The following is a 227,716-nucleotide window of genomic DNA, read 5'->3' on the forward strand; positions in this document are numbered from 1 at the left end:
ACTTTAGAACTCTCAACCACTGCAGCGGTCTGCTGAGAGGGTCAACGAGGTAGAGCCTCTCACGCACGCTTGTATGGGGGTCGCTTGACCCCCACAACCCTTTCCTCTTAATTAATGATGTGCCGAGCAACTGGATCTTTCAAAAAGAAAAAAACTCAGTTGTGTCCGGCTTTATGGAGAGAGGTACATTAGGAACCTTGCATCCTGATTGAGCTACTGCTACTCAGTTAACAAATGGGCTGGTGTGGTCACTGCTTATACCTTGTTGATTTGACACAGGGACTCAGGGTGCAGCTAATAATCTGAAGAGCATTGACTCAGATCGAAACGGCTACAAAGCTACTTTGGATATTGATGAAAACAGTGGCACGCATGACCATTCTTAAAGTTAATGAAGTGCTTACACTTGGATAAACAAACAGTGAAATCAAATTTAACACTTAACATCCTCGCCTGCAAACCTAGAGAGCCATCAATCGAAGAGCTTGCGTATAGATAAGATTACGAATTCAAAGACGATCTTCCTTGCATTATTTTATTATTATATATCATGCTAATATATAGCACCAGCAGAGAAGTTCACAACAAGCAAAAACAAATAAGCACATCCATAATACGGACAGTCCTTTGTATATATATGACAATTGACCTGCACAACACAACAACTGATGCCGCTGACGCATCGGATGCAATGAACTCTAGCAACCGCCGCCACCACCACAGCCCCCTCCCCCTCCACCGCCACCGCCACCGCCACAGCCGCCCCCTCCGCCATCGCCCCCTCCACCTCCACCACCTCCGGAGTATCTTGGTCGCCGTCTCGGTCCGTTAGAGCTGTCCCCACAGAGGAGGACGGTGAGCGTGATGGCCCAGACGGAGAGCAGGGCCACACCGAGCACCATGAGCCACGGCGGGACGAAGCCAGCTGCGGCAGCTGCTCCACCGTAGGCGAGAGCTCTTGCCATGTTGTGAAGAGCGAACACACAAACACACAAGGCGTAGGCAGCAGGGCTCTACTGTCAACAGAAGGATGAGACGCGCAGAGCTAGCTAGGCACTTAGGCAGGCTATATATATATATATATATATATATATATATATATATATAGCAGTATATAGCACCAGTAAGTCATCTCATCTGATTGGCCGGTTGGTCGCGGCGATTATTAAGCAGGCAGTTTATATATATTAAGGCCTTGTTTAGTTCAAATTTTTTTGGAAAATCCACACCGTAGCACTTTCGTTCGTATTTGACAAATATTGTCCAATCATAGACTAACTAGGCTCAAAAGAATTGTCTCGTCAATTCCGACCAAATTGTACAATTAGTTTTTATTTTCGTCTATATTTAATACTTCATGCATGCGTCTAAAGATTCGATGTGATAAGGCCTAAAAAATTTTTGCAAAACTTTTTAGAACTAAACAAGGCCTAAGCAGGCTATATATATAACGTTCTGCACGCAATTGGAAAGTGGATAGGATAGTAATGGACCTTGGCTCGCCATCGGTGTCAGTCAGACAGCAAAAACTACGAGCAACATGAGGGTGCTTGAGGAAACTGTTATTTGTGTTGGAAGTCACCGCTGCTACAGATTTTTAGAAACGTTTCTATTTTTTTACCAGGGCGGTTTTGTCAAAATCCTCCTTTAAAAATGGTTTATGAGCCAATCTAGCCGTAGAAGTTAATTTTTAATTTAGAGACGGCTAGAAAGCTTAGCTGACTCTACAAATATCCTCTATTTTTAATCGCCTCTATAAATGTAGAGGCGGCTGGAAAGTTCAATTGCCAGTGAAAGTATTATTTCTAGAGATAAAGAAATAGAGGCATTTTTAGAGTTAGCTTCAAATTTTATTCGTCTCTTTTAAAGACGGTTAGCAATTTGGCGCGCCTCTAAAAATAGAAGCAGCACAATAACATTTATAATATTTTAAAATGAAGATGGATGAAAACAAACTTTGTATTAAAGTTGTATTATTTGAAGAGATCAATAACCTTATAGTTGACAACTTTTCATTTAAAATCATTTAAGACTAAAAAATTTATTTTAAGTTTTCATAATCTAAAATTATTTTTTAGTTTTTTTTCAAATGACCTTATTTTAAGTTTTTAGATTTTGATTTTTTTTTTAAAAAAAAAGTTTCTGATGATCTCAGATAAAAAAATGATCTAAATTAAATTTATAGTACTCCAAGATAAACAATTAGCTGTTGACTTTTAATTTCAAAATCATTTAGGCTCTTGAGTTTGACCTTGCAGCTGTGTACGCGCAAAAATAGGTGTATAACGCGTGGCTTGGGTCAAACCGCCGCCTCTACAAACTCATGACACGCGGTGCTGATGTGTTTTCCTTTCCTCACTTGCTTATCCCAGACGCCTTCTCTTGACTGGTCGACCTGTGATTTGTGAAGCACCGATGCCCGATCGATCGATGGAGTTGCATACATTATGAAGCATATAGCGGTTGGATGTGGTCATAGTCAAATTTGGAGAGCAGGCAGTTACGAAGAAATTTGGAGAGCAGGCAGTTACCTTAGAACATGTCTTTCTCTCTACAAATGCTGATATGGGAACCTGGCATTACTACTCATCTCAGACAGTAGTGAAAGGTACTGCATTTTGTGTGACACTGGGAGCTGTACCCTCTAGCGTCCATGGAGAGGCCAATTGTGGTATGGCTGTAGGCTTGTGGTAACTGTCAAATGGTTTCTTCATGAGTTCGCGGCCTGGCTGAACTTCAGGGCTAGGCCACATCTGCTAATTGTCATCTTTTTGTTTCCATACCGTAAATTTGACTAGATTTATAGAAAATACGTACAACATTAGTATCTTTAAATAAATTTATTATGAAAATAGATTCAACAATGTATATAATGATATTAATTATGTACCATAATTATTAATATTTTTATATAAAATTAGTCAATGTTATTTTTTGAGAAGCAAGAACAACAGTTATTTAGGAACTAAAGGGAGTATGTATCTTCAAATAGCACATGCTGCATTGCATACTTAACTTCACGTCTTTACCTTCCTCTCCCATCATATCCCCTGGTTTTAGCAATTAGCATAAGCAAAAGCAGCTTGCAGCTAGATCGTCATTCAACCAAACGACCCATCAGACACTAGGATCACATGTTCAATAAGCCTAATCTCAGCCATAGATGAAATGTTTACCCAAATTAGATCAAGTATAGTTTATGATTCGGCTCATAAATGTCAATAAAAAAATATGAAGTTCTAATCCATGTCACTAAGCCTAAATAAAGATTGGATCTAAATTTAGTCGTCAACATATGTCCCTCTGTTTTTTTTCTGACAAATCTCACGTACAAAAATAATATCTAGTCTTACTCTAAGCCAAAGGACGACCATATTTATATTTTCTTAAGGGCCAGAAAACTTACCAGCTATAGTTAGGAGTTACTCTCTCTTACTCTATCCACCAAAGTATGCATATCCAAAATAAATAAGAAACAATCTATTTCGGCTAGCGGCAAAAACTGTAACTAATCAAATGAACAATAATTTGGTAACCATCTCTGTAATATATCATCCAAGGATCATAAGTAGGCCATGAGAGGTAACCAAACATATCTTGGTATGGATTCAATGACATGATTTTGTGGCATGGTTATGGAATATGGATGATGTGCAAACCGAAGATCTTAATGGTTTGTAGCAAACCTTTGGCTTAACTGTTTGTTTGATCTTCTCTCCTCTTCAGCTGTGTTGAACCATCTGCACTAGATGGTTGCACGTTACTCCTATCTTTTTTTTTTTTGACAAGGCACGTTACTCCTATCTTGACTGCTCTTCTTGAGAACCCATGTCACCTTCTTCTTTACCTTTGTAACTTTTGCTCCTTTCCAACTTGATAAAATGAATGGACATCTCGGCTTTGATTTTGATTTTGGTAATGGCAATTCTTTCTTGATCTTGGATCCAAATTGTTGTCAACAAGAAGTACTTTGCTTCTTGATCCGTATATATATGAACAAATTACTACTCCCTCCATCTTAAATTATAAGTCATTCCAAGAATCTTGGAGAGTCAAAACATCTAAGTTTGACCAAATTTATATGGTAGGATAATAACATTTATGATATCAACTAAGTATCATTAGGTTCTTTATTAATTATATTTTCATAGTATATCTATTTGATGCTACAAAACTTCATAATTTTTTTTATAATTTAGATATTTTGACTCTCTAAGATTCTTAGAATGACTTACAATTTAGGAAGGAGTAATATCTTGCATTGGCTGTTAATGGAACAACGTGTGGTCCACTCGATTCTCATAACCACGTCCTACTCAACCTCAACCACCACGAGAATGCAATATGAAAATAGACCCCACGGTGGAAGACGTCCCAAACAGTGGTGAAGCAAGATTTAGATTTATGGGGCAAATGTCAATAGGGGGCTGATCATTTATCCTTTAATTGTTATGTATTAATTATGTAGTAGATTAGCTAAATCATAAAGCGTTGTATCAGAAAGTAGCAAAGTTAGGAGGCGGGTCCTTCCAGCCTCCTTTCTATGCTACTGGTCCCAAACATAGTCTTATGTATACAAAATGACGTGCTATTATATGCAAAATGAATTGTTACGCAGATATGAGCATGGTCCGGCGTATGTATACAAAATGACTTGTTGCGCACCAGTGCTATAATTTTACTTTGTGGTGATGAAATTATCCTGCTCTCCTGTCGTGTACGTAATGCCGACGGCAAGAGAATGCGCAGCGAATGCAGCTCGAGCACTAGACCTTCACAGGCGAACGTCAGGGAATGAATGTCTGGGTCCACAAGTCAGATACTAGAAAAGGTTGTGCCGACAGCACTGTACATCTCGAGTCAAGCAACAGAACAAGTTTGGCGCAAGGATATATGCATCTGCTTATAAAACCCACTGACGCAAGAGTTGAAAAAACAAAACTCCCCAAACTTATAAAACCCAGAAGCACAAATATTCATACCAGGCTGACTAAAAAGCTAGCTAGTACCCCTCCAAGTGCATCTGATTCATGAGGCTCACAGGATCTTACATGATACATGGTTTCCTAACACTTGCATTACCATAACAAACCTAGGCCAGGGAATGAAGCTCATGACTGAATAGGCTTGACCTTGAAGTGGAGACTGATCAGCGAAAACACAAAACACTTTAGATCCTGCGAAAAAAAAAACACCAGGGGAAAACGTAAGCAATGTAGATCTCATTTACAATGCTGACAAAAATTAGTTTCCACAAGAATTTAAACCAGACAGTCTAGGATGCATCCACCTCACTTCATGCTTTTGGATTACATTCAAATTAACCCCATGGCAATGATCCATATTCTATAATGTGCTCAAAATGGAAATGATCTGCTATGCAAGCTAAGAAGTTTTGAGCATGTATCAACAGTTCAACACATATAAAAACATCTACACAGTAAGTTTAGAGTCTTTGCTGAGCATGTGGCAGTTTAGAGTTTTCACATATCTTACTGGCAAGTTTCAGATACAACAAACAATTTTAGCACCGATTTTATCTAACATGAAGTTATTCCATGAAACAAGTATTGACATGCCAATAATGCTTGAGGTAATAAAGACCTCAATTAATTCTAGTGTGTGTAAATCAAAGCAACTAGCTAAGTTCAAAGAATAGCATCATTCATCAGCTAAGTTTCTGAGGGCGGTTGCCAGTTGGTATAGAAACATAAAAAATCAATGTTTCCCCTGCATCTGGTTTGCACTTAATAATGATGATTATGTCAAGACTACTAAAGGCTAAGAGTGCAAGTTGTAAAGTGTGGAGCCAGATATGCTTCCTCAATAGGAAACGAAATAAAATGTTTCTGAGCAGTACCCAAAATGCCCAGGAAAAAAACGTGACCCATGCTGAAAACACTGAATATGCCACATCAAAACAGCTAGATATTTTTTTTTATTCTTCTTTTCATTTTAAGAAAAAATAAAGAACAAAGTTTGCTCCAAAATTCCAAAACAAAGTTAGGCATCCAAACAGGTAAGTCAAACTATATAAAAAAACTATTTCGTTAGGTAATCTGTAATCAGTACATGTTACGTGGATGTATGGCCAAATGGTTGGCAAGAAACAGTCTTCCTCAGGGTGTACTATATTCGCGTTCAGCATTTACTTTCTACTAAAGTTTTCATCATTTAGTACATATATATATAGTGAGAAAAAACTTATTGTTAGGTTTAAATTTTACCTCCAGACCAATAAGAGCCACTAAGATTAGTAATTGATTCATATATATCTCAAAAACACTTGATTCGAACACTAATCAGTTCTACTTGCTCAACAGTCAACACCAACACTATTTTAACAACAAGAGAATAAGATTTCAATCGATTTATCCAATGCACACAAATCTGCAACTAAGAAACCGAAAAAGATGACCAAATGACAAATCTCAGAATTCTGACTGCAGGATGATAATTCTGGGTGACATTACACTATCGAACCTACCGGTGACCTGCTTGCTCTGCTCAGTTTAGCTAATCAAATGAACAAGTACCTATCACTGTCATCTCAACTATATATACTATGATTTGAATATCGTTGGCACCTAAAACTACAATGCACGGCAAGGAATAAAAGAACATAATGGTTAGGAGGGTTGGGATAAAAACCTGGACCAAGTAGTAGAAGATGCGTAGGCCATCTGGGTCTCTGCTTCCCACAACATCGACAAGGGATCCAATCTTGGAGGTGGTGAATGAGATGTGCTCATTGCCCATAACGATTTCGAGCTCCTGCCTGCCAATGTAGTTGGGCTCGGGCCAGTTTCTGTCATCCTCCCTCATAATCTGCGATGGGTGTCAAGCAATCAATCAATCAAAGCGACCGAGGCCTCTGTCATTAGCTCCAAACCCTAGCTAATTATAGGTTTTCCGGAGAGATTGAGGACCGAATCGACGAGAAGTACAAGGAGAGGCGAACTCACATCGGACTGCTGGATGATCCTCCTCGCCTCGCGGAGGGCGGAGCGGGAGACGAACACCTCCTTGCGGATCATGGTGTCGTTCTTGTAGTTGGAGTTGTTGGCGTAGCGGAGCTTGCCGTCGGGGCGGAACTCGAACTCGAGGAACTCGTGGCCGAACTTGCCCTTGTGCCCCACGTAATACCGCAGGTAGAACTCGTCGTCGCCGCCCCTGCGGTTCTCGCCGCCGCGCGCCGACATTGCTGTTGCTGAGCGAACGACACGACTTGCTTGGGCTGCTCTTTCGTTTTTGTTTTTTTTTTTTCCCTTTCGCGTTTTTTTTTTTGGGCCTCGGGCTCTCGGATTGGGTTTTTAGCAGCCGCAACGCGCTCGCCTCTTCTTATTTGTTTCTCTTTGTATCGGAATCGGACTCGTGTTGGCCTCCGTTTGGGCTTTTGACAGGGGTTGGTCTCTTAAATCAGGCCCATTTTGTAGCATTAACAAAGAAGCCCATATATATTATTATTTGACGGAAAAAATCTATTTTACCTACCTCAACTATCACAAAAGTCCACTAAAAAGACTATCACAAAAGTCAGTTTTTCCTCCCTCAAACAATTTTAAAACTAAAAATAGTTACTTCCCTCATCTCTCAAAACCGATCACTTAACCATCATGATTGTTCCCTGGGTGGGTTTTTTTCTTTATGTTTATTTCAGCTGAATTTTTAAAAAATCATAGTAGATCAAGAAAAATCATAAAATAGAAAACTCAACGGTGTTGGACTCCATATTAGTTAGATCTACATAGTAAATATATGACATGGTATATTTTAGTGCAAAATTTTTGTTGTAACTTTATATCTATGTTTTTATATAATTAATTCATAGTTGTGGCTTCTCTTGTCCAATTGTAGTGAAAATTTTATGGTGGACTAATCATCGCATTCTTGAGTTGTAGCAAAAATTTCATGCTCATTAGATCATGTATGATTGAGCTATAGATTTATCTAAGTTTATATTTGTTAAATATTTTTTAAATGATTGAGTTATAGACTTACCAGGAAGGTTGTAGAGTAGAAAAAATATACAGGAACAGGCAGCCACAACTCTGCCACGGCGCCCTAGGGCAGGTCTATGACTCTGACCAGGAAAGTCTTCCAGTGAAGCTTTCAACAAAGCCATCCACCCAGCGACTTCAACCTCTTGAACCCTGCCGTGCTTCGTAGATGAGCCATGGGATCCGAATTTTTTTTAATTTTGACATTGTAGCACTTTCATTTTTATTTGACAAACATTGTCCAATCATGTGGTAACTAGGCTTAAAAGATTCGTCTCGCGATTTACAGGTAAACTATACAATTAGTTTTTGTTTTCAGCTATGTTTAATGTTCCATGCATGTGCCACAAGATTCGATATGACGGGAAATCTTAAAAAAATTTGGTTATTGGGATGAACTAAACAAGACCCTAACTGTATATTGAAATATATAACTTCTCCTTCCATTCCAAAAAAAACATATAGACAGCAAACCTGCAATAAATATGCCTTCTGCTGGAAATAATGACCTTATATTTAATGTTTCATGCATGTGCCACAAGATTCGATATGACGGGAAATCTTAAAAAAAAATTGGTTATTGGGATGAACTAAACAAGACCCTAACTGTATATTAAAATATATAACTTCTCCTTCCATTTCAAAAAAAAAACATATAGACAGCAAACCTGCAATAAATATGCCTTCTGCTAGAAATAATGACCCCTGGATGAATGAACAGCATCACTTGCATTCTTTCACGGTGTAAGCGATTGTGTAGCACGCCCATTGACACATGGATAGGATCAGAATCCGGAATGCAATAACTCAGCTTCCTATAAAAGGAAATTCACCCTTACTTCACCGGCCTATAATCCTGGCCCTGTTTGGTTTCTCTTGCTAAATTTTAGCTAATTAAATTTTAAGTCTTGTTTAGTTCACTCTAAAAACTAAAAAGTTTTCAAGATTCTCCGTCACATCGAATCTTTTGACATATGCATGAAGCATTAAATATAGACGAAAATAAAAAATAATTGTACAGTTTATCTGTAAATTGCGAGACAAATCTTTTGATCCTAGTTAGTCTATGATTGAACAATATTTGTCACAAACAAACGAAAGTGCTACAGTAGCGAAATCCAAAATCTTTTCCATCTAAACAAGTCCTTAGTCACTTTAGTAGCTAAAGTTCCAAACACATTGATTAAAAGGAGCTAAAATAGTTTAGTTTCATTAGTTACCCAAGAGTAGCTAAAATAATTTTAGCTAGCTAAAATTTAGCAAAGGGAACAAGACAGACCATTGCCATGGGGTGGCGACGTGCTGCATGCAATGGCGAAGTTAGCTAGAGCAAATTAGAGAAGAATGTAATTACCTTGTAAATGCATAGACATGTATCACGAGAGGGTGTAGTATATGTGTGGTGAAATTTTTACCAAACTCATTGATTTTGCATTTTATTAGGGGTGCATGTGCGCCTCCTAACCATAATAGTGTAGCTTCGCCCCTGCATGCAAGTGAACTGCAAAGTAAGGAAAGACAAGGTTGACATGCCATGCCACCCGTGTCCCATGATGACTGACGAGCACGGATGTGCAGTTCACTGTTTACCCTTCCATGTACAGGCCTACAGCACCTGCTGCAGCCTCACAGCGACCAACAATTGGCCTCGTTTAGTTCGCAAAAAATTTCAAGATTCTCCGTCACATCGAATCTTTGGTCGCATGCATAGAGCAGTAAATATAGACGAAAATAAAAACTAACTGCACAGTTTACCTGTAATTTGTGACATGAATCTTTTGAGCCTAGTTACTCTATAATTAGACAATATTTGTCAAATAAAAACAAAATGCTACAGTATCTAAAAACAAAAAATTTTGCAAACTAAACAAGGCCAATGTTTTGGTGCAGGCCGTAGCAATGCGAAGCAATGCCCAGTATCCTAGCTATGCGTATGGAGCCATGTGGACCCTGAACTTGCGAGTTCAAGTGTCTGCTGAAGATACCTTGATCCCATCGCATACTGTGCATTGACCCTATGATTGAGAGATGCTAATTGGTGCGGGAGTTCTTATTAGCATTGTGAACTGTGGCTGATTCCAGTTCAGCTTTTCTTTCATTCTACAAGGTAACAAGGATTTAGTACAGTATAATTTCACAGTTCACTTCGATCAAGTACTGTACATGTTTATCGAGAGTTCAGTGTGGTTAGCAGTTTCCCTGTCAAGAGTAGCTGCATGTTGTGCCTCAACTATATGCATGCACGGGGTGACTGCAAAAACGAATCCCTGCCTGCATGTGTGTTGCTGCTCCTCTGAGAATCAAGACATGGCCCAGGTTTGAGGTTTCTCTGCTGTAAACAGGAGCCTGGGACTGATGAGCGGACTATTTAAGACCGGTAAGAATTCATCTTATTAATTTACCCAATGGTAATTAGGTGACGATAGGTCTTAACTCTTCCAAGATCAAACTGCAGCTATATGGAGAGAACTTTTCGTGTTCGAACTAGGAAGATGGATTTCTAAGAGATTGTTTGGTAATTTATATTGAGAAGGCAGTGCACTAATTGTTTGGTAATTTACATTTTGGATAATATTGTTGCGCTCATATGTGACTATACGTACGCGTTTGGAACTGCATGCTGCACTAGTTGTCTATGTACTTGCCCCTGGCCTGTACCTAATTTCTTGCTCCGTTCCTAGCTGAAATGCTCATAGGCTTGTGTATCTACGGCTGCACGCTGCCTAGGGCAAGAGCTTGAATTGAAAGAACAAGAGGCTCGCTTTAGCCCTTCCTCCTCGGCGGTTTTCACTTTTCACCGGTTGGGTCATACAGCTGTGCGTGCCTAAGCGACTCTGATCCTAACCATGCAATTCCTGTATGGATTCCTTTGGATTGGACGCCCCCTGGCTAGGAATTTGACTCTGACCTCAGTACATGACTTGTCGACCACTGAACGCGTCATAGAACATGGGTACTAGCTCGATTCACTTTTTTTTTCTTTCAAAATCGTGCAATTTAATTCTCATACAAATACAGTATAGCTTTGTTATGCAAAATGGCAAAGGTAGTAGATCTCGTTCATACTCATTTCGAGGGAGGAAACACAGTTACATTATCAGCCGAATTTGTGACGATAATTCGGCGAAAGGTCTCATGAACAATATACATATCATCAGCTACTAAAACAAAGCACAACAGGCGAAGACAGAAACACTGGTTCCAATAATCATCATGCTAGCACTGTTATTCTAGTTCTACAGTTGTAGTAACTAGGGCCCGTAGCATATAAAGAGCCCAACGATCAAGAACATGGCAATAAATCCCGTCGCGAACCCTAGTGCCCCCGCCACCATCTGCATCTGCGCAATAGTCAGCGGACGGCGGCTGCGCTTGGACAGGGTGGCGGCGGGCGCCGGCGCCGGCGCCGGCGTCGGAGCGGCGCTGATGATTTTGTTGAGGGGATCTGCGACGCGCACGAGCACGACCATCCGCTGGCCCGCCTCGCAGCGCGCCGGCGCGCCGCTGATGAAGTAGAAGAGGCCGGGGCGGGCGAGCGTGAACTGGGTGTCGCCGCCGTCCGCGAAGAACCGGCGCACCGGGCTCGCCGCGCTGCACCGGTCGTAGTCGCCCTGCCGCACCAGGAGGACCGAATCGCTCCAGCGCTTGAAATCTGGACGCGGACCGGGCGGACCCGTACGTACGTACGTGCGTCAAAAGTGGCACGCAAATAAGGCACAAGACAAGAACCAGCATGATTAAGATTAATCCTAGTCGGCGTTGCTAGCTAGCTTGCTCGGAGTGCCCCAGAGCATGCAGCTTACCCAGGACGTCGCCGACGTAGAAGCTCTGCGTCATGGCCCACTTGCTGAGCGTCTGCTGGGTGCCGTCGTCGTCGTTGCCCGGCGGCGCCGCCAGCCCCGTCTCGTCGCCGACGCTGTACACCTCCGGTGGCCGTGACGACGACGACGACGACGACGCGGAGGCGGGGAGGAGGAGGACGCCGGCTGCGACTGCGAGGAGGATGGCGAAGCGGAGGCGGCTCATGTTGACGCGTGCGCAGATCGAGCCCGCACGATGTCAGCTCGCCGCGGCAGACAGCTAGCAGTGTGGGGTTTTGCTGCAGGTGTCCCTTCCCTTCCCGCTTCTGCAGCCTGCAGGTGAGGTGACGGGTACTGCACTGCACGCGTTGGTACTAGGGTGGTACGTCCAGTCCAGGAGAGGAGACCTGCAGGAAGCATCCTTCCCAGTGCGCGTCGTCCACCCACCAACCTACGGAGTACGACGTAGGAGTACGTACATGTGAGTACTAGTACGTGACTTAAGCCGACCTCATTTTACTTTGTGCACCTGCTTGTGTGTTGCTCATGCGAAATTTGCAGCAGTAAACATCTTTAATTAATTTTCAGATCGACTGCACAGCAGTCGTAGTTGCAGACTTGCATCGCCTGCAGCACAACACTCACTGACTCACTGTCTGGCTGTCTGCACGCTGCTCGGTCATGGACAGTGAGGCCTTGTTTAGTTCGCAAAAATTTTCAAGATTCCCCGTCACATCGAATCTTTAGTCGCATGCATGGAGCATTAAATATAGATAAAAATAAAAACTAACTGTACAGTTTACCTGTAATTTGTGAGATGAATCTTTTGAGCCTAGTTACTCCATGATTGGACAATGTTTGTCAAATAAAAACAAAAGTGCTACAGTAGCCAAAAACCAAAGTTTTTGCCAACTAAACAAGGCCTGAATTCGAGCTGCTACTGCTAGCACCTCTTTTCACGATAAACGAGTGTCGGCCTTGTTTAATTCCGAAAAGTGAAAAGTTTTCGGTACTGTAGCACTTTTGTTTGTTTGTGACAAATATTATCCAATCATGGACTAACTAGGATCAAAAGATTCGTCTCGTGATTTACAGCTAAACTGTGTAATTAGTTTTTGTTTTCGTCTATATTTAATATTTCATGTATGTGCCACAAAATTCGATGTGACGGGGAATCTTGAAAACTTTTTGGTTTTCAGGGTGAACTAAACAGAGCCTAGTATACAATGGGACACATGACGTTAACAATAAAGTACTCTAGCTGAAGGCCTTGTTTAGTTCGCAAAAATTTTCAAGATTTCCTGTCACATCGAATTTTTGGTCGCATATAGGTAGCATTAAATATAGACGAAAATAAAAACTAACTGCACAGTTTACCTATAATTTGTGAGATGAATCTTTTGAGCCTAGTTACTCCGTGACTGGACAATGTTTGTAAAAATAAAAACGAAATGCTAAAGTACCCAAAAACAAAAAAAATTGCGAACTAAACAAGTCCCAAGTCTCAACCGTGTCTCTACAGCAGTGTTTTTGGCGCTGAGGTGTGCATCTCCACTTGCCTAGAGCTTGTTTACTTCCATCTAAAAACCCAAACTGTTTCAAGATTTCTGGTCATATCAAATCTTTTGACGCATGCAATAAAGTATTAAATATAGACAAAAATAAAAACTAATTGTACAGTTTAGTCAGAATTGACGATACAAATTTTTTGAGCCTGGTTTTAGCTTATGGTTGGACAATAATTACCATAAACAAACGAAAGTTCTACAGTATCGTGAAATTTTTCGAACAAAACAAGGCCCTAGGCCTTGTTTAGATGTGAAATTTTTTTGAATTTCGCTACTGTAGCACTTTCGTTTGTTTGTGGTAAATATTATCTAATTATAGACTAATTATGGTCAAAAGATTCGTCTCGCGATTTACAATCAAATTGTGTGATTAGTTTTTGTTTTCGTTATATTTAATGCTTTGTGTATGTACCATAAGATTTGATGTGACAGTGAATTTTAAAAACTTTTTAGATTTCGAAGCGAACTAAACAAGACCATAGCAGAAGAGCTGAATTTGGAAGGGCAGAGGCACGAGGCCTTGGGGCCCTCTGCTCCGTTTGTTATCACCTGTTGGGATATGCATCGCTTTGTAGCGACGCGGTGACCATTAGCCGTATATATGCATCGTTTTCTAGTGCCCGATACATATGCATGCTATAAAGAAAGTGCTATAACATATGTTTTCAGTTTTCACTCTCTTTTTTCTTCCACAACTAAGCAACTGGTTGAACACCTTTCTTTTATTTGGAACCCAAAGTGACTCACCACCTTGCATTGCCCACCCCTAGCAAGCTACATATATACTCGTTTCGTCCTAAAAAAAGGTAATTTTAAGTTTGAGACAAGTGAAACCTTTTAAGTTTAATTAAATTTATAGAAAATAATATCAACATTTATGTCTCCAAATAGTTTGGGTTGAGGTAAAGCTACTTCATGGCATGTAGTCATCAATGTATGGAAGATCAACACGGACTATTTTACTTCTTGGAATATGTAAGAGCAACTCTAAGAGCTTGGCTCTTCTTATTATGAATGCTATTTTAGAATTTGTATAGTAAAAAAGTAGGCTTCAACAAATATGTTATCTGATTTTGTAAAATAGAAAGTTGGCTATCCCTTAATTTTCGGTGGCTGTATATAGCCAACGATTAACACTGGCTATATATCTAATTTTGTAAAATAGCAAGACTGTTGTGAACTTTTTTTTAAGAAGCTTTCTATTTTACAAAATGGCTAAACAATAAAATTTAACTACTAATTTTAACCAAGCTCTTGGTGTTACTCTAATAAGATAAAGTTTTCAAAATTAACTATCCTTTCCACCACTTTTTTATTTCATACGGATAGCCAGCTGCTCTAAAGATTAGATCAGGAGGTAGGCTAGATAGGGGTGTGTGATTCCCTCCTAGGCTAGTTTTTCAACAAAGTGAGAGAATGTTAGAAGGAAGGCTAATATGATAATGAATCCATGGTTGATTTGAAGTGAAGCTTGTGCCGCGCCGAAACAGCTATTGAAACAGAATAATTTCAGCGGATAATTCAGCAAATAAAGGCGAACATATAATAAATTAAAGCACAGAAGACGAAGAAGTGCCGAACAATGACAGATCTCAACCACCTGGGTGAACATAGTTCCTCGCCCATTTCTACAATCCAAGCTTATCTAGCACGGCGGCGGCGCAATTCATACACAGCCACATGATTACCCCTGCGAAGGAACACCCGGCCAGAAACCCTAGCAGCGCCGGCGCGAGCAGCTTGAACCACACAGGTATCGGGCGGTCGGACGGCGGATTAGTGACGTTGGTGGGCTCCATCGTCCACGGCCCCGGCGCCGGCGCTGGGGCAAGGGTCGGGGCGCCGTCCCCGCCGAGAGACGAGCGCGCGTCCACGACGCGCAGGACCATCCGCTGCCCCGCCTCGCAGCGCGCCGGCGCGCCGCTGATGAAATAGAAGAGCCCCGGGTGGGCGAGCTTCAACCGGGTGTCGCCACCGTCCGCGAACCGGCGCGCCGGCGGGCTCGCCGCGCTGCACCGCTTGTAGTCGCGCCAGCGCACAAGCAGCACCGAGTCGTTGGAGCGCTTGAAATCTGGACACGCGCCGTACGTACGTGTGTCAAAAGACTCATCAAAGCTCAAAAGTGGCGCGCGCGCACACACACACAGCAAGAAGCCAAGAACCAGCAGAATTGATCGTTTGATCGATCCTAGTCGCCGTTGCGTGCTCGATCGGAGTGCCGGAGCTTACCCAGGACGTCGCCGACGTAGAAGCGGTGCCTCATGGCCCACTTGCTGAGCGTCTTGTGGGTGCCGCCGTTGCTCGCCGGAGCGGTCCGCCACTCGTCGCCGACGAAGTACACTGCCGGTGGACGTGACGCCGACGCCGACGACGCGGAGGCGGCGAGGAGGAGGAGGAGGAGGACGCCGAAGGAATAGGCTGTCAACAGGACGGTGAAGCGGAGGCCGGCCATTGACGTGTGTGCATAGATCGGGCGCGCACGATCTCGCTTGCAGTCGCAGAATGGGGCTTTGCTGCTGGCTGAGGCGCCCTGGCGACCTGGCGTGTCGATCGGCCGCCGCTGCACTGCAAAGAGAGGGTTTTCCACTACTTTTCCGTCTCTGTCGGCTGGCCGGAAGATCTTCTGTGCAGGGACGGCCCGTGTACTCCTACGCCCCTGAGCTGCGCACAGCGTTCATGGACAGGACACAGCATCCGAGTGCGCGTCCAGCCGTCCACCTTACATGTGTGACTTGCCTTTGAGACTTGAGAGAATGAGAGTATACTGTACTAGCTAGTCAGTCGACCTCCTTTTGTGCACCTGCTTTGCGCTTCTCATGTGAAATTTGAGCCAGTAAACATTTTCAGATAGAGTGCAGTTTGCAGAATTGCATTACAGTTGCAACTTGCAAGCACTGTCTGGTCGCTGCTGGTCGGGAGCTAGCACCTCTTTCCATAATAAATGGTGTACTGATCACGTAGTATACTAGTATACACCGCACAGCAGCACACGATGTCAACACTAAGAAGTACGTCCATCTGTCCATCGTATACCCACTAATAACCCACATATTTTTGTATATTTAATTAATATTTTTTAATTAATATTAAGCGATGTTACGAGCACTCACGGATGCAACTTGATTAATTTTGATTATCGCCATATTTTGATGTAATAAGTGGAAAGTTGTATGTAAATGTCAGTGACCGAGTTTTTTTTTTTTTTTTTGCTTTGCTTTGCTTGTGGCCCCCTGTCGTGCTATACTGCTACCTAGTTCCAATCATGTCGCAGCTAGCGCAGTGCCATACTGCTTTGTGGCGACACTACCACGGAGAAAGGTGTGCATAGTGTTGCAAATGCTTTTCTGTCCCGTAAAACGGCGAAATGCATGTAATTCGTTGTCACCCAAACATTGATCAAGGCCGGCAGCTATCCAAGCGTCGTTTATTATAATTTACACATACTTTGAAAACACTGCTGAACAGCTGGTAGATTCGGCTGATAAGTTCAAACGAACACTTGTTTTTGTTTTCTTTTCTTTGCGAACACTTCGGCCAACATCACTAGTGCACACTGTGATGAACTGATGATGTAGAAGGAAATGGCGCTCGCAATTCAATTCAGTAACAAGAAGCGACAGATACAAAACCCCACAAGTGTTCGCTGTTCATAGAAATGTAGTATAGGTCAGCATCTAGCAGAAGCATGGCATACAGTACCAGAGACGCAAGAACTTGCGTTCATCGACTATAAAGCGAGCTAGTACTAACTGCTGGGTCAATAGCTGCAACAGATATGATGGTAAGCAACTGACATGATGCACCGATCGATCGAAGATATATAAAAAACAACCACACACATCTGTAGAGAGTAGAGTCTTGTTAATCTGCGACGACGAATCACCAATGCAACACGTACATATAGGAGCTGAGAGGTGTAAACTACAGTTATAAAAACCCACTAGCTAGCTAGAGAGACTAGATCAAAAGACAGTCATGCATGCATGCTGTGTACAAGACTAGAATGAACTAGAAATTTAGAACAGACTAACGCCGCCTGCAGCCAACAAGTTGAAGCATATAGCTCTATATATCTAGCATATGCATGGTGACTATGCATACTTGCATAGCGCGCGCGTAGCCCACCAGGGTCCGCGGCGTGGCCGTCGCCGCAGCCCACCGATGGACGGATCCACCGCCAGCCCGGCGTCCAGGTCGTCCAGCGGCTGCGCCTCCTCGTCGCCCGCTTCGCCCTCCCCCGAGCGGCCCTGGCAGCAGAGGAGGAGGACGAGCAGCGAGACGACCCAGACAACGGCCAGGGCCACGCAGAGCACGACGGGCCACGGCGGCCACACGCCGCCGCCGCCGGTGGCGAGGTCGTCGACGTCGAGGGCCCGTGGCATGGCTAGCTAGCGCAGAGGCAGAGGCAGAGGCACAGCGGACGGAGAGAGACCTGCAGGGGAAGGAAACCGGGAGTGACTGAGAGTGAGAGTGCAGTGGTGGGAGTGGCAGTGAGTGTCTGACGAGTGAGCAGAAACCGGCAATGTGGCCTCTTTTGTGTGGAGCTGGGCAGTGATGAGCACCCCTTGTGTTTTTGGGGCATGCATGTGAATATGTGACCACGTACGTTGCGCGTTGCTAAATAAAACATGGTAGCTTTGCAGTCTTGCAGCCAGTGCCGTGTGGGTGCCATTGCCATATATAGCCACGGAGGAAGTTATGATGAAGCTGCCGAGCGACCTGCTGGTAAAGATCGTCGTGACAAGTGATAGGACTAAAGGGGCCTGAAAGACCTAGCTAGCTACTCCGTAGCTTTTTCTTCGGCGTGATATTCCCAACCTCACGACGACAGCTATGCATTCAGTTAACTGGTCAGATTATAGCTAATAAGACATGGTCAGTCCTTAGTGTCTCATGATTCATGATCTAGTCAGGCTACAATTGCATCTCCTGCTCCGGCCCGTTAGCTTGGCTGATAAGCCATGACTAAAATTATTTGTTGTGAGAGAAAAACACGGCTAGAACTATAATTTATTTATTTTGTGACAGCGATAGCTTCAAGTACTAGTCTGAAAACGAACTCATCGTCGATCCACGGCTCCAACAGACCAAATACAAGATACATCATCGTCTTAATTTCTCACACATGTAAGTGTGTATTCAGAAGATCTCGACAGCAGCAACACCAACCCATAACCAATTGATGAAGGCTAGCTAGACGACTAAGATAACAGCAAAGCAAGTAGGAGTACGAGAGTAACGACACGTCGCACACTGATCAGAGAGCTAGTAAGCTCATCCGATCCGATCCACGACAACGTACGCCTCGAGCTACAAAGCTAAGGCGTACACGTGCCCATGCATCAGCGACGACCACACGGCGAAAACAAGAGAGCCGGCAGCACAAGAAACGCCCGGGGGGTGCAAATGCTGATCTTCAAGACCTGCGACAGTGCGACTTCGATCGAGTCTGCAAACGCCACGAGCCGGGGCGCCGACCGCCGTGCCGTGCGTGCTCAGGCCTCATCAATCAACGTACCACCGTACCACCACCACCCGCGGCCCCGCCGTGTGCGAGCGTGGGTTCAGGCTAATAATTACCCCGCTGCCGAATAAGATGGCGACATGTCGTGGCGTTGCTGCTGCGCAGGCTGCAGCCGCGGCACGCCATGGCCGGAGCGCAGCACAGAAGAAGGAATGTGATGCAGCACGCGCAAGCGCTGGTGTGGTGGCCCCTTGTGCACCTTCCGTGCGAGCGCGCGCGTGCCTGCACACGCCACGCGCATGTGACCGCGTTGCCGAAAATGGCGAACTGCCGTGGCCCGTGGCGTCGCGAGGACATGGCGCAGGGCGGGCCTCATGGGAGACAGAGCACGGAAGAAGGAATGAGGTTGGTGTTGCGTAGCTGCCACGGAGCCAGTAGTGTAGTGTAGTGTAGTGTAGTGTAGTGTAGTGTAGTCCCATTCCCACCAGCTAAAGACCATGGCAATGTAAAAGGATGCTGATCGAGATGTTGTTTCAGAGGTCGTCGTCGATCCTCATTGGGCGCGTTTGGTTAACGTTTCTTTTTGATCCGTTTGGTTAATCCGTTAGAGTAGCTAATTATAAACCCTGCATGGTCATGTCATCGAATCAAACAATTTTTTTTCTGCAAAACATGAATCTCTGATCCTCGGGGGATGTTGTGCATCAGAGGACTTCTGGGCCCGAAAAGGAAGAGTCGAGGGAGACGGGCCGGGAGCTTTTCTAAACATGGGCCCAAGAGCCTATACTGCGAGATTTTAAGCAGCCCAACATTTGCGAGATTTTAAGCAGAAGTCCAAGTAAATTTGCGATGACTGAAGCCCAAGCAAAGGTAGTAGTAGATTGCAAAGACGAGAAGTGCGTTCTTGAATTAGCGATGTTCTAATAAGCTCTCTCAAACTCGGAACACGGGTTTGTTCTCTTGAGTCTTGACAAGTGGGTCCCACACATCATCGTTTGCACTGTCCAATTTTCTCCGCACCACAAATAAAGTTACTCCCTCCATTTCAATTTATAGGTAATTTTGTTTTTTCTAGATAAAGAAACTACTTTTAGGCCTTGTTTGGATGTTGTTGGATTCACTTCAATCCATGTGTGTTAGTGTGGGTTGGGGTGGAATTCAGTTCAAGTTTCACACCAATCCACCTCAACACATGTGGATTAATGTGAATCCGACTATATCCAAACAATACCTTATTATGCATTTACACATACCGTATAGTATCTAGGTACATAGCAAAAGCTAATGTATCTAGTAAAGTCAAAACAACCTATAGTTTGATGCGGAAGTGAGTAATTAATTAATTACATACTGAAATTACATCGCATTCATGTATTGGGTGCAGTTTTTAAGTAATGATCATAATCTAGTTGAAATGTAAGTGTAGGAAATTGGAGTTTTTTACGACATAATAATTTCCCAATAGTACTTTTGTCAAGCAAATCTTCCAACACTAGAAAAGTCATGCGCCATCACCCCATAGAACATCCCAAAGACATTTCATTCCCTCATTTCTTTTTGGTTTGTGAGAACTTAGATGGTCTTTGTCTAAAGGCAAGTTAGAGTGGAACAGTTCAATACTAATTTTCTTTGATAAAATGAGCACATCTCTGATTTGGTTGCGATGGAATGAAATCATCCTCGTTTTGTGTTTGGTTGAAGTACATTTAACCGTGAGATAAAGCATCTGCCACACTTTAATTAATATAGTGTTGATGCCTCCACTTGTCGACCACTATTCTTTTTATTTTTTTTCTCCATTGTGCACTTGAAGCACATTCTGTAGTACCTAGCAATGTGCCTTCTTCGTATCTGCTTTTTCTCTCCATGCCATGCCACCTCTTCTCCTCTCCATGTCATGTCGACACTACCTTCGGTCTCTACACCATGCCACCCTCTTCTCTCCCTCCATGTTCTCCCACTAGTCCTTTACTCTTTGCCATGTCAGTCACTTCTACCTCCATCGTCTGTCATATTTGCTCTAAACCTGAGCATGGACCTTCAGCACGTCCCAAGCTTGAAGCCCGTTGTGCTAAAATATTTTTTAGGAGAACCTAAATCCCTACTAAACACCCTCTAAGGCTCGTATATAGGTAACGACGATTCCAAACCCCTACACGAGTAATGGCATATCTTGGCTTCTATCGTGGAAAGCATAGCAAGACATTGATCTAGGGATGGTAACAAGCAGATTACCTACATGGGTAGAGCATGCATACACCTGCACTCGCGACACAATTGCCAACCCCTGTTGCCCTGACGGGTACAGCCATGTAGTCGCTAACTCTTTACGCTTTCATTCAGTTGCGGCGTAGATACTCCATGAGAGCAGTTTTTTTTGACTTGGATGTCTGAGAATGTAGCGCATGTGCCCTCTCATCCGTTCAAACATGGAAGACTAGGACAGGATGCGAGCAGGCTACTAAGAGGCGCGACTAATGGTTGGACCTAAGAGGCAACTGATGGCTAAGACCATATGGGAGATGGCTGAGGTTATTGTATGGTGATACAAACAAAGGACATGTTTGCTCATCTGTGCAATCGTGCTCCTGTGGTTTGAGGAACCAACTTTATTTGGGAGTTGCGATGTGGCGGCTACGAGGCACAGAGTGGTGGGGTAGGCCACTGATGGCAGTTGGGAGGTGCTGAACATAGGGATAGGATGCGATGGGTGGTCATGTGTGAACGAGTGAGTGGAACCCTGATCATGACGTCTTTGTATATTAGATTATGAGTCTGTTCGCTGGTCTGAAAAGTCATGGTTAAAAGTACCGTTAACTGATTTTTTTTGAGAAAAAAACACCACTAAAAAATATGGCTTATAAAATAAACAAGCAGACTCATATGAACAGGTACGAGTAGAACGAACATGGTAGGAAATGTAGGTGACACATGACTCTATCGACTAGCAGGCACACGAAGCTAAATTCACGAGCTCATCTCGCGTAAACGGATCCGTGCTCTATAGGTCTTCATTAGCTATACATATGGCCCTGTTTGGGTAAAGTTTACCGCGTGTTACATCGAATATTTGATACATGTATGGAGTACTAAATATAGACTATTCTTTTTTTTGCGAGTGAAGAGAGAGCTTTATTAACTAGAAATAGAGGAATTACAATCAGTCTTGATTGAGTTCAAGGCACACGTAGGAGCTTGACCCAACCAAGCCGCAGAGTGTTTACATTTTCTAGCATATAAAGCTAACGCATTCGCCACACTGTTACCATCTCTCTTCACTTGGGAGATGCTGCACTCCCGCATCAAACGTATCCAGCCTCTCACTTCTTCAATAATAGGTCCGACCTCCGATCTGTCTAGGGTACTATTTACGAAACTAAAAACATAACTAGAGAGTAATTTGCAAGATAAATCTTTTGAGTCCAATTATCTATGATTAGACACTAATTGTTAAATAAAACAAAAATATTGCCGTACATGTTAAACTCTAACCATGTCAAGCAAACACCCTCTATGTGTGTCATGTGTTAGAATAAATTAGGATGTCTACATGGTATAGATAGATGCCGCCTCACTATACGTGGATCCGATGGGAACGTACAGTTCCTTTTTTTTTTTTTTGCAACTTACAGCAAAACCAGTTGATGACCCCTTAAAATCTTCCTTTTCGCGTTTCAGCTTCGCCCGGCGACACTCAGCGGTGGCCGATCAGGCGATCGTCATCCTCGCCGCGCGATTGCGTGAAATGGGACTGGCAGCGCAGATCAGGTCGGCCTCGGCTGACGCGAGTGATCATCCTTTGATGATTTGATCCTTTTTATCGTCTACTCCGTACCCGTGAAACCGTCGTGTCCGCCAAGGCGATGATGTGTGTGGGTGTGGCCCTCCTATCCTTATCCCGAACAGGAGTTCATGTGCGCCGCGCAACCGCCTGTCTGCCATGGCGTGTCGTATCCAGAAAAGCCGGAGCCGCTTGCCGCAGCAGCAGCTAGCCACTGCGGATCAGATGACCGGGCAAACTTTTCCGCGAAGCTGGAACCTTTGCATCGGTCAGCTGCGCGCCTTGTCCACGCCACGGCTACGACTGTGGTCGAACCAGCAGAAACACCCACCCCGATGTGGTGCGCCCGTAACGGCGTTTTTCCAACCTGGCCTGGTCGACAAGGGCAGCATCAGCGGCACCGGCACCGATTGTGTGGCCATGGTCATGTTCCCACTGCCAGTGGAGACGCGCGGCCGCCGCAGTACATGCACGCGCGCGATCTGTTACCACCACACAAGCTGTGTCGTCTGTCGTGTCGACGCGAGACAGGAGATGGTGGGAGCCTCCATGCGCTCCTGCTCCGTTGCCGTCCCTCCCGTTCAATTCGAACCACGTTTATCTCCAGCTGCTTAGGCCCTGTTTAGTTGCCCAGCCAAAAATTTTTAATCCATCCCATCGAATCTTTAGACACATGCATGGAATATTAAATGTAGATAAAAAAATAAACTAATTACACAGTTTAGTTGAGAATCGCGAGACGAATCTTTTAAGCCTAGTTACTCTATGATTAGCCTTAAGTGCTACAGTAACCCATATATGCTAATGATAGATTAATTATGCTTAATAAATTTGTCTTGCAGTTTCCTGACGAGCTATGTAATTTATTTTTTTATTAGTCTCTAAAAACCCCTCCCGACATCCTTCCGACACATCCGATGTGACACCCAAAAAATTTTCGTTCCCAATCTAAACAGGCCCTTACTGTGCGTGTGACTGCGTGTGGACGTGTCTACACTCCAGCTGAGTCCAGATGACAGGCAAGCAGGCGAAACGCGCGTTTGCTTGCTTCGTCTCGACGCGACGCGCGAGGCCAAACCGGCCAAGGCTTATCAGATGACGCTGGATGGAGAAGCCATCAGGCGGTGTGAGATGCGTGAGATGCCGAGCCTGAACAACGCAGAACGCAGCAACGTCCGGTCTGAAGCCGACGTCGCAACAAACTTTGCTCTCGCATCGCACTCGCGTATACTGCTTGGTGTTGGACGGTGGTGGTGGTACGGTGTGCGCGAGCGACAAGGACCTGTGCTCGCTCGCTCGCTCACTCGGCGTACGTACCGCACGTCACCCCGAAGCAAATCCTCGCGCGAAGCGACAAAAAGCCACCCCTTTGCCGTGACCGTGATGAATCAGTGCTGCCGCGGTGAGGAACGGCGGTGGTGCTTGCTTCCTCTACCGTGTGCCGTGCCTCTGCCGCCTCCTTGGCTCCTTCCTACCGTGTGAATTATGAGTCGACTCGCCTGTTTTCCGGGGGGGTTCGTCATCCCTTCCGGTGTACTACTACTGTACTAGTGCAGTGCAGTAGTAGATGCGTGGCCTGGTGCATGCACGCACGCACGCACGAACGCACGCTTGCGAGTTGCGACGCGAGGTTCCTTTCGGGGACGAGGACCGCATGTGCCATCGGCGCGACGGCGGGGCCCGCGCACGCACTCCACCCACGCCGTCGTCCATGTGACCTGTCCCGTGCCTAAACAAACGCCCAACCTTCCGTGCCTTTCAGCGCGCTGTCCCCCCGTCCCTTCTCGCACACAAACGAATCGGATCATTCACCCGCAAAAGATGCCCGTGCCTTCCTTTTGTGTTTATACCTGATTCTGCAGGTTTTTTTTTTAATAATGAATTCTGCAGATTTCCAGTCCAATTCCACGACGGAACTTGAAGTATATACTATAATAGTAACGCTAGGCAAAAACCGAATTCCGGTGATTATCCGCGATATTTTGCCAGTTGGGGAGTTGAATTGAAGCATGCATTGCAATGTACACGAGCTGAGCTCGTAAAAAGTGCTACACCATGAGCACAGCCACGGGAGCACTCTACTCTCTGCTGCGAAGTGCGAACTGCAGTATTTACACGCTACAGCGACAGCACGGAAACAACAAGAAGAGAAATGGGGAAAAGAAGAAAAACAAGGAAAAAAAAAACACAAAACGAGAAGGGAAAGGGAAAGGGGGGGAAAGCAACAGCAACTCTACTACTACTGCTCCTATACTTTGTTTTTTGCTACGCGCACACACACGGAAGGCCACACGGAGCTTGCAGCACACAGCCGAGGCGCGCGACGGCCGAGCCCGACCCCGAGCCCCGCCCGGCGGGGGGTCACCGCTCGCCGGAGGAGGGGGACCGGATCACTCGAGCTCCGGGTAGCGGAGCACGGGCGTCTCTTCGGGCGGGAGGGGCACGTTGGCGCGGCAGAGCGGGCACGTGGCGCGCTCGTACCGGAGCCAGGTCTCGAGGCAGGCGCGGTGGAAGAGGTGGCCGCAGGGGAGGCGGTTCACCACGGCCTTGGCCACGAAACCGGACAGGCACACGCTGCAGTCGTCGCCGTCCGCCTCCGCCGCGCTGCACGTCGTCGACGTCGACACCAGCACCCCGTACAGCGCCGGCCGGAACGCCCTCAGGAACCGGTCCGCCAGGCCCAGGCCGGGCGCTGACGCCACGAGGCGGTCCCCGGCGTCGTCGTCCTGGAGGTCCAGGAACACCAGCGCCTTGCGCACCAGCCCCGCCAGCGCCGTGATCGAGATCACCGTGTTGACCACCAGGTACCACAGCAGGCTGTCCCGCGGCTCCGGCATGCTCGAGATCCCCATCGCTGGCCGACGAGCGAGCTCGAGGAGGAGGAGGTTAGATTTGGTTTGGGTGGGGATGGGGATCCGACCCGTGGACCGGGTTGTAATTTCCGATTCTTTTGGGGGTGGCCGGCGGGAGGAGTGGGGAATGGGCACACACACAGAGCGAGGGGAAGGAGAGGGGGGAGGGGTGGCGTGCATTTATAGCTGCGGCTGGCTCTATCTTGTTCGGGGCGCCGCTAGCCGCTGACGGCTGATGCCCCACTCCTTTTTCTACCGTTGGATACGCGCGGCCGAGCGCGCCGGGCCGTCCGATGGGCAGGAGACATGCCACATGCGTAGGTTCGTGGCGGCCAATAATGGCCGCCGCTTTGGGTCGTGACGCCCAATAATTTGTGCGGTTTGTGAGGCGCAGTGCAGGGAATCCAATTATTCAGGCCGATCCAAACCGGCCCGTCGAGCTAGTACGAAGTGCACAGAGAATCGTCACAAGACACTGTCCTCTGGAAATTCGCTACGCATCGACCATCTCAAGTGTTTAAACGTCGTAACAATAATATATATGGTATGTGTAGCAAGAAAAACGGTACAGAGCTTTTTTTTTCGCCAAACAATTATTTCCAAAACAGTTTTATGGGTGAAGCTGTTTTTTCCCTCCTCTCACAAAGACATAAGTTGGATAAAACTTGAAAAAAAGTAGCTTATTGCAGCTTCTCCCTTATTTCTCTCTCAACTATGTATGAAGTAGTTGGTGAAGCTATTTTGCCAAACACTTTCTACAAAACAGCTCAGCTTCATCTAGAAAATCACTCATGAAGCTATTTTTAAAAAAACAGCTTGAGTTGTCGCAAACAAGCCCTTCGTGTTACTCGTACGGTCACACTGTCCCAGACTAAAATTAGTACATAGAGTAGCTTGTACGTACGTTCTTACGGAGCATCCGAAACGTGGAAAAAGGTTGGAAAACACAGCACAGCTTGGCCGTCGAAGCGAGAGGACGAGATGACCGCGGACAAAGCACGCAGACACGACGCGCGCACGTCCGCAGCCGCTGCGAGGGGGTCGCGATCCAACTTGGTTGGAAGCGTCGCCGTCGCCCCGACGAACGTCCACTCAGACGCCACGGGCGCCGCGACTAGTGGGACTCGGCTCGGTAGGCAGGGCCCGGACGGCGACCCCGCTGCCTGCGTGCGCGCCCGCGCCATCGCGGTGGCGGAACAAAGCGCGTACGTAAAAACCAACCGACGGGTTAAAGCGTGTCTCACGTTGCGGCGAGAGTCGTCGTGGATACGGAGGTGGAATTTTAGCCCCCGGCCGGCCGGCTGGCCGGCGATGTAACGATCGGCGCCGAGAAAAATCATTGGCAGCAGCAGTACATGTACATGTCGAGGCGATCGGATCGGAACCGAGAGCAAGGACGGTTAGCCTTGCTCGGCGCTGCTACTACTACGTACGTACGTACGTGCTGCCCACATTGTTCCGGTTGCGTCTGAACTTGACCACCGCCGGCTTGACTTGATTGGGGAGTCTCGTCTCGAGGAGCCACCTCAGACAATCGTTCGGTAGAAATTTTCAAACACTCGTGCGCCGGCTGATATACTCATCACAAAAATAGTTCCGGTCAGAGGAGCGCAGCGCCTGTCCCTCGAAATTGCAGCAGATGGACAGTAATCAGCATCCGTATCACCTGCCGGAGATTGCGAGGAGATGAAAAACACGTCCACCGGCGATGCTCTGCCCGGCGGATAGGGGCCAGCGGTTCTGGAGCGGTCGGAGCGCGACCCCGACAAGCGGTGGCACGTACGATCACACACGACCAAGCGCCGCGTCGGTTCCGTGGCCTGATCCCAGGCGATCCGTCAGGTTTCATGCCTCGTCAGCTGCCGGGCAGCGCGAGCGCGCGCGACGCGACCCCCGCTACGCTAGCCACCGTCCCGGGGCCCGGGCACATGCGGCGGCGGAAGCGCAGAGCGATGATGACGAGCGCCCGATGCGCCGACGAACCCGCGTGGCAGTGTGAACGCAACGGCGGCGAGCGGTGTGGCCGGTGGGCTGCTGGCTTTGGATTAGTTTAAGTGAGGTGGAGCGGACTGACGGGATTAGATTAAGGACGGGGGATGGATTGGATGATGCTTCTGGCGACTAATGACTTTGGTTAAGCGAGAGATTTGGCCGGCGATCTCGGCCGTGGTGGGGGGTGTGGACGTACGACCGGTACGCGCGGTGATGTCAACGACGTGGGCGGTGCTCCGCCACGCAGCACACCTGGAAGGGAACCCCGATGACGACTGACGACGGAGCCGTGCCTGCCTGCCAAAGACTGCTCTCTGCTTTCCGCCCAACTTGCTGGGTCCTTTGTGTACCCGTGGCTCGTGGCCAGTGGCGGGAGCCAGCAGTTTTAAAGAGCCTGGGCAAACCAATTACCCTCTATATGCTATGTACACATGCTGACTTCACTTTACTCCCTGCATTAGCTGCTGTTTAACGTATTTGCTGCAGGGGAGGCCGGCGAGCAGCCCAGGGTAGCCGGGCCTTGGCTCCGCCCATGCTCGTGCCTCTCTGATTGGCAAACAGTGAGTGGCTAGTCTACTCCACTGCTTCGGCACACTCGAGAGCAGTCTAGATGCTGCGATCTTCTTCGGAAAAGGTAGGAAAGAAAATTGGAAGCTCCCCCGTTCAATTAAGGAAACGGAGAGATCTACATGTGGTCTACACGGCAAAATCGCAAGACGCAACCGGGTCGACAACTCAGCACTCAGCAGTACAAGTAGAGCACGATGCCAACGGTTAAAACATAATACGTGAGTCAAAGCTCAAATCTTGGTGCCTCTTTTTCCTTCTTCCATGTTGAACACCTAGCTATTTATTTCAAACAGATGTTTTTATGGCAAAAGCGTAAAAACACTTGCCTATAAGTGAAAACGCATAAAGACTACTTTTTCTATTAATATATGCATGATAGATCTCCTGGTGACAACTTTTAAGAAAAATGTATAACAAGACTTGAACGTTACAAGATGTTTACTTTATTAGACAAGTATTTTTTTAGTGCTAAAGTGTAAAAATATGACGTGTAGATCAGTGTTTACTTAGGGCTTTCTCAAATCTTAACACAATAACTAAGATTGGAGTTCCATCCTTCACATCATTTCTCTCGTCCTCACGTCCTTTCTGCGTATCCAAATCAACATATATGATGTTTTTGTGGAGGAGACTGTCACGCGGAGGCAATGCGTGCGTCAAGCCAAATCTTGATGCCTCTTTTCCTTATATCGCATTGAACATACTTATCTGAAACTGATGCTTTCGGTGACTAAAACGTGAAAACACTGACCTAATAAGTGAGAACGTATAAAATACTACTCTTTCCTATTAATTTATTCCTGACAGATCTCCTATTGATAGCTTTAAGAAAATATAACAAGACTTGGACGTTATTAGATATTTACATATCTTTTGATGCTAAAGAGTAAAAGTATGATGCGTAAAGCAGTGTCCACTTAGGGCTTTCTCAAAACTCAACACAACAACCTGGATTTGAGTTCCATCCTCCACGTCATTTCTCTCATCCTCCACGTACTTTTTGAGTATCCAAATGAACATAAACGACAGTTTTGTGGAGGAGCACAATGTCACGCGGAAGAAATCCATGCGTCAAGCCAAATCTTGGTGCCTCTTTTCCCTATATCATGTTGAACATCTACTTATTTGAAACAAATGCTTTCGGTGGCTAAAGTGTAAAAACACTTGCCTAATAAAGTGAGAAAAATTAAAAGACTACTCTTATCTATTAATATATATCTCACAGATCTCCCCCCGATAGCTTTAAGAAAAGTATAACAAGACTTGGAGGTTATAAGATGTTTACTTTATTAGACAAGTATCTTTTGATGCTAAAGTGTAAAAGTATGACGCGTAAAGCAATGTTCACTTAGGTCTTTCTCAAATCTCAACACGACAACCTAGATGAGAGTTCCATCCTCCACGTCATTTTTCTCATCCTCCATGTCCTTTCGAGTATCCAAATCAACATAGACGATGGTTTCATGGAGGAGCATGTGTCATGCGGAGGCAATGCATGCGTCAAGCCAAATCTTGGTGCCCCTTTTCTTTATATCACCTTGAATATATACTTATTTGAAACAAATGCGTTCAGTGGCTAAAGCGTAAAAACACTTAGGGTGTTGCATTTTGTTGAGACCGTCACTTTTATGCGCATCTAGGGAAGGTTTTATTCGTCCTACTTTTCACATTGTTTATCACTGCATAAAAACATGTTGTGTACAAGTTTAACATTTGTCGCTACTATTTTTTCACTCTAGCAAATGCTTCAGCATGAAACATGATGCTTGTAGTAGAGTTTGAATGTTGGTGCTAACGCTTTTCACTTTATACTGAAGTGCTTCCACTACTAAAGCGTAAAAACATGTTGTGTGTATCAAGTCCTACATTGATTTTTTTAATACTATGTCGAAACACATTGCATTAGATAGAGTTTAAATCTTGGTAATACATACTTTTTTACTATACATCTCTTGATGCTAAATCCATAAAGCATGATACCATATAATAGAGTTGAATCTTAGGGTGTCCCCAACAACAACTTCCTAGCTAGCAACCGTAAATCTGGTCACTAGCGCTTACTCCTCGCCTAGCTCGCTCACTTTTCTAGAATTCTTCCATCTTTGCTACAGGACCCCCTCTATGCCATGCGACCGCCAGCTCTTTAGGCTTTGTTAGGATGTTGTCGGATTCACCTCGATCCACATGTGTTGGAGTGGATTAGGGTGAAATTTAGTTCAAATTCAACTTCAATCCACCCCAAAACATATGGATTGATGTGAAACCGACTAGTACATCCAAACAAAGCCTTACTTTTCTTATTCCCATTGAGCCAGTGAGTTGCTCGTCCTTATTGAGGACACCCTTAATGCTACGTTTACACTTTTAGAAGTGCTTTGAGATCTAGAAGCGTGCACTTGTTCCCGTTCTTTGATGCTAAAGTGCTTATCCCATATTACGCAAGTTTCAAAGCTTAGCAACAAATCGTGAGTGTGTGTAGCCCTTTCAAAGTTAGAGAGGGGAGGAGCTCTCTATATAAGAGGTTGATACAACAAGACCCGTCCTTGTAACAGATTAGCCTTGGCTCGATCGTGCAAACACGATTTGTTTTTTTGGTTCTTTGCTAATGTAATGACCGGCGGCATCAACTATCCTGATTAAGATTGTTGAAGTGCTTTCGATGGTTTAGGCTTTGTTTCGCCCCAAAAGTTTTTAGCTTTAACTATTATAGCACTTTCGTTTTTATTTGATAATTATTGTCTAATTATAAACTAACTAGACTCAAAAGATTCGTTTCGCAAATTAAAACAAACTATGTAATTAGTTTTTATTTTCATTTATATTTAATGTTCCATGTATGCGTCCAAAGATTCGATATGATGAAAAATCTTAATTTTTTTAAACCAAACCAGACCTTAGTAAAATCGACGGTGCATCACAGAAAATATGACGAAAATATAAGGGATGTTTGTTTTGGGGTGTTAAAGTTTAACAGGTACCGTAGCAGTTTCGGCTTATTTGACAATTATTATCTTATTATAGACTAATTAGACTTAAAAGATTCGTCTCTCAAATTACTCTCAAGCTACAACTATATTTTTAGTTTTATAAATAGTCTATATTTAGTACTCTATATATATATATATGTCTAAATATTTGATTTGATGGGCGGTAAATTTTAATAGGTAAACCAAACAGGGTCTAACATGGTCGAGGCGGACCAAATTACAACAATTAAAACAGTCCATTCGTACATCACCATCATCATAAACCACGGAAGACGCATCAAATCTCCCCAACTCACGTGGCCGCGCCTTGTAAACTAAATCCAAATACCGTAGAATCTAGATTGTTCCTCTGCCTTCGATGCTGAAGGATTGTGTAAATGTAAACAGAGCAGCACACGTGTACGCGTATGTGTGTGCCTAACTGCCTACTATGCCTACACCTACAGCCTACACAGGTGGTACGCTGTATGCTCTGCGGCTGCGATGAGAAGGTCAAAACTCTCAAAAGGCATCGAAAGGAATTGCGTGAACCCATAGCAAGCACCGCACGTGACAAAGTGAGGCCCGGTCCCGACGGCACGGGATCACGCGTGGGCCCAAAGAGGCAGCCCCGCCGCCGGCGCGTTGCTTTCCTCCGCCGCCCGAGCGGTTCGGTGCACCCAGCGCCAGAACAGAACAGGGACTGCGACGGCCCGGCGTCCCCTCCTCCCTCACCTCGGGCCAGGGTCACGTGGCCGCGTCGTGGTGCCGTGCGCCCTCCCTCACCTCGGGCCAGGGTGGTGGTGGTGCGTGTTCTTGTCCCGGAGCTGTGTACCTGGGTTGCACTCGCGCGTACCATGCCCACCGCTCGTGTCCCCCGGGGCTGCTGTGCTGCCACCGCTCGCGCCCAGCCAAACGTGGTGGCGGCCCACCGCTGGTCCGAGTCGAGCGGGGGGGTGGGATCTGTCCAAGGAAGGCTCCCTCACTCCCTCCGGCCAGTGTGCCTGTCGCCTTGCGTGCTTTCGCGACCGGACGGGGCCCAGAACGGAGGCCGGGTACATGGGCCTTGCGAGCCGAATAATTTTTCTCATCTTTGTTTCGACTAGCGAGCGAGCGGATAATTTTTTTTCTCATCTTGTTTCGACCCGGACCGCCGGACAGGGAGGATATCGCCGGGGCCCGCTACAGCCGCACGCGCGGTGGCTGGTGGAGGGAAGGGAAGGGAAGGGAGCTCACTGCTCACGCCGCCGCGGCGGTGTCTTCTCCGGCCAAGGCAGGCTTTCCCTGTAAGCCCCTCCTCAGGTCCCCGGATCCCTTCTGTCCCCGTTACTGCGCCCTGTGCTATGCATCAGCTGGTTATCGCGCGGCATCTCTTCTGTTCAGTTCGTGAAATCCTGGTCTCTGACGCTGTGCTGGGTCAGGCGTAGTGAGCCAGATTAGGATTTGCTAAATGCTCTTGTCATGTTGTGAGAACTGGAGGGACTTCGAATTGGTGATGCTGATGCGTTGGTGATTGGTGGTACGCGGGATTTCTATTTAGTTTCGCTCAGGCAATTGTGGCTGCCGCTTTGTACTGCCGTTTTCAGTATCATGTTTAGCTTGGGAATGGAACCACAAAGGCGTTGGTCTCAGGAGTCTGTGCAAAGTTGGGGAGGGACAATAAGTTTGAGTTTGTGGGCGAAAATTGATTTGGGTGCTTGTGATTTTTCCACGTTCTGTAGGAATGTCAGGCCTGGGTCCTGTCTAGTGTCTAGAATTGATAGGTTCTTTATTGAATAAGTGCTTGCTGTCTTGAGTTCATCTATGGCATAATGGTTTTCACGTCATATTGGAACAGATAATTTGGAAGTTTGCCTATGATAGGAAAAACACGGCCAGAGTATTATAGAAAAACTTAGATGATGCCAGCACACCTCATCTGGTTCACAGCTGTAGTATAACAATGTTATGTGCTATACTTCAGTTGTTGCGGCATCTACTAGAAGTGGCAATTTTTTCATCTACAGGCTGTTCCTGTTTTGGAGTGCTATGAATTCCTAATTGTTTAATCTTCACTCTTCACAACTGCACATTTACACTACCTACTAACTGAAATTGTTCAATTGCTCAGGGCTACTTTAGGTGTGAACAGGCATATAATTGCAGTCACTGCAATAGTTACTTTCATTTTTCTTAGATGACAATTGACACCTACAGAACGTGTCTACTCAGACTTATAGAACTTCGATTAAGATTTTGGAAATGTTTAGATTCACACAAAGTTATGTTATATTTATCATGAAAAGTACTTTGTATTGCGAAGTTGTTACAGATTTTACTATCAAATACTAGCAGCTGGAAAAGTAACAGGCAGAGGTTCATGTTGGAGACCCTGTTGATGCCCAAAATGACACGTGAAAGATGAGGTGGTTCCTTTGAAAGGAATATTGAAGGTTGAAGCATATTTACTTTAAACAGCAGCACGAAAGAAAACTCACAGATACTTATGTAGCAGAATGGCCAAACCCGAACATTGTTATATGCTTGTGGGGGTGAGGGGTTAGCTACAAGTAACCATCTATCAATCTATCTTCACCTTTCAGTAAACATAAAGCATCTTGCAGAAAAATAACTTCTTTTATTTCCCCTTTTGTTAAGTGTCTGAAGTGATTGCATTGTTGACTCCATTTGTGAAGTGGCTCCTGTATCTTCCTGAGCATCTATTCATATCTTCGTCTGGTCTGTTGCCTTCTTGTTGTAATCCTTATCTTTTTGCAGGGTTTTACAGGTTTGTGTTGGTGGAATGTGTTTGCAATGGAGATTGAAGAACACACAGCTTCACTTTCAGGAGAGAATCCTATCACAAGGCTCCCACCAGATATCATTGAGGGGATACTTCTCAGACTTCCTGTAAGCTCTCTACTGAGGCTACGTCGAGTCTGCAAGGAATGGTGGAACATGATCAGCGCCCCTCGCTTCATCAAAGAGCATGCCTATTGTGCACCCAAGCAGCTCCTCCTTTACTTGCCTAAATTGAGTATATCTGCATCCCTTCATCCCAAGACTGCCAAACCATGCCATGCAACGGTCATTGATGAAAAGTGGTCTCCATCAACATGGGCTGCATCACATATGGACCCTGATGATCACCTCTTTGCATCATGCAATGGCTTGCTTTGCTTCTACAAGACATACACACTCAAGATATCTAACCCTGCAACAGGTCAATGCCTGCATCTCTTGAAACCTGATGGGATATTGTTGCATGACTTCCACTATCTATACAGCTTTGGATTTCATCCGATTACTGGAGAATACAAGTTTGTGCACTTTCTCCGTGAGCCCCAGCGCTATAAATCAGGACAGCCTTTCCATTTTGACATCATTCAAGTGTACACCCTTGGTGAAAACAAATGGAGAGCTATCAAAGCTGTTATACCATGCTGCATGGTGCATCTTGGAGCTGTAAATGTGGATGGAGCGATGTATTGGCTAACAGAAGATGAAGGAACAAGCTGCGGCATGGCAGTTGTATCATTTGATCTCAGGGAAGAAATGTTTGCATTGATTCAACTTCCAGCATTGGAAGTGAAAGAGACAGCCTCTTGTGCCACCCCCAAAGTTGCTTACTATATGACTGAGATAAATGACAAGGTGTGTGTAGTGACTATGTCATACCAAAGCCATGCACCGAGGTGGCGCCGATACAACGCAGAGCTTTCAGGTAGGACTGACATTTGGGCTCTTGAAAGTGACAAGTGGTTCCTGAAATATAGCATCCAGTCACCATCTCTATCCCAGTATGTTCCTCAGCCATGCTTCATCCACAGGGAGAAGATCATACTACAGGACCGTGACAGTAATGTGTGGTACCATGATTTGCGAGGAAAGAATGTGCAGATTGAGCATGGAGAGGAGGTGAAGCTTTTGCACCTTGGTGACTATAGATTCTATGAGACACAGTCCTATTTCTACAAGGAGACACTTGCTCCCTTGAGCATTTATGCCAGAGCAGCCATTGTTCGTGCACCGCCTGTGCCTCTTGCTCCTTCAGTTGCTTCAAATTAGTTTCTTCGAGGCTCTTGCACTCTGAAGTTTTGGCAGCAAGTACTGACGAATGGTTTAATATGGAGAGTGGGTAATGGGGATCGCACACATATGGAATGATCCCTGGTTTCGTAGAGAGTGGACTTGCCATCCACGCCAAGGGGTGCAAATCTCATGAACTGAGTAATTGAGATGATTGACCCATGCACAGGCAATTGGAACAAGACACTAAAGATGTGAATGAATCTTATTAATCCCAGTTCATATGGAGATGGATGATGTGGCAGCCTGGTGCTATGGGGTCTTTTCTTGACAAAATCAGCCTACATAGTTCAGGAGGAGTTTAAAAAAAAAACAATTATGTAGCTCATTCATCTTCACCGGGGGCTTTGATCGATAAGGATTCAAGAGTTTTGGAAGAAGATTTGGAGCATGGGTTGCCCGGGGTCTGGGGAAGATCAAAGATTTTCCTATGCACATTTTATCCTGCTATTACGAATGGCATTAAAGAAAAGATGGATGGACTTGAACACAAAATGTGTTGTCTGTCAGTGGGGTAGATGAAGAAGGACACCTCGTTTATAAGCGTAAAGAACTTAAGGAGGGTAGTGCCAGCTGAATTTGTAGGAAGCTCGCTGCATGCTTGCACGCAAGTCTCAGCGCGGGGTTTGATGAAGGAGATACTTGAGATGGAACGGGGATAGCTCAGGTCGGAAGCCCACAATGGCTATAGAGAAGGCATGGTGATGAAACAGGCAGATGAGTTCTGATTCCCTCCTCTCTCACTCTCTAAAAGAAGGTGAGCAACTGAGCATAGCCTGTAACTTAGGAAGATTGTCACGCTTGAATCCTGATACAAAATTTCTGGTGTAATTTTCACAGTAATATTGTTCACATCTGTCAAAGGTTCAGCTCTTTCTTGGTGCTACTGCAATTTTTGTTTTTCTGCTTTTAGCTTTGCACATACAATTTCTGAACGCAAAATGCTATAAAATTTTTTTGGTTAAGTTTTCTGGATTGAGAAACAAAAAGTTTTCTGGGTAGAAAGCAGAAGCTCGCAGCCAAAACGCAATTCCAGAAGTTAATGGATGCATTGTGAGTAAAAGTGGGACTACGCAGCTGGGCTAGTTGGGCCTCACTGGGCCTCTGTGTTCGATAGCCTTTCCCTTCTTCTCGAATCCACACAGGGGGAGTAGAAATTCATCGAACCAACCCGCGAACCGTGTGTCTGGCTGGGAAATGGAGTTCTTTCGGCTCTCGCCATGGCGGCGGTTGCGGGTCTGAGGCGATTGCTCCGGTGAGTGAGCCCCCTGCATTCTCCTCTTTTGCTCGTCGAATCCGTGTATCCCTCGCGAGGCTCTTTCTCGCATTCTTCTTCCCGATCCGTGACGGCGTGACGGCAGCTGCCGGCTAGGGTTTCTGTTTTGAGTTCGTTGTTAGTTTAGGGTTTGGCGCACGAGATTGAGCGCACACGTGTTGTTTGACTTGAAGTTGATGCTTCTGGGAAATGTGTGGATGTGGAGATAGTACCTAGTAGGGTACTCTGATTTGTCTGTGGAATGGTTCCTTTTTCGGATGGGCGTTTATTAAAGTATGGTTGATTTATGAAGTTTTCTTCGTACATTGAAGAGAAACCTAGATATGGGAGCCTGGTTGGGCTCAAGAAGATCTCTCTCTCCATCTTGGGGGGCGCGGAAGGTGTGGCCACAGATGCTGCCGCTGCCGGAGGATGAGTATGGGCGGCGGGAGGAAGAAGAAGGGTGGAAGCGGGAGGATGAGGAGAAAGGGAGCTCTTTTCTATTTGTTTTTTTTTCTGTGTTGACTTGGGTTTCGCTGGTTTTACCCCAAACCTGTCCAATAGTTCCCGAACAAGGGATTGAGATTATGGAATAATGGATATCATAACCCAAAGCCCTCCCATAACCCATATTTTCCCCTATCACTTTCCCATTGCACATCCGAAAGCCACCATGGTGTGATGACTTTTGAACAATACGTTGCACTGGCCGAGTGCCCTTCTCAAGCGGTAGTTCTTACTATAGGCATAATCATAGGCCCCCAGGCCCGGTGTAGCAGTTGCATATTTGATGTGCAGCCTCCGCTCTCTATGCTTGTCTGGCAGACTCACTATATATGCACTTTGGAGTTTGGACCTCCCTCAACATCCAAGACATCGCGTCGGTTTGCTTTGTATTATATGCAGCTTGGCCCCCTTGTGCCAGAGCCTGGGCAGGCACCCAGGGTCATGGTACTCCCCAGTATGAAGGGGAGATGCTAATGTGGTAACAACTTTTTAATGCATGGAGAATATTTTGGTACTTAAGAGAGAGTTACAATTTGAAGTAGTCAAACTTTCAAAGCCCTGTGTTTCTTCCTTTTCTCATTGTTTGGTAGATGTTAGGCAATAATCTTGGAATTGAGTCTAAATTACTAGGATGGTACCTTCTGTGGTAGTATGATAATTAATCTGAAAATAATCTCTGTGCAGTATTCTATGTCTGTACAAGTCACTCATTATCCATCTTGGGTTCTCATTTGGTAATTCTGTGCAGTATCTGATAATCTGATATAGTGATGTTCTCTGGGCAGAAACCTTTCCAGAAGGACTTGGTAGTGCTGCTGTGCCTGCAGGCCTGCCATATTGGTTCCTATGGCTTCTGAGGAAACCAAATCAAAGAAGAAGAAAGAGGAGGAATGCATAATAAACTGCCTCCCAGGTGACCTCGTTGAGCGGATATTTTTTAGGCTTTCAGTGAGCACTTTGCTGAGATGCACTGAAGTCTGCAAGCAGTGGCACAAAGTCATCCGAGACCCCCAGTTCATCACAGCACACCTTGAGCAAGCTCCCCGTTGTGCCCTCCTATTCTTTCCTCAAGAGTCGGTCCAGGGCAAGCCCTACCCTAGTGATGCTATTGTCTTTGATGAAGGCTGGTCACAGTCAACCGTGGCCGTGCCAGTGATTGGGCCGGATGATTTTCTTTGCGGCTCATGCAATGGGCTTCTCTGCTTATACACAAAGTCATCAACAATCAAGATTGCTAACCTTGCAACCGGTGAATCCCTGCATCTTGACAAACCTATAAAAAATTTGAAGGGTGATCACTTCTCTTTCTACCGTATTGGATTTCACCCCGTCACAGAAGAGTACAAAGTTATACATTTTCTCAGTGCGCATCAAAATGATTCTCAAGGCACCTTTAATTTCATTCAAGTTTACACACTTGGGAGTGACAAATGGAAAGATGTTAGAAGTTCTGAAGATCTAAGCTTAAGCTGTGTGAAGAACTCTGGTGTAGTGAATGTCGATGGAGCAATGTTTTGGCTAACTGAAGATGCCAAAGCTAACTGGAAGCATGCTGTTATATCTTTTGATCTAAGTGAAGAAAGTTTTGCACGGATACAGCTGCCAGATTCTACACTTGGGGGTTATCGTCGGTACTGGATCACAGAGATAAATGGGAAGGTATGTATAGCTACTGCCGAAGTCCACCAGCACCGGTCCAGAATGGTTGCTGGTAAGCTGCAGCTCTGGACATTGTGTAGCAAAGTAGAGTCAAGGTGGAGCCAGATGTACAACCTTCCGTACACACATAGTTACCTTCCAAGTCCACATTTTGTTCACTGGGATAAGATCATGATGCAGTCTTTTTTAGGTGATCTATGTTCATATGAGTTGTTTGACGACGGCTGTGAGACTAAGTTGAGCAAAAGGGTGAAGCTGCTGAATTTCTTCCCCCACAAACCAGACAACGTGCAATGCTTTATATGTGTGAAGTCACTTGTAAGATTAGATGCATACAAGAAGGTTGGTATTGTGCGTGGATCGAAACAGCAGGGTGGCTGGGGATTGAAGAAATGGGAGGCGTGGGAGCGTGACATTTGCAGTGTAGAGAATATGTGGAAAAATGTCTATGAGTTGGAGCAGAACTCATTGGTAAGTTGCCCAAAGTATCATTAGCCTTAACGGGTATTGATTATTATTTATTATTTACATATTGCTAAATTCTCTGTAGGTAACTCCACAACTTCTGGTAATAGCAGCCAAGGACCTCTTGCAGCATGTGCCAGATGAGGTGACTCGGCGGCGAATAACAATGGAGATCGATCAGACATTGCAGCATTTGCCAGATTGTCCAGATAAGGTAAATATGTTGTGAAATGAAACTAGCACATTTCCCTTCTTTTCTGTTAAAAAAATGGTTAATAACCAATGGAAGAGCAAGGACTATTATAACCAACGTGTTTCTGGAGAGTCCAGCATCGAAGGCCTCAGCGGCGGCTTAATTGGGTTGGATGGAAGCGGGATAAGGAGAAGTTAACAGCTCGTGTGAATAGAGTAAAGGATGTAACCAAGGTATATTGTGCTTGCATTTACTACCCAGTATTATCATCTGGAGTCACTGAGATATGTCAATTTGACAAAACTAACCTGCCTATAGGCCTCGAGGCAGGCAGCTGATGACATCAAAAGCACGTTAATTGATATGCTGAATCATCTTCAGGTAATGGTTTGTGTAGGATCTAATTTATCAGTCTTTTTGTGTGAGCTTGGTTGTTCCTTTTACTTGTTTATATTGTGATCTGATATTCTGATTTGCATAAACAAAACAATCATGTCCTGTTAAAATATGAGGAAGATTAGTTTCTGCTATCTCCTTTTGTTCAGAAGAACTTCAAACATAAAAGTGCTTATTTTAAAATGTTAGGACTTAGGACTACACTTTAGTTCTGAGATGCTCTTTGGTATTTTTCTGTGAAATTGTTATGGTATGACTAGTACTTGTTTGCCAAGGTTTATGCAAGTCACTATACTTATGAATTTAACTCGAAGTAAAAAAGAAAACTCCACTCCACTTTTTAAAAATTTTAAATGCTAGTATTCTGTCTCTACAAAAGGAATCAGTCTCTTTACAATTTTACATGTTGAATAACATGATCTGGTATGCTTTTCTATTCTTGAACAGTTATGCAGATCTGACATACTTTGTGCACTAATTGAGAATGTGAATACTTGCTACTTTTGCTGCTATTGGATTTGTCTCATTCAATTGAAATTGTTTTGTCAAACACATTCAAATGATATTGTTTTATCAAACACATTCAAATGATATTAATTGTTTATCAAACACGTTCAACTGAAATTGTTATTCATATACATTTAGCACTTAGATATGTCAATTTCATGAAACTAACCTACCAGAAGGCAATGGTGCAGGTAGATGATGGCATTCACAGGTTGTTAAGTGATTTTCTAAATCATCTTCAGGTAATGGTTTATGTAGATTCTGAGTTATTACTCTTTCTGCATTAGATTGCTTGATCCTTTTACTTGTTTCTGTTGTGATATGATTTGCCATAAATAAGGCAATCATTTTCTCTAAAAGCATGAGCAAGATTAATGTGCTATCTCCATTCTTACAGAAGAACATTTGTTAATTGTGCTTATTTTTCCAAGGTAGAGCTATATTTTAATTCAGAGATGTGCTTTGATTTTTTTTTTTTCAAACTGTGCACTTTTCTGGTAGTGGAATCAGTGTAATATGAATAGTCATCGGCTGTCAAGTTCTATATAGGATAGGTTTTTATGATTTAAAATTTTAAATGATATTCTTCTGTCGCCCCCAAAAGAAAGGAATCTTATTTAGATGTTTGACTGTTTGAGCATGTTCTGCTCTGCATTTATATTCCTATACACTACTATAAAACTATGGCATCTAATTGAGCATGATATTACTAGTTACTTTCAGTGCTGACTTTATCTCATTCAAATGAAAATTTCATGTTAATATACCTTTAGCAAAGCAAGTGGAAAATATGTTCTAAAATAAGGCATCTTGTCCGATATTTGCCTTTTCTGCTTCTATTTCCCTGGGTCGATTTTGGAACCTGAATATTGGTGAGATGCTGGATTTGCAGTATCCCCCTTTTTCCCAAACGAAGGACAGTGGATGTGGTTACATTTTTAACGATATAAGGATGTAGGTCCAAGATGCATTTTAGTCACACTAGATCGCTCTGTTTCTGGGAATTCTGTGTCATCCCTGTATGGAAACACCAAACTATTCTTCTATCTGATCCGGGTTTATGTTTTGCAGCACATATCGAGCACATTGAACTCAGCTGCCAATATTTCTAATGAATCATGACATTTTAGCTGTCTCGGCATAATATTTCCCAAGAGTGACTGGGGATGGGTGGTGAATATGGTGGCGTGAACACTGGAAGACTTCTCATGTCATTTTTGTCAACTTCTACCTATTTCAAATTTGAAATAAAAAAAAACTATTTCAAATTTTCTTTTGTCGATGGATTGCTGAACTCTCTGCGGAGTTCAATGTTCGCAACATGTTTTGACCTTGTAAGGCGATTCTATTGGATTATTTATGTTCGCAACATGTTTTGACCTGTGTAATATGGACATCTGGGTAACTTCTTGCTGAAGTCTCTGCGGAACCTTGTAAGACGATCCTATTGGATTATATATGTTCGCAACATGTTTTGACCCGTGTAATATGGGCATCTGGTTAAGTTCTCCAGACTTCCAGCTACTGTCAGAAACACCTGACAATATAGTATTTATTGTTAAATCATGGACTAATTAGGTTTAAAAGATTTGTCCATATGTGTAATTAGTTATTTTCTTACTTTATATTTAATACTTTATGTATGTGTTGAAATATTTGATAGGATAAAGTGTAAATTTTTAAGGAAGGAACTAAACAAATGGAAACATATCACGGGGAAATAGTTACCATATGGAACCCGACAGCGACCATGGCATCCGCACTTCCTGTGGTATGATTTAGCCCTTATCAGCTGGAAACATGGAACATGGCCACGTTCTTCTTTCCCAAGCTATGAAATTTCTTGTTTCAGTTCCACGCTCTTATTTCCTTCAGAAGACATGGCTGCTAAGATTTGGTCTAGTCAAACTTGCGACGCTGCAGGCATTGCCCAAGATGTTGTCAAGATGGTGGTGCCATTGGAGAGCCCGTGGTGCCACAGACTCGCTGTGAAACCATAGTGACTCGGGAATTCGAGATGCCACCGACGGTGACTTCATCATCGAAGGTAGTGAGGCCGTAGTGGTGAGGTTTTCCATGTGCACGGCCGATGGTGGCCATGACGACGCCGTCGAGCTGAGATAGATGCCTAGAAGGCACGAAACTCAAAAAAAACGATGAAATTAAATCGAACACTATAACGGACAGAAGTAACGCAACCCTCTAGTTGGTGAAAACATTTCCGTTTCAACTCAATCGAACACTATGACGGACATAAGTAACGCAGACCATCACTAATTTAATCTATCCATGGTCAAAACCAAGTTTAGTCATAATCTTCTCTAGGAAAATCCACTCCACTTTATCATAAGCCTTATGCATATCTAGTTTGACTCTACAAAAGCCCTTGTTATTTTTCCTCTTCATTGTGTGAATATATTCATAAGCCAACAATATATTATCTGTAATTAATCTCCCTAGCACAAAGGCACTCTGGTGGTCACTAATAATCTCAGGCAAAATGCCTTTGAGTCTATGTGATAGCATCTTGGATATGATCTTATACACCACGTTACAGTGCGAGATGGGTCGGAACTGAGTTACCTTGTCAAGATTGTCAACCTTAGGTATCATAACAATGGTAGTATCATTCCATCCCACACGAATAGTCACATTTTGCAGCGCTCCCAGTACTTCATCAACTAGCTCATTCTCCAACATATTCTAGAACCTCTTGAAAAAGACAGTATGTAAGCCATCCATCCCTGGAGCTTTCAAGTCACCTATACTGAAGAGAGCATTTGTCGCCACCTCCTTAGTGAACGGTGCCAACAGAATTTGATTCATATCTTGTGTAACTTTTCTATCAACGTCATACAAAATTCCTTCATCAATTTCCTGTACCTCCTTTGTGAATAAATTAGCAAAATATTCTTTGATCATCAAACTCATTGTTCCTTGATCTTCATGACGTGTGCCATCATCATCTACCAGACTTTTGATTATATTCCTCCTCCTCCGGTTAGATGCATGATGGTGAAAAAATTGGTGTTCTTATCACCATGCTTCAGCCAGTTTGCACGTGCCCTTTGCACCCAATAGATTTCTTCTTGTTCGAGCTGGAGCAAAATTTCCTTTTGGTTTGCAATGGATTCATCTGTCATCTCCCCTCGCCTCAAAATCTCCAACTCCCGTTTTAATTTTCTGATCTGGTGAACTGGCTTTTTCAACACCTCCTTACCCCACATATGGAGATTTGAATGCACTTGATTCAACTTTGACATGAGGGGAGAGTTCTGGCCGTGAGCCAGCGCCCGAGCCCAAGCTGTTTAGACTATCTCCTGAACTGTCTCTTCTTTTAACCATCTAGCTTCAAAACTTTTTGGGGTATTTTTTGCTAAGAAATTTTGCATGCCCGCTTGGTTTGTATCCACCATCACGTGTAGGTGGTCAGACTTCAAGGTCTCCCCATTTATCAAACATGCATTAGAAACATAGTGTTCCATTGAGCATTGGTCACGCCTCTATCTAGACGTTCTCTTATCTTTCCTCTTTGCCATGTGAACATGTCTCCCGAGAAACCCATATTTGCTAATTCACAATCATCCAATGCATCATGGAAATCCTGTAATTGTCTCTATGATCTTGCTCTACCTCCTTTCTCATGATGATATAGTATATCATTAAAATCTCCTATTGCTAACCAAGGCAGTGAATTCCCATTTTTCAGGTAGCGCAATGCCTCCCATGTTCGGTATTTGTGTTCCCAACTCGGTTCTCCATAGATCCCCGATAATCTCCACTGCTCTCCCTCTCCCACAATGACATCAATAAAATATTTGGAGACATTCATCTCCTTAATCGCCACCTCCTTTTTCCATAGCAACAACAAGCCCCCACTACGCTCATCACTCTCATGAATGATGAATTGTCAGAGCCCAAACTTCTACTCAAATTTTTTGCCTTTGCCTTCCCCAGATGTGTCTCAGATAGAAAAAGAACATATGGTTTCTCTCACTTCTGGACCTCTAGAAGTGCACGAACTGCTCGGGGGCTAGCAAGCCCCCAACATTTCCAAGCTAATATTTTCGTTGTGCCCGGTCGCCCTCCTCAAAGGAGAGCGCCGATCGATTGTATTGTTTGAGTCATCATTGCCCTCGCCATCCCTTCTTGGCCTCCTCAAAGGAGAGCGCTAATCGAAGAACTCGATTCAATCAAGTTAGTGAGCATAGGTTCTATTCATCCTCCCTCTGGGACCTCTTTATTTTGCCCATTGTCTGCACTAATAGACAAATCTATATTCTCCACCTCTTCATCAAAGCATGACCCCCTTCCTCCACCTCTTCCTCGTCCTCTCCCACGACCTCGACCTTTGCCACTACCATACTCCTTCCTCCCTGCCATCATTGTTGGAAACGGGACTCTCAACCAGTCCCCCATTGGCAACTTGCTTTAGTATGAACTCCATCTCCACATTCAGTCACTTCATGGCCCATGCATCCATAGAAAAAAACAAAATTTTGGGAGCTTCTCATATTGTACCAGGTATTTCATTCTTTCCTTGAGTGTGATAGGCACCACCCGCACCAATGGTTTATTGATATCGAGCCACACCCTAGCACGCAGATAAGGAGTTGAATTAATCTTGCCTTCATTCACCACCACAGTAATGATATCCCCAACCTTCTTCGCTACCTTTTCCGCTAAATCTCTCTTCTTCATCAACCCCCTCTGGAACTCCTTGGATCCTTGTCCACACTGGGATCCTATCCAGCTTATATTCCAAGACATTAGAGAAACCATCATACTCCTCAAGCACTATTGCTGCTCCTCGAAAAAGCCATGGACTTCCCTCTACCACCATCGACCAATCACCAAGGCAGTGAAGCTGGACCAGGAAGATTCAGTTCCACGTTTTGAAGGTTACCTCCTTCGTCGTAGCCCAGCGTTTCTCATCGCACTAAAAAGCGCTGCATGGCTGAAAGGCTTCGACGTGTTAACCCTAAAAAGGGCAAGCTAGTGAACATCCTTCACGAGATCATCAAGTTCGTTTGAGAAATCCAGGTCTTCTTCCTCCTCACCTTGGAGATTCAAACTCTCCAGACGATCCTCCAGCTTTGGCGAGTCACCATCATCCTCCGTCGCCATGCTCTTCCACTTCTCCTTCATTACTTTCTCCACCACGCAACCAGTGCCAGCAGTTCCCAGGCTCTACGAAGGAGGGAACAATTCAGCACAGGGATTGGAAGAAGCGATCACGTAGATCGCTTTTGTTTTGTGGACTCCGACGTCGTCGCCGCCGGAGGAAAAGTAAACCCTATTTTAGGGGTGTCGTAACTCAAAAGAATGTTAATATTTTACTTTATATTTAATACTTCATGTATGTGTTGAAATATTCAATAGGATAAAATGTAAATTTTTAAGGAAGGAACTAAACAAATGGAAACATATCATGGGGAAGTAGTTACCATATGGAACCCGACAGCGGCCATGGCATCCACACTTCCTGTGGTGGCAAAACCGACACATGATTCCTGTGGTGGCAAAACCGACACATGATGATTCAGCCCTTATCAGCCGGAAACGTGGAACATGGCCACGTTCTTCTTTCCCAAGCTATGGAATTTCTTGTTTCAGTTCCACGCTCCTGTTTCCTTTCAGAGGACATGGCTGCTAAGATTTGGCCTCATCAAACTTGCAACGCCGCAGGCATTGCCTAAGATGCCACCAAGATGGTGGTGCGCAGACTCGCTGTGAAGCTATAATGACTTGGGAATTCGGGATGCCACCGACGGTGGCTTCGCCATCGAAGGGAGTGAGGCCGTAGTGGTGAGGTTTTTCCATGTGCACGGCCGATGGTGGCCATGACGGCGCTGTCGTGCCTAGAAGGCACGGAACTCAACAAAAAAACGATGGAAGGTGGAAGAGCAGCATCGTGGTTCTCGTCGTTGCAGTCCTAGAGTTGTTGGCGTGTTGCCACTGAAGTTTTCTTCCTGGCTGGATCCTTTTACTGGAAGAGGTGCATGCTCTTCTTCACCCTCTACTGGTCCTTTTATTTTTTGAAGTTTCTACTGCTCCTACTTGGGTGAGCGCTAGCATTATTTCACTACCAGTGATAAAAGTTCCTGTGCTGCTGCTACCACTAGTTTAGCACCTGTTACTTTTGTAGCTCAAACATTTTTTAAGCAAAAGTCATCAAACAATTATAAACTGAACTTTGTCCGGCCGCAATTGCACACAATTGGGCTAGTTGGACCTCACTGGGCCTCCGTGCTCGATAGCCTTGCCCTTCTTCTCGAATCCACACACACTGACACAAGAGTAGAAATTCACCAAAGCAAACCCGCGAACCGTGGGCATCTCGCTGGGACCTGGGAAATGGGGGTTTCTCGGCTCTCGCCATGGCGGCGGTTGCAGAGCTGAGCCGATTGCGCCGGTCAGTGAGCTCACGTTTTCCTCTTTTGCTCGTCGAATCCATGTATTTCTCGCGACGCTCTTCTCGCCTTCTTCTCCCTGACTCGTGACGGCAGCTGCTGGCTGCGGCTAGGGTTCCTGTTTCGAGTTCCTTAGTTTAGGGTTTGGCGCACGGGATAGAGCGCAAAAGTGTTTGTTGTGTTTGCCTTGATGTGGACGCGACTGGGAAATGTGTAGATACCTAGTAGGGTAAGGCATTTTTTTCTCTCTCTATAGTTTGTATGTGGAATGTTTTGTTTTCGGCTGTGCATTTGAAGGAATGGTTGATTTGTGAAGCTTTGTTTTTATATAAAGAGAAACAGTGGCGCACCCAGATATGGAGCCTGGGCTAGGCTCGAGAACATCTCTATTGCAAAGAGTAGAACAGGGTTGCGAATCTACTGCGGCCTGGTGGCCACTGATTTGTACTAACATGGCCTTTGGTTCATTGGAAATAGAAGTTGGGATAGGAAAATGAGGTGTAGGATAGATTTGAACCCTTGTTTGGATAATGGGATAGACTACAGAAAAAAAAGTGGATGTGGAAAGGGAAAGGAGGCCTTTATCCTAGGGATCCTATTTCCTATCCTGACTGGAGGGGTGGGTTTGGATGGGAAATGCATCTGTGGACTGGTCGGTGGATGCGGGGTCCTGAATCGTCGCTGCGCTGGTGTAATTTGCCGCTGGTGGGGAACAAGAACCACCCCACATCACAGGGAGTCCGTGAGGAGGCTGGCCTTGAGTCACATGGAGCTGGCCAGTGGCCGCCGCTGACTCCACGCGGCACCGAACCAGGAAGCCAAGATCTCTCGCTCACAGAACTTGCCTGATGTGGACGTGGAGGGGCCTAGAAGCTGGGGCTTGATGATGCTCTGCCCAAGGTTCAAAAAACATAATTAAACATTGTTTAATTGTGATTCAGCGCTAAACGCTGGCCCAGCGTTGCATTTAGGCCAATTAAATGCTAGGCGCGCCTTGTCGCTGCGCTTACGTGCGAGGCGCCTAAGAGGCGCGGAAGCGTGGAAAAGCGGCCCTAGACAGCGCTGGCACATGGGCTTTTGCGCGCAAGCGAGTGGGGTTTCACGTGCGGCAGGTGGGAAAGCACCTCGGGCGCGTGCGTGTTTGGAAGAAAGAGCACGTGGGTGGAAAAAGGAGCTCGCAGGGGGAGAGCAAAAACAGAGTAAGCACACAGCAGCCGTCCAGTCGTCCAGACTCTCCAACTCACCTCTCTGTTTCTCTCCTCACCGTGTCCGCATGCTGTGACCTCAAGCGGAGCGGAGGTGGCGTGCCATGGAGCAGAGAGCGGACAGGGATAGGGGTGCGGGAGCAGATGGGGATAGGAGCGGAAGCTGCTGCGTCTGCCCCCCACCCCGACCCCCCGCCCATAACCCATCTTATTTCCTATTCCTTTCCCAGTGCGCATCTGAATGGCACCATGGTGCAAAGACTTTTAAACCCGAACGCTGCACTTGGCTTAGAGCCTCCAATGATAGTTCTTACTATAGGCATAGTTAGAATAGGCCCCAAGGCCTGGTTTTAGCAGTTGCATATTTGATCAGCAGCCTATCCATGCTTCTCTGGCATACTGCCACTACACTGCACTTAAGTTGGACAACTTGTATTATATGCGGCTTGACACCCTTGCACCAGAGCCTAGGGTCGCCAAAGTAGTCACAAGAATTCTGGGTCTACCAGGTTGAGGGACGGGGTCGAGGGACGTGGATCGTCACTCGACAAAAATGTAGTACGAAGGGTTATATGTCTGCAGTACGAGAACTAAATATTTGGTACATGAACCCAAAGCCTATGGGTTGATGACTCCGGTACGAAGCATGGAGTCTTGTATGTATTGCAGTGGTTGACTTGTTGTTTCCGGACACGAGGATCTGTTTTCAATCTCTTGGTTTTGCATTTAACACGTTGATTACAGTCTACATTAGGAAACAAATCATATAGAATTTTTTTGAACCGATTCTGTTTTCATTTTCCTTTTTTGAGACTCTATACATTAGGAAACAAATCCCAGGATTTTTTCAAGGTGGGAATTGTCCCACCACATGCGACACTAATTTTCTCCTCCAAAAACTAAAAGGAAGTGCATAACCTGTACAATCTCATCATGAAACAAATAGAAATTAGAGAAGCATATGCTCAGTCAGCGGGATCTCCTGTCTGCCATTCATGAGAATGAGGTGCGGTAGTTGTCTAGCCGTTGGCGAGCGAGCGACCAGTCACCAGCACCAGCCTGTATGGCGGCACGGCGCCATAGAGCATGGAGCGCCTCTGATTTGGTGCTGCCTCTGTCCTGAATCTTCAGAGATGCCAGCAGCGATGCTGAGAAGTGGCGACAACCTCAAGCCCCATCCGTAAGCCTTTCTTCATCTGCATCTCGCTGCCTAGGATTGGGACTCGTCCCTTCTTTGAACCCTGCTGCAATGGGGCGCGACCCATCCATAAATGGGACGTCGACCCATCTCGTACCTCTACCTCGATTTGGTTCGGCAGACCTGGCACGCGGTTCGCGGCTTTGTCTCCGAACCCTGTGACTATGCCAAAGCGTGGGCACTCCTCTGTATGAAGCAGAGATGCTAATGTGGTAAAAACTTTTTAATGCATGGAGAATATTTTAGTACTTAAGAGAGTTAGAATTTGAAGTAGTCAAACTTTTAGAGCCCCCTGATTCTTCCTTTCTCATTGTTTGGTAGATGTTAGACAATAACCGTGGAAATGAGTTTAAATTAATTGTATTGTACCTTCTGTGCTAGTATGATATTTAATCTGAAAATAATCTCATTCAGTTGTTTATATCTGTATGAGGCACACTTTATTCGTCTTGGGTTCTCATTTGGTAATTTCTGTGCTGTATCTAATAATCTGATAAAGTGATAATCTCTGGGCAGAAACCTTTCCAAGAGGATTTGGTAGCGCTGCTGCATCCACAGGCTAGATTGATTCCTATGGCTTCTGAGGAAACCAAATCAAAGAAGAAGAAAGAGGAGGAATGCATCATAAATGGCCTTCCAAGTCACCTCGTTGAGCGGATCTTTTTGAGGCTTTCAGTGAGCACTTTGCTGAGATGCACTGAAGTCTGCAAGCAGTGGCACAAAGACATCCGAGACCCCCAGTTCATCACAGGACACCTTGAGCATGCTCCCCGTTGTGCCCTCCTATTCTTTCCTCAAGAGTCGGTTCAGGGCAAGACCTACCCTAGTGATGCTATTGTTTTTTATGAAGGCTGGTCACAGTCAGCAGTGGCCGTGCCAGTGATTGGGCCAGATGATTTTCTTTGTGATTCATGAAATGGGCTTCTCTGCTTATACACAAAGGCATCAACAATCAAGATTGCTAACCTTGCAACTGGTGAATGCCTGCATCTTGACAAACCTATTAAAAATTTGAAGGGTGACCACTTCTCTTTCTACCGTTTTGGTTTTCACCCCGTCACAAAAGAGTACAAAGTTACACACTTTCTTGGTGAGCATCAAAACACTTCTCAAGGCACCTTTAATGTCATTCAAGTTTACACGCTTGGGAGTGACAAATGGAAAGATGTTAGAAGTTCTGAAGATCTAAGCTTAAGCTGTGTGAAGAACTCTGGTGTAGTGAATACTGATGGTCTGATGGAGCGATGTTTTGGCTAACTAAAGACGCCAAAGCTAGCTGGAAGCATGTTGTTATATCTTTTGATCTAAGTGAAGAAAGTTTTGCACGGATACAGCTGCCAGATTCTACACTTGGGGGTTATCGTCGGTACTGGATCACAGAGATAAATGGGAAGGTATGTATAGCGACTGACGAAGTCCACCAGCACCGGCCCAGAATCCTTTCTAGTAAGCTGCAGATCTGGACATTGTGTAGCAAACTTGAGTCAAGATGGAGCCAGATGTACAGCCTTCCGCACACAAATAATTACCTTCCAGGTCCACATTTCGTTCACTGGGATAAGATCATGATGCAGTCTATTTTAGGTGATCTATGTTCGTACGAGTTGTTTGGCGAGGCCTGTGAGACTAAGTTAAGCAAAAAGGTGAATCTGCTGAATTTCAGCCCCCACAAACCAGATAACGTGCAATCCTTTATATGTGTGAAGTCACTAGTAAGATTAGATGCATACAAGAAGGTTGGTATTGTGCGTGGATCGAAACAGCAGGGTGGCTGGGGATTGAAGAAATGGGAGGCGTGGGAGCGTGACATTTGCAGTGTAGAGAATATGTGGGAAAAGGTCTATAAGTCGGAGCAGATCGCATTGGTAAGTTGCCTATATTATCATTAGCCTTAACCGGTATGTTTATTATATATTATTTACAGATTGCTAAATTCTCTGTAGGCACTTGCACACCATCTTTCCACGGCAGCGAAGATGGTCTTGCAGCGTGTGCCAGATGAGGTGACTCGGCAGCAAATATCAATGGAAATCGATCAGGCATTGCAGCATCTGCCTGATTGTCGTGATCAGGTAAATCTGTTGCGAAATGAAACTACCACATTTCCCTTTGTCTTTTTCTGTTGAAGAAAATGGTTAATAACCACTGGTAGAGCAAGACCATTATATAACTAACGTGTTTGGGGAGAGTCCAGCATCGAAGGCCTCAGCGGCGGCTTAATTGGGTTGAATGGAAGCGGGATGGTGAGAAGTTAGCAGCTCGTGTGAATAGATTAAATGATATAACCAAGGTATAGTGTGCTTGCATTTACTACCCAGTATTATTTTGGAGTCACTGAGGTATGTCAATTTGACAAAATTAACCTGCCTGTAGGCTATGGGGAAGGTAGCTGATGGCATCCACAGTGCTTTAAGTGATATGCTGTATCATCTACAGGTAATGGTTCATAGGTTCCATGTTCCAAGTTACCAGTCTTTCTGCACGAGCTTGGTTGTTCCTTTTACTCGTTTATATTGTTATCTGATTTTCCATAAGAAAAACAATCATGTCCTGTTAAAACACAAGGAAGATCAATTTCTGTTATCTCCTTTTGTTCAGAAGAACTTCACACATAAATGTGCTTATTTTTCCATGTTAGGACTTAGGGCTACACTTTAATTCAGAGACATGCTTTGGTATATTACTGTAAGTGAAATTGTTATGATATGACTAGTACTCCCTCTGTTCCTCTATATCTGGCGCGGCAAGTCTAATTCCAGAGACCAAGAAACGTATTAACTGCATGCAGCCGCCCCGCCCGGCCACGAAGTCTATCGGTCACCGAAAAGAGTTGGCGCCTCCATATTTTTGTTTCCCTCTGTATTTTCTCAACTGAAAGGAGTTGGCGCTATCGTCTCGCTTGAGCAGTTTAAAACCAAAATGAAATATGTGCCCTTTTCCTCTCCAACTGTTTCTTCCGCCTTTTTCTCTCCAATACAACAAAACGAATTCAGGGCTGACTCATCTAGGATGCCTTCGAGTGATACTGAAACAAAAATTAGGGCAGCATTACCTTGTTCCGCACATGAAGAAGGCAGTGTTGGAGAGATACCAGTGACTTTGCCAAGAAGCAATCGAGTTCCTTGGATAGATGAAGGCATTGTAATCTTTTGTTTCCGTTATTATAGTGCCTATGTTTATTCATTGTAATCGAGTAATGTTGTGTTTTGCATGCAAAATTAATCAGAGAAATGACAATCAAATTTTAATCTTTTTTTTCTCAATCACGCAAAAGGCTTGCGCGTATTTTCATTAAGGAGGAAGCAGTTAAAGTACAAGTGGGCGGTTTGACAAGAGCACGCCCTGTCCCCCCCCCCCCCCTCTTTACAAAGACTTAGGCTATTACTCGCTGTAGGAACCTCCCTAAGTGCTTAGCGCCGGCCGTGATCCAAAGCTCCGCATGATGCTTAATCAGTGCCTTGAGCGCGTCTAGCTGAGTCGTTGCTCCGCGGAAACACCTCGCGTTGCGTTCCTTCCAGAGCTCCCATGCTATTAGTGCAAACATGGTGTCCGCTCCCTTGGCGTAGGCCGTCGGCCATAGCGCCAAGTTCCCCACCACTCGACCATGGTCCCATCTAGCTGTTGCTGTACCTGACCTCCCAGAGCCGCCGCTGCTTTGACCCAAAGCTGTCGCGCGAAGGGACATTGGACAATGATGTGATCAATCGTTTCTGCCTGCTGGTCACACAGGAAGCAGGCGTCATGAGCTTCGAGTCCGTGGCGACGGCGTCTATCCGCTGTCCAGTGGCGTCTGCGCAAGGTCAGCCAGAGGAATAGCTTGACGCGAAGCGGCGCCCACACTTCCCAGACACGCACGCAGCCCGGGACGGGGTGTGAGCCGATGCGCAGCACCTGATATGCCGACCTGACGGAGAAGCTCCCGTCTGGACTCCATCGCCATACCAGGAGGTCCGGGTCATTGTTGAGCTCGACGTCGCGGGTGGCGTGCCAGACCCGCAGATATTCTGCTGCTGCTGGGACCGTGATCCCGCCAGAGATGGTCTGTACCCAGTGGTGTCCGGGCATGGCCTCCGCGACTGTCAGTCGATTGGCGATGCGCTTGGGAACGAAATTCATCAGCGTCGGCGCCATCGCCCTGATAGAGACCCCTCCAATCCAGCTATCTAGCCAGAACAGGGTTCGTTGCCCGTTCCCGACGATCGTCCTTGTGGAGGCCCTGAAGAAGTCTGTCGCCTGTCGCCTCCTTGGATTGCCTCAGTGGCAGCGCTGCCCACGCCCTCTCTGCGTCATTGTGTTGCAGCCAGATCCATTTTGCTTGAAACGCGGTGTTCACGAGCTTCAGGTCCGGAATTCCGAGCCCCCCTAGCTCCTTCGGTCTGGTGCACGTTTTCCAAGCCACCATGCATTTCCCGCGGGCGTCACCGTCCTTGCCACTCCAAAGGAATCGGCGACAAATCCTATCGATCTCCGCTCTGGCCCACGGTGGCAGCCCGTCTGCAAGCATGCAATAGATTGGGACGGCCGATAGTACTGACTTTACGCAAATCAATCGGCCGCTCTTCGCCATGAGCGGCCCGTGGCAAGCAGGCAGCCTGCGCTCGACAGCGTCAACAGTGCGACGGATTTGCTCCTTCGGCAGTTTGGTTGTACTGAGGGGCAACCCCAGGTATCTGATTGGGAAGGCCGCAATCCGGCAGCCGAGGATCTGCTGTAGTTCCGGCAATATTCCTTCGGCACCGAAGATGTTCGTGATGGAGCATTTGGCCATGTTGGTCGCCAAACCTGAGACCTCCTCAAAGATCTGGAGAATCCCTTTGATCGCCGTTGCCTCACTGGCATTCGGGAACGCGAACAGAATGACGTCATCCGCATACAGGCTGCATTGGAATCTGATCCTGCCGTCGGCAAGGTTTCGGAGAACCCCGGCCTCCCGCGCTGCGTTGAATAGCCTGGCGAGCACCTCCATGGCGCAGATGAACAACATTGGGGACAGTGAATTGCCTTGGCGAACCCCTCTGTGATGCCGGATTTTCCTTCCCACTTGTCCGTTCAGCAAGATGCTCGAGGATGCTGTGGATAGCAGCGTTGCTATCCAGCGCCTCCAGCGAACCCCAAACCCCATTGCTTGCAACACGTCAAGGAGGAACGACCAATGCACCGTATCGAACGCCTTTGCGATGTCAAGTTTCAGCAGAATCTTCGGTGTTCTGGTCTTGCGCAGCAGCACCGCAGCGCGTTGGACGTATTTGAAGTTGTCATGGATTGATCGGCCCCGGATAAATGCGTTCTGCTCGTGCGAGATCAGCGATTGCATCCTTGGAGCTAACCTTAACGCTAGGATTTTGGAGATCAGCTTCGCCACGCTGTGGATCATAGTAATAGGCCTGTAGTGTGCCGGCTCGCAGGCGTCCGCCGTCTTCGGCAACAACACGATGAGTGCCCCGTTGAGGCGGCCGAAGGCCCTGCAGTCCCCGAACAACGTGGCGTTGATGGCAGCCAATACATCATGCTTAATGACCGACCAGGAGTGCTTGTAAAACGCGCCCGTGTAGCCATCCGGCCCAGGGGCTCTGTCAGGTGGCAATGCCTTGATTGCATTCCAGACTTCCTCTTCGGACACCACTTGCTCCAGCAAGTCAACACGATGAGTGCCCCGTTGAGGCGGCCGAAGGCCCTGCAGTCCCCGAACAACGTGGCGTTGATGGCAGCCAATACATCATGCTTAATGACCGACCAGGAGTGCTTGTAAAACGCGCCCGTGTAGCGATCCGGCCCAGGGCTCTGTCAGGTGGCAATGCCTTGATTGCATTCCAGACTCACATAGGTGAAAAAGGCAACCGAGCTGTGTCACATGCATGCACTCAACGCTTTGTTGCCGAGAATGCTTCGTAACTCCAGACTCCGTAATTAATTTATCTCAGTGTCCCCAGTCCGCCAGATATTACGGCCAAAATGAAAAATGAGTGTGCACCAGACATACTGGAACCGAGGGAGTACTTGTTTGCCAACTTTTATGTGAGTCACTACTCACTATACTTATGAATTTAACTCATATGACAAAAGAAAACTCATCCAATTTTAATTTCTAAATGGTATTATTCTGTCTCTATAAAAGGAATTGGTCTCTTTACATGTTTGAGTAACATGCCCTGGTATGAATTTCTATTCTTGAACAGATACAAGTTTGACATATTTTGTGCAATAATTGAGAACAAGAATACTTGCTACTTTTTCTGCTATTAAATTTATCTCATTCAAATGAAATTGTGTTGTGAACACATTCAAATGATATTGTTTTATCAAACTCATTCAAATTATTCGTATAAATCTAGCACTGAGATATGTCAATTTGATAAAACTAACCTACTACTAGGAGGCACCGATGGAGGCAGATGATGGCAGACGCGAGTTACGGGATTTGCAGAATCATCTTCGGGTAATGTAGATTCTGAGTTATTCCTCTTTCCGCATTAGATTGATTGTTCCTTTTACTTGTTGCTGTTGTGATATGATTTTCTATAAATAAGGGAATCATTTTCTCTAAAAGCATGAGCAAGATTAGTTTACTAACTCGATTCTTATAGAAGAACATTTGTAAAATGCGCTTATTTTCCAAGTAGGGCATATTTAAATTCAGAGATGTGCTTTTATGTTTTTTCCTCAAATTGTGCACTTTTCTGGTAGTGGAGTAATTTGAAGTTAAGTTCTATGCAAGACATTATAATCTGAAAGTTTAAATGATATTCTTCTGCCTCCACAAAGAAAGGAACTTTATTTACATGTTTGAATAACATGTTCTGGTCTGCATTTATATTCCTGGACTACTGTACAGCTTTGGCATACTTGTCATTCTGCATTAGATTACTAGTTACTTTCAGTGTTGACTGTCTCATTCAAATGAAATTGTCATATTAATATACCTTTAGTAAAGCAAACGGAGAATATGGTCTAAAATAAGGTACCTTGTCCAATATTCACCTTTGATGCTTCTATTTCCCTGGGTAGATTTTGGAACTTGAATATTGGTGAAATACTGGATTGGCAATATCCCCTCTTTTTTTCCCAAATGAAGGACGCTGGATAGCAGTAATGAATGCCATACATTGTTAAGGATGTAGGTGCAAGATGCATTTGTCACACTAGATCTTATCAGAATTCTAACACCAAACTGTTCTTCCATTTGATCCGTGTTCATGTTTTGCAGCTCATATCGAAGGATGCAGCCGAAATTTCAAATGGATCATGACATTCTTGCTATCTTGGTATAATATTTCCTAAGAGTGACTGGGGATGGGTGGTGATTGTGGTGACGTGAAGACTAGAAAACTTCTCGACATTCTTGTTGTCTCCTACTAGCTATTTCGAATTTTCTTTGCTCGATGGATCGCTCAACGCTCAACTGCTGTAAACTATTAAGTTCTTCGGATACACCTTGTAAGCCGATGCTATTGGATTATTTATACCTGCAACATCTTTTGACCTGTGGAATCTGCCCACCTGGATAACTTCCGACTACTCTCCGAAACACCTAACAAAGGAACAAAGGGTGCTGTATGGTTCAGAATTTGAAAAATAAGCGCCAACGTAATCATAAAACACTGGCTCTGTTTGGGTTTCTCTGTAACATAGGTGGAAAACTGGAAGCTGCCTTTGAAAAACTGGAAGATGTCCAGGCAAGAGTTATTGTCAGTTGTCAGCGAGCAACAAAGCAGAGCACAGACAGAAATTAGAGAAGCGCTCCTCACCTTGCACCACACATGGACGGACCCTGTATAGAAGGTAACAAAGCCTGTGTGAGAAGCGCTCTTCACGCGACTGCCTAACGGTGTACTCCTCGGCCCTCGCCGTAATCTCGACGATGACTTGCCTCCCTCGATCTCCTCCGGCAAACAAGCACCGCGGCCTTTTGCTTGGCGGTCCAGACACAATGACACATCCATCGCTGTGCTCTGCACGCGCTCGACCTCTTTGCTGGGCCGCAAGCCCATGACTACAGTGTGGAGTGGAGGAAGTAGCTGCTGCTCTCCGTGGGCTTTTTTTTTTGACAAGTACTCTCTGTGGGCTTTGATGGACCATATTTATCGAGTGCTAAAAAAAGTACAATGAGCCACTGCGGTCACCAGTTCGCTCCGCCGTGGCGGAGACAAGGAATCCATGGCGGCGGCGGGGTTCACCTCCATAGCGTAGTGCACGTAAGTTCCCTCCATTTGCTGGTCCTCTCCAGGCCTGGTTGTCCATCGCCCGTCGGGATGTCTTTCTTGTTTTTCGCCTTCCACTATTGTTCTGTATTTCTGTGGGGCTAGGGTTTGGTTGGCTTCAGGTTAGTCGAGGCGCGCGATGGGGAATGCCGAATGCTCGCACATTTGGTTTTGGTAGGGCACACAAAAAGGGGCTTTTGGTTGAAATGTTTTGGCACATGACGGAGAGAACTGGAGGGGCGCTGAATCTATGAGGGAAAATAGGGGAATGAAGTGAGAATAGAAATTCTGGTTGTGCAACGGGGCTTTATTGTGGCTAGCACTTTTACTTCAAATTTCTATAGTCATAATTTCTTAAACGACCCTTTTTGTCATAGTTTGGACAGTGAGATAAATATTCAGACCAGAGTAATTTCTTCTGAGTTTTGTTCTTTATAGTCCTTGATAAAAGGACCATGTATGATGTATGTATGGTAGAAAAAAAAAACTTCAGTTTCATTAGTGGATTCTTTGAGCAATGAAGTTAAACCCTTTCATAGGTTTCGTGTTATTTTCTCTTGAACAAACAATGGAAGTGTCTGTAACTATGATATAAAGTGTTGTTATCTAATTCAATCTTCCATGCAGCACACATCTGGCCAAATCTTTGCATGCATTTTGCAGGAGTGGTTTTGGTGCTTTGCGAAAGGATCTGTGCATTAAAAGAACCCTTTTTTTTCACGAACACAAGCTGGATTGTGGTTAGTATGGCCCCTAAGAGAAGCACTAGAAGGCGGGCAATACAGGAAAAATGCATCATGAACTCCCTCCCGAGAGAGCTCATTGAGCAGGTGTTTTTGAGGCTCCCAGCTAGCTTTTTGCTGCGGTGCATTGGTGTCTGCAAGATATGGCGCATCATCATCCGAGATTCGCAGTTTGCCATGGCACATCTTGAGCATGTACCACCCTGTACACTCCTGTTCTCCCCAAGTGAGTCGATTTTAGGCACGCTGCGCCCCAGTGATTCTGTTATCTTTGACGAAGCCTGGTCACCATCAACATGGGCGGCACCAGTGATTGGGCCAGATGATCTCCTCTGCGGTACATGCAATGGGCTCCTTTGCTTACACACACCTACATCAACTCTCAAGATAGCCAACCTAGCAACTGGTGAATGTCTGCATCTAAAGAAGCCTACAAAAAGCTTAAAGGATGACCACTTTTCGTTCTACAGATTTGGATTTCACCCAGTCACTAAAGAATACAAGGTTATACATTTTTGTCAGGAAATTGGTCCATTTACTGAAGACAGATTTAATGTCATTCAAGTTTACACACTTGGTGATGAGAAATGGAAAGATATCGTAACTCCAGAAGCTCTAAGTTTGAACTGTGTGAAAAAATCCGGAGTAGTTATTGTTGATGGTACAATGTATTGGCTTATTGAAGATGGTGGATCTAATTGGAAGCATGCACTTATGTCCTTTGATCTTGGGGAAGGAAGTTTTGCACAGATACAGCTGCCAGCAGTTGAGCTTGAAGATTGGGCATTTGGTGATGGCCGTAAATACTGGGTCATAGAGATCAACGGAAGGTATGTGTATCAACTGCTCACAGTATGGATGGAATGCTTATTTGTAAGCTGCAGATCTGGGCACTTAATGGAGCTGGGGATCAAAGGTGGAGCCATATGTACAGTATTCAACTTTCATCAACTTTTGCCCGAAGACTACATTTTGTTAATGGAGATAAGTTATTGATTCAACATCGTGATAATAACTTGTATTCTTATGAATTGCTTGGGATGAACTTCAAGATTGAATTTAGCAAGATGGTTAAGCTGTTAGGTTTGAGACCCTGGGGAGACGATGACTTGCAATTATATACCTGTGTGAAATCACTTGTGCGTTTAGATTTATATGCAAATGCTGCTGTTGTGCGTCACCCAAAGATGCAGGGGCGATGGAAACTGAAAAAATGGAAGGCATGGCAGTATAAGGATTTCAAACTAGAGGAAATGTTGAGAAATCTTTATCAAATAGAGCTTGATATGCTGGTATATTTGCTAATACCTGTTATACTTGACAATACCTGTTATGATTGAATGTGTTACAAGTTACTAATTGCTATATTTTAGGAACTTACACAACGTGCGCGCATAAGAGTCATGGAGATTGCACAACATTTGCCGGATGAGTTGATTCAGCAGCGTGTAAGCATGGAAATTGATGGGATCTTGCAGCATCTGCCAGGTTGTCCGGTAATGGTTTGAAACAAAGATGAAAATTATCTCATTTTATTATTTTGTCATTAATGATTTCTATTGATTTAGAGACTGAGGACATGAATAGGTTTTAACAATTGTCTTGCCTGAGTGTCCAGCATCCGACTCCTGTACGGCGGCTTAATTGGGTGGGAAGGATGGAGAACATGAAGAAGTTAAGGGTGTATGCAGATGGAGTAAATGGTAGAATCAAGGTGTTGTGCACTGGCATGTTGTATCGAATATAATTAACACATTTTAATTATGCCAAATTGACAAAGCTAACGACCCTATAGGTCTTTGAGCAAGCAGAGAAAGACATAATGAGCATGCTGAGAAGAGAAGCTTGGGGTATCTGATGCTTTTTGTCAGGTAATAAAGGTTTATGTATTTTTATGTTATCTTCTCTGTAGTACCTTGCTTTTTCTTGTTACTCATTTCTGCCATGATGTCATTTGCCATAGGCAAGATACTTATTCTGTCAAAACACAGGCAGATATTTTTGTTATCTCCTCTCATGGCAGCAATGAGTTAAAATGTGCCCCCTCCCTTAATGATTATAGTTTGTTCTAATGTCTTTGCTGTGTAGTTCTGCTAAATTGTAATCATTCTAGTTTCTGTTTATAGAACTCTCTATTTAATGATTCATATGTTATGGATGGTAACCAATTTCTAAGAAAATGCACTAGAAATTTCTGAACTTAACTTTCTTCTGTGCACATATTTTGGTCTTAACTATTGTTCTTCAGTTTGCATAAAAGAAAGTCTTCTTTTCTTCTCATGTTTGAATAACCTGTTTTTATCTGCATCTATATTCTATATTCATATACATTGAATCATTGAGCATACTTTGTGCATATAAGACAGTTACTGTCTGAGGTCATTTAAATGAATGTACAGCATGGTAAGTAATAGCATGCTAATTCAAATTTGTATAAGAGAAGAATATGCTTCCTCAAAATATATCTACACCTAAAGTTTGAAGAGGTTGTGCATTGGTGTTATATGCCCTTTGTTATTAAAAAAGAGGATAGAAACAAGAAATGTAACATATTTTGAGGATATAGCTGCAAGATGCATGATGGCACAATAGTTATTCTTGTTTTTTAGCTATATCTTCCTTGACATAGGAACACAAAATAACTTATTGATTTGGTATTATATCCTGCAACTGCACAATCGTGGTGATGGATGATGAAGGGGAAGATTGGACAGCTGCTTGAAATTCTATCCTTTTGCGTCTTTTGTGTTACTGTTGCTACATTTTCTTTTCTTCAGGGATTACTTAGCTCTTACTTGTGTGGATTGTAAACTAATGATCCCATGGCTTCCTTATGTTTTTAACCACTTTAATGTAGATATTCATCAAATAGTTCTTTAGAGCTTTCTGCTATGATCATTCTTTTCATGCTAAGATCCAAAACAGAAAAAAAAAATCTTTTTCTGCTCCAAGTGGGCCTCAATGTTCATATTTTGTTTTAATTTGTGATGCCTTTGAATGTGTTATCTACATATTCTCAAGGGGATCAAATCCTACAAGGATTAACCACAAGGTTCTTCACACTAATGGATAAGCCACGAACTAACAGCAGCGGAAACGCCTCTAATCCAAGAACTTTCGCTCATGTGCTCATTATGTGCTTGTTGCTTACAGTATTATGCGCACTTGTGCAAACCTCTTAAATTCAGTGAAAGGTTATTTTTATTTTTGCATAGATCTATTCATAAGGTTTACTAGTTTACTGCAGTAACAAAGGTTTGAACCTAGTAATACCCGGAATTGGGAGTGTACCGCTCACCTTTTTGTGTGTGTGTGTGTGTGCAGAAATAGAGCATTCTGCGCAAGGTGGAAAACCAGGACTGCTAGATGGAGGTGATGGAGAAGTTAAGCAACGGTTATCATTGCTGCCATCGGTTAGGTGAAGAACTGGACGTTGTTTTGCTTAGCTTGTAATGACATTTGCTTGTCGTGAGGCTGCTTAGAGGGAGCGTTAGAGGGAGAACCTTTTCCGTTAGCCTAAGAGTTCTGTTTGAGGTAATCTCTGGTCTAGTTTACCTTTGTAAAGCTGGTATCCTTACCAAATTGCAAATGTCTGAGCTGAGCATGGAAGCCAATGAGTTCTTGCATCTTCTGCCAGATGAGGTGGTTTGTCAGCGTATAATCATGAAAACCCTAGCCTTTGGGACTTTGGTTGGCTATAGAGTGCTAGTAACTTGACATGGAACCATGGAAGTTCAAACAACAAACTAAAGAAGAACGCATAAACCTGAACTGCTTTTCCAGTTCTGATTTCCACGTTTTAGTTTCCTACCTTTTCCATATATATTGTTGGCGGTGAACAATGATTATCTGGTACAACAAATAGAGTTTCAACAATACAAACGGTATGTCTTTCTTTCTTTTTTTAAAAAAGCTATGTCAGTGTGGGGAACTGGGAAGCTAAAATCGTGTAAAACAGTTTGTGGGCAACAACAACAAACTGTTGTTGCCAGCAGTCACCATTGTTTGTGTTTCCTTTCATAATCAATCTCTTTATTTTCCTTTCCCTTCGGATACCTTCATCACTACTACGACATACTATGTATGCTGCTCTGTTTGCTGCAAATTAGAGTTCCATGTTTGGCACGCCTTGCAGCAGCTAGAGCCGGCTTTACGGCCTAATGCCGGAGATGCCAGTGATCTCCCTCGCAGCAATGAGGGTGTTGACATGGTAGCTGCCCTCGTACGAGTACACCGACTCCATGTCGCAGAACGCCTGCATACATTGCATATGTCCGGCACATGCATACAACAACAGAACGGATCAGATCCAACAAGAAACTACTGTAGAAGACTGCGTTAACTTCATCAGCTAGGGAACATGGAAGGAAAGATGCTACACGATGGTGACCAACCTTGCCAACATGGAAATTGGTGACGATGCCATTGCCGCCGAGGAGCTCCCTGCCGAGCGCCGCCGTCTCCCGCGCCTGTTTTGTGATCCAGGTCTGCACAATCGACCGAGAGGTGCCGGCCTGAGGTCATCTTGCCGTTGTCGTGCAGCTTGCAGAGTCGCCAGCCGAGCACCGACATCACTTGGATGTTCCCCAGCATCCTGATGAGCTTCTCCTGGTTCAGCTGGAACGCGGCTAACGGCGCACCGAATTGTTTCCTCTCTAGCAGGTACCTGATCGATCCAATGTGGTTAGGAATTTTGTAAGATTTATAGGAACCCAATCCTTTGCTCCAAAGGGGTTCATAGGGAGTTTTCCAATAGGATTGGTCCTCTACAATTCCTCCAATTTTCCTTTGTTTCAAGGGAGGAATAGTAGGACTCTTTTGGAACACAGGATATCCAAAACATAGGAATAGGAAAAAAAATATAGGATTCAAGTTGCATGTCACTTACAATCCTACGCGAATTGAAAACACAGAAAACTTAATGGCACATTTGAATACAAGAGAAACATATGAATTAGAAGAGAGAGAGAGAGAGAGAGAGAGACAATTTTCAACGGGCACCGCCTGCCTGAATCTTTCTGTGTCAGAGTTCCTGAAAATATGTATCCCGTCCTCTTACATTCAGGCCTTGTTTAGTTTAAAAAAATTTTGTAAAAAAATTTTAAATTTTCCGTCGCATCGAATCTTGCGGCGCATGCATGAAGCACTAAATATAGATAAAAATAATAACTAATTATACAGTTTGTCTGTAATCTTTTCAGTCTAGTTAGTCCATGATTAGACATGCATGAAGCACTAAATATAGATAAAAATAATAACTAATTATACAGTTTGTATGAAATTTAAAAGACAAATCTTTTGAGCATAATTAGTCTTTAATTAGATAATATTTATTAAATACAAACGAAAATGTTACAATGTCTATTTTGCAAAAAAATTTAGAACTCAACCAGGCCCAGAACCCAACAGGAGACAAAAATTGGGTTTGTTGATAAACAGACTCGAAATACAAATGTGCTGGACCCGTCTTTATTGCCGTTGTCTCATGCTATCCGTTTCAGCTCCTGCGTTGCTTGCAGACGCTGGGGTTTCAGGCTGCTGCCGCCAGATGGCCGAAAGCCGCCGGATTTCGCAGAAAACTGGGCGAGTCCCGGCGCACGGCGGCATGCATGGCGCGTTCTTCATTCCAAGAAATCGCTGCGGACGCAGGAAACCGAGACGTGCAGGTCGGCAGGTGTCATCGATGAGATGATAGGCATGGTGGTTGCGTGATGCAGCGGTGGACGGCAGACGACGCAGACTTTTGTGCTGTGCTCCTTCCTGTGTTTTCTGTGAGGTTGCAGAATGCAGACACAATCAGCGACCGGGAATGGATAGACTCTCATGCTCGTCAGTTTGGTAGGGTTGTCTGCCCATGGGTGAAGTTGGGTAGAGATTTATGGGATCATATTTCTTTTATTAGTATATATATATATATATATATAGGATGTATAGCTTATTGCATAATGAGTTAATGACCTAGATCCATCCCTACCTGTCTTTGACGTACTTTTGGGTTGTCTAACCTTAGTCTAAATCAAATCAAATAAATTTATTTTTTTAAAAGTTATAAAGAAAATAAGAAAACTACAAACAAACTTCTGGCCACAAATCAATTGATAATAAATGTTAGGTACAATAAAAAATAATCATGTATGTCATTTAGTTGGAGCTTAAGGTAGGTTAAGAATTGTGAAGACGTGTCACATGCACGCGCAAGTCATGAGGTGCATAGGTTCAAGTGCAGCCAGTCATGCCACGACATGAGTGGTGCGGTGCTAAAGTTTTTGTAGCTCCAAACTATATCAATGCCATTGGATGAGGATACAATATATCTCTATTGGGCACTGGCTGCTGCTACGTGGTCAATGGTCGGTGGAAGAGAGAGGGAGACCAATGTTGTCATCCATCAAAGTGAGAAGGGAGAGGGAGGGAAGGAAGGAAGATGGGCCAATTGTCGGTAGAGGAGGGGTGGAAGTTAGGGATGATTGACCAACACTGGCCTCGGGCCTCATACTCCCTCTGTCCCATAATAAATAAGGTTCTATAATTTTTTAGACAGATTAAGGACACCAAAAAAAGACGCATGTACTCTCATCTAAAGAATATCTCTTGGATTTGACAATATCATTTACATGCACCACGATTACCTTGTACATTAGGAGATAGTGTTTCATGTTCATAGAATGATATTTTTTGTGGGATAAATTTAAATCTTAGAAAGTTATTTACTTTGGTGCCGAGGGAGTAGGCTCGAAACATTAGGGCAAGATCCCGCTAAATAGTATCTTTGTTTCTTCTAAATTTCAAACACTATGATATACATGTGCATCTCTTTTGTTCCTTTAAAATGGATTAGGGGGGGGGGGCATGGGTTTCTGAACCAATTCAATCCAGTTGGTAGTTCAAAGCTAGAAACTAAAATATATTGACCATGGTAAATTTATTATACCCAATCATGATTGAAAAATGAAAATGATAAAAAAATGATTTTGGAATGCATTATGTGGATATGCACGAATTCATCCAAAGGTTGGTGTATCATAAAGTTAGTATTGTTGGCCCCAAACAGCCCCATACGGCCATACATGCACGCTTCACATCTAGTCAAGATTGCATCATTTAACCTTTGAACATGTATGCAAATATATTTTTGTTGTGTTTTTTTTTCTTATTCCTTCATGTGGATCTTCCACATCTTCTCTCCGTGGTAAGCAAATCAAAAGAAATATTATCAAGATAATGCCTATCCTAAACTCTTGTGAGCACTACCAACCTTGGGGCCCCTTTTGCAATCTTTTGCCCATATAGAATAACGAATGTAAAGCAGGTACGCGTGTACTATTTTAGAGCAAAACCCTGAAATCAAGGATTGCAATTTCAGCTCCAACCACTAGGCATTGTGCTTAGGAGACATTGATGTGACCAAAGAAAGCGAAAGAATTCCTGTTTGAAAGGCAATAATTCACATCAAACAGCAAATTCTTGGAAGAATTGGTAAAATCCCTACTATCCAAACAAGGCCTGAAATTTGAAGACCTTATAGGGTAGCCATGGCCATGGATCTCAATTCTTGCTTCGTAACATCCTCCATGTATAAAGTTCGGAGGTTCCAATGTAAACATGGAAAGGTCAGGCTGCAGTGATACGGGTGTGCTCTTTTTGTGTGCTCCAAAGCTTGCGACAACTCACCCTTTTGCAACGTGTATTCTGGGAAAAACACCAAACATGGTGTAGTGCCGCCAGAACAACCAGAGTGGCTAGACAGTTAGGCCAGAACCCAGAACTACCCATTCTCACTCACAACCCAAATGCAACATCACCAATCACCAATGCTAATAAATCTACTTTTTTAAGAAAAGTTTTGTGAGAAGTTCCTTTCTGATGATTTTAAATGTGGACAAGTTGTTGATTTGCAATAATTGAACTATATCAAATGTTTATGAGCGACTAGTAGATGACACGAAAGCCAAGTGTATTAATTAAGCTAATGGAGTGGGCATGATTACATCCATATCCAGTTCTAGGATTCATAGCGAACAACACGTGAGGGGGCTTTGACATCAAGATTTGTATGAATTATTGGATCCTTAAACTTCAGATTTCATTTGCAGATTCTGCAATATAATTTGTTTTGCTTGTATCTTTTTTTTGTGAGTTGTTTGACTTGTATCTTTTATTATATATATTGTCATGCGTGTAAAGCCCTAATTTTTTTCCTTGAATACGCAAAAGTTGTTTGTCTTGTAAATCCCTAATCTTTGTATTTACAACGCACATGGGCATACTAGGGATGATAAAGTATACAAAAGACGTAGCCTCCCTAGTCAGATTACACATGACGGTTACTCGCGGACTAATTCTCCTAGGTGGCGCGCTCCCGCCTCTATCCTAAGGTCGGCGATTTGCTTGATCTTGGCGAGAAGTTGTGCGCTGGTGGCCGTTTCGTTCCGGAATAATCTTGCATTCCTTTCTTTTCATAACTCCCATGCTACGAGCACGAAGGGGATGTCGGCGCCCTTCCTTTTCTCTCCATGGCATCTCTATCTCCATCGCTCCCACCAGCACCGTCAGAGTGGACCACCAGATGTGTCTGGAGAAGAAGCAGATGGCGATGATGTGGTCAATGGTCATCTACTTCCTAAGATACATCCAACTTGCACAAATTTTCATCCCTATGTTCATCAATTTGGACCGAATCTATGTCCTTCTCATGCCCTATGCTACTAATTAATTTTTAACCTGGAAGATGAACACGGAAAGCTATGATCAGGTAGGTTCAGTGTCAGTGCAGCAGGCAGAAATGCTCCAAACTGATCAATACCTGTTCAGCTTTGGTCCGACCAGAAAATGTAGCATTTTATAGGTCTGCTTCGCAAGGAGATTAACAGTTCCTCAAACAAGTTAAACCCATTCTGCTACCATCTTAACTTATTGCAATTTGTTTGCGAGAGAATGTTCTTATCAGAAATTACCATGGTTAAATTGTAAACGTTACAAGCGAAAAAGATTGAGCGTTTATCAGATGCGTTGGCTTGTGGCTAGCAATCTGGATTGATAGCTTGGGCCTATGGCTATCTGTTTGCAAGCAAGGAGTGACGTTATGAGACAATGAAAAAGCTATTTGCTGTTGCTGCGCAGCAGTGATTGAACTGTTCTGATTTTGGAGAACGTGACCTCGAGCTACATATAGCTGGCTACGTACTGAATTCTGGAGAATGTGGCCCCCAGCTAGTGATCAAGATGCCGAACAATTTTGACAGCTTTCAAAAATCAAAATGCACTGTTCTATACAGTAAAAATGACTGAATTTGAGAACTGAAGCTGTGTCCTTGCAACCTTCCAGTGAAGAATGTTTAACTAGTTCAACTTTCAACCCTCCAGTGAAGAATGTTCTTAACTTACAATTAATTCAACTTACCTTTTGACAGTACACCTAGAGTTATTCTCCAATCAGATCTATCCATGTAAAGTCGATCGGATTTTATTTGAAAGATGTATTAGCATTTTTCTTTTAACTGAAGGAACATGATGCTTAGGATCAGATCTTGGCTTCAGCCAGACCTGAGAAATGTCATACTGTCAGAGAACTAACGGAAGAATTAGCTGTCAAAGAACTGTGCCTCAGTACTCTAAGAAGGTACAGGATTATCCTAATTAACCCCGGACAAAGTCTGCTTCAAACTTAACCATGTGCTCCCAGCCTCCATCTTGTCCACTACCCGGCCCCTTGATGGGATCTGAATCCAAATCAACCCCATATTCCCTTGATGTTTACCACCACCCCATAATGCTCCAACATTATCAACCATGTGTGGTACCTAACATGTCTCCTGGCTTGTCCATCATCACCCATGTGGCCACATTCTAACCTCGAGTTAAGCGCGAATGACGGTTGATTGGCATGACTTGTTCATTTGTTTAGTTTAATATTGGTATTACTACTAAATAGAGTTGTTTTTACATAGTTGACTTGAAATCCAGAATTTCACTGATACATGCTAACAAGTCATAAGTAATATGACTACTAGTTCTAACAAAACAGGCAAAAAATTGGAGCCTCTTCAGTTGAAATTCAAATTTTGCAACTGGAGAACCGTTCATCCCCAGTAAGATTCAGAGTGAACATTTCATCTGAATTGAATAAAAGAAGGTATTGCATAATTGATCTGAAAAAAAGGAAACACAACGTATGAAAAATAATGAAATAATGGTATCCACCAAACAATGGGCAAACATCCATTTCTCTTTTCAAGGATTGTGCATTGCCATTTGGGCTTTTAAAAGTAGTAAGTTTGATGTTAAAATGTTACTTTAGTTATTAAAATCAAAGGGATCTACCAGCCATCGTGATGATGCTAAGCTAAGATAGATCCATGGATTTAACTATGAACAATAGGTTGGTTATCTTAGTATCTTATTCCTCATTGTCCCTTCCACTCAAAGACATGAACATGTTCTCTCTCCACAAATTTTATTTTTATCACCGCTCATCCAATCTTTTTCAGTTACTTTCCAGCGATTTGCCACCTATTCACATGGGTAAGTTGCTGAAAGTTTTTTTATGCCTTCGCATTGTACTAACCTTCATCCCCTTCTCTTACCGCCATGTGCACCCTAAGATTCCTCTCTTATTCGCAGTGTCATACCCCTTTTGTTTAACCAGCAGGCCTCTCTCTGATGCCCATGATGAGTTCACACTTAACAGGAAGCAATTAAGTTGCTAGTTCTAGTATCATGGCGATGTCCTTTTTTGCAGAAACTTGATCATGTGACTGAACATTCCGGGGCTCACACAGATTTACCCGTTACTGCGCTGCAGAAAGACTAATTTGGGATCACTCATTGATGCGCATAAACTGAGAAGTACATACAAATTACAATGCCTGAAAAGAGGGTGTAATAGTATTTTTGCAATTATTAGTAGCAAGTCCTGAAAAGATTAAGGTCTCTGGGACTGTAAGTATGACTTCAAATGTTGAATTAGCATCGAAAGATGCAATTTTTTACAGCTGTAGTAGACTTGCAGCAAGGAGGATACCTGCAGAAGTGTAGTTACCTGTAAAGAGGTAGCCGTAAAGCAGGACTGTCACAGGCTCACAGCATGGTAACCGTAAAGCAGCACTGTCACAGACTCACAGCAGGCCGTCAGAAAACGTTTTAGAAGCTTACATACGCCTAAAGCCAGCAGGAACAGCCACTGTCAACTCCTGAACTAACGGTACAAAGGTTCAGGGATTAAGAATAACTGACACTGCATGCAAAATGCTCTTCCATGGAACATTGGATAAAAGTCCGATTACCGAGAGAATTAGCACTAATCTGTTTTCACAGAACACGAGGAAGAGATGTTTTCACCCCCAAAGACAGCAGCAGCAATTAACAATTCAGGCTGCAATGGCAGTAATAAGTACACCAACTGGGGATAAACATATGCAGATCATGACACCAACCACACCACCTTCCTCACATCTTCCCCGTCACTAGCACAAGTGCACATCTGCATTCAGTACCCATTTTCCTGATTTAAAACTAAATCCAGTACAATTATTTTAAGTGCTCAGGCCAAGATCCAATCAAGCCTGCTCTTTACTAGCAGCAGCACACTGTCACTCACAACACTGCAGCCATCAATCGAAAATCTGTTCTTTTGTTTGGATTTTTTTGGAGGGGGCAAATTGCAGCAATTGCTCGGTGCTCATTTGGATCCAGATCTCCTGTGCTTTCCCTGTATAAACAATTCATGGGGTCTCCCCCTCTACAATCCCAATGCTTGCGAGAGGCGCCACCTCACAAAGCCAGCCATCCACCGCATTGCCGCCCCCCCTCTCCTCACGTCACCCGCCCGCCTCAGCCTCGCCACCGAGGCGCGCGCCGCCAATGCCGCCACGCTCCCGCGCCGCGGCACCGAGGCTCGCGTTTCTCGTGCCGCTCGCCTGCGCGTTGCTGCTGGTGTCGCTGTCGCCGTGCCACTGCGTCAACGAGCAGGGCCAGGCGCTGCTGCGATGGAAAGACACGCTGCGGCCGGCGAGCGGCGCGCTGGCGTCGTGGCGCGCCGCGGACGCCAACCCGTGCCGGTGGACCGGCGTGTCGTGCAACGCGCGCGGCGACGTCGTCGGACTGAGCATCACCTCGGTCGACCTGCAGGGCCCGCTCCCGGCCAACCTGCAGCCGCTTGCAGCGTCGCTCAAGACGCTGGAGCTCTCTGGCACGAACCTCACCGGCGCCATACCGAAGGAGATGGGCGGGTACGGCGAGCTGACTACCCTCGACCTTAGCAAGAACCAGCTCACCGGCGCGATCCCCGACGAGTTGTGCCGGCTCGCCAAGCTCGAGTCGCTCGCGCTCAACTCCAACTCCCTGCGCGGAGCTATCCCGGACGACATCGGCAACCTCACCAGCCTGGCGTACCTGACGCTCTACGACAACGAGCTCAGTGGGCCGATCCCGCCCAGCATCGGCAACCTGAAGAAGCTGCAGGTGCTCCGCGCCGGCGGGAACCAGGGGATGAAGGGTCCGTTGCCGCCGGAGATCGGCGGATGCAGTAACCTCACCATGCTCGGGCTCGCGGAGACTGGCGTCTCAGGGAGCCTCCCGGAGACGATCGGGCAGCTCAAGAAGATCCAGACCATTGCCATCTACACCACTCTGCTCTCCGGCCGGATCCCGGAGTCCATCGGCAACTGCACCGAGCTCACCAGCCTGTACCTGTACCAGAATTCTCTCTCTGGGCCGATACCGGCGCAGCTCGGCCAGCTCAAGAAGCTCCAGACGCTGCTTCTGTGGCAGAACCAGCTCGTCGGCGCAATTCCCCCGGAACTTGGACAGTGCAAGGAGCTCACGCTCATTGACCTGTCGCTGAATTCGCTTACCGGGAGCATTCCGGCGAGTCTGGGCAGGCTACCGAATCTCCAACAGCTACAGCTGAGCACGAACCAGCTGACCGGCACCATTCCGCCGGAGCTCTCCAACTGCACGTCGCTGACGGACATCGAGGTCGACAACAACTTGCTGTCCGGGGAGATCAGCATCGACTTCCCGAGACTGAGCAACCTCACCCTGTTCTACGCGTGGAAGAACCGGCTCACTGGCGGCGTGCCGGTGAGCCTCGCCGAGGCCCCGAGCCTGCAGGCGGTTGACCTGTCCTACAACAACCTCACCGGCCCCATCCCCAAGGCGCTGTTCGGGCTCCAGAACTTGACCAAGCTGCTGCTTCTGAACAACGAGCTGTCCGGGCCCATACCGCCGGAGATCGGTAATTGCACCAACCTGTACCGGCTCCGGCTCAACGGCAACCGGCTGTCCGGCACGATTCCCGCCGAGATCGGCAACCTCAAGAACCTAAACTTCCTCGACATGAGTGAGAACCACCTCGTCGGCCCTGTGCCCGCGGCCATTTCGGGGTGCGCCAGCCTCGAGTTCCTCGACCTGCACTCGAATGCTCTGTCTGGTGCATTGCCGGACACGTTGCCACGCAGTCTTCAGCTCATTGACGTCTCCGACAACCAGCTCGCCGGGCCATTGAGCTCCAGCATCGGGTCAATGCCGGAGCTGACGAAGCTGTACATGGGAAACAACCGGCTGACCGGCGGCATCCCACCGGAGCTCGGTTCGTGCGAGAAGCTCCAGCTGCTGGACCTCGGCGGCAACGCGTTCTCCGGTGACATCCCGTCGGAGCTCGGGTTGCTACCGTCATTAGAGATTTCACTTAACCTCAGCAGCAACAGGCTTTCAGGGGAGATACCGTCGCAGTTCGCCGGCCTTGACAAGCTCGGCAGCCTCGACCTGTCGCACAACGAGCTCTCCGGGAGCCTTGAGCCGCTCGCGGCGCTGCAGAACCTCGTCACGCTAAACATCTCCTACAATGCCTTCTCTGGCGAGCTCCCGAACACTCCGTTCTTCCAGAAGCTGCCCCTCAGCGACCTAGCCGGCAACCGCCATCTCGTCGTCGGCGACGGCTCCGACGAGTCCTCCCGGCGCGGTGCCATCTCGTCATTGAAGATAGCCATGTCCGTCCTCGCCACGGTCAGCGCGCTGCTCCTGGTGTCCGCCACCTATATGCTCGCCCGCACGCACCGCCGCGGCGGTGGCCGCATCATCCACGGCGAGGGCTCGTGGGAGGTGACACTGTACCAGAAGCTCGACATCACCATGGACGACGTGCTCCGGGGGCTGACGTCCGCGAACATGATCGGCACGGGCAGCTCGGGGGCCGTGTACAAGGTGGACACCCCCAACGGGTACACGCTCGCCGTGAAGAAGATGTGGTCGTCGGACGAGGCGACGTCGGCGGCGTTCCGCAGCGAGATCGCGGCGCTGGGCTCCATCCGCCACCGCAACATCGTGCGGCTCCTCGGGTGGGCCGCGAACGGCGGCACCAGGCTGCTCTTCTACGGGTACCTCCCCAACGGCAGCCTGAGCGGCCTCCTGCACGGCGGCCACGCCGGCAAGGGCTCGCCCGCGGACGAGTGGGGCGCGCGCTACGAGATCGCGCTCGGCGTCGCCCACGCCGTGGCCTACCTGCACCACGACTGCGTGCCGGCCATCCTGCACGGCGACGTCAAGTCCATGAACGTGCTGCTCGGCCCGGCCTACGAGCCGTACCTCGCCGACTTCGGCCTCGCCCGCGTCCTGGCCGCCGCGACCTCCAAGCTCGACACCGGCAAGCAGCCCCGCATCGCCGGCTCGTACGGCTACATGGCACCAGGTCCAGATTTCGCAGCAGCTTTCAGGATTCTACGAACATTTTCGTTCAATTTTTATTCCTGACAAAATTGGGTTTTTTTTGCGTAGGCAGAATACGCGTCGATGCAGCGGATCAGCGAGAAGAGCGACGTGTACAGCTTCGGCGTCGTGTTGCTGGAGATCCTGACGGGGCGGCACCCGCTGGACCCGACGCTGTCAGGCGGCGCGCACCTGGTGCAGTGGGTGCGCGAGCACGTGCAGGCGAAGCGCGACGCGGCGGAGCTCCTGGACGCGCGGCTGCGGGGCAGGGCGAGCGAGGCGGACGTGCACGAGATGCGGCAGGTGCTGTCCGTGGCCGCGCTCTGCGTGTCGCGCCGCGCCGACGACCGCCCCGCGATGAAGGACGTGGTGGCGCTGCTCAAGGAGATCCGGCGCCCCGCGGCGGTGGACGACGCGAAGCAGCCGTCACCCACGGCCACGGGCGCCGCGGCAACGCCCGCGCCGGTGTCGCCGGTGGTGAGCGCGCACTCGAGGGGCCAATCGTCCAGCTGCTCCTTCGCCGTCTCGGAGTACTCTGCCTGACGGGATGCAAATTTTTGCAAGTGTAGTGAACCTAGTAAATTGCTAGCATCTTAGCAAGTCCGTAAACAGTTGTTGATTAGCCAAGGATGTACTATTGGTGATGTTGTACTTAGGTGTAATCTGCCCTTGTACATTAACCTCAAGAAATGTCGATTTTAGTATCAGCTTTTTGGCCCAAACCTCTGTCAATCTCAATCATCCGTTGATATGAATATAATGAAGCAGCAATGCACATCTCAGAATTCTCTGAAACACTTGACAAAGTTGACATGCACGTTCTGCAGGATTGGTACCAGTAATAGCGATACGAGTGATCGCAGAGTTTTCAACGTGGTGAAGTACACGCCTCCCGCACAGACATGGACCGGACTTGTTTAGTTTGTAAAAAATTTTAAGATTTCCTATCACATTAAATCTTGCGATACATGCATGAAGCATTTAATATATAGATAAAACTAATTACACAGTTTGTCTGTAAATCGCGAGATGAATCTTTTGAGTTTAGTTGGTTCATAGTTAGATAATATTTGTCAAATAAAAACGAAATTGCTACAGTGTCAAAAACCCAAAATTTTGGAAACTCAACAAGGCCGGAATTCATGGAAACGCTTTGTGAAGTGATGTCTTGTAATTATCCTGGCCGTTAAAACTTGAAGCCGGTTTAAATAATTTTTAAGATGTGACATTTTTTTTTCAAACAGAGCGGGGAGATTTGTGGTGCTTCCACTTACCCGTCACTCGGGCACTGTAGCGGTGTCGAGCACTTTAAATTCCTTCTCTTGCCTTCGACACCTTGCTTCCCATTGCCACCCCACGAGTAGCAACAAGGCTGTCCGCGTCGTTCTCAAGCCATCTATTGTTTGTTAGTCTATTAGGGCAGTCCCAATAGGCAGTTTCTTGTTTCATATTCCAAGAGAGAAATAGAGCAATTAATATACTATAGAAACTATCCTTCCCAATCCATAGTTTCTATATTATTTTGTATACAAGAGATAACTTAAATGGAACACAATAAAGCAATCGATCAATTGTGGCAAGCAACCGTACAGATCAAACATCTTGCAGAAAAAGCTAGCTTACTCTCACTTCATCCACCGAGGTTGTAAATTGTAATATCTAAAGCATGAACTAGCAGATCGATCGACAATTCCAACTAAGCATGTACATGCATTGCCCTCCTCTCTCAAAGAATGCATGCCAAATGAGGCTTTCTTTGAAGGTGTACAGAGCAATCTTGAGATGGCCGATTCAAGCCATAGTGCAGCAGCTTCTGCTTTGGATGACTATCACCCTTTTCTGCGTTTTGACACAAATAACATAAGCCACAATTCATTGAACGCAAAGGTGCTGAACATCATCGTCGGCAGACGGATTCAGTACCTGCAGACCGAGATCTCGTTAACTTCTATCTTCTACCGCGGCATCCAGTAGAGATGGCCGAGCAGCACGGCAGCACCGTTTCTCCGACGGCTGGCCGATCCCCTGCCCTTTTCCTAGAGTCCGGCACCATCTTCGTTGTGCCACTAGCCCCGGTACCACGGCGTCAGGAGGAGGAGGCCATCATAGGAGCCGTAGATGTAGGAGCAGCTGCTGCCGTCGCCACACCTCGTTGTCGGTGAACCAGACCACATCACGAAAACTGCCGCCGGCACCGAGGTTGAAGGCATCGCGACGCAGTAGTCCACGGGGCGAGGCCGCGGCAGAGGGAGCGAGGGAAGCGGAGGCAGGAGCGAGGAAATCGGCGGCGCAGTCGATCCCGGAAGAAACGACTCGTTTCTTCCCAACGGAAATTTAGTCGCGTCTACGCGCCTCGGGGCGAGGATCGACGTCGTTCCTTGGGCTAGAAACCGTTTCCTTGTTTTACATCTTCTCTCTTCATTAATTCTTATGCCACATCAGCAAAAAATTAAATTATCAAGCTAATTAATAGGGATAGAAACTATCATAAATTCTCCATTGGGACTGCCCTTAGGGCAGTCCCAATAGAGTATTTATGATAGTTTCTATCTATCTTAATTACTATGACAACTCAGCAATTTGCTGACATGACACTAGCTTTATTACGAAGAGAGAGAAAAAATGAAAGAAACCGTTTCCTTTCCAGGAAACCGAGTCGTATCTTGTACCGAGGCGCTAAGAAACGACCCAACTGGCGATGGGGAGACTCACCTCGTTTCTTCGTCCTCTAGTTCGGATCCGTTGTGCCACCGCTGCAATTTCCCTCGCGTGTTGATCTCTCGGTGAGCGCAGCCTATGCGGCGTGGCCTTCTCGGCGGCGGCTTGCGCTGAGCCTACGCGGCGCAGCCTCGTGGCGGCAAGCGCGGCAGCTAGCGGCGACAGCGTTCGACGACTGCGGCTGGGCGGAGCCGCGGAGGCATGGCCTACCTAGGCGCGTAGGCACGACCAGCACGGATCCGCAACCTGCGCGGTACGGAGGCACAACAGCGGCGACTCGCACGATGGTGGCCTTCTTTGCGGCAAGCACGACGGTGGCGCGGGCTACTGCCTAGGCGACGGTAGCGGCATGCTGCTTGTTTCATACGAGGCAATGACCATGGATCAATCATCGGCGGCGAGAAATCCCATCGCATCTCCCTCGCGCACGTCCTGCTGGTTGGCACGCACCTGGATCTCGGCATGGCCCTCCGCGAGCTCGTGGCGGCAGCGGCGCTCGTGCTTCAGCTTCCCCTCCCGGCATGGCACGTCGTCATGCAAAGGCGGAAGCGGGCAAGTAGCGCACATAGGAAAGAGGCTTTGAGCACTGCCTTTCTCCTGGGAATGGAAAAACAATTATGCGCAGAGGATCCTGGGAGGAGAACAAGGGACACGGTGCATGATTGGTTAATATTTTACCTGGATGTTATATTAAAATTTTGCATTGTGAAGAATAGTTTTATGACACATTGTCCTATGCTTTAGAAACTAAAGTAGTTTCTTCCATTGGGACTGCCCTTAGGGCACTCCCAATACAAAAATTATCATAGTTTCTATAAACATTAATTATGATGTCACCTAATCATTTTGCTGATGTGGCAAGATAGTTATTAAAGAGAGAGTAAAAATCATAGAAACTGTATCTAACTTAGAAACCATATCTACGCGAGATACGAGACATAAAGTGATATGATTGGGTGAAAATAGAGAGAATGAATGTGATTGAATAACAAATTATTGTATAGAAACTATCCATTGGAACCATAGTTTCTATACATAGTGTCTATAGAAATTAATAGGTATAGAAACTACATGTAGTTTTTAGCATTGGGAGTGCCCTACCAATAATCTGCGTCTTCAACTCTTTATCACTCTTTTTCGTATCTAGGAGTCCAACAATATCTCTTATCTAGTGATTCCTTGATTCTTTTGCCACCGATATATTCATTATCTTCCTTTAAATAAAGGAAAAGTTATACCTCCTCCAACTAAATCATATTTTAGCCCTTTTTTTCTCAACACAACTATAGACCCACCTTTTATATTGATTATTGATAAGATATGTTGTAGTACTGTTGTAACAAATCCCTAAATATTCATAAAATAATATTAGTTTATTCAAATGTCTACATATTCATTGTCGTGGGTACTAAGACGCTAAGGGAGGATGGTGAGATCTAGCCACTTGGGTTCGAGCCGGCCAAGCACATGGCAGTTACTTCAATGTCGACGCAGGACGGCCAAACCACACTTAACCCTTCTACGCCGACGAAGGATGGCTAGCCAGACAACGATGAGACATTCACACTATGCGAGGCCGCTTGTCGCCTTACATGGTTTACTATGGAGGTGCAGCTCAAGCGAAGGTCACCCTTAATCGTCACTCTAAGGCATAAGCACAGCAACCAAAAAAACTTTTACCAACCAGGAACAGAAAGATTGTCGCTCAACCGCTAGCGTACATACGTACCTTCAAGCAGGGCAAGGTACTCCTCATGAAAAGGATGGGCAACCTACCACAGGTGACGCCAACTTCATCCATGTCCAAACGAGCATACGACACCATCTTCACAGAAAACTTGACATCGAGCCAAGTTGAAGCTTTGGATGAGTTGTTTCTAGCGACCAACAATAGGGTTTTAAGAACAACCGCTTGTACCCCAATGCGCGCTTCTTGAATGACGGAGTAGGACCGCGCAGACCGCATCTCGGTTTTGTATCATTTTATATAATATAATTTGAATCTATATACTAGGCAGGTCAACCAATAGACCTCCTAGGGCGCTCGTCAAAGTGTGTCGTTTGTATAGTTAAACTCTTTTTTTCTAATTACAATGATAGCAAACCTTTTTATATATTTGAGAAAAAAATACATACACATTGAAGGATACATTATTTTGTTGCTCTCAGTCCAAGATCAACACGTTCTCTACCATTGTGGTCGAGGGCCGAGACAAAGGAAGAGAAGAATACTATGAGAAACTAGAAAAGGGACAGGCAGTCGTGACAGTCACGAGAAAGAGACAATGTTTTTCTCCATAAAAAAGGGTGGTGAATTAGTTATCGATGAGCCTTGCTTGCTTTCTAACGTGGGATATTAGTCTGTGATAGCTATCACAGCCAGACTAAAGTAGCGCCACACACGAATGCAAAGATGGTGGGGAAGAAAATATCCGTGCGAGAATTTGATTTTTCACTTTGTGCAGCCCTCACCTAGGAGAGCCTGATCTCAGTCTAAAATCCAAATTCTACCGTCACAATAATCTACAGTTTTCGTTCTAATTTATAAGATGCTTTGACTTTTCTGAATACATAGTTTTATATATGTATTTAGAAATACTAGACCAATAATAAAATCAATATATATATATATATATATATATAAAATTCAAAATCTCTTAATGGAGTGAGTAAAAAATTGCCTTTTGCAGCTAGGAAAATCGTATGCAGTTCCGGAGCTGTGTAGCTGCACCGGATGCAGACTGTACTTGTACCCTATCCATGTCGGTGAACTCGTTGTCTGGGCTCCTCAGAGGCTCAAAGTAACGATGTCGTGGGCGGCCCACCTGCCAATGATTGGGCTCTCGCACTCATGATCAGGCATTCGGGCTGGTGTGGGGTTTACTGTCCAGGTGCCATCCTTTTGGAATGATTCCCTCACCTGATGACTGATCGCGAGCTTCTTAAGTTCTTATCCCCTGCGGTTGGCACGTCCGTATCGTGCCGACGGAGACGGGGTCGTCTGCCCACTAATGATGCGTTACCAGTGTCCATGTCCTCGCTGGCGCGCTTCATGCTGTCTGCAGGCTGCAGCCCCTTCCCTTGCCACTGTCGCCGCCTCGCCGGCTCTCCGCTCTTGGGTGACGGCGGACGGTTCGGGGGAGTCACGGGTGCACACTGCAGCGACCGAGCCCAGAGCCCCAGATGGATGACATTGGGTGGAGACTCTTAGGGCATGTACAGCGCGGCTGTAAGCTCCGTCTGTATGTTGTTTATTTTGTAAAATAGACCCTGCGCACGAGCAGACGACCCCTCTCCGTCGCTTCACGAGAGGACGAGTGCGGCTCGTGGCCCAAGAAGCTCTCGTCTGCAGAGAGCCGCGCTGTACGACGAGTCGACTGCTGGGCGGATCCAGGATGGCCGTGCGCGGAGGAAGTCACGCTGGGCACTGCCATGAGCACACACGCGCTGCCATGATTTAGACTTTCAGTACACTCAGTCCGTGTCGTATTTGTCAGTTAGCTTGTTCAGTACTCGGAGATCACACACACATGCTCAAAAAACAAAAATAAGTTAGCTTGTTCTGTTCGGTTGCACATACATACAGATGCCTTGAATGATGCCCGCAGGTAGCTTGTTTTGTTCGGTGTTTACATACGTACAGATGCCTGCAGTTAGCTTATTTATTCAGTGCTGTTGTTATGATCCTTTGAAATGAAAATTTTTTGCTTGACTCGTTGTTATAATAGAGCTTATTCACGATGGATCCTAGATGTATAATCACATTAAATAGTTCATAGACAGTCAAATAGACGGTCCACTGTATGAGTTGTCTATTTACCTGTCTATATCTCATATGATAATAACTTACAAGTTGCCTAGCAGAAAAGGCTGGTCACACTGCAGCCCGTCCCCCCTTTTGTTGCTGTAGCCAGGATAATCCTGGATGCGGAAGTCAACTTGCTCAACCAGAAAGAGAGCGTACACTGAGGCGAGCTCTTCAAGGTTCCATTTTCTGTATGGGTTCTTCGTCTTGTGGCTTACATGAACCTCCCCATCAGGTCGGAGCAGGAGACTTGCACTGCAGAAGAAGTCTTTCACAAGTTTCCTGTGTGAGCTAGAGCCAGTGCGAAAGGTTAGTATTAGAATGAAATTACATGGAACAAGATGTGAACAGATTGACCACAAGAACGTTACAGCAGAGAAAATGCTCCACAAGAACCTTTTAAGTTAAAAACATAGAGCTATTCAGTTAACAAATAGAAACAACTTATAAGTTAAACAAGCAGCAACAAAGTTTTTTTGTTCTCAAAGCTCAAAGGCTAGCGGTGATCAGTATATTGTTTCAAAAGTGCTTTCGCCTAGATCTAGTGGAGAAAGGAAACGGTATACCCATCTGCTTTCACTTGACAGAAAATTAAACAATTCGCTACAGCAAAATAAAATAAATTTCTGAACACCAGCTTGGTATTTTCTACAAGTAGCCTAAGAGACAATTCAAAACAAAAAAAAAGGCAGAAATGAGCTCCAATATGTATATTAGTTATTTTGGCTAGTATGGCTATATCTATGAGATAAAAAGCCTTTCTGTTTATCTGCTTGACGTGCTATTGTCTCGGTACAATCGAACACTACATACAGCAAACATAAACTACACAAAGTGTACATACTTGATCATATGTGGTTGGTCTTCTTTCCCTTTGAACCCAGCATGGGGGAAGTTGAAAATAACCCTGTCAAACCGCCTCATCTTGAGATCAGTGTGTAGCTTCATCGTTTTTGCATTGACTCCATGCAAAGTTACCGCCCCCATTTTTCTCAGTTCTGCCAAATTGGATTCTGCTCCGCTGTACTTCTTCTTCAGGGTGTCTGTACAAGATCATTTGAAAATAAGTGGAAATTAAATAAATAATCGCCGCATCAGAGTAATCTATGAAATGTCTGCAATATTCATATCGGGCTATGCATAAGCCCCAACAATATCGATAGTTGGAAACGTGGTATGACAATAGTTCTGCAGAAAATCTAGACACTCATGGCCTCATGGCAACAGCCAACCATGCAACATCGCTGCCATGCAACATCGCTGATAAAAAGAGTACCGAAATCGGCTGCTCGTTCACGAGCATAGTGAGAAATTAGACGAATGAAAGCAAACCGCAGGAGTCGAGAGAAGTGGCGACGAGGTTGGCGCCCGAGCCGAAGCCGGTGGCGAGCGCCAAGGAGAAGGAGAAGTCGCCATCGCCGACGAGCAGGATGCTCTGGGTCGACGAGTACTGCCCCACCCACCTGACCTCCTCCTCCTCATCGCTGCTCACCTCCGTGAGGTCGATCACCGGAACGCCCTCCGCGCTTGGGCCATCCACACCTTGACCTTCCTTCTCATCGTCGCCTACCTCCTCTGCCAGCGCCGTCAAGTCGATCCGGGACTGCCTCTGTTCGTAGTCCGTACTGTGATCTTTCTTCTTCTTCTTCTTCTTCTCCTCCTCCTCCTCCTCTGCGACCGCCGTCAAGTCGATCACCGGGACTCCCTCCGCGCGTGGGGCCATCGAGCCGACCACCAAGACACCCTCCGCCATGTCCCCCTCCTGCCTCCCATTGGCGGCGGTTGCGGCGACGCCCGCAGGGAGCGGGACACCCTCTCCGTTCCCGCCCGCGGCCGGTGACGTAGCCACCGCCATGTGTGCACTTCCGCCTTTGCTGGGCTCTTCGCTTCACCGCGCGGCGATCAGGTGATGTGACAGGACAGCCTGACAGGTAGGAGGTGACCGCTCGCTTGATCACGTATGCGTGAGGCGGCAGCCTTGGGTTTGAATTTTGAATTTCAAACGGCTGCGACTGCGAGGGCGAGGTGCCAGTAGTCGTTGCTGCCTTATTGGGCTGGGCTTTCAATCGATACGCATTGGGCTTTTCGAGTCCTTCATCAGTCTGCCAAGAAAGGCAGCCATATTGATGAGCAGAAAGGCAGTGACCATGCAGCGGATATCTTCTTAGCCTAGTTAGTCTGTACCTGCATGATTAGATAATAATTAATAAATACAAACACAAATATTACAGTAATCAAAATCTTTTTATACGGGTAACTTAGAGCATGTTTACTGGTCTAAAAAAATTAAAATCATGGTTAAAATATTGTTCGCTGCTTTATTTTAAGAGAAAAACACTACTGACAGACAGAAAAAGTACAGCTTATAAAGAGCATCTCCAACAATTTGATATTTCAACATGCTATCCTACCAAATTTGCTAAAAGCATAAAAATCATCCTCCAACAACTCCTTATCTCAACTTGCTAAATTTCCCAAGTTGCTATCCAGAGATTTCTACTGCCGAGATTTGTCAAGTTGCTATCCCAAGCGCAACTTGTTGGAGACACATATTCTTTTACCAAGTGAGCGAATACCATCTGTCATCCTCTATTTTTACCAAGTGAGAATAGCAACTTATTGGAGACACATCTTTTTTTCTTTTGCTAAACAAATTAGCAACTTGCTATAACTCAAGATTTGACAAGTGAATTTTACCAAGTTGTTGGAGATGCTCTAAAACAAGCAAACAAAGCCTAGAGCGTGTTTATAGATAAAAATTCTTTTGAATTTAGATACTGCAACAATTTTGTTTCGGCCTTTTTTAGTTTCCAAAAAATTTTACAAAATTTTTTAGATTCTCCGTCACATCGAATCTTTAGACGCATGCATGGAGTTTTAAATATAGACAAAAAAACTAATTGCACAGTTTAGTCGGAATTGACGAGACAAATCTTTTGAGTCTAGTTAGTCCATGATTGAACAATATTTATCAAATACAAACGAAAGTGCTACAGCGTCGATTTTCTAAAAAAAATTAGAACTAAATAAGGCCTTATATTTGGTAATTAGTGTCCAATCATAAACTAAGTAGGTTTAAAAGATTTATTTTACGATTTATAGACAAACTATATAATTAATTATTTTTATTCATATTTAATATTTTATATATATTCGTAATAGAAAATATTGTAAACTTTTGAAATTTTGAAGACCTTTAATTTCTTTGTCCAAACGCGGACGGGCCATCGATGCCAGTGGGCGACGCGGAGAGAGAAGCACCTTTCCGGCTACGACGCGTCGAATCGGTTTTGACTTTTTTGGCAACCCAACCGTCCCGACGCTTGACACGAGTCCTCACTCCACTCCGAGAAATTTCAATATTTAGGACTCAATTCGCATGCCTCTCAAGATTTAGGACTCAATTCGTGTGCCTTTCAAAAAATAGAACTAAATATGCGAATTGCTTCAAGATTTAGGATTTCAGGTATTTTTAGTTATTTCTATTTTTTCTGAAATATTTTCACCTCTCTCTGGAACCTAAAATGACCAAATTGCCCCTTGAATCTAAAACATAACGATCTCTCTCCCTGTCTCGTTCCTTCGTACCTCTTCGGTCCGTCGCGGCCGCGACTCGCAGTCGCGTGAGGCGACGCTCCCGTCCTCCGAATCTTCGCCGGTGCTTCACCGCCGGCCACGGCCTCCAGCCCTCCACCGCCGTCTGTCTCCGCTGCCCTCCCCTTCTTCCCCTGCGCTCCAGTCCGTCGCCCTCCCCATCCGGTGCCCTTCCCTGCGCTCAAGCTGTAGCAGGCTAGGGTTTCGACTGGACCCTAAGAGGAGGCTCGGCGCCGCTCTCCAGTGGAGGAGGCCATGATCCCCTCTGAGATCCCTCCAATGTAAGGCACAATCCCCGATCCCTCTTTCAATTTGCACTATATTTTATAGTTCGTAGATTTTGGGGGCACAAGCTTATCATGTGTCTCTTTTATTTGTTTTGTTGGTACACGTAGAATGAATGCAGAAGCTGCGTTTAGGCTGTGTGTTCACTTTTCTGAGTTTACTGCAAAGCTTGATGATGGTTGCTGTGTTGATGTGCCACAAAATTATGACGAATGGACCGTGGATTGTCGATGTTATACTTTAGACATGCTAGAAAAGGATTTGGCAGCTAGGATAAAATGGGGCAGTGCCCAGCAGCTAGTAGTATCTGAGTTTGTCATGAGTGGAGTTGGAGAAAGAAAACTGCAGAATGATACAGATCTGTCACTTGCTTTCATTGAAAGAAAGAATGAAAGGAAGATGCTTTTGGTTGTTAGTGTTGTCGACAAACCCATAGAAATCGATTGGGACAGTCTGCAGATTACTCCTCTAACTGTTAATCAGATTGGTGCACCTATGCCTGTGATTGATGAGGATACAATTTATGAGTTTCTTGGTCTTAGAGCAGAGGATGAGAGAGTTGAGCAAGCTAGGGCAGTGGCTGCTGAAAAGGGAAAGCAAACTGCTCTTGAACCAGTTGATGAGTTGGTGGTTGATGATCATGTGCCTGGTGAGAACTCAGTGCTTTATGATAGAGAAAATCCTCCTATGAAAGAGGGAACCATTTATGCTAGTATGTCTGAATTCAGGGCTGCATTGAAGCATCATGCTATTGTGGAGAAGTTTGAAATTGGAACTGAGAAATCTTGTAAAAGTGTGTTTAGAGGATACTGCAAAGCGGATGATTGTCCATGGTCTATTGTAGCAAGGTTGATGCATGACAAACAGCAAGTCAGGGTACTAACATTGTTCTAACTTGTCTTCATATGCAACATACTTACTTAATGTATCTGTTAGGACATTTTTACTCCACATGTTTACTTATATCTGTTTTAAATTTTCAGATTACATTGAACAAAGAAGAACATTTTTGTCCATCTACTGGTAGAGTGAAAACGAAGATGGCATCATACACATGGATAGCAGAGAAGGCAATTCCTTTTCTAAAGAAGAATCCTAGCATGGGATCAAAGGAACTGCAAAAGGAGTTAGAGGAAAAATATGATGTGACACTTGGGTACTCAACTGTACATCTTGGTCATGAGGTTGCATCAAAAAAACTTTTTGGTACATGGGAAGAAAGTTTTGGATATCTGTTCAACTTCAAGGCAGAGATTGAGCTCAGAATGCCAGGAAGTGTTGTAGAGATAGATGTAATCAATCAGGAAGATGGTGTATATTTTCACAGATTCTTTTGCTGCTTGAAACCTAGCATTGATGGATTCCTAAATGGTTGTAGGCCATTTTTGAGTATAGACTCCACAGCTCTCAATGGTAGATGGAATGGCCACCTACCTTCAGCTACAGCACTAGATGGTTGCAACTGGATGTTTCCAGTTGCATTTGGATTTTTCTCAGGTGAGACTACCGATAATTGGACTTGGTTTATGCAGCAACTGCATAAGGCGATTGGGAATCTGCAACACCTAGCTATAATTTCAGATGCTTGCAAGGGCCTAGAGAATGCCATAAAGACAGTTTACCCTTGGGCTGAGCATAGAGAATGTTTTGTCCATCTGATGAAAAATTTCAGCAAGCGTTTTCAAGGGCCCGCTTTTGGGAGAATGTATCCTGCAGCTAGAACTTTCCAACCAGATTACCATGAGTATCTCATGAACAAGATGTACGCAACCAATAAACAAGTCGAGCCATGGTTGAAAACCAATCACAAGTTAAAGTGGATGAGGAGCAAATTCTCAGAACATATAAAGTGTGATGCTATTACAAGCAATGTGGCTGAGGTTTGGAACAACTGGGTAAAGGATATTAAGGACCTTCCTCCAGCTAGCCTTGCTGACTCCCTTAGGTCCAAGTTTATGGAACTATATGCAAGGAGGAGAAGAATAGGTGAGAAATTCGAAGGCCATATAATGCTTCCAGTCGTGGTTCGCCAACTATATGCGCTGAGTAGGGAGTTGGCCCACCTGAAAGTCAAAGAAGGTGGAAGGGAAGAAGCTGAGGTGACAGAGGTTACTGATTCACAGAAGATCATAAGACATGTGGTCAATATTAGAAACCACATATGCACGTGCAGGGAGTGGCAAGTCTCAGGAAAACCATGCCCACACGCTATGGCACTCATCACCACATGTAGAAATCCTAAGATGGAAGAGTACTTGCATCCTTACTTTTCAGTTTACCATTTTAGGCTAGCCTATGGTGGTGTGATTAGACCACTACCTGATATGTCCCAATGGGCACGTGTGAATCTTGGATTCAAAGTGTTACCGCCTCTCGAAAAGAGGGAGCCTGGTAGACAAAGAAAACTCAGAATTCCTAGCTGCATTGAAAATAAGGGCAATAAACCTAGGGGCAAAGGCAAGTGGCAAGTGACATGCAAAAAATGCGGAGGTCTTGGCCATAGGTCGTCATCTCCAAAGTGCCCGATGAATGGAACAAAGAAAAGGTAAAATGCCACTTGTTTTGCTTCATTAAAATATTACATTTTATTAACAGCTCCACAATTTTAGGAAAAGCCGAGCTAAAAAGGGGAAGGCTGGGAGGCCTCCAGGCTCTAGCAAAAGGCAGAAAGTTGCTGAGCAAGGAAGTCCAGAGAACAACAGTCCTGTGACAGCAAGGTAAAGTAAATAACATGATTTGTACACTTCTCCTCTATATAACAACATTAACCATTTTCTTTATTTTTAGTCAATTCTCATCGGCCATAGTAGAGCTAGAAGGCACAAGTCAAATCAACACTTCTCCTGGTCCTGTGACAAGAAGGTACCTCTATGAACTGTATGAAAGACTTGAGCTGTACATTTTTAGTTTTTATGAACACTCAACCAGCTAGAAATTTCCTTCTATTTTTAGGCAATCACTTTTAGCAATGGTGGAGGTAGGAGGGTCAAACCAAATCACTACAAGTTTTGGACCTGTAACAACAAGGTAAAAAGAACTACTCAATTGAGCATGCATATACTCAACTCTGTTCATGTACTGAAGCATCCCTCTCCTATGTTCCCATGTATTCAGCCAAACCGGAGAAGAGGCACTAAATATTGTTACCACTCCCACCAAGTCTCCAGCAAGGCGTCGGATAGGACTTAAGAAAAAGCTCACTCCAAGGAAGGGAAGAAATAGTGCTACCTGATCAATTGAAGAATAATTATATAGCCTCTTTTGTGTTCTAAGTTCAAAGAAAAACTTTATTCACCTGAAGGTTCTTTTGGCTCTGTTGACTGTATGATTGTATGGTTGTAAGTTTCCAGGAGACGATGGTTCTTTTGTGTTGCCCAGGAAAACTTGTATGCACCAGGATGCTTCTTTTGGTTTTGTGTGGTTTTTAGTTCCTAGAAAACCTGTGTGCCTTTAGTATGGTTTGCTTATAATGACTGCTTTATTTTTATGAATATATAAGCATATGTGCATCTCGTTTATATTATGGTGTGCTGGCTTTGCTTTGTGCCAAAATGTACATTTTTTTCTACCAAGGGTTTAGTATAGTACCCAGGAAACCAAATCACCTGCCTCTATGTGGCTGGGTTCCTGGTGCCAAGGCTTCAGTTTTTTTTAATGCTGCAGCGATCAGCAGCCCATCATCCAGCGCACAGAACTAATCTAAATGAGGCAGGGGTACTTTGGTCCATTTAGGAGGACAGAGAGACATGCAAACATTTCATGAAAGGGAAAAGATGGAAAAAAGGCCAAAATCCTAAATCTTGAAGCAATTCGTATGTTTAGTCTTATTTTTTGAAAGACACACGAATTGAGTCCTAAATCTTGAGAGGCATGCGAATTGAGTCCTAAATATTGAAATTTCTCCTCCACTCCCCTAAAAAAAAAAAGGAGTCCTCACTCCACACTAGCACACCACTTCGCCTCCGTCGGCGGCGGCGACAGAGACGACGGCACGAGCGCGCATGGCAGTGGCGGTGGCCGCGCCGGTAGTGACCGGGCTAGATGCAGAGGCGGGAAGCGGCGGGGATGGGGCCGATGCGCCATTGGAGGTGCTGCCGGTCGAGGTCGACAGGAAGGGGGCACCGCCAGTGGAGGGGGTACCGGTGGCGGTCAGCGCCGGAGGGGACGGCAAGGAGAAGGATACGGAGAAGGACGTGAAGGGAGAGAAGGGGGTGAACCCGGTGAAGTGGCTGGGGCATTACTCCTCCGCGCAGAGCATACTGCTCGTCGGCGACGGGGATTTCTCCTTCTCGCTGGCGCTGGCCAACGCGTTCGGCTCCGGCGCCAATCTCGTCCCCACATCCCTCGACACCTACGGTTCGTCTACTTCAATCGCTTCTTCCTCCTCTTGTGACAGCTATAACCGTCCTTCCCGCGACGCGCTAATATATGGGTGAATGGTGATGCATTGTTTTGGTTTTGGCCCTTTTCGCCTTGGATTCGGGTATAAATTGTATCGTAGCAATTGATTGATGGATGCATACAAGAAAACCGTATGCTAGCTCGCCGATTCCAGAAAAATGCGGATACTTGTGCTAGTTAAAGAAGGATATGACGCACATGCTCCATTTAAGACTATGATTTTTACCCTTAAAATTACTGACTCTATAGTTTGTTTGGTTCAGAGCACCTTGCAACACACAGCATATCCACGTCACTATGTATTTTAGCAACTCCTTTTGTGTCGAGGGTGATACAAGATAAAGAATCAAACAATTGCTTTAGGATACCAAATCGACGGAGTGATAGCATTAACATTCAGCAAAAGGGAAGAAAAGGGACCATATCCTGCCATCTAATTAAAGCATTAATTATTTCATGCTGTGATAAGGACTTCTTCTTTAGGAAACTTGCCATCTTGCAATAGTTTTATACTAGTAGTCTTGTATTTTTTTCATTCTTATTCTTATCTTGGTTTTGAGCATCACACGCGTTAAGATCACGTGTTTACCTCCGAATCTCGAAGGGCCACTATGTTTTGTTCTGTGTAAACTTTTATCATTATTACTTGCCTATTTTCTCTACAAAATATCCTCTTTTTCTAGAGGCTCTGAGGAACAAGTACAGCAAAGCAGAATCAAATGTTGCAGAGCTGAAAAGATTGGGTGCCACAGTCTTGCATGGGGTTGATGCAAAAGAAATGAAGTTACACCCTGACCTGAAGAACAGAAGGTTTGATCGAATTGTCTTTAATCTTCCTCATGCTGGCTTCACAGGAAAAGAGGACGACGAGCATATGATCAAGTATGTGCATAATCTTATTATGTATTTTTTGGCAGTTAATGTTTGATTAAACCCTGGATTAGGACAGTTATTCTTGTTCTTCTAATGGATTGGTAGGAAAGTTATTCTTGTTCTTCAAATGGATTGGTTGCATCATTTGATTTGTCTTAAGTGAGATTAAAGCATGTTGCTTATTTAGTAAACATATGCACGCAAAAGACATTGGATAGCATCTTAGCGAAATTGTTCCACTTTTCATTTTCATTTTCATTTTCATTTTAGGCACCATTGATCTGCTTAACTTGTTTTTCCCCCGAAATGAGTGGTAGATTTTAATGCTTACATCATGAATAAGTAACACCTTAGACATGTTGCCTCAATAACAAGTAGCACAGGTCTTTCCTGACCTCCATAGTTCATTTGCTAGAGTTATGATGCTTTGTATCTTGTGGTACAGTAAAAAAATATTTCTGACAACTGTATTGCAAGATGAAACCAAGAACATTATTTGTTGGCCAGTGACATGCATAAAACATTTTTGCAGCTCGTTGTAGTATTTCTTCATTTCTTGTTTTTCTCTACGTTCTTGTGAACTAAGATTGATATATTTGATGTGAAGGTTAGCTTTCATATGACAATCAGAAAATAGCTTCCTGATGGTTTCTTATTGCATATGGACAACACATGATGCTTTTTTTAAAAAAAATACCATGCTGTTGTTTTATGCTGTTCTGTTTCTTAGTTAACTTATTACTAACCATCTGCTGTGACCTTTAGCTCACACAGGGAGCTGGTGTGGGGCTTCTTCCACAACGCAATCCACCTTCTTCGGCCTTATTGTGAAATCCACATTAGCCACAAGACAGGGCGGTCTTACGACAAATGGGGTCTTGAGGACCTAGCCTCTGGAGCTTCTCTGGTTCTAGTTGACAAAGTTGCTTTCCAACCAGAAGACTACCCTGGGTATAACCAAAAGAGAGGAGACAGTGCAAGGTGTGATGAACCTTTTGGTCTAGATGCTTGTTTCACATTCATGTTCCGGATCAGAGACCTGAGCAGTGGGAGGAAACTGAATGGAACCATGACTACTCCAATCTCATCCCTTCGAATTATGGCCCCAGCAACTGAAAGAGGGCCATTTCACCTGTTTTCGCCTGCTGAATCATGGCCTCGGCAACATCTTCCTCCGCGAGTCAATGCGGTTCAGATGGTGGAAACTCTGGAAACTTATGAAGTTGTTCGAAGGCAACATCTGGATTTTCCACTGAACTTTGATGGCATAGTGAGAGACCTGTATTTTCACCAAGAACGCAATGCCCGGCCAATGTTCAGAACCCCAGGGCCATCTCTGCAAGCTTTGCCTGATCCAAGCATCATTCCTCCACCAAGAGGCAGAATCCCATGTCCCGATCTCATTGCACCTCAGGAGGAGCATTGGCATCAACATAGATCTGCTGCTGGTGTGCCCGGAAGACATCACTCTTACTTGGCCCAGGAGCACCAGTGGAGTCCACGGAGGGAGCATGAAATGTGGGGACAGGTGATGCCCAGGGCAACCAACTTTGGCCATTCTGCCTTGTTGGAACACCGAAACGAACATAGGGACAGAGAGTCTGTTGAGAAGCAAACGTGGCTGCGCGGGATGGTTGCATTGTATGGTAGGCAGTGAAGGATCTTTTGGGACTTGGGTGGTGAATGTGTAGATAACCAGAACAGAGGAGCAGAAGTATTCTCAGTGTTGCTAATGAAAGCGGAAAATGATGGTTTGATTTCTGGAATAAAAATCTGCTGGGATGCTCCTAGTGTCTCTCACCTACTCTTCATCGTGCGAATGGGGCTTGGGTCTATATTGGAGTTGTATGAGCAATGCTCTGGACAGATGATCAATAAGTCAAAATCAGCCATTTTGTTCAGTGCTAATGCAAAAGAATCTGAGAAGGGACAAGTGAAGGAAATTCTTGAGGTGGAGAAGGAAACTATGAATGGGAGGTACTTAGGCCTTCCTGTCCACGTTGGGGGGGGGGGGGGGGGAGGTCAAGATCTAAAACTTTTGCTTATCTGAAGGATAGAGTGTAGAAAAGAATACAAGGTTGGAAGGAGAAATTTTTGTCCTGGGCTGGGAAGGAGATTCTAATTAAAGCCATTGCCCAAGCCGTACCAACCTTTGCCATGGGCTGTTTTGACATGACCAAAACACTATGCGACCAAATCAGCGCAATGATCTGTAGAAATTGGTGGAACCAGCAAGAAGGGAAGCACAAAATCCATTGGTTGAGTTGGGAAGTGATGATCAAGCTGAACAAAGGAGAGGGGGGGGGGGGGGGGGGGGGTCTTGGTTTTAGGAATTACACGCATTCAGTATTGCCAGATTCCCTGTGCTCTCAAACTTTAAGAGCCAAATACTATCCTGACCGAACGTGTTTGAAGGATCAAAGACGGTGAAAACCTGAACATATGGTTGGATCCCTGGATTCCGCGGGGCTCGAACAGAAGGCCGATAACACTAAGGGGTGCGAACCTGCTGAGGGATGTGGCTGGTAGTTGGGATGTTCAAACGCCGTCATACAGCTCTTGAACTAATGCATGGAGAGCTGATCGCTTGTATTGCAGGTGTTCAGGCTGTGCTATCGATGCGGGCGTGGGTCATGTGAGCATTGAGACGGATGCTGCTGCAGTGGTGTCTGTTCACAAGTTCATACGACTTCAGCGCGGCCACACATCTGATAACGGAGCTTCGTAACCTTTTGGTTCAAAATTTTATTTCTTGGCCAGTTCACTTTTGCCCTCGATCATGTAATAGAGTAGCTCATGTAATGTCTTTGATAGCTGAAGATTCAGCATCTTCCCAGTAATGGAAATCGCTATTTGCCCTAGAAAAAAAGAACAAAGGAGCTAGGCCTTTCCAAATCACAAGTGCTGCGTTCGGTGTGATGATTGTCAGGTGGTACATTTTCATGCTAACCTTTTGCTCCGCCTCTAGGCTAGGTTGATGATCAGCCAATCAATCTCTGTCACATACTCACATACACACTGTGGCCTTCTATCAGTCAGGCCAGCCTTGAGGCAACTTTTGACCAAACCGTGCAACTGCAGTAGGGCATGTCGTGGGCCGTGGCCATCCATCAGATACAGCCGAACTTGAGTGTAGAAGTCAGCACGGCCCTCATTGTTTCCAGAGACTTGAAAAAGGTCATGGCGATGGTTACTCCTCTTTCAAAGCAGAGAAAGTAGCATAGTATCTTGTACGGACTATTATGTATATCTAAACATAGTATCCGTAGTAAAACCTATACACTTAAAAAGTCAAAATGACTTATAGTCAACTAACTGACCAGTTCTAACTAATTTACAATAAGGAAGCAATGGTGTGAAGATGGAGGAAGTATGGAATGAAGCTTTGAATCTACTGTACCTGTACCGGAATACCTACATCACGAGAGTATAAAATGTAACATCACGCGAGTATAAAATGTTAATCAAATCGAACAATGCAAGCCTTGGCGTGGTAGGCATTTTTGTAACAGAAAAACCGAAAATGGGTTCTTACTGTACCCCACCCGCATTTATATTTTATAGACTTTTTTCTTTTGTTCAAACGCGGGCGACCCTGACATGTGAGCCCGACCACATAAGGCCGGGCCGCAACCTGCCGCGAGGCACTCGGGGTCTCAGACATTCAGGCCTTGTTTAGTTCGCAAAAATTTTCAAGATTTTCCGTCACATCGAATTTTTGGTTACATGCATGGAGTATTAAATAAAGATAAAAATAAAAACTAATTACGCAGTTTATCTGAAATTTGTGAGATGAATCTTTTGAGCCTAGTTACTCCGTGATTGGACCATGAGTGCTACAGTAACCAAAAAGCCAAAATTTTGCCAACTAAACAAGGCCTCAGTTCGACGACACTTGACTTGAGTCCACAAGACCACAACGCTTCGCCTCCAGGGACGGCGACACGTGAGCGCGGATGGCCGACGGCGTGGGGGTGTCCACGGCGGAGGCAGGGCGCGACGCGGCGGCGGTCGGTGACGGGGCGAGGGATGAGGAGCCATTGGTGTCCACCGGGACGGAGGAGCCGCCGTCACCGCCGGAGTATGGGGTGCCCGCGGAAGTCGAGGAAGAGGGGAAGGGGGCGGCGTCACCATTGGAGGGGTCACCGGCGGTGATCGCCGTGGAAAAGAAGGAGGAGTCCCGCGGCGAAGACAAGGAAGAGGCGGAGGTGGCGGAGGAGGAGGAGGAGGAGGATGAAGGGGTGAAGTGGTTGGGGCTTTACTCCTCTGCGCAGACCATTCTCGTCGTCGGCGACGGAGACTTCTCCTTCTCGCTGGCGCTGGTCACCGCGTTCGGCTCCGGTGCCAACCTCGTCGCGACGTCGCTCGACACCTATGGTTTGTCTACTGCGATCGCTTCCGCTTCCTGTTGTGGTGGGTAAAGTAAAATGTGCCTTCGTTGTTGCGTACTACGAGCTAGATACGACTGGTACTAGCAGTTCATGGCTGATCCCATTTTTGGCCTTTTGCGCCTCTGGTATGAGAATAAATGCAACCACGGATGGATGGATGCATTCGAGAATATGATCTGCTAGATTTGATGATTGTGATAGGATGTAGCTTTTGCTGGTTAAATGACGATTTTAACATTTCCACTTTATTACGTTTTTAGGAATTTTTTTTTGTGTCATGTAAGAAAGATGGTAGAGCGATTCAAGCAGCTGTTACAAGTTGGATGAAAAATAAACTTAAATGAACCAGTGAGACATTAATATTTAGCAAAAGGAAAAGAATGTGCCACATTAACCCATGCAATGATTTTTCCCCCTGATTTTTAAATGTACATAGTGACTACAGTTTGCCGTTAGGACAAATTTTCAGCATTCAATAGTTCTAGTACTATATTTCCTTCATCCTAACTTTGTATTTGGGTCCATATGCATTGTTGATGCTGTATTTACCTTTGCAAGCTCAAAAGCATACAGTGGTTTTTGTTTTTCTTGTTCATCGCGCTGCTTATCTATATTTTCTGCATTTCTTGTGGGAAATCCTCATTTGCAGAGATTCTAAAGCGTAAGTACAGCCAAGCAGAGTCAAATATAATGGAGCTGAAAAGATTGGGCGCCACGGTTTTGCATGGTGTCGATGCGAACAAAATGAAGTTTCACACTGACTTGAAGAATAGACGATTTGATCGTATTGTCTTTAATTTTCCTCATGGTGGCTTCAAAGGAAAAGAGGACGACTTGCATATGATCAAGTATGTGCACTATCTCATCATGTTATTTGACAGCTAACATTAACTAAACTCTGTATTAGGCTTAATAGTCATTCATGATCTTCATATGGATCAGTTCGTTATCTATCCAGAGTTGATCAAATATTTCTAAGGCTACATTTGCATACAAAGGGTTATCTCTTCTGTATTTTTTTTTAATGTCTTATCTCTTCTGTATTTATAACACCTACGCAGAAATGACATTGGTAGAATCTCAGTGAAAAATTGAAAATGTATCTTTTTCATTCTAAACAGGGTACACCACTGCTAAACTTGTTTCTCAAAATGAACTATATCTGTAAGTACATTAAGAATAAGTAGCATCTATGTTACCTCAATAATAAGTTGAGAGCTCTTACATGTCCTCAATGGCCCATTGGCTAGAGTATATTTGTTTTTAGGTCCTAGATCATTACTTTGTTGCCTTTGTGGATATAACTTGATCTCAAGCACTTATAGCAGTAGTTGTAATATTTTAGTATAAGCTTTCTCCGGACATATATGAAATAAAGATGGTTCAACTTTGCATGTCAGTGGTCATAAAATAGTAGCTGATGTTTTTACAGAAACCCAATCGGAATCTACAACACTGTTATGTTTACGGCCTTTGTTTTCATATTTGAACTATTATTATCCATATCCTGCGACTTTCAGCTTGCACAAGAAGTTGGTGTGGGGTTTTTTCAGCAATGCACGCCACCTTGTTCGGCCACTTGGTGAAGTTCACGTTACCCACAAGACTGGGGAACCGTACGACAGTTGGGATCTTAAGCACCTGGCCTCTGATTCTTCTCTTGCTATGGTTGACAAAGTTCCTTTTCGAAAGCAAGACTATCCAGGTTATAACCAAAAGAGAGGAGACAGTAAGAGGTCTGACGAACCTTTTGATCTTGGTGCATGTTGCACATTCAGATTTCAAATCGGGAACTTGAAGGAGCTGAAGCAAATGAATATGAAGAGGTCTGGTTTAATCCCAAACATTGGAGGCAGCAACGTTCGTCCAGGCCTGGTAACTAACAGGGGGCCATTTCATCCGGATTCACCTGTTGAAGCATGGCCTTGGCATCATTTTCCTTCGCCAGCTCACACAGGCCGCATGCTGATGCCTCCGCAGCCGTACATAGTTGATCAATGGCAACAACCAGGTTTTCCACTGAACTCTGATGGCATGGCGTCTGGACCTTATTTGCATAAACAGGAGAGTTGTCATCCAATGGTGAGCATGCCAGGTCCGTGGCTGAATGATTTGCCCGCTCAAGGTGGCATTCCTCCATCTCCACCAGTTCATCCATCTCTACCAATGGGCATTCCTCCACCTCTACCAATGGGCAGAATCCCATTTCCTGATCTCCTTGCACCTCAGGAGCAGCCTTGGTATCAGCAGAGAACTATTCCTGATCAGCTAGGAGGCGATGACTACTTTTTTGCCCGGGAACACCAAATGAGTCTGCAGAGGGAGTATGAAATACAGAGGCAAGTCATTCCCGCAGCAACCGGCTTGACACATAACGCCTTCTTGGAACATCGCCACAGGGACAGGGAGTCTGCTGAGGAGCTAGAGTGGCTCCACTGGATGATTGCATTGTATGGTAGGAAGTGAAGGATCTTTGGGAGGTGCCAGTATGAAGAAGCTGGGCCTACCAGTTCCAGGCTTGTACAGGTAAAGGTCATTTTGTGTGGCATATACTGGTACGGCAGTGCAATGAGTTGCTATCTTGCCGTTAATAAAGTCTGTACACTGTACTCCTAGGCAGTTAAGCAAACCTGTTTTTGAAGTGGAGCTGTCCGAAGAGAATTCCTGATTAGTTGCTCATTCTGCAAGAAAGTATGGCTTACATTTTCGTGGAGTGCAACATCGGTCATACAAAGATGAAAGATCATGTATGGTAGAGAACTGAAGCTGCGTTATATGCTTAGCAAATTAGCTTATATACTCCCTCCATTCCAAATTATGATTCACTTTAGTTTTATCCTAAGTCGACTTCTATAATTTTGACCAAGTTTATAGATAAATATTTAGCTAATAGTTAACTATTTACAACATCAAATTGGGCCATGTTTGAATTTATCGTGATAATAGTTAGCTAGCTAGAGTACTCTATGGTAGATAGAGACCATAGTGATAATAGTTAGCTAGAGGTTCTCTAGGAGTAGCTAATAGCTAAAAATTTACTAACTATTAGCTAGCTAACTGTTTAAAAAAACTATTAGCTAGCTAACTATTAGTAGGGTTTGTTTGGATCATCTACTAATAGGTGCTTGAATATAGTTGGTTGGAGGTGTATATGTACATTAGCACGTGTCACCAACTAATTAACTAATTGTTATTTGTTAGCATCTTCGCTTGCTCATAGTTAGAGCATTTCCATCAGTTTTGTAAAACAACTCCCTACTTTGATATTTTAGCAAAAAAAGAAAATAAGTTCCCCTAGTAAATGAATTCCTTAAAAATAAAAAGTTGTTAAATATTATCTCTCGTAAATTTTCACAGTCAAGAGTAGCTCCCTATTCGCTCCTCGTCCAACATTTTTCTCAGGAGATCAGAGTCAATTGGACACATGAGTAAATTAAGAAAATAAAAGATTCTAGATGAGAAAGTGACCAAGAGAAAGAAATTGCTAAAGGAAGGTTTGGTTAGTCGTCAGAAATAATTTTAGGCTCCCAATGCAAAATCGTTTAGAAAGCTATCAAGGGATACCGTTGGAGAATAACAAAATTAAAGTTTGCTTTCTTCTATTAACTTCCTAGATCTATTAATTTATCAAATAAACTGTATCAAACTCCTAGAGATGCTAGCAAGTTTGTTTAGATCACCACTCTCTAGTTTTAGCTGCTAACTATTAGCACTAATGGATTCAAACATACTCTTAGTTTCACTAAACTCTATGCAAAAAATATTTTCATAGTATATTTGCTTGAACTTGTAGATGTTAATATACAGTTTTTATAAAATTAGGTTAAAATGAACTATAATTTACTCTGATTATCCTAAATTATAATTTTCTACGTACATATATATTTATATCTAGATACATGATAAAAACTTTTTATCTAAAAATTTATAAGTTAGAACAAAAGAGCATAATGGATGACGTATTCCCTCATTCCCATGTTATAAGACGTTTTGAGCATATCCTTTGCTCCAAGGGCACCCAAGCCAGTTACTAGCTCTAAACCAACTTTTTTAATAGTGTTTTTAGGCTTTTAGCAATGACTCATAATATGATTAGATTTATAAAACACTTCCACGTGATCTTGAAATGTGTGTACGAAGCTGAAGAGCTAGCGTTTTCTTATATATATATATATATATATATATATATATATATATATATATATATATAAAACAAATGCTTGGAGCTAGCTTATCAATCAGCTATTGCTGATGCCCGAATATAGCAACACCTAGATGGGCCAGCAAGAAGTAATTTCTATGATTGGCGCCATGGTTGTATTTGGCGGTATTGCCCTAGAAATATATTGAAAAAGTAGGCAACCTTTCGTGGACGCGATTTGATGAGCACCAACTCTAGATATCCTATCCATCCCACAAAGAATACAATTTCATATTTTTTTAGAATAAGTTAGTAAAATAATTAAATTTAACATGATGTATTTATCTCTATTTTTTTATTCTCTAGATAATGTCATCATGCATCTATATTGGCGAAAATAAGTGAAGATAATACCCATAGGGTAGCCGTGACCGTGAGCACCTGCCGCGGACCGTACACCTATACATGCAGTTATCCCATACGTGCTATCACGAGCGTAGTCAAAAAGGAAAACTATAGCTTTGTTATGTGAGATGATTGCATATAAACACATCATGAATCCATGACAGGTGGCCATAAGGCTATGAGCAGCCGGAATGATTCCTTGAACAGGCCTTGTTTAGTTGGCAAAAACTTTGCTTTTTGGCTACTGTAGCACTTTCGTTTTTATTTGACAAATATTATCTAATTATGGAGTAACTAGGCTCAAAAGATTCATCTCACAAATTACAGATAAACTGTGCAATTAGTTTTTATTTTTATCTATATTTAATGCTCCATGCATGCGACCAAAGATTCGATGTGACGGGGAATCTTGAAAATTTTTGCGAACTAAACAAGGCCTTAGTTTAAATCAAAAATTAAAAAATTTTCAAGATTCTCCGTCACATCGAATCTTGCGGCACATGTATGGAGTATTAAATATTAATGAAAACAAAAACTAATTGCATAGTTTGCCTATAAATTACGAGATAAATTTTTTAAGCCTAATTACTCCGTAATTGAATAATGTTTGTAAAATAAAAACGAAAGTACTACAGTGTCAAAATTCAAAAAAAAATTGATCTAAACAAGGCTCAAAAGATTCCATGCTCGTCTCATGGATTGCATGCTCGCTGAGTTCCCGAAAAGAAAAATTTTAAGGTATTACAGTACATTTATAACTGTAAAAATTAATATTTAATAATAGACTAAGGGTTGTTTAGTTCTCCATAAAATATAAAATACAAAATATCAATTACTTTGAAACAATGGAATACAAAATACAAAAATTTTCAGGATTATATTTAGTTCTATCTAAAATACATAATTTATTGCCTTTACGAGAGCCTCTTGAGACTCTTTTGGATATTTTTTTAACCCCTTGAGGTCATAATCCAAAATATAGAATAACCACCTTTTTACTAAAATATTTTGCTTGGTGTTTAGTTTTATTATGCAAAATGATATACCAAAACTCAAAATTTTTTGAAATAGAAGGAGAACTAAACACCCCTAAGGTCTTGTTTGTTTCTACCGGATTGACCCGTTTTTTGGGCCCATTCCAGGTGAATTACTACAACCCATTTTCAATCCAGATGGAAACTAAAATATCCGTTAGTTTCGGGCTAAAATGAAAATTGGACTAAAACCAAAATCAACTTCTCTTTTCCTAATCTTTACGGCCTAGAATGAAACCGAACCTCCTATCATCCAGATCAGTTCCTAGCCCAAGTGGACGAACGAGTGGAGGAGGTGAATCTACTTGATTCTGGCCCAAAAATGTTCAAAGGCTACAATGATTCCTGTGAAAGTGAACAAGGTCTAATTAGATTTAAAAATTACACTTAAACCATGTAATTATTTTTTTTAATCTACATTATTTGTTTCATACATATGTTCAAATATTCGATACGATAAAATAAAAAGTTTTAGGGTAAGAACTAATAAGGCCGAAATGCATCGATATTTAGCTGGAACACGATTGCCCATCGAAGCCAAATACCAGACGAACTTAATTAGCGTTGTCTTATCGTTGATGTAAACACAGAATTTGTGGATTGTTTGCTTGTTGCATTCGTCTCATCGTGTTGGGTGTTCCTTCCTTTTTTTTTGAGTAATTGGGTGTTCCTTCCTTGAGAAGCCACCGGAGCGAAGCCCAAACGCCGGCGCTCATCCGGCCTTGTGGGCCCCACCCGACCGAGACCCCCGAGAGAAGGCATTGAATGCACTGCGACTGCGACGCTTGGACTCGCGGAGTCGGGAAGTTTTCGTCCACCACTCCACTACCACTGTACCACAAGAGCTCATGGTCATGGCGCCGGCAGTCGCGGTAGCCTCACCATCGGTAGGGTACGACTCGGCCGCGAACGGCGGCGGATCGAGGGAGGAGGGAGCGGCGCCGGCAGAGGATGGGGCGCTGGGGATGCGGGTGGATGGGAATAGGGTGGCGGCGCCAGTGGAGGGGGCACCGGCAGAGATCGCCGTGGAAGGGGATGAGGCGGAGGAGGAAGCGGACGTCGACGTCGACGTCGACGACGATGAGGATGAGGAGGAGAAGTGGCTAGGACAATACTCCTCTACGCAGAGCATACTGCTCGTCGGCGACGGGGACTTCTCGTTCTCGCTGGCGCTGGCCGCGAATTTTTTTTATTTTTAGTCTATTTTTAAAACAAATTTCAATTTTGACACGGTTTTGAAAAAATTTTCAAAACTAGGCCGTTTGGCCCCGCCACCATGCATGGCGGGGCAAAATCACTGCACCCCACCATGCATGGTGGCGGGGTTGAAGTGCCACGTGGCGCCCGGGTGGGCGGGGCCGGCTGACGTGGACCCCGCCACCGGCCATGGCGGGGTACGGGGACCCCGCCACCGATCATGGCGGGTTGCAACCCCGCCGCGCATCATGGCGGGGTGCACCCGCGCCCTACTTAGTCGGCCGAACGGCCATCTCTTCTCATTTGTCTCCCTCTCTCACCCCGAGTGTCTCTCTTTCTCTCCCTCTCTCACACCCAAGCTCCGCTCTTCTCCGGTGCCCCTCCGCGTCGTCCTTCACCTCCATTGCCCCTCCTCGGCGCTCCTCTCCGTTGCGTATTCCCCGCCTCGTCGTTCTTCACGGTTGTTTTCCCGGCCACCCCTCGTTTGGATAAGGTAAATTTCTTACAACCTTTACGTTTTCATAGTTTAGATAAGTTCATTTGGTTATTTAATATGTTTAGTAAATCTCTTGTTACGTTACTTTGTTTAGTTATGTGATTTGTGTTGAATTATTTTCGCGTTTTTAGATGGAGGACTCGTATCGTGAGTCTATTTGGCGAAAAAGGGTCGTCCTAGAGAGTTGTACTCCGATGTGTCTTGCAAGGATGCCCCCGTGCCTCCCGAGGAACCTATTCCAAATTGTGATTGTGGACATCCGGCACACGTGAGCCAGTCGAGACATCCGGATACTGCGGCACGTTGCTTCTATACTTGTTATAGTTATAGCGTAAGTCACTGTGACCTTTGTTTTTCTTATTGGTTTTTTATCTTTTTATTCTCAATGAGACAATTGAAACTCTTTTGTAGCCCTACTTCCGGTGCTTTTTCTTCCAATGGATCGACGGGCCGGACAAGTTTGACCCAAAAATTCTGCTTTTCTACCACGGCGTTGATCATTGCAAACGTGAGTTGTTTACTCGCTGGGTTCCGCCCCCCCCTAACCCTCCTCCTATGACGGAGGAAGAGAAGGCTGTAGCCTCTGCACGGCGGCTCGAGGATCCTCCAAAGTGTCATTGCGGAGAACAAGTCGTGATAAATCCACGGAATGAACTAGAGTTCATTTGTCCTCTGCGGCGTGAAGTAAGTTTTACGGTCAATCTTAAAATTTCAGTTGCTTTATATGTGTTCTAATGTGTTCTTTTTGTAGGATCGTGGTTTTCGAAAGTGTCGTTTCGCAGAGTGGATCTATGGTCCAAAGAGCCATTGGCCAGAGCCTGAGAAGCAGGAGGAGGTTCCAGAGTGGAAGAAGAAGCGGAGGTCTATTGCGCCTCCCGTGATGTGCAAATGTGGTGTTGAAGCTAGCTACGGCCTAGTTCCTTCAGGTCTTGGGATTTGCCACTTCTGTGGCCACATGATCGACTATGATGAGGTTTGCTAGGACTGTGCACATTTAGTACTACTATACTCATATATTTGTTTTTGTACGCTAACTTTGTATTCATATATTTCCCGTAACAGAGCACTCAGAAATGCAAATGGGAATCATCTGATGATGTGTTTAAGTTCAAAGATGAGTATAAGGCAAGAGTAGCAGTTCGCAAGACGAGAGGTTATCCTGCAAACTACGTCACTGATTTTGTGAAGGACCATAAGAAGAAAATGCTTGCATTCGCCCAGGAGTTGCGTGTTCGTAACCCTGCGAGTATTGCATGGAAGAAGTGGTCCGAGGAGAGGGAAAAGGAGATAGAGGAGTACCGTGCAAGGAAGGCTGAAGAGCATGCAAGGAAGGCTGCGGAGGAGGCTGAGCGAGTTGAGATGCAATGCTTGAACGATAGTATTGCCTCATTATGTGCTAGTGAGTCATTTAATTTTTGAAAGTGAAACTGTTTGTTTCTCTGAAATGAATATGTTATTAATTCTTTAAATTTTGTACTTACAGAGATTGGATGCACCGGAAACTGGCAAGCAGATGTGGGCCGTGCTAAGTACGCGGAGAATATGATATTAGGGCGGGACGGTGCAGTTGGTGGCACTGCTAGCCGTCCGATTGTGGTCGAAGAGGAGGCCGAGGCGGAGGAAGACGACGACACCGGAAGGATAGGCGACCTCATTCGTCTTGCCGAGGAATTGGGGTACCCTCAGGAGGAGCATGACTATGAAATGGGAAGGATAGGCGACCTACTTCGTCTTGCAGAGGAGGGTGAGGCGTCAGGACCGATGCCTGTCGGTGCCTCAGAGGAGGGTGAGGCTGCATACCACAACCAGAAGACATCGGTCTACGACTCATGGTGGCCAACAGACATGACCGAGGAAGAGGGACAGTTATACTCTCAGGCGGCAGAAGAGGCGTAGGCAGCTTACTACGAGAGACAGGCTAGTGAGGCCAAGGCAGCGGAGGCGAGCATGGGTAAGGAGGCTGTAGGGGACGATTGAGAGTCCGAGGACGAGTTGCTTACGCAGTGGTGCACCCAGTTTGATTGATGTGGTAATGTATGTGAGTGGCTTAGGGATGAGACTTTTGTACTTTGAAACTTGTCATGTAATAATTTGTACTCCGACGTATTTCAATTTGATCGCTCCTCGCCAAAGTCCACAGCTGTCAGAATGTTTAACTAACATAACAATTTAAAAAGATTTTCTAATATGTTTAACTAATATAACAATTAAAAGTTTTGTTTCTTGCATGTTTACTAGCTATTTTTTTGTGTAATATTTAAAAAGCAATAGAGGAAGTCACTTTGATTAGTGCCATGAAAGGTACATGGGGGTTTGGCCAATTTCTGGCTACCCCGCCATGGCTAGGGCGGGTTAGGGGTACCCCGCCGTGGGGCATGGCGGGGTACCCCTAACCCGCCCCCAGCCATGGCGGGGTAGCCAGAAATTGGCCAGAACCTTTGCTGCAGTGTCTTTGTTCGGTTTTTGTTAACCGATTGTCCTGGTTCGCAGCTGGTTTGGCAAGACTGAGATTTTTACATAAATACCAAAGATACTTTAGAACGAACAACTAAAATAATTCTCACTAATGCTTAAAAAAGGTACATCAAATATCTAGAAATATGTCACAGTTACCAACGTGCTGGAAATAACAATATGTCCCAGGTACTACATGACAAGTCCCAACTGGTAAACATGTCTAATCTAATCATCGCCAGGGGTGTAGCGGTTTCGCGACTTCCGTCGCCTCCTAGGACTGGTAGGCACCACGTTGCTAGTCCACCCCACGTCCGTGCGGTCTCGCCGCTGCCTCTCTCGCTGCCGCCTATGAACACGGTCCATCTCCTGTATCGAAGAAGTACCCTGCAAACAAGTACCCTAATGAGTAATTTTAAATTTTGAATCATGAAAATATAGAAAAGTAAAAGCACAGTATAGGCACCTGGTGCTCGACGTGTCTGTACTCCTCCTGTGTGTACTCCACCCCCTGTGTGTACTCCTCCGGTGTGTACTCCATCCCCTGTGTACCAATAGGAGCACCGCCTAGCTGTGAGGTACCCATCTCCTCGTGACCGGTGAACTCCCACTGTAGCTCGTCGTCGTCGTCGTCGCCACTAGTCGTGGAGTACTGAAGGGCCTCGTCGTCATCGTCCACGTCCGCTGGACCCTTCCCTGTGTACTGCGGAGTACGTACAGAGGAGGAAGCGGCCCTAGCCGAAGTAGCTCTGGTGGACATCGAGGCCGTCTGGCTCCTAGACAACATGGGGTGCAACGGAGGCTCATATGTCGTGTCTGCACAGCTCAGCTTAGCCGCTAACTTCTTGCAGCCCTTTTTGATTTTCTGCAGGTTAAAATGACAACATGCATTATTCAGTTGTAATTGCTTTGTAATAATGAATTATTTTATCGAAAGTACCTTCACAAAGCTGCGAAGAGGGTTGCTCTTGTCGTCTCTACTCCAGAACAGTTACCTACTAGCTTCCTCGGAGTAGTTAGACAACTGTTGTGACTACAACATCACACACAACATTAACTCGATCATTTGGACAACTGTTGTGCCATAAACATCAAATAATACATGAAAGTCCAAGGTACTTACCACATATCTATTTAAGGGGGCCCTAAGAACTTGTTTGTCAACCCTTTGCACCTCGTCGAACGCATCGGCGATGTCATCCTCACCACCCTCATCTGCAGGGGTGTTGGTGTACGGGACCATGATATGAGTCCTCGTACTCCGGTGCAGCCACTGTAGGTACTCCATCCATCTGGCCGGATCGTGCGGTGGTAGTGAGTTGACGAGGGGAACCTGCCTGTGATACCAAGTCTGCAAATGTGCATCGTGCCTGACCGCCCAATCCTTTTGCGTGGACCGAAACCTACGATCAATCCTGCAAAAATATATTGCATTAGCAACGAGCCAGTTAATGGAAACAAACAAAGTGCCATCATACCTATGCAGCTCAGCGTTTGTGGAATACAGCGGTGGAATCCCCTGCAGCCTCCCGAACTGTCTCTAAACCCTGCAAGGGTAGTGCATCTCGACCACGTGGAAGAAGATGAGTGGGCCATCGTAAAGCCAATCGCTATCCTCCTCCTCGCAGCGTGGACTAAGGTACCCCTCTAGCTCCCACCGAGACCACGGTGACCATGTGACCTGCAAAATTTGTTAACTTATTTTTAGTATTTCAAAATAAAACGCATTAATAGTGCATTTAGTACTAAAAGTGAATTGAACTTACGTAGTTGTGTGTCAACACGTCTAGCTCGTCAGTGTACTGCCTGTACCTCCTGTCTGCTTCGCCCCTGACTACCTTAGCATCTGTCCAGAGGAAAAGGGCGGTGGGTCCAACATCTTCATGCACCCATACCTGCAATTAACACAAACATAATGTCACAAATGCCTTAAGTGTTATGAACAAATCGAAATAGCAAATGCACTTACAGGCAAACCCGGAGGTTTAGTGGGCCTTCCAACTGGAAAACGCTCCCAAATCCAAACCTGAAGTAGATATGAGCAGCCACCTAGGTTTCCATTCGAAGACTGGCGACGACAGGCCTAGCAAAGCTGACGGTATGTCCATGCAAGCACCGCGGTACCCCAACTGTAGCCGGCAATGTTGTCCAGTGGCTGCATAAGGATCCTCAGGAAAATCCAGCTGATGCTGTCTCCTGAGAAATCAGGGAACAAGAAACCCCCCAAGAAGTGCCACAACCACACCTTTGCATACATCTCCACCTCATGATCTGGAGCATCAGGCGGTGGTCCTACACCAAAGTTCTGCGTAATCCAAGACGTCGAGACTCTTGAGGTCTTCCTGCAATTACCAGTAAACCAATATTGTATAAATATAGATGTATCTAAATCGGTTGTATTAGTAATTTCAATGAGACTCAAATATGAACTTACTTGGTGCCTTTAACTTCAGCATCTGATGGCCGCCTGCCACAAAACTCCTGTACCAAGTCTAGCCAAGTAGACTCATCGACGACCCCAGTCACCGGATGACCAGACAAACTCAAACACAATATCATCTTCACATCCTGCAATGTGATAGTCATTTCTCCACAAGGTGTGTGGAAGGTGTGCGTCTCTGGTCTCCACCTGCATCGTTATAATGTTGTGTATATCAATTATTTGAGGGCACATATTTAACAAACAAATTAAAGTAATGTAAAATGTTATGTTACCTATCAACAAAAGCAGTAAGAACTGCAGGGTCTAGAGTGGGAAGTCCACTGTTGTAGACCCGGACGATCTCAAGAAATCCTGCACGACGAATGTACGGCGCGTATCGCTCGTTCCAGCTGTGTACGTGGTGCGTGCGACCACGAAGCACACACAACGGCCTCTGCTGCTCCGACAAGGCCTTGGCCCGGTGGTCCTTGTCGTAGTCCGCCTCAATGAGGCTAAAGCGGGGATGAGGCGCCCGCGCCGCCATCGTAGCCCGCTTGTTTCAACAATGAAAGAAAAAACATTAGTACAATTAATAGCATTAGTAATAAGACAAAGCAAGTAAATTTGACGACAAATAACATAAATGCATGTTTACTAAGAATTTTGATAAGCACAAAGATTAATGAACAACCTCTTGTCTACCCCTCCTATGAAATCTAGCGTTATGACCAGGTTTCTTGCAAATGCTGCATAGGTTCTGCGCACGTTCTTCGTTGAAGTCACCGCCACCATACATGTCATCGCCATAACCTTTCATATTGTCCATATCGCCTTTCAGTCGCTTCTTCTTCCTCCTTCCCTTCCCTACCTTTCTTAGGTCCGGATAAGGCACGTAGTCCTCACCATAATATGGAGGCCACTGCGACTCGTCAAGGTACGGCTCGAAGCTCTTCTCCCAAACATTTAGGGTGTTGGCACGGAGATACAAGGGTGACATGTATGGTTCAACTGTATGGTCAAAACCTCTAAGCCGACAAGACGTAATCATGTGTGAGCAAGGGGCATGCATGATCTGAGGTACGTTGCAACTGCATTCTACTTTTTGAAGATCCACACGGTACGTTCGCCCACCAAATCGTTCGCCGCCAAGGTTTGTGCCCCCTCTAGCTCGTACGCTAAAAACAAGTCTATCTCGTCCATAGGCCTCGCCAACCTGTTGCTTGGACAACTCCTCAGCCTCCTGCAAATATTCGTGTGCAGCCTTCCCCCATCTTCCAAGCTCCTCTTCATTCCTCAGGGCTAAGCCATACCGCGTAACAAAATATTCATTGCACTTCTTAAAAGAGAACTCAACAATACCGGACACTGGTAGAGATCGAACGCCTTTGAACACACGATTGAAAGACTCAGAGGAGTTTGTTGTCATTATGCCATACCGAAACCCACCCTCATCATATGCTAATGCCCACTTCGCTTTATTTTCCATCTGCTGATCTAACCATGCCTTGCCCGCTCGGTTCATCATCTTCTGTAGTTCCGCCATTGTCTCCTTAAACTCGTGTTCCGTACGTTTATTACAAAGTTCCTTTAACTTGTCTGCCACCTCCTTCTTCCGTTGACGGCGCCAGAAATTAGCGGCAAAATGCCTCATGCACCAACGGTGCACTAGGGGTGGGTGCCCATCAATGTGTTCACCGGCAGCATTAAGAATTACAATGTGACGGTCCGATATCAAACAAATGGTGCGAGAAGGACCAAGGACGTGAAGACGGAGCAGACGCATGAACCATGACCACGAATCATTGTTCTCCCCCTCTGCCAAAGCAAAAGCCAGTGGCACAATTTGATTCTCAGGGTCTACAGTAGCAGCCATCATCAATGTACCTCTGTATTTGCCGGTGAGGAATGTGCCATCAACTAGAACAACTGGCCGGCAATACTGAAATGCATGCTTACACTGATCAAAATACCAGAACACACGGTACAGAATATGCCTCAACGGGTTCTGAAGATAAAACCCTCCTGTGTATATGAACCATCTCATGCCAGGGTTGAAGTGTTGCATTGCACACAAAATGCGTGGAACCCTGTTATAGGCTTCCTCCCAACTACCCCACCGAATTGCCAGGGCAATTTGCTTTGCCCGCCATGCCTTTCCATATGTTACCTCATACCCAACAAAAGTGGCTATGGTCTCCTGCAAGAAAGACACCGATACGTCGTTGTCCGCATCTACAAGACCCAATATACGGCGAGCAAGGTACCGAGCCGTCAACTGGGGATGGTACAGTTTGCCCTTGTTAGTCTGGCATCTGTGCGGCTGCTCCACTGAAGTTACCTTCCACTTCCCATCACTCGACCGTTTCCGTGCATTCAACTTCCACGTGCACGGAAACCCTGCCTTGCATACTATTTGAAATTTTACCTCCTTGTCGGAATGCCGAACCGTGTACGGCCTATGATGATACACAGCATAGTCCTGAAGGAACAACTTCATCTCAGACATCGTATTGAAAAGCATTCCCTTCCTGAGTATTAAATTTTCATGGTTGTACAATGATTCCTTACAATTCTGCAAACCCGTGTCACAAACCGCCATATGCGACATGCTGACATCCATATAATTTGGAACACCGGTAAAGGGCAAGCCAGCCTCCCTCAGCTGTGTAAGCTCTGCCGATGTATAAGAGGGTGGTGCAACGTAAGGTTCCGCCTCTCTAACCCGACCCCATCCTTCATATTCCTCTACATCACCTGGATACCCTGTGGCTAAATTGCCCTGAGTCCGCGTTGCATGAAGTACCTCAAGCGGAACTCCTGAGGGCATGCCACGAACCGGTGCACACATGCCAGGTGAACCTACTTCCTCATTTTCTGATTCCTCGGAATCAGAGCAAACATCATCACCAATCATTTCATCCTCTGCCGCCTCATTCTCCTCATGTTCAAACTCGTCTACATCAAAATCATTTCTTATTTGACCAACTGGAGGAGATTGAACCCGCTCCTGCGTCCAATTACCATCCAAGTCCATACTCTCCATAGTTTGTTGGACATGCACACCACAATCACCACCGTCGTCGAAGGACGGCTCCTCATTCTCAACAGTCTCCAACACCAACTCAGCCATGCCTACATTCGAACCTTGGATGACCCTATTGTATCGGGACCACTCAGCTTGGTTGCACAAGTCCATCATCACATAGTGTGCCCTATTCTTTCCAACATCAAACCTACCCTTTACTGTGAAAGCATCGCCAAACTTCAAACTCAAACGCTCACATAGATCACTGAAACTAGGGGGACCATCAAACCATTCCAAATCCTCAGACATATCCTCAAACTGACAATCCTCTCTCCTAACACATCCTCCGTAAAAAACTCTGACACCGTAATCCATCTACAAAAATACCCAGCCATTCGATAATTAACTAACCGAGCAATATGGTAAAACAAATAACTACATAACTAAGTAACTAACTAAGTAATACTACTCGACTAACTAACTATATTATTAAACAATAACTAAAACTAATTAACTAATTAACTACTAAACACTTAAAAAACTATATTATTAACTAATTACTAAAACTAATTAACTATTAACTACTAAACAAGTAACAAAACTATATTAGTAAATAATAACTAAACTAATTAACAATTAAATAAATTAACAAAACTAATTAACAATTAATTAAATTAACAAACAAATTAACTAAACTAATTAACTAAACTCTATTACTAAAACTAATTAACTAAACTAATTAACAATTAATTAAATTAACAAAAAAATTAAAAAAAATACCGTGAAGGAGCGGGGGGCTGCCGGGACCGGGGCACCGCCCGGCCGGGGACGGGGCCGGCGAGGCCGGGCCGCGGCGCGGCCGGGGAAGGGGCCGGCGCGGCCGGAGAAGGGGCCGGCGCTGCCGGGGCGGGGCGCGGCCGGGGACGGGGCGGCGCAGCTCGGCGGGGTCGAGCGCGGCCGGGGAAGGGGCCGGGGCGGTCGGGGGAGGCGCGGTCGGGGCCGGGGACGTGGCGGCGCGGCGCGGCGGCGGCGTGGTGCGGGTCGGGGGAGGTGCGGGTCGGGGGAGAAGACAGAGAGAGAGAGGGGGGCGCGGCCGTTTTAGCGGGTCGGGTGTGCCCCGCCATGACCCGCGGCGGGGTACCCCTACCCCGCCATGATCCCCGGCGGGGTCCAGGTGGCAACGGGCATCACACGTCATCAACCGGCGCCATGCAGAGCTGACGTGGCAGGGTGTGCCCCGCCACCATGCATGGCGGGGTTCAGTGAATTTGCCCCGCCATGCATGGTGGCGGGGCCAAACGGTCTAGTTTTGAAAAATTTTTTAAAAGCATGTCAAAATTGAATTTTGTTTTGAAAATGGGCTAAAAATAAAAAAAATTCCTGGCCGCAGGGTTCGGCTCCGGGGCCAACCTCGTCGCCACGTCGCTCAACACCTACGGTTCGTCCGCTTTCGCTCTCTCGTGCCTCGTAAAGGTGACTCTTATTGCTGGGCATTAGTGGTAATGATGCCCTTCTCGGCCCTTTGTGCATTGGATATGGAAACACATGGAGCAGCTGATTCGACGATTCGGATGTGGCATTGGTTATATGTGTATTTATTGCATTTGCTACATTGAGATCAAGGTTAACCTGAAATGGACTTCTTGCTGTTGGGAAAGATTTTTAAATTAATTAAAAAAAATCTTTAGTTAACTTCACTAATCAGTGACGGTGCTCCATACTTCTGTCATACATTGTTTCATACTACTACTATGTACTCCAGCCATTCCGAAATGTAGGTTGTTCAATTGTTTTAATTTGTCCTAAGTCAAACTTCCCTAACTTTGATCTAGTTTATAGAAAAATGCACCAATATCTACACCATCAAATTAGTTTACTTAAATCCACCATGAAATAGGTCTTGATGGTGCATTTATTTGATATTATAGATGTCAATATATTTTCTTGGTTGTGCAGTGGAAAAGGTCTAGTTTTGTTAACTTCGTTTTATCCTGATCCCCTTCTTATGATCAGATGTTTGAAACACCTTGCCTGTTGTTTGCACATTGCTATTGCACCTCCGACACAATGTATCAGCAACTTCTCTTCATGAAGGTTAACAATAGCACAAAGTGAGCAAATCAATTGTTTTATGACCAGATTGGAAAGAAAAGTAAAGAAAAATAGCTACCTAGGACAATACCAATGTGCCTAGAAATCCCCCGCGCATGCACCACGCACCCACCTGCATCTATAATCTTATATCAGGTTACCTAATAAATTTGTCCCCACCTCGGCAGAGGACGCCTGTCAGGAGACCCCCGCCTGTCCGGCCCAGGAGCAGTCGGATTGCTGCCCAACCGTTGGTGCACATTCCAGCCTCCAAGCGGGGCGAGGTTCTCCTAAATCTGTTTGCTTGAGTCTAGTTTTGGCTCAAGACATGTAGCACTGAGCTGACTCACCTACCTAATCTTAAGGGGATAGTTTGTGTGGTATTTTTTTTAGCTGTACTTATCTATCTACTCTCTTTATCTCGTGGGCAATTTTACAGAGGCTCTGTGGTCTGTGCAAGAAATTCAGCAAAGCTGAGTCTAATATAACGGGCCTGAAAAGTTTGGGGGCTACTGTTTTGCATGGCATTGACGTGAAGACAATGAAGTTGCACACTGAGCTGAAAAACAGACGGTTTGATCGGATTGTCTTTAACTTTCCTCATGCTGGCTTCAAAGGAAAAGAGAGTGAGGTGTACATGATCAAGTATGTGCGCTATCTTGTTGTTTTCTCTTTTGCAGTTAACTATTTTTTAGATCCTGTGTTCATAAACTCAATTTTTTGTCTTTTATCATGATTTTTGGAGTTGATTAGTATTCCTTTGACTATATCTTTATCTGAAGAGTTATGCTTTTTTTTTGTTTAGTACACCTATAGCCTCAACTGACATTGGATAGAAGGTAGAACCTCAATCAAATTGTTCCAGTTTCAATTTCCATCTTAACCACCACTTGTCATTGCTAAAAATCTTGTTCTTAGATGAACTTCAAGTTCTTAAGGTTGCACTAAGAATATAAAACATCTTACATATGCCTTCAAGAATAAGTTGCAGATATCATATTTCACTTCTATGGTTCATGAGCAAGAGAATGTTTATATGCTTCAAATCTTCCAAGAATAAGCTGAGAACAAACATTGTTGGTTTCATGAACTGTTGCATTGCACATGGGATTTATTTGCAGCACTTCATGGGTTTTATTTCCTTCTCAATGTACACTAGAAAATTGTTCCTGTAATCTGTCAATAGAAGTTTCTACACATGATTAATGAAAAAAGATGGACAAGTCTATCCAGATGTTTTTTTTTGAAAGAATCAGATGGTTTATTTTGTTATGACAGTTGCTTTTAGAATACAACAAGAACCTATCCAAAATTTATCGTGTCTTCATTTAGCAGCTTTATGTTCCTTATCTGAATTCTTATTGTTTTTCTCGAATAATACAACTAAATGATTATTGACCAGTTGCTATGACCTTTTAGCTTGCACAAGGAACTGGTGAGGGAATTTTTCTGCAATGCACGCCACCTACTTCGGCCTTATGGTGAAATCCATGTTAGTCACAAGACAGGAAAGTGTTACGATGAATGGGGTCTTGAGGATCTAGCGGCTGAGTTTTCACTTATTTTGGTTGAGAAAGTTGGTTTCCAAAAGGAAGACTATCCTGGTTATGACCAGAAGAAAGGAGATGGTCCAGCCTGTGACAAACCTTTCCCGCTAAGTAACTCTTTCACGTTCACGTTCAAGTTCAAAATTGGAGACTTGAAGAAGGGGAAGAAACGGAATGGGAGAAGGGCTGGAGCAATCTCATCCGTTGGAGGCGACACAAGGCCATGCCATCCTCTTCCACTTGTTCAGCCAGGGTCTGGGCTACAGTTTGTTCCACGAGCTTACACAGCTCCGGTGATCATAACCCTGCCATCTCATGTAGTTGTTCAAAGGCAACAGCCAGGTGTGCCACTAAGCTTCGTTGGCATACCGAGGGCTCCTTACTTTCATAAACCGGGCACTGCCCATTCGCTGCTCAGCACTCCCGGGTCATCTCTGATGAATGCTTTGGGCACTCCAGGCCGCATTCCTTCACTGATGGGCAGAAGAATCTCAAGCACCAGCTTGCTTGCTCCTCAGCGGCATCCACGGTATGAAAGGAGAATCATTGCTGAACCGCTAGGAAACAACACTGACTACTTTGCCTGGGGGTACCGAAGGAGTTTGGTCAGGGAGTACGGGATGCAGAGGCAACTAATGCCTGAGGGAACCAGCTTGAACTATTCTGCCTTCTTGGAAGCCCGCCAATGGGAGTCTGTTCAGAGACAGGAGCGGCTCCGCAGGCTGATCGCATTCGGTTCCCAGTGGGACACTGTCCAGACTCCATAGTTTGGTGATGCATCTGTCACCGCGTTGAGGTTCGGTCGTCGGTCGAGTAGAGGTCTTCCCAGATATGACCACAATGTGTTTTGTTTGTGTACTCCCTCTATACCCACAAAGAAAGTCACTTTGATAAAATTTAGGTCAAATATTAAGAATATAAATTATGAATAACTTTTAAGTTGTTGAGTTTGAAAATGTGAAAATCATATGAATAGATTTGTCTTAAAAAATACTTTCATAAAAATATACATATACCACTTTTTGATAAATATTTTTATAAAAAACAAGGAGTCAAAATTAGGCTTTGGAGACTGTGTTATTGTCATAAACGACTTTCGTTACCAACATAGAGGGAGTATATAGGTAGGGCCCTTCTGTGTGAAGATGTAGTCCCGGACAGCTAGCCTGTTTTGCTATGGCCTTGTTTAGTTCATCCTTAAAAACCAAAAACTTTTTAAAATTTTTCGTTACATCTAATTTTGTGATACATGCATGGAGCATTAAATATAATATAGATGAAAATAAAAATTAATTATACAGTTTATCTGTAAATCATGAGACGAATCTTTTAAATCTAGTTACTCTATAATTGGATAATGTTTATCAAATAAAAACGAAAATGCTATAGTATCAAAATCCAAAAACTTTTTGATCTAAATAAAGCCATGGAGAGCAAGTTCTAGTAGACTAGGTGTATTGTCAATTGTCAAATACTGTTAACTACTCCGTACTCCATTGTTGAGTGAATTGTTGAGTACCAGATAGTACTAGCAGTTGACCAGTTGTTGACGCGAAGTGGCTACAGTTGACAATGGCTAGACGTCACAGTACCGGTTAATTAACAGTTGATGCAAAGGTCACCCGCGTCAAAGACGATTGATTGGACTTTCGTAGCTGTGCTACGAACGACCTGAGAAGGCCAAGGACAATAGCCATACCAGCGTGTGTAGAGGAATGCACGCAGTTTCTGGCATCACATATCCATATCCCATCCCATTGATTCAAGTACAGAGTAGATCGCAACAGAACGCGAGTGTCCATCGCCCATGTGGACAGGGTCACTGCAGGTTCGATGAGGTTTTAGAGCTTTCAAAACGATACTGCCATCCTCGATGAGGCTCAGGCCTGGTGCCTGGCTGGGAATAAGCACCTCTCGGTGCTCCTGGCAAGATGTTAACCTGCTAATCCTAGTTTTTCTGTAGGTTGCTGCTTGTGGTTAATTAGTTTCAATGTAAGTCATGGCTGCGAGATCTAGTAGTGATAGGCTATGTAACCAAGGCTGGCAATGGTTGTTACCGTAATTCCTGTAAGACTATTTGCTTCCTGCTCAATGAAATACGTGCCTCGGCGTGGTCTCAAAAAAAAAATCACTCTTTTTTAGAAAAAAAACAACAGTGGCATGGAAGTTTGCAGTACAAATGCCTCCTTGGCTGGAGAGGTGCGTGTTGGGATGACATTTGATAGTTTTCCAATTTTGACAAATTTTCTCTCCCAAAACCCTTTTGAATAAATAAGAAATATAGTTTAAAAAAACGTAAACTCTCTTTTGAAAAACTAACAACATGATATACAATTTTGAGAATGATTTTTTTGTAGTAATAAGGATAGGGCATGCACTAATTGAACAAGCACCACGTATGCACTCGCGCTAACATATAGGGGGGATATTTACGTTGCTGCAATACTCAAATAACTATGGATCATTGGTCTAGATGATTATTGTCACATATTACCTCCTCTAAGGTAATAGGAGAACTACATACTTTATTGAGAAATAAGAAAGACAAAAAAACTAAATCATTAGGTAAGATATCTATCAGTTAGATCTAACATGCATGACATGGATGTTATGAAATATTACAATTGCTGTTTTAGGGCCTTTTCCTTTTAAAAATACTTTAGTTATTTATTAATTACTTGCTTGTTGTATGTATTCTAAAAACTAAAAACTAAGATTTGTTTGAGATATTACCATGCATGGGGCAGCGCGGGAGTACCGTAGCAAGGTCCAACCATCTAAGCCCAAAATCATACAAAATAACTTAGCGTTTCTGTTAAACCATGATTACATCTTGGGCGACTTTTACATGATTATTACATCCAAGTCGCGTACAAGCTTCCGTGAAGGTATTTGATTAATTGAGTTACCGGGCGCACATAAAAGCTCAAGATAATACAAATACAAACCATACAAAATAACTTCGTATTTATCTTAATTCATAGTAGGGATTAGAGAAAAGGAAATGAAAATAAATCAAATGAGAAAAAGAAAAAAACGTTAGAAACTGTACAGCCAATGACACATGTGAACAGTGACACCATTTAAAACAGTGGCACGATATGATGTGAGGATCCGAAGAGGCTCACCCGGTGCTCAGAGACGTACGCATAAGAAGGCCAGCAGCCCGCGACGTTTCCGTATCGCTGCCAAAGCATCCAAACTCCAAACCATTTGCACTCTGAACCCAGTCGAGAACACACGCTCACACCACCAGTCCAAAAGACGCCATTGGAGTTGGAGGCTACTGCCTTGCTGAGATGGAGAAGCCGACGGCAGGAGAGAAGAGGGTGAAGCATTACTCCTCTGCTCAGAGCATTTTGCTCGTCGGCGACGGGGATTTCTCCTTCTCGCTGGCGCTGGCCACCGCGTTCGGTTCCGGCGCCAACCTCGTCGCCACGTCCCTGGACACCTATGGTTTGTTCGTTGATTGCTTATCATGTGTAGCTCGCCATCTTTTCTTTTTTATTTTTGGTATTGTTTAGGTTACTCTGTTTTATCGTATTCATGATTAGAGTGACCTCTCTAGTGCTTTCCTATATGTTTTTACAACTTTTTTTTTAACGTGGATAAGGTTTTTACACCTTGTAACCCACTTTAGAGAAACTCATTTTACAATGGTGGAAAAATATGGGCCAGTACACTATGGAAAAAGAGCTCCCAACTTTATTATACTTTTCAACAATTACTTTCCTGTCAAGGGAGATATAGGCAAAGCCACTAAAGCAATTTCTGTAGGATCCATTGTTGGGTGGGGTAGGGGGAGCTTTAATCTTCGTTCTATATTTTTTTTAAATAATCTTCGTTCTAATTTTGGCCCTTGACCCCTTCATCCGTATGCATTGAGTTCACATACCTAAGCTCATAATAGTAATGCAGTATGTGAGATTTGATCATCATTAGTTGTATTCTTTTAATTTCTCTGCATTTGCTGTGGGTAAACATTTTTTTCAGGGGCTCTGAAGATCAAGTACCACCATGCAGAGTCAAATATAATGGAGCTGAAAAGATTGGGGGCTAGGGTTTTGCATGGCGTCGATGTGAAAACAATGAGGCTTCACACTGACCTGAAGAACAGACGCTTTGACCGAGTCGTCTTTAATTTTCCTCATGCAGGTTTCAGAGGAAGAGAGTATGAGGTGCACATGATCAAGTATGTTTGGCCCTTATTTTTCTTCGTATTTGGACTGCTTGCATGATGATCTGTCTTATTTTTCCTACAAAAGAGTTGATTTGAAAACCTCTGCACATAAGTAATCAAGCAAATGGGCAAATGGCACTGGATATCATGAGTTCATGACTACAAATTGTTTTCTCTTTCAAATTTATTCTGTGTACTGTTGATCACTAAACTTGATATCCGAAACAAACCAGAGCGCTTGCTTACAGTAATTCCATAGACCTTAAACGAGAATTCATTGTACTTAGATAATATGATAAGCCAAAAATTTAAACCATGATCTTAGTTCGCACAAGGAACTTTGTGTCCCTATCACACTACGAACTTGTGTTTTTCCATATCAGATGATTTCTCAGTTATCGTACTAACTATCTCTGCTCTGTCACTATGATCTGTAGTTCGCACAGGGAACTTGTTTCTAGTTTTTTCAGCAACGCGCGCCACCTGCTTGGGCGCCATGGCGAAGTCCATGTCAGCCATAAGACAGGACACCCGTACGACAGCTGGGATCTTGGGGGCCTAGCTTCCGAATCCTCTCTTCTTCTGATCGAGAAAGTTGGTTTTCACAAAGAAGACTATCCTGGCTACCACCAAAAGAAAGGAGATGGTGTAAATTGTAACAAGCCATTCAAACTAGATCCTTGCTGTACGTTCAAGTTCCAAATCTCAGAAGCATGAAATGTGTGCACGTTCAAGTTCCAGAGTCCAGGAGACCAGGAATAATTATGTATGTACAGTAAGTACGTTAGATATATACCACCAAGCGTTTTGTGTAAAGGTATGGATGGCCACTTTTGTGTAGCAAAAACTGAAGTGCTGAACCCAGGATCAGTGTCAAGATGTAACCCTGAACAGCCGAGTCTTCTTTTGCAGTAGGACTGCCTTGTTTATTGTAATATCTAGTATTGTTTATAAAAAAGTCTACTTAAATCCTTTTAACTGTTATTGTTCGTTTACCTTTACCCTTTTATCTAGAAAACCAAATTATTTTATATCCCCTTAAGTATTGAAAAAAATAAAAACCATCTAAACAATTCTTGGAAAGGTTTTGAAGATGATTTGCTGATGTCATATACTACATAGATGACAACATGCATTATGAGTCGGGAAACAAAATAGGAAACAAGAATTGAGATGAAGCACACTAGAAATGCATGAAGGGCTCATTATTGCTTAATTATTGCAGAATATGAAACTATTCATGTACTTGTACCAAAAAGAATATAATTCTAAATACACTTTTTATTAAAGTGTCTAAAGTTTGACCAAATGTATATAAAAAAGTTTTATTTTTATGTTATTAAATATTTTCATAATTGTTTATATTGCCTCTAATCCATTTGTGATTTGAGGGTTTTTTTTTCTGTCCGTCACTGATCTTTACGTTAACACCAGTGCATATGGGCCTTGTTTAGTTGTAAATTTTTTTGCAAAATGGACATTGTAGTATTTTCGTTTGTATTTCACTAATATTGTTCAATTATGGACTAACTAAGCTCAAAAGAATCATCTCGCAAATTATAGATAAATTGTGTAATTAGTTCTTTTTTATCTATATTTAATACTTCATACATGTAAGATTTGATATGATAGGAAATCTGAAAAAATTTACAAAATTTTTTTGGAACTAAACAAGGCCTTAGTTGCAATTTTTTTTTGCTAAATGGACAAGGTAGCATTTTGTTTGTATTTGACAAATATTGTTCAATTGTAGACTAACTAGACTCAAAAGATTTGTCTCGCAAATTACAGGTAAAATATGTAATTATTTATTTTTTTATCTATATTTAATGTTCTGTTCTTGTATCGTAAGATTTGGTGTAACAGAGAATCTTGAAAAAATTGGTAAAATTTTGGAAAGTAAGACCTTATTTAGTTCCCAAAATTTTTTAAGATTTCCGGTCACATTGAATCTTGAGGCACATGCACAAAGTATTAAATATAGATAAAAAATGTACGAGACGAATCTTTTAAATCTAGTTAGTCTATAATTAAATAATAATTGTTAAATAAAACTAAAAATACTACAATAACACAATTCAAAATTTTTCGCGACTAAACAAGGGCCATGATAATCTCGAGCGAGCGAACTTTGGGTCGTATCATGTCCTTTTTCTCGCGATGATGGGACCACATGTGTTCGTCGTGTGACTCGTGTCCGGAGCGGTTTCAAGGGAAGTCGTGTCGTTGGTCAGTGGATGCCACGCAACCATAACTCCGACAGACTCGAGTCCAATCACCGTACACTGTACTCTGCAGGCCACAGCCGCGCCGCGCGCATGGCAGTGGGGGCGGCCTCGCCGGCGGCAGGGCACGCTGCACAGGCGATCGGCAGTAGGGACGGGTCAGGGGGTAAAGCGACGTCGGAGGTCGCGGAGAAGGAGGAACCGCGGCCGGCGGAGCGAGTGCCGTTGCCAGGAATGGGGAGAGGGAACGGAGCGGGGCCAACGGATGGGGTACCAGCGGCGACCGCCGTGGAAGGAGAGGAGGAGGAGGAAGAGGAGGAGAAGTGGCTGAAGGATTACTCGTCGATGCACAGCATATTGACCGTCGGCGACGGGGACTTCTCCTTCTCGCTGGCGCTGGCCTCCAAGTTCGGCTCCGGAGCGTTGATGGTCGCGACGTCGCTCGACACGTATGGTTAGTTCCTTCCATCGCTCCCGCTTTCGCTTCCGGTGCGTAAAGGTGCCACCTTTGGCAAATATATGCAAATTTCCTTTGTCTTTTTTGCGCCTGTCTATGGAAACGAATGTCATAGGGCCTGTTTAGATTGGGGATAAAAATTTTTTGGGTGTCACATCGGATGTGTCGGAAGGATGTCGGAAGGGGTTTTTAGAAACTAATAAAAAAACAAATTACATAGCTCGTCAGGAAACTGCAAGACAAATTTATTAAGCATAATTAATCTGTCATATACTGTAGCACTTAAGGCTAATCATGGAGTAACTAGGCTTAAAAGATTCGTCTCGTGATTCTCAACTAAACTGTGTAATTAGTTTATTTTTTTATCTACATTTAATGTTTCATGCATGTGTCCAAAGATTCGATGGATGGATGAAAAAATTTTTGGTGGGGAACTAAACAGGGCCTATAGATGAATGCACATGAGAATGCTGATCAGCGCGGAGCCAGGCAGGCAGCCACTACTGACCGGGCTCAGCTTCACTATACACCAATTAAACCTAGGCCTTGTTTAGTTGCCCAAAAATTTTACAAAATTTTTCAGATTCCCCGTCACATCGAATCTTTAGACATATGCATGAAGTATTAAATATAAATGAAAATAAAAACTAATAGCACAGTTTGGTCGTAATTGACGAGACGAATCTTTTGAGCCCTACTTAGTCTATAATTGGATAATATTTATCAAATACAAACGAAAGTGTCACTATTCCTATTTTGCAAAAAAATTTTGGAAGTAAACAAGACCCTACTGGTTAATCTCCGATTTGTATAGCATTTCCTAAATTTAATAGGGGTCAGCTGAACCCAACGAGTATATGTAGCTCCCTCATGTGCCAACTTGTGTTGGTTGAACAAGGATTTGTTGCATTTTGCTCTGTTGAGATGAAAGTTATCTTGCAATGAGTTCCCTTACATTGGGGTGATGGAAGATCTATTGCAGTTGCAACGTCATTTAGAATGATCCGGAAGTTGTTTTTCAAAAAGGAAGAAAGAAACAATGATCTGAAAGTAATTTGATACTGATAGATACATTGGATTTGTGGGTGCCTTGAATCTTATTCCAGTGTATTTCTTGATTCTTGGAAATAGGCTTCTTGCTACTCTGTTTCAGGACTTCACTCCAGTTAATTGGTAGTACTTAGTACGAAGAAAGTCCAGTGCATGATGTATTGTCTGTTCTCTCTTCTCAACCATGATCGGCCGTGCCAAATCTTTGGCACATGCCATGATCCAAAGTTGAGCACTTGAGCTTCATCCCTAATGAGCTGCAGTACCCTTTGATAGCTAGGTGGAGCCCTGTTAAAGACACAATTGTTCCAATGTTTCCAAATTGTCGAAGCCCCCAAGGTGATCAAGGAGTTCGACCAGCCCTTGTATCATTTGTCACCAATTTAATAACACCAGGCCACCAATACAAACAAAAAAGCGACCCCATTGTTTGTATTTTTCTTTGGGAAAATTGGTATCTTTCAATAGATTCTGTGTTCCCTAGTTGCTTCATTTATTTTTTTTTAAAGAAACTGGCAGGAGCTCTGCCTTTCATTTTATATACAAGCACTCCTCTTAAGGAGGAAGTTTTAAGAGTACAGGGACAGCATTAGGAAAGAGAGGAAGCACAAATAATGGGGCAGCGCTCCCCTAGTTGCTTCATTCTAATTTTATTTTAGCATTGAGCCGACCTCTTACCAAAGCTCAAAGGAATAGTGTGATTTTGTGATCAGTAAATAGTTGTACTTGCCTATATTTCCTCTGCATTTCTTGTGATTATTCCTGTTGGCCATCTAATGTGTTTAGAAAGAGAAACGAGTTCCTTTACATTCTGGTGATGGAAGAGTGCTAGTAAGATCTGGAAGTAAGTTGTAGATACATTGGATTTATGGGTCACTTTGAATCTTATTTCAGTGTATTTATTTATTTATTTGCAATAGGCTTCTGCTCTACTTGGAACGATCTTACTCAAGTTAACTGTGAGGAAAAATTCCAATTTGCATGATATATTGATTTCTAATTGCTAGAGATTATATCTTATGAAGGAACATACCCACTGAGCAAGGAATTTATATATTTTCAAGTTTCTCTGTACTTTTGCATAGTAGGAATCTGAGATAGTTAAGTATAATATATGTGCGTATTTTTTTGATTTGTGGCTCAAACATCCATTCAATTTTTTGGACTTTGGAGTAACTATCTGTTGCTTTCATATCGTTTTTGTATCTTGTGGCACAAGATATTTACTTTAGTACGCTTGTCTCCCCAACTTATTATGTCAAGGACGATACAAGGACTGGTAAGGCCACAAAAGCAATTTCTTTATTACCCTAATTGGAAAAGAGAAATGAAGATAAACCACAGGGAACATTAACATTCAGCCAAAAGAACACTATTTTGGGTATCCAGTTAAAAGTCCTGATTTAACTCCATGTAACACCACTGTTTGTTTCTTTAGGAAAAGGTTATCCTTCAGTAGCTTCTATGTTTCCTAATTGTTTCATTCTATTTTTTTTAGCATTGACCTGACCTCTTACCTAAGCTTGATCATCTGTGTGATTCTGAGGTCAGCAATAGCTGAACATAACTATTTTTTTCTACATTTATTGTGGTCTATTCTTCTTGCGCAGAGGTGTTGATAGGAAAATATAGGGACGCAGAGTCAAATACAACGAAGCTGAAAAGACTGGAAACCATGGTGTTGCATGGCATTGATGTGAAAAGAATGAAATATCACACTGACCTGACAAGCAGACGGTTTGACCGGATTGTCTTTAATTTTCCTCATGCTGGTTTCAAAGGAAAAGAGGACGACATGCATTTGATCAAGTATGTGCATCATTTTATTGCGTTTTTAATTTAAAGTTGGACTAAATCCTGGAATTACAGTTGTTGCTAGTCTCAATGTACAAAGGTGTATCGTAGTTTGTCTTAGTCCTTCATTTTTTATTTTTTTATTTTTTATTTTTGGCTTAGTGAATTTCTGAAATCTTGAACTGCCTAGAAGTGGGGCTATAGCATTATCTAAAAGGCCTTTTCGTTAATAAAACCTATCTGCTAATGAAAGTAGCATTGGACAGGTCATCAATGAAACCATTTCCTTTTTGAATCTTCTTTCTAGGACTGCTGATCACTACTGAAATTGTTTCTAGAAATTGACTATAAATCCTTATGTGCCTCCTGTTTTTCTTTTATTTTTGTTTTTTTTTCTTAAAAAAACTGCACTCTTGCGTAGAATGGTAGATTTGAGATTATAAGACTAAGTAATATATTATATTATCTAAAGCTGTGATTTAGTAGATGTTTTACCTGAAGAATAATGACCAGGACATTTTGCCAAAGATCTTATGATACAAAAAAAGGTTCCCATGTGCCAACCTCTGATGCAAGAACAATAAGCTAAGGCTCTCTCCAATAAGAGACCCATTTGGGAACCCAAACCCAAAATAGGTCTCCAACACAATACTTATAGCCTCCAACAGAGTACCCATACAGAAGACCCATTTTAGGTATCAGGAGAGGCATAACCCAAATTTGGGTATCCTCTCTCCTTGAGACCTATTTGCAGAGAGTGTTGTCTTTTAGGTCTTGTTGTTGGCGAAGACTAAAAATAGGTATGAAACCTTTTACCTGTAGCGCTACCCAAAAGACAAATGGGTATTGTATTTTGGGTAACCATTGTTGGAGATAGTCTAAGAGCAGTATTATTCAGTGGCGGAGGAAAGGGGGGGCTGAGGGGGGCCTGGCACCCCCCAACCTTCCCATAACTCCCTTAATACACCTCATAGATTAGATGTTTAATTATCTAATTAGCTAGTTAATGATATTATCTGTACTAAAATTTTTATTCTTATTTCATATTAATCTCTAATAGTTTCTTATAAAAATAGAATCTAGATCTTTCTAATATTTTCTTCATATCTTTTATTTTTATTATTGCCTATCAAATATCAGTTTGTCCCCTACCACACACTCTAATTAGCTAGTTAATTGAAAATCAGCGTTTTCCTTGTTTAATCCTTCCGAATTGATCTCCAACAATGGGATCTATATTATTTAGCATTAGTCTTCATATTATCTTTCTTATCTCCTATGCTTCTATCATTATTCGTCTAAACTCTAAACGGTCATTTAGCCCGTTGTACTCAACTTTTAAACACTAACAATGGTATGGTGTTTCTGTTTAACCTTCTATTTAAATGACTATTTTACCTGTTTAAGTGATCATTTTGTCTAAGACTAAATGATATGTAACTGATTGTTTGTCATTTGATGTTAGGATCTAGTATTAATTAATTTTGCCCCCGTTTAACTAGTTTTTATTGTGATTCTTTTCCTAGGCAAAGAAATAGAATGATCAGGTGAAGGTTAGAGGCCTGAGACTAGTTAAATTTCTCTTTTATTTTTTTTAGTTTTTCTGCTTTTTTTGCATTGCAATGCAAACGTTTAATTTGGTGCTATGTACAACTTTGTCATGTAATATTTTGACACACATGATTGTTCTTGGTTTGCACGCCCCCCCCCCCCCCCCCCCCCCCCTTATGTTCAAATCCTGGCTCCGCCTCTGGCAGTATTGGTGGTTTTATAGTCATTTGTGTTTTATCCTTTTTTTCAGAACTTTATAGTAGTTTTTTGTTAGTTAATTCTATGTAGGGAGACTATACTAGAGTAATTATTGGAATGTTTTAGTTGAATGCTATCTATACATATTAAAAAGGTCAATACTTGTGACGAAAAAATATTACAATGGTAACTAAGTACTTAAAAGATGGTTTCTTACTGATTTTTTTCCTTCAAATTTAACAAGTTACATTCTTAATACTTATTTTGTTACTTATCTCCCTATTAATCATTTGCTCTTGACATTTAGATTGCATAAGAAACTACTGAGGGATTTTTTCAGCAATGCACGCCACCTTCTTATGCCTTGTGGGGAAATCCATGTCAGACACAAGAGAGGAGGGCCATACGAAAGATGGGATCTTGAGCACTTAGCCTCTGAGTCTTCTCTTATTATGTTTGCGAAGGAAAGTTTCCAAAAAGCAGACTATCCTGGTTATAACCAAAAGAGAGGAGATGGTGCAAGGTGTGACCAAGCATTCTATCTTGGTCCTTCTTGCACATTCAAGTTTCAAATAGGAGACTTGAAGAAACAGAAGAAACTGAGTGGAAACAATGCTGGTTCAACCTCATCCCTTGGAGGCAGCAATGCCCCTCCTTGCAATCTGGAAACATATACTAGGCCATTTCATTCATTTCCACTTGTTCAAGCATGGCCTTGGCTACATTTTACTCCACCAGCTAACACAGTTCGCATGCCGATACCACTGCAGCCCTACATAGTTGCTCAGAGTCAACAGCCAGGTCTTTCACTAAACTTGGATGGCATTGTGAGGGCTCCTTTACATCAACTGCCAAGCTTCAGCATCCCAGGGCCATCGCCAAATGAGTTGTCTGTTCCAGGCAGCATTCCTCTGCCAACCTGCAGAATTGCACCTCCCAATCTCCTTGCACTCTTGAAGCAAGCTTGGTACCAGCAGGGAAGTATCGGTGGTCTGCCAGGACATGGACATCAACAGCCAAGCTTCATCATCCCAGGACCATTGCCGAATGAGTTGTCTACTCCAGGCGGCATTCCTCTACCAATCTGCAGAACCACATTTCCCGATCTCCTTGCACTCTTGAAGCAGCCTTGGTATCAGCAGAGAAGTATTGCTGGTCTGCCAGGACATGATGTCTTTTCTTACTTCGAATACCAAAGGCGTCTGCAGAGGGAGTGTGAAGTGTCGAGGAAAGCTATGATGCCTGGAGCAGCTGGCTTGAGCTATTCTTCTGCCTTCTTGGAACAACAACGCCAGGATTCTGTTCAGAGGCACGGAAGGTGTCTGCAGGGGCAGTCTGAAGTGCAGATGAAAGCTATGATACCTGGAGCAGCCGGCTTGAACTATTCTTCTGCCTTCTTGGAACAACAACGCCGGGATTCTGTTCATAGGCACGGAAGGTGTCTGCAGGGGCAGTCTGAAGTGCAGATGAAAGCTATGATGCCTGGAGCAGCCGGCTTGAGCTATTCTTCTGCCTTCTTGGAACAATGCAACAGGGAATCCGTTCAGAGGAGCGGCGGAACAAGATGATCGCGTAGGTTGTCAGTGAAGGTTAGTCGCCGGAACCTTGGGACTTCGGACTTCTATGTGTATCTTCGAGGAGGATCGATCAGTTACTCGGTAGAGGAACTTAGCCTCTCCAGACATGAGACATTTTGTAGTAAAATGACCAAGTGTTTTCTGTACTGTGTACAAGGTAGAGCCACTTATGTATCGAACACTGACAGCATCAGAAGGAATGTTTATTTCACTATCTGTGTAAATGCAACCATCGACACAGTCGAATCTGGGTTTTGTGCAACGCTGCTGCCTGAAGATGCATATTATTGTAGGTATCTCGCTTAATGCATGCTAATATGCATATGCTATGGCGGTGCCGTGGTGGTAAATCTGAACCAAGGAATTGTCAGGGCAATTGCTTCTACTGCTCAGGCTCCAAAGGAAGGAGATGACAAGTGGGGCTGGCCCACTATGGGCTATCTTTTTCTATACGCAGAACAAAATATGTAAACCTGATGCTCATTTGCTGTACAAAGCGAAATGAAAACTCGAAATTTAAACATGCCATGTTGAAAGTTCAAGGCCAAAAATAAATCATAGTCTAAATGCAAAGAATTGAAAAACAAAGACAACTACCGGTTTACATGCTGGTGAGTGCTAGAAAAAATTGAAGTCCTCGAGTTGGAGTATTGGAAACTATCTCCATACTTATACTTTGACTTGTCATAATCATGATGGAGACGAATGCAACTTCTTTCTTCTGCCAAATTTGAGTCGTGCTCAATTTTGAGCCAGGCTCATCTTGCCTGAATTGCACGAGTGCCGAGTGGCGAGGCGCTTGCTAGCCCAGATGAGCCGATTTGCCTCTCTGCTCTAGATAGCAAGGAAAATCTTACTGGCGTGAGAGTCAAGGCAGGTAAGGTAAAGGATCTGAATACACCCTTGCTTTAGCCAATTCTAGCTCAACGAGGCATAACACTAGCTGACAAAGTTTTCAAGCGTGCTCTTGCTTTGCCTTGACTGTAGCGGCCTTTTCTTCTTTCTTTGGATGATGTGGCTTAGGGCACCCGCAGTAATATAGATAGCATACTCTCTATAATATTGTAGTACATGACACCAGTAGAGAGCTTAACGTCATTCTTTGTGAGATAAGATTTAAATGCTATAACGGCTTGTATTATGAGATGCAGGGAGTACGAAGAATGGTAAAAAAAAAAATACATGAGACCTATGTTATAGTAACAAAGAAGGGCGTTATAGCATTTGAAATCTTGTCTCGAATGACGTTGTAGCCTTAAGCCCTCTAGGGCCTGTTTGGTTGTCCGCATGAGACCATATATACATCTCGGGATGCAGCGTGGCTCTGTTTGGTTGTCTGCATGCAGCTTTGAGCCAAGCTCTGGGCATGCAAAAAGGAGCCCTCAGCCAGGCTGAGGAGGAACGCCCGAATCGGCCGTTTCTGGCCAGCCAGGCTGGGCAGATGCAACCGTTTACGTGGCTAACGATGTATCAGTGCGTGATTAGTAAATATTAAATGATATTAGTGTACTTTAAAGTTGATTAAGATATAATTAGATAAAATAAGACCTGTAAGAGTGTATTCGTACACAAATGAAAATTATAATCATAATCTTATAATATTTTTATTTCATACAGCTTACCTTTGTATAGTCAACCAAACAACATCTAATCAAGAGCCTGGCTCCACATATGCATGCAACCAAACTAGACTTCTTGTATGCATCCGGCCAGGCCAAAGGCAGCCTGGCTCCCTAGAGCTGGCCTGGTTGGGATGAGAAGAGAACCAAACAGGCCCCTAATTACTGTCTGCACACTCCACTCAATGCACACAGTGCATGGGCAGCCAAAGTGCGCATACAAGGATGAAAATGTTGAAATGTGATGCTACAGTTTCGAAGTCTTGAGAAGTGTGCGTGCATATATCTTAGTGTAAATTGGTATTGAGAAATGTGCACGATAGTCTATGTGCTAAAAGCACATGCCCTTAAGGGCACATTTTACTTTCTCCTACAGTTTCACATAATATTACTTTAGTGATGCATAGTGCTTTTGCAGTGAGGTTAACGAGGTAATTTTCCTTGCCTGCTATTTTTTTTCTTAGGAAGCTAAGACGTCCATCTTTCTGGGACAAAGGGAGCATCTACTTATCCTTTTGTATCCCTTTTCGTCTCCCTACTGGAACAAGAATCAAGTGGTTAAGCCCTGCTCATGTATGGAAAGCCGTGTAGCGACACTCTACACATCCACAATGTGCTTCTATTTTTGCTCATTCTCTCTCCTACTACTATAAAAGATACTATTGACTCTATTGAAGTTGCCCTTAGTATCCTTTTGGACCTTGTGGTGTTGGCATTAAAGGCTTGAAAATTGTATTTTTCTTTTGTTTTACATGACAATATGTCCTCAAAATGTGACAAGTTTATCCATATTAGACAAGGGGTTCAATTCGATTTTGTACGAAAAATTTTCTTTAACATGAAAATCTTGTACATGTGAGCATTTTCTCAAATATGCAGAAGTGCTCTCGTATCTCATTAGAGTCTGTCTAGCTAACACTCGTGTGTTTTGAAGGCAACTAGCACATAGGTGTTTTGTGCCAATAAAACACATGAATTTCAGGAACCCAAAAATCATGTGTTTTTCCAGAACCTGACACACAATTTTGTCTAGCCTAGACAACACAAGATTTCCAGTAGAGAAAAGAAAAATCATGTGTTTTTCCTAAAGTAGCACACGGATTCTGTTGTATATGCAATCTGCTATAATTGTCTTATGTTTTTTTTCCTAAAGTTTCAATTCTGTTGTACCCTATCTTCCTCTACCACTACAGGAACAAGGGACGAATCCTCAACACCGTCAAATGGAAAATAATAAACAAAATTGAAACTTATAGGTGACAATAATGGATATTGCACATGTTAAATACCATAATTCCAGTAATACAATTGTGCAATTGTCTACTAATAAAAGTGCAATCTAGAAATAGATACTAACTAGTATGATTCAAAGTTTCAGTCAATCTAGAAATAGATAATAAATGTGTAGGTTGTTGTGTGCTAGCACAAATCACAAAAAGATGCCAATTGATTGAATGTTTGTAAACTTTGAATCTGAGGAGGAACAGACAGTGGAACTTATAGGGCCAAGGAACTTGAAACATTACTTGTGCAACAGACAGTGGAACTTAGAGGGCCAAGGAACTTGAAACATTACTTGTGCAACTTCGATCTACAACAATGCTCATCGAAATTGACATCCTTCCCTTCTCCCATATCCAACCTGTTCAAAGAATTATAGAATGTGTGTACCACTAGAAGAATGGCTGCTTACTCCTGTTCAAAGAATTACAGAATGTGTGTACCACTAGAACAATGGCTGCTTACACTGGCAGTGCATCTAGTAGAAGTGCAGGTTAGACCATACCAATGTCGAGGGTCAGTCTGACAATAAAAACTGGAACACAATTCAGTTTTTGATTGCTCACTGGTATAATATAACTAGCATTATATTCTTGATACAAATCATAGTTAACAAATTTAAGGATATGTCTTAACACAACACAAGCACAAAAACAAGATTACAAGAGACAATTTTTTCTATGGAAGAACAATTTACAAAAACAATTTATTCATACTAGCACAATTAGGAGGACCAACAAAATCACAAAAGACAAGGGACAATTTTTTACTAAGGAAGGAAAAATTATATTTTTTTCTTCATCCTAAAATAATCACAAAGAGAGGGGGAAGGACCAGCACAAACACAAAATACAAGGGACAATATGTTTTCTAAGGAAGGATAATTTACAAATTTTGTTTGTTCATCCTAACACAATCATAAAAAGAGGGGGGAGGATCAGCACAATCACAAATGACAAGGGACAATTTTTTTTCTAAGGAAGGACAATTTAAAAAAAAATCTTCATCCTAACACAATCACAGAGAGGGGGGAGGACCAGCACAATAACAAAAAGACAAGGAACAATTTTTATAAGGAAGGACAATTTACACATATGGAAGCATACAATTTTCAGAAGCATAAAGGAACTAAAAAGAACCTTCACATGAGCCTCCACTTGCAGCCATATTTGGATCACACCCTAGTTCCTCAACCTAGTACTTGCAGACCTCCAAATGGCCCCAACATGCTGCTAGATCACCATTTACTTTATATTTCCTTCCATGCTTCTTCCCCTACTGCAATGGTGGAGAGCAGGACAACCACTACAATTCATGGTGCCAAACACACTAAAAAAATGAAAACACAAAACAAATTACAAAACAAAAATAAACCAATTGCACATTACAACTAGTGCATTTTCTAGTATTAAAAATTGTAATATCATACCGTGTAAGCTTACTTGCATAATCAGATCCTTCACAAGTAAATAGGGTGTCATTTCTCTGTCTAATGCAAACCTTATAGTAGCTGGCACCTAAAATAAAAAATAAAATAGATCACAACACTATATATTACAATGTGATAAGATCATGTACAAAACAGAAAAACTGAGAGAGGATAGAGCTATTTTGCACAAATTCCACCGAAAACAGATAACACGATAAGGAAAGTTATCTAGTGAAGTCCCATCTTAATAGATGCATAAATAATGATGAGAGTGACAGAGGGTAGAGCTGTGGCTGTCCTCTGGCTAGCTGTTGCTAGGGCTAGGACACGAGAGAGGCTGAGAGAGGATGTAAGTGTGAGTTTATCAGGTCTGTTTTTCCACAAATCACAATAAAAAGATTTATTTATATGGAAAGACAAGCAAAAAACTAAGTTATGTGTCACCACAAATCACAAGTAACAAAGATGTGGTATGTGGTAGCACAAATCAGAATAAAGAAATGACAAGGTGTGTTAGCACAAATCACAAGAGATAATTTTTTCTATGAAAGGACAAGGACAAAAGTTTAGTGTGGACTAAATCACTAAATAAAGGACAAGGTGTTTTAGCACAAATCACAAGTGACCATTTTTTCTATCAAAAAACAAGGACAAAAACTTGGTGTGGGCAGGCAAAAAACACAATAAACAGATGAAAAGGTGTGCTAGCACAATCATATGAAATATTTTTTATGGAAGGACAAGAACAAAAATTTGATGTGCATTGACACAAATCACAAATAAACATCTACTTAAAAATACTAAGCACAAAGAACTAAGCATGACTGTCATGCTAAGCACAAGAAAACAAATAGATGATGGCAATTCTCACATGTTCCAAGCACAAGAGGACCAAAAACTAAGTTTGCCTCTTAAAATACAAACCAGGAATGAGTTGTACTGTACAACCAAGTTCCTAGCAAATCCGCATTATTCTTTTTTCCTATGCCTATGCCCTATAGGTTGATACCTGTTTTTTACTTGAAGTAGGGAGTGTTTTGTTAAGGTTTAGAATCAATCGAGTATGGCAAAATTTAACTACAACCATTCATATCTACAATTTCTATAATGGCTATGCATATATAGTGAGATTCTCAGTGGTCAAATTTTACACATACAAGTGTAAGGATAAGAAAGATGACAACTAGCAATATAACAAGGGTGACACTGAAGTGTAACCTATTTGGAAGGAAAATATGATGGTGATAATTCTGCTATTCCAAGAGTGCAAAGTGCAATAAATATTCTACGAAAACATGTACTGTAACAAATTAGCTATGCACTACGAAGCCTCTGAATAAGCAGACCGCTAGCAACTCCAACAGTTTGCTAAAACTCACTTGGCAAATCTATAATTTTGCCAAGTCTCAAAACCAAATGGTAAGTGAAAAAAGAGGTCTTCTCCAACAGTTTGCTATTTGGGCTTGGCAAAAGAACTTGGCATCCTAAATTTTTTGCCAAAATCACAAAATTGAGCCTCCAACAAGTTGGCAAAACTAGTTGGTAAATTGGGATACACGTGATGCCAAGTGATAGAGGACTTGGCATATTTGCCAAGTGAAGGAGGAATTTTGCCAAGCTCACAAAATTGCCAAGTAGTTTTGCCAACTTGTTGGAGGCTGTTTTTTGTGGTTTTAGCAAAAATCCTAGGATACCAAGTATTTTTAGCAAACTGTTGGAGTTGCTCATCATGCCTAGCTCGCTCAAAAATTGTAAGCATACCACAAATACAATTGAACACAAGCAAGCAAAGCCCCACCTGTTAACTTGTTGTTAATGCAATTATACTATTTATGATCTTCAAAAATTACAAAGCACATATATGAAAATTGCACAAGCCGAACAGTGCAAATACTACTTGTTATTGATGTAATTATACTATATATGTATATAAAACAAAATCTGGCTCATGCATGTGGAGCCTGTTGACAGTATATTTAATTTGTGGTACCAAACAAGTCTTGCAGACAAAGAGGATGCATCAGTGGCAGCAAAAAACATATTAGAAGTGTTTTGCTAAAAATTTACTATGGAAAACACAAAATTTAATGGGAAATAAAGCAAACATGCACAACACAGGAAAAGCCAGCAAGGACGACTTGTTTATCAGCATTAACAAAATAGAAAGACAAACTCGGGTACAACCACAAAAGCAAGACAAATATCAATCAGTGTACGACCAGCCATTTGTTTGGGAGAGAAAATGGGCCTCGCAGACTACCAAAGTGTGCGTGCGAAGAAACCCGTTACCGCTAAACTGCAAACACCTTCTCCATCAGCAACAGGTGGTCTCTCCCAATACAATCAACACTTTCTGCACTACTCATGCTCGACCATGACAAAAGTACTCTAGCTGTACAAAGTTAAGGAGCCACAACATGGACCACACGAGCATTGCATCCACAAGACCCACACATCTCATCCAGCCTAGCACAAGAAAAATGACACAATGCAGACTGCCCTCCATGTAAAAGGAGAAATTAAAAGGAAAAAGGGGGAAACAAGTATAAAAACAACTAACCTATATGAAAATGCTTGCAAGTCTTCACTAGTTCAGCTTCATCAACCTCATCCTCTGACAAATGTGGATCCAAAGAAGCTATGTTTTCTTTAGAGTTCATATCAAAATCATCATCATTCTCCCCATCGATAGATTTATCATGAGAACAGAAGTCTTTATCCTTCATGGTTACATAGAAAAACACTAGTTAGCATATAATTTTCAATTAAAAACACATGATTTCAGTTAGAAACAGAGTTTCAGTCATAAAATAGAGATTCAGCCAATTAACTAAAGCAATAAAATGAATGATAGGTTTTAGGTTGCAGACATATACAAAGTAACAAAATTCAGTGTGACTGTCAGCACAAATACACAATATCTCAAGACCTTTTAGGTGCCTGACACTTGTCTATTTTCTAGAATTTTTTGTTTCCTCTTGAATGAATAAAGCTGCCCATAAAAAATCTAGCAAACATATACGAAGAACAGAACACTAGCACTTGATTTATACTAAGGTGGCATAAACGACAAGCATTATTTGCTCTGTATTTAGTTAATAAAACAGATACAACACCATAGAGAATTCTAGTTAAATTACAGTAGAAAATTTATATAGGTGCAATAGGCGCTTCAAAAAGACATGAAAACATATAAATACTGGATGATAGGCCTGCTCATGATTCAAAAATGTTGGATCAGTAAGATGACTCCTCAACTTTACCTATGGAGGATTTCTTATAGTGAAGCATGAGCAAACTAAACCAATAACCCACCCTGCCTTCCACATGTTTAAAACTCCATGACAAATAGGATAAACACCCCCCTTCTATAGTGATTTATAGCTTTCCATTCATTTGCAGTATGACAATTGAAAAACTAGCACCCAAATAAACACCACGAGGTTCACAGATCAAATAAACTCAATGCTAATTCCCAACACGAGGTTATGAAACAAGAGTTTGCATTGTAGGTTAAACTCAGCACTAATTCCCTATCTTCTAAGAGTCTATCGTATTGTACGTCCTAACAGATCAAATAAACTGATGGGAATAGAAGCCAACACAGCAGATCGAAATCTAAAACAGGGGACCAAAATTAACTAAGAAACACAATTGAAGCAAATACTTTTTGGACAGAGTAACACACACTGAGCATCTCTGACAAAAGAAATGACACTTTAGAAGCCTATGTTCCCAGACCCCCTCCAAAAATCCAATGTACATTACTACATATTACATACCACACAGACATGTTAAACCGAGTGGTAAATAAGAAACTTCATCCAAATTCATCCCTAAGATGACGAATTGATGCTTCTCGTGGAACTGAGCGAACTGGTAGAGAAGACGTCGACTTGTTGTTTTAACTTTCTGTTACTGACAGAACTGAATGGCTCTTGTTCATAGTATTAACACAAGTTCCTGTATATGTAATTTGTTCAGAGAGCAATGCAATAGAGCAAGCAGCAGGGAACATTATAGCATAGTACGATGAACACATGCCATCAAAAATTTAAATGGAATTGAATAGTTTTTCTAAGAACAAATTAATGCTCAGGAAGATTGCCAGGAAAAAATGGGGTTTGCAAATTCAGTTTTACAGTTTGGGCGAAAGTGGCCAAGTCATCTAAGACGTCTGATTTTGCTAGTAGTGTATCAATTCCAAGGTAATATATATTCCTGAACACTTAGTTCACTTCAATAGATTAGTTACATATAAACCAATCCCCTGTACTACTACAGAGAAGACTCATCTATGCAGGTGGGTTGGTCTACAAATCCACATATAGCCCAAGTGAGCAATTGAATCTTTCACTTCCTTTGATGTGGAGATCGACATATACATTCTCCAGATACTGAGATTCATTGAGTCCTAAGCAACTTGTGTTGGCTTCACAGAAAAAATTGTAGATAGTCTAGAATCTGGAGGTCTCATAGAACACCAGCAAAACAAATTTTTCCTCTGTCTAGGAAACTGGATGTCTGATGAACAACAGTCAAACAAATTTATCTCGGCACAAGCCAGGAACCTAGAGGTCTGATGAGCGTCAGCTAAACAATGTGCTCACACCAGCTATGAACGTAATAAAAAATAACTAGTAGAAAAATCACAAGTTGCAGACCAAAAACTCTAAAGCAAAGACTGGAGATCTAAATTTTGATTACCAATTAAGCGAATGTGGATGGGGGACCAAAAGCGAAAGGCAAGTAGAGACCAAAAACTCAAGCATGGCAATGCTGGCAACCTTTTGCTAAAATTAAATTAAGTGGATTGCTCTAACTGAAGCAGATCAAAGCAAGGCAAATTATTAAAAAAATAGAACAACTTTATAATAAACTGAACTCCTGAACCATACATGCAAATTCTGAAGCTTATGTAACTGAAATGGTTATCAACTTGAAACAACTTGATACTTCAACCATACATATCTGACAAAAGGATGCAGAGTCACACAAGTTCAGATCCCTTGCACTTCCTATCCAATGCATGATCAAACTCGATTCAACAAACAAGAAAATAGAATTCCATAGTTTCTAATCACTTCATTTATACTAAGTGGGCATCAACAACAACCATTGTTTGCTCTACATTTAGTAACCAAACAGAAACCACACAATATGCAAAGACAGATGCTTCACCTAGCATTATGCAAGTAAGAAAAATCGAGTTGCATAAAATAGAAACCGCCATAAAAAATATAAACCACCAATGCTAACCGAGGAACCATTGCCTTCAGAGCAATCTAGAACCCTCCAGGAAGGAATGATGAGCTAAACCCTCCAACTGCCATCACTATCTGCATGTCAACAGTACATCTAGTTGAGATACTTATAGATCATGACAAGTACAGTGTTAATTTTTAGATAAAAACACAAATGACCAGTTGGGCACTATTTTGATAAGTTCTATGTGCTGAAAAGAACTCCAGAACAAAAGGAACACATAAATATCAATTGCAGATACTCTACTCAGGAGGTTAGTAAATTCTACAATCCATGCCTTTTTCACTCATGGTTAACAAAGCCCTTAAGCATTCATCCAGCAGGTTTCATATCCACAGCAACTAAACTAAGCGTCCTAAATAAACAAACCTCTAATCACATCTTTCCTGTAAATGTTGTTGCCAAATAGCTGATCCCAAATAGCACATATAGAAAACTAAATAGAGAAAATAGAGTGCTCATGGGGAACAAGCACAACAGCATCGTCATGTGGAATTTGTCCCAGACTCCAATATAGGATTACAGCTGCAAAACTTGTCTACACTATTGACCCTGCTAGCAACAAGTGCCATCGAAATACTTTTTTGAGAAAGATAGTAACTCGATGCTCATTCAGTAACTTGATAATTTAAAAATTGATGAGCACAAATAATATCTGGCTCAATCATAAACAACTTGAAGTTGGTACGGGGCTTCAAAGAAATAAATAATCATAGCATACAACTAAATAGCAAGAATGACATCTCTGCCTTTATCAAATTCAAAAAGAAATAGAACAATGATACATACAATTATCAACATGTGCAGAACAATACAGCTACCGATAGAGCAGCATTCATGAGATTGAGCCGAGCTACTAAAAATGAACTCATCACCAAACAAAACGCACAGACAACAAATGCTGAAACTGAAAGTAGCAGCCATTCCAGACCATTGATTGCTTAGCTCAACTCTTGCTAACAATTACTAATCCTAGTCTACTAAGCAAGACACCACCACTGACACATTCACACAACACACTACTTAGCACTACTACTTCCTACAACGTCAATGCTCCATTAGTAGCTAAGCTACAACAGCACGCCCAAAACCTGAACTAGTTGTTCAGGGACCTTCCACTTTGAGCTACGCTCGTGGAATGCACCCAGAGTATATCCATCAGTGAGCAGCTGGGCAAGCACCAATACCTGATGCACCCACTACAGACATTGAACAAGGGTCAGCCAAGCGCCCCCACCCAGCATACCTACCATCTGAGCAAGGTTCACGGCCGATCATCTGTCTACCTACGAGCAGAGACCATGCGCCCCTGCACCCCTAGTTGCAACAAAATTAACAGCCACAACCCCTGCCGCAACCAAATCCACAGCTAAACAAGGGATCATCAGCGCCGGATTCATAAATGACTTTACTTATAACTTCGAATCACCAAGGTGCTTACTACGCTAGATCCATCAGCGCTAGATTTACTAACTACAGAAGCCGGGGCAAGGCAGGGGTACACGAAACAACACGGGGGCAGCAGCCGTGATGTGGCAGGCGGAGGCGAGCCATGCGGACTTGAACGGGCGGGCTGGCTGTAGCACCTCACCGCGGTGGCCATCGTCGTGGTGGCGCAACGGACACAAGAGGACCACTCGTCGAACGCGAAGAACAGATGGCACCCACGGCCAGCGCAGAAGTCGCTACCGCGAACGAGGGTGTTGCGGCATCGTCGTCGACGTTGGTCCCCCATCTCCTACCCCATCAAACCCCGCTGCCTGCTTACATTCCAAAATCCCCCAACCAAATCTCCACCCCTCTGACCTCAACAAAGTACAGAACCACGAAACAGGGAAGCGCAAAACGAGAATCACCTTCGGCAGCACTCTGCATCGAGGAGCGCGAGTTCGCTGGACCAAATCGTCGCCGCACCGACAAAATCGCCTTGGGTGCGCGTCATGGGGAAAAGCGTCGAGGGGGAGGAAGACGAAATGAAACACTAAGAAATGGAGAGGAGCGGTTCCCAATTTTTTAACCGTACCCAAAAAAGTGGGCCCTATAGATCAGAGAAAGAAACGGCGGTGGCAAGAATACACACACGATGTCAATCCAACGAACAGAAAAAACGTGTGCCAACACAACCAAAAACACATGAGTGTGATATAGCATTTCTGATCTCATTATACTATATAAGTAGACATCCTGGACTCCTTATTTTGGATCAAACTTGATATTGTTTCACATGAGCTTTAGCTACCACTATTAAAAAAACCATCAGTTCATTCTCTCACTCCCTCGACGTCAGAAAAAGCTATTACAACTGTTCCGGACTCATATTGCACACTCATTTGTTGCTACAGTTAGCAGTGGATGAAGTTCATCAGCCATGCAAAGAAACTAATCAAGAGAATGAATTAGTCAAGGAATTTAGCAATGAAAGAAAGATACTAGAAGCTATATGCAACAAAACTAATCAATTTGAAGAGCTTAGTTAGAAATTGTGCGTCGTGAAGGAGTAACTGAAAACTAGAATGAAGCGTGAGCTACCACCATAGTGACCAAAGGAGTAACTGAAAACTATGATGAAGCGTGAGCTTACTGAAGAAACACTGAGTTTATTCAAAAATCTGCTTATGTATACCCCATCTCTTACAATATCATCTTCACATCGTGTAAGGGCTAATCTCTTCACGTTTGGAATAATATAAAAATTATAAGCTAGAACAAACTTATTTAGACAGCCAAGATATTACTAATTCTTCCAACACTGAAGGCTTGGGCCAAAGTTATGCATCCACACCACAGTTTCACAAGACATGTGACATGTTAGATGAAAACCCATCCTGACCCGCTTAAAATGCGCCATTGCGGTGGTCCAGGCAGCCTAGTGGTTTCTGATTGAACCGAGGATACTCCTGCATTTAAAGTACAAGCGGAGTCATAAAGTGGTTATTTTACTATTACTGATTGAAGGCTCTCAGTAGAGTCTCTATGTTAATAATCATGAGATTTGCTAGAAAAAGAACTAGAACTCCAAAATTTCTAAACATCCCACCGTCAATTCGGTAGACTCTAATAAACATGAGCACTAGAAGCTTCCACTTTATAAAAAAGTGACCACATTTGCCATTATAAAAAAATAAAATATATTAGTCCCCAAAATTTGCATCAAAATTACCTAGCTACGCCACTATAAAAGATAATCCAGTGTAACATCTTAAATTTGTATCTAAATTGACTAATCACTCTGTTATTAAATATAACATATATAGTAACCCCTAAATTTGTTCTAAATTATACACCTATGTCACTATAAAAATAATCTAAAGTAACCCTTTGATTTGCATCTAAATTACTCACCTCTATCATTACACAATAGATAATCTATTCATATGTTTTCTTTGGAGATATGATGGGATACAATGGTCCCATCCCTGTTTTTTTGGATGGGATCGTCCCACTTCTGGAAATGTTTTGTTTAGCCGATAAACATCATATACATATTAAAGGTGCAAGCATAAAGCTATATTGGTTGGGAAGTTGATTCCACTTGCCTTCTGTTGACAAGTAGACCTTGGGAATTTGATCTAGCTTTCCCATTTGAAGGTTCCTCGCAAATTCAGAATGCATCCTAGTAAAGTATGCTTCTTTGATAGAATTGAGAAATTTGATACCAAGAGGGACGTCCCGTAATTTCTTGAGGCTATCAATGTGAAGATATTCAAGGCTGACCAAAGCTCCCTCATGTATGCATATTTGATTGACCTGCGGCAAATCCCACAAGACTACCTTCTTCAGCTTTTGGAACATCTTGCCATGGAAGTTTAGCTGTTGTCCAGTATATGCCCTTGTAAGACGTAGTTCAGTTAAATTTGACAATTCAGAAAGTTGTGGCACTGGACTATCTATCAACTGACACCATGCTAGCTCCATTAGCAGTAGTTGACTTCCGTGAGTAGAGAAAAAGGGAGATTCCAAAGTTCCTTCAGACAACCGCCCTACCAATTCTAGCTTTTCAAGAGGATTTTGCAATGTCAAATCCTCAAGCAGGAGGAGCTCAGCTTCATTGATGGCTCTTATATGTAATTTTGCAAGATGGTGCAACTTTGATAAAGAATTGCACAGTTGTGCACAATGGCTACTCCTCAAATAAGTAATGGTAAGAGATCTCAGCTGGGATAAATCAACTAGTTTTGCAACAAACAATTTAGTTGCTCGAACTTCGTTCAAAGATTGCAATTCCTTCAAATACCAGAAGCCATCAAATGGCTCCATAGATTCCCAATTATGGAAACTTCTATATGTTGCATCTAGCAATTTTCAAATAAGGAGGTGACGCAATTTATTCAGTTTAGAAAACCCGTGTGGAAAATTCAGTGCACGTGTGCGCTCAAGGCTCAATGTTTGTAAATTGATAGATTTAGGGAGTTCCTTCACATTTGTGTCATTTAGGCACAGATACCTAAGGTTGAATAGCTCCCCAATTGAACTAGGAATATCCTCAATAGGCAAGCCGGATAAGTCTAATACTGTAAGGTACTTAGACTCAGATGGAATAAAAGAATGCCATGAACATGATGACATGCGGGTGTCAAATGCTATAAAGGTGCGAAGCCTGGATGGATCCATGCTGGATTGAATGCCATTGTTGTGCTGGAGTACCGATACACGACGAGGATGTAATCCCACCTGAACAACCCCAATGTCATCATAAATTGCACAGAAATTTTCTTTTTTCGATTGGTAAATGGCCAGTTCACGAACAAGATCATGCATACAGATACACTGTATCCTATCAAAACTGTTCCTTGCTACAACCTGAAACATGCTTCTCTGAATGAGTTCTGTCAGATATACTTCTCCAACATCCTCTAAGCTGCATCCTCCTTTGTGTTCAATAAACCCTTCACTGATCCACAATCTAATCAACATTTTTCTGTGGATCAGATAGTCTTCTGGGAAAATAGCACAATATAAGAAACAATTCTTCAAATTGTCTGGCAGGTACTTGTAGCTTAGATTTAGAATTTTTTCCACATGGTTTAAGTTCTCATTGTTGTGTAGCTCTGAAATGAGTTGATTGTAAAAAAACCTCCATTCTTTATGATTCCTTATTTTGAGGGACAATAAACTCCCAATTGCTACAAGAGCTAATGGTAAACCATCACATTTCTCCACTATGTCTTTACCACATTGATGTAGTTCCGGGGGACAAATGTAATTTTTATTTTTCGGAAATGCCTTCTTACAAAATAGAAGCCATGAATCATGGTCATTTAAAGGCTCAACCTTGATTTTACAGCCAGCCTCAGCTATTGAAGCTACTTCCTCAATTCTTGTCGTGATTATCACTCTACTTCCTAGGCCATTATCAACAAGAATCTCTCTAATTTTAAAAAGAACTTCAGCAGTCCAGACATCATCCAATATAATCAAGTACCTCTTTTTCTCCAGAATTTTTGTCAGCCTCACTCTTAGTTGTGCACTATCTATACTTCCAGCATCAAATGCTCTATTGTCATTTCCATGAATTTCTTTCAGCATGTTTCTCCAAATATCATTTATCTTATATGATTGGGAGATAGAAACCCATGCATGGCAATTAAACTTGGATATTACCGCTTCATTTTTGTAGACATTATTGACAAGGGTGCTTTTCCCAAGGCCACCCATACCCCAAACAGCAATGATCCGAAGAGGGGGATCTTCCAGATGCAGTGAATTGATCAAGATTTCTCTATTTTTATCAATTCCTACAAGTTCATTGTCATTGATTGAATGATCATGTCCAGGATGATATAGTTGCTGCTCGCTGTCACAGTTTACAGCTGGAATAAAATTCATACCAGTTATTGGTTGGGCCCAACGACTTATTCTTTTTGAAAGTTCCACAACTTCTTTGTTTATTATATCTGCTCTTATGGCAATTTCATTAAGTGAAAATAAAGATGGATGTCTCTTGAAAAGTTTCTTCACACAATTCCATGTGTCTCTCTGTTGGTACTCACTGATACGATACATAAACTGATCCACAATGTCTTCCATATCATAAGCCAACCGTCGGACTTGCCTTATCCAAGTTTGTATGACTTCACTGTTGTAATCTTTCATACCAACTTCTTTAAGAAATGCACTGATAATCTCAAGTTCATCTTTTATCAGTTTCATGTTATCTGGAAGTGCCATTTGCAACTCAGAATTCTTTCCAAGCAAGGGTTTGGCTAACTTAAGTGTTTCACATGCCGCAGCTATTCCTATCTTTTTTATGACCAAAAGAACAACAACATCTACCATTTCTCTCTGTGCAGTTTGACTTCAGTATGCCAGCACAATATAATTGCAAAAACTAAGATGAAATCTTATGCACAGATTCCATCTTTTTACATCATATCTACAAAAGTAATACAACTTCTTATCAAATAGGAAATACTAACTATTAAGCTAAACATAGTTATTAAATAAGACTTGATTTTATTGAAATTTGGTATGCTAAACCATTTGAAATACCTTCAGGCTTGCAGAAAATTGATGAAATAGATGAACTATCCTGGGAGTACATGTACTTGCGGAGAAAAGATGTATGAACAGTAGATAGCCCTGATGCTACTATTACTTTCGTAATGTTTTCACCTGGGGAATGGAGGAAAAGGTGTAAGTTAAGGATAAAAGGACATGGAAACATTTAACTTCCTCTCAATTGTGCAAACATTATAAGCAACAAAAAGGACATTAATTTATTTCATTGGAGTAGAGCAACAAGTTCAGTTCCCAAGTTCTTTATGTCGCACTACAAATGAACCAATTTAAATGTATCATACATAGCTTTATTGTGATTGTTGTATAAACTGGCAACAATAGTTTTCTGAAACTTAGAGACAAATGGCCTTTCCACTGCTACAGATATACCAAACATTATAAGCAACAAAAAGGACATTAATTTATTTCATTAGAGTAGAGCAACAAGTTCAGTTCCCAAGTTCTTTATGCCGCACTACAAATGAACCAATTTAAATGTATCATACATAGCTTTATTGCGATTGTTGTATAAACTGGCAACAATAGTTTTCTGAAACTTAGAGACAAATGGCCTTTCCACTGCTACAGATATACCATCATCTAAAAGAACTTAGACCTTTTGAATGAGGGGCTAATCCTAGAATTGTACAGTGCAAAAGAGGAATTTAGATCTTTAATGTTCTCATGGCTGGACCTTGAGACGTAAACGTCATGAAAACTCCTTTCAGGTCCCCCATAGTTTCCCCACGGAAGGGGGGAAAGACCAAACTCCAGTAGACTTGACTAGCTGACTCCTAGACTATGGGCTGATAGCCACATCAGTGCCTTGCTTTACTTAAGGTCAGAGATAAATAATCACTCCATTACTCTGTTGTGATCCCAATTGCTCAGCTTTTAGTCTAATTAATCATATGCGTGTGAGGAAAACGTTTAGGTGTCCACCAAAATAGACTAAATTTGATCAATGAGAACTTTCTTAACAGATTCTTCATGGAATACTTAATGCAGATTGCAGAAAAAGAAAAGGCCCAAAGAAAACCTATGTCATTAATCCTATCACTTTCAAAGTCCATACACATTTGGCTCAGAAACATCAGAGCTGTCCACTATTGGGATGGCTCCATGATTGTGTAAACCGGAAGGCCTTTTCCCCAGACTGGTTTTAGAAAATTTCTGTGGAATAACATTGCTTGAAAAGGAAAGGAGAAATATCTGGGAGAATTAATTTGAAACTCTTGTAAATTCTTGTAAATTCGAAACCTCTATCTACTTAATACAATGATACGCATACTCATACGTATTCGAGAAAAAAAAGAATTAATGGCTATCAAAAAAATCTTGGTGGAGGCGTGAAGCCTCTACCCTCAACTCAGATTGGGGAACCAATGAGTAGCGTATGCGGCAGCATTGCTACGAAATTAGTGTTTGACAGATGAAAGGTGCGTGCATGACTAAGGCTCGGAGGAATCGAAAGCCGAAAGGTACCGCTTTGTTTGCTGCAAGCCGCAACCAATCTTTGTTCCTCTTCTTCGCAATTCGCAAGCCTGCCAACTGCCAAGCCACTAAAAGCTTGGAGCTCTGAGCTCGCCTAAAAGCCGTAGCAACAAGGCGCCACCGCAGTTGCGTGCGGATGGCATAGGCTCCGACCTTCGCAGTCCGTGAGAGACTCAGGCGCGCCCGCTACGGACCAAGCTGCCATGCCCGGCCGAGGCGCCCGGCGCTACGAGCTCAACCGTTGTGGATGCTTCATAGCAGCAGGAGCAGAGGAGTAGGGCTGGGATGTTAGAGGTTGAGAGGGACATCGGCGGCGAGCGGCTATCCGATCCTCACCGGGGTTTAAGGACGGACGGACGGGAGGCGGCGGCATCTTGCTGCCCGGCGGTAGCCGGGACCCGGGAGGCGAAGCCGCCGGGACTCGGGGAGGCATTCTGCATAGTGTGAATTTTTTTAGTATTTTTCAATATGCAAACATTTGGGATCCCGATTGATTATTAGTCGTAAATATTTGAGTATTTTTCAATATGCAAACACCAGCCTCAAAACTATATAGTGTATTTTTCAAATATTTGGGTAGCAACTGTAAATTTTTTCTTATAGTATTATGCTACTATAGTTTTTCAATAAAACAACAAAAAGTTTTAGCATACAGGATCACCTATTGCTTCTCCTCCACCTCACAAATTTAGGCCTTGTTTAGTTCACCCCAAAAACCAAAAAGTTTTGAAGATTTCCATCACATCGAATCTTGTGGCACATGAATAAAGCATTAAATATAAACGAAAATAAAAATTAATTGCACAATTTAGCTGTAAATTGCGAGACAAATCTTTTGATCTTAGTTAATCCATGATTAGATAATATTTGTCATAAACAAAGAAAAATATTATAGTAGCGAAATCAAAAAAAATTGTATCTAAACAAGGCCTTAGCATAAATTATAACAAAATTACCATTAGAGAGTTTTTGTCAAGCATTTTTTTTAAAACAACCTCAGTTTCACCGGAGAAACTACCGAACGAGAGGAGACAGAGCTAGAGCCCTGCCAAACTAGTCCAATTGTCCTTTCTAAAGATTTTCTAGAAAACTTAGTCGATCAAGTCGTCATGAATTTTTTTTTAAAAAAAACATGGTTGATCCATGTCTCTCTATTGGTATTCACTAATAAGATACATACATTGATCCACAATGTTTATTCGGACTTTTGTCTTATGAGTCAAAGTTTATGTGGCTTCATTATTGTAACATTTCACATAAATTTCCTTATATAAAGAACTAAAAGTGTTAGTCATTCGAGTCCATCTCTTATTAGTTCCATATTAACATGGGCCATTTGCAACTCAAAAATCTTTCTAGTTAAGGGTTTAGCTAACTTTAGTGTTCCACATGCCACACAGCTATTTCTATCGTTTTTGAACAAAATAACGAAAATTTATTACGTTTTCTCTGTGCAGTTCTACTTCAATACGCCATCGTAATATGTTTGCTATAATTGATATCTAATCTTGTGCACAACGTCCATATGCTAGCTAATAAGTGAATGTAATTGTTGAAGGGATATCATTTTCTTGAAACCTAGTCTGCTACATTTGGAATATCATCATACTTGCTGAAAGTAGTTGAAATACACCCTTTATTCTTGGAGTATATGTAGCTTCTAGAGAGAAAAAAAAAAGGCAAACAATAAGAAAAGAAGGATATGTCTTTGTTCAGTTTGTGGCGATTGAAGAAGATTGAAGGGGTTGAAAGGAATTAAATCCTCTACAAGTCAAAATCCTCCACAATCTCCTTAGATTATCTTCAAATCCCTTTATAAAGGATTGCTCAAACAAGGTTTAAATGTATGGATATCAAGATATTTGGGTTGTTTACTGTTTTTCTAAGGTCTTGTTTGGATGTAGTCGGATTCACATCAATCCATATGTGTTGAGGTGGATTGGAGTGGAATTTGAACTAAATTCCACCCCTATCCACACCAACACACATGAATTGAAGTGAATTCAACAACATCCAAACAAGGTCTAATTGTGAAAACAATACATGCAAGAAAGAGACGTGATTTCTTCCTTTAGCAACAACTCAAGCTGCCAAGTTATTTCTGTCTTAACTCTTAACTTACTGGTCAAACCAATTTTTCACAATGCGGGTCTCTTATGCATATTGTATATATTGGCTACGATGTTACTCTGAGACAGAAACAAGAAAATAAATGAAACGAGGGTAAAGAGTGTTGGACCTTTACACGTTTGATCAATTTGCCTTTGTCCTCCTCAAGTCGATTTGGAAAATGTACCCTAAGCAGAGGGCAAAGTTGAAGGCAAAAGTAAAGCAGCATCAATTTGTCGAGGTACTCAACCTAGGAGTATAGAGTTGAGGAGCAATGTGGCACTCCCGTGGTGCCTCATATATACTGATGGACTCCGTCACTGTGTATGCTATTGGGTTCAGAAATTGCAGTGGTCACTAATCTATCTGCAACCTAAACTGTGAAACAAGTACTCCGACACAGTTGACCTTTTCTTCATAAGCTCAAAGGCTAAAGACCAATTCATCCCTATTGAGATGCATCTTGTCTTGAAACATGTGGGGTCAGTTGACTTGACTAGCTGACTCGTAGAAATTAAGTGAGTCAGTGTATATGTCCATACCTTGTCTACTTAAGAATAGATCTATAAGCATTAATCATAGATGACTCTAATTAAGTGAGTCAATGGAGTACATAAGCATTAATCATAGATGACTCTAAGAGTAAGTATTATAATAGATCGTAAGCCGGCTAAATGCTGAGGTGGAGGAGAGAATGGAAGAGAGAGAGGAGAAGTGGGGTATAAGCTTACAGCCAGCTTAGACACAGGAATCAAGAAACTTTGTGAAAGAGATAAGTGGGTCATATATTAATAGTGAATAACTAACTATTGTATGAGTAAGCTAAAAGAAAGCTGCAAAGAACCTTACAGCCAGCAAAGTAGACTGTATTATTAAACTTGCTCTAAGTTAATGTCATATTAATTCACTTTCACTCAATCTCTAAGCTAAGTAACTGCAAGCGCAATGTGGAGAACATCTGTAGGCGGTCTCTCTATTCAAACAGGACCAAGGAAAACTTTTTTAGACCAGATACACGACCTGGACCAAGAGCCCTTTGGCTTATGTCATACACCACAACTTGATCTCATGCTCCCTAAACCAAGGAGTTGTAGCCCTTGCAAAATGATTGGGAATCCATTGTAAAGCTTTGGTGCCACCGATCTATAAAAAATGCAGCCATCCAAATCCAGAGGTACATGCTACAGCCCAATTTGGGAACACTGATGAAAACCACACGCTCCTCGCAATGCCTTGTTTAGTTTTGAAAATTTTTTGGAGCACTTTCGTTTTTATTTGATAAATATTGTCTAATCATGAAGTAACTAGGCTTAAAAGATCCATCTCGTGATTTACAGGTAAACTATACAATTAGTTTTTATTTTTGTCTATATTTAGTTCTTCATGTATGTACCGCAAGATTCGATGTGACGAAGAATCTTGAAAAGTTTTTGTTTTTTAGGTGAACTAAAGAAGGCCTCAGTTGTTGGTCACACATAGGACAGAAAGATATACAAGGAAGACTTCACCAATAATCCAGGACAACTCCTAAGTCATGAAATACCATCACTTTCAAAGGTTACTTACTTCGGATTGAAAACCCCACAGGGCAAACTGCAAGACCCTTTCCGTGTGAACTAGTTTTGAGACTTCAGTTTTATATGTGGAGTCTTGGATCGCAATACTTTATAGGAGTATAAACTATATGGTTGAGTTCAAATTTAATTGTGGGGCATCTAACACATTGACAAATAGTAGCATCAGTAATGAAACTAGACGCTTCTCATCTAGGCGTTGTTTGAGAGAGAAAAAAAGTTTAGCATGACTGAAAAGTCATGGCAGAAAAAACTATTCATTAATTTGTTACGAGAGAAAAAATATTACAAAATGGCTACCAAATGTGGCTGATAAACTCAAGCATACTCGCATATAGTTTGGCGTACGTAGGTAGTGTCCTTCACTTCTTCCTGATAAAAAAAGTAATGTTTCTTTTTCTCCCAGAAGGTAATTGCATAACAGCACATAGCTTTTGCTTCATTTTATTAACCACACCTCACTCTTAAAAACCGGTCATTAATTAATTAGAGTGTCTACTAAATAAACTGTATTATAGTATTTAAATTAAGAAAAAGAAAGAGGGGAAAATGATTTCTGTACAATAAATCACGAATATTAAATAGCATATATATGGCCTTTCCTTATTTCAGATAAAATGGGTAAATCGGTGCTGGGCTGTGTGTGTATATGTGTAGTAGTATGGCCCAATGGGCCATGAACTATGTAAACCTTGCAAAGAAACATGGTGTTCAATCGGCAGCATCCCAAGCTCCCAAACGCGTGTGCCTTCTCGAGGGTTCCCTGTGAACAGTAGAGAGATGCTGCTTTTCTCCTTCTGAGCTATTACTTTCGAGCTGATAAAGCATCGAATCTTTCGATCTTCTCCAATCCCAAGCTCGGCTTTCACATTCCCTGTGGCGGATCCTGGGATTCGGGAGCTTCCGGCTGCTTTTGGGATCGTCTCAAGAAGCAACAGGTGACACAGTTTGCTAGTTCTTTGTTCGTCAGCTGCCTATCTTTGCTGCTCTCTCTTCTCTGCAACTCGGGACGACTAAGGGGCGAACCTGGCTTCGCTGCCCGCCCTTGGTCTGCGATTGGAGGAGCAGACAGATTTATTAGCTTGATCTATTGAAGTGGCAATAAGTTGGGGATTTTTTGTGTCCTGTGTCCAACTGAGCTTTATAATGGAGGCTGAGAAGCAAATTTCTTCGAAAAATTTGAATCAGGATAGGGGCAAAGAAATTGGGGATAATGAAATCCTTGGGGATGGAGTGATTGATCGATTCAGCCGATTGAAACTTACTTCTGAAGAAAGGAAAGTGTTGACAGTAAATGATGATATGGAGGATACTTTAGCTTTTTCTGACCGTGCTATTGTTGGTAAGATCTTATCGTCTAGTGTGCTACACATACAAACAATCATGAGTGCACTTCGGCCTGCTTGGGGAAATCCAAAAGACCTAGTTGCCAGATCAGTGGGGAAGAACTTATTCATTGCAGAATTTGGATCCAAACAAGATATGGAACGTGTACTAAATGGTTCACCATGGAATGTAAATAAACGAGCTGTACTTATTAAAAGATTTGATCCAAATCTGAGGCCTGCTGATATTAGGTTCAATCAATTACCAATTTGGGTAAGAATCATGAACTTACCCTTAGGCCTTATGAATAATAAATGGGGATCTCAACTTGCAGGTATGGTTGGTGAGGTTGAAAAATTAGAAACTGATGAACAAGGAAGGGCATGGGGCCCATACCTGCGTGCAAAAGTTGTGATTGAGTTTCAAAACCCATCCGTCGTTGTGTGGGCATTTTTTCAGCAAGACGACAAGCTCATGAATGGTATGATGTGCAGTATGAAAACTTGCCCTTTTTTTGCTTTTCTTGTGGAATTATAGGGCATTCATCAACTGAATGTCCTAACCCAGCTGAGCGTGATGATGGAGGTTTATTGCCATATAGTGAGAAACTCCGTGCCTCTGATGACAAGAAGAAAATTTTAGTACATGAGAAACATCGTAATTTTTTGTCATTGAATGATCATGTTCGCAACATCAATAGGAGCAGTCGACTTGATGTTACTGATATACAAAATACTGAGAATACTGAGAATGACACCAATGTAAGGAATAAGGCATTGACTGAACCAAAGGTGGGGATGATAAAACAAGCAACATCTCCAATGAATGCTTTGATCCCTCATCTATGTGATACTATCAGGTTGGAGGTTTTGCCTTCTGAGAATGACAAGATGGATTTACAGAGCAAGAAACGCAAGCAGCCATGTAACAACACGGGGTCAGATACTGATTCGCGTCAACTTGTACATCAAGATTTTGAGAATGAGTTGGCAATGGTACCACAAGCCAAGGGAACCATCTTTGGAGCAGTTTCTACAAAGGAGGGTTTTGTAATACCAGCTGATGATCTAGATCAAAAGAAGAAGTTGAAACCAGAAGAATATATTTCCATGGATATTATAGATGAGGAACTAAAAGAAGGAAATAAAATGGGTCTAGAAATTGAACAGGCGGGATTGCTTGGACAATCCCGCCCGCAAAAATGAGGATCATCACCTGGAATTGCCGGGGATTGGGGAATAGCCCGGCAATTCGTGGTCTTCTGGATGTCCAGAAGAGGGAGGCCCCTGATATCCTTTTCCTGTCTGAAACCAAACATGATAGGAAATGGATGGATTGGTTGAGGTGGAAAATAGAAATGCCAAATATGATAACGGTGGATAGTGTGAGAATGGCTGGTGGTTTGGCGCTCTTTTGGAAGAGGGAGATTGATGTTACTATACAAAGCTTATCCAAATATCACATTGACAGTATTATTAAAGAGAAGAATGGGCTGCAATGGAGATTTACAGGGATCTATGGGGAACCAAACAATGAGTCAAAAGATAATACATGGGAAGAGTTACGTAATCTGAAAAATAAATATGATTTGGCATGGCTATGCAGTGGGGATTTTAATGAGATTTTATTTGGATGTGAAAAGGAGGGTGGACACCCTAGACAGGAGTTGAGTATGCAGAAGTTCTGCTCGGCCCTAGAAGATTGCGATCTCCATGATTTGGGGTTTATTGGGGACCCATATACATGGCGTAACAACCACCATATTGCTGCCCGGTACATAAGGGAAAGATTAGATAGGGCAGTGGCAAATAGTGCTTGGAGACTTATTTTTCCTATAGTAAAAGTGATAAATGGTGATCCGAGACACTCAGATCATAGACCAATAATTATTGATGTTGGTACTAGAGAAAGAAGAGAGTGGGTTCAACAGATGGAAAGCCTACCAAAATTTGAAGCAAGGTGGTTGGAAGAAGATGACTACATGGCACGGGTGGAGGAAGCATGGAAGATGGCCTTGGCAGAAAGTGATACAACCTTGATGGAGGTACAAATGAGAATGTTGGGGGAGTTATGGGAGTGGGATAGAAATGTCCTTGGTGAGTTAGATAGGAGGATCAACAATATAAAGAAGGAATTAGAAAAATGTCGAAGACAAAATATATCAGAATATAATGTTAACCGGGAACATCTATTGTGTTATAAGCTTCAACGCTTGCAAGATCAACAAAATGTGTATTGGAAGCAGCGAGCTCATAACACCTGGTTGACTAAAGGAGACCGGAATACCAGCTTCTTTCATGCTTTTGCCTCGAAAAGAAAAAGGAAAAATTTTGTGAGGCAACTGAAGGATGAAAATGGAAATGTGGTAGTAGGAGAACAGCTAAAGAATTTTATTGCTAACCATTACCAACAATTATTCATGTCATATGCAGGAAATGATTTCGAAGAGGTCATGAATTGTGTGCAACCTAGAGTCACACAAGAAATGAATGATTCCCTGCTTATGCCTTTCCCTGGTGATGAAATCTGGTGCGCATTGGAAAGTATAGGGGATTTAAAGGCGCCTGGTGCTGATGGTATGCCTTCTATTTTCTATAAAACTTTTTGGTCTCTAATTGGTGATAGGGTCAAAGAAGAGGTCCTAGGGGTGCTGAATGGTGGCCCAATGCCGGAAGGATGGAATCATACAATTATTGTGTTAATACCTAAAATTGCAGCCCCTCAAAGTATTAAAGATTTTAGGCCAATCAGCCTATGCAATGTGCTGTATAAACTAATTTCTAAGGTCCTAGCCAATAGATTGAAAAAGATCCTTCCCAACATCATTTCTTCAACTCAAAGTGCCTTTGTTCCAGGAAGGTTAATTACTGATAATGTCCTACTGGCATATGAGTTGACACATCATCTAAGATCTAAAACAAAAGGGGCAGGTGGGCTAACAGCAATCAAACTTGATATGAGCAAGGCCTATGATAGAGTAGAATGGAATTTTCTGGTGAAAATGATGCGCAAAATGGGGTTTAATGAGCAATGGGTGCAGCTTATTTTCAAGTGTGTGTCCACGGTGTCTTATAGCATTAAAATTAATGGATCATACACTCATCGTCTTATTCCTCAAAGGGGCCTTAGGCAAGGTGACCCACTTTCACCTTACTTATTTATCTTATGTGCAGAAGGTCTGTCAGCACTATTACAAAGATCAGAAGACACAAGGAAAATTGAGGGTGTTAAAATCTGTCGAGATGCACCGAATGTGAATCATCTATTTTTTGATGATGACTCTCTAATTCTAATGAAAGCAAGAACAAGTGATGCACAACATTTGGCACATATCCTACAAATTTATGAAAGGGCCTCTGGACAGATGATCAACAAGGACAAATCATATATCATGTTCAGTCCAAATACAAATCAATATGTGAGAACTGAAATAAAGGCGTGTTTATCAATTGATTATGAAACTAAAGGAGAAAATTACTTGGGTTTGCCTGTGTCTGTAGGGAAATCAAGAAAAAGGACCTTTGAGTATATTAAGAAGAAAATATGGGGAAGAATACAGGGCTGGCAGGAAAAACTCCTCTCCAAGGCTGGTAAGGAAATCTTGATCAAGGCTGTTGCTCAATCCATTCCAACATATGCTATGTCGTGTTTTGATCTCACAAAGAGCCTGTGCGATGAGTTGAGCATGATGATTGCTAAGTACTGGTGGAGTCAGCAAGACAAAGATAATAAAATTCATTGGCTGAGTTGGGATAAGCTGACCAGACCAAAGAAAAAGGGTGGTCTAGGATTTAGGGATTTGCATCTTTTCAATATGGCCATGTTATGCAGACAAGCATGGCGATTACTCACAAATCCTGAAACATTATGTGGTCAAGTTTTAAAAGCCAAATACTTTCCACGGTCAGATATTTTTAGTTGTCGCCCGCATGCAGGGATTTCATATACTTGGAGAAGTATATTAAAAGGGGTAGAACTACTAAAGGAAGGCTTGATTTGGAGGATCGGTAATGGAGAAAAAGTAAAAATCTGGGATGACCCATGGCTACCTAGAGGCACTACCAGAAGGCCAATTACACCAAGGCGTGCTTCTTTATTGAGAAGAGTAGATGAGCTAATTGATCCAATAACAGGACAATGGGATGTGCAACTAGTACAGGATAGCTTTTGGCCAGAAGATGCAAATGAGATTCTCAGGATTCCTGTTGATGTCCGAATGGAAGATTGGCCTGCTTGGCATTTTGATTCAAAGGGACATTTCTCGGTTAAATCGGGTTACAAGTTAGCTGTGGCCAAGAGAGATGCACTTAGCCACACATGGATGCTTCTACATCTACGAGTGCAAGTAACAGGGAAGACGAATTCCATTGGCATAAGATTTGGCAACTGAAAGTCCCCAACAAAGTCCAGATGTTTATTTGGCGTTTAGCCCACAATAGTCTACCTGTTAAAAGAAATTTGGCACGTCGAGGAATCAAAATAGACACCCTGTGTCCGGTTTGCAATAGACTGGATGAGGACTGCAACCATATTTTTTTCAAATGTAAATATGTGAAACAATGTTGGCGGCTAATGGACATGGAGGAACACAGAGTGATGTTGCAAACGTGTCAATCAGGAAAGAAAACTGTCAACATGATCTTGTCTCTGGATAAATCTATACAAATAAAGGTGATAGTGTTGCTGTGGAGATGGTGGTCGGCAAGGAATAAAGCAAATGAAGGACACAGGCTCATGAATGCATAAGAAATTTAGAATTATGTTTTATACCATCTATTTGAATTTGAGAGATTGAACAATACAGGCCAGTCAAATAAAAAAAGCTATACCATGCTCATGGAAGCCACCACCTATTGACATTTACAAGATCAATATTGATGGTGCCTTTTATCAAGAAACAAGAACAGGGGGCTGGGGCTTTGTGATTAGGGACACATGTGGGGATGTGCTTGTAGCTGGTGCTGGTAATATTAGATATGCGGCTTCTGTTTTGCAAACTGAAGCAATGGCTGCCCTCCAAGGAATACAGCATGCAGCAAATTTTGGCATGACGCATATCATTCTCGAAACGGATACTACAACCTTAGCATTGGCTCTATCTTCAATGGAGAGGGACAGAAGTACAATAGGTTCATTAATCCATCAGATTAGAGACCACATGTTGTATGACTTCAATTCTTGTAAAGTCTCTGTCTGTGATAGAACATGTAATAGGATTGCTGATGCTTTAGCCTCTCATGGAGCTTGTTTTTTGTCCCCTGAATGCTCTATATTTTTCAATCAAGCTCCTGAATTTGTAATTGACCTTGTATCTGGCGATTTGCCTCGACATGTTTGTTAAGGGAACCGTGGATTCCGTTTAAAAAAAAAAACTCTATTCAATCGGGTACGAGTTACTTGAACTGAAATTGGGTTTCTAAATTTATTATTCAAAATAGTGATCAAGAGATTCCGGATTAAATTTCAGTTATCGAGTTTTAAGTCCAGCACTAGCTGTGTGATCAGTAGAAGAGAGTAGTAACGTGATTAGAGAAAAAAAATATTTTTTTAAAAAAAAACATACATTAGAATATGTTTTCTGTGTACCACCTCCATTCCCTTTTATAAGTTGAACACTTATGTCAAGATTTAAACCTTAAAATCTTTGACCAATAATTTAGTTATCTTTAATTATTTTAATAGAAACATGATATAATTGGATTTGTAAGTAATTATACTATCAAATGACCTAAGTTTGTAGTTATAACAATATAATATAAATTAAATGAATCATCAATGGCCAAAGTATACTTTAGTAGACCTTGTTATTCCAAACGTGCCTTTAGAAAATGGAACGGAAGGTGTTTGGGACTGCTCTGCTCCATGTTTTTCAGCTCCGCTCTATGTTTTTTAGCCAAACGGTTTCAGCTCCACGCACTCAGTTCGAGAAAAAAGGGTGGAGTTGTGAGAGCACCTAAAGAGTTACTCCACAAACTCCAGTTTTTTTTAGAGCTGCTCCACGGCGGAGTTTATGGAGCAGAATTCGTGGAGCAGTCTCAAACACCCCCGTACCCCCGTAGTATCTAAACTAATCTAAACTAAAGTAGTAATTACGCATATCGAAAAAAAAAATTACGCATCATGTTCAGTTCAGCCCAAAACCTGCTGATATTTGATGGTGCGGCACCCGGCCTAAGTTAACGGAGAAGCTCAAGCCAGCACGCATACGCAGTAGTGAACGGCTGAGCGGTGGACGGAGCCAGCTCTGCCTCTGGTGATCATCCCCACAGCGTGGCGCCATGCACTCTTCTGCCCTGCCACGTTCCACTCTTCTCCTACCACCCGGCACCTTAACAACACGAGCACCGGAGCACGGCACCGCGCTCACCCCGACTGAACTGACACCAGCACAGCTGCACAGAGTACACACACGACGACTATGGGCAATGGCGGAGATGCGCCTGCCGTCGTTCAAGCTCCACGGGCTCCGCCACCCTCGCGAGTCGCGAATCACCTGGGCGGTGACCACACGCGGCGAACATCCCCAACACCATCACGCACCACCCGCTGTACCACCCTTCCCCGGCCTTCTTCATCTCCGGCCGCCACCGACGTCGTCCTCCGCGACATCCTCTTCGACGCCTCCCTCCCCCGCTTCCGGCGGCGGCAGCAGCGGTGGCCTCGTGGCTTACCACCGCGCGGGGCCACGCCGCGAGGTCACGTACTCACGTCCGACCCGGCGCGCGTGCGCACGGCAATATAGTCAACTCCGGCGGGCTCTGCCCCGGCACGAACACCGTCGTCCGGGAGCTCGTCGTCGTGCTCTGGGAGCTCTGCGGCGTGCGCACCGTCTTCGGCTTCCGGAACGGATACCGCGGGTTCTACTCCGATCGAGGAGGAGGACGAGCCCCTGGCGCTGTATCCCGCGACGGTGCACCACTGGCACAAGGTCGGGGGCACCGTGCTGGGCACGTCGCGCGGCGCGTTCGACCTCGCTAGGATCGTGGACGCCATCGACCGCCGCGGGTTCAACCAGGTGTACGCGCGCCATCGGCGGCGATGGCACGATGCGCGGGCTGGTGAAGATCTACCAGGAGGTCCGGCGGTGCGACCTCCCCGTGGCCGTCGCGGGCGTGCCGAAGACGGTGGACAAGGACAACGACGTGGGCATCATGCGCGGGCAGTTCGAGTTCCTGTACCGCCGCCTCAGGCAGAAAGGCCATGGCCGGGTACACGGGGTTCGTGCCGGCGGGGCCGATCAACGGCAACTACGGCTACGTCCCCGTGGCGGAGGTCGCCAAGGCGCGCAATTAACCCCGTCGACACCAAGGACCGCAAGTGGGCTTGGGTCAGGTCCGTCACCAACCAGCCCGAATTCGTCCAGAGCACCGAGCACGGAGGTGCAGGCCCTTACAAGGCTAATGTGATTTCCAGTCAAGTTGAGCGCGACGCCATTGATTTTTCCAAGTGCTGCTTCGATGTTCCCGCACTAGTAATCCTCCTCCTTCCTTTATATTTATATAAAGGTGTCAAATGTTTAGTGGTTTACATACGTGACCAAAAATATTCAGAATTTTATATAACATAATAAAAGAAATCAAGTTGCTATCATCAGCCTGTGACGCTGGCGACTTCCGTTGACGAGACCAGGCAAAGGTTTGGGCCCCCACAGGCCACGCGAGCCGGCCGGCCCAGTCCAGCAGCTCTGCCCTCTGCTTCTGCTCTTTGCAGTCATGACTCGTGAGTACCCAAAACGCCCTTGCCTCTCCCGCAACACACGCAGTTTCTCTTCACATGTTTCATTTCATCACCTGATAATGCGCAGTCATCATTGGAGATTGGAACAAACCTACCATCAATTCTCAAAAAAGCCAGTGGCCCTAGCGTTTTGCACGAGTTCGACGACACCATCACCACCTCTCCAGCTGAAGATCTCCACAAAAATTTCCTTTTTAATCAGCGTAATCTCAGCAGCCCAGGGGGTGGGGGGATAACTGAAAGGCACGCCGCGTACCCGCTTTGCTCACCAAAAAAAAGGGGCTTTTCGGGAAACAGAAAGCTCCACTACTTTTTGTTAGGACAAGACCCACCCCCATGCCAATGCCAATGTGTCATCCATCCTTGGAGCTGCCTATAAAACCAACAGTGCCCAAGCAAGAACATCCACTCCACTCCATTGCCCGCTGCTGCACTCTCTCAACAAGAACAAGCTGTTAGTCCAAGCATCAGCACAAGGAGATCGATGATGCGCGCTTCAGATCGCCGTGCTCTTCTCTCTACCATCGCGCTGCTGATCACTTGTGCTCTGCAGCAGCATCCGGCGGCCTCAGCTGCCAAAAAGGCGAGTAGAGTAAAACTCACTGTTCTGGAGCTTTGACTCCCTGCTCGCCCTCTTCTGGTTGTCATCACTGTTTCTCTTTTGCTGACGGAAAGCTGCTGGCTGCTCTCTCTCTCTCTCGCAGTCGTACGTCGTCTACCTCGGCGGCCACTCGCATGGCCGCGCGGGCGCGGCGCTGGCGTCCTGCCGGGAGCGCGCCAGGAGGTCGCACTACGCGCTCCTGGGCTCCGTCCTGCGCAGCGACGCCAGGGCCAGGGACGCCATCTTCTACTCCTACACCCGCTACATCAACGGCTTCGCCGCGACGCTGGACGAGGACGAGGCGGCCGAGGTCTCCAGTACGTGCATGTTCGATCTCTCTTCTCCGGCTGTCGTCGTCGTCGTCGTCGTCGTCGTTCTCGATCTGCTGTTACACTACTGTGACTAGTTCTTCTTCCGTGACGACGATGGCAGGGCATCCGCGCGTCGTCTCGGTGTTCCCGAACCGAGGCCACCCGCTGCACACGACGCGGTCGTGGGAGTTCCTCGGGATGGAGGAGGAGGGTGGCCGGGTCAGGCCCGGCTCCATCTGGGCCAAGGCGAAGTTCGGCGAAGGCGTCGTCATCGGCAATCTCGACACCGGTAACACGCTGCTACCTCACCTCTTCATGCTCATGGTCTCTTCAGCTTTTCACTGCGATCTGCAACGTTCGCTCGCCTGCCTCTCACTGGCCGAGATGTTGGAGATTATAGGCTTTTTTTGACAAAAGAGATTAGAGGCTTAGAGCCACTGAAGTAATAGTATTACCAGAGATTAGTACTAGAACACTTCCAAACAATCATCCTAGCTGGTAAGACAGATGGATGTGTGTTGGTAAAGACCAAAAAACCAGTCCAAATCCTGCTGCGCCAGCCGCCAGCTCATGGACACATCACACATCACACAAGGCCAGCCCGTGTGTAAGCGTAAGCCGGAGGAGGAGTGCGGCATGCAGCCAGCAGCGGCGACTGCCATGCTTCTGTGGTTCTGTTGGCTTGTGAGGCGAGGCGCGCGCAGAAGAGGCGGCACGGCAGCGGGTGCAATCAGAATCTGGGCAGACGCTGACGCTGCTGGCGATGAGTTTTGTTTGTGTGCCGGTGGAGTGGAGCGGAGCGGCACGCACTGCGCGATTGGAGTCTTCCGTTCCGCTCCCGTGGGAACGGCTGCCAGCGTCCGCTGCCTGCCGCGGCTTTCATGGCTTTTTGACAGTTTTTCTGGGGGAGTTTTGTGGCTTCTCGGGCTCGGAGGAGCTGCTCTGTGTGCAGCTCAAGCAATGGAGACCTGCTTGGATTTTACTGTAGGACAGGCAGTAGGACTGTACTAGTGCACGTAGGAGCAACAAGAAACCAAACGTGGTGGCGCTAGAGAGAGTACTCAGCAGTCAGCACTCACTGAGTCAGTGTCATTTTCTCAGGCACGTTTATCTCCGATTCATTGCTACAGCGCACTACGAGCTAGAGCTAGTGAAGCTTTTTTTTTTTTTGTTTCAGCAGCCCAATTTACTATAAAAGAAGAGATAAAAACAGGTCCTTAATTATTACTGCAATCTATCTATAGCACGAGGAGAATGCAGAGGCCGTAGAGCTAGAGCAGGCTAAAGCTCCAACGAATAAGGCCAGTACGTACTAAGGATGAATTAGCGTTTTTGCAAACAAATGCTTGTATGGTACTCGTGGTAAAGGGCAGTACATGTACGTGGCCGAGCTCGTGAAAGCAGGCAGAGATGGATGGCGGTCTTCAAAGCACGGAAAAAGGGCTTTTGAATCCACGGCTGCGGCTGCCGCGGCCAGAGCTAGCCCAGGCGCACAGAGTCGTAGTACGTCCCTCAGTCCCTGGGGGTGCCACCGCCACGGGCACGGTGGCTGGCGCTGGCGGCAGCCGGCAGGGAATCCCGCATGTGGAGTCAAGTCCGATCCACCGGGCTGGCTGGCAGGCAGGCTGCTCCCCTCCCGCCGTCCCTCCCTCCGTCTTCTCCTTGTCCCACCCACCCCGGCTGCCGACTGCCGTGCCCCGTGCCCCGTGCGCGGTCTACGGGGGATTACAGTATTCCCGGGGCCATGCCCGCGTGCGACGCGAACGCGATGATCAATTAAACAAAGCCTCGTGCTCTTGTGCAGGGGTGTGGCCGGAGGCCGGCAGCTTCAGGGACGACGGCATGGGACCGGCGCCGACCCGGTGGCGGGGAATCTGCCAGGACCAGCAGGCCTCTGACGACGCGCAGGTTCGCTGCAACAGGTCTGTCTCCCCCCTCCCCCTCCGGCTCACCTCTCGCTGCTGCATTTTGCATTGCTTGCTCGGTTGCTCCGCCCGCACCCCATCATCCATGCCGTGGAGCTGCTCTGGATGCTGCTGCTGCCTCGGGTCTCGCTCGGCCGCCGTGCGCGCGCTTCATTAACCTGTGTGCCTTCGTCGGCACCGTCGTGGCTACAACCTGCTACCCGGAGCAGTAAACAAACATCCGCGCCATTATCCTTGTGGGGGTTGCTGCTCCTGTGCTCATCGTGTTTCTTTAACCCGTGCGGCATGGCAATGACAGTGTCTCTCTCTTTTCTTTTCTTTTTGATCGTATGACAGTGTCTCTTTGACTCGTGTTTGTCCTGGTTTGGTAGAGCACGGCGTTGTAGTGCGTAAACTAAACAATAGGCGACAGAAGAGGCGCGTCGGTTTCAGAGACCTTGTTTAGGCTTGGGCTCTGCCAACTGTGCCTCTATTCAACTCAAATAGGTTTACCGAACACGTTTTGTTACAACTCATCAGAAGCAAGTGCGACGCCTTAGTTGGGCCTTGTTTACTTTCACTCCAAAACTTAAAATTTTTTTAAGATTCTCCGTCACATCGAATCTTTAGACGCATGCATGGAGTATTAAATATAAACGAAAATAAAAATTAATTTCATAGTTTGGTCGAAATCTACGAGAAAAATCTTTTGAGTCTAGTTAGTCTATGGTTAGACAATAATTACTACAAACAAACGAAAGTGATACAGTGTCGCGAATTTTTTTCCTTCACCAATTAAACACGGCCTTGGCTCTTTTATTACATGTATACTAATATGCTCACTTATCTAAGTGTACAAGTGGATCACATAATATTGACCCATTGACGCATGCATGTTACTCATATGTGTCAGTTAAATTAATATCTGAAAATGAGCCAACAGCTGATCGCGCATCCTATTGCTTAATCCACTGAAAACAACAATGTCTGGCAAGTGGTTTTTTTAGATCTCCAACGTGTTCCGTGGGCTTACAACATCTCTCAAAAAGTCAGGAGTAAAGAGGAAGGGCTTCTTTGGGTTGTTACCAGAGTTTGCCACAGGTCTGCTCGTCTCATCTTGCCTAGCTTCAGCTAGCGTTTATTTGTTTCACTACTAGTGCATATGCGGCATGTCACGTCCTGCTTAGGCGCCGATGGTTCAATAATTTGCATGCCGTAGCTCGCCAAAAGTGTGGCGTTGTTTTTGTGCGCTAGACTTTGGCGTGGCCAGAGATGCGACGTGGCAGGCTACAGTAGTAAGCCAAACAGAGGCCTGAAGGCCTTATGGAGGAGGAGGCGAGCAATAGTGGAGAGGACCGTTAGTTGGCGGATGATGTCCATGGCAAGGGTCTAGGGTTTATGGCATACAAACTAATGGAGAAATCCAAAGATAGGCCTTGTTTAGTTATACCTAAAATTTAAAAAAAATCAAAATTCTTCGTCACATCAAATCTTACGCAGTATAAATAAAATAAATAACTAATGCATCGTTTACCTGTAATTTGCGAGACAATAATCGTTACATATAAACAAAACTACTGCAGTAACTCGAAAACTTTTCTCAAGGCAACTAAACCCATAGTGTGACGCTGTTGTCAAAAATAAAAATAGTGTGACGCAAGACAAGATCTGACCCATATTGAGTGCAATCACATAAAGTGAAGTACTTCCCATAAAAAATCATCCCATGAACGTCAATTTCGATTCCTTTACAGTTGTTACTGTGCATCTGGTTGTAGCACAGTGTAGCCCCTGCCTGCGACTGCGAGTTACGCATGTGAGGGCAGGGGCACGCAGGCAGCAGAGCTGGCTGGTCCGATCACGCAGATCCCCTTTCGCTGTTGCCACCACAGATTGCTGTCATAATTCTGCAAACATTTTAGGGCCCAAGCTGCAGCCTCCAACCCTACTACAAAGATTTCGACCCCTTTGCCGTGCGCTTTCCCATGATTACATGACTAGATGATCCGATCAACCTTTCCCCTCTCGGGGTCCGTGCTCGCTTCGTGCCAAATCCGCCTTGTCCTGTGCGTCTAGTTTGAGTGAGCGGCTCGGTGCTGCACTGCGCCAGCGCCACAGCCACGGCCCACTGTTTCAGACTTTCAGGTGTCGACAAGCCACAAGCAGACACCACGGCCAGTTATCTTTGGAAAAGCTCCAAGAGGACGGGATAATCCACGCACAAAGCCTTGAAAATGTGTACAAATTAGGACGGACGGACTCCATGGTTACTGCACAAGCAGCGCCTGTTTTCTGATTGTTATGCGGTGGAGCAGCAGCAGCTAGCTCGACAACCTATAGTGCAGTGTCTGCCAAAACCTGATGAACTGCGGTCGGTCGTGACTCATGAGAGAATTCTCAGAGCTCAGAGACGACCACAGCATTTCTGCGTCAGTGGACCATCCATTGTTAGTTAATCTGTTGCACCTAAGAGTCCTGTAATCTTTCATTCAGTTAGCGTTTGGAGTCGTGTAAGAGGGAGACTGGGTTGGTGTCGTGCCCGACCCTGCTCACCTCGGAGTCTGTCGTGAACACGCCATGGCAAGTTAGGCGCACGGGGCGTGCGCACCGGATATCGGCGTCGCGCACCCACTCGTCATGGCGTGGGAGTCTTGTAAAACAAGCACTATAAATAAAGAGGAGAAGGGTCGTAAAACGCTGCGGGATTGCAGCAACAACTTGTTGTCTATTGCATTCACTTGATTTCAGTTTACATCTACTCGCCGGGTTCGTGGTCACCACGACGCCGGACATAGTCGACGTTCCTGCGTTCCGGCGTGATCTCGACGTTCCTGTTCCAACAAGTGGTATCAGAGCCAAGGAGGACGCGTTCGGTGGTGGTGAGAGGTGGTAGAAGCTGGAGGTGAAGCCGGTCAATCTCGCCGAGAAGAAAGAAGTCAAGAACGAATCTGTGGTCACCATGGGCGACGACACAGACAAAGATACATCGGACAGGGCGCTCGTCGGGCACCTCTCTTGGCCGATGTTAACCCGAGCCAATTATCAAGGCTGGGCAGCACACATCAAGTGTAATCTCGAGGGCTTGAATCTATGGGAAGCCATCGAGAAGGGGGAGAAAAGTGAGAGGCGCAAGGATCGACTTGCGTTGGGGGCCATGTTGCGCGGCGTTCCGCTTGAGATGCACTCATTGCTGCTGAACAAGGAGACGGCGAAGGAAGCTTGGGAGGCCATTAAGACAATGCGCCTGGGGGCAGACCGTGTGAAGGAGGTCAATGCCCAGAAGTTGCTGGCAGAGTTCGAGTCGATAGCGTTCAAATCTGAAGAGACTATCGAAGACTTTGCCATCAGAATAACCAAGCTCGTTACCGATCTTCGAGGTTTAGGAGAGAAGAGCATCACAAACGAGCGCATAGTAAGGAAGTTCCTCCGGGTTGTGCCACCAAAATATGGCCAGGTGGCAGTGAGCATTGAGATGTTCAAGAATCTCAAGGAGCTAACCATAGAGGATCTGATCGGCCATCTGCGGGCGGCCGAGGAGCGCATGGAGCCATCAGTTGAGCAGGTCACGGAGAAGGCCGGGAAACTCCTCTTGACTGAAGAAGAGTGGGCGGCGAGGAACAAAAGCCGCATCGTGTCTGGATCTGCCACCTCGAAGAAGGGAGGTGGGGAAGACGGACAACAGCACAAGAAGGAGAAGCACTGGAAACCGCGTGGCAAAGATGCAGGCGGTGAATCTCGTGACAATGGGCTCACGTCCATGGGAACGCCTCGACGGAAGGGGGTATGTCGCCGGTGCGGCATATATGGGCACTTTGGCTTCGAGTGCAAGAAAAAGCAGAAGAAGCAGGAGAGACAAGAAGTAGCTCATCATGCCAATGCAGATGGGGAGAGTGGAGCACTCTTAGTAGCTCGTGTCTGCAATCTTGTGCGTTCCACCGAGCAGACAGGGCAGGGTGTTTATCTGAATCAAACACGAGTCTTTCCATCAGAATATGAAGTTGGGAGCTGGGTGCTAGACACCGGGGCCACGAATCACATGACTGGCTGTCGGGATTCGTTGGCGTCTCTCGATGAGACAGTGAAGGGAGCTGTGAGGTTTGGGGACGGATCCAGAGTGGAGATCTGTGGAGTCGGTGCAGTCACGATCGCAGGGAGGAATCAGGTGCACCGGGTGCTCACCAAGGTATATTACATCCCTTCATTGCGCTGTAATATTGTAAGTCTTGGTCAGCTGGAGGAGGCAGGTTGCCGAGTAGAGATTGATCGAGGTGTGCTGACTGTGTTCGAGCGTGTTGATGGTGTCCTGAATGTTCTCATAAAAGCCGAGAGGAAGGATCGACTCTACACATTGAAGCTCAACCTGACAGTACCTGTCTGTCTGTTATCAAGGATGGATGAGGTGTCATGGCTCTGGCATGCACGTTATGGTCACCTGAACTTCAGATCATTGAGGGATCTAGGTGTCAAGAAGATGGTAGATGGGCTGCCAATGATCCAGCAAGGTGAACAAGTCTGTGACGGGTGTGCTCTTGGTAAGCATCACCGGACCCCGTTCCCCCGTGTGTCTGCATATCGTGCAGAAGAAAAGCTGGGCTTAGTGCATGGAGATCTTTGTGGCCCGATCACACCAGGCACTCCAGGAGGAAAGCAGTACTTCTTGTTGCTTGTTGATGACAAAAGCAGATTCATGTGGATAGATTTGCTAAAGTCTAAAGATCAAGCTTTCGAGAGTTTCAAGAAATTGCAGAAGGCAGCTGAGTCTGAAAGTGGGCGACAGTTGAAGGCGTTCAGAACCGACAGAGGGGGAGAATTCAATTCTGGGGTGTTCACTGTCTATTGCAATGAGCACGGAATCAGGAGGAATACCACAGCACCGTTTTCTCCGCAGCAGAACGGGGTGGTCGAGCGTCGAAACCAGTCGGTGGTAGAGATGGCTCGTTGCTTGCTCAAGAGCATGAAGGTGCCTGGGAGATTCTGGGGAGAAGCGGTGACAACGGCAGTATATCTACTGAATCGGGCTCCAACGAAAAGTCTTGATGGTATGACTCCTTTCGAGGCATGGTTTGGCAAGAAACCTGGAGTACGACACCTGCGTACATTCGGGTGTGTGTGTTATGCTAAACGAGTAGGGCCTGGCATCACGAAGCTGTCGGACAGATCAGTGCCTGGAATATTTATCGGGTATGAACCAGGTACTAAGGCTTACCGGGTGTATGATCCCGAGAATAAGCGGCTGATGATTTCTCGAGATGTGATTTTCGATGAAAAAAGGAGCTGGAGTTGGGGGGTGAAAGGAACAGTCACCGCCGATTCTGAACCTGAAGAGCCAACGTTTACCTATCCTGATGATGATGAGTCTGAAGACGGTACTGTAGCAGATCCGACAATAGAGGAAGCAGTGTCTGATTCAGAGAATTCAGGCTCGGGGAATGCAGAATTGCAGTTGGGTTCGCCTGTTCCGACAACTCCATCTCAGAGCACGATCCAATGGGCCACTCCACCCTCCGGTGGTACAGCAGATTCAGAGGGTGTACCACAGAGATACCGATTGGTGTCAGACTTGTTAGACTCAACCGAGCCTGTGCAGTTGGAGTATAGTGGCTTGTGCCTGGTTGCTGCTGAAGAGCCAAGTACAGTTGATGAAGCTCTGAAAGCAGCTTGCTGGCGTAGAGCAATGTTGGAAGAAATGCAGGCCATAGAAGCCAACAGAACATGGGAAGTGTGTGTTCTTCCAAAGAATCAGAAGGCTATCGGACTCAAATGGGTTTTCAAAGTGAAAAAAGATCCTGATGGCAATATAGTAAAGCACAAAGCTCGGTTGGTGGCTAAAGGCTATGCCCAGATTCAAGGAGTGGACTTTGAGGAGGTGTTTGCACCAGTGGCCAGGATAGAAACAGTGAGGGTATTATTGGCTCTAGCAGCTCAGGGTGGATGGCAGGTCCATCACATGGACGTGAAGTCTGCATTTTTGAATGGTGACTTGTCTGAAACCGTTTATGTGAAGCAACCTCCAGGTTTTGTGGTTGGAACTGGTGACAATGTTCTGAAACTCAGAAAAGCTTTGTATGGTCTGAGGCAGGCTCCTAGAGCCTGGAATGCCAAACTAGATGAAGTTTTGGTAGCTCTTGGCTTTGTCAAAAGCAAGATGGATCATGCACTGTATAGAAGGGTCAGTAAGCAGTCCTTCCTCATTGTAGGGGTTTATGTGGACGACTTGATTATCTCAGGGCCTGACAGAGGTGACATTAACATGTTTAAAGCTGAGATGATGACAAGGTTTAATATGAGTGATCTGGGAATGCTTAGCTACTACCTTGGAATTGAAGTGAAGCAAGGAGTAGATGGGATCACCATCAGTCAAAGTTCCTATACTAAGAAGATCTTGGAGACTTCGGGTATGGCAGGTTGTAATCCTTGTGATACACCTATGGAACAGAGACTGAATCTCTACAAGAGCAAAGAAGGAGAGGCAGTAAAAGTGACTGAATACAGGAGTATAATTGGGAGTTTTCGATATCTTGTCAATACTAGACCTGATATAGCATTTGCAGTTGGAGTGGTCAGTAGATACATGGAGGCTCCAAATAAATCCCACTGGTCTGCTGTCAAACGTATCTTGAGATACTTAAGAGGCACCATTGGTTATGGGTGTAAGTATATCACAGGAGCAGAACTGAGACCATTGCTGTTGGGTTTCAGTGATAGTGATTTCGCAGGTGATGTGGAAGATAGGAAGAGTACAACTGGCGTGGTGTACTTTCTTGGAGGTAACATGGTGACCTGGGCATCACACAAACAAAGGATTGTCGCGCTATCATCGTGTGAGGCTGAGTATGTGGCAGCAGCAGCGGCGGCCTGTCAAGGTGTTTGGCTAAGTCGACTCATCGCTGATATGTTGGGAGTGAAAGAGACACCAGTGAAGCTGTTAATGGACAATATGTCTGCCATTGCGCTGAGTAAGAACCCTGTCTATCATGAAAGAAGCAAACATATAGACACGAGGTATCATTTCCTTCGGCAATGCATCGAGGAAGGGAAGGTGGAGGTGGATCACGTTGGCACTGCGGAGCAGTTGGCTGACATCTTCACTAAGGCGCTTGGTCGAGTTAAGTTCATAGAACTTAGGGGTGCTCTTGGTGTCAGTAATGTGCAACACGATTAGGGGGTGATTTGTTAGTTAATCTGTTGCACCTAAGAGTCCTGTAATCTTTCATTCAGTTAGCGTTTGGAGTCGTGTAAGAGGGAGACTGGGTTGGTGTCGTGCCCGACCCTGCTCACCTCGGAGTCTGTCGTGAACACGCCATGGCAAGTTAGGCGCACGGGGCGTGCGCACCGGATATCGGCGTCGCGCACCCACTCGTCATGGCGTGGGAGTCTTGTAAAACAAGCACTATAAATAAAGAGGAGAAGGGTCGTAAAACGCTGCGGGATTGCAGCAACAACTTGTTGTCTATTGCATTCACTTGATTTCAGTTTACATCTACTCGCCGGGTTCGTGGTCACCACGACGCCGGACATAGTCGACGTTCCTGCGTTCCGGCGTGATCTCGACGTTCCTGTTCCAACATCCATTCTTATCGCTCTGATGCTCTACTCCAACATCTTTTGTCTCCTTCATGAATCATAAGCGCAGCAAGATCGATATTTCTGAGACGCTGACACGGCCATTAGCCTTAAGCACCGTGGTTGTTTATGCTTGGCGACTAGTCGAATCGATTGCCGTGCTTGTTTAATTTACGTCGTCGACCCTGTCTTGCAGGAAGCTGATCGGCGCGCGGTTCTTCAACAAGGGGTACCTGGCGACGGTGGGGCAGCAGCAGCAGCAGCAGGCGAGCCCGGCGAGCACGCGGGACACGGACGGGCACGGCACGCACACGCTGTCCACGGCGGCGGGGCGGTTCGTCCGGGGCGCCAACCTCTTCGGGTACGGCAACGGCACGGCCAAGGGCGGGGCCCCGCGGGCGCACGCCGCGGCGTACAAGGTGTGCTGGCGCCCCGTGAACGGCAGCGAGTGCTTCGACGCCGACATCATCGCGGCGTTCGACGCGGCCATCCACGACGGGGTGCACGTGCTCTCCGTCTCACTGGGCGGATCCCCCGCGAACTACTTCCGCGACGGCGTCGCCATCGGGTCGTTCCACGCGGCCAGGCACGGCGTCACCGTGGTGTGCTCGGCGGGGAACTCGGGCCCCGCCGCCGGCACTGTCTCCAACACCGCGCCGTGGCTGCTCACCGTCGGCGCTAGCACCATGGACAGGGAGTTCCCCGCGTACCTGGTCCTTGACAACAACAAGCGGATCAAAGTCAGTAAGAGCCACTACTTATTAGTAGATCAATTCATCTTTCAGACTTGTATTGATCCAAGACTTATATCTGACAAAAATGAAAACTTTTATTTTGGCAGGGACAGAGTCTCTCGCCGACGCGCCTTGCTGGCAACAAGTACTACCAGCTGATCAGCTCGGAAGAAGCGAAGGGAGCCAATGCAACAGTAACGCAAGCGTAAGCATGCTTGAGCCTCCAGATTGAAGCTTGCAAACCCGAAACCATTTTCTGATCGCTGAATTGAGATCATCTGAAAATGCACCTACTTTTTTCTGCAGGAAATTGTGCATCAAGGGATCACTGGACAAGGCGAAGGTCAAAGGGAAGATCGTCGTGTGCACCCGTGGGAACAACGCGCGAGTGGAGAAAGGCGAGGCCGTTCATCGGGCTGGCGGAGCTGGCATGGTGCTAGCGAACGATGAGGCTAGTGGGAACGAGATGATTGCCGACGCACACGTTCTCCCTGCCACGCACATCAGCTACACTGATGGACTCGAGCTTTTGGCCTACCTGAACTCTAGAAGGTTTGTTTATTTAAAATTCATTTGCACCCTAACTCAATTGGCCTATTAGCTCAGTTGGTTAGAGCGTCGTGCTAATAACGCGAAGGTCGCAGGTTCGAGAACTGCATGGGCCAAATATTTATTTTTGTTTTTCTTTTGGTTAACACCTGAATCCCTTTTTTATTTCTTTAATGGCCCATTTACCCATTTTAGCCCAATGTCTGAGCCCTTTTTTCGAATGGTCCACTTGCCAGTTTCGGCCTAATGTGTGAGCTCCCCCGTCCTGTCGTGCAGATCGGCATCCGGCTACATCACCGTGCCGTACACCGCGCTGGACACGAAGCCGGCGCCGTTCATGGCCGCCTTCTCGTCGCAGGGGCCCAACACCGTGACGCCTCAGATCCTCAAGGTACAAACATTATTTTCCGAGTGATCAATTCCCATGCGCTGCATCTGCAGCTTCCCTCCGATCCTTTAACTGTACCTGCTCGTTTTGATTGCCGGCAGCCTGACATCACCGCGCCGGGGGTCAGCATCCTGGCGGCGTTCACCGGGCAGGCGGGGCCGACCGGGCTCGCCTTCGACGACCGCCGCGTCCTCTTCAACGCCGAGTCCGGCACCTCCATGTCATGCCCGCACGTCGCCGGCATCGCCGGACTCCTCAAGGCCCTCCACCCTGACTGGAGCCCTGCCGCCATCAAGTCGGCGATCATGACAACCGGTACGTTACGTACGGTGCCAGTGCCAGCGCAAGCACCCAGCACACATTGCCATGCGCAAACTCAAAACTCCCTCCTAAATTGTTGCTCCATGCATGCCTTGCCTTGCCAGCCAGGGTGCAGGACAACATGAGGAAGCCGATGAGCAACTCGTCCTTCCTCCGCGCGACGCCGTTCGGCTACGGCGCGGGCCACGTGCAACCCAACCGCGCCGCCGACCCGGGCCTCGTCTACGACGCCAACGCCACGGACTACCTCGGCTTCCTCTGCGCGCTAGGCTACAACTCCTCGGTGATCGCCACGTTCATGGGCGGCGCAGGCGGCGACGGCGACGGCGACGGCCACGCGGCGCACGCCTGCCCGGCCCGCCGGGTCCCGAGGCCGGAGGACCTCAACTACCCGTCGGTCGCGGTGCCGCACCTGTCCCCCACCGGCGCCGCGCACACCGTCACGAGGAGGGTGAGGAACGTCGGCCCCGGCGCCGGCGCCGCCACGTACGACGCGAGGGTCCACGCGCCGCGTGGCGTGGCGGTGGACGTGCGGCCGAGGCGGCTCGAGTTCGCCGCGGCCGGGGAGGAGAAGCAGTTCACGGTCACGTTCAGGGCCAGGGAAGGGTTGTACCTGCCGGGGGAGTACGTGTTCGGGCGGCTGGTGTGGTCGGACGGACCCGGCGGCAGGCACCGCGTGAGGAGCCCCCTGGTGGTGAGGGTCGTGGACACCAAGAAGAAATCGCTTTCCGTAGCTTGACGAACGGTGTTAGGATAATCTCATGCAATGCATGGTGATGACTGATGAGCAATGAAACCTGGCCAAAGAAGGTTTGGCTTCATGAACAATATAAGGATATACTGACAACGGGAACTGATCTGCAGGTCTAAAAAGTTCAGAGATTTCGGTTCATTTTCTAACATTTGCATTTGTGTTCTATAATGACCCATGAAATTTCAAGAGTTTTTGTTTGCCCATTCAAGAGGGGCCATGCTTTGTGATTTCAAAACAGTTTCTTAGGTGTTTTTTGCTAACGTGGTAATGGAGTCCACCTGTCATTTGGTCTATTCTTCCTCTTATATAAAAACATAACGTTTTCATATAAAATCATACAAATACTAACTTTGTATCAAAGTTGTAGAGCTTGCTATGATCTACATCTTTGTACTTGACAATTTTATTGTTTATATATTTTAGAGGCTTAAATATTTGTTTTAAGCTGCCAAATTTTAAAATTTAATTTTTTTTTAATTTACATAGTAGTCTCGGATGTTGACATAATCTATACCAAAGTTTTAGCTCCCAGATCTATAAATTTATAGTTGGCAAATGTTTTATGTGGGAGTGGGATCGCTTAGAGGTCTAAATATTCATTTTAAGTTTTTTTATTGTTTTTCAAATGATTGTAGTATACACTGAAGTTGTAGCTCTCAAAATGTTCTAGAACTTTAGTTAATAGAATTTTTTTATCTAGGCTCTCAACATATACATTACAGTGGGGTAAATTATTTGTTCCTTGTACCGTAACTTGAAATTTATAAGAAATTTACATGTAGTACATAATTTGGACAGACATCGGATGGACCCATGTGCATGCCTATTTCGTTTAGGAGTGTAGACATCTCAAGATGCAAAAAGCTTCCAAATACTAGAATCCATTGCCAAAATCTAAGGATCCAAACAATTAAGGCCTTGTTTAGTTATAAAATTTTTTAAGATTTTTCCATCACATCGGATCTTTGGACGTGTGCATAGAGCATTAAATATACGCTTTGTTCGCTTGGCTGATATGCCATGGATAAAAATATTGTTCGTTGATTTATTGTGAGAAAAAAATACTGATTTGTTTATGAGAGAAAAACACTGCTGAACGGCTGGCAGATTCGGCTGATAAGCTTTAAGCGAGCAGAGTGATAGATAAAAAACAAATAACTAATTTCACAGTTGATCTGTAATTTGCGAGACGAATCTTTTACGCCTAGTTAGTTCATAATTGGATAATAATTATCAAATACAAATGAAAGTGTTATAGTAACAAAACCTAAAAAATTTCGCAAACTAAACAAGACCTAAGATTTGTATCATCTAGTTTAGAATCTGGATTCTAGAATCCCATGGACTTCAAACGGGCCCGATGCTTCCTTCGTGCCTCCCACCAGGCCAGCCCACTCACATAGCCCATAAACGATCTGACTTGGACTTTGCATCTCCTCTCCACGTAGAAAAGTGACACTCGGCCCTCGCCTGACAGTCGTAGAAAAGTGACCAGCAACTGCGTAATGCAGCCGTTGCAAAGTGGAACGTGCAAATGCAATCCAACAGAAACGCCTTCTCGTTTACTCGTCACACACATAGTTAGACATTAGGAGGAGCAGTTGTTGACAACACACACACTCGGCCACTCGGGTGGTGGATTGGCGTAAACGGCACTCACCACTTTTTCTGGTGAGCGAGCGCTTGACTCGCGAGCACGCGGTGCAGTTCGTGCGCTCGCGTGCCGCGACTGCAAACTGGCCAAACCCACCCATCATGCTGCCGGTTGGCGTGAGCGGCGCCACACCCACACGACAGAGGAAAATTTCAGATCGCCAAACAAACCAACTCCGACCACCGTCCATGTGAGAGTGTGACCGCGGGCGTTAACCGTTTGGGCGAACAATCATCAGTTGCCCAAATTACCAATCAACACGTACCCAGATTGATGCCGCGGGGCAGGGCGAATCGACTCAAATCAGCAGCGGACGGGAGCACCGGATAGTGATAATACGGAGTCGAATCTCACTCAAAGTCTTTAACAAATCGAATCACTAGCCAATCCAAATCGATCGGTCCAAACAACAGCAAACCAAAATGCAGCAAGCAATTAAAGTCCCATGATTCCTATATCCTTTTTACAGGCGGCGGTTCGTCGAACTCCATCGAGAGCGGGCGGGCGGGCGGGTGGGGCTGGGCTGGAATCGCCCAGCAACCAGGCCCTAGATCTCGGAGAAGGGGGCGGCGGTTCTTCTAGTACGGCGGCGGGGCGAGGTGGCCGCCGTAGGCGCGGAAGGAGCCGGCGGCGGCGCCGTCCTGGAGGTGGATGTTGCTGGTGAGCTTGTGGAAGCCGCGGGTGTAGATGCCGAAGCCGAAGACGAGGCCGACGGCCACCAGCACCAGGATGATGAGCGTGCAGATGCAGCACGCCTTGCTCGGGCAGCAGCACATCTCGCCGACTCGCCCTGTCGACTGTCGTAGTTCTCGCCGCTCGGGGGATGGAGATGGAGGAGAGCCGAGGCGCGCGGAGAAGGCGAGGCGCTTTTGCTTTTGGCTGTGGGTTGAGTTCGCTCGGGAACAGCGCGCGGCGCGGCGGGGGCTCCGATCTGGTCTCGTCTCGTCTGGTCGTGCGTGCGTGCGTTGCCGGTTGCCCGGACGAGCGGCGAGGCTATAATAAAGGGCGGCGCGGCTGGCTCGCCGAGTCCGGTCTGGTCAGGGGGCGAAGGCGAACCGAATCGGGTGCGCTCGGCCCGTCGGATCGGTTGGGTTTGGCGGCCGTTTGGGTGGGGTGGGCTGGTGGCCTCACCCTCACCTCACCTTGGTGCAGGCGGTCCCGTCCCGTGGAGGCGACGCCTCGGCGGCCGTGGCTTGGCTTTGGAACGACTCTCTCCGCGGAAAGAGAACGTGCCGCCTACTCCAGTTCGCGTAGGTCTGGTTTCGGAGGCCCTCCGGGCTCCGGCGCGGTGCGAGGTACACGCCCATTGTATTTCTGATGACTATCGTGCTAGCTTGTTTCTACCTCAAATTTTTAAACTCAGACATTTTATCTTTTAATAACTTTTAAAAATGCTCAATTACCTCTCTAGTTTGGTTTGAAATGGTTTTGAAAATATTTTAATTTTTTTTATTAATTTAAAAAGTGAGTAAATAATCGACAAGATAAGAAATGTCTCCAACCTTCAAAAAATTCGAAAGAAATTATATAGATAGACTTGGATACGGAGAATCCAAGTGAAATATTTAGAGCCCATGAAAAACATATCTACAAGCTTCATAAAGAATAGATGTACATATAGAGAAATGAAAAAAAAATATCTAGAAAAAAAACAAGAAAGTTGCAAAACATTTTAATAAATGTCTAAAATTACTTTAAAAAACTTTATGCTACAAAAATATGAAATGCAAACAACATGTGCATTCATGGTGGTCATGTCTTATATTTCTCGTTGTGAAAAGTTTTCAAAACATATTTTAGACATAAATTAGAATATTTTGGATTTTCTATGTTTTTTTTAGAATCTAAAGCGCCATAGCTTAGCAGATGCTCAACGTTTGATTCCCTATTCTTTCACGAAGATAAGCCACAGAGACGGCCGAAGTGCCGCACAGTCCGGCCGCCTGCCCGCGCCCCGCGGGCCTGCTCAACGGCACGTCAGCACGCCACACACGGCCACTCTTGGTGCCGAGGCAAAACGTCGAACACCAACCGGCGCCGCCGCCTCCATGAGAAAGCACCACAAACTTCTCTTCCACCACCATCTCCGTCGCCGAACCTCCAAGCCCTACACCTCGTCAGCTCACCTCGCGGCCCCCTTCTCCTTCCCCTCCGGCCCCGCCTGCTCCTCCTCCTCCTCCTCCGGCCTCCGCGAACTCGACCTCCTGCTCACGGGCGAGCTCGCCCCGACCCCGCGCGTATACCACTCCATCATCACCGCGTGCGCACAGTCCAAGAACCTCGCCGGTGCCCGTGCCATCCACTCACACCTGTCCCGCTCCCGCCTCGCAGGCGATGGCTTCCTCCTCAACTCGCTCATCCACATGTACTGTAAGTGCGGCGCCGTGTCGGACGCGCGTCACGTGTTCGACGGAATACCCACCCGGGACGTGGTCTCATGGACCTACCTCATCACCGGGTATGCGCAGAACGACATGCCGGCAGAGGCCCTCGGTCTTCTACCCGACATGCTCAGGGCGCGGTTCAGGCCCAGCGGGTTCACGTTCACCAGCTTCCTCAAGGCGGCCGGCGCCTGCGGTGGCCGTGGCATTGGGGAGCAGATGCATGCGCTTGCTGTGAAGTACAACTTGGATGAGGATGTCTATGTGGGGAGTGCACTTCTGGACATGTACGCACGGTGTCAACAAATGGACATGGCCATTAGGGTGTTTGACTGGCTGGACTCGAAGAACGAGGTGTCTTGGAATGCGCTGATTGCTGGGTTTGCAAGGAAGGGCGATGGAGAGACCACATTGATGAAGTTTGCAGAGATGCAGAGGAATGGATTTGGGGCGACACACTTTACGTACTCAAGCGTGTTCTCTGCACTTGCTCGTATAGGTGCTCTTGAGCAGGGCAGATGGGTGCATGCACATATGATTAAGTCCGGGCAGAAGCTGACTGCCTTTGTCGCGAACACTATACTTGGCATGTATGCAAAGTCCGGGAGCATGGTTGATGCTAGAAAGGTGTTTGATCGTGTGGATCAGAGGGATCTAGTTACTTGGAACACAATGCTCACTGCATTCGCGCAGTATGGTCTTGGAAAGGAAGCGGTTGCTCATTTTGAGGAAATTAGAAAATATGGCATCCAGCTTAATCAGATCACCTTCCTTTCTGTCTTGACAGCTTGTAGTCATGGAGGCCTGGTGAAGGAGGGCAAGCAGTACTTTGACATGATGAAGGACTACAACGTGGAGCCTGAGATCGACCATTATGTTAGCTTTGTTGATCTTCTTGGTCGAGCTGGTTTATTGAAAGAAGCTCTGATCTTTGTGTTTAAAATGCCCATGGAACCAACAGCTGCTGTTTGGGGAGCCTTGCTTGGGGCTTGCAGAATGCATAAGAATGCTAAAATAGGGCAATATGCAGCTGATCATGTCTTTGAACTTGATCCAGAGGATACTGGTCCACCTGTGCTGTTGTATAACATATATGCTTCTACAGGTCAATGGGATGATGCTGCTAGAGTGAGGAAGATGATGAAGGCAACTGGTGTAAAGAAGGAGCCTGCATGCAGTTGGGTTGAGATTGAGAATTCGGTGCACATGTTTGTGGCAGATGACAGTACCCATCCGAAATCAGAAGAGATATATAGGATGTGGGAGGAGGTAAACACGAGGATTAAAAAAGCAGGATATGTCCCCAATACAGATTATGTGCTTCTGCATATAAAGGAGCAAGAGAGGGAGACAAAATTGCAGTACCATAGCGAGAAGATTGCACTTGCATTTGCACTGATCAACATGCCTGCAGGGGCAACGATTCGGATCATGAAGAACATTAGGATATGTGGGGATTGCCACTCTGCATTCAGATATGTCTCTGAAGTATTCAAAAGGGAGATTGTTGTGAGAGACACTAACAGATTCCACCATTTCAGCAACGGCTCTTGTTCTTGTGGAGATTATTGGTGATTGGTCAATTCTAAGGATCGCTGTGATTGCCTGATAAAGGGGTAACAATGCTCGCAGACAAGTCCAGTGATCCCCGGAGACGTCTCCGGTCAAAGAAGTGAGTGATATTCTGCTTCTGAGTCGATCGGCCCAAGCTGAAGTCGATGGGCAGTGCAATCTGTGAATAAGGCACGAGGGCCGGATGACCCAAGGGCGGCATTCATCTGGAAAAACTCTGCCCCCCCCCCCCCCCCCCCCCCCAGAGTACAGCTCTTCCTGTGGTTGCTACTTCAAAAGAAAATCCAGTGCAAATCGACCCTTTTCAAAAGGCATGTTGTAGACGACACTACTTGTGAGATCTGCGGCGCTGCTGATGAAACTCCGGAACACATCATTTGGGAGTGCAGCTTGGGGAGGACGGTTTGGCAAAGACTCAACATCCAACCCGGGGACCCCTTGGACATGGCGTCCCTGCACACCACAGCACCCCCAAGCCATATTCCTTCGGCTGAATTCCCGGGGTTCATTGCTCTAATCTGTTGGGAGATTTGGAAAGCCAGAAACGCAAAAGTGTTCAGAGGCGAATCTCTCTCAGCTGATCAGGTGCTTCTACTGTGCAAAAACGCTGCTGCCCAATGGAAGCACAGACTCTCGAGGTCCAAGAAGCAGTTAGCTGACAATTGGTGCTCCATCTTCACGATGGCTAGACAGGGTCAAGGTTAACTTGCCTGCCTTTCTTTCTTTTCTATTTTGCTCCTAGAGCCCCAAGTCTCTGATTTTGAGCTTGGCGCCTATCTGTAAACTAACGAGCCGTTTTGGGCTGTTTAATAAAATCAGGTGGGGATTCTCCCCCCCGTTGACCCTCAAAAAAAAATTCTAAGGATCGCCTACTCTTTAATGCTTCCACAGAAGTCACGATTGGCGATGGCAAGAAGCCTAAGTTCTGGCATAACAGCTGGCTACAGGGATCAGCACCAAGGGCTGTTGCTCCACAATTATTCGGCCTCGTTAAAAGGAAAAACAAAACAGTGGAGCAGGAGCTTCGTAATAACAATTGGATCAAGTCCTTCCATGGGAAGATCACAATAGCCATGGATCTTGAAGAATTTGTTTCCCTCTAGATCCGCATCCATCAAATTAACCTTCAACCAGGTGTCGCAGATTGCATTATATGGTGTTGGACTGTGGATTGAAAGTACTCGGCGAATTCGCTTATGATGCACAATTCAAGGGGCACCTTCTTTGCAATGCTCCCTTGCAAACTGGATTACATTTATGCCTACAGTGCCCTTATGCACAGTTGATCTGGTCACAAATTCTAGCCTGGGAACAGATTATTCTGCCTCCTACTTTGCACCAAAAGTAATTCTGAATTGATTGCGAATTGGTGGGAGATGGCAGTGAACAGTCTGCTGAAAGAGCAGCAACAATCCTTTAGCGGCATCGCAATTTACGTCATGTGGGATATTTGGAAGGAAAGGAATCACCGCATCTTCCAGCATGCTAGTTTACTGCGGTTGTTGCTGCAATGGCAAAGGAAGATATTCTGCAATGGAGGTGCGCCTTTCGAAACTGTTACGACTTGTGTTTGTGTGAGCTGTATGTGACCTAGCTTTTTAACATTGTAATTTTCTTTTGTGTGGCATGGAGCGGTGGAGGACCCTATTCTTGCTGGCTGGGGGCTGGTGTTCCATGCCACTCAGTGCGCTTGTAAAAAAGTGCTTTTCTACCTTAATTGATTAGGTAGAGCTCCTGCCATTTTTTTCAAAAAAAAAAAATACATTGGTGAGTTCAGAAGGGCTTGTGCTATTGTGGGCCATGGTCCATGGTTTCATGCAGTGACAGCAATCAGGACTGCATGATGAAGATGTGCACTGCGTAATGTAGTACCATTTATACTGTATTGTTTCCTGAAATATTATTTTTGATTGAGGTTGCTGTGCTCTGCAGCCCTGAAGATGATTCCGCTTGTGAGATGATATTTGTTCACGACAATGACACAATGAGTGTAGACATAGGTTCATGATTCTTTACTGGCGGATGATTTTGCTGTAGAGTGTCACATTTTGCATTTCAGGTTATACTAAGAAATACGAAAGGCTGCAGCCTATTTGGGCCAGGGCTGGCAAGCTGAGTTGTGATGGAGCAGTTCTTGTATCAGGAAATCAGTGCTTCCACACTAGGGTTAAACGCTCCAATCAATGGCAACCCTTCCTGTTTTTTAACCTGCATATGGAGGAGACGAGTATATATGTCATTATCGTGAATTGGTGTGCGGTGCCCAGATTTGAGTATCCCTCTGAGAAACAAAAGATGCTGCACCTGGCACTGATGACTGCTCTGTGTTGATGTACTGGACTTTGCTGGCGAATTCCATTTTGGATCAAGCATCCAAACTTGAGGATAGGAGATCGCATTCCTCCTACTATATGATACACGTTCTATGAGTGGGGTGCTGTGCTGCTCCATGACCTTGCAGGCTGCTGCTGCGTCAGCCGTGCCACACTGAAAAGCGACTAATATAGTGCTTACCACCAACATGATCTGACGCTCTCTTCAGAGCTTTTCTTGAGAACTTGTTTTGCAATTTGGAGAGCTGCAGATTCGTATTTGTCATGTTTCTTGCAGAAATGGAGCCATCGGCGACCTGTATTGTTGCGATTCGTCAGTTGGTCATGGCTGGACGCTTTACCCTGACGCTGAATGGCCGCAAAACCTGCTGGAATCCCAGATCGCGGCGTTCTTTGGCTTAAGCACAGGACGGCAGGGCAGGGGGGTGGTGGCGTACACACCCAGGTTGCGTCGTACGACGACCAAGGAGTGCCACTGCCACCGTGCCAGGTAGCACAAGTGTGAGTTGTGCATGATTCGCTCTTGCATAATTTCGCACGGTGCCGATACATCTACTCGACAGTTCGACAGCCACAAATCATGCTGCCGATGAATCCCCTTGCCTTGCCTAGTTGCCTTTGCCGTGGAGACCAGAAGGGGGAAGGGGAGACGGACGGGAGACCCGCGCGCATGCAAACGTGATGCGTCCCGGTTGGGCGCGTCGCGTCGGCGAGTGCCTGCCAGCCAGCCAGGTCACTTGCGGTTTGCGGTTGCGCTTTGCGCGTGCGTGATGTTGGGGCACGCGATCCCGGCGGCCCGTGGCGCGGAATTCATGGCCGCCTCCGCCTCCTCCCTCCGGGTTGCCGCACCGCACGACCTGCGTGGCACCAGCCGTTGTTCCTTGTTTGGCGAAGCACGAGAGAGCACGCGGTTCCGGTGAGCGTGGCAGACTGGCCCGTGTGACCCCGCCCGCCAAGCCCAAGAAAAGGTGCAGGGGGGGAAGTGCTTCAACAAGGCAACGCAAATTAAGCGTGGCAGGCAGGCAGGCACATCGCAGTGGCTCGAGTGACCGTCGTCGTGCGTACACGCGCTCGATCAAGGAGCATACCGGATCGCTGCACTAGCGACAGGTCTCGGTTAATATAGGCGCGGCCAGCCGAGCCCGAGCGCGAGCGCTTGGCGTGGCGTGCGTGCAAAACGCTCGATCGCCCGTCCGCGTGCTCCGTCGTCTCTTAGGGCCCCGCCGCACCTAGCACCTTGTTCTTCTTCCTCCTCTCGTACCACCATCATCGACACCACCTCGCCAAGCCAAGCAGCGCGCAAAACCTCTCCCATCCGATCCTCTCTTCTGTGTGTCTCCTCGATCGCACGAGGTACTACTACTATATACCATACAATGATGCATGCATAGGGCAGAGTTCTTTGTTCTTGCACGAAAATGCAGGGTGTATTAGATATTGCCTGACTGCTTGTAATATGTTTCATGCAACGTTCATGTTTCTGGCTATGCATGGTTTTTTTTTTTCGCGTCTGAATTATGGATTCCTGATGCGGCGCAGTGCGTGCATGGATCAGCGGCCACCGGAGCGCAAGGCGAAGCGCGCGAGGGAGGAGGAAGAGGAGGTCCACGCCGCACCGCCGCCGGACTTCCCCTTCGAGGAGGCGGCCGCGGCGGGGGCGCTGGGCTTGGGCGACGTCGTCGTCGTCGGGGAGGCGTCGCATCAGCGGCCGCCGCCGGGGGTGTTCCAGCTCCCCTGGCAGAAGTGCCGCGGCGGGCTGGGCGTGGCGACGTCCGCCCCGGGGGAGCTGCGCGACGTCTTCTTCCGCTCCCTCGTCGACGGGGGCGCCGCGTCCATCGGCGTGCCGGGGGACCGGCTGGTGTCGCCGCCGCCCAGCAGGCGCGCGCTCCTCGACGGCGTCGACGCGTGGCTCGCCGCGGCCGCCGACGGCGAGGTGGACCCGGTCTGGCGCTCCGCGCTCATGCATGGGCATGGCCCGCGGCGGGTCGGCGTCGGCGAGGATGGACATGGACGGACGTGGGCCCGCCCCGCGCATGCTTCGCGGGTGAGCCCCGCGTGGCATTGAGTGCGCCGCGGCGCCCCTCCATCATCAGCCGCGTGACGCTGACGTGGCTCCAGGCAGCGCTGTAGGGGGACCGCCGTGGGTGCTGATATCATCATGATCAGGATGGAGTAGTAGGCAGAAGGACCAAGGAAATGTTGTAGTTGTAGAGAACCATGGCCATTGGGGGATCCTTGTCTTTTTTAATGCCCTTTCTGTTCATTGCTCTATTTTATCTGTACAGTTATCATTAGGCATTCTGGCAAAACAGACTACTATACTGTTTGCGAAATCATTCCGATCTACGTTTCTCGTATTTCACCGATACACAGAGGACTGCCTCAGGCTTTAGATGCAATCGTATCTAACTCAATATACGTGCGTTACAGTGAATTAAGATTAAACTTAGTTTAATTTTTATCTTAAAACACAATCATAGTGGATACAAATGCATTCAAACAAATCCTTAGTATCGGTCAATACATTTCTCTCCTGTTAGTACTTGCTTTTTTTTTATCGGAGTTTACATCTCCGGTTCCGCTGCCAAGCTAGCCCCATTTTGAGCCTTGTTTGCATAGAAGGTAAATGCCTCCAATCCGTATGTGTTAAAACGGGAACAGCACAAAGATTACTCCATTTTCTATTTCAATCCATATAAAATGAGATTATTTGAATAACTTCTTGTGCAACATCACCTTGAACTCGTTCAACACATCGATGGTCCTCTGCACACCAAGGCGTGCGGCACCGTCACACCTACATAGGGGATGAAAATGAGCAAAATTCATCAAATAAGACATCTTTTAGTTTTCACTTTATATTTTAGTACAGAAACAAAATTCAAATCTGGAGGCAATGGACATGAAAACAGGGTTTACAGGAAAGTGAACCAGTTTAAATATAAGTGAGCAGATAAAAATCGGAATACGAAAAGACAAGTCGCAAACATGTGACTCATAAAATTGAGAAACATGGCTCTATATGCACCTGGCCAACACGATTTGGCAACAGTACCAACACAAGTAACTCTAATTCATACTGCAAGATATAGAAGATGACAATATCACAAGAATGCATAAGACCATAAATCCACAACACAAGAAAATTGCTATTTTATGACTTCCAAATATATGGCTTTGCTAAAACAGAATTTCTAACGTTGACATCGCTAAAATGATATCTAAAATGTTTACACTTTATTTTCTATGACATTTGGTATATCAAGTCTCTTTTCTCATCTAAATACATATACTTCTTGAATATTTTTACATCTAGACGTTGATTACTACGGAAATTTCATTGGTCTTTCGTTAGACGTTCGGTCTCATTCACTTGGCTGGCTGGCTACTTGCTGCCGCCGGCTGGGCAGTTTTGCCGTGGCTGGCTGGCTGCCTGCCGCTGCCTGGGCAGTGCCTTGGGAAGGATCTCCATCCACCATCGGCACCAGGCAGGGGAGGGAAGGAGGAGCATGCACGTGCACTAGATCAGAACACACATCCCACACTGAGCTAACACAGGCGTGGTTAACCATGCTTTTTTTAGGGCTTGGTTGAGCCTACTTCATTATTTCCCAAGATGAAATATCCCATGTTAGTAAAAAGAGATATATAAAAAGGGAAACAAAAAGAAACGTCAAAACAACCATATTGTTTTGGTCTTTTTTTCAATTCTTTTAGAAAAAAAAATCAACATATCATTTCTGTCCTATTTTTAAATTAAAAAAGGAACCAGAAAAGAGAATGATCATAATCACTGCAAATACAAATGGAACAGATTAACTGTAAACATCAGTGTGGGATGGGACGGGATTTATCATGGCCCTTTTTCTCCTCTGCTCCTACGTAAACACTTTCATCATGGCCTTACTATAAACTCGGACTTCTCCGTAACCCTCAACCTCGTTAGCCTACGTAAACACTTTCATTATGGCCTTATTCTAAACTCGGACTTCTCCGTAATCCTCAACCTCGTTAAATAATCTTCAGGCAAATTCCGTGTGGATCGAATTTGACTGCTTTTCTCCATTAACCATTCAATTAAAAAAAATGTGGATTCCTATCTTTCGTGGACCATAGGATCTGATGTGGCTATATAGATACTTTATGTTTCTTCAGTTTAGATGTTTTTGTTATGTGCAGCTGAAATTATAAGTTCATATGGGAACCCTACTTCGTTTTGCTATAGGTCAAAGGAATTTTTGGATAAAAATTGGAGAGAAACCGGTAGGGAGTATTTTGGACTCTGGGAGTGACTGCCTGAAATAATTTTGGTGGGAAAATTATTTTTCTTGCATAATTTGGCCGTTTGGGAACGGTAAAGTTCACTTCTGCATTTGTTCTCGAGTAAGTTTTTCTTATTCATTTTTCTTTAGTAATTCTTCTGCTGCAGTCCACGTCCACAATAAAAAGCCATAGCATGACATTGAGCATGTTAAATGTATGGATATTGCTAGGCTCAGCTTGATGAAACACCAACTGGTGGATCCACACTAGGGCCTTGTTTAATAGCGATTTTTTTTGAATTTCGCTACTGTAGCACTTTCGTTTATATTTGGTAAATATTATTCAATTATATACTAAAAGCTATTTGGAGATGCCGTAATGATGTTGTTTTTAATAGAATAAAATCTAACTCTATTATGCAGGTTATTTTCAGGGAAGCGTACTGGTTACACTTTTGGGTCCAATTGCAGCGTGAAGAGCAAGCTAAGGACGCGCTCTCGATGATGAGCAAGAAATTAGAAGTCATTGCTTTAGAGTTTTCCAATAAAGGATGGAAACATCTATATTGTTTGAACTAGCGTCCTGGTCGTTTTATAAGACTATGGTTTTCTCTTTTGTATTTGACCCAAGTTTCTGTAATAATGGGCTGTGTACATCTTCGGATATAGAGGCCGGATTTTCATCCATTATCTAAAAAAAACTAGGCTTAAAAGATTCGTCTCGCAATTTAGAGATAAACTGTGCAATTAGTTATTTTTTTCATCTACATTTAGTGCTCTATGTATATGTCGTAAGATTTGATGTGACAGTGAATTTTAAAAACTTTTTAGATTTTGGTGGGAACTAAACAAGGCCTAGGAGGTTAAACTCAAAATCCACACATAGTACATGATGAGCTTAAGTGCTTGCCACCTTCGACCCCAACTTGTGTACGACTGTAACCAACTAAGCAAATCGCACGTCGTAAATAAATAACTAAATGTCCATCATTCAATGTATGCCGTTAGCAAAAATACAGCTCAGCCATAGCACGGAAAGTATACTTGCTTGGGAAGGCAAGTGGCTTTGCGTGTGGCGTCATTCAAATATCCTCGAGCTCTGGCCCTGGGCTTGCATCCTCATCCGCACGCACGAGTATATCGCCGCGGCCGCAGCTCGAAGCGGCGAGGGCTACGTGGCCGCCCTTGCTCATGCGTGCCGCGCTCGACCGTGTGCCACTGCCAGCAGCGTTTGAGGTTGAGAGGCCTTGAGGGCCAACCACAACCATTACCGGCCAACAACACATTAACCTACTCCCTGGTTCCAAAAAGGATCACAATCTCAAATATAAAATAGACCAAAAAAATACAGTTAGATTTATACCTAAAATTATTATTTTATTCACTTAAGCTTATCAACCAAAATTAGTCTTATTTTTAGTCATGAAACAATATTTTTCTCTTATAACAAATCAGTATCAGTATAAAAAATACAGCCGACCAAACAGGGCGTATATATTTCTTCGAGGACGGTTGAAGAAATATATACAGATTAAAAAAAATGCCAAACTGCAAGTGCTGACCTTACTCTATGCTCTAATGAAGCCAGCCAGAACAAGACTTCCGGCGAATGCATATCCAGCTAAAATCTTGGCAAATCCGGTGCGTCCCATTTCAGACAGCAAAAGCGAGGCCCAGCAAGCCGACGCGCACGCGGGCACGCGGCAGTGCGGCACGCATGGGCGACATCATCTCGCATCGCATGGATGTCACGCTCCTGGCGGCACCGATCGCACGTTACCCCTACCCACACCGCAGCCCGGCCCGGGCCCCGGAAATTCGCGTCGCGCAAGCCGACGCCCAAACCCCGTCGGCCTCCCCACACCAAAATAAGCGCCTGCCCCCACCGGAAAGCGGCCGCCCCCTCTCCCGTCTCTCCCCCTTCCCCCCTCCCCTCCGTAGCGGCAGCGGCGGCGGCGGCAGGCTCGCCGGCGCTGGCGGCGAGGGCAATGCTGCTGCGGCGCCGCCGGCGGTGCCGGGGCGTGGTGCTGCTCCTCCTCCTCGCGTCGGTGCTCGCGCCCCTCGTGCTGTACGGCGGCTCCCCCGTCTCGGTCGCGCCCCTCCCGGACTCCACCGGTGCGTTCCCTTCCCGTCCCTTCCTCTGGCCTGACCTCTCTCTCTCTCTCTCTCCGCGCGTGGGTTCGGGCAATGCGGGAAGGTCTCGTGTCTGATTGGGCGCGGTTTTCCGGGCGGTGTTTTTGGTTTCGTGCAGTGGCGAGCGGCGCGTTCGACCCGGAGGGCGCGTCCAATCTGGTGTGGCCGCACATGGCAGCGTCCGCGGTGTCTCTGGCCAAAGGTGAGTTCCTTATTATCCCCATCTCCTGCTCGATTGGACCTATCTTGCCAAAGGGAATTCTCGCACGCATTTCGGCCGTTTTAGATCGTGTAGTGGTACGGACGATGGAGACGGATGATTTTCGTTCTTTTTTTGTTGGTTCACACGGCTATGCTTTTTTTTTTTTGAACATGGTTCACACGGCTATGCTACCAGCACTCAAACCACCAATTGATGCGTTTTTGTAGATTTGATAATTGAAAGGCTTGGGGAGCACAAGAACCGTGTGCTATCAGCAACTGATCGCTGGCAAGTGGTTGAGGCAGGGAGCAGCAAGAGCCGTCCATCTGGAAAATCAGATACTGCTGCTGTCAGGGAGCGGAGGGCGGAAGAGGAAGGTGACCCGGTTGTCGTGGGGAATGGCAGTGCTGGCTTGGGGCAGGACGGCATCATTAAGGAGGTTGTGGGAAGCCAGAGAAGGGCAGATGGATCTGGTGAGACCGGGGATAGCAGGGAGGTTGGGGAGCAGAACGGAAAAGAAGTTGGGATGGAGTTGCCTCACGCAACTGACGTGCTGCAGAAAAATGGGTCAGATGGACTAGAAATGAACGACGGTTCTGGACTGCGCACTGTTCGAATCCTGAATTCATCTTCTATCAAGGTAAATTTTCTTGTAGAAGATCAATCTAGGTTTTAATGTTTCCTTGTAAGTAGTGTTTTGCTTTTTGGTGCCCTCTGTTAATGTCTACTGTTTAGGTGACATGTTAGTAGCGGATTACCAAATTTTCACTCTTATGAAATCGTCAGGTTGGTAGTTAAGTATCCATGCTTCCTATTGTATCGTGGTATCTGTACATTTTAGCTTATGGAATCAAGTTGTTGTCTGTATTATTTGTTCTTCTCACCGATTTCAGGTAGGGTTCTATCTTGATCTAACTGCTAAAGGCCTACTTTTCCAGGAAAGTGGTGCTCATAGTTCATCCAACAAGACTAGAGAGCAGCAAACAAGTGCAAGTAACAGTAACACTGCTCACCATGGAACAAATAGTATTGCTGGTCAAACCACAACTTTGTCAGATGCTACAATCCACATCATCAAGGACCAGCTAACAAGAGCAAAGATGTACCTTGGATTGTTTGCTTCTAGGGGTAATCATGGCTTCGTGAGGGAGCTCCGTGCACGGATGAGGGATATACAACGAGCACTAGGCGATGCGACCAGTGATCGGCAATTACCTCAGAAGTACATCCTATTCTACTGTACTAAGAGTTTTATTCGGCCTGTGTAGTGATGGCTTATGATTGGTGTTGCTGTACTTTTTGTCTGGACCAAACATCTTTGACATGATTTTCTATTTTCTCAACAGCGTCCACAGCAAAATTAGAGCAATGGAGCAGACATTGGTGAAGGTCAGGAGAATTCATGATAGTTGCTCTAGTGCTGTGAATAGGATCAAAACAGTCCTTCACTCAACAGAGCAGCAACTCGAATCAAACAAAAGACAAGCTAACTATCTAGCGCAAGTGGCAGCAAAATCTCTACCCAAGGGTCTCCATTGCCTTACACTGCGGCTTACAAATGAGTACTATTTCACCAACTCAAAGAATAAGGACTTTCCCTACGTGCAGAAGCTGGAAGACCCCAAACTCTATCATTATGCCTTGTTTTCAGACAATGTATTGGCTGCTGCAGTGGTTGTTAACTCAACTCTTGTCCATGCTAAGGTATACCACTTGGTCTCGGAAAGATATTAAGTTGCTAATTAGGTGTCCAGTTAATTATTGTGAATCAAGAATCAACTTCTTTTATGCTGAATATTCTAATTGATTTAAATCATTTTTCACCACTAACCTTTTGATGCTATATTTAATGCAGAAGCCAGAAAAACATGTATTCCACATTGTGACTGATAGGCTTAACTATGCTGCAATGAAAATGTGGTTCCTGGCTAATCCCTTGGGTAAAGCTGCCATTCAGGTTCAGAACATTGAAGAGTTTACATGGTTAAATTCAAGCTACAGTCCAGTTCTGAAGCAATTGGAAACCCAGTTTATGATTAATTACTACTTCAGAACTGGGCATGCTAGGCATGATGAAAATCCGAAGTTTCGGAACCCCAAGTACTTGTCAATTCTCAACCATCTGAGGTTCTATCTCCCTGAGATCTTCCCAAAGCTTAACAAGGTGTTATTTCTGGACGATGATACTGTAGTGCAGCGAGACCTAAGTGCTCTTTGGTTGGTAGATCTCAAAGGCAAGGTTAATGGTGCTGTCGAGACCTGTAGACAGGCATTCCATAGGTTTGATAAGTACCTCAACTTCTCAAACCCTCTTATTGCCAAGAATTTTGATCCACATGCTTGCGGTTGGGCATATGGCATGAACATGTTTGATTTGTCTGAGTGGAGAAAGCAAAACATCACTGAGGTCTACCATACCTGGCAGAAGTTGGTGAGTATGAGCTTTACATTTGAAATTGTGATTCTAGTTCCTGTTTCTACACTAGAGTATATACTCAGCTGCTTGAGCTGAAAATGTTAATAGTGACCTAATGCACATATAGAATTTCCTATCAGGCACTTCAGGGACAGTTGTGCAGAATATTTGATACAGCTATATTTTGATACAAAAGTACACTCGTGTAGATTTGAACATTGTTTGCTGTGTCACACACTAATTCGTCTCCTTTGTGCAGAATGAAAACAGGCTATTGTGGAAGCTAGGTACCCTCCCGGCTGGTCTTGTAACCTTCTGGAACCGCACGTTCCCTCTTGATCATTCGTGGCATCAATTAGGACTTGGGTACAACCCAAATGTCAACGAAAAGGATATCAGGCGAGCGGCTGTCATCCACTACAATGGAAACTTGAAGCCCTGGCTTGAGATTGGATTGCCCAAATACCGCAAGTACTGGTCAGCACACGTCAATTACGATCAAGTGTTTCTACGGGAGTGCAATATAAACCCGTGAACAGCAAATAGTGGTCTATGGTGTATCCTTTTCTTTTCGATTATTTCTTAGACCGATTCTTTGTGCTCTAGGTAAATTAAATTGCCTAGAGTGCTTATTCTTTGTAACTGATGTCTTTCCTGATGTAAAGGTGCCAGCAGGTTGGTGGTAGGCTTAGATCATACAAACAGTTAGTAGCCAAGGCGTATTTCATTTTGTGCTTATAAATGCTAATATAGTAGATAATTTTTGACTGTATGAATCGAATGCTATGTTAAATGCTCCCACAAATAGTATAGTTTGCCAGTTGGCAATGCTTTTCCACTACTTAAGTCTGCTGCATACTGTCACTCTGTGATCTGATCTCCGTTCGTGCACGATAATATGGGATCTTGTTGTACGGCCTATATATGATTTTGTGATGCTGCGTTCAACTTTTTCAATTTTTTTCATGAAAAAAAATTCTAATGTCCTGTGGCGTCACACCTTATATCAATGACCCAAGAGAAGCAGGGAAGGAGAAAATTAACAGCATCTCCAAACCAGCTCCTTTCATGAATTTGTTTCTTCATTCTTGCGTTTACCAGTGAATGCATACATCAATGGCGCACAGTAACTGAATAGCCGACGCAAACGTGTCATGCACACACAGCCCGTTTCCAAACTGTCATTGAACACATCCGTAACTCTGCTTTTCCGGGGCAAACTGCAAATCCTCGAGTACCACCAGCCCTATTCCAAAATCGCACACCAGCCCTCTTCAACAATTGATGGGAGTGCAGAACGTATGTTCTGAAACGGACGCTGCACAAGTTGAAGCAGTGATCATGAATGACGACTTCAGACTTTTACCTATTGCCTATTGGGGGCATCGTCACAGAGATGAAGTTTCCTATTAGTTCTGAATTTATTTCCTGCAGAATTTGCGTTTGTGAGCGTGCTTGTAACAAAGTGGCACATGCTCTTGCCACAATTGGGTGCAGCCTTCCTAGTGCTCATGCTCTTGCCACAACTTGGGATCATGTACCTCGGGAGTTTGAGGGGTTAGACTGTCTCTAACAATGAGAACCTATACACAACACACATTCCAGGGTTTAGGTCATGCATGGCAAAAAGGTCACACACTTAAACTTGTCTTCTCCAACAGCGAACGCAAGCCCCGTCGAGTGCCACTCGCCTCCCTGCATGCCGGCAGCCACCATGGACCAGCCGCGCTGCGCCGGCCTCTCCTCGCCATGGGCACGCCTCACCGAGCCGGCCACATCTCGCCATGCACCGGCTGCTACCCGCCGCGGTCCCGCCTGGCAACATTGGTCGCGCCTGCCGTGGTCCCACCTGGCTGTGCCAGTGGCTCCCCGTTGTAGGCCCGCCTTGCCGTCGTTGTTCGCGAGCCACCCAACCCTGGCGCCTCCTACGCGGTCTTCTACGGGCCTATCATGGTCGATGGCGCCATAGATTTGGGTCGTGGAGAAAGACGACGCTTAGGCCTTGTTTAGTTTTAAAAATTTTTGCAAAATTTTTCTGATTCTCCATCACATGGAATCTTTCGACGCATGCATGGAGTATTAAATATAAACAAAAATAAAAACTTATTGTACAGTTTGGTCGGAATTGACGAGTCGACGGAATTGAGCCTAGTTAGTCCATGATTGGATAATATTTGTCAAATATAAACGAAAATGCTATATTGTCGATTTTCTAAAATTTTTTAGGGCCTTATTTGGGTTCTCTCTTTCCAAGTAAAATAGGTACTTTGTTTGCCTACTTCGTTGAAGGTTGTTGGTGTTGTTTTTTTTTTTTTGTGAACCATGCATTTTAGGTTTGGGTAGTGTTATGCTTAGATTGTTTTGAGAAATCGTTATGCTCAGATTGTTGGAGATAGTCTTAGTGACCAACGATTTGGTTGTGTCCCATGAGTAATAAAATTGCTCTAAATTCAAAAGAAGAAGAAGATTGTACACCACAACGCATCGAAACGCATCGCCACAGCACAGAGCAGACGCATACCACCCTGCACGCAGCATTGAACCCCAACAGGCAACACACACACATATCCGACGGTCTCGAAACAATGGCCACCGCTAAACTCCTTTCACTGTGCCTTCTCCTCGTCGTCAGAGCCACGACAGCGACGTCCGCGGCAGCGGCAGGGCACCGCACCGGCGGCTCCAGACGTTGCCTAGGTTCGACGACGACGACGACGACGACCCCAGGGGACCACCGTTTGTGCCGTGCCGCCGACGGCGGCGTCCTCCAGTTGCTGACCGCGCGCCAGGTGCGCATCAGCAAGGCCTGCTGCTCGGTGCGGGAGAGGATCGGCGACAGGTGCGTCGCCGCCGCCTTCTCCAGCTTCCCGTTCAACCCAACGTACCCGCACCTCGTCAAAGAATGGCGCCTGCGCACTCACCGCGTGAGGCTGATGAATAACGAGAAATGACAAGAGATGACTTTAGCTCATCCTCGTCATCACTCTCTCGTCATATGCTGAGGTCACGCAAAGTTGTGACAGATGATCCAGAAACTAAAAAAACAAATTAACTTGTGATGACTAGAAATGATCTAGAAACTAAAAATAAATAAGTTGTGATGATATACAAACTAAAAAACAAATTAAGTCATCACTCTCGTCATTTGGTGAGGTCATGCAAAGTCGCAATGGTGGCGACGCCCGGCCGGCCTGTACCCTGTAGTCGCAACTAGAGCTTAGCCTTGTTTGACGGACTGAAAAAAAAATACTGATTTTAAAGAGCAACTTCAAGAGCTTGGCTATTCTTGTTGTGAAGGCTATTTTAAAATTTGCAAGCAAAAAGTAGAGTCCAACAGATATGCTATCTAGTTTTGTAAAATAGAAACTTAGGTATCCCTTGATTTTCGGTAGCCATATATAGCCAACCATTGATACTGGTTATCTGATTTTGTAAAATAGTAAGGCTGTTGTGGACTTCTTCTTTTTAAAGAAGTTTTCTATTTTACAAGATGACTAAAGAATGGAATTTGACTAGTAATTTTAGCCAACCTTTTGAAGTTGCTCTTAAGAGAAAACATTGTTCTATGTCTGAAAAGTAGTACTGATAACGAGAAATATTTTTCAAATGAAAATATGAGATGTTTATATTTTATCATGTGAATCAGAATGTGACATATATTAAAGAGAGAATTTCCTCATTGCCACTAAAATCTATACAAATTCTCTCAGCACCATAAAAAAATATGGATTCCCTCACTGTCATTCATTTCGATTTTTTGATCACCTTGTTGCCATTACCATTGCATGATCAAGCTTTATTCCCTTGGTTACTATCCAAATAGATGACAAATGAGATGACTTTTATTCAATCTCAAATATGTCTCACAATATGCATGTCTACATCTCATTTGTCATAAGTGGCGTGCACCATCTTTTTTAAGTACGTCGTCTATCCTTGACCTAGATCGTCTTTTTTTTTTCTTCTTACTAAGCCAGAGGACGGGAGAAAAATCGGAAAGAACGTGGAAATGAACGGAAGTCGGGTAGGCGTACGGAACAGGAACCAACGTATGCAATTGCTGCCAGGACTTTACTGAATAATTCTGAATAATTGAAATCCAATCGGAGACGGCACCGAGCCAACCGTCCGGATAACTAACTACTAGTAGTACAGTTGAAGATAATTATTTATTCCCACACGTTTAGGAATTATTGTTAGGAGGAAAGATAATCCCTCCCCGTGGCTATATATATATATACCTGGCCTGCCCGCCGGTTGCCTAGATCAGGAGCTCTGCATCGCTCAAGCGCCTTGTTAGTTGTTTCTCTTACTGTTTACCTTCTTGTTCGATCTCGCATGGCGAGAATCCTTGCGTCCGCAGCTGGAGCCGGCGCGGCGGCGTCTGCCCTGGGCTCGTCGTCGTGGTTCCTTGGGCTCTGCATGGTCGTGGTCTCCGTCTGGGTCGTCTCGTTCGCCGTCTTCATCTGCGGACGCAGCGACGACGACAGGCCCAAGCCCAACAAGAAGATGCCCGCCCCGGCGCCCACGACGAAGGTCAGGCCGGCATCAGCGACGGCGTCGGCGAGCCGCGGCACCGCGAGGTCGTCGTCAGGGTCAGGGAGGACGGCGACTGACTTCACGAGCGCGTACACAGCTTCGTACGTTGCCGCTGCCGCCGCGGCCAGCAGTGGTGGCGGCCACCACCATCACCATCATCACCATGGACATCATGGAGGCGGCGGATGCGGTGGTGGCGGACACAGCGGCGGCCATCATGGAGGCGGATGTGGCGGCGGCGGCGGCCATGGTGGAGGCGGATGTGGCGGTGGCGGTGGCGGCGGCGGCGGATGTGGTGGTGGTGGCGGCTGTTAGATTGGATTTATGCATGCGGCTAGTTACTCCTAGTTGCCATAATAGTCGCGTTATCTTGTTATGCACCGTCAGTCATATTAGGAATATCGTTTGTTATTAGATTGTTGAGTCGTTGTGTGGATGCTCTGCTAATTTAGTGTCAGAAGCATTTGTTTTTGTCCATCACAAATTCATGTCATGGCCGAAAACGTTTAGCAAATCATAATGTATTTTTTTCGTATTAGGAATATCATTTGGGTAATGACTTGTTACCGACTGGCCGTGTCTTTGTTCCGTCGCACGCACGCTCCAATCCCACCCGCAGCATTCTGCATCCCACCGCACGCACGGTGCTCGTCCTCAACATTTCATTCCTCATCTCTCTCTCTCTCTCTCTCTCTCTCTCTCTCTTCCCCCTGGTGACGGCGACCGCGAGCTCCTCCCCGGTGACCTCCTCACGCCTGCGCCCCACCGCCTCTCCATGCCCGCGCCGAGCTCGTTGCCGCCCCCATCCGCGCCGGCCATGGCGGATCCATCGAACATTGGGGACTGCTGCCCCAACCCTACGCCAAGTGTTCATCGATCCCTTGGCCGTTCGTCGGCGACGAGCACCCACCAGGTTCGTCCGCTCTTGCCTTTTCCTTCCCCTTCCTGCAGTGCGAAATCGAGCTCTCCAACCCTAACATAAGATATTTGCTATCTACCTCAGATCTGTGTCATATTTGCAGTGGCGGCAAGCCGACCAACCATGGTGGCCAAGAGGTTGGGGCGGCATGGATCTGCTCCCCCTAGGTGCTAGGGGTTGGCCCAGGTGGTGGCCAGCCGGACCATCCAGCCCGTGGTGGCCGGCCTACCTCACGGCCGCAATCGAAGGCGCCACGGCGGTAGCGGAGGAGGTGGGCTCTCGATCGTTGACATGGAGGAGCGCATGGATGTCAGAATCCTCGTTGTGGACATCTAGTTCCCTCCCACATGTGTCCAGTAGGTGAGACCCTCGTCCTCCACTTCGATTAGATACGTTCCCCACCATGTTGTCTCATGTGATGTGGTAGTGCTCCATATGTGAGACTCTTGGCACCCAACTACCCGATTGTGGAGATCAGTAGCTATTGTACCGTGAGAATTTTTTAGGCCACTTTAGCAGGTGAAATTTCGGGTTCAGAAGGTGATCGAAATCGCATTAGTTGAAAAAGTGCAAATTACTGCTGCTGTTTTCACATAGATTTTGTGGATCGCTAGCAGTGGAGAATTGTTCTGTTTTTATAAGAAATTTCAATCAACCTCAAGTTCAACCCATCTGCTGCATTTGTCATGTTCGGGATTGAATTCGATGTGACGTTGTAACCCTTACAACGGTTGATATATGCATCTTGTTTCTTAGCATCTGATCGCTATCAATCATTTCGCTTGATACTGTACATGTCTATTTTCAATTTTAGAATTGTTACTAGTATGTTTGTATTTTTGGATGTTTAATTTTCCTTAGACTGCAATTCGTATTGGAGTAAATGTGCATCTAAGATCAATAATCGCTGAAAATTACTTATTCTTGTTCATGTGAGAATCATAAGCTGTAGTTGGTCAGATGAATTCTTGTTGAGTTCAACATTACAACAAAACTGCATTGGACGTTTTTACAGAATACATAAATTGCCTATTTAAAAAGACATTGTTGCCTAACAAATGAAACTTAAATTTCTGTTGTAGAAAAGTTGGAGTGTGCAGCAGGCTATATGAAAGTGTAGACGAGCAGTTGAGAACCACCCAAAAATGTGCATGTAAATTTAGTTAAGCAATTTAATATCATTAGTCGAGCATTAGGGTTTATTAGTAATCCAGTGGCAATTATTTGTGTCTAACACCAAAAATGTGCCTATAACCTCTACTCTTTTTACCATATGTCTCCTTTAATTTTCAAGCGTTACTCTGCTCTCTATGTGACTTTGATCATGCCCGGGTGACAAGGGGAAGCCTGATATCCCATTTCTTGTGTAGAGTAGGTGACAAGGGGAAGCTTGAGATTCCATTTCTCAAGTAGTAGGGAAGCACAGATTGGGAGGTGCTGACTAATGCAGGTGACATATTATTACTTATAGATCATTCTCTCTTTTTTTTCTATTGTTATGCTGATTATTTCTATTGAGTCATTAATCTAGTCTGCCTTTTGTACATAACTTTTTTTTTTGACATCGTCACCTTGCCTCTGCTTAATCTGTATTTTTGTCTGTTACATAAATAGATGTGATGCATAAAAAAAATAAAAACATAGCTGTGTATTTTTTGCAAATAAACTGGGGGGTGAGGCTGTGGGTTGCAAATGAACACAAACACTATACTTGCCTTTTCAGAATACATAAATCGTCTATTTTAGGAAGACATTATTGCCTAATGAATGATACTTAAATTGCTCATGAGAAAATCTATATGAGATTTTAGATTGCTGAGGGTGTATCCTAGAATCTGTGGAGCCCCTCTGGTTGTGCAGCCTCTCCAGTGGCGGTGCCCCCTCCATCTTCCTTACACCAGATGCGGGCTCGAGCTTGTTTTTCAACGGTAGCATACCCCATTCCTCCAGCATCCGTCCTTTCTACGCCCTGCTCCATGAGTCATTTGTTAGACAATTTAAGTGCCATTTATTATGTAACAATGTGCTTCTAAATGGGCAAGTTAGCCTTCTGTTGCAGATTGGCAGGCATGCTGCATTCAGAATAGCTTCAATCTTAACGTTTTAGTTTGTTAAATAATTATGATTGAGTTTTGTAATTTTTCATTGCAATTAATGATTGTGCGGCAACATTTAAAAAATCCTTATGTTGTATGGGTGCTGAACTCGTTGCGCTCTAGAATATGTATATGTACCATAGCAGCCTACTTTGAAAACATCACCTCTGTTTTTTTTACATCATCATCTTGCCTCTGTTTGATATGTTTTTTTTAAATAAACCAGGGGTTAGGGGTGGGTCTGTGGGTTGCAAATGAACATAGACACTGCATTTGCTTTTTTAGAATTCCAAAATTGTAAAATTAGGAAGACATTGTTGCCTAATGAATGGCACTAAAATTGCCTATGAAAATGCAATCTACTAAAACATTACTAGCAACAACCTGCTCATCACCAATAGAGGCTCCAGGAACATAAGCAAGTCACGATGCGGTGATTCAAGTTGTTGCTGCTTAATCGATTCACCATGATTGTGAGCTGATTGAGTTTGATGGATTTTATTTCCCCACGCCTCGTCCATGGTTGCAGGGCTGAAGTGAAACCCGGTGAAGCCATACATTTACCAACCCACGCCCCAGCAGGCATTCCTCTGTTGCTCAGTGCACGCGCATCAGTCAGGTCAATCTTCATCAAGCAAGCTACGACTACGGTTGCCCATCAACGAGATCACATCCAGGTAATACTCTCCGTCTCTCTCATCCGCTCTTTTTTGCTCTTTCATTTTTTTGATGTTAGAAATTGAAAGAGACTAAAGACCGAGATTGAATTATGATGGGCTGCATCTCTAGTAGTTGTGTTGCCTATTTTCGAGTGTGGTTCACTCAGATTCGTTTCTGTTAACACTCAAGATAAAAATTGCTGTTAAAAAATTGCATATGGATTTGTATTTGGCCTCAAATGAATTATCTAGAAAATAATTATCACTGCATCTTGCACAGTAGCCAACCTTCTTCCTATTGCTCGGCTGCAAAACTCATGCTTCAAAACTAGACAAATGTTGTTTCTTTTTGACTAGTAAGAATAGGCTAAATTGCCTTTTCACGAAGACATTGTTGCCTAATAAATAACACTTAAATTCCTAAGAAAATACAATCTACTAGTACAACATTACCAATAGCAACCTGAGCTTCAGGAACAATAATGTCTTCTCAAATAGGCAATATAAGGTTTTCATTTTCTTAACATGTGCATCCTTTTTTATCTCCATCCAACAACAAATTTATAACACATGTTATCCATTTCTTTAACATGCAGGATGCAGGCCATGTACAGAGAAAAAAGATGAAGTTTATGTACAGAAAAGATGTGGAAATGTGTGCTTTCCTAGGGACTAGATGTATAGTGTTTTGCTCTAGAAAACTGCAGATGTAAATGTGTTTTTTTCTGAATACTGTGAACGTATACATGCAGTTACTAAAAGTATATGTCTGGGCCTGATTTGCTCTCCTCCAATAAACCGTGGTGAGTATTTAGATCTGGGGCTCTAGGCTACGCAAGCCATGAAGAATCTTTGGTTACATTTGGCGGGAAAATTTTTGTACGCCCGCAAGCTAGCGTGATTAGCATGCTTGCTAAAAAAAGTAATATAATAACTGTACTTTACTATAAATGGCAAAGCCGTGCGGACGATCTATATTACGGCCGGCCGCGCGTTAGTTGCTTCCTATCATTTGTTTTTTTTTCTATCTGGATGAAAAGCAATAATAATGTGTCAGATAGCCTCATTATAACGGTATAAAGCAGTGGGATCACGTTGACGATGACTTCATACATTAACGTGACTCTTTTTTTGAAACTTGGCAATTCCATTACTGATCTGACAAATCATCAATAACACAATTAGATTGTGATCAGTTCTTCCCTTCAACTCATACTCTACAGCCAAAGCATGGCTGCATGGGCAGCCCTATCGCCAACTCTAGTCAGGAAATTACATTCAAACTCTATAAAATTCACATGAACCAAGAACTTGAGCTCCTCCAACAGAACACCTTCAGCCATCGCATCAAAGCATGTGAAGACATATTCACATGAACCAAGAACTTTAGCTCCTCCAACAGAGCACCTTAAGCCATCGCATCAAAAGCATAGCTTGCTTGATCATCAAGGCGTCAGTCTCCAGATAAGCCTACCATTACGGGTAAGTTTATTTTGGCCTTGAGAGGATATGCCACACAAGGTGACCACTGCAGAGATTTTGGACGGCTCCTCTTCTCGTTCAGTGTATGCATGATGACCACCGCATCTCGCGCAGAATTTTGGGCAGCAAGGTAAGGTTCTGATGGAGCCCCTCCAATGACAGCAGCTACCAGACTCGCTTGGCCAATTTGCACTTGAAGAACAAGTGACCTCCATCTTCGCCTTCCCCGTCTACAGACCGGACATTTTATATCCAACTTCAAGCCTCACCTAGCCAAGTTGCACCGCAATGGATGGCTATATATTACGTGTAAACATTCAAAGAAAGTGTTCGATTTCAGTTTTTCTCTCGGTGAAATTGAGAATTTATGTTTTACGTAGTATACCTCGGTTGCGATGAGCCCCTGGCCTCGGCTTCGCACATGATCGGTCTAGCTATTTTTTTGCCAAGTTCACCTCTGCCAGCAGAAACTGATGGAAACTAAACGTGAGCCATGTCTGCTGGTCGCCACAAATTTCCAGGTTTCCATGTCCCCCTCCCTTTTAATCACAAATAATTAATGGTATAGATCACGTTGACGACGATTTCATCATACATGCATTAACGTACAGTGACATCGATTTCGGTTCAGTCGGTGAAACTTGAGGATTCCCTTTTTTACGTACCTCGGTTGGCCTGACCTCGGGCCACATGAGCGGTCTAGCTATTTTTGCCATGCATGTTCACCCGCTGCACCAGTGACCTGCCAGCAGAAGCTGATAACATGATCGATCGAGTCATGTCTGCTGGTGGCCACAAATTTCCAGGTTTCCATGTGCCCGCCTCTTCTTATCTCATGATATTCATATAAACAGTTCCATTCGGATCTCTGTGTCTTTCTAGCTTCCTTCCAAAATCGAGAAGTTTCAGGCCAGTAAGTAATCTCGCAATTGCTCAGTTCAGTCGATCGATCAACCATCAAACATTTGGCACAGTTGGCACCTACATTAATTGCCATGTATTGCTTCATGCGTTCAATTCCACAGATGAAAACGACACGAATTGACCTGTCCAACTTGCGCATACGCCGCCAAAATACAGCAGTGTACATGATAAAAATGTTTTGTAAAAAAACCATTACAGTGAAGAGAAAAGAAACCTACAGGTATGACTTCTCTTAAAACTTCTTGAGTTACACTCTTTGTAAATCTTGCAAGTCACGAGAAACATCAGGGACCGAATTGCTTTAGGCCTTGTTTAAAACTTTTCAAGATTCTCCGTCATATCAAATTTTACGGTACATGCATAGAGCATTAAATATAGATGAAAACAAAAACTAATTGCACAATTTACCTGTAAATCACGAGACGAATAATTGGACAATGTTTGTCAAATAGAAACAAAAGTGCTAAAGTGTCAAAATCCAAAAAAAAATGATCTAAACAAGGCCCACTTCCATAATTTTTTGCAAAATAGGAATAGTAGCATTTTCGTTTGTATTTGACAAAATTGTACAATCATAGACTAACTAGGCTCAAAAGATTCGTCTCGTAAATTACAGGTAAATTGTGTAATTAGCTATTTATTTTATTTATATTTAGTGCTTCATGCATGTGCCGCAAGATTTAATGTGATAGGAAATGTGAAATATGTTACAAAATATTTTAAGAACTAAACAAAGGCCTTATTAAGAACAAAAATGTCTCTCACGATTTTGCCTGCAAAATTGTCCTTGTGGAGCATGGTTCGATAGCATGGTGGGTTTGGTTGGTGACCCATGTTTTAGGGTTAGAAAAACGAAAAGAGTTATCTTTAATTTCTCTCGTCCATCACTAGAGAAAACTAGTGAGTAGTGCCTCCTACCTCCATGCATCAGTCCCTCTTGCTTTTTCAATTTTCTGTTCCACGTGGTTCAAACCATCTGCAGCACGCGAACTGAAGAAAGATTTCTTATGGTATGAGCGCTATAGCATATAAATTCAAGCATACTGGTCCTTTTGTTCAATTTTGACACAAACTGGAGCTACTCCAAAGAGACTTTTGCAAAAAAAAAAAAAAGATACGTGATTACATGTTAGATAGTGCACATGAACTTGTTAATCACTCCTAGATTGAAAAGAGTACCACTAGTTGGAGGAAATAACAGATGATAAAAGATGTGTGTGTGATGGCTGACGGAGATCCAATCTTGTGGTTGCCAGTTGATAGAAACTGGTCTGCCAGTGTATCGAGGTTGGGGATTCGGATAAGCATGGTCTTCAATTCATGATTTGACCTAACCCAATCAAAAGTAGAGAAATTCAAGTAATATACTCCCTCCATCCCAAATTGTAAGTCATTCCAAGAATCTTGAAGAGTCAAATTTTTCTAAGTTTGACCAAATTTATATGATAAAATTATTATTATTATGATACCAACTAAGTATTATTAGATTTTTCCTTAATTATATTTTCATAGTATACTCACTTTACATTACAAATCTTAGTATTTTTCTCTATAAATTTAGTCAAAATAAAAATGCTTTGACTCTCCAAAATTCTTGGACAATTTGGGATGGAGAGAGCATACTCTTACTCGATCGATTAGTTAGTGCGGTGGATTAGGCTATCTGGCACTTATTTTTTCAATCCGACTTCAAAACTTTTGATCAGGTCTTCCGGCCGGCCATTCCAACGCGGCGTCCACGAGCACCTGACTGCTACGTACGGAAGTTCTGGGGAGTTTGCGAGCGCGATTGCGAGCCAAGCGGATGGAGTTTTATGCCCAGCCCAGCCCCGCGTCGCGGTCTCGCGGTTGCATGGTGGAGAGATCCACGTGTCGTGAATCGCAACAGAGTCTCGTTGCTGTGCATCCACGCGTGGAACTGTCCATGCATTTTTTTTCTCTCTTCAGGAAATAAAGATGTTGGCTACCGTACGACGACCGAATGGTGTGGCCACAAGCATGGCACTGCGAGCGTTCTGAGTCTGTCCGTCAGTCAACTCTGAACAGCGAAATCAAAAGCCATCAGATTCAGAATCACGTAATCATCAGTTTACTGACCTGGAATTTGGACAGATGAATCGTCTGAAGTAGCGGAATCAACAGCCAACAGGTCGATCGGGTGACCAGCGGCGCGCGCTGCACGCCTGCGTCCTGTGATACGTGACAACGATTGAAGATAGCCTCGATTGCAGATTTGCAGAGGAGGTGAAACTTCAGCTCCGACGACCTAACGTCTCCGCTACACATCGGCAATTGTTAATTGTATAGTAGGAGTATTACTCGACGTACTTTTTATCCAAATGAATCGTATTATATTCTTGAGAAGACTTTGTATCCACTCCACAACGTGTTTTAAAGAATACTGTAAAGCGCAGGCGACTTGTCGCAATACCGGTTTTTTTCCTTGTACTCGAGGCTTGGTTTAGTTCCTCACCAAAAAAAAAAAAAAATCATCTATCTTATCGAATCTTTTGACACATATATGTTTGGTTCTAAATATAAATGAAAAAAAACTAATTATACAGTTTGGTTATAAATCACGAGATGAATCTTTTAAGCCTAATTAATCTATAATTAGCTATAATTGTTATAGTAAATAATATGTGGTAATAATGAATTAATTAGACTTAATAAAATCGTCTCGCAATTTTTAAACGAGCTATATAATTTAGTTTTTGATTAGTCTATGCTAACATATCCCATATAGTAACATCTAAAAGATTTTCTTTTTACGAACTAAACAAGACCTAAACAAGGCATGTAGCTTGACTTACCTCGAGATCGGTGCAGTACGTCACGGCCTTTGCCAAGCGGAAGCTGCGGCGGTAGTGAAGGCAGAGGCGGATTCAGTAACTTTGCTCAAGAAAGTCACAAGGTAACTTTCGCATATACATCCACCATTCAAGAGAGATCCAACTGTCACAATGCTTGCAACCAATCCAGGTACGGTATCTCTGTTTTTTGACAAAGGAAATGAGGCAGCTAGGAGTCCATGGAGGCGGAGCCAGCCGGAGTTCTCCTAACCGTGAACTGATGCTGCTGGAGAAGCACCGGTCGGCTCCGGACCGAGATCTCCGCTCCGACGCTCCCTCATCCTCTTTCTCGCACTCTGCATCAGCACCGACATGCTGCTGCATGCGGAGCAGCTCGCCGCTGCCGCTGCTGAACATCTTTGTCCCACCGCCGCCGCCGCCGTTTTCCGCGTCATCTTCTCTCGCTCAACTTTCTGTCGCACATGGCCGAGCTGCCAAGGGACCAAGGCTGCTGCTCCGCCGCACCGCGAAAGCCGGAACAACACCTGATGTCTCTGCATCGAAATCTCTACTTGCCCCTTTCATCGGACTCTACCCGGCCGTCGTCGTATGCGTCATACTCATTGGCGTCGATCATGTCCATTTACAAGACCCTAGCGAGCCATCGGGCTGAGGATGAGCCCAAGCAGCTGCCGCGCTCGCGAAGACTTCCTCGGCTCCCATTCGTCGTCCTCGGGCTCGCCATCTCAATGGCGTCGCCCGTGGAGACCGTCATGGCGGATGGCGCACCCAATTTCCCTCAAGATGCCTCCGCCGCGAGCTCGATGTGCCGCCCTCCACGCCGGCCTCGCATCGCTGTCGCACAGGTCAAGAGCTCCCACGCTGCCCTCTGCACACACTCGCCAAGCTCGCCGCGTCGCTCTGTGCGCAAGCGCTTGTCGTGCCGCCCTCCGCCTTGGCCATGCACGGTCGCAGTGCTAGGAGGCAGCTTGCCACATCACTCTCCATGCCGGCCGCTCAGCTGTCGCGCCACCCTCCGCCTCGGCCACACATGCATGCTCGCAACACTAGCAGCCAGCTTGCCGCACCACCGTCTGTTCTGGCCGCACACGCTCTCTTCGTCACCATCGCGTCGTCCTTGCCCATGGAGCGCAGCACATCACAGGAGAGTGCCGTCGCATGGGTGAATGGAGCATAGCGAAAAAACTTAGGGCCTGTTCGGTTAAGCATTCCTGGCCTGAAACGGCCCGGAACATTTCCAGCCCAGTACAAAATATCAAATGGTTCCAGGCCCGAAATAGTTCCAGGCCGTTCCAGCCCTGAAACGAACGGGCCTTTAGTGGGATGAAAGCCAACAAGTCACGGACAGATAGTTCCATGAGCTGGACAACCTTTAGATCTGATTTAGACGGTTGAGATGAAGAGAAAGTTACAACGTAACTTTATTGAGCAAAGTCACTGAATCTCAGTCCACTGAAGGCGTTGCACTGCATGGGAGAAAAATTTTAAACTTGACCTGATGCAAACAAGTCGCGAGTCGTGACAAATTTTCGCGGACCACTACCTTGTCATCAGTTTTTTTTTTTTTGACGTGATTGTCATCAGGTAGTAATGAGCTAGCCTGGAACACAATGCTCAATAAAGTTACCCCGTCTTCTTGATCCATTTCTTAATTCGTAAGCAACCTCCAGTCATCAATCGATTCCATCCGTTCATTGGATATTTTTGTAGATGGTTTGCCCCCAAACAATCTTCATCCGGAGAAAGGATATTTTGTAGATGGTTCGCACGCCGTTCATTGGCTTTCATGAGTAGCAAAGAGTCATCTGTAAACAGTAAGGAATTGATGCGTATTTTAGCACACTTTAATCTCAGACAAGTCACCTGTAGTTTTTGCTGAAAGTAGCAAGCGTGAAAAGGCTTTAGCACATAACAAGAAAATATAGGGGACAGGCCGGATCTCCCTGTCGAAGGCCTCATTGCGGACTAATTTCTTCACTGAGCTCACCATTAATTTTAATGTGGTATCTTATTGTAGTCTCCCAATTTGTAATAAGAACAATCCAATTTTCGTTAAACCCAAGCGGCCCATCATAAGCTAGCAGAACTTTGTACGTACCTGCGGTCCAGACTAGAGTTTGCATAGTTTGCACGGGAGATGAGTTTGCACTAGATACGTTGCCAATAATGTAAGGCATTGATTTAAACAAATAATGTAAGCCATTGATTTAAGGCAAGATGACTTTCAAGCGATTTGATAGAACCTTTGATGCAATCTTACATATCACATTATACAAACTTATTGGTCTAAGATCCTTGACTTTATCAGGGTTCACGACCTTTGGTATTAGGTTATCCTCAGTGGGAGTTTTATGACTTAGTTTTCAATTTATCTATAACTCTTATAATCCTAAACCCCACTAAGTATTTCTCTAAGCATGCAAGCTATCCACCTAAGCAATGCACTACCATATTGAGTTAAAATCCACTAAGTAAAACCTCATTAACTATTTATCTCAACGTGCAATGTGCTACCACATATATACAATTAAAATCCAATGGCACATGTGACAACTGTAGTGTCCACGCCAGCAAGACAAATAAGTATAGTCCACATCATCGTACTACACAATCCATTAATCCGCGATTCCCGCAGCAACGCGCGGGGTATGCTCCTAGTTTATATTTGGAAAGAGTCTCATTCTCATGAAACCCTGTCTACTCCCATAAAACTATATCATCTCTTTCTTCAGTAACATAGTGCCACATCGACATATTCAATATTTATAAAACTCTATTAAAATCTTATTGAGACTGGCCAGGACCACTGCTGTAACATTCTACTCCCGTGACATTGCACCTCCATAGAAAAATTCATAACCTCGCTTACCGCACCATGGCCCACAATAAAAGCCAAAATTGTTTATGAAAAATAGCTCGCACTCCACTATATACTCTTTCAAACAGAAAAATATTATTCATATCAGGTGTCACTTTTGATTGTACATGGTCAAGCAGCTAGCCTCATTGTAGCGTGAACCTGCATGAGATTCAAAAAGATTTGAATACAAACTACATAGTGATCAATTCCCTCCAATGTGTACTCTTGACCCATTTCTTAGTTCGTAAGCAACCTCCACTGCTCAATCAATTCCCTCCGAAACGGTAAGCCGTTTCCCAAAACAGAGGAAATTCTCCACGCCACGCCGGCTAAGCAACCGCGACCGCGAATCCGCGATTGCTTAACCCAGTCGCTCAACCACTCGCTACCTACGTTACGATTAATTTGCCATCGATCCCAACGTCCACATCGCGCGTTCAATTCCAGCCACGACTTGACTTGGCCAAACTGTGCGTACCACCGCCAAACCCACACAATACTACTGTAGTAGAACACGAATACAAGAGCACAGGTGCATGCCCAAAAAAGTCGAGGCAGGTGCATGCCAAAAATTTCCAATAGGATAGGCCACGGCGCGCCGCCTGGAACGGACCGCGTCCAAGCCCGCCCACAGGACAGCACACGGGGTGTGGCGGCCCCGCGGAACCCAATCCTGACCGATAACTGTTCTCTGATTTAAAAAGTTATGATTAAAAATATTATTTATTAATTTATTGTAAGAACTATAGCCAGAAATATTATTCACTGGTTAATCGAAAAAGAAAAACACGATAAGCGAACAGGACCGACCCTCCTGCGGCGCACGCTAAGCAAAGGCAGCACGTTTCCGCCCGTGACGGCAGGCACCGTTTTCCCGCCGTGGCGGCGCCCGGACGTGGACGGGGACGGATCATCCGTCCGTTCCACCCGTCGATCGTCACCGATGCACCTCGCGTCGCTCCAACCCGGCCCCGGTCCGGCCGACGACTATAAAGTTACACAGGGGCGCAGTGCTTCACACCCACCGCCTACCACCACCAGGCACCAGCAGCAGCACCGGATAGGGACACGGCAGCACTAGCTCGCAGAGAGAGAGAGAGAGAGAGAGATGGGGGCGGATCGGTTCCTGAGCGTGACGGAGGGCGGCCTGGGAGGCGAGGCGCTCTACTGCGCGGTCATCCTGTGGCTGTCCGTCATGTCGTGGATCATCTTCACCTGGGTCGGCGGCGACGGCGGGGAAGCAGGCGGGAGGAGGGGAAGGAAGCGCCGCGGCGGCAGCCGCGGGAGCCCGGTGTTCGTCGGCGCGTCGGGGATCTGCGACGGCACCGGGCCAGGTTGCAGCGGCGGCTACGGCATCTGCGGCACCTGCCTCGACTAGCCGACGGCCCGCCGCCCCCCGTTCCGTTCGCGCGCGCCTGCTCTGCTACTAGTAAGTTTGTGTGAGCGTGAGCGCGAGCGCGACCATGTTTGTAGCATCTACACGTCGTCGTCGTCGTCGTCGTCGTCGTCGATGCGTGGCCTCGATCGAACTGGCGAGCAGAGCAGCTCCCCTGTGTGAAGACAATAAGAGGGAGCCTACTGCTAGTCAGCCAGTCAACTTCGATCTTGCTTCGGTTGCACAAACTGAGTTGTTTTTTTTTTTTTGTTCCTGATGTTTTAATCTCGATCATCTGTAAATTTTAGCTGCAAAAGTACCCGATACATGTCTCGAACAGCTTGTATAAGATGAGATCCTTCGTCGGCGAGGTTACTTGTCTAGTGCGTTTAGCGGCTGTGTGCTGTGGAGGATTTCTCTTCCTAGGGAATGGAAGGATAAGTTGGGCACATGTCGTTTTCAAGTAGACAATTTGCAGTAGTTAATTGCGAGTCCAACAGCTTTCGGCAAGCAAAGCCGGAAAAGCTTCTCGTTTCCTCCACACAAACCACTGGTGGAGCAGAGCAGGCTGCACGGCCCTGTTTGGATGATGATTTGTTATCGTTTGATAAATAAGAATGGTTTCCAGTTGTAGTATATCCTTGGCCTACACCACCTCTCATTTGTTCCTTTGACTGATAAACTATGATAGAAAATATCGTTGATTAATTTATTATAAGAAAAAAATAGGGTACCCTCGATTAGTCGATGCAGGCCTTGAGTTCCATTTGCACCGAGTTATACTCGTGAAGTCTACTCAGCCTGCTCCTGACTGAACGACTCCTCCAGCTCTGGCTTCATCAGCCGAGAAAGATTCATCGACGTTCAGCTCGAGGTTTCCCGGCTGAGGGCATTTCCATTTCTGCAGTCTTCGGATCATTTCCCTCTCTCTCTCTCTCTCTCTCTCTCTCTCTCTCTCTCTCTCTCAGACGTTTCCATGGCTATGACCTCCATTGCTTACCGACCACATAGAAGAGGCAGAGGATGCTTGATACGCTTACGAATGGGGAAGGAAACCACCGGATAGGCAGGCACCAGTGCACGTGGGACGATTGGGCCCTCAATGGGCCACTGATGGGCTGAATCGAACCAAAGCAAGAAAAACAGGCCCAACCAGTTCATTTCGCTGAAAGTTGGCTTATACTTATGTTGATGTTGAAATATTATGAAAGAAAAATATTATTTCTTCACTGAAAAGTACTGCTAAGTACCGCTTCTCACCGTGTCATGGTCACGGACGCTCGGTCGAGGCACTCGATAGCTGGAGCTAAAAGGTTGAGAAGAAGAGGGAGTGGAGCGACAGTTAGGTGGTCACCCCCACCATGTCCTTACGATAGCTCCACCAGCTCTACATTCATAAAAAATATTCTATTCCACAAAATGTTACCCAAACGCTCTAGATCCACCAAATTTAGATTTACCAAAACATGAATCCACGAGTCAAACTCATCATTCTGGAGCAACTCCTCATGGGGTGCTCCACGAAAGGGTATTTCATACCTCCACGTGAATTTGGGTGGAAATTATCTATCATTGCCACTAGTTATTACACACCCATCTACATACCGGTTTGTTCTATTTTGGTTTCTTCATCTTCCCCACTCGACTGGACGGAGAAAAAAGGATTGTGCCTCTTCCCCCGTCGTGGCCAGGGAGGCCACGCTGCCCACCTCCTTCCTCTGTGCTACTACTCCGGTGGACCACTCATGGACAGATTAGATAGATCCAGTCCCATGGTGGAAGAAGATAGCAAAGGTGAGTGTTGGATTATAATGCTATCCACATTTTGTTGTTATCTGCATTTTAGAAAAAAAAATACTTATTTTGAACCTTCTCACATGTTTTAGGAAATTCCTAGTGTTGGCAAGTGTAAGATGAAGCCCCTCCAAAATAAAGATGACTTGAAGGTGATGTTTGGCAACATCGTTAATGAGTAGCAAGATCATTGGAATCTTATGAGTTCGAACCTCATCACACCCCTTGATGATGACAAAAGCGATGATTTTTTTTTAAAAAAAAATGTATTAGATAGTGGTATGCTTGCACAAATATATTTTGACATGTACCGAGATCAAAAACCCACCAAGGACTTCAACCACCAGTGGCATGTGGGTTTGTTTCTAAAGACATTGCACACTTTAGGGTGATACCATGATCAACTTTGCATGAGCAATGAAATATTGGCGGACCTTAATGGTTTATTGGTGGAGAGGTACGAGCTACAACCATCCTTGCATCTTAACTACCTATGATACTTGTGCCGGAAATGAGTCGAGTCGAAAAGTTCAAAGTCGTTTCAAGCATTCGGGTGAGATGATTACTAGGAAATTTGATGAGGTCCTTAACTCTTTGATGGCCATGGCAAAGGATTTCATTAGACCTAAGGACCCCAATTTTCCTGTGGTTCATAGGAGGATAAGAGATGATAGATGAGCATATCCATATTTTAAAGACTGCGCCTATAGATGGTACACATATTCGAGTTTCTCTTTCATCCCATGAAAAGACGAGGTATACTAGGAAAACGGGGATAGACACTCAAAATGTCTTAGCAGTTTGTGATTTTGACTTGCGGTTCACATGTGTGTCCACGGGTCAACCGAGAGCTATGCATGACACAAGTGTGCTATACAATGCAATCAGTGTGGACAAAAGAAATCTTCCCACATCCTCCACAAGGCAATATGAATGATTAATTAGTCGTTTTGTCTCTTTTGTATGATAGCAAATATTAACTTATATTTTCTAGACAATGTTTAGGCAAATACTATGTTGTGTTGATGCCGGATATCCTAATCGGCTCGGCTATCTAGCTCCTTACAAGGGTGAAAGAATCATATGCCGGAGTGGAATAGAGGTATGGATCCCAAAACACCTAAGAAAAAATTCAATCGCATTCAGTATTCTATTTGAAGTATTATTAAGATGTCTTTTGGAGTTTTGAAAATGGAGTGATAAATTCTATACAAGATGCCTAACTACCACATGGGGAAGTAAAAATGTTGGTTGTTACTTGTATGGTCCTTCACAAGTTCATTCGTGAGCATGGTAGTGAAGAATCAAGCTTTGTTAGTTTCAATCTTGATTCTCATTTTGTCCCAACAATACCGAAAAAGGTATAACTGATGTATAGTTACATCGGATGGTTCTATTTCGGAAGCCAGTACCGCCACTATATATGGATGCATTTCGTGTTGACTTGGCCATAGTTCTTGTTCTTGTTTACTTAGAACTAGGAGAATTCCCCGCGCTTTGCCGCGGGTATGAAGAAGTAATATACGGGTATGAAAAATAAATATAAATAAATTAAAATGTTAATTACTAAGAATCAAGATGTGTATATGGATCGGAGGAGTGGTGGTATTATTTAATGGTTGTATAGTTTCTATAGATAGAGATGAAGGTGTGTTAATGCACATTCTAGCTTTTACGTGAGTTTCCCAGGGTAGTATGAAATTTAAAGGTAACAGCCGTCAAAACAAAACTGCATGCGTTTGTCAGGATGCACGCATTGCCACTCAACTGCCGACCCTTTTTTTATTAAAAAAATCAGCCACGTTACCTCACGCTTCAAATGTAGATGCACGGTTACACTATACAGGGATGGCCTCTCCTCCCCTTAGGGCCTGTTTAGATTTAAAATTTTTTGGCATAAAGAGAAAAATTTGTGTGGAATTGGAGTCTGAGAACTAAACGGGGCTAAAAAAATTTGAAGGACAAAATTTTAGGCTACAACTGTGCACGCACTCTCATGGAAGCTCACCAATGACAACTTGCAGTTGCAATTGTCATTGGTGGGCTTCTATGGGAGTGCGTGCATAGTTGCAGCCCAAAATTTTAGTCTCAAAATTTTTTAGCCCCGTTTAGTTCTTACGCTCCAATTTCACAAAAAAAATTTCTCCAAAACATTTCACATCCGTTCAGACCTCAGCTGTCTTCCCAGATCCCCTTCCTCTGTTTTTCCTCCCTTTATAGCGGCAACCGCATGGATCAAGATTCCCCTGCCGAGCTTAGCGGCGAACAGCCGCCCGGGGTCGGGGAGTGGGGCGGTACCGCCGGCCGGCAAGGGTGCAGACACGGCGACCGACGAGGAAGCCATCATGGGGAAAGCTCCGTAGGAAAACAGACGAGGCAACGCATCACTACCGAGTGGGGCGGAACCCACCGGAGGTCCCATATTCAGCGATCCTATGCGTGCCGGCAAGGTAGAGTGCGGAGACGCCGTGGCAGTTTCCAGAAGAATCGATGGGGCATTGTGGAAGAGGAATCAACCGTCGAATAATTTCCGTGCCTGAATTGATGAAGTACGCAAGAAGGACGACGATGGTGGTTGTGGAAGAGGAATCGCTAGTGAAATTATTTTTATACCTCTTCGAGGTGTAGGTTGGATCAGTTTTCGTTAGCCGTTCGTGCGTCGGAGGAGATGGTGTGGTATGGTAGCAGGAGAAGGTGGATGATGTGGCTTAAGGAGATGCTAGAGAATTAGGTTAGTAGGATTTATCTTTATATGAGATATAGACTAGTACGTAATAGAAGACTAATCGTCATTTAATCTTTAACCATTTTTATGTATGGACATTGGTAATATTGTAGAGATGTTGTCATGGACATGGGTTAATCAATTATTTATCTTGTATGTCAATGTTGGATGGTCATGAATATTTGTGTCAAGATCTTGCATTTGTGTTCAAAAAACATACACCTTTTTTTTTGAATAAATATGCGTAAAAGAAGTGTGCATAGGCTATTCCCGCCGTTTTGTGGATATGGAGCTGTTGTGTAGCTACTCTATGAATCTCAGATCACGATAGAGCTTACTCTATGATGAATTCAAGATTTAGTTTCACTTTTTGAGTGGTGAGTTCTCCTAGAAAAGAACTAGCTCCTCTAAGCTACGTGGCCATCTTATTATACCTCTATTCACTTAAACTTATCAGCGCGACTTGTCAGCCATGATATATAATTTTTTTCTTTTACAACAAATAAACATCAGCCCAACCAAATTTCAACGAAACAAACATCACCTTAGTTACAAATTACATTTGTGCTGAGTTGGATACGTTAAACTAAAAATGATCTGATTGATCCCGAAACGTTATTTTGTTTAATATATGTTTAATACTCCCTTCGTCCACGAAAGAATCAATTTTTAGAATCCGTGTCAGTCAATTTTTTTAAAATTTTACTAACTTTATAGAAAAAATAACAACATTTATGACATAAAATACGCATCTTCTAAAAATATATTCTATAATAAATCAAATAATACTGATTTAATACTATAAGTCTTAGTATTTTTCTAGAAATTTAATCAAAGTTTAAAAGCTGAAGCGCCCCTGGTAAACCAGGAACTCAAATGTGATACAATACTAGTCCCACGAGGCTAGTGACACATTTATTACATCAGATAAGTTTCAGCGCAGTAGTCTCGGAAAGCGTGGACAAGGAAGGCACGCTATAATAATAAGACACCAAAATACAACATAGGTCCAAAGAACCCAGAAACAAACGATATCACCATCGAACATCTGACGAGTCCCAATGCCACAGGCTTAGTTGGGTGCAGACATGACCTTACTCGAACGCCACTTCGGGATCGAAGTCCGGATCTTCCTCTGTTTAATAAAGCAAGGGTGAGTACAAAGTACTCAGCAAATCCAACCTTACCCTACGGAAGGGGTTAACAATATATATGCATATGGATAAATCAAGGATGAGGCTTAGTTTTATTTGTATAAAGCTATCTTTTTACACATGCAAAGTTTCATTTCACAAATACTGTTGTAAAAGACCTCTTTTTCCACATATGATAGTATTTCTAAAAATGGGGGTTTGATCATAATTTTAAATGTTGTTGAACCCTTGTTCCCACAACACAATGGCAGTCAACCATTTATTTCCAAAATCACACTCACTCTCATGTTTTCACTCATCCCAACCCATCTAGTTGTTGAAACCAAACCATAACCCGTCCGAAACCGCGGACACGGCTATCCAGATAGATTTACACTCTGCAGAGGTTGTACACTTTTCCCACAAGTAGGATACCATAACTTACGCCGTCGTGCAAGCACAGATCCATCAAAGTCATTACCCTCCATAGCTAAGTAATGGCGCTCACCACGGGAACACTAAGGCCACATCTCATGATACCACAATAATTCACAAAGCTCTTTTCATATATTTCCACAATTTCACATACATCACTTAGTGTCCCGTTGCACACCTGCCTCCAGGTGATTGCCATACTAACTAGAGGGATTTAGACTAAGCCTTTCCCATGCAAGGCGAGTGGTTGTACGATAAATGAGTTAGGCAAGATGAATCATCAACTTAGTCCTTAATCAAGACAAGGCGGATATCTTCACGCTTAACCCCGCAAGGTATAAGCCACAACACCAGGGCATCCCCAAAAGAGATCCCATCCGCCCCATCTCCATAGTAATCATATCTATAACTTGTTCATTAACCCTTTCACAATACCCACAATTTATTTTCACCACTCACACCTTTTACTTTTAAAATCATTATATTTGAGAAAATATAGCGATGAGTATCCAGGATGAGTAACAAGTCCTAAGCATACTAAATAATAATATTTCTATCATAGCATATTATTTGTTTATAGGTTCGAACAAGACAATTACCGGGTAATATCAATTCAAGGATGGCTATTCAACAGGTTTAACTAAGCAGCGAAAATACTTCGTACATATATCGTACATGCAATATTTAAAACGGCTTCTACGGGTTGTGTTTAAAAATAGGATCAATATGCATCAAAGGGGATCGGTTGGACTTGCCTCCGTCGGCGTCCTCGGCAAACTCCTGCTGACACTCCGGGTCCTCGACGTCAAACTCGCGGTACTCGTCTCCAACGTTCTCGTTTTCGGGCTCGTTCACTCCGTCAGCTAAAACACGCGACGACCGACACAGACAACAGGCACAGATAAATAATCATATAAATTCAAATGAGCTCCAAAAATCATGAAATTAATATGGGATGTATATCATGATTTTAGATGAATTTAGGACAAAGAATTATTGAAATCAGAGTTAGCATATGGTATTTGTGAAATGGCCGGACTTTAATCATGCGAAAAAGGCTAACGATGATTAAGGAATGGATGCTTCACGTGCGCATTTGTTTGGCTGGTAGTGCATGCATGCATGTACTATTTGGTGAAGTTAATGCTTATGGCCCACACATGTATGGTTAAAGAGAAATTAGCAGAGATCATTAGAGCTCTTCTGTATGTCATGGTTCTATTTGTGGAGTTCTTGGCAGTGAATCGGTACAGACAAATATAAGAAAAAATACGGAAAAATACTACAGAAAGACAGAGAAGAGCAAGGAGATGCTCATGAGCTGCTCACCTCGTCTTGCGACGACAGTCGAGCTCGGCTTGTGCGTATGGCCGTATACGGTTTACGCGAAGTGAGAGCGAGTGAGCGAGTGAGTGAACGTGTTTCTCGGGTGGTGAGAGTGAGCATCCGAGGCTGGCTTTTTATAGGCCAAAGCGCTCAGCTGCGTGCCATTAAAAATACTACTGTAGCACATGGTCGATTCCTAATTTGCATGCACGATGCATGCAAATGGACGGTGCCTAATCACCGTGTCCTTGCATGCAGGTGTATGCAAATGGACGGTGCCTAATCACCGTGTCCTTGCATGCAGGCATGAGATATATATTCGTGTAGGTGCACTGCTATGTTTTCTTGCATGTAAGCTTACTGGTACTCGCTGTTATTTGTGCGCGAAAAAATATGGATGGATTAGATGGAGATACTATAGAACTCAAATTATTTTATAGTTTTTGAAATATATTTTGAAAATAATTTTTAATGCGAGTGATTTTTGAATGTGAATTTTTGAGACGTTACAAAAGCTTAACTTAAAACAACTCTAAAAATTAATTCTTCCGCGGACGAGGTAGTACGTTTTTTATGTTAAATTATATATGGCCATATTGTTTGTTTACCTTAAATAGGTTAAGGTCTTGTTTAGTTTCAAAAAAATTTGTAAAATAGGCATTGTAGTATTTTCGTTTGTATTTGATAAAGATTGTTTAATCATGGACTAACTAGGCTCAAATGATTTATCTCGTAAATTGCAGGTAAATTGTACAGTTAGTTATTTTTTTAATCTATATTTAATATTTCATGCATGTGTCGTAAGATTTGATGTGATTTTTGAAAACTAAATAAGACCTAAGTTCACACGTGGCCATGAAGTATATGAATACAGGAAAAGGAAAAAGTTAATAGCTCTCACCGTTTCTCCGAGAGAGAGAGAGGACAACCGTCTTAACAAAATACACTCCTACTCCGTACTAGAAGCACCAAACCAACAGCCTCAGAAAAATCACCAGCTGAAAAGCACCATCCTCTTCCTCTTCCTCCTCCGCCCCCAATCCCCCTCCTCGTCTCGCCACAGGCCACAACCCTAGCTGCCCCCGAATCCATGGATCCCAGCAAATCCAGCACCCCTCCGCCGCCTCCAGTCATGGGCGCCCCCGTTGCCTACCCTCCGGCGGCGTACCCTCCCGGCGCGGCCGCCGGCGCGGCCGCCTACGCGCCGCAGCTCTACGCGCCGCCCGCAGCTGCCGCGGCCCAGCAGGCGGCCGCCGCGCAGCAGCAGCAGCTGCAGATGTTCTGGGCGGAGCAGTACCGCGAGATCGAGGCCACCACCGACTTCAAGAACCACAACCTCCCGCTCGCCCGCATCAAGAAGATCATGAAGGCCGACGAGGACGTCCGCATGATCGCCGCCGAGGCCCCCGTCGTGTTCGCCCGGGCCTGCGAGATGTTCATCCTCGAGCTCACCCACCGCGGCTGGGCGCACGCCGAGGAGAACAAGCGCCGCACGCTTCAGAAGTCCGACATTGCCGCTGCCATCGCCCGCACCGAGGTGTTCGACTTCCTCGTGGACATCGTTCCGCGCGACGACGCAAAGGACGCCGACGCGGCGGCCGCCGCAGCTGCTGCGGCTGCTGCTGCCGGGATCCCGCGTCCTGCCGCGGGAGTACCGGCCACCGACCCCCTCGCCTACTACTATGTGCCTCAGCAGTAATGTATCATCATCGCCCTGTTATCGTTTCGTAAGCGCAGATTTGTTGTTTGTGACTGTCTTAGTTGTGGCGGCTGCTGCTGCTGTTGTTACCGCGTAATAAGACTTGTGATTTATGGGCCTCCCTCGAGCTTAAGAATTGAGCGTTTGATTCTAGAATCCGGGTAAGATTGTTGTAAGTGGGGGGCGCCCTTTGATTGGGCTGGTGGTGTATGCCTATTGCCAAAGCCTAACTCATGTGATGCTGTAATGAGACAAGTATTATGCGGTCGTCTGGTAATTATTGTGCAATTACTGCTCTTCATGCTTCTGTGTAACACTCTAACCAGAATGTGGCTGTCTCATGAAGGTGCTTGTGTGATGCTAACAAGCTTAAATATCTAAGTGATTTGAGCTTTGAAGAGTGTCATTCGAAGTTCTGTTTGTTGTACTATGCCGAGTACAGTAGTTTAGCATGGCATGCAATCGGTTAATGAACTGAATGGGTGAATGTATTTGATTGGGCAACGTGTTTCTCCTTTGTGTCATTATCTGGTTAATTGGATATATACTTTAGTTCTTTTACCGTTTCCTTTTTAGACGATCTCCTTTTGTTGACAACATGTTTTGTTTCAAGCTAGTCTTTTAATGGACTATATAAGGTTTTATCATTTATTTCTTTAAAAAGCTTTCAGAGTTAGTATATTTAAGCATGATTTTTCATTTTTGATCAGTTAGTTCTGCAGTGATGACCTGATGATCTGTTTATTGAAGGGTCATTACCTTAAACTGCAGATTTGTGTATATGCAGTCTGTATGCATTTCCTGTTATGCGCTTCTAGAATATATAGCATATAAATTATTGGAGCTTGTTATGCGCTTGTAGAAATAAAGCATATAAATTATTGGAGCTTGCAATGAAGAACCGTGTAGCTGTGCATAAAGGATGGTTTATTTGTCCAATTTTCAGTTTTTCAGTGTCCACACTTCTGACCATTGGGGCTCAAGTGTGGTTCCCTACTTCCTAGCAATTGATTGGTCACCAAACGAATCAATCACAAGTATCTGTATATGTTTTCTTCTTCCACCAATTTAGTCGAACACCACTCATATGGAGCCATTGGTATTGTCTACATGCATTGGTCATACACGTCATGCGGATTTGACGATTGTTATGATGTCTACTCATATGCAGGCATTGATATTGTGTACATGCATTGGTTGTACGCGTCATGCAGATTTAACGAGCATTGGGATGCTTTTTTGTCCCTTGTGGAACTTGGTGAATTGGGATGTTTCTCTCCCTTTTGGAACTTGGTGATAGTTGAGATCCTTTGGTCGAAGCGTGTTGTGTTAAATTAGCCTCTTCAGTCTTCACTAACATGCAACTCAGCATTTCTTTCTACTGGAATCATGAAAATGAAACTGCCATATGCTGTTTGTAAATGTCGTCAGATTTGCCTTTATCAATACCATGCTAACTTGTGCTTATTGTGGGGAAAAAATGCATGTAATTAATTTTACTCTGCTCATTTCTGTATCATTTTTCTTTCATACCGCTGCACACATGGTGTTTTTATCTGATTCCGAAGGAGTGCCTTGGTTTTATTTACCCACTTGTTGACTGTGTCTTCTTGTTGGTATCTTTTATGCTCAACTGGTTGACCAAACATTGCTGGTATGCAAATATTTGAAACCTAGACAACGGGGCATGATGCTGCAATCTCAGTGGTGGTTATTGCTATGGACGGTATAGTGCCCTGTACTGCTGAGGTCACTCTGCTGTGTAATGTGTTGAATGCATACGATGCGAAAGTGACGCCATGTGCTCACATTTTGTTGTTAATAAAAACATGCCAAGCAGAAGAGCAGAAGTTGCTGTGGTCACTCCATGAAACAGTCATGAAACAATATTTTCTGTTATAACAAATCAGCATCAGCCAAAAAAGAAAACAGCCTGCCAAACATTAAATCCTTGTAGTCTTTCCCTGCAAACGGATACTGCAATTGCCTTGTTTAGTCCACCTCAAAATCTTAAAATTTTTCAAGATTTCTTATTTTCGGACACATGCATTGAACATTAAATATAGATAAAAATAACTAATTGTATATTGTAATTTACGATACGAATATTTTAAGTTTAGTTAGTTTATAATTGGATAATAATTATTGAATACAAATGAAATTCTTACGATAGCCAAAATCAAAAAAAAAATTCCCACCTAATCAAGGCCTAAATTCAGATCGGACAATGCAACGTTTCCTCGAAAAACTGCCGCCAGGAGCCGAGGGCTAGTCGGCGGCAGCGTCCGGTGCCGTGCCCTAGCACAACCCGTCGCGATTGGACCGCGGCTGCTCCTGCTCGCATTGGAATGCGCCTCCCCCTGCAGCTCTCCCGCCAAGTGAGCGCGCGCGCGTGTCCTCACGCCGCGGGGCGGTTGCCAGAAAGGCAGAAACCCAGCAGAACCAGAATGCTTGCAGTTGCAGGCGGGCCACCGGAGCGAAAGGGACACGGGGCAACCACCCGCAGGCAGACGTTGAGGCCGGCGGCAAGGCAACGAAAGGACGGAGTGAAGGCAGCTGTTTGGTTCTATTTTTAGCTGTGGTGGCCACATGTCTTTCTTTCTTGTTTTTTGCTGCTTGTGGTTGTCGTGTAGCGCATGGCGATTGTGGCGAGGCCGTGGCGAGTGTGGCGGGCGTTTTCTCCGCCACCGCCATGCCAGTGGCACAGTGTGGCCATGCTGTGGCTGCCATCATTGTGGCGTGGCACAGTGTGGCCATGCTGTGGCTGCCATCATTGTGGCGTGGCACAGTGTGGCCATGCTGTGGCTGCCATCATTGTGGCGTGGCACAGTGTGGCCATGAACCAAACAACCCCGGACAGCCCGCGCCCACGAGCGCTTTCAGCAACAGAACAGCCGAAATGATCTTGATGTCAGGCCAGCCAGTTTGTCCAGCCAGCCGATCGAGCGGTCACAGTATATCTGATCGAGATGGACACAGTGCAGCTGGAGCTACGGCAGCATCCTTCCCTCCGTGTCACTACGTCAGGCCGCGGCACACAACACCAGCTCGGCTAGCATCCATCAGAGAACAAGCAGACGTCCGTTTCACGTCGCTCTCGCTCCTCGCACACGCCACAATGGACTTGCATTCGCAGCATACAATCGCCCAAGATTTCGTTTCCAAACACTTTCAGTTCCGTGTCGCTCTTGATCTCCGATCATCACCGTATCGTCACCAGCCAGCGGTCAATGATTTAGGGGCGCACGAACTTGATTCCTTGCAGACAGCCTAGGAGGAGCAAGTTCGAAAAAAGCTCAGGCATGGCCACTCAGGGTTTTGCTTCTGTGACTCCCATGGCGTACGTGCCTCCTCGCTCCGGTCAATGGTCATCATCGTCGCGGCTGTCTCGGTGAACAGTGCACACATGGCTCAGATATTAACATGCAGATGGCTTCAGTTTTGTGACGAATTCATCACCACACATTTTTATTTATTGATCCTTGCCTCCTTGGGCGCGGGAAGGCAGGAAGCTGACGCATGGAACGGTGCTCCAACATGGCCGGTCGACGCCCCCTGGCTAGATGCCCTCCACACTCCAATAGTCTCATCCCATGCCACTATTATGGTGGAGAGGCGGACAAAAAAATGATTAACCGAGACGGGCATCACAACTGCCTCAGACAAAAGATCACGATTAATCATGATCTATTCTTAGTTAATCAAAATAAAAATAACAAAAAAAAAACAGACTCAACCGGTCTACTTAGCGATTTAGATCAATTAACACCATCAGCATATATAATTCCAAATTTTGTAAAGACTAGGTTCGTGCCCGTGCGTTGCTACGGGATAACTAAACTTTAATACATAAAACACATGGATCGCATGATAAGAAAACAATACTATGAAATTAAACACATGGATCTCACAAAACCTTTGGAAATTTTCTACATACCCTTCCAGATTCTAGTACATAATGCAGAGAACGCTGCTTATCCAAGTTATAGAACATAGTATATAGTTTTTTAAAAAATAAATAAAAAGATGAAAAATAATAAACTCCTCTCCTTTGCCAGAATCCCAAGCCATGATAGCACCATCGTCACTCAGAGTACATATAAGTCTCCCTGCCACACGAACTGCAAACCATGAAGTAGATACAGTAGCAAATAGAATTCAGTCTTAAGCCATGGAAAAGAGGAAAAAAAAATGGTATTCAAGACTCGAGATATCAAACTTTTTAATGTTATATGTCTCTAACTTATCATTTGTCAACTAAGATAATTAACTGATGGCAGTTGGTAACAAACAGTGTATTGCTCTCGCAAATGAGTGAAGTATTGAGGGAAAGATAAACATAAGCTTAGTATGGCTGGCTTGCTTCTTTCGATGAACCAAAGTTCATAATTTGCTCCTAGGGTAAAGCTATAGCAAAAGGCTCCTCAAACAAAAGAGTGTATCCTGGCTGATGTTGTATACTTTACTACTGTCAAACAGTTAATAGTAGTTATGAAATACACTGCTGCTAGAAAATGATGACGATGCATAAACACGGTGTACTTTTAATTGTTATATATGTTCTTTCAGTTACAAATCTTGAAGTTTATGGAACATATCTCGCTCAGTTTGCTCAGTTGGATGGGAACCTGTCAAGCTATAATTATAACATGCAGAAGTATATGGAGCAAGTGAGAAGTTCTAAAATTATATCGTTGATAGATTTTCATGTTATCAGAATCAGAATGCATTGGGGGCATTATGAGAATAGATACAAAATTGGAGGGCACAATATCATGTACCTTCTAGAATGATCTTGCATGCGGTTAAAGAATTAAGCCATTGATTTGTCACAAAAGGTGCTGATGCAACCTGCATGGTAGATCATGTAAAAATGGGCATGCTTGCTTGTATCTGAAAGAAGCTCCAGATTCAAGAATGATGTTATAATGTATCAACTAAATTTTGAAGGGAATTTGAATGTCGTACACAAAAAAAAAAGTTGAGATACCTGATGATCAGCCAATATTCCACATGAACCTTCAAAACATATTGATGGAGTTCAATAAAATTGTGCAGGCAGTAGCAGCGGGTTGATTTTGAAACATGATGATGACAACAAAACGACCAAGGATCCAATATAGTCATCCCATCCTCCCGGTGTGGACCAAGAATTTGAATCCATAAATACTATATGCAATATGGTATCATCAATATAGCACCAAGTTGGAGTTCAAGTTCCATGAAATCAGTGCTCAGCCTTAATTTTATGCAAATATGATGGATTGCAAATTGACATTTCACAATATGTCAATCACCAGTTTTAGGCATATGGAAACCTTTTTCTCTGGTCTCTACTGTCTACCAACTACTCATTAACATTTCACAATCAACCAATCCTAAATTTCAAGCATGTGTGTCGTAGTACTCACCGGAGAAACGGTCTTGTAGAGAAGGCGAAATGCAGAGGCTGACCAGACATTGCACAGGAGTGGTGCTGGCCGCTAGCCGCCCAGGTGTCCGACAGAGTTGAAGATGCCAGTAGCTCAGACGCCTAACGAGTTGCATCTGTGTAGTAGTTAGATATTTTTATAATGCAATGCACAGGCAACATAAGAGTTCCAGCTTTGAATTTTGAAGTAAAAACAAGTCAGCAAGGTCTCAATACTATTACCATCATGTCCAGCTGAGTGCTTCCAACATTCTTTCATGATCTTTATCTCTTTGATTGGTTCCATTTCTGAGTGTGCATGGAAATACAGAAGCTCACTTAGAATATAGTAAAAAATTTGTTAAACAGAAAAAAATTCTTAAGAGGATGTGTTGATACTGATAGTAACAAATATGGTGTCTTCCAGGTTCCAACGTACCTTATTCATTGCCGACATGGCTTTGCTTCCACCTTTCATTCCATAAGAGATTGAAGTGCCTGCATGTTGGCACCTATAAGGTAATCAAGTGAAGGAATAAATGGTAGAGCAGATATATTGCTTAATTCATGCCGCTGCTTCAGAAATAAAGTTTTAAGTTGAAGAAAAAGATATTTCAGTGTCCCTCAAAGCACCTATGCATGGTCATCATGGTTTACCAACCCCTTTATGCTCTTGACCACATATAATAAAAAAAAAGCATGAATTGGTTAGCTATTTAATCACAACAATTAAGCATTACAAAAACCACAAGAAGCATTACTAATCTATCAGGAGCCTTGCTCACCTCCCACGAATCAGGCTGAGAAAATATATTTGCATCTCATATCTGAACTTTGATATTTCCTGAATAAAAAACAGCACCATTTAATAGAAACATAACATTAGATGGTCAGAAAATAGAGATCTTTGCTGGTCCACATTGCAAGTTAAATGAAAAAACAACTCAAACACAAGAAGAATATTAATAGGAAGCAAGTGCAGAACAGAGAGCGAAGAGATTATGGGTGCCCATGGTTAAAATAAAAATCATTTTAGGCATATTAGATCTTATTGGATTCAAACAAAGAGCCAGCTCAATTTAGTATCAAAATTATAACTGCCATGATTTAAACATCGTACTTCTATTTGTACTTGACCCAGTCTCTACCCAACTTGCAGCTCCCTGCAGATTCTACATGCAACCACAATTGGAATGCCTAGAGTTTCTTGCTAACATATCGTCCCTTGATCTGTTTCACGCAAGAGTATAACATATCTAAATGTCCAAAGTTTTTAATATTATCGTATTACCATTTACCATTTTCTACAATATAGATTGGCTTTGGCACCAGGTTGCCTAGTGTGCGCAGAACATTTTAAGAAGGCATTTGCTTCCTTGCAGCATAGGCAGATACTACATGACTATTTGATGCTACTAAAAACGAACTCACCCACCTAATGAGCAATTACAAATAAATATTACTGCATGCAGATACTGAAAGCAGAGCATTCTAAATACAAATAATTTAGAAAGCAGTAAAACATAAAAAGAAATGGCACCAAGAGATCATTGGGATGATTCATTTGTAAGAATAGATAGATACAAAAATTGTATTGTTGTGTTTTTCTCAAAACAAAATCCTTTTCCCTGTGGAACCCCCACAAATTAAACTGAAAAATTGTAAGATCATGGAAAAGACATATACCAAGAGGTTGGATCTTTCAAGCTATCATCCTTCCGTGTCAGTTTTACATGTATTTATGCTATTAGGAGCAGTGATAGATCATTGGCACCTCGAACCTTGCATGGCAACAAAATAGAAGAAGCATGATTTTATTGCGAACAAATCAATGGAAGAAGCATTAGTAACTGCTTTTACTGCTTGTACTGGAACAAATCAAAGAAAGCAGATAGGAAACCGGAGAGGGAAATCCCTGTGCTTGTATCATGCATGGCCCTAAGCATCTCACCGTGAGTGGCTAGCGCTGGTGAGGTGGTGAGGTTTGGAGGGTGATGACGAATCTGAAAGCCATGATGTGGTAGAGGCCAAGAACGAGATTCTTACCCATCGGCACAGTGTCGTCCTCAGCAGGGGCGGCAAGATCCCCAAGATCTCCTACGAAGAAGGCTAGGTCTCCCTCCCCATCCGTGGAGGCCGCCTTGACGATGATGTAGCCCTCGTACGATCCTGTTTTTTGCGGCAGCGACGCCTTCGTAGCTGGCATCCTCCATCGCGACGCCCAGATCTGGCCTGGGATCATGGCCGCACCACCCACAGCCACTTTTGGCCGTGTTGTGACAGGGTGTAGCAGATGGGGGGAGGGGTGCTGGAGGCCGGGATGACGAAGGATGGGCCGTGTGGGACTGTGGCAGAGCTCAGTCCCATCTGCGGCGACGGTGGTGTAGAGCAGGGTAGGGGTGTGACATCGGGGGACAGGGTGCATAGATTGGGCGCACTTGTGGGAGGGCGCGTGCAGATTGTAGGCGCGGGAGGTGGAGGCGAAGGCGGAGTGGGAGCGAACAGGGCAAAGGGAGGTTGTGCAAACTTGCTTCCTCCTCCGCCGCCATGGCCGTCGATGCCGGACGGGATAGGATCAGGGGGCGGTGTCGATGGGAACGGCGGGGACGCCGGCGGTGAATAGGGTCGATGTGAAATCCTCGTTGCGCTGCTACCCTGATTGTCGGGGCGATCTGCGTGGAGGAGGAGGCGGGCGAGGTCTGCGTCGCGCGGATCCGCGCGACCTGATCCGCGCCGAGGTAGGAGGCGGGCGAGGTCCGCGGGAGCGCAAGGGCGAGGTCCGGAGGAGGCGGGCGACGGCGGACGAGGGCGAGGTCCGCGGGAGGCGGGCGAGGGGGCGCGCGGGACGACGTTCGCAGGAGGCAGTCTTTGTAGTTGTAAGGAGAGGTAAACCTATTTTAGCAAAAGCCGTGGGCTAGGTGGCCCCACAACCAAAGCCTAGATCCACCTCTTACTGAAGTACATCTAATTGAGCTTCTTTTTTACAAAGAAAAATAATCTGACTTCATCCATTAGGGAGCAAGGGAATCAGATCAGTTCCACTTAAAATTCAATCATAACATCACTTATAACCATCTAAAGTAAGCAACAAAATGCATAACCACTATTTCCAGTGCTTGACGCGTTTGGAGGATCAGTTCCTTGTTGTCATCACATCTTTTTGCAGTTATGCCTACTGAGTAATGACACAACTGGTGCATTCCCCTGTACAAGACCTGCAAAAAAGTTGTGTCATACGCCGAAAACAATTTTGTTTCTTGTAAGTTGTGTTTTCCAGCAAATGGTAGCCCTCCTACCAACAATATTAGCATTGTTCGCTCTACCCCTTGCTTGTACCACCCACTAAAAAGGTCAGTAAGATCTATGGCTATGGGTGTTCGCAAGCCTAGTACGAGGTAAACCACACGTCATAATTTTAGTATAACATCCATCTAAGAACAAATGTTGAATTTTCTCCATGCAGCAAAAGAAAGCAAAAATCGTTACCAATCTAATTTCTTTTTTGTGAAGTTACCTTTTTAAAATAACACCTCTCTTTAGGAACCACATGAAAATCTTAATTTTCAAAGGCAAATTCAAATGCCAAAGAGCCATTGAAACTTTCATCCTCTTGTTACCAAGATCTCGTTCGTTGGTTTCAAAGCAACAAAAAAAATGTCCCTTCCCCTTTTATATTTACGTTCATTAACCTTGCTACAACACTATTCCACACTAGAAGCTTATTCCCCAATAATGCCCGTCTAAACGAAACAATAATAGGATTGTGCTAGGAGTTTGTGCAATCATACCATGCTTTTGCTGAATAATGGTAAAAAGAAGATTAGGAAATTGCAATATTACTAGCTGACAACCAAATACCTTCATAGCAATACCAAAATGGTAGAGTTCTCTTAATATTTTAAGTAGTAATAAAACACTATCACTAGTCATAGCATATGGAATCCCTAATAGGAGCCATTTGGTAGGCAAAGTTTATACTAAATTTTGAATGCTAAAACATTAAGAGAAACCCACATTATTTGGAGAAGTCTAAAATTCTGGTTGTGATACAGAACCTAATTTGAAAACCATCACCTAGTTTACTTTTTTTCCTAAAGCTAAGAATTGGTCCTTGACACCCATCAAACTCACCCAAAAATGAGAATGTTAACGATGAGTGATGATCTCCATGAAATGTGACGTGCCAGACGATGAGGTGTGTGTGCTGTTTGACAATGAAATGGGGATGTGCAGTAGTGGGCCGGAAAACAAAACTAGCTCAGATGCAAACTAGACTGAGATGTGTGTGTTACATTCCATGCCCTCATGGGCCTCCAGCAACGGCTTGCTATGGTCCACGAAAGAAAGCAAGCAAGGTGGTCCGATATGACGGGATGGATGCATACTCTCTACAGTAACAAAAAATATCAGAAAGAGAATGTGGATACAAACAGCAAGTAACTGAGCGCGCTTTTTAGAGATAGCAGCACATTAAATATGCATGGAGCAACATCAGTGGTTTGTTTCGGTACATACTACACAGAGCCTTGGAACTTGATACTTGGGAGCAGTAGTATTACATTCATGGACAGGCCACCTGTGGTGGCACTCGCGAGACGCACCTCACGTAGCCGAAACCGGCCGCGTCGGCGGCGCCATGCGCGCACACCGGCCATGCCCATACGCACTGCAAACCTGTATCGGGCATATCATATGCCCTCTCACGTGTCACCCTGACACCTTGCCGGACGCTGACCTTCGCCTCGCTCCCGCCCGCCCGCCGGCCGGCCGGACCTCGCATTAATCCACGACGACGACGGGGAGCGCGCGCGCAGTCACGCACGATGGCGCGGACAGTGCCAGGCAGGCTACCGTCCACCAGGTCCGTGCGCGACGCAGGGGGAGCAACACTGCACTGCCCGGCCGGCGCCGTACGCGCAAAGGCTACGGCGTACAGTACGTGCACGCTCGCGGGCGCGCCCACGAACGACCACGAGACGTGCACCGCATGCCGGCCTTCCTACACGCTTTTTTCTGACCGTATGTAGAATCGCGACTGCCGAGGCGAGCGAGAGCTGGAGACTGACGCCGACTCGTCGACGTCGAGGCAGGCAGAGGCTCTCAGGCTTTTCTGCCGACGACACGGGCACACGGCCGCCGCAGCGAAAATGCAGGGAAGCCTAAAAGCTGAGACGTACGTGCAGTGGAAAGCCCCCAATCAGTCGTGTCCGTCCACGAGCATTGCTGCACGAATCCACGACTCCGATCCTAGTCCGGCTGGCAGGGCCTGCACGAATCCACTGCTGCATGGGCGCCACCCTGTATTACGTTATCGATCACGAGACGGCCGGGCGGCCGGCAAAAAGCGGCCACGAGCCAGGCCCTGCAGCTGCATGGGCGCCGCAGCGAGAAGCTTTTGCCATGCTCGGGCAGTGAACCCGCAAGCCAAGCCGTTGCCCGTGCCCTGCCTGTGTCGCGCGCGGCTGCGACTGTGAGCGCTCAGGTCAGTGAGGCCATGAGTAGTCTAGTCATGACCACTGCTTCCGCAATGCATGGCGCCCCCGGCCGCCCCGCTGCAGCCTTCCGCTGCCATGCTCTCGTCGGGGGTATGGCTACCGTGGCCAGCAACGCCGGAACAGGACGATCCCGCGTAGGCGTAGAGTACTACGTACGCACGGTGCATCGCGATCGCGAGTACTCGTATCAGGTATGCAGTACGCTGCACTTTCAGATAGCACTGCAGCTGCAATACTGCAGTACGGTAAGCTTCAGTACAAAATTGCAATCCTAGGGCCTTGTTTAGTTCGCAAAATTTTGTTTTTTTGCTACTGTAGCACTTTCGTTCTTATTTGACAAACATTGTCCAATCATGGAGTAACTGGACTCAAAAGATTCATCTCATAAATTTCAGGTAAATTGTGTAATTAGTTTTTATTTTTATCTTTATTTAATGCTCCATGTATGCGAACAAAGATTCGATGTGACAGAAAATCTTGAAATTTTTTGCGAACTAAACAAGGCCCTAGAGTTCGAATTTTTTCCAAAAAGAATGCTAAATACAGGTAGGCTCTTGTTTAGATCTAACTTTTTTTTTAGATTTAGATACTATAACACTTTCGTTTTTATATAAAAAATATTATCCAATCATAAAGTAACTAGGCATAAAAGATTTGTCTCTGTGTAATTAGTTTTTGTTTTCATTTATATTTAATGCTCTATACATTTGTTCAAAAATTTGATGTGATGTAAAATTTTTTTAAAAAAAATAGTTTTTGGGTCAACTAAACAAGGCCTTTCCACATGCAAGGCCGTGCTGAGAACAGGTGCAACAGAAAGAACTTTACAAGGTATTATTGTAATTCTATATCTCGTACCGTCCAGTGTACTACGGTATTCTCTGTTCTGTAGTCGTGGAGGAAAACATTATTTCTTCTAAATTCTATTCTGAAACAAGCTCGAATAATATAAACTAAGGTCTTGTTTAGTTTTAAAAAAAAATTGTAAAATAGACACTGCAGTATTTTCGTTTGTATTTGAGAAATATTGTTCAATCATAAACTAATTAGGCTCAAAAGATTCGTCTCGCAAATTACAGATAAACTATGCAATTAGACATTTCTTTTATCTATACTTAATGCCAATGGCGAAGCTAGAGAAAATTTAAGGGGGGTGCATTTGTCCTTGTGGGTGCATATATTTTATGTCATGGGGTGCATATATGGTGAAAAATTGGTCATTATAACTGTTTTTAAAAATTTTGAGGGGTGCCTAATAACACTACAACTTCTCCCCTGCTTAATGCTCCATACATGTGCCATAAGATTTGATGTAACGAAGAATCTTAAAAATTTTGCAAATTTTTTTGAGAACTAAACAAGGCCTGTGATTTGAGAGGAAATGCTTAAAGCAGATAAGCAAGATAGATATTTCTTGGGAAAACAAGGGACGTGCTATACTTCAATCCCCTAGAAACAGGCTTCGTCTAGGGTGATGGATTCCATCGTTGGATGAAAATCCTAAGGTTAGGGCACTCACCATTCTTCTTCCCAAACTATGTGACCCTATCGCTGTCGCCAACCACCGCCCACCGACGCGCGATAGGGTTTCGTCGGAGTTCTAGCGAAATCCTAACACAACATCCTTCTTCTTCGCACCCCCCTCCCGCCGCCACCATGGCCATTGTCACCCCCACCCTGACCTAGCCTAGCTATCTCTTTCCATCACCGGAACCCTAATCATCATCCTCCTACTATGTCCATCCAACCGACCTGCCTCCCCGAAGTCCCTTCTAAGCCTAATGGGAAGAGAGAAAGAGAGAAGAAGCCCGCCAGAGTTGGATTTGGGGCGTAAGAGCACCGTCACATGAAATGCCTTAAGATTTCAGGCACATGATCCAGGAATTGTGCCAAGTTAAAGGTAGATACAGAGATACGGAGTATACACCTTTTGCCTTTTTTGGGGTCTGTCGACGAAAGCTGGTCGGCAGTCTACCTTGGGGTATACCCACGGTAGTAGTTTATCGGTAGACAGTGCGCAAACTACGAACTCGATGGTGACGCAAGACACGGACAAGCTTTTTATCCAGGTTCGGCCGCCGAGTTGGCGTAATACCTACGTCCTGCGTCTGGTTGTATTGATTTGTGCTGAGAGAATATGATGTCCCAGGGGGGGTCCCTTGCCCCTCCTTATATAGTCTGGAGGGCAGGGTTACAGATCTAGAAACTAATCCTAGTCGGTTACAATTACCATAGATAATTCGATATCAATTCCTACTCTAACCGACTAGAATCCTGCTTGATCTCCACGTCTTGTTTCCTTGCACGAAACGTGGGCTGTCGGATCAAGCCTTGAACTCGTCTCGTAGTGGGCCAAGCTTCCTAGCTGAAGTCTAGCCGTAAGGGTATAGGGGTTTATACCCCCACAGCTAGTCCCCGAGCGCCATGTATTGTGATGCAACACGCCGTCTTGAGCTTCTTCGATCAGCGAGGCTTGTCGTCTTTAATAAGCGGGAAAATCGCCCAAACAGTCGCAACGGTTCTTTGACCAACTCGAAGGACAGTTGATCAACGTTGACATCGAAGAAGCAGGTTGTTCGAAGAATGCATGGTGCTCTAAAAAAAATTTCTTTCTTGGTGAAGTGTGCCCACTTTGCCTTTCTGGAAGGTAGAAGCATCAAAAAAGCAAACAAATTCACCGCTAGGTGAAGTGTGCCCACTTAGTCCCCGAGCCTGGTAGTAGGTGGCGTAGGCACGTGGTGCCAGGGTCAAAAGAAAATTCCCCAAAGTAGTTTTGAGACTGAGATGCGTCGCTAGATGCATCGTACCGATGTAGTCCCCGAGCTTGCTGGAAGGCGAAGTATGAGCCTTGTAGCAAGGTCTAAAAAATTGAATTTACCAGTCCCCGAGCATGTCATGCTCGTCTGCAATCGAAAAATGCCAATCGACCAGTCCCCAGGCACTTAATGTGCTGCGTGGAATTACATGTTACTATACTTGTATGATCAGTCCCCGAGCATCGAGTGCTCAATGGTCGGTGCGTGCCTTAAAGCTTTGAGCTGATAGACTGAGCGACCAGTCCCCGAGCGTCGAGTACGCGGGGGTCGGTGCAGTCCTTGAAGTTCCGAGCTGACAGACTGGGCGACCAGTCCCCGAGCGTCGAGTGCTCGGTGGTCGGTGCAGTCCTTGAAGTTCCGAGCTGACAGACTGGGCGACCAGTCCCCGAGCGTCGAGTGCTCGGTGGTCGGTGCAGTCCTTGAAGTTCCGAGTTGATAGACTGGGCAACCAGTCCCCGAGCGTCGAGTGCTCGGTGGTCGGTGCAGTCCCCGGATTGCTGACTCACTGGCGCATGTGTCTTCTTACTTTTGAAAAAATCTTTCCCATTAAAGTTGACATGACGGGGTCTCCTGACGATATGTCAGACAGATGCATGAAAAGCCGCGCCTGGCAACTGTACAACCGCTCTTTGCATGGTTTGAGAAAAGGAAACCATCAATTGGTACGAAAACTCCGCCGCATTAATTGCCTATAATCATTGTAAACTGAAACGCCGCGTCCGCCGCATGGCCTGCCCACTTCCCGAGAATACAGGAAGTGGGAGAGGTGGGGTCGCGGGTTTATAAGGGCCTAATAGGACCGCCTGTACCGCTTCTCCTGCCATTGCCGTCAAATCTTCCGCTTTCATCTTCTCCAATCTCCTGCATCTTCCTAGCTCCAGCTCACATTCGCACCTCTAATGGCGAAGAGCGATTCCAGGAAGAGGGCCGAACTGATGGCCAAGGAGTGGAAAAAATCTCGCAGCACCACAAAGTCTCTTGGTGACCTCGTCGACATGGGGCTTCTGCACGGCGCAGAGCTCGGCGGCTGGAGGGCGCCGGAAGGGGAGAGCTACCCCGACCCTCGCGCCGGTGAGATCGTCGTTTTTGAAGATTTCATCAAGAGAGGCTTTGGTGTTCCTGTTCATCCCTTTCTTCAAGGTCTTCTTTTGTACTATGAGATCGGGATTTGCAATCTGCACCCGAACTCAATTCTCCTTATTTCCACCTTCATCCATCTGTGCGAGGCCTATGTTGGCATAGAGCCGCACTTTGATCTTTTCCGGTACCTTTTCTGTCTGAGGAAGAAGGGAGCAGTTGGAGGCTCCAAGGTTGCAGGTGGAGTATACCTCAACCTTCGTGACGGGATGAAGAACCGCTACCTGCACTGCCCATGGAACACCTCCTTGACCGAATGGTACAGGAGGTGGTTCTACGTCAGGGAGGAACCGGGCAGCTCCACGTTCTGCGACGTGGGGTACGTTCCCGAGAAGAGGGCGAGCTGGACCGACCGCCCAGAGTACGACGGTCAAGTGGCGGATCTGATGAAGCTGATCGACTGGTCGCGCCTGGATGGGCTTAGCGTGGTCGGCAACTTCATTTGCCGCCGGGTGATGCCCTGCCAGAAGAGGGTGCACTCGGCGTATGAGTATGCCGGAAGCGCAGACCCGACCAGGATGCGGTCGGAGGTCCTGGAGAAGGCGGAGGTACAACAGCTGCTGAACGAGCTGTTTAACTTCGCGGATGGGGGCTTCACCCGTAGCAGTGATCGGGTGCAAGCCTTCAAGTTAGGACGACCAGCACCAAAGGTATGTAGCATACTCCGTTTGATCATTCGTATGTCGTCTGCAGTTGGCTCACCTCCGTTGCTTTTGCAGGTCGGTGATGTCGACCGGTGCGTAGTGTAGGTATCACTGGCACCGGGGATGGAAGATCCTGTGGGAGAGGTCCCGTCAGAGGAAGACCGAGCCCGCCCCGTCCCGACCCCCGAGGAGAGGGTAGCGGGGAAAAGGCCATTGCCGGCGGATGCCTTGCCGACACCGGAGCTGCCGGCAGACCTACCGGCGGAGAGCAGTCAAGCGCCGAAGCGTCGTCGGCTCGTGCGGATCGTCGACGACGACGACGACGACGAGGAGGCTGCGCCGTCGTTGGTCCGACGGCCTCGGGGCCGCCCAGACGCTGCGCCGGTCGCCACTGATCGAGTGGCCAGCGGCGCAGCTGCCCCGCAAGTTGCCGAGGTGGGGGCACAGGCGCCGACCGGCCGGGCGAGGAGGAGGTTCACCGCGACCCATCGCCGGTCAGACCTGTAAGTGTTCAACTTACGTATTTTGGACTCCTCTTTTTTTTCTTTCTTTTTTTTTTAACTTTTGCTCCTGTAGTGCGGCATCGGATGTCGACCCTGGCCAAACTGCTG

The 227,716-nt window shown here is 44.7% G+C and overlaps 26 protein-coding genes, 3 long non-coding RNA genes, 1 other non-coding gene and 3 pseudogenes across 75 annotated transcripts; 20 read left to right on the forward strand and 13 right to left on the reverse strand.

Annotated features, from left to right (window-relative positions):
* On the reverse strand, nucleotides 503-1,034 carry LOC8063752 (loricrin). Its single transcript, XM_002462493.2, has one exon. It carries the CDS (start codon nucleotides 963-965, stop codon nucleotides 699-701), a length of 267 nt encoding a protein of 88 aa, XP_002462538.1. The 5' UTR covers nucleotides 966-1,034; the 3' UTR covers nucleotides 503-698.
* LOC8063753 (protein mago nashi homolog) lies at nucleotides 4,800-7,274 on the reverse strand. Its single transcript, XM_002462494.2, has 3 exons — nucleotides 6,966-7,274; nucleotides 6,652-6,828; nucleotides 4,800-5,177 (listed from the first exon to the last, which is right to left on the reverse strand). The coding sequence occupies exons 1-3, from the start codon at nucleotides 7,200-7,202 to the stop codon at nucleotides 5,112-5,114; spliced, it is 480 nt and encodes a 159-aa protein (XP_002462539.1). The 5' UTR covers nucleotides 7,203-7,274; the 3' UTR covers nucleotides 4,800-5,111.
* Nucleotides 11,005-12,234, reverse strand: LOC8063754 (early nodulin-55-2). Its single transcript, XM_002462495.2, has 2 exons — nucleotides 11,804-12,234; nucleotides 11,005-11,652 (listed from the first exon to the last, which is right to left on the reverse strand). The coding sequence occupies exons 1-2, from the start codon at nucleotides 12,024-12,026 to the stop codon at nucleotides 11,252-11,254; spliced, it is 624 nt and encodes a 207-aa protein (XP_002462540.1). The 5' UTR covers nucleotides 12,027-12,234; the 3' UTR covers nucleotides 11,005-11,251.
* On the reverse strand, nucleotides 14,889-16,068 carry LOC110433202 (early nodulin-like protein 1). Its single transcript, XM_021455004.1, has 2 exons — nucleotides 15,598-16,068; nucleotides 14,889-15,439 (listed from the first exon to the last, which is right to left on the reverse strand). The coding sequence occupies exons 1-2, from the start codon at nucleotides 15,818-15,820 to the stop codon at nucleotides 14,997-14,999; spliced, it is 666 nt and encodes a 221-aa protein (XP_021310679.1). The 5' UTR covers nucleotides 15,821-16,068; the 3' UTR covers nucleotides 14,889-14,996.
* On the reverse strand, nucleotides 24,594-25,629 carry LOC8063756 (probable E3 ubiquitin-protein ligase XERICO). Its single transcript, XM_002462497.2, has one exon. The coding sequence runs from the start codon at nucleotides 25,463-25,465 to the stop codon at nucleotides 25,004-25,006; it is 462 nt and encodes a 153-aa protein (XP_002462542.1). The 5' UTR covers nucleotides 25,466-25,629; the 3' UTR covers nucleotides 24,594-25,003.
* On the forward strand, nucleotides 31,918-35,933 carry LOC8063757 (putative F-box protein At3g17480). 2 transcript variants are annotated; one of them, XM_021453062.1, is made up of 3 exons: nucleotides 31,918-32,048; nucleotides 32,155-32,279; nucleotides 33,751-35,933. In XM_021453062.1, the coding sequence occupies exon 3, from the start codon at nucleotides 33,787-33,789 to the stop codon at nucleotides 35,038-35,040; it is 1,254 nt and encodes a 417-aa protein (XP_021308737.1). In that variant the 5' UTR covers nucleotides 31,918-32,048; nucleotides 32,155-32,279; nucleotides 33,751-33,786; the 3' UTR covers nucleotides 35,041-35,933. The 2 variants fall into 2 exon arrangements, with proteins under 2 accessions (XP_021308737.1, XP_002460406.1); XM_002460361.2 differs by lacking the exons at nucleotides 31,918-32,048; nucleotides 32,155-32,279 and adding an exon at nucleotides 32,293-32,512.
* On the forward strand, nucleotides 35,680-41,555 carry LOC110432510 (F-box protein At3g07870-like). 4 transcript variants are annotated; one of them, XM_021453059.1, is made up of 7 exons: nucleotides 35,680-35,818; nucleotides 37,609-38,953; nucleotides 39,033-39,161; nucleotides 39,278-39,373; nucleotides 39,459-39,521; nucleotides 40,223-40,285; nucleotides 41,115-41,555. In XM_021453059.1, exons 2-7 carry the CDS (start codon nucleotides 37,670-37,672, stop codon nucleotides 41,163-41,165), a joined length of 1,686 nt encoding a protein of 561 aa, XP_021308734.1. In that variant the 5' UTR covers nucleotides 35,680-35,818; nucleotides 37,609-37,669; the 3' UTR covers nucleotides 41,166-41,555. The 4 variants fall into 4 exon arrangements, with proteins under 4 accessions (XP_021308734.1, XP_021308735.1, XP_021308733.1 ...); XM_021453060.1 differs by lacking the exon at nucleotides 35,680-35,818 and adding an exon at nucleotides 36,083-36,316 and having other exon boundaries at nucleotides 37,572-38,953; XM_021453058.1 differs by lacking the exon at nucleotides 35,680-35,818 and adding an exon at nucleotides 36,083-36,316.
* LOC8055828 lies at nucleotides 48,669-56,333 on the forward strand (annotated as a pseudogene).
* LOC8055829 (F-box protein At3g07870) lies at nucleotides 56,943-61,582 on the forward strand. Of its 3 annotated transcripts, none has more exons than XM_002460363.2 (6): nucleotides 56,943-57,051; nucleotides 57,685-59,092; nucleotides 59,174-59,296; nucleotides 59,419-59,514; nucleotides 59,596-59,671; nucleotides 61,125-61,582. In XM_002460363.2, exon 2 carries the CDS (start codon nucleotides 57,708-57,710, stop codon nucleotides 58,794-58,796), a length of 1,089 nt encoding a protein of 362 aa, XP_002460408.1. In that variant the 5' UTR covers nucleotides 56,943-57,051; nucleotides 57,685-57,707; the 3' UTR covers nucleotides 58,797-59,092; nucleotides 59,174-59,296; nucleotides 59,419-59,514; nucleotides 59,596-59,671; nucleotides 61,125-61,582. The 3 variants fall into 3 exon arrangements, with proteins under 3 accessions (XP_002460408.1, XP_021310387.1, XP_021310388.1); XM_021454712.1 differs by having other exon boundaries at nucleotides 59,174-59,288; XM_021454713.1 differs by having other exon boundaries at nucleotides 57,721-59,092.
* Nucleotides 61,939-62,721, reverse strand: LOC8055830 (annotated as a pseudogene).
* On the forward strand, nucleotides 69,387-73,298 carry LOC8063758 (probable LRR receptor-like serine/threonine-protein kinase At4g26540). 2 transcript variants are annotated; one of them, XM_021452244.1, is made up of 2 exons: nucleotides 69,387-72,486; nucleotides 72,573-73,298. In XM_021452244.1, exons 1-2 carry the CDS (start codon nucleotides 69,549-69,551, stop codon nucleotides 73,070-73,072), a joined length of 3,438 nt encoding a protein of 1,145 aa, XP_021307919.1. In that variant the 5' UTR covers nucleotides 69,387-69,548; the 3' UTR covers nucleotides 73,073-73,298. The 2 variants fall into 2 exon arrangements, with proteins under 2 accessions (XP_021307919.1, XP_002460409.2); XM_002460364.2 differs by having other exon boundaries at nucleotides 72,577-73,298.
* LOC8055831 (heavy metal-associated isoprenylated plant protein 41) lies at nucleotides 78,956-80,881 on the reverse strand. Its single transcript, XM_002462499.2, has 3 exons — nucleotides 80,359-80,881; nucleotides 79,871-80,069; nucleotides 78,956-79,317 (listed from the first exon to the last, which is right to left on the reverse strand). The coding sequence occupies exons 1-3, from the start codon at nucleotides 80,879-80,881 to the stop codon at nucleotides 79,068-79,070; spliced, it is 972 nt and encodes a 323-aa protein (XP_002462544.1). The 3' UTR covers nucleotides 78,956-79,067.
* On the forward strand, nucleotides 82,813-86,156 carry LOC8055832. Of its 2 annotated transcripts, none has more exons than XM_021454002.1 (5): nucleotides 82,813-82,901; nucleotides 85,515-85,622; nucleotides 85,693-85,767; nucleotides 85,858-85,932; nucleotides 86,020-86,156. In XM_021454002.1, the coding sequence occupies exons 1-5, from the start codon at nucleotides 82,876-82,878 to the stop codon at nucleotides 86,135-86,137; spliced, it is 402 nt and encodes a 133-aa protein (XP_021309677.1). In that variant the 5' UTR covers nucleotides 82,813-82,875; the 3' UTR covers nucleotides 86,138-86,156. The 2 variants fall into 2 exon arrangements, with proteins under 2 accessions (XP_021309677.1, XP_002460411.2); XM_002460366.2 differs by lacking the exon at nucleotides 82,813-82,901 and adding an exon at nucleotides 85,337-85,450.
* Nucleotides 86,815-90,601, forward strand: LOC8055833. Its single transcript, XM_002460367.2, has 3 exons — nucleotides 86,815-87,261; nucleotides 87,990-88,188; nucleotides 88,945-90,601. The coding sequence occupies exons 1-3, from the start codon at nucleotides 86,907-86,909 to the stop codon at nucleotides 89,834-89,836; spliced, it is 1,446 nt and encodes a 481-aa protein (XP_002460412.1). The 5' UTR covers nucleotides 86,815-86,906; the 3' UTR covers nucleotides 89,837-90,601.
* Nucleotides 92,136-95,249, forward strand: LOC8055834. The gene is made up of 3 exons (XM_002460368.2): nucleotides 92,136-92,556; nucleotides 93,220-93,418; nucleotides 94,091-95,249. Exons 1-3 carry the CDS (start codon nucleotides 92,136-92,138, stop codon nucleotides 95,034-95,036), a joined length of 1,566 nt encoding a protein of 521 aa, XP_002460413.1. The 3' UTR covers nucleotides 95,037-95,249.
* LOC8055835 lies at nucleotides 99,005-112,149 on the forward strand. Its single transcript, XM_002460369.2, has 4 exons — nucleotides 99,005-99,338; nucleotides 109,141-109,186; nucleotides 110,277-110,480; nucleotides 111,255-112,149. Exons 1-4 carry the CDS (start codon nucleotides 99,005-99,007, stop codon nucleotides 112,147-112,149), a joined length of 1,479 nt encoding a protein of 492 aa, XP_002460414.2.
* On the reverse strand, nucleotides 103,856-104,366 carry LOC110433103. The gene is made up of 3 exons (XR_002450500.1): nucleotides 104,267-104,366; nucleotides 104,064-104,192; nucleotides 103,856-103,978 (listed from the first exon to the last, which is right to left on the reverse strand). It is a non-coding gene; the product is annotated as an uncharacterized LOC110433103 (long non-coding RNA).
* On the reverse strand, nucleotides 104,732-105,098 carry LOC110433102. Its single transcript, XR_002450499.1, has 2 exons — nucleotides 105,013-105,098; nucleotides 104,732-104,926 (listed from the first exon to the last, which is right to left on the reverse strand). It is a non-coding gene; the product is annotated as an uncharacterized LOC110433102 (long non-coding RNA).
* On the forward strand, nucleotides 114,682-116,335 carry LOC8055836 (heavy metal-associated isoprenylated plant protein 41). Its single transcript, XM_002460370.2, has 3 exons — nucleotides 114,682-114,838; nucleotides 115,376-115,574; nucleotides 116,000-116,335. Exons 1-3 carry the CDS (start codon nucleotides 114,682-114,684, stop codon nucleotides 116,277-116,279), a joined length of 636 nt encoding a protein of 211 aa, XP_002460415.1. The 3' UTR covers nucleotides 116,280-116,335.
* LOC8055837 lies at nucleotides 117,817-124,676 on the forward strand. Its single transcript, XM_021454441.1, has 3 exons — nucleotides 117,817-118,241; nucleotides 120,905-121,103; nucleotides 123,145-124,676. Exons 1-3 carry the CDS (start codon nucleotides 117,881-117,883, stop codon nucleotides 124,403-124,405), a joined length of 1,821 nt encoding a protein of 606 aa, XP_021310116.1. The 5' UTR covers nucleotides 117,817-117,880; the 3' UTR covers nucleotides 124,406-124,676.
* Nucleotides 127,376-136,149, reverse strand: LOC110432998. Of its 6 annotated transcripts, none has more exons than XR_002450350.1 (5): nucleotides 135,865-136,148; nucleotides 131,304-134,082; nucleotides 128,744-128,831; nucleotides 127,780-128,643; nucleotides 127,376-127,675 (listed from the first exon to the last, which is right to left on the reverse strand). It is a non-coding gene; the product is annotated as an uncharacterized LOC110432998 (long non-coding RNA). The 6 variants fall into 6 exon arrangements; XR_002450351.1 differs by having other exon boundaries at nucleotides 127,525-128,643; nucleotides 131,304-131,463; nucleotides 132,526-134,082; nucleotides 135,865-136,147; XR_002450353.1 differs by having other exon boundaries at nucleotides 127,525-128,643; nucleotides 131,304-132,706; nucleotides 134,003-134,082; nucleotides 135,865-136,134.
* Nucleotides 136,586-142,490, reverse strand: LOC8055838 (disease resistance protein RPM1). 2 transcript variants are annotated; one of them, XM_021452830.1, is made up of 3 exons: nucleotides 142,337-142,490; nucleotides 140,498-140,620; nucleotides 136,586-136,905 (listed from the first exon to the last, which is right to left on the reverse strand). In XM_021452830.1, the coding sequence occupies exons 1-3, from the start codon at nucleotides 142,431-142,433 to the stop codon at nucleotides 136,817-136,819; spliced, it is 309 nt and encodes a 102-aa protein (XP_021308505.1). In that variant the 5' UTR covers nucleotides 142,434-142,490; the 3' UTR covers nucleotides 136,586-136,816. The 2 variants fall into 2 exon arrangements, with proteins under 2 accessions (XP_021308505.1, XP_021308504.1); XM_021452829.1 differs by lacking the exon at nucleotides 136,586-136,905 and adding an exon at nucleotides 138,308-140,381 and having other exon boundaries at nucleotides 141,992-142,490.
* On the forward strand, nucleotides 153,517-154,872 carry LOC110432753 (annotated as a pseudogene).
* On the forward strand, nucleotides 155,231-168,019 carry LOC8055839 (subtilisin-like protease SBT5.3). Its single transcript, XM_002460373.2, has 10 exons — nucleotides 155,231-155,333; nucleotides 155,422-155,664; nucleotides 155,780-155,947; nucleotides 157,463-157,580; nucleotides 165,322-165,865; nucleotides 165,967-166,064; nucleotides 166,166-166,411; nucleotides 166,685-166,799; nucleotides 166,898-167,111; nucleotides 167,222-168,019. The coding sequence occupies exons 1-10, from the start codon at nucleotides 155,231-155,233 to the stop codon at nucleotides 167,854-167,856; spliced, it is 2,484 nt and encodes an 827-aa protein (XP_002460418.2). The 3' UTR covers nucleotides 167,857-168,019.
* On the forward strand, nucleotides 166,451-166,524 carry TRNAI-AAU. The gene has a single exon. It is a non-coding gene; the product is annotated as a tRNA-Ile (tRNA).
* Nucleotides 169,832-170,645, reverse strand: LOC8055840. The gene has a single exon (XM_021454416.1). The coding sequence runs from the start codon at nucleotides 170,299-170,301 to the stop codon at nucleotides 170,104-170,106; it is 198 nt and encodes a 65-aa protein (XP_021310091.1). The 5' UTR covers nucleotides 170,302-170,645; the 3' UTR covers nucleotides 169,832-170,103.
* LOC8063761 (pentatricopeptide repeat-containing protein At3g24000, mitochondrial) lies at nucleotides 171,472-175,727 on the forward strand. Its single transcript, XM_002460374.2, has one exon. It carries the CDS (start codon nucleotides 171,574-171,576, stop codon nucleotides 173,479-173,481), a length of 1,908 nt encoding a protein of 635 aa, XP_002460419.1. The 5' UTR covers nucleotides 171,472-171,573; the 3' UTR covers nucleotides 173,482-175,727.
* LOC8055841 lies at nucleotides 176,582-178,168 on the forward strand. Its single transcript, XM_002460375.2, has 3 exons — nucleotides 176,582-176,650; nucleotides 177,028-177,164; nucleotides 177,351-178,168. Exons 1-3 carry the CDS (start codon nucleotides 176,582-176,584, stop codon nucleotides 177,874-177,876), a joined length of 732 nt encoding a protein of 243 aa, XP_002460420.2. The 3' UTR covers nucleotides 177,877-178,168.
* LOC8055842 (probable galacturonosyltransferase 4) lies at nucleotides 181,804-185,665 on the forward strand. The gene is made up of 7 exons (XM_002460376.2): nucleotides 181,804-182,188; nucleotides 182,325-182,408; nucleotides 182,636-183,048; nucleotides 183,347-183,630; nucleotides 183,755-184,112; nucleotides 184,264-184,839; nucleotides 185,084-185,665. The coding sequence occupies exons 1-7, from the start codon at nucleotides 181,819-181,821 to the stop codon at nucleotides 185,357-185,359; spliced, it is 2,361 nt and encodes a 786-aa protein (XP_002460421.2). The 5' UTR covers nucleotides 181,804-181,818; the 3' UTR covers nucleotides 185,360-185,665.
* Nucleotides 189,076-189,933, forward strand: LOC8055843 (loricrin). Its single transcript, XM_002460377.2, has one exon. It carries the CDS (start codon nucleotides 189,163-189,165, stop codon nucleotides 189,676-189,678), a length of 516 nt encoding a protein of 171 aa, XP_002460422.1. The 5' UTR covers nucleotides 189,076-189,162; the 3' UTR covers nucleotides 189,679-189,933.
* On the forward strand, nucleotides 202,122-202,940 carry LOC8055844. The gene has a single exon (XM_002460378.2). The coding sequence runs from the start codon at nucleotides 202,225-202,227 to the stop codon at nucleotides 202,492-202,494; it is 270 nt and encodes an 89-aa protein (XP_002460423.1). The 5' UTR covers nucleotides 202,122-202,224; the 3' UTR covers nucleotides 202,495-202,940.
* Nucleotides 210,849-211,917, forward strand: LOC8055845 (nuclear transcription factor Y subunit C-6). Its single transcript, XM_002460379.2, has one exon. It carries the CDS (start codon nucleotides 210,995-210,997, stop codon nucleotides 211,601-211,603), a length of 609 nt encoding a protein of 202 aa, XP_002460424.1. The 5' UTR covers nucleotides 210,849-210,994; the 3' UTR covers nucleotides 211,604-211,917.
* On the reverse strand, nucleotides 215,475-219,982 carry LOC110432952. Of its 32 annotated transcripts, none has more exons than XR_002450272.1 (8): nucleotides 219,060-219,982; nucleotides 218,700-218,794; nucleotides 217,799-217,857; nucleotides 217,647-217,685; nucleotides 217,453-217,511; nucleotides 217,257-217,322; nucleotides 216,385-217,150; nucleotides 215,475-215,724 (listed from the first exon to the last, which is right to left on the reverse strand). XR_002450272.1 is itself a non-coding variant. In XM_021454257.1 (6 exons), the coding sequence occupies exons 2-6, from the start codon at nucleotides 217,260-217,262 to the stop codon at nucleotides 215,552-215,554; spliced, it is 414 nt and encodes a 137-aa protein (XP_021309932.1). In that variant the 5' UTR covers nucleotides 217,263-217,322; nucleotides 217,453-217,685; the 3' UTR covers nucleotides 215,475-215,551. The 32 variants fall into 32 exon arrangements, 1 of the variants encoding a protein (XP_021309932.1); XR_002450264.1 differs by having other exon boundaries at nucleotides 217,453-217,525; XR_002450278.1 differs by having other exon boundaries at nucleotides 217,775-217,857.

This window comes from Sorghum bicolor, chromosome 2 (genome assembly GCF_000003195.3).
Source record: "Sorghum bicolor cultivar BTx623 chromosome 2, Sorghum_bicolor_NCBIv3, whole genome shotgun sequence".
Lineage (NCBI taxonomy): Eukaryota > Viridiplantae > Streptophyta > Magnoliopsida > Poales > Poaceae > Sorghum > Sorghum bicolor.

Bases quoted from the DNA above. Each gene is read 5' to 3' on its own strand.
- LOC8063752 (XM_002462493.2), bottom strand. From the start codon at position 965: ATGGCAAGAGCTCTCGCCTACGGTGGAGCAGCTGCCGCAGCTGGCTTC.
- LOC8063753 (XM_002462494.2), bottom strand. From the start codon at position 7,202: ATGTCGGCGCGCGGCGGCGAGAACCGCAGGGGCGGCGACGACGAGTTC. The intron at 6,829-6,965 runs GTGAGTTCGCCT...CACCCATCGCAG, and splicing joins GGATCATCCAGCAGTCCGAT to ATTATGAGGGAGGATGACAG. The intron at 5,178-6,651 runs GTTTTTATCCCA...TTTTTTTCGCAG, and splicing joins TCTTCTACTACTTGGTCCAG to GATCTAAAGTGTTTTGTGTT.
- LOC8063754 (XM_002462495.2), bottom strand. From the start codon at position 12,026: ATGAGCCGCCTCCGCTTCGCCATCCTCCTCGCAGTCGCAGCCGGCGTC. The intron at 11,653-11,803 runs GTAAGCTGCATG...GTCCGCGTCCAG, and splicing joins CTACGTCGGCGACGTCCTGG to ATTTCAAGCGCTGGAGCGAT.
- LOC110433202 (XM_021455004.1), bottom strand. From the start codon at position 15,820: ATGGCCGGCCTCCGCTTCACCGTCCTGTTGACAGCCTATTCCTTCGGC. The intron at 15,440-15,597 runs GTAAGCTCCGGC...GCGCGTGTCCAG, and splicing joins CTACGTCGGCGACGTCCTGG to ATTTCAAGCGCTCCAACGAC.
- LOC8063756 (XM_002462497.2), bottom strand. From the start codon at position 25,465: ATGGGGATCTCGAGCATGCCGGAGCCGCGGGACAGCCTGCTGTGGTAC.
- LOC8063757 (XM_021453062.1), top strand. From the start codon at position 33,787: ATGGAGATTGAAGAACACACAGCTTCACTTTCAGGAGAGAATCCTATC.
- LOC110432510 (XM_021453059.1), top strand. From the start codon at position 37,670: ATGGCTTCTGAGGAAACCAAATCAAAGAAGAAGAAAGAGGAGGAATGC. The intron at 39,374-39,458 runs GTATATTGTGCT...ACCTGCCTATAG, and splicing joins GAGTAAAGGATGTAACCAAG to GCCTCGAGGCAGGCAGCTGA. The intron at 39,522-40,222 runs GTAATGGTTTGT...ACCTACCAGAAG, and splicing joins ATATGCTGAATCATCTTCAG to GCAATGGTGCAGGTAGATGA.
- LOC8055829 (XM_002460363.2), top strand. From the start codon at position 57,708: ATGCATTTTGCAGGAGTGGTTTTGGTGCTTTGCGAAAGGATCTGTGCA.
- LOC8063758 (XM_021452244.1), top strand. From the start codon at position 69,549: ATGCTTGCGAGAGGCGCCACCTCACAAAGCCAGCCATCCACCGCATTG. The intron at 72,487-72,572 runs GTCCAGATTTCG...TTTTTTGCGTAG, and splicing joins GTACGGCTACATGGCACCAG to GCAGAATACGCGTCGATGCA.
- LOC8055831 (XM_002462499.2), bottom strand. From the start codon at position 80,881: ATGGCGGTGGCTACGTCACCGGCCGCGGGCGGGAACGGAGAGGGTGTC. The intron at 80,070-80,358 runs GTTTGCTTTCAT...GATCTTGTACAG, and splicing joins CACTTCTCTCGACTCCTGCG to ACACCCTGAAGAAGAAGTAC. The intron at 79,318-79,870 runs GTATGTACACTT...CACTGGCTCTAG, and splicing joins GACCAACCACATATGATCAA to CTCACACAGGAAACTTGTGA.
- LOC8055832 (XM_021454002.1), top strand. From the start codon at position 82,876: ATGATCCCCTCTGAGATCCCTCCAAT. The intron at 82,902-85,514 runs GTAAGGCACAAT...CCACAATTTTAG, and splicing joins CCCTCTGAGATCCCTCCAAT to GAAAAGCCGAGCTAAAAAGG. The intron at 85,623-85,692 runs GTAAAGTAAATA...CTTTATTTTTAG, and splicing joins AACAGTCCTGTGACAGCAAG to TCAATTCTCATCGGCCATAG.
- LOC8055833 (XM_002460367.2), top strand. From the start codon at position 86,907: ATGGCAGTGGCGGTGGCCGCGCCGGTAGTGACCGGGCTAGATGCAGAG. The intron at 87,262-87,989 runs GTTCGTCTACTT...CTCTTTTTCTAG, and splicing joins CACATCCCTCGACACCTACG to AGGCTCTGAGGAACAAGTAC. The intron at 88,189-88,944 runs GTATGTGCATAA...TGTGACCTTTAG, and splicing joins GACGACGAGCATATGATCAA to CTCACACAGGGAGCTGGTGT.
- LOC8055834 (XM_002460368.2), top strand. From the start codon at position 92,136: ATGGCCGACGGCGTGGGGGTGTCCACGGCGGAGGCAGGGCGCGACGCG. The intron at 92,557-93,219 runs GTTTGTCTACTG...CCTCATTTGCAG, and splicing joins GACGTCGCTCGACACCTATG to AGATTCTAAAGCGTAAGTAC. The intron at 93,419-94,090 runs GTATGTGCACTA...TGCGACTTTCAG, and splicing joins GACGACTTGCATATGATCAA to CTTGCACAAGAAGTTGGTGT.
- LOC8055835 (XM_002460369.2), top strand. From the start codon at position 99,005: ATGGCGCCGGCAGTCGCGGTAGCCTCACCATCGGTAGGGTACGACTCG. The intron at 109,187-110,276 runs GTCCGCTTTCGC...AATTTTACAGAG, and splicing joins TCGCTCAACACCTACGGTTC to GCTCTGTGGTCTGTGCAAGA. The intron at 110,481-111,254 runs GTATGTGCGCTA...ATGACCTTTTAG, and splicing joins AGTGAGGTGTACATGATCAA to CTTGCACAAGGAACTGGTGA.
- LOC8055836 (XM_002460370.2), top strand. From the start codon at position 114,682: ATGGAGAAGCCGACGGCAGGAGAGAAGAGGGTGAAGCATTACTCCTCT. The intron at 114,839-115,375 runs GTTTGTTCGTTG...CATTTTTTTCAG, and splicing joins CACGTCCCTGGACACCTATG to GGGCTCTGAAGATCAAGTAC. The intron at 115,575-115,999 runs GTATGTTTGGCC...TATGATCTGTAG, and splicing joins TATGAGGTGCACATGATCAA to TTCGCACAGGGAACTTGTTT.
- LOC8055837 (XM_021454441.1), top strand. From the start codon at position 117,881: ATGGCAGTGGGGGCGGCCTCGCCGGCGGCAGGGCACGCTGCACAGGCG. The intron at 118,242-120,904 runs GTTAGTTCCTTC...CTTCTTGCGCAG, and splicing joins GACGTCGCTCGACACGTATG to AGGTGTTGATAGGAAAATAT. The intron at 121,104-123,144 runs GTATGTGCATCA...CTTGACATTTAG, and splicing joins GACGACATGCATTTGATCAA to ATTGCATAAGAAACTACTGA.
- LOC8055838 (XM_021452829.1), bottom strand. From the start codon at position 140,284: ATGGTAGATGTTGTTGTTCTTTTGGTCATAAAAAAGATAGGAATAGCT.
- LOC8055839 (XM_002460373.2), top strand. From the start codon at position 155,231: ATGATGCGCGCTTCAGATCGCCGTGCTCTTCTCTCTACCATCGCGCTG. The intron at 165,866-165,966 runs GTCAGTAAGAGC...TTATTTTGGCAG, and splicing joins ACAACAACAAGCGGATCAAA to GGACAGAGTCTCTCGCCGAC. The intron at 166,800-166,897 runs GTACAAACATTA...GATTGCCGGCAG, and splicing joins TGACGCCTCAGATCCTCAAG to CCTGACATCACCGCGCCGGG.
- LOC8055840 (XM_021454416.1), bottom strand. From the start codon at position 170,301: ATGTGCTGCTGCCCGAGCAAGGCGTGCTGCATCTGCACGCTCATCATC.
- LOC8063761 (XM_002460374.2), top strand. From the start codon at position 171,574: ATGAGAAAGCACCACAAACTTCTCTTCCACCACCATCTCCGTCGCCGA.
- LOC8055841 (XM_002460375.2), top strand. From the start codon at position 176,582: ATGTTGGGGCACGCGATCCCGGCGGCCCGTGGCGCGGAATTCATGGCC. The intron at 176,651-177,027 runs GTTGCCGCACCG...GTCGTCTCTTAG, and splicing joins CCTCCGCCTCCTCCCTCCGG to GGCCCCGCCGCACCTAGCAC. The intron at 177,165-177,350 runs GTACTACTACTA...GATGCGGCGCAG, and splicing joins TGTCTCCTCGATCGCACGAG to TGCGTGCATGGATCAGCGGC.
- LOC8055842 (XM_002460376.2), top strand. From the start codon at position 181,819: ATGTCACGCTCCTGGCGGCACCGATCGCACGTTACCCCTACCCACACC. The intron at 182,409-182,635 runs GTGAGTTCCTTA...GCGTTTTTGTAG, and splicing joins CGCGGTGTCTCTGGCCAAAG to ATTTGATAATTGAAAGGCTT. The intron at 183,631-183,754 runs GTACATCCTATT...TTTTCTCAACAG, and splicing joins GATCGGCAATTACCTCAGAA to CGTCCACAGCAAAATTAGAG.
- LOC8055843 (XM_002460377.2), top strand. From the start codon at position 189,163: ATGGCGAGAATCCTTGCGTCCGCAGCTGGAGCCGGCGCGGCGGCGTCT.
- LOC8055844 (XM_002460378.2), top strand. From the start codon at position 202,225: ATGGGGGCGGATCGGTTCCTGAGCGTGACGGAGGGCGGCCTGGGAGGC.
- LOC8055845 (XM_002460379.2), top strand. From the start codon at position 210,995: ATGGATCCCAGCAAATCCAGCACCCCTCCGCCGCCTCCAGTCATGGGC.
- LOC110432952 (XM_021454257.1), bottom strand. The intron at 216,455-216,593 runs GTATCTCAACTT...TCTACCATGCAG, and splicing joins GAATATTGGCTGATCATCAG to GTTGCATCAGCACCTTTTGT. The intron at 215,725-216,384 runs GTACATGATATT...CATGGTTTGCAG, and splicing joins ATGCAAGATCATTCTAGAAG to TTCGTGTGGCAGGGAGACTT.